The 254,779-nt window shown below is 49.3% G+C and overlaps 7 protein-coding genes across 15 annotated transcripts; 4 read left to right on the top strand and 3 right to left on the bottom strand.

Annotated features, from left to right (window-relative positions):
* Positions 1–29,250: 29,250 nt before the first annotated feature.
* Dag1 (dystroglycan 1) lies at positions 29,251–96,382 on the top strand. Of its 9 annotated transcripts, none has more exons than XM_028886991.2 (4): positions 29,251–29,338; positions 42,554–42,605; positions 74,112–74,504; positions 91,577–96,382. In XM_028886991.2, exons 3-4 carry the CDS (start codon positions 74,226–74,228, stop codon positions 93,977–93,979), a joined length of 2,682 nt encoding a protein of 893 aa, XP_028742824.1. In that variant the 5' UTR covers positions 29,251–29,338; positions 42,554–42,605; positions 74,112–74,225; the 3' UTR covers positions 93,980–96,382. The 9 variants fall into 9 exon arrangements, with proteins under 9 accessions (XP_028742824.1, XP_028742820.1, XP_028742818.1 ...); XM_028886987.2 differs by having other exon boundaries at positions 42,554–42,610; XM_028886985.2 differs by lacking the exon at positions 29,251–29,338 and adding an exon at positions 29,385–29,493 and having other exon boundaries at positions 42,554–42,610.
* A 14,327-nt stretch (positions 96,383–110,709) lies between these two features.
* On the top strand, positions 110,710–203,156 carry Bsn (bassoon presynaptic cytomatrix protein). The gene is given in 14 exon segments (XM_028886995.1): positions 110,710–111,060; positions 161,075–161,483; positions 173,456–174,358; positions 181,392–181,943; positions 182,510–183,011; positions 183,014–183,112; positions 183,115–189,158; positions 191,227–193,306; positions 193,592–194,421; positions 194,552–194,651; positions 195,255–195,386; positions 195,911–195,965; positions 196,318–196,410; positions 199,289–203,156. Coding segments are annotated over 12 exon segments (11,919 nt in total). The 5' UTR covers positions 110,710–110,833; the 3' UTR covers positions 195,952–195,965; positions 196,318–196,410; positions 199,289–203,156.
* A 1,551-nt stretch (positions 203,157–204,707) lies between these two features.
* Positions 204,708–213,980, top strand: Apeh (acylaminoacyl-peptide hydrolase). Its single transcript, XM_028886996.2, has 22 exons — positions 204,708–204,815; positions 204,891–205,023; positions 205,476–205,602; positions 206,136–206,229; positions 206,330–206,405; positions 206,494–206,657; positions 206,817–206,954; positions 207,050–207,141; positions 207,218–207,258; positions 207,345–207,466; positions 207,942–208,002; positions 209,036–209,133; positions 209,696–209,747; positions 211,056–211,144; positions 211,544–211,682; positions 212,120–212,203; positions 212,281–212,361; positions 212,878–212,966; positions 213,064–213,254; positions 213,342–213,444; positions 213,534–213,640; positions 213,725–213,980. The coding sequence occupies exons 1-22, from the start codon at positions 204,804–204,806 to the stop codon at positions 213,828–213,830; spliced, it is 2,199 nt and encodes a 732-aa protein (XP_028742829.1). The 5' UTR covers positions 204,708–204,803; the 3' UTR covers positions 213,831–213,980.
* A 411-nt stretch (positions 213,981–214,391) lies between these two features.
* Positions 214,392–219,108, bottom strand: Mst1 (macrophage stimulating 1). Its single transcript, XM_028886997.2, is given in 19 exon segments — positions 214,392–214,621; positions 214,763–214,902; positions 215,001–215,107; positions 215,188–215,334; positions 215,504–215,581; positions 215,749–215,815; positions 215,818–215,856; positions 215,937–215,972; positions 216,062–216,198; positions 216,311–216,413; positions 216,500–216,630; positions 216,790–216,985; positions 217,140–217,258; positions 217,346–217,466; positions 217,546–217,682; positions 217,759–217,873; positions 217,958–218,070; positions 218,146–218,293; positions 218,960–219,108. Coding segments are annotated over 19 exon segments (2,154 nt in total). The 5' UTR covers positions 219,018–219,108; the 3' UTR covers positions 214,392–214,459.
* A 1,678-nt stretch (positions 219,109–220,786) lies between these two features.
* Positions 220,787–249,628, top strand: Rnf123 (ring finger protein 123). Its single transcript, XM_028887001.2, is given in 38 exon segments — positions 220,787–221,871; positions 222,136–222,220; positions 226,296–226,375; positions 226,506–226,600; positions 226,980–227,034; positions 227,131–227,216; positions 227,501–227,587; positions 227,818–227,885; positions 228,026–228,151; positions 228,518–228,632; positions 228,712–228,816; positions 229,179–229,304; positions 229,416–229,508; positions 229,583–229,656; positions 230,284–230,404; positions 230,593–230,689; positions 230,837–230,898; positions 231,060–231,131; positions 231,340–231,460; positions 232,057–232,158; positions 235,482–235,588; positions 235,835–236,033; positions 236,507–236,652; positions 236,920–237,003; positions 237,927–238,034; positions 241,387–241,564; positions 242,292–242,366; positions 242,514–242,601; positions 242,687–242,774; positions 242,859–242,943; positions 244,127–244,266; positions 244,364–244,552; positions 244,642–244,717; positions 244,948–245,032; positions 248,631–248,773; positions 248,922–249,016; positions 249,121–249,206; positions 249,279–249,628. Coding segments are annotated over 38 exon segments (3,945 nt in total). The 5' UTR covers positions 220,787–221,789; the 3' UTR covers positions 249,400–249,628.
* Positions 245,350–248,631, bottom strand: Amigo3 (adhesion molecule with Ig like domain 3). Its single transcript, XM_028886998.2, has one exon. The coding sequence runs from the start codon at positions 247,767–247,769 to the stop codon at positions 246,255–246,257; it is 1,515 nt and encodes a 504-aa protein (XP_028742831.1). The 5' UTR covers positions 247,770–248,631; the 3' UTR covers positions 245,350–246,254.
* Gmppb (GDP-mannose pyrophosphorylase B) lies at positions 249,580–252,035 on the bottom strand. The gene is made up of 9 exons (XM_028886999.2): positions 251,647–252,035; positions 251,451–251,531; positions 251,309–251,357; positions 251,022–251,164; positions 250,689–250,847; positions 250,526–250,604; positions 250,324–250,451; positions 250,058–250,240; positions 249,580–249,973 (listed from the first exon to the last, which is right to left on the bottom strand). The coding sequence occupies exons 1-9, from the start codon at positions 251,773–251,775 to the stop codon at positions 249,842–249,844; spliced, it is 1,083 nt and encodes a 360-aa protein (XP_028742832.1). The 5' UTR covers positions 251,776–252,035; the 3' UTR covers positions 249,580–249,841.
* Between the last annotated feature and the right edge of the window lie 2,744 nt (positions 252,036–254,779).

Here is a 254,779-nt window from a genome sequence, read left to right as displayed (position 1 = left end):
GCCGGTAGTCAGTTAAGATATGTAAAGCCGTGAACACAAATGAGCATCACCCTGACATTAATCGAAAAAAATGGGCAAAACATTTTAAAAAAGAGCTCATAGCTCAATTGGTAACGTGCTTACCGAGCATACGGGAAGCCCTGGATTGATCCCGAGTACCCCAAAAAACTAGGGATGTTGCCTCAGGCCTGTAACTCCAGCTATTTTGGAGTCGGAGGAAGTTTAAAGTCTTCTTCAACAATGCTATGAGTTCAAGAATGCCCAAAGAAAAAAGATACCCTATCTTAAAAAACATTGTAGGGGCTGGAGAGATGGTTAAGAACACTGGCTCCTCTTCCAAAGATGTTCCCAGCACCTATATGCCAAATGAAAGCTGTCAGTAACTTTGGTTCCAGAGGATCCAGTGCCCTCTCCTGACCTCCAAGGGCACTGAAGACATGTGTACATAGCTGTAACATGCAGGAAAAAAACCAATACAAAATAAAAATAAATGAATCTCAAAAAAAAAAAAAAAAAAAAAACCAGCTGGGCAATGGAGGTGCACACCTTTAATCTCAGCGGCAGAGACAGGTAGATCTCTGTGAGTTCAAGGCCAGCCTGGTCTACAGAGCGAGTTCCAGGACAGTGAAACCCTGTCTCGAAAAACAATCAATCAATCAAACAAACAAACAAAAATTAGCTCGGGTAGTGGGGCACACCTTTAATTCCAGCACTAGGGAGGCAAAGGTAGGCAGATCTCTGTGAGTTCCAGGACAGCCTGGTTACAGTTCCTGTAACCCTATCCCAAAATAAAATAAAAGCAAAAAAGGTAACTTTTTAAAAAAGATGGTGTAAACTCGAGAGTAGTGGCGCACGCCTTTAATCCTAACACTCGGGAAGCAGAGGCAGGTGAATCTTTGAGTTCGAGGCCAGCATGGTCTACAGAACAAGTTCCAGGACAGGCTCTAAAGCTAAACAGAGAAACCCTGTCTTAGACAAAAAGAAAAAAGAAAAAAAAAAAAAAAAAAAAAAAAAAAAAAAAAAAAAAAAACAGATATTGGGCTGGAGAAATGGCTCAGAGGTTAAGAGCACTGACTGCTCTTCCAGAGGCCCTGAGTTCAATTCCCAGCAACCACATGGTGGTTCACAACCATCTGTTACAGGATCTGATTCCCTTTTCTGGTGTGCATGAAGACAGATCACTCATATACATAAAATAAATAAACATTTTTAAGAAAGAAAACAGATATTTATGCTATGATTCATAACAGTAGCAAAATCACAGTTATGAAGTAGCAACAAAAATAATTTTATGGTTGGGGATTACTACAACATGAGTAACTGTATTAAAGGGTCGTAGCATTAAGAAGGTTGAGAACTACTGTTCCAGAGGACCTGGATTCAATCCACAGTATCCACACGGTAGCTCACAATTGTCTGTAATTCCAGTCCAAGGGAATCTGCATCTTCTCCTGGACCTCTGAACAATTACTTTTAAAAAATACAAACCAGATCAGATAAAATGGTGCAGTCTTTTAATCCCAATGCCAAGGGGTCAGAGGCAGAAGTAGGCTAATCACTAGGAATTTGAGAATTGAAGTCTACAAAGAGCACTGTCTAAAAAAAAAAAAAGAGAGAGAGAGAGAGAAAGAAAGAAATAAAAGACATGTGGTGTGTGGTGATTTACTCCTGTAATCCTAGCTATACTGTAAAATTTAGTTTAAAAAATAAATTAAGAAGCCAGGCATGGTGATCCTTTACTTAACCTAGGATTTGGGAGATGAAGCCGAATCAGAAAGATCATAGGATCAAGGCTAAACTCAATTATGTACCAAGTGTCAAGCTAGCCTGGGCTGTGTGAGGTCCTACCTAAAAAAGGAAGAAAGCAAACCAGCAATAAATATGTTGGTTGGGGAAGAGACAAGTAATTCGTTTGGAATTTGTTTGGTTTTTTAAGACAGGATCTCACTATGGATGTGGCTGAGGCTAGACTCAGAGATCCGCCTGCTTCTGCCTCCTAAATGCTGGGATTGAAGGTGTGCACCACCACGCCAATCTACCAAGCTTTTTTTTTTTTTTTACTTTTTATATTGAGACACTTGGGAGCATTTAAGATACTGAAGTATACAGTCGGGCGGTGGTGGCACACACCTTTACTCCCAGCACTCGGGAGGCAGAGCCAGGCGGATCTCTGTGAGTTCAAGGCCAGCATGGGCTACAGAATGAGTTCCAGGAAAGGCGCAAAGCTACACAGAGAAACCTTGTCTCAAAAAACAAAACAAAACAAAACAAAAAAGAACTTGAAGTATAGGGATCAGAATTTGAGGCCATGAAGCAGGAGAGATAGCTTAGCAGTTAAAAGCCCTTGAAGCTTTTCCCGAGGACTGAGTTTAGTTTACAGAATTAAACTCATCAAGCTGGTCACAGCTGCCTATAACTACAATGCCCTCTTCTGGCCTCTAAGGGAAATTTATACTTGTGCACATACCCCTACATGGACACACATACATACATATAATTTAAAATCAAGCCAGACAATAGTGGCACACTCCTTTAATTCCAGCACTAGGGTGTTGGGGGATATTATTTTAAATTGTGTTACTTTTGTTTATGTTGCATTTGTTTAATTCTGTGAAGCTGTGTTATTACTGTACCTAGCTAAAACACTCACTAATAGTCTAATAAAGAACTGAACGGCCAATAGCAAGGCAGGGGAAAGGATAGGTGGGGCTGACAGGCAGGGAGAATAGATAGGAGAAATCTGGGAAGAAGGAGGAGGTAGCCAGAGAAGGAGGAGGACTCCAGGGTCAGCCACCCAGCTACACAGCAAGTCACCAAGTAAAAGTAAGATTTACAAAAGTAAGAGAATAAGAAAAGACCCAAGGAAAAAGGTATATGGGATAATTTAAGTTAAGGAGAGCTAGCAAGAAACAAGCCAAGCTAAGGCTGGACATTTGTAAGTAATAATAAATCTCTATGGGTGATTTATTTGGAAGCTGGGTTGCAGACCCCCAAAGAGCAAAAACAACCAACAACACTAGGGAGGCAGAGGCAGGCAGATCTCTGAGTTCAAGACCAGCCTGGTCTACAGAGGAGTTCCAGGGACAGCCAGGGCTACACAGAGAAACCCTGTCTCAAAAAATAAAAAAACAAACCACCCCAAAATTGAAAGAAAGGAGTAGGAAAAATGGCTCAACAGTTAAGAGCACTTGCTGCTCTTGCAGAATAGAGTTTTGTGTATAGATGTTTTTTTCTGCATATACATGTATATGCCATGTGGGTACCTGATGCCTGTAGAGATCAAAAGAGGGCATCAGATCCTCTGGAACTGGAGTTACAGATGATTATGAGCCACCATGTGGATGCTGGGAATTGAACTCAGGACCTCTAGAAGAGCAGCCAGTGCTCTTAACCACTGAGCCCTCTCTCCAGCCCCCACAGCTCTTCTTTGAAAAACCCACATCCATGCTCTCAGGTGTGTCTTGTCTTTCCTTTTGAGTACCTTCCTTTTTCCTAACCCTTGTGTTTAATAGTTTATTAAAATATCTTTATCAGTTGGGCGGTGGTGGTGGTGCACATCTTTAATCCTAGCACTCAGGAAGCAGAGGCAGGGAGATCTCTGTGAGTTCAAGGCCAGTCTGGTCTACAGAACATGCTCCAGAACAGCCAAAGCTACACAGAGAAACCCTGTCTTTAAAAAAAAACAAACTTGGGCTGGAGAGATGGCTCAGAGGTTAAGAGCATTAACTGCTTTTCTAGAGGTCCTAAGTTCAATTCCCAGCACCCACATGGTGGTTCACAACCATCTGTAATGAGATCTGGTGCCCTCTTCTGGCGTGCAAAGTTACATGGTGGCAGAATGTTGTATACATAATAAATAAATAAGATTTATTTTTTTAAAAAAACTTTATTAGCCATCACTAGTGGGCTTTTAACCCCAGCACTCAGGAGGCAGAGGCAGGAGGATCTCTGTGAGTTCGAGGCCAGTCTGGTCTACAGAGTGAGTTCCAAGACAGCTGGAGCTTCATAATGAGACTTGTCTCAAGAAAAAAAAAAACTTTATTAAACACCAACTCACATTTTTTTAAGAGTGGAAAATTTTGTCACCATAAGCCTATAATCCCAGAAGTTAGGATGTAGAGGCAGGAGGATCAGGAATTCAAGCAAGTTCTAGGCTGACCTCGGCTGCCTAAGACCTTGTCTTATAAGGGGCTAGAGATCCTGGGAAATGGTTCAGTGAGTAAGAAAGAGCACTTGCTCTGCAAGCTTGAGGACCTGAGTTCAAATCCCCAGAACCCATGTTTAAAAAATAAAATATCTGAGCATAATTGTGCATGCCTGTAACCCTAGCATTTGGGAGGGTGGAGACAAGTAGATTCTGGGAGTTCAGTGGCCAGCCAGCCTACCCTAAACAGAAAGCTTCTGGCTCAGTGAGAGACTGTATTAAAAGAATAAGGCAGACAGGCATGGAAGAAGATATCCAAGTCCTCCTCTGACCTCCAAATGTTGGCGCACAGGCATGTGCACCCACATATCCACACATACATGTGCATTGCACCAACAACATACACACATACATGTGCATTGTACCAAACAACATATACACATACATGCACAAAATTTTTTTAAACTAAAGTTTAAATAATATATTTTTTAATTGTGTAAGTTACTAAGAAATAGCAAGCATGAGAGATGTAAACCAAATTTTACCTGTGTCAAAGAAGAAATAGAAAGCCATTGTTTCTGGGTTAAGCTCTTACACTATGTCCCAATAGACTAGGCTAAAAATAAAAAATGGAGTCAGTCATACTAAAGTTCCACGTCACCAAGCTGAAATTAAACTGTTTATCTGAATTTCCAAGAAGTCAGGATTAGAAAAGTAGCAGCCAGCTTTCCCAAACAGACTGGTTTCAATTGGCATAAGAGTGTTCCATCTGCCTTAACCCAAACACAAAAATGGTAACATGATGTTAACTGTTGTTTCCCTGTAATCACTTTATAAGGAAAATAACTTTGAAATGACCAACTTGCTTTTTATTTCTGTTTCTACTCTCTCCAGTCCTTTTCTGTCTATGAAGCCAACCTCTTATGCTAAGTTTTGGTTTTTGTTAAGTTTTGTTTAGTTTTTGAATCTTTTTTTTTTTTTTTTTTTTTTTTTTTTTTTTTTTGGTTTTTCAAGACAGTGTTTTTCTGTGTAGCTTTGTGCCTTTCCTGGAACTCACTTTGTAGACCAGGCTGGCCTCGAAACTCACAGAGATCCGCCTGCCTCTGCCTCCCGAGTGCTGGGATTAAAGGCGTGTGCCACCATCGCCCGGCTTGTTTTTGAATCTTATAGAGCTTAGGGTGACCTTAAGTTCATGATCCTCCTGTCTCTGCTTCCCTAGTGCTGAGAGATAAGTGCCATCACACAGCAATTTCAATCTACTTTATCATGCAATGATATAGCTGCCCCAGCTTTCTTTTAGTAACTATTTGTATGGAACATATTTCCCACCGTTTTACATGCAACAGCTTTCTGTACTTACATCTAAAGTGAAAGTCTTTGCTAAGCATAGTGTATATGCCTGTAATCCCATTACTCATGAAGCTGAAGGCAAGAGTATCTCCTTGAGTGCAAGGTCAGCCTGCCATACTTAAGTGTGTTCCAGAATGATCCTATCTCAAAAAATCAGAATGAGGTCTAGGGAGATAGTTCAGCTGTTAAAAAAAAAAATACCTGTGTTGCGGAATATTTAACTATGTAAAGGTGTGTTACATTTGTTTATGCTTCACTTATTTAATTATGTAAACATGTGTTACATTTGTTTATGCTGCACTTATTTAACTATGTAAAGATGTGTTGCTGTTTCACCTTGCCTGCCTGAGGCACCTGATTGGTCTAATAAAGAGGTGACTGGCTAATAGCTAGGTAGAAGAGGGATAGGCAGGGCTGGCAGGCAGAGACAATAAAGAGGAGAAACCTAGGCATGAGAAGAAAAGGAGGAGGATAGAACGAGGGAGAAAGAGAGAAATGCCTGAGGCCAGACAGACAGACAGACAGACATGGAAGAAGCAGAAAAAGTAGGACACACAGAAAGAAAAGGTAAAAAGCCACAAGACAAAACATGGATAAAAGAAACAGGTTAAGTTATTAGAGCTAACAAGAAATGAGCATAAGATAAGGTCAAGCATCCATAAAGAATAAGTCTCTGTGTCATGATTTGGGAACTGGCTGTTGGCCCAAAAGAAAAAGCCTGGTACACACCTGTTACCATGACTAATGGCATGAGTTTGACCCATGGAACTCACATAAAAAGATGAAAAGAGAGAATAGATTCCTGCAAGTTGTCTTCTGGTCTACCATTGTACACTTACACATAATATTGTAGCTAGAGTTTTTCTCTCCGGGTCCCATCAAGTCCTGGCAGTCCTGTAGCCCACTTATAAAATAAACATACAGACGCTTATATTATTTAAACTGCTCAGCCATTAGCTCAGGCCTACCATTGTCTAGCTCTTACTCTTATACTAAGGCCATTTCTGTTAATCTATATGTCACCACGTGTTCCATAGCTTTACCTGCTGCCTCTACATGATGCTCCCTGGATGGCAGGCTGGCGTCTCCTCCTTTCTGCCTTCCTGTTCTCTCAAGTCTCCTCTCTGCTAGTCCCACCTATACTTCCTGCCTAGCTACTGGCCAATCAGCGTTTTATTTATCAATCAATCATCCACAGCATAATAATATATATACATTTAAAAAATAATCAAAATAAATACGTTGGGGTTAGGGGTATAGCTCACTGGGTAGAATGCTTTCCTTTCTTACGCACTTAGTTCAATCCCTGTGCCACAGAAACCTAATGTGGTGGCACACACTTGTAAGCCCAGCACTGGGAAGGTTGAAGCAGAAGCATCAGAAATTCAAGGTCATCTTCCTCTAAATTGTGAGTTTGAAGCCAGCTGAGAATAGAGGAGACCCTATAAAAATAAACAAATATATAATCTGGGCATGATGGAACTTGCCTTTAAATCTCAGCACTGGGGAGGCAGAGGCAGGTGGATCTCTGGGCATTTAGGGTCAACCTGGTCTACATATCGAGTTCTAGGCCAGCTAGAGCTGCACAATGAGACTGTCTCAGATAGTTAGTTAGTTAGATAGATAGATAGATAGATAGATAGATAGATAGATAGATAGATAGATAGATGATAGACAGACAGACAGACAGACAGGGACTGGAGAGATGGCTCAGTAGTTAAGAGCCCTGGCTGCTCTTGCAGAGGACCCTGGTTCAATTCCCAGCATTTACATGGTGGCTAATAACTAACTGCCTATAACTCCAGTTCCAGGAGCTCTAGCCCTCTTCCGGCTCCTGAGGACACTTGCAAGCATGTGGTACAATGACGTACATGCAGGCAAAACAACCATACACGTAAAAAATTAATTAATTAATTAATTAATTAACTAGGAGTGAAGAGATGGCTCCGTAGTTAAGAGCACTTGCTGTTCAATCATGAGGACCAGAGATTGGCTCCATGCACCTACATAAAAGCCAGGCTTGGTCCTACACACACCTGTAACCCAGGCACTGAGCACAGGAGGACTGCTGGTGTTTGCTGGCTGCCAACCCAGCCAAAAAACGTTCCAGGTTCAGGGAGGGACTGTCTCAAAGAAACAAGTCAGTGAGTGCTAGAAGAGGAAGCTTTCCTCTGGCTTCTGTGCCTGGCTACGGACACGCATGCGTACACACATATGCACACACATGTGCATACTCTACAAATACACATACTACATACAAACACAATATACATCCGTGCTATACATACACACACATACTATACATGCACACACATATATACATAACACACACACACACACTCACACTCCACATGCACACACAGATAAGAATAACTAAATAGCCAGGTGGTGGCGACACAAGCCTTTAATCCCAGCACTCAGGAGGCAGAGGCAGGTGGATGTCTATGAGTTCAAGGCCAGCCTGGTCTACAGAGTGAGTTCCAGGACAGCCAAGACTACACAGAGAAACCCTGTCTCGAGAAGCAAAACAAAACAAAATGAATAAGTAAATAGTCAGGTCTGGTGGCAAGCCTTATTAATTATAACATTTGAGGGGCAGAAATAGGCAAATCTCTGTTCAAGGCCAGCGTGGTCCACACAGTGGCATTCCAGGTCAGCCAATAGCTGTATAGTAAGACACTGTCTCAAACAAACAACCAGAACACGCTGGCCACATCTTTAATCCCAGCACTCAGGAGGAGAGGCAGGCATATCTCTGTGAGTTTGAGGACAGCCTGGTCTACAGAGTGAGTTCTAGACCAGTCAAGTCAATTCCCAGCACCCACATGGTGGCTCACAACTGTGAAATATGATGCCCAGTCACTTCATGCACATGGTGCACAGACATACATTCAGGCAAAACACTCATATACATAAAAATAAGTAAACAAACAAAATAAGGGATATATAGCTCAATAGTAGAGCACTTGCCTGGTGTTGTGTGGGCCCCAGGCTTAATCTCCAGTACTTCCAATAAATAAACAAACAAATGTCTGCTACATAGCAGGACTCGGACCCTCATGTTTATGGTGATACTTCCAGTACTTAGAATAAAGCTTAGATTGCTGGGTGGTGGTGCACACCTTTGATCCCAGTACTTGGGAGGTATAGGCAGGTGAATCTGTGAATTTGAGGCCAGCCTGGTCTACAGATTGAGTTCCTTGTCTCAAAAAAAAAAATCTAATAATAATAATAATAATAATAATAATAATACAGCCTAGGTCATAAGGGCTCATTAGTGTTTACTAAATCAATGTATGGATTGATGGATAGATGAACTAATGAATTGGCTTTTCATGTCTTAGTACCATTTCCTATTGAGAAGCCCATTAGTAGTACAAACCAGGAGATTGTGTCATGAATTCTGGAAATGGCTGCATGAAAGTTTATCCTTTAACCTCTGCTAGCCTTACTTAATGTCCTTTGAGTTCAGGCCTTTTAGTTGTGTTGTGAGTATTGTTTTGTTTTGTTTTTTTCTTGTTTTTGCAACAAGGTCTCCTGAAGCCCAGGCTGGCCCCAAACTCTCTATGAAGTAGATGCTGGTCTTGATCTCCTAACTCCTCCTGCCTCTCAAGTTCTAGGATTATAGATGTGTAATACCATCCCCAGCTCTTGGGTTTGCTTCCTCTTTCTTTCTTTTAAAATTTTATTTATTTTCATGAGCACCATATGCATGTCTGATGCCTGAGGAAGCCAGAAGACAGCATAAGATCCCCTAGAACTGGAGTTCAGGAGCCACCACGTGTATGTTGGGAGTTGAACTGATGTTGTTTTTGCTCTTTTGGGGACCAGTTCCCAAATAAATCATACACAGAGGCTTATTCTTAATTATAAATGCTCGGCCTTAGCTGGACGGTAGTGGCGCATGCCTTTAATCCCAGTACTCGGGAGGCAGAGCCAGGCGGATCTCTGTGAATTTGAGGCCAGCCTGGTCTACAGAGTGAGTTCCAGAACAGGCTCCAAAGCTACAGAGAAGCCCTGTCTCGAAAAACCAAAAAAAAAAAAAAAAAAAAAAAAAAAAAAAAAAAAAAAAAAAAAAAAGGAAAGGAAAAGAAGAAGAAAAAGAAAGAAAAGAAAGAAAAACCAAAAATAAATAAATAATTAATTAATTTAAAAAAATACATGCTCAGCCTTATATTGGCTCATTTCTCACCAGCATTCCTTAACTTTAAATTATTCCAACTACCTTTTGCCTTTGGGCTTTTCCCATTCTCTTACTTCTGTAAACTTTACTCTGTGGCTTGCTGTGTAGCTGAGTGGCTGGCCCTTGGATGCTTCTTCTTCTCTGGCTACTTCTTTCTTTCTTTCTTTCTTTTTTTTTTTTTAAAGATTTATTTATTTATTATGTATACAGAAGAGGGCGCCAGATCTCATTACAGATGGTTGTGAGCCACCATGTGGTTGCTGGGAATTGAACTCAGGACCTCTGGAAGAGCAGTCGGTGCTCTTAACCTCTGACTCATCTCTCCAGCCCTACTTCTTTCTTTTCTCCTCTCAGATTTCTCCTTCTATTTATTCTCTCTGTCTGCCAGCCCCGCCTATCCTTTCTCCTGCCTTGCTGTTCAGTTCTTTATTAGACCATCAGGTGTTTTAGACAGGCAGAGTAACACAGCTTCACAGAGTTAAACAAATGCAACATAAACAAAAGCATGCCTTTAATCCCAGCACTTGGGAGGCAGAGGCAGGTGGATCTCTGTGAGTTCAAGGCCAGCCTCATCTACAAAGCAAGTTCCAGGACAGCAAGTCAGGACTGTTACACAGAGAAACCCGGTATCAAAAAAACAAACACAAACAAACAAACAAACAAAAAAAGTAACATACCTTAAAATAATATTCCCCAACAAACCCAAGTCAGAACAGCCATTGCTCTTAACCACTAAGCCATCTCTCCAGCCTTGGTTTGTGTTTTTAATTTTTGTGTTCTCTCTCTCTCTCTCTCTCTCTCTCTCTCTCTGTGTGTGTGTGTGTGTGTGTGTGTGTGTGTGTGTGTGTGCAGGATCTGAGGCCATGCTGCACCTGTGGAACGTTTCCAGCAGTTGCCTTCTCTCATCATGGTTTCCAGGGATCAAACTCTGGTTGTCAGGCTAGTGTGGCAAGTGCTGCACCATCTGGCTAGTCCTAGTGTGTTTGTTTGTTTGTTTGTTTTTCTAAGACCAAGCCTGGCTCCTGATTCTCCTGCCTTCACCTCCTCCTAAGTGCTGGGATTTCAGGCAGGAGCCAGCACACTCTGCTGATCTGGAGCCTGATGAAAACCCAGTGAGCACACACCCCCTGTTCATAATTCTGGAGAGTCTATAAATCCAGAGAGAATGGCCTCAGATAAGAAATCCTGTCCACATTGAGGAACAATTTGTTTTGTTTTTGTTTTTTCTTTTATTTTTTTTAAGATTTTATTTATTTTATTATTTATACAGGCCTGTATGACTACAGGCCAGAAGAGGGCACCAGATCTCATTACAGATGGTTGTGAGCCACCAAGTGGTTGTTGGGAATTGAACTCAGGACCTCTGGAAGAGCAGTCGGTGCTCTTAACCTCTGAGCCATCTCTCCAGCCCTGTTTTTGTTTTTTTCAAGACAGTGTTTCTCTAGCCTTGGCTGTCCTGAATCTCGCTCTGCAGACCAGGCTGGCCTCGAACTCACAGAGATCCTCCTGCCTCTGCCTCCTGAGTGCTGGGATTAAAGGCATGCACCACTGCACAGCTTCTTTTTCTTTTGAGACAGGGTCTCTCTGACTGAGCATGATTTTGATGATTTCATCTTCACCTCAGAAGTGCTGGAATTGTGGATTGGCGTATGTCACCATGCTCAGATATTTGGGTGTTTCTTTGTATTACATTTTTAATTGTTTATTTGGTGTGTGCCCTTGTGTGTATGTGTGGGGGGGGGCGTTGCTTGCCATGGTACACATGTGGAGGTCAGAAGACAACTCGCAGGAGTTGGGTCTCTCTTTAGACTGTGTGGATCCCAGGATTGAACTTGGGTCATCAGGGTTAGCCACAGGAACCTTCACTTATTGAATCATCTCATTGGTCATTTTGCTTTGGTTTTTGAGACCGGGTCTTGTTTAGTAGCCCTGCCTGGCTCAAACACAAGTTGATCCTCCTGAGAACTAGGGATTACAGATTATAGGCATGTCTGTCTTCCCACTCCCAGCAAAGTGCTAAGGAATTAAAAGTAGGGCCTTGTGCATGCTAGACAAGTGTTTTACTATTGAGCAAAATACCCCCCAAAGTGTGCAATAGGACCCTCACATCCTGGTCAACAGCTCCTTGGAAACACTACAGTACCAATCAGTTTTTTGAGAAAGATGATATTTTGTTAAGTGATGGAAACTCAAACCCAGGGCCTTTTGCATGCTGGGTAAGCACTCTCATAGCTCCAGTCCTATATGGGTGGGCAAAAACAGGTGAGTAGAAGATACTGTCAGTAATGTGGGTACCACAGCACATGACTGTAAACATCCCTGTGTAAGTAGCACAGCACACCACCATGAGCATCCCTGTGTGGGTAGCACAGCACACCACCATGAGCATCCCTGTGTGGGTAGCACAGCACACCACCATGAGCATCCCTGTGTGGGTAGCACAGCACACCACCATGAGCATCCCTGTGTGGGTAGCACAGTACATCACCGTGAGCATCCCTGTGTGGGTAGCACAGCACACCACCATGAGCATCCCTGTGCGGGTAGCACAGTACATCTCTGTGAGCATCCCTGTGCGGGTAGCACAGTACATCTCTGTGAGCAGTCTGGTGAGTAGCACAGCACATCACTGACAATTGTAGGCCTAGTTGTTTGCTGGATTTGAAATTATTTATCTATTTGTAGGGTTACGGCTCTGTACCATGTACGCAGTTCCCTCAGAGGACAGAAGAGGGCATCAGATCCCTTGAAACTGGCGTTACACAGTCAGTTGTGAGCCACCATGTGGTCCTCAGGAAGAGCAGAGTAACTGCTAAGCCCTATTTTGAGGCTTTAAATTTTATTTATTTAAAATTGCTGTTCTCTTGGTTGTTTTATTTTATGCGTATAAGTATTTTGCTTGCATGTTTGTATGTATACCACATACGTGCCTAAGGATGAATGGTTGTAACCCACCATATGGGTTCTAGGAACTGAAGCTACATCCTCTGCAAGAATAAGAGCTCAACTACTGTGCCCTCTCTCCAGCCTCCTTAAGATGTATTTATTGAGTAGGTTTCTCCGTACCTTGTTTCAAACGAACAAACAAACAAACAAGATTTATTTATTTTGAGGCAGATAAGATGGCTCAACAGTTAAAAGGGCATGCTGATCTTACAGAGGACACAAATTCTGTTCCCAGCACCTACATTGGACAGCTTATAATCACCTATAACTCCAGCTCCAGGGGGTCAAAAGCCTTCCTCTGTGTTCTGTGGGCACCTGCACTCACACATGCATATCTCAACACCAGAGACACATATATACAACTAATCTTTTTAAAGATTTATCATTGAGACAGTTTTCTCTTCGTAGTTCTGGCTGTCCTGGAATTCACTATGTAGATCAGGTGGGCATGGAATTAAAAGATCTGCTTGCCTCTGCCTCCTGAGTGCTGGGATTAAAGGCCTGCACCATCATACCTGACTGAAAGATTTATTTTTGAAGACTGGAGAGATGGTTCATTGGTTAAGAGTGCTGGAATTGGAGTTACAGACGGTTGTGAGCTGTCTTGTGGATGCTGGAGACCAAACCTGGATCCTTGGGATGAGCAGTCGGTACTCTTAACTTCTGAGCCAGGGCTCTAGCCCCTATAGCATTTCTTTCTTTCTTTCTTTCTTTCTTTCTTTCTTTCTTTCTTTCTTTCTTTCTTTCTTTCTTTCTTTCTTTCTTTCTTCCTTCCTTCCTTCCTTCCTTCCTTCCTTTCCTCCTTCCTTTCTTTCTTTCTTCCCTCCCCCCCCCCAAGACAGGGTTTCTCTGTGTAACAGTTCTGGCTGTCCTGGGCAGGCTGGCCTCGAACTCACAGAGATCCACTCGACTCTGTCTCCTAAGTGCTGGGATTAAAGGCGTGCACCACCACTGCTCTGCTTATTTATTTCTATTAATTATTTTTTGGAGGGTGGTTTTAAGACAAGGTTTTTCTGTATAGACCTGGCTGTCTTGGAACTCACTTTGTAGACCAGGCTGGCATGGAACTCAGAGATTCACCTGGCTCTGCCCCCCGAGTGCTGGAATTAAAGGCAGGTGCCACCATAGCCTAGTTTATTTTTTAATTTTATATTTATGGGCGTTTTGCCTGAATGTATATCTGTGCATCACATTATCCAATGCCTTTGGAGGCCAGAAAAGGGCATTGGACTCCTTCTAACTGGAATCATAGATGGTTGTGAGACACCAGTTGGTACTGGGAATCAAACCTAGGTCCTCTGGAAGAGCAGTCAGTGTGTTGGGATTTTTTGTTTAGTCTAGTTGTTTTTTGTTTTGTTTGGTTTTGGTTTTTGGAGACAGAGTTTTTCTATAACAGCTCTGGCTGTCCTAGAACTCTCTCTGTAGACCAGGCTGACTTTGAACTCACAGAGATCCACCTGCCTCTGCCTCTGCCTCTGCCTCTGCCTCCTGAATGTTGGGATTAAAGACAGGTGCCACCATCACCTAGCTGCAGCCAGTGTTCTTAACTGCTGAGCCATCTCTCTAGTCCTATCTTATTTTTATTTAGTGGGTGGGTGGGTGTGCGCGCGTGCATATGTGTGTGTGTGTGTGTGTGTGTGTGTGTGTGTGTGTGTGTGTGAGAGAGAGAGAGAGAGAGAGAGAGAGAGAGAGAGAGAGAGAGAGGGAGGGAGAGAGAGAGAGAGAGAGAGAGAGAGAGAGAGAGAGAGAGAGAGAGAGAGAGAGTCCTGTAGTCCGGGCTAGCCTCAAACTTGCTATGTAGCCAAGCAACGCTTGCTTTTCTGAGACAGGACCCTGCTGTGTAACATGATGTCCTTTTGTCTCAGCTGGCTGAGTGCTGGGATTATAGGCACAGGCCACCAAACCTGGACCCTTTTGATTTGTTTATTTGTGTATTTTACAGTGCTAGGCATCAAACCCAGGGACAATCTCTTCAACTGTCTCCAAGGGGCTGGTGTGAAGCAGCCCCAGGGGTAAACAGAACAAGGGTCTCCACAGGCCCTAGAGGGCAGTGTGAGTCAAAAGGCGGCCAGGAGGAGGAGGCCCATGACTCACAGCCAGCTGGGGCAGAACCAACCTGGAATTTCCCTGACCTCAGGGGCTCTTACCACTAGAATCCCTACAAAGTTTAAGTATCTAGGACATACAGAGATTCTTCTAAATTACAGGCTTGCAGGCAAGACAATGTATAGAAAGTTTTTATTTTTCTGTGAAAATTGTCAATAGCCTTTTCAGGCTATGGAAGTAAAGAAGGCTCGGGGAGGGGTTTCTGCCCCAAGGCATGAAATCTCTTCCCAGGCCCTGTCTCTAAAGCGTCACCACACTGCCTTCCCAAATGTTGGCCGACAGCCCCACCATCTCCCTGGGGCTTGCTGTGGAACACTCGGCTGCTCCCATCCTGGTCTCTGTGTCGAATCAGGAAGGACAGGAAACAAGATTTTCCCCTAGTCTTTGGAGGGGGGGCGGGGAGAGCTAGGGGCTTGGAGAAGGTTTCTGCAGCTGCTGGGAACAGGAAGCCAAAGAATGCTTGTATGTCCCTGGTTTTCCTGGGACCCATGTCTTGCTATCAAAGTCTCTGGGTTCCTTTTTTTTTTTTTTTTAATTTCTCCCCAGATAGGGACTTCCTATTTAACTTTGGCTGTCCGGGAACTTGCTATGTAGACCTGGCTGGTCTCAAACTCACAAAGATCCCCTGCCTCAGCCTCCAGAGTGCTGGAATTAGAGGCGTATGGCACCATGTCTGGCTCTCTGGGCTCTCTATTAAAGAAAAAGTGTTCTTAGATCTATTGCTTTCTATTTCATGTGTGTGAATGTTTTGCCTGCATACATGTGTGTGCACCGCTTGCATGGCAGTGCCTTGGGAGGCCAGAAGGGGTGCTGGAGTCCCCTGAAACTGGAGTTACACAGGGTTGTAAGCCACCACTGTTGGATTTGAACCTGGGTCCTTTCCAAGAGCAGCTAGTGTTCTTAACCACTGGGCGATCTCTCCAGTCGCTCTGGGTTCCATTTTGACTTTTACTACCTACATGTTTTATCCCCTCATAAGAGAAATCCAGAATGAAGATGACTCTGTTTCCTTCCAGACAGTGCAAAACCCAGTTGGTTATTTTTCTCAGATCTACTATCCACAAGTGTCCACAAAGTTTAGGTTGTCGGGTTGCGGCCTGTTTGGGCAGTCACCTCTGCCCCATTTGTGTCCCTTTGGCCTGAGCATATCCTGTTACTGCTGAAGCCCTCCTGGGAATTCACCAGGCTAGCAGGAAATTCAACTTTGACCCAAAGCCTCCCTCAACTACTGTGACCTCTCCTCCAGATGTGCTCATCCACCTTCTGGTTTCCTGGGAGTATGTTTCCCTATCCAGGAGCGGAAATGCAAACTCCTTAGCCATGGGGACTGCGACTTCACTAGAGTCTCTGCCTTTGGCCGCCATGCATGACTGATAATGGGGAAGATGTTTGGCAAAGGGCTTTTTGGTTCATTTGTTTGCTCTCATAGTTCCTTTGATACGCTCTTTCTTTTTGAGATAGGATTTCATGCAATCCAGTCAGGTCTTAAACTTTCTTTTTTAAATTTTGTTGTTTTTTTTTTTAATTTTATTTTATTGTATTTTTATGTGTATGAATATATTATTATCATCATTATAATTATTGTTGTTTGCTTATTTGTTTTGTTTATTTGAGACAGGGTTTCTCTGTGTAGCTTTAGAGTCTGTCCTGGAACTCAATCTGTAGACCAAGCTGGCCTCAAACTCACAGAGATCTGCCTGCATCTGCCTCTCAAGTGCTGGGATTAAAGGCGCGTGCCACCACTGCCTGGCTTATATTTTATATGTATGTATTTTATATGTCTGCAAGTATATCTGAGCACCTCATGCCTTCCTGGTACCCAGGGAGTCCAGAAGAGGACATTGGATCCCCTAGAACTGGACTTACAGATGGTTGTTAGCTGTCATGTGGTGCTGGGAATGAAACCTAGATCCTCAGGAAGAGCAGCCAGTGTTCCTAACCATTGAACCATCTCTCTAGCCCCAGGCCTTGAACTTTCTTTCTTTCTTTTTTTTTTTTTTTTTTTTTTTTTTTTTTTTTTTTTCCTTATCTTTTTTTCCTCTTTTGTTTTTCGAGACAGGGTTTCCTCTGTGTAGTTTTGGAGCCTGTCCTGGAACTCACAGAGATCCACCTGTCTCTGCCTCCCGAGTGCTGGGATTAAAGGCGTGCGCCACCCCATCCCCCACCCCTCCCACCCCCCTGTAACTGTAATCTTGAATTTGAATTCTATGTATGAGATGATGACCTTGAACTTCAGCTCCTCCTGCCTCCCCTAAGTGCTAAGATTGCAGACAAATGCCACCACACCTGGTTTCCAGTTTTGAAGATCAAACCTGGGGCCTCAGTACCCACAGTCCCTCTCTGCCTGCCTCTTCTTTTTTTCAGATAAGGTTTCCCTGTGTGGCCCTGGCTAGCCTGCAACTTGCTGTATAAAATAATGAGACAGTCCTCGAACGCTTCACAATCTTCTGCCTCTTGAGTCCTGGGATTATAGACCCAAACTACTACTCTTAGTCCTCAAATTATAGGTATTGATCACTTTAAGTTAAGTCCTTGTAGCCTAGCATAGGATAGGGCTAGGATTTAAATTTATTCTGTAGGTACAAAGAAGTCACAGAGCAAGTGTGTGCCTACGGGGTTTGGACTGTAAAATGTCAATCAGATCCTTTGAAAGATCTTTCCAAACAATTTCCTGTTAGGCTTTGGGAGACCTCACTCAACCAAAGGTTCATTATTTACTCCTGTTGGAGACTGAACACAGGGCCTTTCTCTACCACTGAGCTACATCTATATGAGAAATGACATACTCCAGGGTGGGGGTGGTGCACACCTTTAATCCCAGCACTCAGGAGGCAGAGGCAGTCAGATCTCTGTAAGCTCCAGGCTAGCCTGGTCTACAGAGTGAGTTCCAGGACAGCCAGGGCTGCACAGAGGAACCCTGTCTCAAAAAACTGAGGGGGAAAAAAAAGACTGTAGGCAGGTATGGTGGTCTGTGACTGCAATCTTGACGCTTGGGAGGTAAATGCAGGAAGAGTGTCACAAGTGTGCAGCCAGCCTGGTCTAGTGACTTCCAGGTTAGCCAGAGTAATAGAGTGACAGCCAGCCTAAAAATAATCGGGCTGGAGCGACAGCTCAGCTTACTGTACTTGAAAAGTACCTGATCTCACTTCCCAGCATCCATGGTGGGCAACCCACAGGCAGTTCCAGGGAGAGCCAACACTCTGGCCAGACACAGACACATACACACAATTAGAAATAATGACGTTAAATCCTAAAACAAACAAAAAGAGAACTCCTAAGTGATAGACCCAGCTCTAGGCAGTAGAGATTCACAGGCCAGAGAGGGCATAAACAGACTCATCTCTCCAGTCTGTTTTAGACATAAATCTTAAATCACATACAGCAATACAGCGTGATAAGTAGGGGCCCAGAGTGGGGATGGGCCAGAAACCGAGACAAGGAATGAGCTGAGGGCGAGATAGGTCAAGTGAGAAAAAAATGCTGTAGGCAGAAGGGTCAGCATGTGGGAAGGCTTGAGGAAAGCTGGCAGATGCTTGACATGTTTGCAGGAACTTAAAGAGGTCCCTTGTGCCTTGGGAATTTGGGGGTACACATGGCTGGGGTGGTATGCAAAGGGAAGTAAGGCGAGGAGATAGGCCTAGGTATTGAGAGAAGATGGAGAGGAAGGAAAGTGGGGAGGACAGAACCAGGCAGGCAGGTCAGGGAAAAGGAGCTAGCTGTCTTGTCCCCTGTTAGCTGGAGGTCAGAGAGAACACTGAGCAGAGAGGATCACGGGTAGATCTGAGTTTGGAAGATCATTCTGTTACCACACAGGGGCTGGGTTAGTAGGGCACTGAAAGCAGAGGTTGTAGCAGAGGACAGAGTCCAGTCGCCTCTCCTCTCTGGGGGCCCCTGTTCTTCTATGTAAGAACTCACCAGAAGGAGGACCTGGCCACAAGAAGACAAGAGGGATGTGCAGGGTGGGGTTGGCACCTCACTGCTGATAAGAGACAGGTGACCTTGGCCCTGTGGAGACCGAGAGCAGCCGCAGCTGTTGCTCCTGGCAAGGGTGCAGGCATCCCACAGCTGTGGTAGCTCATGGATGCCAGGGTCACCAGGATTTGGGGCCAAGGACATCTGAAAGGAGGGGCCGTTGGTGGGCGAGCGGAGACATCAGGCATGGGAGAGGAAGTGTTGCAGGTCAGCTGGGGGCAACATCCCACTAGGATCCAACTGTCCAGAAACAGCTGCAGCGAAGGGGGAGGAACTGGGCAGTAGCAGGTGATGAAGGCCTCTGACTGCAGAGTGTGGGAAAGAACCGGCGGTGGGGAGGACAGGGCCTGGCGAGGAGCGGAAGGGGCACCTGGAGAGACTTTGGAGAAAAATGTACAGAGAATCTATACGCCAAAGGTTCTGAGTCTAGCTTGAGGGGCGCACTTATCATTGAAGGGAAGGCAGAGGCAGGAAAATTCCTGTAAATTTGCATGATTGTCTGCATGATGACTTCCAGGACAGCCAGGCCTATATAGTGGAGATCACGTCTCAATGGATGATAACAAGAACAAAAAAAAAAAAAAAAAAAAAAAAAGGAGGAAGGAGGAGGAAAGTAAAACATATTCACACACACACACACACACACACACAAAGAAAATGGAAAATGGGAGGAAGGAGATGAATGAAAGGGGACAGGAGAGAGTGATTCAGGATTTCAAAACACATTATGTACATGAATGAAAATGTCATAATGAAACCCATTATTATGTATAATTAATATATGGTAATACAAAATTTAAAGAAGAAAAGAAAGGGGGGAAAAGGCCTGCAGGAGTCCTCATTCAAATGCAGCTAGAATTCCTTAGGGGAGGAAAAGCTGAGGCCAGGAGCAGGGACCTAGGAGGAGAACCAGATTATTTTTTCTTCATTCCCAGGGCTTTTCCAAAGACCAGCATTTTAGGAGGTACTGCCTTCCCAGGACCCCTCTCAGAGCCCTCCCCAAATCTCCTCCCAGGCCCCAACCTCCCGCCCTTTGCTGATGCCTCCATCCTTCTCCTTGAAAGGGAAACAAACAGACCTTGGAATTCCTAAGAGCCCTTGCAAAGCTCTGGCCCATCGGGGTGACAGAAAATGGGGTTTGCTTACCCAGGGTTGCCAATTCTGTCTAGGCACACTTAGCTTTGGGTGTCTGGTCCCTAGGTCTCCTGTGCATACCCACTGACTGTCAAGGTAAATGGGCCTCGGGCTCCCTGAGATTTCACCTCCTGAAAACACAGGGACTTTTCTGGAAGTGGTTCTGGTCCCAATGGCCGTAGGTGTGGCAAAGTGGCCAGTGAATTCCCATTTTTCTTTTCCCTGTAATGCTAGGGTCTCATTGCCTCACTTTGACTAACTTCCAAACGGCCCAGAGGAGAGCTGAGGCCAGCCTTTCTCTGGGATCCCCCCAAGGTGAGAGGTACACCAGGACATTGGGTCCTGGTGCCGGGGCCCAGAATATTCCTTTGGGAGCAGGCTTCTCTATTGTCCCCTGTCCTCATCTTTGTACCAGTTGCTATAAACCCTCAGATGCCTGCGGCACGGAGATGACGAAACAATTCTTTTCACCTTTTCTGGAAAACCCCTTCATCTACCATGAATGGATCTTTGTATGGCCTTGGGGAGCTGGCAACACTTCTGTAGAGAGTGGCCACCGTGAGTGTATAGGTCCTGTTCCCCATGCCCTGTCTCCACAATCCATAGTCCTGGTGGGATCTCTCTCTCTCTTTCTTACTTCAAGGGCCGGTCTTGGGCCCAGCCCTTCTCTCTGTAGGTCTTTCTACTCCCTGCGGTTCCTCGGCCGGTCCAGACCAATGACCCTATCAAATGGAAGTAGCGTCTTCCCTGAGAATCGCATCTATTCACAGGGAACCTAGCCAGGACTTTGGTCCGGTTTGGGTAGTGATAGTAGCAGCTGCTGGGGGGCCCTTGAGTGCCAGCAGCCTTAAATCAGCAGTGAGCTGGCAGGAGGGGGATGTGAGGGCGAAGCTGGCTGGAGCTTCATGCTGCTAAGTGACCCCACACTCCTGAGGGGCTCTTCTGTGCCGGTGTCTGTCAGCAGTCCCGAGGCCGGTGGCCGAAGAGTGTACTGGAGCCCAGTTTAGAGCAGCAACCCCCCTGCGCCTCACTCTCCCCCACTTCTGATGATGCCCAGTCTATGCCCCCATCCGCCTAGTTCGCCCAGTTCGAAAGAATCCAGCCAGACAGGGTCTCCCCGGAAGCCCTCGCTTGTACATACCAGGAGTTGCCCAAGCCCGGAGGAGCCTTCCTCCCACCGCGGGGAGTCCCTTCCCCCTTAATTTTCCTCCCCCAAGGGAGCAGACACTCCACATTCCAAAGAAGGTAGAGTCAGGGAAAGTGGTGCCTTTCTCCTCTAAATACTTGTCCTGACTTGATTTCCAGGATGCCTGACGCCCCACCCCCACGTGACCCCCTTCTGTGCCCCCCCCCCAGCCGGCCGCCCTTCCTCACCCCTCCGGTGTTTTCTCACCTGTCTTTTTCCACCTATCAGGAGGAGGAGGGGTGTGGGGCTGGCTGGAGCCCAGCTGCTGCCCCCTCATCTCACTACATTCCTTTCAGAAGCCTGAGGCACCTTCCCCTCCCGAGTGCCCCTTGCTCGGAGATCCTGCCATCCATCTGGCAAACCTCAGCCTGGTTAAAGGGCACCTCGGAGTTTCTTTTCCCAACAACTGTTCTGGCTCCATTTTTCACTGCTGCTTTCACTGCTAGGACCTGGGTGATTTCTTTCCATTTCATTTACTTATTTATCTAAATATTTATTTATTTATTTGGGGTGTGTGTGTGTGTGTGTGTGTGTGTGTGTGTGTGTGTGTGTGTAGACCAGAAGACAACTTTCTAGAGTTGATTCTGCCTTCTGCTTTTTGCCATGTAGGTCCCTAGGATTAAAGTCAGGTTGCCTAGTTTGGTGGCAAGTGCCCTTACCTGCCCAGCTATCGTTCTGGACCCGACTGGAATTAATGATTGATTGATTTTTTTGCTTTGTTTTGTTTTGTTTTTTTTTTCTAAGCAGGGTTTCTCTGTGTAACAGCCTTGGCTGTCATGGAACTCACTCTGTAAACCAGGCTGGCCTCAAACTCACAGAGATCCACCTGCCTCTGCCTCCCGAATGCTGGGATTAAAGGCGTGCAACCACCACTGGCCGGCTCCACTTAGTGGTTTCTAAGTGACCTTAGACCTCCCTGTGGCTGTGATCATTCCCTATTTTGTTCTACTCTTCCCCTAGAAAATTCCACGGTGTTCTCTTTCACCTTCTGCAGGCTCTGCCTTCCAGCAGATGCCTTCCCAACTCTAGACAAAACTACAGGCTGCTGAAGACTGCTAAGAAAGGGAGAGAATTAGTTGTCCCAAGGGATGAACCTTCTAACTGGCTATTCAATATCAAGTGGTCTATCCTGCAATCATATGCATATAAGCAATGCTAAGCAAACTCAACAGGTTGCATTTACATATTTATGCATTTATACACATGTGTCATAAAAACATTTAAAGAGCCGGGTGGTGGCGGCAGCGCAGGCCTTCAATCCTAGCACTTGGGAGGCAGAGCCAGGCGGATCTCTGTGAGTTCAAGGTTAGCCTGGTCTACAGAGTGAGATCCAGGAAAGGCACAAAGCTACACAGAAAAACCCTGTCTCGAAAAACCAAATAACAAAACAAACAAACAAACAAAAAACAAACAAAAACATTTAAAGAAAAAAGAGGCCAGGGATTGGAGAGGGAGCTAGAAGGAAACAAGGGAAGAGTTGGAAGGAGCAAAGGGAAAGGACAAAATTATGTAATTATATTTTGCTTTAAAAAAATTAAACAAGCCGGGTGGTGGTGGTGCACGCCTTTAATCCCAGCACTCGGGAGGCAGAGCCAGGCGGATCTCTGTGAGTTCGAGGCCAGCCTGGGCTACCAAGTGAGTTCCAGGAAAGGCGCAAAGCTACACAGAGAAACCCTGTCTCGAAAAACCAAAAAAAAAAAAAAAAAAAAAAAAAAAAAAAAAATTAAACAAGCTCCATGGTGGTGGCACACTCCACTCCCTTAATCCCAGCACTCAAGAGGTAGAGGCAGGCTGATCTCTGAGTTCGAGGCCAACCTGGTCTACAGAGTAAGTTCGAGGATAGCCAGGACTACACAGAGAAACTCTGTCTCAACAAAACAAAACAAAACAAAAAACAAACAAACAAAACAAAAAACAAAAAGAAAAAAGAAAGGTACCTGAATCAATGTTTCATCCTGGCCTGGCCCAGGCCCTTGACTCATTCACATACATGGTCTTCTGTTACTTTCAGTAATCAGATAGGGTCACAGGCCACACATGCCGTCACTTGATGATGAGGTGGCCAAAAGGCTCAGGGCAAGTGACTTACACAATGTGTCCTTCCATGGATACGCTGGAAGACTCACGATGAGTTAAAATCCACCCCTCCCACAACAGTACTGGAGACAATGTTCATTGGTTTTGTGGTTTTCTTTCTTTTTCTGCTCTTTTATTTCCACAGTCTTGTGTAACCCAAGCTGGCCTCAAGCTTGATGTGTAGTTGAGGCTGCTGGTCTTGAACTCCTGATCTTCCTGCCTTCACCTCTCGTACTGGGATTATATCTGGCTTTTTTTTTTCCTCTTCAGTTTTCCTAAGGTAGGATATTGTTATTTAGCACTAACGTGGAATTTACTGTGTAGCCCAAGCTAGTCTCAAATTCCGTCCGTCTCCTCCTTGTGCAGATTGAAACTGGCTTCAATCTCACAACCCTTCTGCCACTCAGCTTTCTTGTCTCTTTATTAGCTCACTTCAAAAAAGCCTTTGATCCAGCACTCAGGAGGCAGAGGCAAGTGGGTCTCTGTGAGTTCAAAGCCAGCCTGGTCTACAGAGTGAGTTCCAGGACAGCCAAGGCTACACAGAGAAACCCTGGCTCCTCTGGCTCCATGGTGGGGAGGGGGGGGGGTGCTGGGTACTGAAGTGGTGAGGCTGTGGGGATGGAAAGATGGCTCAGTGGTTAAACAGAGCATACTGCTCTTGCAGAGGGCCAAGTTCAGTTCCTGACACCCACATCCGGAAGAACTCCAGCCATAGAGGGGACCCTAGGTACCTGCAGTTGTGCACATTACCTCCCATAATTGGAAATAATAAGAACAGGGGTTGGAAAGATGGCTCAGTGGTTAGGGGCCCTGCTACTTTTCCAGAGGACCTGGATTGGACTGCCAGCACCCACATGGTGTCTCACAACTATCTGTAACTTCATTTCCAGGAGATCCAACACTCTCTTCTGGCCTCTTTGGGTACCAGGCCTGCACACAGTGCAGACATAAATGTAGGCAAATACACACACACACACACACACCCCACACACAGTTAAAAACAAAACAAAACAAAAAACAACAAAACAAAATGTGGAGGAGAGTGATTTTAAAAAGACACCTGGTAATGTTATCGACCTCTGGCCTTATCAGTGTGTTCATATGCATGTACATATACACATACCCACATAAACTTATACACGTATCACAACATACAGTAAAATAGACACATAGATGGTTGAAGGAACATGTGGCTGTAGTCCCAAGAGAGCTCAGGGATTCTAGCCCAGGCAGGGTAACATAGACCCTATATTGGGAGTGGGGTGGGGATTTATGGGCAGGAACGATCACACAAAAACAGATGTCTGAAGGAGTCCTCATTCGACTCATAAATGCTGGAGATTCCCCAGACTAGAGAGGTGAGATGGCCGGAAGATCCCCCATCCCTCCCGTCCCTGTCAGCACACAACCTAGAGGAAAAGCAGTCTGTTTACGTGCGGCCCACATTTTTCAGTGTTCCAAGGGCATATTCCAGCCAGAATAGCGTATCAGAACCAGTAACGCTGCACAGCTCATCAATATCTCTGATACTGATGTTCCCAGAGGGGTGTCCAGGCTAATGAAAGAAACAGGCCCAGGTCTCAGGCCAGCTCTGAGAGCAAGAGGAGGAGAGTTTCTGTCTTTAGGAGCATCTGGGTGAGTCTAGTTCATTTGGCTAAATCTAGACCTAATCTGGTGTTTAGTCTAATGCTCAAGGCTACAGGGTCAGTATTTTGGTAACAGCCACCCAAGGTGACCTTGAGGGAACGGCCTTATCCTTTAGCCAGTAGAGAGTAGTGTAAGGAAGGAGAGGCTGTGGACAGTGTGTCCACTGGGGGAATAATGGCTTTTATTTATTCAGTCCATATTTACCCTTGCTGTGGTGTTCCTGCCCTATGAGAACCTTACGTTCCTAGGGAGGCCAGGTATGGCTGCTATGGCTGCTATGGCTCAGCTGATTGGTAGAAAGTTTGTGCCACCCCTTGGCTGTAGCTGGGGCTGGAGAGATGGCTCAGCAGTTAAGAGTACTGGCTGCTCTTCCAGAGGACCCAAGTTCCATTCCCAGGGCCCACACAGGCAATTAATGATCGATCATCTGTAACTTCAGCTGCCTTGGTGCACAAACTCCCACGGCACACAAACATACATGCAGGCAAAATGTCATACATATAAGTAAAAATAAGTAAATTAAAAAAAAAAAAAAAAAAAAGCATGGTGATCCAGCGTGGTGACTCATACCTCTAATCTCAGCACTGGGCAGGCTGAGAGGCACTTTTCAAAGACAGTTTGGGCTACATATGGGTTTCAGGGTAGCCTGGGCTATAGAGCCCCAGAAAAGAAAGAGAAAGAAAAGGAAAAGGAAAGGAAAGGGACCAGTGGAAATTCAGTGTCTCACAAGAGAAGAAAGAACTGGCCGCTGAGCAATCTGGTGGTGACTCCAAAACCTGCTTACTGGCAGTTTCTCTCCTTTGATAAACTTATCAGCCCGCACTTTCTGCCAAGGCTGCAGGACAATTTGCCTTCTGTTAAGTGCAAACAAAAGGGACCCTTCCCTTGCTCTGACTTGGCTGGATGGGTTTGCCAGCCCACTGTTCCAGGCACTCTTGCAGGCCTGGCATCTGAGTCACTCACTAGTCTATCCTTGGTCAGTCCTGGCCCCTGGACTGGAGGAAAAATCAGCCCCAGGAGCTGCTTTCTCATAGGAAGAGTCTGAGGATAGGCATTGGCCCTTGGTGCCTCAGGAACATGCCAGAATAAAAAGCCTTGGAATCCTCAAATTAGAGGAATGCGTATTTGTTCCATGGAGATGTTTACTGGATTTGGTCTAGCTAGAACCAAGGTCTTAGCTTTAATAAATCCTATCAGTCCCAAGCAAACACAGGACATCTGACTTGTACAGACCTAACACACGGCTTAGATCTTGGGGCTGACTGCCAACCAGGAGGTAAGGTAGGCGGGCACAACTCAATTTCTTCCTTCCAAACAGAAATTGAGCTTTTAATTTTTTTTTTTTTTTTTTTAAAGACATAGTTTCATGTAACCTAGGCTGACCTCAAACTTGCTATGTAGCAATGTTGGATTTAAAAAAAATTATTTATTTGTATTTTATGTACATTGGTGTTTTGCCTGAATGCATGTCTGTCTGAGGGTGTTGGTTCCCCTGGAGCAGGAGTTACAGACAACAGTGAGCTGCCATGTGGGTCCTCTGGAAGAGCAGCCAGTGTTCCTAACTGCTGAGCCATCTCTCCAGTACCCGATGTTAAATTTTTAACTTCTCATCTTCCTGCCTTTATTTTATTTTATTTTTGAGACGAGACAGACTCTTGCTAGTTATACCTCAAAACTGAACCACTACTATATATAGCTATATAGCTATTAGGTGATGGTTGCAATGTTAGGCCGAGCAAATTGTCAAGGGCTCACATTTAAATGGAAGAAACAAATCTTGCACAGCTGTATTCCTCTTCCTGGAGCCTTAGGCTAGGGCTAACTCTTAGGCGGGAGGAATAGGGAGTGGCTAAGGGTTTAGGGACGCTGCTGCAGACTATCAGGTGTGAAGAGCCTCGGTCTTAGTCTCTTAATCTCATCTTCAGGCACATACAACGCGGCTCTTTGAACTGTTTCTGGGTGTGCCGTGGGCCTAACTCTTGGCTGTACTTTCCTACAGGCTGGGAGCAACCATATTACCTGGTTTGGTTTGGTCCTCCATAGAGGAGTTTCAAGATTGGGTGACTAGGTCCCTTGTGCTGAGCTGGTGAAGGGCTTGTGCAGTTCCTAAGTGGGAGAAATGCTTTAACTATCAGAACTAAGGGAAGTAACTAAAACCTAATTTTATAGCCCCAACAAACATAGAAGACCATGAAAAGAACTGTTCATCTTTACTTTAGTGTGAGCGCTAGTGATGGCCCGTAAGGGCACAAAAGGATAGTGTTACCTTCAACCAGAACAGGATTCCTAAGACAACAGGGGGCTTTGGAAGAAACCTCACCTTCAAACAAAAATGAAGAAAGATAGCAATGATGCCCAAAGTATAAGGCTGCTCTGGGCTGCGGGGAAATATAGGTGGGATGTGCCAAGCGTAAGAGACTTTGGGAGAGGGCTACCTTGGGGCTCTAGCATTCCAGTGAGTGCCAAACTTTGGGAGGTAGGGATTGGAAGGATTTGGTTGTGAGGATTTTAGTCAAACACTCATCTTGTTTCTAGGACCAGGAAGGAATGTACCTCACCCTTCGGTACTTTCTAGTCAGGTAGAGCACATCCCTTGTCCATAGTGCCAGGTTTGCTTGGGCACAGAACACTGGGACCCTGGAAACCAGAATGAGGCTTTGCGGTCATTTAGCAAAAGCAATGGAAAAAAAGGAAGAATTTTTATTTGGAATCCATGTGTGTTCAGTAAGGTTGGAAGAGTTGCTTTGGTTTCTATGCAAACAACAGTACCCTAGAGGTATCCTCGAGGCTTTATACACTGCTGTTTTGTTTTAAAATTACATCTTATTTATTTTTTGTTTTTCAAGACAGGGTTTCTCTGCATAGTCCTGGTTGTCCTGGAACTCACTCTGTAGACCAGGCTGTTCTGGAACCCAGAGATCAGCCTGCGTCTGCATCTGTGTCCCAAGTGCTGGGATTAAAGGTGTACTCCACCCCCCCTCCCCACCTCCCGATTTTTATGTCTTATTTATTTATCGTGTGGTATTTATGTGTTTGGAGTCAGAGGACAGCTTGCAGCAATTGGTTCCTTCCTTCCACCGTGTGAGTCCTAGGGATCAAACTTAGGTCACCAGGCTTTGTGGCAAACGACTCTACTGTCTAAGTCCATCTTTCAGCCCCTTGATTAGTTTTAGAGACAAGGTATTACTCTGTAGCCCAAGTTGGCCTGGAAACTGGTTATGCAACCCTTGAGTGGCTTTAAATTTGCAGCAATCCTCACGCCTCAGCTTTCTGACTGCTGAGATTACAGATATGAGCCCCCATGACCAGCTCGTTCTTAGCCTTTTTAAAATAGTACAGTCTTAGAGCCAGAATTTGAGAAGCCCTTAACTCTTCGGCTTAATATCTACGGGATGATTTGAGGTCACTCTCCTGGGTTTTAGTTCCTTTTTCTTTTCTAGCCTCTATGACCTGTCACTTAATTGCAAGCAGGTATTTGAGGTAGCACATTCCTTCCTGGTTTTTCTGAAAATTGTTTCTCCCAGACACTTCTGAAGAGAACTGCTTGGCATTTAGGCAGGAATCCCAGGCAAAGTAGCCGCCGGGTCTGTATTCAGAATGTGCTTGCTGATAACAGCGTGTGTTTGAAACTCCAGCCTGGCCATAGGCCAGGGAGGAATGGATTCATTCTAGCAGTGTGGAGTTAGGATGCGTGCAGAGTCCACCACACTTTCCATTTCCACAGCCATCACACACTGTCGGATTTAGTAACTTGGTCAAGTTTCCAGTCTCTGGCGTTTGGGACCTCTGGGAAGCCCCAGGAGAGTTAAGAGTTACTTTAGGACCCTCCATAAAGGGAGGCCAGACTCTAGCAGTAACCACCCATCTAAAGAATGTGGGCCACCGGGGTGAGTGACCTGTGCTCGCGGGTCAGAGCTATTTTGAGCGCCAGAGGAGGCATTGGATTTTAGCTTTCCAAGGAGGGGGAGGGGAGGCCTGTTGTATGCCAAGCACTAAAAAATGGGTTACCTTCCTGCCCACCCACCCGGATCTGGCCCTAGTTTCTCCATTCATGTGAAGGGTAGGGTAACAAGGCCTCTTCCTTTGCAGTTCGGAGGGCGCTTCCTGAGTGTTTGAATGGTTTAGATCCCTCTTGCTTTTTGCTCGAAGAAAATTAGGGGGCAGTTGACTGGTGGCCTGCTGTGGCCGGACCGGTTCGCCGGCCTGTCCATACCTCGGTTTATTCTTTAGAAGTTGGGAGAGGTGCCCCTCCCCCACACCAACTACCAAGGGCTTCCAGCCACCCGGACTGGCTAAGGCGTGTCCCGGGACCCACTCGCGACTTCGGGGGCGGGGCCTCTACTTGGGGGCGTGGCCCTCGGGGGCGGGGGCGTGACGGACCAATGGGCAGAGAGGTGCGGGACGGGGCGGGGCCTGTGCGCGGGTGCGGCGCGCTGCGGGGTGAGCGACGCAGGCAGAAGCGGGCCGCGCGCTGAAGGCCAGTCGGCGCCGCTCGGGGCCGGCCGCGGGATTGGCTGCGGCACTCGCGTGTCAGGCGGTTGCTAGGCTCCGGCCGCGCGCCCCGCCCTCGCGCTCGGCGCCCTCTCACCGCTCGGTACGTGATCGCGCGGAGGCTGCGGCGCGGCGCTCGCGCTCCTGGGGCTCGGGGGCGGCAGCGGCGGCAGCTTCGCGCGGAGTCCCCGGGGAGCGGCAGTGGTGTCCCTGGGCCCGGAGGAGCGGACACCTGCCGCGGCCTGCCCGTGGCGCCGGGTGAGTGCGCCGCCCGGCTCCGCCACCGTGTGCTTGCCTGCTGGGGCCGTGATCCCCGCTGCCTCCAGCCGAGCCTTCCGCGGAACACCTGCTGCTGCTCCCTTTCGGCCCGGGGCGGGGACACGGCCACGGACGTCCTTGCGGGTGAGGAGGCGGCGCCGCCGCCGCCCGGGCGGAGCCGCCCCTCGGCTCTCTGTCCGGTGGTTGAAGGCTCGAAGCGTTGGGCGGCGAGGCCGGAGCTGCGCGCCGCGGCGACGGGCCAGGCCTCAGCCCCGGCCCGCGCTCCCGGGAACGCGGGGCCTGCGCATCGGCCGCGGGTGTGTGCGGCCTGCGGGCTGCCTCCGGATTTCCAGGGGGGGGTCGCGGCCCAGTTAGGCGGCATCTCCGCTGTGGGGCTCCTGCCAGAGGCTGGGAAGGGCGCCGCCCCCGCCTCTTGCTTTGAGCTGCTCCGCGTCTTTGGGTTCTTTCCTCCCCCTCAGTTGCGCCTCTTTGGAAGCCTCCTTTACTACCTTTGCAGTGGGTATTTGGAAGACCAGGTTCATTTGCGAGCATATTTGGAAAATGCTCCAGAGGAAACACCGTGTGGACTCAAGAGTCCTTTTGCCATAATTCCAAGTTCATTTATTGACAAACTCAACGGGCAATTAAAAATACATCTTTTAATCTCTACAATTTGAGAAGCTTTTGTTAAGTTGAATTACATCAGGATTCGTTTTCATGGTGAAAGACGAAGTTTTTGACTGGTCCACCTTGTCTGGGGCAGTACCTTTATAGCCTGGAGGTCTAACTTAAGAGTCCAGCCTGCTGTTTCCCTAAATAAGCGAGTAGAAGTTGTTCCTGGCGTGGAAGCCAGACTCGTGAAGTGAGGGTGATGTTTATAGGACATAACTCCGGATAGAGTTGGGTGTGCTTCCAGATGTTTTGCAGAGTGATGGAGATGGGGTGTTGCAATTATATCAGCTTATATTGTGCTTAGTGGTCAGAAACATACTTTTAGAATGTTTCAGTTTTGAAAAAGAATTCCACAGTAAGGGGCTGTGGAGGAGTACAAATCGATGGTTTGAATATGAAGAATTCAAACTCTTTTTTGCCTTGAAGTCAGGGACATAGCATAGCCTGCATGCTTACAGGACATAGGGACTGGTGAAGAAATGAGGTTTCACTAGGGAGTTAGTGGCAAGGCCTGTGGGATCCTGTGTGAAGAAGGTGCGAGTGAGTAGCACTGTGCAGACGAGCACCCGGTGGGAACGTGAAATTTTCCTCTGTTGACAGTGTCGGTGGGACAAGTCCTCACTGTTCTTAAAAAAACAAAACAAAACAAAAACTGATTTGGCAAAATGCATTCATTTAGCAAATGTTTTGCTTTACTACCTGACAACTTCTGGGTAGGCCTTGGAGAGCCATGTAATGCATCTTGTTTTACCTTTAAGAACTTACTTTGGGATTTCGTGAATGAGAATCAGAACCTATGCCTAGTAGCTGCTACCTACAGAATGTGCTTACATGATAGCCTGAAGAGAGAATTCCCGAGCTGTTGCCTTCAGGGTCAGCAAGAATTATCTGGGGGACATAAAGGCTTGTACACCCAGAACTACATGGACACGAGTGTCTAAAATAGTACCTGGGAGTCTTCCAGCTAGACAGGTGGGAGCTCTGGGCAGTCTTTGCACATAGGAGCTCCAACTTTAGAGGGTACAGGAGCCTGGGAATGCTTTTAATCATTTGAGTGGCATAATCCAGACCTGTGTTTAGAAAGATATGTTGGTGGCACTTAGGGAGTGGCCCAGAGAGATGTCAGGACCTCTGGTAGTGAAGTCAGCCACCCGAGAGGAGGGAGGAAGAGCCTTTGAGGGGAGACTGGAAAGGTAGTACACAGGGAGTGGCTAGCCTATGGGGGAGGGAGCCTGAGTTCAGGAATGTGCAGGGCAGAAGTCTAAGTATGACCAAGGGTCTAAAGCCACCTTTTTTGGAGATGGGGGTATGGCTCAGTTGTAGAGATTTTGCATATTATGGGTGGAGCCTTAAGTTTGAATCCCCAAAACAAACCTCCAAACCTTTTGTTGTTGAGACAGGGTCTTCTGAAACTCAAGGTGGTTTAAACCCATTATGTAGTGAGGTTAGCTAACATTGAACTAGGGAGCCTTCTGCCTCTACCTCCAAGTTCAGGGACAAGGCCTGAGCCACCATGCTTACCTTTAAAACTCTTGACTGCTGAATGGGTGACTGACAGATTTGCTGGTCTGTTAGGTATTAAGAATGATGGGGTTTGGAGGAATTAGAGGGAGTTTACTTTGATTGGAAAGGAGAGATCTAGCATTTGATTGTTAAAAAACTTCTAGCTTGGTGGAGTGTGGTAGCTGTAAATCCTAGGATTCAAGGAGTCTGAGACAAGAGAAAACCCTAAGATTCTGAGTTATAGGGCAGCCTGGACTATGTTGTAAGACCCTATTTCCAGCTAAACATACCTCCCTTATCTCCTGCTTGAACATGGAACATTGTATTTCCTTTTTTTTTTTTCCCCCTCAGAGACAGGGACTAACTGTGTTAGCCCTGGTTGTCTTGGAATTCTGTAACCAGACTGACCTTGAACTCAGAGACCTCCTGCCTCTGCTTCCTTAGTGCTGGGAGTAAAGGATCCACCATCATGCCTAGCATGTTATTTTTTTTGCGGGGGGAGTGTTTCGAGACAGGGTTTCTCTGTGTAGTTTTGGTGCCTGTCCTGGATCTCTCGTTCTGTAGACCAGGCTGGCCTGGAACTCACAGAGATCCCCCTGGCTCTGCCTACCCCACTCCCCAGTGCTGGGACTAAAGGTGTGCACCTTTAAAGGTCTTTTCCCTGCAGATGTAGATAGTTTCTCTTGCTTCCTGGGCCACTGACTGATGAGATGGACTGATACCTTGTGCATTTGAGGGTCTTGCATTCTGCTTTGTGTGTATTATGTGAGTGCACTCATACATATGGAAGCCAGAGGAGAATGGTTTTCTCAATTACGCTCCACGGTCTCTCACTAAACTTGAGGCTTGTATTTCACCTAAACCAGCAGTAGCTGGCTGGTTAGTTCTGGGATCTGCCTGTCTGCCCCTCCCCCCCAATACTGTTATTTCTGGAGTTCTTACTTGGAGCACACATTCTAATCCACAGAGCCATCACTCCAGCTCCCTGAAATCTTTATGCTAGTTGAGGAAATTGACTCACAGAAGAAAGAACAGGTCACACTCCACGCCTTATCATGTACATAGGATTTTTTGTTTTGTTTTCTCTATTTACTTATTTTTATTTTTGTGTATGCATGTGTGTCTGTGTGTATGGCTTGTGGGTATGGATGCCTGAAAAAGAGGTGTTGGATCCTCAGGAGATGGATTTACAGACAGTTCACAGCTCCCATGTGGGTGCTGGGATCTGAACTCAGGTCCTTTGGAAGAGCAACAAATGTTCTTAACTGCTGAGGTTTTTTTTTTTTTTGTTTTGTTTTTTATTCTTTTGAGAGAGTTTCCTGTAGTTTAGGCTGGCCTCAAACTCCCTGTGTAGCTGAAGATGGCCTCGAACTTCTGATTCTCTTGCTTTCACCTTGTGAATGCTAGTACCACAGGTGTACACCGCCAAGTCCAGATGATGATCTTTTTTTCTTTTCTTTTGTTTCTTTCTTTTTTTTTTTTTTTTTTTTGTGGTTTTTGTGGCAGAGTTTATCAGTGCAACAGTCCTGGCTGTTCTGGAACTCTCTATTAGACTAGGCAGGCCTCACTCATGGAGATCCACTTGTCTCTGCTTCCCAGTACTGATTCAAAGGTATGCGCCACAATGCCCGACTCATTCTATAATTTTTTAATTTCAAGAACATCTGAATCTGGACTCATGCCTCCAATCCCAGCACTCTGGAAGTACAAGTGGTATGACCAGATGTTCAAGGCCACCCTCAGGTATACAGCCAATTTGAGGACCCCTGTACTTTTTTCTAGTTCTGGGTTATTATAAATAAAAATTTGCATATAGAGATCTTTGTTGATTTTTCTGAGCTAAATGCCCAGAATACAACTGCTGGGTTTTATAATAGTTAGATCCTCAGTTGGTTTTTGTTTTTCATTTTGTTTTTGGTACATTGAAATCCCTACATAGCCCAGCCTGGTCTAGAACTCTTTGTATCAGGATAACATTGAACTTGTGACATGCCTCCTGCCTCAGCCTTCTGAGTGCTGGGATTAAAGAAGTGTGCCATCATGCCCAGCATGAAACACTTTTAGTTGTATTTATTTTGTGAGTGCATGCGTGTGTGTTTGGGAAGGTTAAAAGAAAACTTGTGGGAGTTGTTCTCTCTTCCCACCACGTAGGTCCCGGTCAGGCTCGGAGGCAAACATCTTCACCTGGGGAGCTATCTTGTTGGTCCTGTATCATCATTCTTTCTGAGAGTCTTACTATCTAGCCCAGGCTTGCCTCAAATCTCTGATCCTCCTGCCTCAGCCTCCCAAATGATGTTATTAACAGGTATGCACTGCCATACTTGGTTAGAATCAAGATTTAAACCCAGGCTGGATGTTTGACTCCATCTGCATTTGTTTTATTACACTGATAGAGGGCGCTCAGTTGAGTCTTCTCTGGTGACTACTGAGCTGGGATGTCTCGTGGTCTGGATGGAGGACAGAGTGGTAATAGAAGTGATAGGGCCTCTTTCTCAGAATCCAGGACTTAGTTGAGATAAGGTCTCAGTGTAGCCCAGGTTACCCTTGAATTACTGTATAGCCCAAGGCTTTGAACTCTTGTTCTTCCTGTCTCCATCTCTAAAAATGCTTGAGATTATAGGTATACACAGTAAAAATAAAAAAAAAAATTTTTTTTGAGGTGATTGAGACAGTGTTTCACTATGTATCCTTTGTTGGCCTGGAGCTTACTATGTAAAACAGGCTGGTCTCAAACTCAGAGATCTGCCTGTCTCTGCCCCTCCCCCCATGCTGGGATTAAAGGTATTTGCCACCATGTTTGGCCCACAGAAATAAAATCTTGTTGGGGGAAGCTAGAAAGATGGTTTAGTGGTTAAGGGCTCCTATTGTTCTTCAGAGGACCCTGATTTCATTTCCAGCACCCATATGGTGGCTCACAACCCTGGAACTGGTGTTACAGACAGGATCCAATGTCCCTTTCTGGCCTTTCTGGACACTAGGCATACACATGGTATATTCAGGCAAAATACCCATACACATAAAATAAAAATAACTTAAAAAAGCACTTGCCATTCTTGTGAAGGACCTAAGTTCAGTTTCCAGCACCCATGTGGAGTGGCTCGCAATTGTCTGTAACTCCAGCTCTAGGGAGTCGCCGCTTCCTAGCTTCTGTAGGTACCTCTGTGCATGTGCAGACACAGATACATACTTAAAAATCTTGGCCGCCGGGCGGTGGTGGCGCACGCCTTTAATCCCAGCACTCGGGAGGCAGAGGCAGGCGGATCTCTGTGAGTTCGAGGCCAGCCTGGTCTCCAAAGAGAGTTCTAGGAAGGGCGCAAAGCTACACAGAGAAACCCTGTTTCGAAAAAACCAAAAAAAAAAAATCTTGGCTGGGTGTGGTAGTGCATGCCTTTAATTTCAGAGCCTGCTCTACACAGAGAGTTCCAGGCTAGCCACAGCTACACAGTGAGACCCTGCCTTAAACAACAACAAACAAACAAACAAACACACACAGCTTTTCAAGCCCTATGCTAGTTGTTCTGTCACCATGTTGAAATAAGCCAAGGGCTTAGGCCCTAGTGTAGCTGAAGTTTTCCTGTGTCCTGCCCAGTCCACAGCCACTCAGACCCAAGTAAATATACAGAGGCTTATATTAATTAAAACTGCTCAGCCATTAGCTCAGGCTTACCACTGACTAGCTCTTGCATTTAAACTCAGCCCATTTCTGTTAATCTATATGTTGCTGCGTGTTCCGTGACTTTACCTGTGTGCTTTACATGATGTTCCCTGGGTGGCAGGCTGATGTCTACAGACTCAGCCTTCCACTTCCCAGAATTCTCGTCTGTTTATCTCACCTATACTTCCTGCCTGGCTATTGGCCAATTAGCATTTTATTTATCAACCAATCAGAGCAACACATTCACAGCATACTGAACATCCCACAGCACCCTAGGACCTTGTTGGAGAACAAACTTAAGCTGAACCTTCAAGAAGTGTTAGTTTGCCCCGCGGCGGTGGTGCATACCTTTAATCCCAGCACTCAGGAGGCAGAGCCAGGTGGATCTTTGTGAGTTCGAGGCCGGCCTCGTCTACAGAGCGAGATCCAAGAAAGGAGCAAAACTACACAGAGAAACCCTGTCTTGAAAAACCAAAACCAAAACAAAACAAAAACAAAAACAAAACAAAAAACAGGAAAAAAAAGAAGTGTTAGTTTGGTGAAAGCAGTAGTAGGAAGGTCAGTATCTGTGGTAGGAGAAATACAAGTGCAGACAAAAGACTTGACACTCACAAGGGTTCTGGAAGGTTGGGTTGGAGCAGATTGCTGCATAGAGGAGCTTAGAGGAGCTGGGAGCTCTGAAGGTCTTGGAGTACAGCTGTGATGTGATCAATTTCTGCTTTTTTTTTTTTTTTTTTTTTGGTTTTTCTAGACAGGGTTTCTCTGTGTAACAATCCTGAGATCCACCTGCCTCTTAATCCCAGGTACTGGGATTAAAGGTATGCATCATCACCACCCAGCTTTTTTGTTTGTTTGGTTTTTTTGATACAGGGTTTCTCTGTGTAGCCCTGGTTTTCCGGACTCATCTGTAGACCAGGCTGGCCTTGAACTCAGAGCTGGAGAGATGGCTCAGCAGTTAAGAGCATTGGCTGTTTTTCCAGAGGTCCTAAGTTCAATTCCCAGTACCCATGTGGCAGCTCACAACTGTAACTGTAGCCTTATGGAATCTGATTCCCTGTACTGGTGTGCAGACATACATGGAGACAGAACATCCATAGACATAAATAAACCTTTGAAAAAAGAAGCATTAGTCGACTGTTGCTTTGGTTCTATGGGGAGACAGTGGACTTGAACAAGTCAATAGTAAGAGTGAGGTAGAGAGAAACAAGGTCCAAGGTAGGACTTTTGTAAGTGTATGGGACCTGTTGAGTGGAAAGGTCAGGCAGTGACCAAGCAGACTTGGAATACAAGAGTGATCACTTTGGCCACAAAGAACACTTGTATCCTTGTAACTGGAAGGATACTAGGCAAGGACTTAACCACTGAACTATATCCCCAACCATATAGCTGCTTCTCATCCCTCAGTTTGGTTTTTTGAGCAAAAAAAAAATATTTTTTTTTAAATGGTTTTTTGAGACAGGGTTTCTCTGTATAACCCTGGCTGTCCTGGAACTCAATCTGTAGACAAGGTTGGCCTTGAACTCAGATTCTCCTGCCTCTACCCCCAAAGTGCTGGTATTAATGGTATGTACAACCATCGCCCAGCTTTCTTGATGAAGGGTTCAGTTAACATAGTGTAATTGCAAGTGGCAACAGGCCCATTTATGAAAGGCTAAAAAAAATGAGGCTGGGCAGTGGTAGCACACGCCTTTAATCCCAGCACTCAGAAGGCAGAGCCATCTCTGTGAGTTCGAGGCCAGCCTGGGCTACAGAGTGAGATCCAGGACAGGCACCAAAGCTACACAGAGAAACCCTGTCTCAAAAAACAAAAAAAAAAAAAAAAAAAAAAAAAGAAGACTTAGCTGGACATAGTGGTGCATGCCTGTAATCTTAGCACTTTCTGTCCTGGAAGGCTGGGAAATTCCAGGCCATTTTGGGCAACATAGATGGTGAGTGAGACTGCCTTACAGGAGAAAAAAAGGGGAGAAGTATTTAAAATAAGAGAGGGGGGGGACTGGAAAGATGGCTCAGAGGTTAAGAGCACTGACTGCTATTCCAGAGGTCCTGAGTTCAATTCCCAGCACCCATATTGTGGCTCACAACCATCTGTAATGAGATCTGGTGCCCTCTTCTGGCCTGCAGGGATACATACAAACAGAACACTGTATACATAATAAATAAATCTTTAAAAAAAAAAAAGAGCAGCTGGGCGGTGGTGGCGCACGCCTTTAATCCCAGCACTGGGAGGCAGAGGCAGGCAGATCTCTGTGAGTTCGAGGCCAGCCTGGGCTACAGAGTGAATTCCAGGAAAGGTGCAAAGCTACACAGAGAAACCTTGTCTTGAAAAAAAAAACCAAAAAAAAAAGAAAAGAAAATAAGAGCAAGGCCTAGCCTAGATAGGAAGTCAGTTATGAGAACTTTGTTTCCTTATCTGCCATTTAGACTTGAGTACTTGAAGATTGTGATTGCGTGTGGGTTACAAACCTCCAGAGTGTCAGATTATGTAGAGACCTTGTCTAAGCATCGAAGCGCAAGAGGACTTGAAAGAGTATTGAACCTCAGAGGACCTTGAAGTAGGAGTTAATGCAGGTAGGGTGTTCTTAGTGTGTGCTGTGTGTTGGTTCAGGATTTCCCCGCCTTCTCACCTCTTTCCACTTAAGAACATTTCTGTATCTTTGCCACCATTTTTAAGCCTTTTTTCTTTTCTCTTTTTGAGACAGGGTTTCTCTATACAGCCTTAGAGATCCGCCTGCCTCTGCTTCCCGACTGACTGCTGGAACTAAAGGTGTGCGCCACCACACTCAGCTCTAAGATGTTTGTTTGTTTGTTTGTTTGTTTGTGTTTTTGAGATGGTCTCACTTTGTAACCCTGGCTGTCCTGGAACTTGTTCTGTAGACTGGGTTGGCCTTGAACTCATAGAGAGCCACCCGCCTCTGCCTCCGCCTCCCTAGTGCTGGGATTAGAGGCGTGTGCCACTATACCCAGCTCAGCCTTTCTCATTGGATCCTTTTACTCTCTTTGCTCCTGTTACATCGTCAACACTGCAGGCTGGGAGTAAGGTGATGGTCCTGCTGTCATGTCACTTTAGGGTATTCAAGCAGTCTTCCTAGGTTGGTGTAATGGTACTGTAATTCCAGCTCTCAGGCTGAGACTGAAATTAGAGGCAGCCTGTGCTACATAGTAAGGCACTGTCTCAAAATGTAGACAATGTCCCACCAAAACCAAAGCCAACCAGTGAAGATCCCCAGGTAGCCAGTGGAACAAAACAAGCAGTTCTCCACAGAGTCACATGCTCACTCTTCCACTAACCGTCCATCTCTTTGACTCTGATCACTACTAATACTGCTCAAATAGCAGTTTCTATAAATAGAGATTTAGAGTAGTTTACAAAATTGCACTAGCTAGAGGGCCTAATTTAGCTTTAATGAATAGTGTTTCCTATTTTTCTGTTGCTTGGGTTTGATAACTAAGCAATTTTTTTCTTTCTTTCTTTTTTTTTTTTTTTGATTTGGGCCTTGGGTGGCGAGATGGATGGGCTGCAGTGGCCCAGGCTTAGGAACTACAGATAGCAATGATGACAGTCATTCTGTGAAGTCAGTTTGTACAAAACTTGAGCAATAGAGTGACTTCATCTGACTCACATTTTCTTTTATTTGTTTTTTTGTTTGTTTGTATTCCTGGCTGGTCTGGAACTCACTGTGTAGGCCTGGCTTTCTACCTTTGCTTTTCTAGTGCTAGGATGATAGGCGTGTGCTAATATGGTGGAATTTTGATTTAAATTTTTATGCATATGTATACATACGTGTGCATATATTTTTTAAAATATTTATTTTTATGTGCATTGGTGTTTTGCCTACATGTATGTGTGTGAGGGTGTCAGTTCCCCTGGAACTGGAGTTACAGTTATGAACTGCAGTGTGGGTGCTGGGAATTGAAACTGGGTCCTCTGGAAAAGCAGCCAGTGCTCTTAACCCCTTAGCTATCTCCCCAGCCCCCGTGTGTCTATTTTTAAATTGTGTGTGTGTATGATGTGTTTGTAGGGGCATGCATATGTCATGGCATGCATGGAGGCCAGAGGACAACTTTGTGGAGTCAGTTCTTTATTCTGCAGATACCTTACCACTGATTTATATTTTTATCCTAGATACATATACACATAAACAAATATATATGCATATATGCCTGCCTGCCTGCCTGCCTGTCTGTCTATCTATCTATCTATCTATCTATCTATCTATCTATCTATCTATGAATGAGTCAGGGTCATGTATCTCAGGCTATCTATCTATCTATCTATGAATGAGTCAAGGTCGTGTATCCCAGGCTGTCTGTCTGTCTGTCTGTCTGTCTATCTATCTGTCTATGAATGAAGGAGTCGGGATCGTGTATCCCAGGCTATCTATCTGTCTATCTATCTATGAATGAGTCAGGGTTGTGTATCTCAGGATGTCTGTCTATCTATCTATGAATGAATCAGGATCATATATCCCAGGCTGACCTCAAACTCACTGTTGGAAGACCAAACTTGCTAAATAACAGAAGGTGACCTTCAACTCCTGATCCTCTTGCTTGCATCTCCCAAGTGCTAGGATTGCAGTGTGCACTGCCACACTCAGTTCATAAGTGCTGGGGATCAAACCTTGGGGCTCGTACATGTTCAGTAAGCACTCAGCAAACAGCTCCATTTCCAGCTTGGACAGAATCAATACTTTAAGAACAATTAGACTAAGAAGGTATAGCTGAAAAGGTCTGTGAAATGATTCAGCAGTTAGATACTTGCCGTCAAACCGGACAACCTAAGTTTATCCCCAAAGACCCACGTGGTGGAAGGAAAGAACTGACTCCCACAAATTGTCCTCTGACCTCCACATAAACTGTGGTATCTCCTTCCCAAGCAAATGTAAACCCCCTCCCCTTTTTTGTTTTAGAGACAGGGTTTCTCTGTGTAACAGCTCTGGCTGTCCTGGAACTTGCTTTGTAGATGAAGGTGGCCTCGAACTCACAGAAATCCACTTGCCTCTGCCTCCTAACTGCTGGGATTAAAGGCATGTGCCACCACCAGCAAAACAGAGTAAACCTTATTTAAAGAAATAGCTCAACTGGAGCCAGAAGTAGGCACATGCTTTTAATCCTAGCACTTTGGAGGCAGAGGTAGGTGGATCCCTGAGAATTCTAAGCCAGCATGGTTTACATAGAAAGTTTCAGGCCAGTCAGGACTATGTAGTGAGACCCTATCCAAATAGCAGCAAACCCAAGCTCAACTGAAGAGACTAGAAAGATGGCTCAATCGTTAAGAACACTGGGGAAGCCAGGATCAGTTTCTAGCATTCACATGGCAGCTAACAACCATTTAGAACTCCAGTTCTATAGGATCCATTGCCGCCTTCTAGCCTTCATGAGTACTACAAACTTGGGAACAGACAAGTTTTATATATATATGTAATTCACCCATACACATAACAAAGCAAAACACCTATACACATAAATATAAATAAAAATAAATATAAAAAATAAAAATAGCCGGGCGGTGGTGGTGCACACCTTTAATCCTAGCTCTCGGGAGACAGAGGCAGGTGGATCTTTGTGAGTTCGAGGCCAGCCTGGTCTACAGAGCTACACAGAGAAATCCTGTCTCGAAAAACCAACCAACCAACCAACCAAACAAACAACTTAAGAAACAAAAACAAATCTCAGTCAGGTGTAGTTGCTCAAGCCTGTAACCTCAGTACTGAGAAGGCTAAAGTAGGAGAATTGCCCTAAAGTTTAAGACAAACCTGAGCTACTTAGTGAATTTCAGGTTACCCTAGGTTACCAACTAAGACCTTGTTCAGAAACAATCCCCCAAAAAAAGGAAGAAGAAAAAGGAAAGTATCCAGAAGATCATTCCCACTAAAATCATGGTTTTTAAAATAATCATAGGGAGGTTGATGATGTAGCCCAGTTTGGAGAATTCTTATTGCTAGGCATGCATAAAGCCCTGGGTTCGATCCCCAGGACTACATAAACCAGGGATGATGCCAACTTGAGTCTTAGACACAGATGTGCATGCACACATCATCAAAACGATGGAGCTGAGATGGCAGCATGCGCTTACTGTTCTTGCAGAAGATCCTAGTTAGGCTCCCAGAAGCCACATGGTGGCTCAGTCATTCATAACTTTTTAGTTCTAGGGGATCTGATCCTTCTGACCTTTGCTGACACCAGACACACATACAGTGTACATACATATATACATACATGCAGGCAAACATTCATATACATAAATAAATATAAAAATAGGAAAAAAAGAAACCCTAAATGAAAAATGAACACTGCTGTCCAAAATATTCCCAACACTTGCGAGGTGGAGGCATTAGGATTAGAAGTTTAAGGCCAGCCTCAGCTACGTAGCTGAGTTAGAGGCCAGCCTGGGTTATATGAGAACCTGTTTCAAAAAACTCAGAGCTAAGCATGGTGGTGTACATCTTCGATCTTGGGAGGCAGAGACAGGCAGATCTATGTGTGTTCAAGACCAGCCTGGTCTACATAGAGAATTCCAGGCTAGCCAGGGATACATAGAAAGACCTTGTCTCAAAAAGTCAAAGTGGGGTGGGGTCACTGAGAAAAACAAAACAAAACTGGGAATGGTGGCACACACTTATAATCTCAGCCCTTGGAAGGTGGAGGCAGGAGGATTTGAGTTCAAGAGTGATCTGGGCAACATGAGATGCTGTTTCAGAAAATCAAAACAAAGCGTAAGGACTGGGGAGGTTGCTCAGTTAATAAAGTACTTGCTGTATAAGCGTGATGCCCGAGTTTGATCCCTGGCCTCCATCAACAGCTGGTTATGGTGGTAAGGGCTTTACAAATCCTATTGTCCAGAAGGGAGAGACAGGTGGATAACCTAGAATAACTGTCAGGCCCCAGGTTTGAGTGAAAGATCCTGTCTCCAAAAACAAGGCAAGCTGACTGGCTCCACATGCACACAGCACAGCACAGCAGAACACAGCGCTTCCCCCAACATCTATCTGCACTGTACACCTACAAAGAAAAAAATAGATGTTGGAATTAATTTTACATCTTTGCTATCTGAAACTTCATAAGTTTTGGTCTTGAATGGACTGCATAAAACATTTCATTTCCTTACAGTGGTCTTCTGACCAGCAGGGTGACTAATGGGTGAGATGGGCAGCAGACTAAAGTGTGGTTAGTATGGTGTAATTCTATTTCAGTTTGGGTGCTCACCAGTATTCTTCTTTTCTGTTCTGGCAGGGCCTCTGCTCTCCAGGAAGATAAAGCTTTCAAAGCTGCCTGGCACTGGAAGGTGAGGTAAGACACTTGAAAAGAAAAAATTCTGCAGAGGAGAGAGGAAGGAGAGTGAGCTTCTTGTCAACAGGACTGACCAGTCCTTCCTTTTGAAGGCAGCCGCAGTGGGGAGAGGGCTCTGTCACACAGCACCTTTATTCATTCAGTGGCTCTGGGTGGAGCCAAGGGTCTCAAGTGCCAGGCAAGCAGCACTCTTCCCCTGAGCTGCACTCTCCTCTCACCATGTGGGTCCTGGGGAATCAAACTCAGGTCTTCAGGAGTGTTGGTAGGGGCCTTTATCCAGGGCTGGTCCAAGGGCCCAAGGGTTTGTAAGTTTTGTAGAACAAGTCCAAATGCTCCCCCCATCTTTAAGGGTATGTGCTGCCACAGATTTCTTTCTTTTTTTTCTTTTTTTGAGACAGTCACAGCCCTTGGGGAGTTAGAGGAGAGCTCAAGGGCACGTGAAACACTCGGAAAGGGTGTGTGTCATGTTCAGAGAAGCAGTGGCCAGTGCCCAGTTTGGTTGCCTTTTTTGGCATTTTCTCTTCATTGCTACTGATGTTGTTTTGTACCTAAATGTGGACACCAAACTCCCCTTACAGAATTCTTTTTACTGATTGGTATATATGTTTTGGAACAATTGATTTTTTTTGGTTTATTTCTTTTTTATTATGAGACAGGGTCTCAATGAGCCCTGGGTGGGTTAGAACTCTGTATAGACTTTGCTGGCCTGAAACTCTCAAACTTTAGGATTAAAGGAGTGTACCATCACATTGGTCCTGAAAAAAAAAAATTTTTTTTTTAAAGATTTATTTATTTATTATGTATACAATGTTCTGTCTGCATGTGTCCCTGCACTCCAGAAGAGGGCACCAGGTCTTACTATAGGTGGTTGTGAACCACCATGTGATTGCTGGGAATTGGTTCTCTGGAAGAGCAGCCAGTACTCTTAACCTCTGAGCTGTGTCTCCAGCCCAGTCCTGAAATTTTTAAAGAATTTTTGTTGGGCAGTGGTTATGAATGCCTTTCTTTAATCCCAGTACTCAGGAGGCAGACACAGGTGGGTCTCTTGAGTTTGAGGCCATTCTGGTCTATAGAATGAGTTCTAGGGCAGTCAGGGCTACACAGAGAAACCCTATCTTGAAAAACAAAACAAAAAAAGTTAATTTTCTTAGGTTAGTATACATAGTATGGCTTTCAAAATAATGAGGTTTGAAGACATTACTCCTTTGATTTTGCAAGTGTTCTGGTTATCTTCTGTTTTATCCCTGGTAATCTCTCCCTCAGGCATCCCAAGGGTACATAGGGGATTGCTTAAGAAGATTCCAAAGTGGGGGGTGCTGGAAAAATGGCTCGGCAGTTAAGAGTACATGCTGCTCTTTCAGAACATCCAGGTTTGGTTTTTATCATTCACACAGTTGCCTACAACTATCCAGAACTTCAGTTCTAGAGGATCCAACTCATGGCCTCCGCAGGCACCAGGAATGCATGTGGTATACAGACATACATGCAGGCAAAACACCCTTACACATAAAATTAAAATTAAGAAACAAAAAACAATGAAAATGATTGTAATTTTCTGTGGTAGAAATGAAGTTCTGCATCGGTTGTCATAAATACCTCTCTTAATTAACTCGCATTATTCTCTAAGGCTGATCGGTTCTCCAGCTAGTTTGCACGTGTATTACTGGGGACTGAGCCCAGGGCTTGAGCATGCTAGGCAAGCGATTTACCACTGGGCTGCCCAGCCTCTTTAAATTATATTTTGAGACAGGATCTTGGTAAGTTCCCAGGTCTAGCTTCCAAGTCTCTCTACAGCCCAGGCGACCTGTAACTTAACTTACCTTGCTCTTCCGGATTCTGGGATTACAAGGGCTGGAGAAATGACTCAATAGGTAAGAATTTATACTGATTTTCCAGAAGACAGTTTGATTCCGAGCACCCACATCAGGCAGCTCAGAACCACTTATAATTCCAGTTCCAATGGATCCAATACCTTTAGCCTTCAAAGGCATGTGCACTTATGTGCATAAATCCCTCCCCATACAAGTTATTAAAAATAGAGTAAATCTTGAGATTCTAGGATTTCAGGCCAGTCTTCACCCCTGGTCTCCAGCAAAATTTTGTCAAGAAAAATGTAGGAAATAGTCAAATTCTTGTTTGTTTATTTATTTATTATTTATTTATTTATTTCCCTGTTTTTCAAGACAGGGTTTCTCTTTGTAACCCTGACTGTCCTGGAACTAGTTCTGTAGATCAGAATGGCCTTGAATTTACAGAGATACACTTGCCTCTGCCTCTTGAGAGCTGGGATTAAAGGTGTGTGCCACCACTGCCTTTATGAAAATAATCAAATTCTAAATGGCATTTTTAAAATTTGGATATTAATTAGAGCCTTGGACATTATTTTTTGGACACTAATCTACTATGGAATATTTACATAAAACATCCTTTTCATCACTATGTATGATAGTGTATATTCTGTGTCTGTGTATAGTCTCCTCCTGGAGCTGGGATATTAGCTTTGCATCAAATATGCCACTTGCTCAGGTAGCCTTGCTAAATACTGTGTTTTATAGTAGAGTCAAGCCTACTGAGCACCTCTTGAGCAGGGCTAGGTTCTGGATAGGGAAAAATAAAGTAGATTGTAAGTGTCTTATATTTTTAGATCTTTGAGCGGGGTTGGAAAGATTGAATTGCCTGAATGGGAAAATTTGGTAGGAGAGAATAAGAGAAGCTCTTTATTAAAGATCTAAAAATAGAATTCATTAAAGTCACAAACATAACAGTAGGATTTCTGTCTCACCCTTTCCTGCACTAGGTTTAATGCTCCCAGCTGTTTCGTCTGCTTACCTGCAGAAGATAACAAGATTTTGCCAGTAGGTTAAACAGTATAGACCTGCATGCAGCACTTAGTGAGGATGCCAGTTCGTGTAGACCTGCATGCAGCACTGAGTAGGCCAGTCCCGTGTAGACCTGTATGTAGCACTGAGTAGGCCAGTCCGTGTAGACCTGTATATAGCACTGAGTAGGCCAGTCCGTGTAGACCTGCGACACTGAGGAGGCCAGTCTGTGTAGACCTGCAGCACTGAGGAGGCCAGTCTGTGTAGACCTGCAGCCGATCTGAAGCTCTGATTTCTGTCATAGTTTGATTGGGCTAGGTTACATGATACTCTGACTCAAAAAAAAAGGAGAAAATGACTGAAATCCTTGGGACAGGAGGAAATCTTTAGAGGAGTTGATTGTTCTGTCTCATTGTCATTCTTGAACAGACAGGGCTTGCCGGGTAACTTGTATTCTTTTCCTTCTATTTGGGCATTAAGAGGAGGGGGTTCTCTCTGATCTTAACAGCTGAAGAAGAAAATGGCTTGCTTCCTGTTTAGGCCCCTAGTGCCCCAGGCTGCCAGTGCCCTTTCCCTCTGTGGTGTGTGGGGGTGGAGGAATGTCCTGGCCTACCCTCTTCCATCCTGTCATGGGGTTCCAGGGATAATAGGGTCTATTGTGGGCTGTGCCCTCCTTCAGTGTCGCCGCTCTGTGGCCTCTGTGTCTGGGCTGCTGTAGTAACAGGGTGTTGTGGGGCTAGGCTTGTTTCTCCATGCTGTGTTGCTGTGGAGGGTTCTGGAAGAGGATGCTTATACTTTGGCTCTGGCTCGGCACTTGGATATTTTGTTGTGCTTTCTTTTTTTTGTGTGTGGGGGGATAGGGTCTGTCTTTGTAATACAGGCTGGCCTTGAACTTGAAAGCCTCCTGCCTTCAAGTATAACATCACACTTAATTTATGCCATGTTTTTTTTTTTGTTGTTGTTTGTTTGTTTTTGTTTTTCAATACAGTATTTCTCTGTATAGCTGTGGCTGTCCTGGAACTCACTCTGTAGACCAGGCTGGCCTCGAACTCACAGAGATCTACCTGCCTCTGCCTCCTGAGTGCTGGGATTAAAAACGTGCATCACCACTCTCCAGTTTTTTTTTTTTTTTTTTTTTTTTTAAATTAAAGTTTATGCCATGTTCTAATTTTTGTTTTTGAGATACTGAGGATTCAGATCCAGGGCCTTGCCCATGTCAAGCAAAAAGTGCTACCACTGTTATTACATTTCAAGCCCCAGGTATCTTGATAAACATTCCCTTTTTGTTTTGTTGAGACAGGGTCTCTACGTAGCCCTGGCTGTCCTGGAATACACTATGTAGACCAGGCTGACTTAGAACTCACAGAGATCCACTTGTCTCTGTCTTCTGAGTTGTGGGATCAAAGGCATGCGCCACCACACCCTGCTTCTTGATAAACATTCTTGTGAAGCCCTAGTGGGCCTGAGCTTTGTAGCAGATCTGAAGCTTGGAGAAGTAGGTCTGCTGCTTCCCAGGGTGGCTGAGTGTGTAATCACAGGAGGTTGGGCCCTCCCCCAACCATAACACATAGGATTGACTTATTTGTGGATGAAGTTGCACATTTAAATCTATTTATTTGATTATTTTGATTTTTATTGATGCTAAAACTCACTGAAGATGTTAAATGCTAGATTATGGTTCTCTAGATATGGAAGAAGGCAAGAGGCCTTGAACAGAAACTTTTCTTTTCTGGTTTGATGTTGGAGGGAAATTGAACCCAGAACTGTGTACATGTTAATTAAGTATGTACCCTACCACTGAGGTACACCCTTAGCCCCAGATTTTGTTGTTGTTTTTCGAGACAGGGTTTCTCCATGTAGTTTTGGTGCCTGTCCTGGAACTTGCTCTGTAGACCGGGCTGGGCTCGAACTCACTGAAATCCTCCTGGCTCTGCCTCCTGAGTGCTGGGACGAAAGGCATGCACCATCGTAGTTTTCTTTAAAAAACAGATTTGTGCTGGGCATGATGGCACACACTTTTAATCCCAGTACTCGGGAGGCAGAGACAGGTGAGTCTCTGTGAGTTCAAGGCTATCCTGGTCTACAAAGTAAGTTCTAGGGCTGCCATGGCTGTTACCCAGAGCAACCCTGTCTCAAAAAAAAAAAAACAAAAAGCAGCAACAGCAGCAAAAAAACAAAACCCAAAAACCAGGTTTGTTCTGGTTATGGATGTTTTTCTCTGAGATCAACTTACCTTAGTAACTTCTGTTCCTGACCCTGGGCCACTGTGTCCCTGGGGAAATTGTATGAGGTTTTCTCTGTCTCTGTCTTTCTTCAGGATTATTGGGTTCATAGAGAGTTAGATGTGTGACCTATTGTACTTTATTGGGTTCTGTGAAGGGTATCTGAGCATGTAGGATAGGGGGCAGAGGAAGAGGGTGAAGGCTTTGCTCTGTGATTGCAGATACCTGGTGAGGCTTTGGAATGGTCCTGGAATTCCTTCTTGATCTTGTGAGTAAAAGACTCCAGTCTGTCTTTCCTGGTATCTCTCCTCTGCCTCTCTAGTGTCCTCTTCATTCCTTTCCTCCCTTTTGTACAATACTAGGCAAGTGTTTAAACAATGAGATAACACCCCCAGGCTGTTCTATCCAACTCAACCTGTTTTATCCTCTGCCTGAGCAGAATATTGTTTCTTCCTCTGTTACAGGATTAAAAGCACCATATCATTTTTGCCAAGTGAAGGAATAAAACATATGTACCATGGGAGCTAAGTTTGCAAACGCTGGCACTTGTTACAAGGGAAGTTTTTAAGGGAGAAGTCTATCTAGGGCTTGGTGAGACTGTGGTGTTGAGTCATGACTCCTCAGAGATTAGGTCTGCCTACCCGGTGAGGGCTGCTGCTGTTGGGCAGGACAGGCAGGATTTAATGGCATGAGCATCATTGTGTTGGACAGTGATAGCAGTGCCCTCAACAGTCGAGACCTGGGCTTGAGGAAGAAATCTTCCAGATAGACCCTAAGATCCTCCCTAATGTGACTTTAGGCAAGGCCTTTGACTTCTTTTTGTTGTTGTTGTTGTTGCTATTTGTTTGTTTTCTAAGACAGGGTTTTCCTACATAGCCTTGGCTGTCCTGGAACTCACTCAGTAGCGTGATCTGAATGATGCCTGCATCTTTCTGATAATTGGTACTTGTTATCTGCCCCTTTTTATTTTGTATAAATTGTGAGATATCTAATGAAAGCTGTAGATTGGGAGATGGAGAGATGATTCAGTGCTTAAGAAGAGTTACTGCTTTTACAGAGGACCTGGGTTGGATTCCCAGCACCCAGATGATGGTTTACAGCCATCTGTAACTCAGTTCCAGGGGACCCAAAGCCCTTTTTTGACCTTCCTTAGCAGTAAGCATGCCTGTGGCACACATGCATATACATGCAGGCAAACACTCACACACATAAATCTGTTGGTTTTTGTTGTTGTTTGTTTTGTTTTTAAATTTTTATTTTTTATTTTTGGTTTTTCAAGATGGAGTTTCTCTGTGTAGCCCTGGCTGCCCTGGAACTTAATATATAGACCAGTCTTGCCTAGAACTTACAGAGCTCCGTCTACCTCTGTTTCCTGAGTGCTGGTAATAAAGGTATATGCTAGCACATCAGCCCTAAAATAAATAATAAATAAGTTTTATTTGTTTGTTTGGTTGGGTTTCTCTGTGTAATAGTCCTGGCTGTCGTAGAACTTGCTTTGTAGACCAGGCTATCCTCAAACTCACTGAGATCTGCCTGCCTCTGGCTCCCAAGTGCTGGAATTAAAGGCATGCTCCACCACCTGGGCCAATAAAGTTTTGAAGAAAAAGGAAACAAGTAGGGCCTCGAGAGGTGGCTCAGTGGTTAAGAGAGCTTGTTGCAGCTGGGCGGTGGTGGTGCAGAACTTTAATCCCAGCGCTCAGGAGGCAGAGCAGGTGGATCTCTGTGCGTTGGAGGTCAGCCTGGTCTACAAAGTGAGTTCTAGAATGGTCAGGGCTGTTACACAGAGAAACCCTGTCTCAAAAACAAAACACGGGGGTGGGGGGTGGGGTGGGGTGGGGTGCGCAAGCGAGAGTCAGCGAGTTTGCTGCTTTTCCAGAGGACTCAAGTTTGGTTTCTCCAACCTCTTCCTCTTCCCACATCTTTTAGCATACTCCTTTTCCACAGAATCTGAAGCACAATACAGGTCATCCATCTGACTGAAGCCAATACTCCCGGGGGAGGGAAGGGTAGATGGCTTCTGTCTGCTTCTGGAATCACAGTATATGTCGTATGTTCATTTCCCCTAAAGATACAGTGCTCCAGGGTGGGTGACTGGATTAAGATTATTTTATATTTTATAAATAATTTTCTGTTTGGAAACAGAATCTCACTATGTACCCCAGGCTGGGTTTGAGCCCACAATCCTCCTGCTTCATCCACTTTAAGTGTTAAGAGTTGTTTTTGGAGACATTGTTTCTGTTGTAGACCAAGTTGGCCCAAACACAGAATCTTCCTGCTTTGTTCTCTCACATGTTGGGAGTTATTGGTGTGGGCTACTGTGGCTAGTTGCAAGTATTTTTAAAATTATTTTTTTTTCTGACATTTATGTGTGTGTGTATGTTTGTGTACGAGGTAGGTGTGTAGAGGTCAGAGGATAGCTTGTAGAAGTTGTTTTATTTTCCATCATGTGGGTGCTGGGGGATCAAGGTGAAGTTGTCAAGCTTGGTGTCAAACACCTTTACCCTACCTAGCTGGGCCCCCCCCAATTTTTTTAAATTTTATTTTATTTAACTAATTATTAATTTACTTAAAATATTTTTAGATTTATTTATTCTGGGTTTTTCTGTTTTTTGGAGGGGGTGTTTTTTTTTTTTTTTTCAGGGTTTCTCTGTGTAACAATCAATCCTGGCTGTCCTGGAACTTGTTTTGTAGACCAGGTTATCCTTGAACTCACAGAGATCTGCCTGTCTCTGCCTCCTGAGCCCTGGGATTAAAGGCAGGAGCCACCACGCCCAGCTTGCAAGAGGAAAATTCTGGATGCTTTTTGTGGTTGATTCACTTCCCCCTTCTCAGCCCTGCCCCTTTTCTTCTTCTTGTTCTCTTCTCCCCTTAACTGTCAGATCCCCTGATTGTTCTTTTCTGCCTCTGACCTCATCTCTTTGGCCGTCTTTTCTCCCTTTTTCCTTTTGTTTAAGAGTCTGAGTGGACAGAGTTTGAGGATTAGAATATGGGTTCTTACTACTCAGGTGCTCACCACTTGGGGGACTATGGAAGCCTATGTATCCCCCTCTATAAAATGAGGAACCATTCTTTATGTTTTAAAAGTTACTTTAAAGATTTTCATTTTATAAGCTTTTTCTGAGTTTCAAGGCTATTTTAGAGGGTTTTCCTGTTTCTTCATATAGGAGATGGTTTTAGCTGTAAGGAAGAGAAGGGAGAACAGTTAGAATTCAGTGTCTGCTTACATCTGCTCCCTCAACTAGGTGGGCAGTCTCTGTGGGAAGATGATCGTGGCTTTACTTGCTGGTCTGAGTATAGAAACTTGCCTCACAGGCTGGACACCTAGCATGTATCTATGCTATCTGTATTTTACAGTTAATTCACAGTTTCATTTATTTTACACTTAAATAATGAAAAAGTTTTTTATTTATTGTATGTATGTTTGTGTATGCTGATCTATCTTGGCAGCCACTTACATTTGTGTATATGTGTGTATGTATATATACACACACATACATACATACATACATACATAAATACATATATAGACATGTGTATACACACACACACATACACACACACAAAATTTTTATTTATTTATTTGTTTTTCAAGACCGAGTCACTCTGTTTAGTCCTTGCTATCCTGGAACTCACTTTGTAGACCAGATTGGCCTCGAATTCAGAGATCTGCCTGCTTCTGCCTCCCAGGTGCTGGGATTAAAGGCTTGTGACACCACTGCCTGGCTACTTACATAATTCAGATTTAATGTATATTATAGTAGTGTAAGCCTGAGGTTGTTTTTAGTTTTTTTGTCTTTTGAGACAGGTTCTCATTATATAGCCCTGGGTGGCTGTGAACTTGCTTTGTAGACTGGTCTGGACTCAAACTCACAGAGATCTGCTGGCCTCTGCTTCCCAAGTGCTAGGATTGAAGGCATGTGTTACCTTGCCTGGCTTCTTTTTTTTTTATTGGTGATAGAGTGGATTGATCTCATGGATTTATGTATGTGCTAAGCACATGTTCTACCACTGAGCTACACCTCTACACTTTAGACTAGGTGCTCCCTTATTTAGTGGAGCTAGACTACCTGCCTGTTATAGGTCTTGATGGAGTTCTTTACTGCTTTGGTACATTCTCAGCACTTAGTTTTCTGAGTGCTGTCCTTCAGGGAGAAGAATGTAAACAATTTCAGTCAGGGAGATGTGGGCAGTGCTGGAAAAAGGGCTGGAGAGGCTGCTGGGTACTGCTGATTAGCCCTTTGTATGTAGGAGTCGGTGTTAGGCTGTCAGCAGCAGTAGTGAGGTGATGAATCTTCTGTGTTGAAACTGAATCACCTTAATTTGATTAGGTCAGAACCATATCAAAGGCAGGAGTCAGGTGCTGGTGTTCTCTGGCTTATTGCTCCTAGGAGGAGAGACCCTGCCCTTATCTCAGGTGGGAAGCTGTAGATAGCAGCTCCTCTCCAACTCTCAATTTATTAAAAAAAAAAAAAGAAAGAAAGAAAGAAAGAAAGAAAACCCACAAAATACCCAACAACAGCAAAACAAAACAAAACAAAACAAAAACCAAACCAGCCTAGGCTGTTATTTCATTCTATAGGCTTTGAAAAATCTATTCATAAATGATGTTTTACCGATCTGTGTAACCTAGTAGTAATTGATTTTATTTTATTTATTTATTTACTTACTTTGTTTTTCGAGACAGGGTTTCTCTGTATAGTTTTGGTGCCTGTCCTGGATCTCACTCTGTAGACCAGGCTGGCCTCAAACTCACAGAGATCCATCTGGCTCTGCCTCCCGAGTTACCACGCCCAGCGTCTTCTCACATTCTTGTAGAGCTTGCCTGTCATTTGGAGGACAGTACACACCAGACTTAGAGTTTGGAAATAGGCTTTAATGAAGGGGACTGTTTTGTAGAGCAGTGAGCCTACAGTATGAAGAGTAGATGTGAAGGCTCAGAAGCAGTCTCTGGCTTTTCTCTCCTGCGCCTGTTTCTCACTCACTGAGCCTGGAGTTGTTCTGGGGGTTGGGCTACAAGGTGGCTCAGTTTCTCAGGCTGGCTTGGAGGATACAACACAGGGAAGCAAAGTGCACCACAGAAATGTTACTGTTTGGAGTAATTAATCAGCTCATAATTCTCCATAGGAATTTTCCTTCAAGGTAATCAAGTTTGGCTAGAAAAACAATTCCGTGTTTTGATTCACTAGTTGTCTGGGAACTCACCCTCCCATAGTCTCATAACTATTTCAGACCCATTACTCCCAGCCTGAATTTATGGTGCTTGATACCTTCATGCTCTTTAATCAAGCATGTGAGAAGGGCCAACTTCTTTCTCAAGCTATTCAACTTGCTTCATTTCCTCGCCTTTTTCTGTTCAAATTATTAGTGAAGTGTTTGACGATAACTCAATATCAGTAAAAGTAAGGGGAAAGTAACTTAAACCCTTAGGTTGGAATATGAATGGAAAGATCTGTCGGAATCTGTCAGTCCTACAGCTAGGATTTTTATCTTCAGATTTGTTTATAGAAGAATGCAGGAATGTGTATGAGAGATGACTCTTGAAAAAAACATGTGCAGGATAAACATTGGACGTAGGGGTGCATACTGCTGGAGCAAGGAGGAAGTGAAATTAGCTGGGTTTTTGTGTGCAGTGCATTCACACATGGAAAGGAAGAGTTAGGAAGTGTATGGCTGAGTTTTGAGAATGATAGTAAAAGCCAGGCAAGGTGGCATATGTCTTTAATACCAGGACTCAGGGGCAGAGATCTCTGAGTTTGAGACCAGCCTGGTCTACGTAGTAAAACTTTCAAAAAACTAAAACAAACAAAAATAAAAAGAGCTGGTTTGATTTTGTTCGCTTGTAATCTCAGTACATGGAACATTCAGGCAAAAGGATTGCTGAGCATTTGAGGCCAACCTGGGACCTTGTCTCAAAAACTGATGCAGAAAAGAGATGTATTTGTTATGTGTGGAGCCTGCCCTTTAAATGTGGAGACCAACTGCAGAAACCTAGCCCTTCCTGGGTCTTAGAAAGGAAAACTGTTTTGTTTTGATTTTTCCTTCTTCTCGAGATGGCATTTCCCTGGCTGTTCTAGAATTCACTTTGTAGCCCAGGCTGGCCTCAAACTCAGAGATCCTCCGAGCCTCTGCCCCACAAGTGCTGGGGTTAAAGGCATGCGCCACCACCGCCTGGCCCATTCTCTCTTTTCTATCTGTGCATTTTTCCCTGAATCACTTGAGAGTAATTAGGAGACATGCCTCTTTATTCCTAAGTACTTAATTGTATATTTTCTAAGAATGAGAATAGTTTTTTTCTGTTAGCTGCACATAGCAGTCGAAGTTAGGAAATAATAATTTTTAAATAGTTTTTGGACAGGGCGTTGTTTTTTATCTCAGCCCTGTCTCAGCCTCCTATGTGTTGCTATTACAGACATGTATCTATATACCTAGATTAGTTATTTTTTGCACACGCCTTTAATCCTAGCACTTGGGAGGCAGAGCCAGGTGGATCTCTGAGTTCCATGCCAGCCTGGTCTACAGAGTGAGATCCAGGACAGGCACCAAAACTACACAAACCCTGTCTCGAAAGACCAAAAAATTTATGTGTGTGTGTGTGTGTGTGTGTGTGTGTGTGTGTGTGAGAGAGAGAGAGAGAGAGAGAGAGAGAGAGAGAGAGAGAGAGATATGGAGAGATGGAGAGAGATGTGTGAGATATGTGTTCAGGTGCTCATGGAGGCCAGATGGATCCTGGAGCTGGAGTTGCCCACATTTTTGAGCCTACTCACATAGGTACTGGGAACTGAATTTGGTCTTCTGGAAGGGTGTCAAGTGCACTTAACCCCTAATTCACTTCTCCAGCCTGTTACTTATTTTTGAGACAAGGTCATGCTGTGTAGCCAGGCTGACCTCAAAACTTGCTCTTTAGCCCTGGTTGGCCTTTAGCTTGGGATTTTCCTATCTCAGCCTTCCAAAGTTTTGGAGTTATAGGCGTGAGCCACCATGTCCAGGTAACATCAGGAAATTAACGTTGTTTTAACATTGTTACCTAATAACAGTGTTAAACATTAGTTTAACACTGTTACCTAATTACAGTTCATAATTAGTCTTAGTTTGTTCAGTAACATCTTTAGTAACACAGAAGGTGCTAGGTTATCCCAATCAGCTCTGATTGAGGAGATACCTTGAAGTTTTTTCCTTTGTAAAGTTGTTGTTTTCTATTCATAGTGCTTAATAAATACTGTGGGGTGAGGGACATTGGAAACTATGTAACATCCTATTCTTTGTGAGACCTTGATCCTCAGCTTCAGTATCTGTGGATGCTTCTAGATGCTTCCAACTCTCATTTCTTTTGGCTAGAACAAGCGTCATTTGCTTGTTTATATATTCTTTCTTTTCTTTTTGAGACAGGGTTTCTCTGTGTAAACAGTGGCCCACAGCTTTAATCCCAGCACTCGGGAGGCAGAGCCAGGCGAATCTCTGTGAGTTCGAGGCCAGCCTGGTCTACAGAGTGAGTTCCAGGACAGGCACCAAAACCACACAGAGAAACCCTGTCTCGAAAAACAAAACAAAACAAAACAAAAAAAGATTTGCACCACCACTACCTGCCTTTTTTTTCTTTGTTTTTTTAAAGACTGTGTGTGTGTCATCTTATTTAAAGGAAGAATTTTTCATGTCCTATTTTACATTTATTGGTTTCCTTATAATCATTTCAATAACGTAGTGATGCATGTTCCTGTCAGGGATATGTTTGTTTAAAAGTTTTTATTTTATTTATTTGGGGTGAGGGCCATGTAGAGGCCAAATTATAACTTGTCAGGATTGGTTTTCTACTTTGACCTTTTGGGTCCCAGGAATCAAACTCCCAGCATGGGGTTTGGCATTCATTTTGACGTTCAGATTATCCCAGATTTGGCCAGTAGGAACTTCTGGTAGGTCCCTGTCCTTGACTGAATGTCTTCATTATTTCTTGAATGCTTTTTGATGCAACAAGATTTCAAGCATCTTGCTCCAGCCTTGTATTTTATACCCTTTCCACAGTGAACCTTGCATCTCTTTTTTACTTTTTGTTTGTATTTTGAGGCAGGTTTCTATTATTTAGCCTCATTTTTAGTTCTTAGCTCAAGTGATCTTTTTGCTTTAGTCTACCAAGTTTCTTTTAGTTGGAATAGCATATAGAATAACACCTATGATATATGTTTTCATTTGCTGAGACTTCTAAAAAAAATAAATTTTATTTTTTATTTTGTTTATTTAACAGAGACTGAGAGTTTATCTTAGTGGTAGAGTGCTTGCTTAGCACATGTGGCTCTTTGGGCTTGATCTCTCTCTCTCTTTTTTTTTTTCTTGGTTTTCTGAGACAGGGTTTCTTTGTGTAGTTTTGGTGCCTGTCCTAGATCTCACTCTTGTAGACCAGACTGGCCTGGAACTCACAGAGATCCGACTGCCTCTGCCTCCCGAGCGCGGGGATTAAAGGCATGCGCCGCCGCCGCCGCCTGGCTGGGCTTGATCTCTTAACAAGAGATAGTTAATTGTGGTGTTGTCGAATACAGATGTTTCATGAGTCTAATTTTTTTTCATTTTAAAGATGACTCAACTATATTCACTACCCACTGCGATACTCAGGCCAGCCTCAACAGATGATCCTTGTGTCTTATTTAGCCATTGAGCTCTGGGATTACAGAGCTCTGGGATAACAGCAATCAAAATCAGTAGATGTCCAGTCCTTGATTTTTATTATTCATGTATATATTTATTATGTATGTGTGTTTGTACATGTATGGTAACATGCATGTGAGGATACAGTTCTTCCTGAGGTAGGTGCTAGTATTATGTGTCTCACTTATGCTTTCTCTGTGTCATCATTAGATGATCTGAACATTTCAGATCTGACCACTGCTATGACTGTTCTGATAATTTTATGGAAAAGGGAGTTGGATAATGGAGGACCCCATTGGGTAGGTTTCTTGAGGAAGCAGCATTTAGGAGGCTGAGATCTACACAGGTAAGTGACCAGTTTAGGAAAAAAACCAACCTACTTAACGGATGCTATAGCAGTTGTGAGCTGCTGGACCCATGTGCTATCAGTGGTGGCTCTAGCAAGTTTACTTAGGGAACTGGGCTTCAAGTCCGACTCTGCCTCTTGCTGTGGATCTCAGTTCTTAGTGTTACATAGGAGACATTAGCTGTTCAGCAGGGTTGCTAAGAGTATCTTGGGTCTCATGCCAACCTTATGTCACATCCAGAACATAATATTCCTCGTTGTGGCTGTTGAGTGCAGGGTGAGCCAGTCTTTGGAACAAGTAGTGGAGCACTTAGTCTGTACAGGCACCAGACGAATGGCTGATCTGTTGCTTTCAGTCTATTTTAACAGTGGCCCTGTGAGGTTTAGAATAACTAACGAGAAAGCTGGCTTAGGCAGTAGCTTCAGGTATTTGGGTTCGGGATACAAAATCTTAGTGGCACAAGGGACTATGGCTGCTGCCCTAGGGAAGGGCTGTGCTGTGGTGGAGAGGTGGAAGGAAGACTCGTCATCCAAAACAAAGGGGAGGGGGTGTTTGTTTGATTTTGAGAGGCAGGGTCTCATTTTATGTTACTGTTCTGTTGCTGTGAAGAGAAGCCATGACCAAGGCAACTGATAAAAGAAAGCATTTGATTGGGGGCTTGCTTACAGTTTCAGTGGTTGAATCCATGACCATCATGTCAGGGAGCAAGGTGTCAGGCAGGTGGGCATGGCAGTGGAGCAGTAGCTGAGCAGCTGACATCTGCTCCACAGGCAGGAGGTGGAGAGCAAGATTGGCCTGGTGTTCTTTGTCGTTTGCCCAAGTTTTCTCTGTTCATGCTGTTGATTATTGTTGTAGCTGCTCTTACTCTGTATTTACTTAGAATGAGGTTCTGAGGCCAGACTTGGATATATAAAAACAAATCCTGGCTAGAAAACTTGCTGTTTCCGTATGTTCTTGTGCCCACTATCACTCTGCTGTCTGGAGTGTTGGAATCCTTGGTGATCACTTAGCCTTGTCTGCCTATACCAGAAGACAGCCATTCCAGAAGTTCTGTGAGGTAGGGACTACTTGTTTCCTTTCCTTGTCCTTGTCCTTCGTCCCTTCCCTTCCCTTCCTTCCCCTTCCCCCTCCCTTCTTTCCCTTCCCCTTCCCCTCTTCCCTTTCCCTTCTTCCCCTTCCCTTCTTCCCCTTCCCCTTCCCTTTTTCCCCTTCCCTTTTTCCCCTTCCCTTCTTCCCTTCCCCTCTTCCCTTTCCTTCTTCCCTTCCCCTTCCCTTTTCCCCTTCCCTTTTTCCCTTCCCTTCTTCCCCTTCCCCTCTTCCCTTCCCTTCTTCCCCTTCCCTTCTTCCCCTTCCCCCTTCCCTTTCCTTCTTCCCCTTCCCCTTCCCTTTTTCCCCTTCCCTTCTTCCCCTTTCCTTCCCCTTCCCTTCCCCTTCCCCTCCTTCCCTCCTTCCCCTCCTTCCCCTTTCCCCTCCTTCCCCTCCTTCCCTTTCCCCTTCCCCTCCTTCCCCTTTCCCCTTTCCTTTCCCCTTCCCCTTCTTCCCCTTCCTCTTTCCTTCCTCTTCCCCTTCCTCTTCCCCTTCTTCTTCCCCTTCCCCTTCTTCTTCCCCTTCCCTTTCCCTTCCCTTCCCTTCCCTTTCCTTCCCTCCCTCCCTCCCCCCCCTTTTGTTTTCATTCTTTTGATACAGGGTTTCTCTGTATGGCCCTGGCTGCCCTGGCCTTGAACTCACAGAGATCCACCTGCCTCTGTCTCCTGAGTGCTGGGATTAAAGGAATGTGCTACCACCTCCCAGATACCTTGTACTTTTAAGAAATGATTTAATATCAACTCTCTCATGTATATTAAATAAAGTAGATATGTATAATCTTCAGAGGGTTTGTGCCTAGCCTCTGTGCTTGTACTGTGACATCACACAGGTGGGACATGAGCCGTGAGAAACTGATGAATACAGGTGCATATGAATTCTAGTTGAGTGCTGTTGTAGATTCTGTGGAGTTTGGAGGCTTGTTATTTGTGTCGGGGCAAAAAGTATAACTCAGCGGTGTAACCTTTACATAGTATATAGGAGACCTTGGGCTCAGACACCTGAAAACATCAGACAGCACAGAGAAACCAAGCAACTATTTGATAATTAATCAGTCTATAAGAGCAAATTATGCTTTAGATCCCTGGATGAGTTAGAGGTAATGTGAGAAGTAGGTTTGCAAACTCAAATACTTGCCTTCTTTGAGTTAGCTCTGGCTTGACTTCACAGAATGGACTATTGTCCACCTAGAAGGGCGGAATTGGGCTCAGATGTGTGTGTACTGGAGAACTGCTGCTGCTTGGCTCTTCTGTGTGTGTCCTCTGCGGAGGTCTCACCTGACTTTTTGAGGTATCTGTGGATTATCAATTTATAGAAGGAACTTAGTTTTAAAAAAAGGCTCTCCTCTTGTCTGATCTTTTAGTAACTGGTGACTGTTTAGTTCTGTGTTTCAGAGGAGTCTGGTTCCTCCAGAGTGTTTGTTGAAGGTAGCAGATAGTGAGTGCTCTAAGGCTGGCAGGAGTCTGTGTGCAGCCTGCTTCTTTGGCAAGAAAATCAGCTCTGAAGAAGCATGTTTGTTCTTTTCTTTTTTTTTTCTTTTATAAAAAGACTGGTCACATGTAGCCCTGGTTGGCTCCAATACTTGATATATAGCAGAGGATGGCCCTGAAGAGATTCTCATGCTTCCACCTTCATCTCCCGAGTGCCAGAATTGTAGCCATGCACCATCAGACCCAGCTTCCTACCTTTAGTTCTTTCTCAAAAACGTAGAAACATATATATAAGAATTTGTGGGATACCCGTGTGCTGCACCTAAAAGTCAGCTGAAGCAGGCTTGTTGATGCACACTTAGACTAAATACTTAGGCTGAAATAGGAGGCCACGGTAGGAAGGTCACAAATTCTAGGCCAGTCTGGGTAAATTAGCAAGACTGTGTTTCAAAATCAAAATAAAATAGGGCTAAGGATGTAGTTTAGCAGTAGAGTGCTTGCCTGCCATATACAAAACCCTAGATTTGAGCCCAGTACTACATCCCAAAGCCAATTAAAGATTCAGTGAGGAATATCGATGAAATACCCAAAGAATTAAGCTGGGCATGGTAAGAGTCTCCATCCATGTCTCACAGTGAGCCAGCTTAGACATCGGGAAGATTCCAGGATGATTTGGAAGAAGGAAACAGCATACACATCTCCATGCCTCAACAGATTAGGGGCACCACTAAAAACTGCTTTGTACTTGCTGCTACAAACTAATTGGAGCTATGTAAATCACAGCTGTATCTTTTTGATAGGACAAATCTCTTGTATTTATCATTCCTTTATCCCTTTTGCCTTGAAGTAGCTTTGTTTTTTGTTTTGAGGCCGTCTCACTGTGTAGCCCTGGCTGGCCTGCTGGAATTCATTATGTGAATCTAGTGGACCTCAAATTCAGATTCATCTTTCTCCACCTCCTGAGCTCAGTGCTGAGATTAAAGGCACACTTGAGTTTTTAATTTTTGGATTCTAAAATTCATGATTAGGTTTTTAATTACTAAAGTGCAGATCTTTTCCCTTTGTGCTAAGACTGCCTTCAGTGATTTTTTTTTTAATTTAATTGTTTTTCTTTTTAATGTTAACCTGGGTGTAAATCTAGTTTGCCTAATAGCAGCTAGAGGGTTTTTGAACTTCAACGAAGCTACCAGGCGGTGGTACTTTAATCCTGGCACTTCAGAAGCAGAGGAAGGCAGATCTGAGTTCAAGATAAGTCTGGTCTATAGAGTGAGTTCCAGGACGGCCAGGGCTACACAGAGAAACCCTGTCTCCAAAAACAAATAACACCCCCCCCCCAAAAAAAAAAAAAAAAAACCTAAGTAACAAAACAGAACTATAAGGAAGAAAGCAGTTGGATGTTCACATTAGTCAAATTCCCGCGAAAACTAAAGTGAGAAAGAGTTGACGCACAGCTTCAGAAGTCTCAATCTGTGTTCCCTTGGTCCTAGTGCTCTGCAGACTGATAGGAAGGTAGATGTCACTGCAGGAAAGGAGCAGCAGAGCACATATCCAGGAGCATGATCTAGCCATCCAAAGCACATCCTCTAAACAGACCCACCTCCTGTCTGTACTGCCTCCCAGTCATACCATCACATTATGAATTATCAGTGTGTTAATTGTTGGTCAGGTCTGAGCCCTCCTGATCCAGTCACTTCCTTATACCCATCAGCTGGCAGCTAGCCATCTAACACAGGGAGCCTTTGGGGGATGTTTTAGAGTTAAGCCATAACAGTGTTCTGGGTCTTGCTTGGTATAGAGGTGCCTATACTGCCCGCCCCCCTTTGGTTTTTATTTATTTATTTATTTATTTATTTATTTATTTATTTATTTATTTATTTATTTATTTATTTATTTTTTTAGTTTTTCAAGACAGGGTTTCTCTATGTAGCTTTGCACCTTTCCTGGAACTCACTCTGTAGTCCAGGCTGGCCTCACAGAGATCTGCTTGGCTCTGCCTCCTGAGTGCTGGGATTAAAGGCGTGCGCCACCACCGCCCCAGCTCTACTGGGTACTTTTGTAGGTCTGTGCTATTGTTGGTTCCTTAGAAGCTACATAGCATCTTCTACTGGGGAAAACTAGCAGTTTGAGAGCTGGTAGGACCTGACCTGGGAACCTTTGCCTTCTGCAGTTTACTGGAAGCTGTGCTTTTGGGTACTTCTCTAGGCTAGCCTGATTTTGAGGCCAGATATGGCAGGTGTCTCTGTCCTCTGTCAGGCATTGGCCTGACCACCATTTTCTTACCTAGCCATAGTGACAGTTTTGCAGAACAGGGTTCCCAAGAGTCTACAAGACTGTCTCTGGCTGTTTTGTTCTGCCTTTTGCAAGTATGAACTTAATATAGAAAAGTTAGTGATTTTTCAGAATTTGCAGCTGTGGTAAGCCTGAAGCAAGTAAAAGAGCAAGTTAGACAAAACTATTTGTGGGTGGGGAAGAATTCTATCTGGAAATTCCCTGGGCAAAGACAGTGGGTGCTAGTTTTGTTTGTTTGGTTTATAAACAAGGTGTGTTGATCTGGCTGTTTCTGGCGTGAAAAAAATGTTCATGATTGTCAAGCTTCAAGACTGTGTTAAAAAAAAAAAAAAGAAGGTAGCTGAAGTGATTGCCACAACTTTAAGCATTGATAGTTGAAGTATTTGTTTAAACACTTGGTGCTGTGGCATCTTAGAGCAGGTGTACACACAGGGTCTGTGACATCCTTTTTTGATGCTGAGGCATTGACTTGATGTCCCAGCCTTGGATCAGGGCTACTGGCAGGGTCAAAGATTGCAGTTAATGATCTATGGGAGTGTTATGTGTTAGTATGTGGAGGAAGAATGGGGCAGTGATTTGGGAGTGATGGGCCATGCTGACATTTTATTTTCTCAGGTCTATGTGATTAGCCAGTTAGGTCAGAAAAGCCAACAGCCAGAAAAGTTTTCTAAATTCAGTTCGTTGAAGCCAGGGTAAGATACATTTAGAGTGGTGGGCTTTTTAATCCTGTATTTCTTTTTTCTTTTTTTCTTTTTTTTATATTACCTTGAGCCTATTGCTTTTTTTTTTTATAAGTTACATACTTGCTTTTTTTAAATATTTATTTATTTATTATGTATATAGCATGTATGACTGCAGGCCAGAAGAGGGCACCAAATCTCATTACAGATGGTTGTGAGCCACCATGTGGTTGCTGGGAACTGAACTCAGGACCTCTGGAAGAGCAGTCAGTGCTCTTAACCTCTGAGCCATCTCTCCAGCCCTAATCCTGTATTTCAATGGGAAAAACCCAGGAAGCTTAGCTTTTTAACTTGAAAATGAAATCAAGTGGTCATTGCCGTTCTGCATGGTAAATTCATTTGAGGAATGGACTGGAATGGAAGCCCTTTCCCTTTGCAGACATGTGATGAGTTCCCCACCTAGTGTGTGTACTGTTGGGGAGAGAGCAGCAAATGTGGCCACCTTATTGCATTGGGCTTCTTCTTTCTCCTTTTTTCTCAGGGCAGCTCTCATGGTCCCAACCTTGACTCTCAACCAACATTGATGATCTTGTGCTCAGGGTAGCGCTACTCTGTATCTTAGTATTGAGTTGAGGTGGGGGTTACTATAATTGGATGGAGTTTGGAAAGCTAGAAGGCAACTTTTAGTTTCTAGTAAGCACCTACTTACTAGATACTAGATAGAAAAGTATGATCATACATTGTTTCATGATGAGGGTATATTCTGAGAATGTGATAGACAATTGTAATATGAATATCATACTGAAAACCTAGGTAATAAATTTATATCTACTTTCAGAGTATGGCTTATTGCTTTCTGACCACAAACTTACAGAGACTGACTGTAATGAACAATATGGACTATTGTACACCGTGATTTTTCTGTATTCAAATGGAAAAGAGTCAGAGTAGAAATAATACGTAAAAGATTGCCTCCCCCCAAAAAAAAAAAAAAAAAGCATAGCCATATGGCATATGGGCACTGAGCATTAGCAGAGCTACTTGCAGGGAACTGTCTGGGTGAACCTGAATGCGTGGTGAGGGAATGTGAAGTCCTAGGTCTTTACTATAGGTCATTGTTGGCTTCATGAACACTATGTCTTTAGGTTATACTAAATTTATTTGTGGTTTTATTATTTGAGATAGATTCTCATAGTGCAGCCCAAGCTGGCCTTGAACCCCTGATTCTCTGTCTTAACCCTCCTAGTGTTGGGATAGAGACACATACCACCCATTCAAATTACACTTAAATTTATTTATTTTTAAAATTTCTTCAAGAGACTGGACATGGTGGCCCATGTCTTTAATTCTAGTACTCAAGAGGCAGAGGCAGGCAGATCTCTGAGTTCCAGGCTAGCTTGGGCTTTGTAGAGACACCCTTACTCAAAATTTCTTTTCTTTCAGGGTCTGGCGTCTTGTAAAGTGCTTGTTGTGAAAGGCTGTGACCTGAGTTTGATTCCCAAAGCCCATATGTACAAGGAATGAGGGAACTAACTTAAAACTGTTCTCTGACCTCCATGAGCGTATTAATATATAGATCATATTACATGCAATAGTAATAGTAATAAAAGCTTGACATTTTTTCTTCAATAATCTTAGCATACTAAAACTATAGACATTTCAGCTTTTTGACTCACAGGTTAGATCACAAATCAATTGCACATTTGTATGGCTAAATGTGATTTCTTTGCTTTAAGAGTTGAATCTAGCATAAGTATTATTTTGGTATGGGGTCTTACACAGGTGCCCAGGCTAGATAGAACAGGTTCTGTAGCCCAGGCAGGGTTTGAACTTGTGATATCTCTCTGTGTCTGTGTCTGTGTCTGTGTCTGTCTGTCTGTCTGTCTTTCTCTCTCCAGGGTCTTACCATATAACTTTGGGTGGCCTGGAACTCACTATGTAGACCGGGCTGGCCTCAGACTCACAGAGACCTGCCTGCTTCTGCCTTCTGAGTGCTGGGATTAAAGGCGTGCAAAACAACAACAACAAAAAAAACCAAAAAACAACCTTTTTTTTTTCCTTGTTAAAAACTGACAGGAGGGCCGGGCGTTGGTGGCGCACGCCTTTAATCCCAGCACTCAGGAGGCAGAGCCAGGCGGATCTCTGTGAGTTCGAGGCCAGCCTGGGCTACCAAGTGAGCTCCAGGAAAGGCGCAAAGCTACACAGAGAAACCCTGTCTCGAAAAAATCAAAAAACAAAACAAACAAAAAAACCTGACAGGAGTTGTGTTCATGCCTGTGTTCCCAGCATTTGGGAGGACCAGCAGACCAAACACCCAACCCCACTTCTTCAGCAAATAGACAACAAAGATACAAGCATGCTCAGTAGCCGGGGCCACACATCACCCTGAGGTCTTCAGAAACACTAACACTACTGCTTCTGTCTGCTTCCTTCGGGGATGCTTCCTGAAGGATCTCCAGCAAGGCTGTTTTGTTTGTTTTACAGAACTTCCCCCTTCCAAGTAGGGCTTTGTTTGTTTGTTTTTCAAATATTTATTTTAATTATGTATGCAGTGTTCTGTCTGTCTGTATGTCTGCAGGTCAGAAGAGGGCATCAGATCTTGTTATAGATGGTTGTGACCCACCATGTGGGTGCCAGGAATTGAACTCAGGACCTCTGGAAGAGCAGCCTGTACCCTTAACCACTGAGCCATCTCTCCAGCTCTCCAAATAGGGCTTTGAACCTTTGCCTTGTGCATGCTAAGCAAATGCTCTACCTAAGAGCTATACCCTAATTCCACTTTTCTTATTCGTAAGTAGGAGTAAATTCCCTTTTTTTTGAAACAGGGTTTTTCTGTGTAGTTTTGGTGCCTGTCCTGGATCTCACTCTGTAGACCAGGCTGGCCTCCAACTCACAGAGATCCACACCTGGCTGTGCCTCTCGAGTGCTAGGATTAAAGGCATGCGCCACCACCGCCCGGCTAGGAGTAAATTCTTAATATTGAAAAGTATAGTAAATTCATAAGCCAGTAAGTTACTACTATTAAACATACTGTACTATACGTAATTGTATGTGCTCTACTGTTGTTTGACTAACAGCCTAGTAGGTTTTATACCAGTGTCACCACAAACATTTGAATAGAGCATTGGATTGTGATTGGGCTTTAGGAATTTTTTAGCTTCGTTGTAATTTTTATATGTCCACTATCATAGACATGCCCTAGAACATTGTTATGTGGCTGTGATTACCTAGTTAAATGGATTACTACTTGTGTTTTGTGATTTGGTAATGCATATAAAATCTTAATTGAATAGTGTATGAAATTTAGAAAGACTGCTGAGTAATTGAAGCCTCACATCTGTCCTACAGGGTAAGTAGTCAGCAAATGTGTGCTCAAGTGTTAATTGTTATGTTGTCTTAAGGTGATTGTAGTTTGCTTTAGTTGGATTCTTGGATGTCACGTGAGTTTGAGGGTTCATTCCCCTTAGATAGTCTGGCCATCCACCTCTCTCTCACCTCTTCCCCCACCCCCCGCCACACTGTTCTACCTGCTTCAGCCAGATGGATGATTAGACTTAGCTTTTGTCTTTGGGCTCTGTTGAACCTTTTCTATCCTTAGTGACCCGTTTAGGCATTGGCAGTTAAAAGACTGGATATTGTCATCATGAATGAGCTCCTAAAGCTTCCTTGTGGTGTTTTTTCTAAAGTCTAAATGGTGTGATTCTGAGGAATGTTCTGTTTGATTTTCCTGAGACAGGGCCTTGCTATGTATCCTTGGTTGACCTTGAACTCGGTGTGTGTTCCCGCTGCCTCCACCACTGCCTTCCCAGTGCTGGGATCAAGCACTCGATGTTTTCTGGTTAGTTGTGTAGTGCTGTGGATTCGGCACAGGGCTTTGTATATGCTAAACAAGGATTTTTTCCAGTGAGCTATGTGTGCTCTAGCTGTTGCATAAATTTTTCTCTTTTTTTAATATCCTTTTAAAAATTGTGTGTGTGCGCGCGTGCATATGAATGCACATGCAAGCAGAGATTAGAGGTGAGTTGAAGTTACACTAAACTGTCTGTCCAGCCCCAGCTTTTCGTTTTGATTTTATTTTTTTTTATAACAGCAAAGCCACCATCTAACCTCTTTTTAAAAATATTTTTTTTTTATTTATGTATATGAGTGCTCTATTTGCATGTATGCCTGCATGACAGAAAAGGGCATCCCATCCCATTTTGATGGTTGTGAGCCACCATGTAGTTGCTGAGAATTGAACTCGGGCCCTCCGGAAGAGCAGTCAGTGCTCTTAACTCTGAGTCGTCTCTCCAGTCCCATCTTACTTTTTAAAAACATTGTGTGTGTAGTGCTTGGCATTAAATCCAGGTCCTTTGTTCCATGGTAAGCATGTCCTCTAGTCCTGAGCTTATTGATACAATTGTTTCCCCTTCCTTTTTTTGGTTGGGGAAGTGGAGTATACTCGGGATTGAATTTAGGGCCTCACATCTGCTAGACAAATGTCCTGCCACGAGTTATAGTCCCAGTCGTTCATGTTTTACTTATTTTGTAATAATCCTGAAGTTGATCTTACTAAGTTGCCCAGGCAGGCCTTGACATTGTATTCTTCCTGCCTCAGCCTCTTAACTAGCTGGTTTATAGCCTGGCTCTAAAACAAAACAGAAAATTTATTTTGGAGACAGGATCTCACTATATATAGTTGAGGCTAGCCATCATTTCTTAGCCCCTGCGTTAGCCTCCTAATGTTGAGATTGTGGGCAGGAGTTAAAAACAAACCTTAATTGTTAAAGAAGGAGGGAGGAGGAGGAAAGAAGAAGAAAGAAAGAAGCAGCCTGGCATAGTTGTACATGCTGTGGGGGCAGGAGAATCAGGAGTTCAAGGCCAGTACCCAGTAGATTGTGAGTGCAACCTGGACGTGATACCTCCCAAACAACAAAACAGGAAAGAAAGGACAAAAATCCATGCCATATAATTCACCATGTGACCAGTTTTTAAGTGTTACCACTTAGTAGTGAGTAATATTTAACCACAGCATATGGAGTTTAGTGGAGTGTTCAGTGAGCCTCTCACACGAGGTGTTAAAAATCAGCCTGGATTACAGACCATGGTCTAGTGGAGAATAGCTGTTTAGTTCTGGACTTTGAACTGTATCTTTGCCCCATTCTTCAGGACACGTTTGTACCTGTGTGTATTTATATGCAGGTTGAAGTCTTTGCTTCCTTTCTGTGATTATTGGAAAGAAAACAAGCCGCCATCAGCAGAAACCACTGCCCACTGTAGCTTTCTTTGGTACCTGAGATAAGTGAAGATTTACAAGAAATTCTCTAAATGACAGGAGCTTTTAAAGTAGCTTTCCTTGTTGGTAGACAAGATAGATTCGGTACTTACTGCTTAGAGGTGGCAATTTTCTCTCCCACATAGTCTTACCTTTTAGTCTCTGTTTATGTGACCCTGGCTGTGTCTGATTGATTGGACCTGGATGTTCCTCCCTGTTGCTTATAATCATCTCTTATCACAAACATGCCAGGTCCCCGTGGCAGAGAAACCCCATCTGCTTCCTGAGCCAAGAGTAGTTTTAAGGTGAGACTAAATTCTCTCAGTGACCTTCTTTATCTGATGTCACAGAGTACAAAAGGCCTTTTTAAAACTGGAGCTGAAAATCACCTGTCTTTTTCATATCGGGAGACCAAATAAACAATTTCATGCTATTGCTTTTTATTGTGTTTAGATACCCTGTTGGCCCTGTAGGTTGAACTGCTTTAAACCAGTTAACTTTCCAGAGGTTTTGTGTTAATATTGAACTCACAATACTGAATTTTAACTTTGGAATATGTGGACCAAAAAAGCCTTCTTGTTAAGTGTAGCCTAAAGTGATGGTTTAATTAAGATTTCTGCTTTGTACTTTTCCCAAGACCATTTAAAATGGGGACTTAGGGCCCAGTGGTAGTGGTACAGGCCTTTAATCCCAGCATCTAGGAGGCGGAGGCAGGCAGATCTCTGTGAGTTTGAGGTCAGCCTGGTCTACAAAACAAGATCCAGGATAGCCAATGCCATACAGAAAAACCCTCTCTTGGAAAAACCAAAACCAACCAACCAACCAACCAAACACCCCCCAAAAACCCCAAAAACAAAACAAACAAAAACCATGGACTTAGGACTTGATTCTTTTAATTGTGTTTTAAAAAGAAAATCCCATTTTCCTTCAATGTTTTAATTATAAGGGTGAATAGTAGCAGTCTGACAGCTAAAGTACTGTTTTAAGGTAGCATACCTGTTGAAAAGCAGAAGCTCCTGGGAGTTGACAGAATTGGCTGCCTTTGCCACATTGTGTTTGGTTAATGAGTTGAATCTCACAACTTTCCCTTTATTCTTAGAAAGTAAAAACTAATTGCTGTTCTTTTAAGAGTTTTTAGATTAAAGTAGGTAAAAGTTTTATTCACAGAGTTTTGATTCTTGTGAACGGAGTATACCATATGTGCATTTATGTATTGAACTTACTTGAGTGGAAAGCACTTACTACTAACTGGGCCCCTGTGAGCACAGGGCACTCATTACACAGGGGAGGCAGCAGAGCCGGCCAGAACTGCCTTTCTCCCCGGGCCTGGATTCTGCTGGAGTAAGGCTTTCTACTGCTTGGGCACTTAAGCTGTCTGGACAGCAGTGGAGGGGGTCCTGAGGGCTCGGTGCCTCCCATCAGATGACATGCTTCAGTCATAGCCATGTCGAGCTCCGTCAGTGATAGGAAGGGTCAGAAGGACCCTTACCTCCATATCTCTCAGCTGACTGGAGTCCTTGCTAGTCACTAGGTGGTGGTTTTGATTCCCCATGTATCCTCAACGGCTGGTGTATAATATCTACTTTCAAGGCAGTTTTTGATATTTTGGGTTATCTTGTAGGTATACTTAACTTCTGCCCATTTGGGAATGTCTCATCTTTTGATTAAAGGTGTCTGGTAGACTGCTGTAGACTGTTTTTTCATCATTCGAGACTCACTTTCCAGGAGCTTGGTGGAAGTCTCCTTTACATGTTTTTCTACCTCCAAGTAGAAATGCGGCCTCATTGTGCTGTTAGGTGCTGGATGTGCACCGGCAGCGGGGTGGGATGAGTGTCTTGATTGTTATGGGCTCTTCCCAGTTACTGCAGCTCTTAGGGCAGTTGTGAGCAGCTTGAGGGGCTGCTCTCTCAGAAGGCTTTGTCTTCTCCAGGTTCTCTAGGGACCAACACTTTTTTGTAGCTCAATCTGGCCTTGTGAGCAGTGGAATTCAGGTGTGTACCACTCACCAAACCTCCAATACATGTCTTTCTTTCTTCAGCATTTTGAGTGCAAAGTTTCCCTGTTGTAGCTCTGCTGGCCTTGAACTCATAAGGTTGCCCAAGCTGGCCTCAAATTTGAAATCCTCATGTCTCAGCTTATCCACTGCTGGATTTTAGGCCTATGCCACCCATATCTGGCTTTTCCAGTTCTTCCAATACCTTTAAAGTTTCTCTGGTCTCTGGGGGTGGGGAGTGTTTAAGACTGCTGCCATGCAAACTTGTGTTTTTCCCTGTGCACTATGGCTGATTGACATGGGTTCAGAGAGCCAGGGCCTTTTGTCAAGGCTCTGAGAGGACCTATTTTTGTGGAGTTGGATTTCCCTAGCATAAGGGCAGCCCTGAGAACTCAGATTTCTTTGTGTGTGTGTGCTGTGCTGCATCGCTGTTTCCACCACTCATCTCTTAGTAGGAAAGCTTTGAAAGTTTCCGGCGTCTAGAGACAATGGTGAGTTCAGTTGAGACATCTTCTCAGGCGGCCTCGAGTACTGGTGTCACAGAAGGTATAAATATAGATGAAGTGTTAACAGTGGGGCCTTGCCACGAACACTGAGCATCCTTCTCCTAACAGAGTCTAGCCACCAGGCTCTGTATGACAGTGGTTGATGTTTACTGATCCTTGGGCTTTGATCCCTACAAGAAGGGAGAGGATCTCTGTAGTGACTAGGAGTGAGCGTTTGAGGACTGTATACATTTTTTTTCTAGAGTTAGTAAGATGGTTTGATGGGTAAAGGCACTTGGTGTCAATCTGACTAATCTTGAATCCTGGGACCCACATGATAGAAGGAGACTCTAAAAAGTTGTCTTCTGACTTCCATATGCATGCTGTGGCATATACTCTCTCCTCAAGAAAGAAATATTAAAAAAAAAAAAAAAAAGAATTGCCTGGCGGTGGTGGCGAACACCTTTAATCTCAGCACTTGGGAGGCAGAGGCAGGTGGATCTCTGTGAGTTCAGGCCAGCCTGGTCTACAGAGCGAGTTCCGGGATAGCCAGGACTGTTATACAGAAACCCTATCTCATTAGATGTGTAGCTGTAATCTAGGAGATGTTTAGTGCAGGCAGGCATGACCCTTGCTTATAGAAAGCCAGCATCAGAGATACACAGGCTGATTTTTTTCCAAGTTGCAGAAACCATCTTTTCTCCTTAGAGCATGGAAAAATCAGCACATAGTAGTTGGAGTTGTGCCCTGGACATTGCCTGACTGCTAAATGCGGAGCACTTAGTCATGCCTGTGAAACACACACACCCCATGTCGTCATGGGACCACAGATAGTAGACTGAGCTTATGCTTTTAGTGGGGAAGGGTGTGACTTATAAGCAGTGCTCTTTTCAAATAAGCTAAGAATTTAAAATTGAGAATCAGATTAGGGAAGTAAAAGATCAATTGGACTTAATAGATGGAAAAGTAAATGAACTAAATTAAAGAGAAAAGTAGGAAAAATAAAAATAAGAAGGCTTTCTCCTCCCCACTTACCCACTAGGTGCATGCCCAGTCCTGAGGTTTCCCCTGGTGCTTCCAGGAGCTGAGCACAGGCTTTGCGAATACTAGACAGGAACTTGACTGCTGAGCCAGCACACCCAGCCCAGCAGGTGAGAGGGAAACAAAGGAAGAAAGTGATAGGATGATAAGGAAGGTGGAATAAATAGGCCAGAAGATCCAGATGTTGAGATTTGGGTTTTGAGTTTTAGTTACCATTTCAAAAATTTCCCAACACTCACACAGAAATGGGAGATTCAAGGCCAAAGGTAATAAACAAAACTGGCCTCCAACTCCCTGTACAGTCAAGGATATCTCTATAGTCCTCCAGGCTCCCTCCTCAGTGCTGGGATAGGCCTGTGCCACTATGCCTAGCCTGTGTTTTTTAATTAAGTAATTAATCCTTCACCTCACTGCCTGTTCGTGTGTGTGTGTGTGTGTGTGTGTGTGTGTGTGTGTGTGTGTGTGTGTGTGAGAGAGAGAGAGAGAGAGAGAGAGAGAGAAAGAGAGAAAGAGAGAGAGAGAGAATCAGTTCTCTCCTAGCATAGGGAGAGAACTGATTCCCAGAACTCAGGTTATCAGGCGTGGTGACATGAATCTTTACTCCCTGTGTAGGCATCTCACTGGCCCTTGCTTTGTTCTTTGAGAGTCTTGCTGCACAGCACTGGCCGATTTGCTGGGCTTGAACTTGTGCCTGTTCTCTTTCCTCTCCTGCCTGCTGAGCGCTGGGATTTAAGGAGTGCACCACCCCACCCAACTGAAGATTTAGTTTGTATCATCGCACGAACCAGTAGAAACCAGACTAATGTCACACATACCTGAATATCTGCCATCCAGGTTTGTCAACACCACATATTCTTCCATATTTTTATGATTTAAAAAAATTTGGAGGGACTAGTAATTTAAAGTACTTGTAGCTCTTGGCAGCTCACAGTTATCCATAAGTCCAGCTCCAGGGGATCTGAAGTCCTTTTCTGACCTTCAAGGAGGGGCAGACATGTTGGCAAACCACTCATACATATAAAATAAATCGGCTGGGTGTGGTGGTGCACTCCTAAACCCCAGCACTCAGGAGGCAGAAACAGGAGAAGCTCTGTGAGTTCTGGGCTAGCCTGATCTACATAGTTGGTTCTAGGAAAGTCAGGAGTACATAGAGAAATCCTATCTCAATAAAATAAAATAAAATAAAATGAATAAAGGTGAAAATAAAAATTAAGAAAAAGAAAAGTTGAGTGTGGTGGTCCAGGCCTGGTTCTAGCGTTTGCTGGGCTGCGGGATGGCTCAGCAGTGAGACACTTGCCAGGGATGTGCAAAGCCTGCGTCCGGCTCCTGCAAGGACCAAAGGAAGAAAAATCCCAACCCCAAAGCTTCTGACTGTTGGAGTTCCACTGTCAGGGGAAAAAAAAATACACAGGGCAGAAGAAAACTCAAGGGGCTTCCACTCTGGGGGTCCTTGAGTCCTGAGTTCTGTAACTGAGTTTTGCCCTTTGTTCACTTGTGAGACGTATTTATTTTATATGTAACATACAGGATTCTTAATTGTATTTTGTGGGAAGTTTTGGGGAAAACAATGTCTACTCCATTTCCTCAGAGATCCAATTAATTATCTTTAAAAAAAAAAAAAAGATTTATATAAGCCTGGGTATGTGGGTGTGGGGGGGAGGGATGGGGTGGGGTGGCACATACTTTTAATCCTAGCACTTGGGAGACAAAGGCATGTGGATTTCTTGAGTTCAAGTCTAGCCTGGACTATAGAGCAGTTCCAGGACAGCCAGGGCTACACAGGGAAACTCTGTCTCAAAACACAACAAACAAACAAAAAGATTTATGTGTATGGATGTTTGCCTGCATATATGTATGTATACCATGTGTATGCCTGGTATGTTGTGAAGGCCTGAAGCGGGTGTCAGATTCCCTGGAATGGTAGTTTTGGATGGTTGTAAACTACCATGTGGGTGCTGGGAACCAAATTCAGGACCTCTGCAAGAACAAGTGTTCTTCATGGACGAGTCCCAGTTAATTGTCCTTTAAAATGTTTTATGCAGTCTAATGTCTTTTTAAATGAAGTCCTTCCATGGTGTTTTACTGTGTTCTAAAGGTTCTTAAGTCATGCCTTTTACATTGTATTTGTTTATCTTTTTTTTTTTTTTTTTTTTTTTTTTTTTTGGTTTTTCGAGACAGGGTTTTTCTGTCTATAGCTTTGGAGCCTGTCCTGGAACTCACTCTGTAGCCCAGGCTAGCCTCGAACTCACAGAGATCAGCCTGCCTCTGCTGGGATTAAAGGCTTGCATCACCACCACTCAGCTCAAAACTAATATTTTTTATCTTCTAGAACTGACTATGCCTTTAATTGTTATATGGTTCATCTCTATAAATACAGGTGAACATTTTTCTCCCTTGAAGCATTTCAAAGTGAGTAAAGAATCTTTGTGACATTTCATCCATAAACACCTCCAAATACTACTCAGAGGATGTAGGATTTAGGATGGCTCTTTATGGAGCCACACCATCATCATCTTGTCACCTACAGAATAACAGTAAAGCTAATCTTCAGCCAGTATGCAAATTCTCCAGTTCAGCTTTGGGCATTTGTTTGTTTGTTTGTTTGTGGTTTGTTGTTTTTGTTTTTGTATATTTTTAATTCTGGAATCCAGTCAGGATGCACATAGCATATAGTAACTGTCTCTAAACCCAGGCAGTTACCCTTAGGGGTGTTGGTATTGGAGAGCCTGGGTCAGCTGTCTGGTAGTGTCCACATTGGGCTTTTGTTTGTTCTCAGCTCACTTTATTTACTGTCAACTTGGAGGAAAGTCTAGAAGAACAGTGCTGCTTAGCAGACAGATGAGGGGAACCAAATGTCATTTAGAAATTTAGTTTTTTTCTTCTCTCACAACAAAATAAACAAGTGAAATTAATTTCAGTAATTTGTACTTTGTAGATTTTTATATTAATCATTTGATTTAATGATGTATATGATTCAACATTCTGTGGTTTCAATATGTATCAATCCCTTTAACTTATTATGAGGTGTCTTACGTTTTGTTTTATATAAAATTTCCGACTTCAGTGACATTTCACACTTGACAACCAGGCATTTCAGTGGAGTAGCTGCATGCTGCTGAGGAGCCCAGGAGGAAGCGGCTTCTCCTCAGCAGCACACTTGGAAGGGTGCAGTCTTGAAATGAGCAGCGTTGCTGAGCTCTGAATCTGTTCTTTGTCTTTTTCAGGTTGGGTGCTCTGGGATGGAGCGAGTGTGCAGAGGGTGAGGACCCAGCCCGGCCGCATCGTTTGCATCCTCCTCAGCGACTGTCGGCTTGAGCACACACCAGCCTGGGGCGAGGATGTCTGCGGGCGTCTGGCTCCTGCACCCCGTCTGGGGAAGGACCTTTCTTCTCCTACTCTCTGTGGCTGTGGCTCAGTCCCACTGGCCCAGCGAGCCCTCAGAGGCCGTGAGGGACTGGAAGAACCAGCTTGAGGCGTCCATGCACTCAGTGCTCTCAGACTTCCATGAGACTGTTCCCACTGTGGTCGGCATCCCCGATGGCACGGCTGTTGTTGGGCGCTCGTTTCGAGTGAGCATTCCCACAGATTTAATTGCCTCCAGTGGAGAAGTGATCAAGGTGAGACTGCATATGAAAACAAGAGGAGCAAGAGTCCATCCTCCGGTTTCGCGTTGATGTCTTTTCCTTTCCTGTTGTATCTTATTATTTATTGAGATGGGGCTGGCTTACGTGCTCACATGAATGTGTGAGCAACACATGTGTGCCTGGTGCCTGCAGAGGTTAAAAGCAGCTGTCAGATTCACTGGGCCATCACTCCCACCTGGAACCGTTAGTCTCTTAAGGCCTATGCTTGGAAACCTGCCCAGTAGCGCTTTTTTTTTTCTTTTTAAAAATTTTATGTGTATGTTTTGCCTGCATGTATGCATGTGCACCATGTATGTGCATGTGCCCGCTGAAATCGAAAGAGAATGTTGGTTTCCCTGGAACTGGAGTTAGAGATGGTTATGAGCTGCCATGTGCATGCTAGTAACTGAGCTTGGACCAGATCCTCCGGAAGAAACACGCAAGTGCACCTAACTACTGGGCCATCTCTCCACTCCAGCCCACTGTCACTGTCACTGTAGGCTTTCGGTTGAAAGTTTGACCAGTTCAGGTGTGTCCTTTCCGACACACAAACCCAGACTTCTAGGTTGAGTGTCCCATGGAGAGGTGGGTCTATTGCTCCTTTCCCTTTGATCTGGGTGGCCCTAGTCTCCTTCACCCCCTTTGTGCTCTCTTTCCTCTCTGGACTCATTCTCTGTACTTCTGAAGACTCTAGCTCATGTAACAGATGAATTCTGTGGAACTCTTTCTACCCCAGCAAGGAGTGCAGTTCTGAAGGATAGATATATTGTTGCCTAGGTTTTGATAGGACCCTCTGCATGTCCAAACCCTGCAGTTCCAGTGGTTATTGGAATGTTTTACATGGATTAATTTTGACCAAAAGTGTCTTGAACCTGATACAGTGAGCTAGATACTTGCAGTAGCTGGTAGAGACATGTAACAAGCTTACTCACCAGGGCCATAAAGAGCTTTTACTGGGAAAACAGGATTTTGTCTGAGCATATTTATCTGTAGAGAACAGACAATTTAGTAGCTGATTAGCCTGTAGGAAAACTCATGAAGGGCTGGGGGTGTAGTTCAGCAATGGAACACTTGTCTAGCACACGTGAGACTCTAGTTTTGATTCCTTAGCATTGAATAACAGTAAGAAAATTCATCCCACTCTTAAGAACCAGGGCTCTATGGATTGAGGATTTGGAAATGCAAGGCTTGCTTGACCTTATTCTTGGAGCTGTGACTTCCCCGCCTGTATAAAACAAGCTTGAAGAAGTATTTACTTACTTACTTTGAGACAGTCTTACTGGCTTCTGAACTACGATCCTCCTACCTTTGCCTGCTGAATGGTAGAATTACAAGTGTCTACCAACCTGGCTGTAAAGTCTACATTAAAAGATTTCTTTTTTCATTATAATAACTAGCATTGGGGTTGAGAGATGGCTCAGCAGTTAAGAGCACTCGTTCTTGTAGAGGACCTAGATTAAATTCCTAGCACCCACACGGCGGCTTACATCCACCTTCTGTAACTTCAGTGTCAGATCCCTCTTCTGACCTCTGAGGGCACAAGGTATACATATGGTGCACAGACATACGTGCTAGCAGGGCACTCATACACATGAAATAAAGTAAATAAATAAATCTAAAAACATTTTTTAAAAGTTACATAGGTTTGCAAAGTATGTGGAAGAGAAAGAAAACTTTCTTGTGGTTTCTTCCATTTTCTTTGCTTATTAAGAGGTGGACATACTACATATAAACAGATATTTTAGACCCAAGATTTACTTATTTTTACAGATGTGTCTGTGTGAGTGAATGCCAAGTGTGTGGGGCTCCTAGAGGAGGCTAGAAGAGGGGGTTGGATTGTAAGAGCTGGAGTTAGAAGTGGTTGTGAGCCATTTAACATGGGGGCTGGGGGCTGAACTTGGGTCCTCTGTAAGAGAAATAAAAGAGGTGTCCTTTTTTTTTTTTCAATCTTTTTTTTTTTTTAAGATTTATTTATTTATTATATATACAGCATATGTGACTGCAGGCCAGAAGAGGGCACCAGATCTCATTACAGATGGTTGTGAGCCACCATGTGGTTGCTAGGAATTGAACTCAGGACCTCTGGAAGAGCAGTCAGTGCTCTTAACCGCTGAGCCATCTCTCCAGCCCCCAAGAGGTGTCCTTTTGTTTGTTTTTCTTTTTTTCCTTTTTTGAGTTGTGAAATAATTACAGTATTCTTCCTTTCCTTTTCTTCCCTCCAAACCATCCCATACGCCCCTTCCTCCTCTCCTTTCACTCATTGTTATTACATGCGTATGTGTATATGTATGTGCATATATATACCTAAATATAACCCATCAGGCTGTATAATGTTACTTATATACATAGTTTCAGGCTGACTGTTTGGCACTAGCCCACCAGTCAGTTAGTGTGGTGTACTCTTCCTCCTACTCCCAGCTTCCTCAGTTGACTTTAGTTCTTTGTGCAGGGTGGAGGCCTCCTGGACTTTTCCCATCCACTTCTGGGATGTCCATTGGTGGTGTCCCTGTTCAGCTCACATTTGGGCAGTTACATTGGTGAGATTTTATGGGTTTTTTGTTTTGTTTTGTTTTTGAGATAGGGTTTTACTACGTAGCACTGGCTGGCCTGGACCTCACAATGTAGACCAGACTGGCTTGAACGCACAAAGATCCACCTCTGCCTCCCAAATGGTGGGAAGAAGAAAGTGCTCTTAACTGATCTCTCCAGCCCTTATTTTTAACCTCTGAGCCATCTCTCCAGCCCTCCAGCCCTTATTTTTAAATTACATTTGTGTGTGTGTGTGGCGGGGGAAGTATGCCATGGATCTTGTGTGAAAATCAAAAGAGTTGGTTCTCTCTTCCATGTGGGTCCTGGGGATCAAACTACTCCAATCATTAGGTTTAGTGGCAAGACAATAATCTTTAACCACTGAGCCATCTCTCTGGCTCTGATTATATTCTTAACCTTTTCTCATTTGTTGTAGCTTGAGTTTTCTCCCATGTTTTGTTTTGTTTTGAAGACAGCGTTTCTCTGTGTAACAGATCTGGCTGTCCTGGAATGCTCTTTGTAGACCAGGCTTGGTCTCCAACTCACAGAGATCCACCTGCCTCTGCCTCCCCAGAGCTGAGATTAAAGGTACCCACTCTCCCATAATTTTTAATACTCATTGTGGATGTAATTTTTAGTGGCTGTCCAATATATTATTGTTGCCTATAAGGTCATTTTTCTTTCCTTTGTATGAAACAGGGTCTCACTATGTAGATCAGGCTAGCCTCAACCTCAACAGAGATCTGCTTGCCTCTGTCTTCCAGTTAAAGTGGGGCATCACCATGCCTTACATAAGGAACATTTTAGACCATAAAATGTATGTTGGCACGTTTATAATCCCAGTCCTTGGGAGGTAGAGGCAAGGAGATTAGGAGTTCAAGCTTATCCTTGGCTAACATAGTAAATTTGAGGCCAGCTTGAATACATGAGACTCTGTCTCAAACAAACAACAGCCAACAATAGTATTTTAGATCTTACCGCCAAAGATGCTTGTTTAGGATAACCTCCAAATCATGTCTGACAATAGTATCTACTGCCCGTTTCCCAAGTATGGTTTGCTTATTGCTTCTCAGGGTTCCTTATCTATGTTCTTGACCTTCTCAGTCGTTTCTACTAAAGCAAGAGATGTTTTAATCATTTGGAATCTGCTCAAACCCACCCCCTATTATTGATCTGTATCTAGGTTGGAGACCCCTGTGATCTGTCCTGAGGTTTCCTTTCTTTCCCCTTTGCTCTTTGTGTCTTACCCTAGCCTCATCTACTGCCCCTTTCTGTTCTGATTATTCCTGGCGTAGGGCCCACTCCAGGCCTCGGCTCCTTCTTTCCTCCTCCCCTCTTGGTGCTGTCCTCTTTCAGATCCAGTATGAACATCTTCTCAACTATTTGAGCCGCTTTCTCCATCTGGTGAAAGCAGTTTTTCCTTCCACAAACCCTGTCTTCTTAAATGTCTGTCCTGGGCACCAAGCATAGTACTTGCCTGCGATCCAGCACTTTGAGAGGCTGAGACTGGTTTAAGGCCAGCCTGGGCCTTAGTATGAACACATGCTTGAAATTCTCACATTTTGTTATTTTTGTATGCTGCCTCCTCTCACCTAGTAAACTTCTAAATATTTAGGAGCTAGCAGAGGGAGCAGAGATTCCTTTCCACCTCCAGCCTGGTTTGGACTCTCAAAGCCTCTGTCCAGTGGCACAGGTGTTGGGGCCAGGCCCATCATGGAGTCTCTAGCTGCCAGGTCTTGCTGTGCGCCCAGCCCGCCATTGCGGTAGTCCCGCATACCCTGCAGCAACTCAGGCCTAGTACCTCCTCTTTAGGATAGCTGGGGAGGAGTCAGTGTGGTGTGGTAGGGAGCGTGACTCCAATCCTAAGGGGAAGGAAGAGTTCCTTCAGTTTAGGTCGGCTTCAGCTGCCGAGTGAGGCCCTGTCGGGAAAAACAAAACCAAAAGGATAGCAGGGCAGAAATCCCTTTCGTCACTGAAAGACAAGGCTACCCCTGTAGAGCCCTCCCAGATATCTCACTGGTACAGCCTGTGAGGGTAGCTTTTCATCCCCACCTTTCCTCAGCCTTCTTGCTTGCAGACAATGTAGACTTTTCCTCAGCCCAAGATGTCTGCAGGCTGGGAACAGCCCTGGCTGAGACTGCTCTCAGCTGCTGGCTGGCATGGGCTACCTCATTGTTCCCCTGAGAACAATGGATACTCTTTTTTTGCCAGGAAGAAGAGTTCATGAAAGGAGCTTTTTTTTGAGGGATGCTTGAGAGCTTTGTGGCACGTGAGATGAACTGCAGTTTCTTCCTGCCTCGAGTGGGTGTTCCCAAGTTCTGAATGGACCCCTTGTGAGCATGGCACACCGGGAAATGTGGGTTGGCAAAGGAAAGCATCCTTGGGAGTGGGCTGTTAGAATGGTATTTGTCCAGACTTACCAACTCAAATACTTATTGACGACATAGGCCTTTTTTTTTTTTTTTTTTTTTTTAATTGACAAGAGCTTAAGCTGAAACATAAAATGATAAAGTAAAAATAGACGTCAGCGCTTAGGATAGGCAGACTGATTTGGGGAATTTTTTTGAGTGGCTATAACTATGTTTAGCCGCTCTCCTGGGGAGATGACTGATTTTTTGAAAAGATCCATTTATGTATACGTGTCCATGCCTGAGTGTATGTATTTGCCTCACATATGTGCACACACCTGCAGAGGCCAGAAGAGGACATCAGATCCCCTGAGATTAGAGTGACAGGCAATTATGGACCACCTGTACAAACAGCAAGTACTCTTAACCACTGAACCATCATCTCTCCAGCCCCAAAGATTATTTTTTAGGGGAGAATAATCAGCATCAGATAAAGTACCTCATGGCTCAGATCAGAAGGCTGTGCTGGAATGTGGTGTTGTGGTCCTGGTCTTTGTGGAAGGAACCAACTATAGTTTTAGTATTCATGTAGATAGAAGTGGGAGCAATGATTATCCCTGGCAGTTTTGGTTCTGTTTTACTGGGCAGAGAAACAACCTCTTGGCATCTTCTCCATCATGGTTTATCACTTCTGATGTCTGACCCTCTGGCCTCAAGCTAGAACTGTGTATCTCCCTGTGTGTAGCTCTGCCTTGGGACTGGCATACCTACCATTTGCAGAAGGGCACAGGATAGATTTGGTTTATTGTTGTAGTTCCTGGTACAGACAGGTCAGCTCTGAGTGTGAGATGGCCCCAGGCTGAGACTCCATCAGAGTCCAATAGAGGCAGGCACTATTTTCTACCTCCCTGAGCAGAGAAAACAAAGGCTTATGATCACCCCTTTTGCGAGTGGTTCAGAGTGTTTTCTGTGACTCCTTTCAGGTTGGCCTAGCTCAGTGGCTTGATTAAGGGGAGAGAACTGAAGGTAAGGACCGTGACCAGGTCTAAGAGAAGATTGTAGGGACCTTCCTTGAGCAGGTGATATAGGCTTTGATTTTGACCAAATCAATATCAAAAAAGCACCTGGCATGTCTGTAAAGGAACACTGGAAAAGGCCCAGATTATACCCCAGGGCTTGATGTGTACATACAGAGATATTTGTTGGAAGATGCTACCATAGAGACCCAAAGGACTGACAGGAAGGTTTGTTAATATTGAGGAGTTGACACCAAGTTTCCTTTTTGCAAGCTGCTGTCAGTCTGCTCCCCTGCAGCTCCTGCATGGATGTATCTTGCAGGCCCTGAATGATAGCACTCATGTGTTTTTTGGGTTCAGAAGCTCATTAAAATTAATTAAGTCTTAGCAAGAGCCTAATTCTTTAGTTTTTGTCCTTTTTGCTATATTTGACTGGCTTGTTCAGACTGTGAATGAAACCTTTTTGATGAAGAATAAGTAATGGAAACTCCTACTCAATTGCTCTTTCTCCATGTCTTGAAGGGTACGGGGTTGAGAGTAAGAAGAGCCTTTAGTTGTGTTTCCTGGCATTTAGTGCATATGGATACTTCTCTACTGCGCCCCCTTGTCCATCTGTCCTCAAATTCTCAATTTCTGAGTCCTGTTCTACATGTAAGAAGGCATAAAGAATCTGGAGGCAATGTCTTAGAACTGAGCTTATTAGTCATCTCACAGTGTGACTGAAGGGGATCAATTACCCCTCCCTCCACCCCACACGAGATAAGGTTTCTCAGTCAGTGTAACAGCTCTGGCTGTCCTGGAACTCACTCTGTAGACCAAGCTGGCCTCAAACTCACAGAGATCCACCCACCTGGCCCTGTCTCCCCAGTGCTGGGATTAAAGACGTGCGCCACCGCGCCTGGCTAAGGACAGAATTTTAGATCTGGCATTTCTGGGCCAAAGAGGTGGCTCAGTAGTAAAAAGCATTTTCTACTTTGCCAGAGAATCCGGCTGGGTTCGGTTCCCAGCACTGACTTGGTGGCTCACTACCATCTATAACTACGGTTCCAGGGGATCCAGTGCCCTCTTCTGACCTCACGAGGCACCACACATGCATGTAGTGCACAAGCAAACATGCAGGCAGACCACTCACATGCAGTAAAAAGGTAACTTTAGCCGGGTGGTGGTATGCACGCCTTCAGTCCCAGCATTTGGGAGACGGGCAGGTGGACTTCTGAGTTTGAGGCTAGCTTTTTGTTTGCTTGTTTTGAACATACTCGGGGTTTTTTTTTCCTGCTTGTATATCTGTGCACCACGTCCCTGTGGAGGCCAGAAGAGGGTGTGTTGGATTCCTTAGAAGAGGAGTTATAGATTGTGAGCCTCTGCATGAGTGTTGGAAATTGAACCCAGGTCCTCGGGAATAGCAGCCAGTATTCTTAACTGCTGAGTCATCTCTCTAGACCCTTGATTTCCCCTGTTTTGGGGTGAACTTTATGGGTTAAGATTTCTGAGTTGGGTGTATGTAGATGTAACCAACAGTCTTATTAAATAAGAAACACAGAACCAATGTAAAAGAGAAAGCCGAGAGGTCAGAGCTCAGAGCTAAAATCTCACCCTTCCTCCTGTGGTGTCCCAGCTTCCCGAAAGAGAGCTATATCCTGTCTGTCCGTCTTTTTATAGTATTTTGTTCTGCCTTCTCATTGGTTGTAAACCCAAACACGTGACTGCCTCGTCACTGTCTGTATGTACAGCCCCCCAGGTCTTAAAGGCATATGTCTCCAATGCTGGCTGTATCCCTGAACACACAGAGATCTATGGGATTAAAGGCATGTGCTACCACCGCCACACTCTTGCTATGGCTCTAATAGCTCTGACCCCCGGGTAACTAACTTTCTTTCTTTCTTTCTTTTTTTTTTTTCTTTCTTTTTTTTTCTTTCTTTCTTTCTTTCTTTTTTTTCTTTCTTTCTTTCTTTTTTTTTCTTCCTTTCTTTTTTCTTTCTTCTCTCTCTCTCTCTCTTTCTATTTATTTTTATTTATTTATTTATTTTTGTAATGATATTTTTTCTAGGTTTTATCTTCTTACCTTTTTTTTTTTTTACAACACCATCCAGTTCAACATAATAGCACAGATTCCCCTGTCTCCCCCTCTTGCCCCCCTCCCCCTCCCCCCAGCCCACCCCCCATTCCCACCTCCTCCAGATCAAGGTCTCCCCCGAGGACCGGGATCGACCTGTTAGACTCAGTCCAGGCAGGTCCATTCCCCCCCTCCCAGACCGAGCCAAGTGTCCCTGCATAAGTCCCAGGATTCAAACAGCCAACTCATGCAACGAGCCCAGGACCCAGCACCAACACACAGCTGCTCCCAAACAGTTCAAGCCAAATGACTGTCTTACCCATTCAGGGGGCCTGATCAGTTGGGGGCCCTCAGCCTTTGGTTCATAGATCCTATGCTTCCATTCATTTGGTTATTTGTCCCTGTGCTTTATCCAACCTTGGCTTCAACAATTCTCGCTCATATAAACCCTCTTCTTTCTCACTAATTAGACTCCGAGTGCTCCACCAGGGGCCCAGCCGTGGATGTCTGCATCCAGATTCCTCAGTCCTTGGATGGGGTTTATGGCACAACTATCAGGGTGTCTGGCCATCCCATCACCAGAGTAGGTCAGTTCCTGCCATCTCTCGACCATTGCCAGCAGTCTTTTGCGGGGGTATCTTTGTGGATCTCCAACTTTATTTATTAACATACAATCAAAATCACATTTCAGTACAATTAGAATACCACCACAGGTGTATGGTCACTTGAGATCTGGTTTTCATCTGTGCTGGGCTCTCCTTTCGTCTCAAAAATATGGTATCCTACTGTTGCTGAACTGTAAAAAGCTTTATGTACTTTTAGGTGGGCTGTGGCCTATAGTCTCTCAAATTGGGCTTCCTTCTGCACTTTTTGCCTCCTGCGGATGCACCCACCACCTGTAAAGAATCCTTTCCAAGATGGCTGCTGCAAGACCAGCAGATCTTGCTGTCTGCCTTTAGTTAGAGTTATTGCACAGCTAGGCCAGATTTTTATTTTCCTGTGGTGCTGGGACTAGAATTCATGGTCTGCTAGGTAAACATTTTGTCCCTGAGCTACACCTCCAGTCCCAAGGCAGAGGTGTTTATACTGAGTGAACCCAGGTATCTGCAGATAGCCAGAATTTCACTGATAAATGTACAGGATCTAGGATATCAGTTGTTTTGCTTTACATTTATTTATTCATTTATTCATTTGAAATTTTTATACATAAAGTTCAGTGTTTACATTATTTTCACCCCAGCTTTCCCTCTCTAGGCCCTTGTATGTATCCCCACTCCCTCTCAAATTCATGACTTTCTTAATTATTATTGTTATAATACACACACGTGTATATATAAATATAATCTACTGAGTTCATTTAGTGAAGTTCATACACATGTTTAGTGCTGCCACTGGGGACTGGATAATCTATCAGGGTTCTTGCCTGGAGAAAACTGATTCTCCCTCTCTTAGTATTCATTGGCTGTAGCTCTTCATCTAGGGGTGGGGCCTTGTGATTTCTCTGTTGGAATATCAACTAATGTTATTGCATAGGTCTTGTTTAGGTAACCATATTATGTTGTATATAGACACCATCTGGCAGCAGGAATCCCGGTCCCCTTGTTTTTAGACTTTTTCCTACCCCTTCTCCATGATGTTACCTGAGCCTTAGGTATAGGGGTTGTGGCTGTAGATGTTTCAGTTGGGGACTAGCACACCCTGGTCAATTGTTCTCTGCATTTTGACCAGTTGTAGATTTCTGTCTTGGTCTCTGACTGCTGCAGAAAGAAGCTTCCATGATGAGAAGTGAGAACCACACTCATCTGTGGGCATAAGGATAGATGTTTAAGAAGATGTCAGTACTAGGTTCTTCTCTAGGGCTCATGACTTTACCAGCCATGGATAGTTGACTAGGCTTCTAGTACCATGCATGAGTTCCCACCTATTGAGAGGGCCTTAGATCCAATTTGATGGCTGTTAGTAACCCCCAAGTTCTACTATTATTCCCTTGGATATATCTTGCCATGCTGGTCATATTTGTGGTTTACAGCTAGGTAGGACTTAACTGTTTTTCTCCCTTGACAACTTGCACAGCATCTTTGGATACTGTGTGAGCTAGTCTGTAGGGGGAGGTCAGTTCTAGCTCAGTTCCTCCAAGTCCTGTGGAGGACACCAGTGTTCCTTTGTTTGTCTTTAGTTGTTTTGTTTTTGAGACAGTGTCTTACTAGATAGCGTTGGCTAGCTTTGTAGATCAAGCTGGCCTTGAACTCATAGAGAACCAGCTGCCTCTGCCTCCCGAGTGCTGGGATTAAAGGTGTGAGCCATGACACCTGGCTAGGATACCGGTTTTAAACTTTAAAAGGTGAATGTTAGTCTTGGGCTCTCACCTAGAGCAAGCTCCCCTCCACACCCTCATTCTCACTTGGAATCTTGGGCGGCAGGTAGCTTCTGAAGAGTCTCTGTCTGGCAGCCTATAGGTCCCTGGCTTTGCCTTGCCTACAGCATTTCTGTACCCTTTAGATGCTTTGAAGTGTGAATAGGGATCAAGGCCTCACTACACTGGATCCAAAGCCAACTGGGAAGGAGGACTGGGGAGTGGAGCCTTGGTTTGGGGCTGTTAAGCAGAAACCTTATTGTTTGCTGGATCTCTTCATAGTCCTAGGAGCAGGTGGGAAACCAGTACTGGCAGAGTCTAGCATGGGTCTGCCCTATAATCATACTAGGGTAGAATTCTTTCCCCTCCCATCTTACAGATTACAGACATGGGTTGGGTAAAGCTTCAGCCTGCCAGGAACTGTCTTATAGACAAGTGGCTCTTGCTTTGTTAGGGTAGAACAGATATTTTTTTTCTAGATTTATGTGTGTGTGTGTGTGTGTGTGTGTGTGTGTGTGTGTGTGTATGTATTTGTGTGAGATGATACTCACAGAGGTCGGAAAGGATCATATGATTGCCAAGGACTGGAGTTACATGCACTGTGAACTACCTGATGTAGGTGCTAGGAACTGAACATAGGTCCTTTGGAAGAGCAGCAAATGCTCTTAATCACTGGCCCTCTGTCTATTCCTAGAGTATATGTTTCTATCCTCAGAGTATATGTTTCATCCTTAAGCACCTTTGTGGTGCTTAAGGACACATGTCCTCAGGATGGCATTGCACTAGTAGGCTCTGGGGCTGGGGCCACTGTTAGACCTTCAGACATACTGAACCTTTCCCTAAACAGCCTTGGGAATGCAAAGTTGCCAGCTTGCCTGACTGAACCATGTTCCTGTAGATATCTGTGACTTTGGACCTTAGGTTTAAACAGATTGTTGCTATTGAAAGTGCTGCTTGGGCTTTCTAGCATAAAGAGGTACTCTCCCTTCCTTCTAAGGAGCACCCAGGACCCAGCACAATGTCTGCTTCAAGGCTGTAGATCCAGGTTGGCCTCCTGTAGTCTGCAGCCAGCAAGTGGGCAGGCTTCCAGGGCACTGAGAAGCCAGAGCCCTCAGAAAGGAAAGTAGCCGGACAGGTTGGAGAGGCTTGGCTGTTTTTCTGATGTGGTTTGGTCTGTAGGTCTATCAGAGATATGGGAGGGCCCAGTCAGTAGGATGCTTGCTTCACGTGTATGAACCCATTCCCAGCACTGCATAAGAGAGGCCGTGGTGGTGCCTGCCTGTAATCAGCACCTAAGAGTGGCAGAGGCAGGAGGATCAGTAACAGTCTCAAGTCATCTTAGCTATGTAGAATTTGAGGCCCACCTGCCTGGGTGACCTGAGACCTTGCCTATACACCAACAAAGGATCCTGGAAATAATAGTGAAATAATTTGTTCTCAACACACCAGTTTGTTTTTAAATATTTTTCTCCCTTGAGATGTCCCTCCACATACTGTCCTGAACTTTTTTCTAGGCTCGCAGCTGTGACTGTAGGCCCACGCCAGCTCACCTGGTGGAGAGCCGGCAATCTCATTAATTCTTGCCAGTTTGAAATGGGGTGGTATAGCTGATTTGGTAACATGCACTGTGTTGGGGTGGAGTTAAAAAAGCAGGTTTCTGTTCGTTCATCTTTGTTACATATGTTACATGATATTAACGTATTTTAATGTTACTTGGCATCATTAAGTGTATGGCTTCCATCTTATTTAGGGTTTTGTTATTTGTTTGTTTTATCCGAGACAGGGTTTCTGTGTAATAGCCCTGGCTGTCCTAGAACTTGCTCTGTAGACCAGGCTGGCCTCGAACTCACAGTGCTGGGATTCAAGGTGTGCACCACCACCTCCTGGCTCTTACACTTCATCTCACAGCCTGTCATTGAAGGAAGTCAGGGCAGGAACCGATGGAGCCATGGAGGAGTGCTGCTTACTGAATTATTCTTCATGACCCAGAACTGCAGCCCAGGGGTGGCATTGCCTATGGGCCAGTCTACTAGAGGCATTTTCTCCATGAAGATTCCTTCTTCCCAGATGACTAGCTGTGTCAAGTTGACAGAGAACTTAAGTCAGCACAGCTTCCAGGGCTGAGAATATGTGAATCTTGGCCATAGAGTGGCCTGAGTTAATTCCATAGGAATTGTTTGACATCAAAACTTGGGCTCTTGGGGGTCAGTAGAATAGCTAGACTGAGAAGCTTTGAGGAAGTGGGCCCTTTCTGGTTTTGTGTAGCTGGAGACAGACTAGCAGAAGCACGTGCTGTTCACTCATCCATGCTGCTGAAACACTCAGACGGAAAGGCAGAGTTGTTCCAGGCCTTTCGTCACCCTGTTTTCTGTCTTCCCTGTCTTCCCTGTGCCCTAAGCGAGCAGCTATTCTGTAGTGGCCGGCCACTGGGATGGAGTGGGTTAGGAGACACCCTCAGGTGTGCAGTTCACCACCTGTCCCTCTGGTAAGCTCCCTACTCCCAACAATCCCTGTAAACTATCTCATGGTTCTGTGAACACTCCATTTCAGCCTTAAATCTTTGTATCACTTATTTCAATTAAAAAGAGATTTATTTTTATGTGTATGGGTATTTTGCCTACATCTGTGCACCATGAGTATACCTGATACCCATGGAAGCCAGCAGAGGGTGTTGAATCCTTGGAACTAGAGTTTCAAATGATTGTGAGCCACCATGTGGGTGCTAGGTATTGGATCTGGGTCCTCAGGAAGAGCAATTGGTGCTCTTAACCACTGAGCCATTGCTCCAGCCCCTGATTTTTATTATCTATCTATCTATCTATCTATCTATCTATCTATCTATCTATAATCTATTTCTATTTTTTTTTCTTTTTTTTTTTTTTTTTTTTTTTTTTTTTGGTTTTCCGAGACAGGGTTTCTTTGTGTAGCTTTGCGCCTTTCCTGGAACTCACTTGGTAGCCCAGGCTGGCCTCGAACTCACAGAGATCCGCCTGGCTCTGCCTCCCGAGTGCTGGGATTAAAGGTGTGCGCCACCACCGCCCTGCTTGATACAGTATAAATTCTTATCCTAATAGTGAAATGTTTCACTGAGGCTTGCCTAGTAATTGAGTAAAATCAAAACTTATTATAAGCCACAGTCATCCTAGGGTCCCCCCTGCTATATAGCCTCCCTGGTTCTGTGGGTTGCAGTCTGATTGTTCTTTGCTTTATGTCTAGTATCCACTTATGAGTGAGTACATAATATGTTTGTCCTTCTGGGTTTGGGTTACCTCACTCAGGATGATATTTTCTAGTTCCAGCCATTTGCCTAACCCCTGATTTTTATTATTTAACTAATTAATTATTTTACAAAGTAAGACTTTTTTGTGTGCTTATATAACTATTCTCATATCTTTCATAATGAACTTAAAAACATTTCAAGCTTAGACTTTTCATCTGAAACACTTGAAATATTTATTATTGGAGCTTGGGTTTGATTCCCAGCACCCACATGCTGGCAAAAAGCCATCTAACTCCAGTTCCAAGGGATCCAGCACCCTTTTCTGGCCTCGACAGGTGCTGCCTGCAGACGGTGCACAGGCTTACATGGCAGCAGAACAGCTCAGCTGATGTCCTGGGGAGGCCTGTTGTTCTGAAGGCAAATGGAGGAGCAGTGGATCCGGGAGAGAGAAGTAGAGGGAGACGGCAGAGGGAAGGCTGTGGTCAGGATGTCAGAAGAAATGTGAAAAAAATATTATAACTAGATGGTTTTAAGGAAATATGTAGTGTTTTTCATGGATTGGAAAACAGTCATGTTTATGGATTTCTTAATATTTGGTGAATGACAGGGTAGGTGATTCTTTGTGGTGCATTTATTAGCTGATGGTACACTGTAGAGTTTACAGTTTCACGAGAAAGCAGACAAGTATCACTCATGAACTAACTCCTCAGTGGTAGTTCAGAGAGTACTGAGAAGAGAGCATCCCCCTAGTGGTGTCTCCTCATAATGTCGGTTGGCTTCTTAGGTTTTTGTTGGATGTGACAAGTCTGAACCAGTTTGAAGTGTAGAAAGTAAAAAATCTGTGGTGTAATGTGTCCTGGGTACAAATCTTAGGTTTGAACTGGAGTCTACTCTAAATACTCAGGTTCCTGGATTTTGGACAGGAAGAAGACCTAGGCAGCCAGTTGCATGCCCAGCAGGCATGGCTTTAACTTCTTTGTCATGGGAAGCTGTGGCCAGCCAGGCAGTGGTGGTGCACGCCTTTAATCCCAGCACTCGGGAGGCAGAGGCAGGCGGATCTCTGTGAGTTTGAGGCCAACCTGGTCTACAGAGGGAGATCCAGGACAGCCAGGGTTACACCTAGAAACTGTCTCAAGAAAAGGGGGGGAAAAAAAAGCTGTGGCCTTAAATTAGGATCAGTCCCTGAGTGGTGTTGAATATGTGCCCTCTGTTGGCCATTGTGTTTCTGGACTTGAGGCTGAAAGCATCTTGAGTCAGAGCAGAGAATGAGTGACCTTTCTTACATCAGGGGCAGGAGTATGTGTTTCACAAAGGTGAGCAGAGCCAGAGATGGGGCCTAGGCAAGAAGCAAGTATTAATTTCTCTCTTGCCAGCTGATAGAAGTTTCTGCGTTGAAATTCCTTTGGGTGCTCTGAGTATTTCCATTTATGTCACTGTGGAAAAGGACTTGCACACTGAAAGAAGTTTGAACGATTCTCTGGGGGATAATAAAGAATTGAGCGCCTTAGGTCTCTTCTGTGTCAAGGGCAGAAGCAGGCTGTGTATGTTTCTTTCCTTTACCTGATTCACTCTGAAACCTACTTTAGAGACTAGAGATGATTCTTTTCCCTTCCTTCCTTCCTTTTTTTTTTTTTTTGAGACAGGGTTTCATGTATCTCACATTAAATCAAAATCAATGTGTATATAGCCGGGCGGTGGTGGCGCACACCTTTAATCCCAGCACTCGGGAGGCAGAGCCAGGCGGATCTCTGTGAGTTCAAGGCCTGCCTGGGCTACCAAGTGAGTTCCAGGAAAGGCGCAAAGCTACACAGAGAAACCCTGTCTCGAAAAAACAAAAAACAAAACCAAAAAAATCACTGTGTATCCCCATACCCAGTTTATTCAGTACTGGAGATTAAGCCCAGGACTTAGTGCAATCTAGGCAAGCCTTCTATCAACTGAGCGAATTCCCAAGACCAGAGATTCTTTGAGACTCCTTTGGCAGACATTGTTCTAGAATAGTTGATTTTAGTCCTACCCTGGGTACCACAGTTCTTGAGAAGTGGGATTAATTTAGACAATCGATAAGTCTTGTGTTTTTATTGCTGTGAAGAGACACCATAACCACGGCAGCTCTTTTTGTTTGTTTGTTTTTTGTTTGTTTTTTTCAAGACAGGGTTTCTCTGTGTAGTTTTGGTGCCTGTCCTGGATCTCGCTCTGTTGATCATGCAGGCTGGCCTCGAACTCACAGAGATCCACCTGGCTCTGCCTCCCGAGTGCTGGGATTAAGGCATACACCACCACTACCCGGCATCCACAGCAACTCTTATAAGGAAAACATTTAATTGAGGTGGCTCACTTACAGTGTCAGAGGTCAGTCCATTATCATCATGACGGAGAGCATGGCGGAGTGCAGGCAGACGAGGTGCTGGAGTAGTCGCTGAAAGTCCTACATCTTGCAGGCAACAGGAAGTCAACTGAGACACTGGGCAGTATCCTGAGCATAGAAGCCTCAAAGCCTACCCCACAGTGACACACTTCCTCCAACAAGGCCATAGCCACTCCAAACAAAGCCACACCTCCTAAAAGTGCCACTCCCTTTGAGATCATGGGGGCCAATTCCATTCAAACTAACACATATTACACTTAACTATTTTATAAAAATTGTGTCTTCTATCGTAGTGCATTAAGTGATGATTGTCTAACAAGTCATTCTAGGGTATTAACTTGCTTTATATCCAGACTTACATGCACTTCCCATTTATGTGCAGGATTTTTTTGTGTGCAGGCAAGGTACTCTAAGCTAGGCCTGACCCGAGCAGAAGTATGTGTCTGCAAAGAGTAGTAGGGAGGATTGGAAAGGGTGTTTCTGGCTGGAATAAGGTGTTCCAACCTGATTGTACAGGTCAGAGCAGGCAAGTTCGTGGTAGGGTATATCTCTTTCATGAAATTCCACAAGAATCTTTGTTTTTTAAATTACATGTTTTCACTGGTTTTATTTTCTAAGATATTTTTAAATTCATGTATCTATGTTTGCCTGCAGGAGTGTATGTGCACCACATGTGTGCAGTTGCTAAAGGAGGCCAGAGGAGGTTACAGAAGCTGTAGTTACAGCTGCCCAGTGTGGGTGCTAGGACCCAAACCCCAGTCCTCTGGAAGAGCACTCTGTTCTCTTAACTGCTGAGCCATCTCTCTAGCCTTGTTTGTTTTTAGAGATCGGGTCTCAAACTGTACCCCCGACTGGCCTTCAACTCATTCCTCCTACCTCAGCCTCCTGAGTTCTGGGATTACAGCTGTGCACTGTCATTCCCAGTCAAAATCCATACATTCTTAAGGTCCATGGCATCCTAATCTGTGTGTGTGTGTTAATGTGTCCCAGTCTTCTGTGTCATGTAACAGGACATTATTGCTCTCCTTTGATGGTGATGAGTTGGATTTCCAGCAGGAATTCTAAATTATTCCTTCAGTCTATCACATAACTCAGATTAGGCCAGTTGTTTACTGTAGTGATCATTTTAGGTTATGCAACAATGATAGCATTTAAAGCTCACACTTACGTTTCTTTTAGGTGTCTGCAGCAGGGAAGGAAGCTTTGCCATCTTGGCTGCATTGGGACCCACACAGTCACACCTTGGAAGGCCTCCCTCTGGACACCGATAAAGGTGTCCATTACATCTCAGTAAGCGCTGCGCGGCTGGGAGCCAATGGGAGCCATGTGCCCCAGACTTCCAGTGTGTTTGCTATCGAGGTCTACCCTGAAGACCACAATGAACCACAGTCTGTACGGGCAGCCTCCTCAGACCCTGGCGAAGTAGCGTCATCTGCCTGTGCTGCTGATGAGCCAGTGACTGTCCTTACAGTGATACTGGATGCTGACCTCACCAAGATGACCCCAAAGGAAAGGATTGATCTCCTGAACAGAATGCAGAGCTTCTCAGAAGTAGAACTTCACAACATGAAGTTGGTACCTGTAGTAAATAATAGACTATTTGACATGTCAGCTTTCATGGCTGGCCCAGGAAATGCAAAGAAAGTGGTAGAGAATGGAGCTCTGCTTTCCTGGAAGCTAGGCTGCTCCTTGAACCAGAATAGTGTGCCTGACATTCGTGGTGTGGAAACCCCTGCTAGGGAGGGTGCTATGTCTGCCCAACTTGGTTATCCTGTGGTGGGTTGGCACATTGCCAATAAGAAGCCAACTCTCCCCAAACGAATCCGGAGGCAGATCCATGCTACACCCACACCCGTTACTGCCATTGGGCCCCCAACCACGGCCATCCAGGAGCCACCATCCAGGATAGTGCCTACCCCCACATCTCCAGCCATTGCACCCCCAACAGAGACCATGGCTCCTCCTGTCAGGGATCCTGTTCCTGGGAAGCCCACGGTCACCACTCGGACTCGAGGTGCCATTATTCAGACCCCAACCCTGGGCCCTATCCAGCCTACTCGGGTGTCAGAAGCTGGGACCACAGTTCCTGGCCAGATTCGGCCAACATTGACCATTCCTGGCTATGTAGAGCCCACAGCAGTTGTTACTCCTCCAACAACTACCACCAAGAAGCCACGAGTATCCACGCCAAAACCAGCAACGCCTTCAACTGATTCCTCAACCACCACAACTCGAAGGCCAACCAAAAAACCACGGACACCCCGACCAGTACCCCGGGTCACCACCAAAGCACCCATCACCAGATTGGAGACAGCTTCCCCACCTACTCGTATCCGCACTACCACCAGTGGAGTGCCCCGTGGTGGAGAACCCAACCAGCGGCCAGAGCTCAAGAACCACATTGACAGGGTAGATGCCTGGGTGGGTACCTACTTTGAGGTGAAGATTCCATCAGATACCTTCTATGATAATGAGGATACCACTACTGACAAGCTCAAGCTGACCCTGAAGCTGCGAGAGCAGCAGCTGGTAGGCGAGAAGTCTTGGGTTCAGTTCAACAGCAACAGCCAGCTCATGTATGGCCTGCCTGATAGCAGCCATGTGGGAAAGCATGAGTATTTCATGCATGCCACAGACAAAGGGGGCCTTTCTGCTGTGGACGCCTTCGAGATCCATGTTCACAAGCGCCCACAAGGGGACAAAGCTCCTGCACGGTTCAAGGCCAAGTTTACAGGTGACCCAGCACCAGTGGTGAATGACATCCACAAGAAAATTGCTTTGGTGAAGAAGCTAGCTTTTGCCTTTGGGGACCGAAACTGCAGCAGTGTCACCCTTCAGAACATCACCCGTGGCTCTATTGTGGTGGAATGGACCAACAACACACTGCCCCTGGAGCCCTGCCCCAAGGAACAGATCATAGGGCTGAGCCGCAGGATTGCTGATGAAAACGGGAAGCCTCGGCCTGCCTTCTCCAATGCTCTGGAGCCTGACTTTAAGGCTGTGAGCATTGCCGTGACAGGCTCTGGCAGTTGTCGGCACCTACAGTTTATCCCTGTGGCTCCACCCTCTCCTGGAACCTCAGCAGCACCAGCCACAGAGGTTCCAGACAGGGACCCAGAGAAGAGCAGTGAGGATGATGTTTACCTGCACACAGTCATTCCAGCTGTTGTGGTTGCAGCCATCCTGCTCATTGCTGGAATCATTGCTATGATCTGCTATCGTAAGAAGCGGAAGGGCAAGCTGACCCTTGAGGACCAGGCCACCTTTATCAAAAAGGGGGTGCCTATCATCTTTGCAGATGAGCTGGATGACTCCAAGCCCCCACCCTCTTCCAGCATGCCACTCATCTTGCAGGAAGAGAAGGCTCCCCTCCCACCTCCTGAGTACCCCAACCAGAGCGTGCCCGAGACCACTCCTCTGAACCAGGACACTGTGGGAGAGTACACACCTCTGCGGGATGAGGATCCTAATGCACCTCCCTACCAGCCACCCCCACCCTTCACGGCTCCCATGGAGGGCAAGGGTTCTCGTCCCAAGAACATGACCCCATACCGATCACCCCCTCCGTATGTCCCTCCTTAACCCACAAGCGCCTGGGTGGAGGCAGGGGTAGGGCAGGGGCCTGGGGACAACTCGGTGTTGTCTGTGGAGACCGGTGGCCCGCAGACCATTGCCTACCGGTAGCCAACACCTGACCTAGCACACACTGACACACAGGGCCTGGACAAGCCCGCCCTCTCTGGTCCTCCCAAACCCCAAAGCTGCTGGAGAGACTTTGGGGACTTTTTTATTTTTATTTTTTGCCTAACAGCTTTTTGTTTGTTCATAGAAAATTCTTGGCTGCGTTTTGATGGCTGGCTCTGAAAGCACTGTTTGAGTAGAGGTAGGAGGAGGAGCGAGGAACCGTGGATGAACTCGCAGGCAGTGCTGGGTGGCCCCCAGCTCTCTGCATTTTGCCTTTAACACTAACTGTACTGTTTTTTCTATTCACGTGTGTCTAGCTGCAGGATGTAACATGGAAAACAGTAGCTAAAGATTAAATTCAAAGGACTTTCAGAAGTTAAGGTTAAGTTTTTACATTTAATCTGCTGTTTACCTAAACTTGTACGTATAATTTTTGGGTGGGTATGGGGAATTGCTTTGCTAAAAATAAGCTCCCAGGGTGTTTCAAACTTAGAGAAGACCAAGGGACAGTATTTTTTATCAAAGGAATCCTATTTTTTCACACTATGTCAACTTGGTTGCTCTGATGCCCCAGAGTCTGACCGAGGGCCTCCTGGCCCTGGCTCTGGTGCCAGGGCCCTGGTGCTGGGTTTGCTCTCCCGCTATTGCCAGGGGCTGGAAGCTGGAGGGGCCTCTTGGGCCGTGGACATCCTGACCTCTACCCCATGCACGCTAGTGGCCTACCACTGAGGGGGTCTTCATTTCTGTGGAAAAGGGACTCCAAGAGGCATTGGTGGCTGTGGCCCCCAACCTAGGTGCTCCAAGGTGGGCCAGCTGCTCGTGGGGGCACCTGGGAAGGTCAAAGGACTCGACCACATCAACCTTCTTTTTCCTTCTCCGTGGGTTTTTGTTTTGTTTGTTTTTATTTTTTCTTCCCTCTTAAAAGGAGTATCATGGTCTTTGAAACACTCAGTGGGGGACATTTTGGTGAAGATGCAATATTTTTATGTCATGTGGTGATCTTTCCTCACTTGACCTTGGCCACTTTGTCCCCAGTCCACAGCCCCACCCCATGCACCCCATCCCCTCTTCTCTGGCGCTCCAGTCCTGGGCCTTGGGCCTGAACAACTGGAAAAGGTCTGGTGGCTGGGGAGGAGTGCCAGCAATAGTTCATAGTAAAAAGCTGTGGGCTCTCAAAGCTAATTTTTTACTAAAGTTTTTATACAGCCTCAAATTGTTTTATTAAAAAAAAAAGATTAAAAAACGGTGATGCTTAACAGCAGTTTGTACAAGCTCCTAGTGTTGATTCCATGGAACTGATGGCTTTGCTCATTTTGACCCTCCCCCTTTCCTAATGGGTTTAATTCTGGGTTACATAGAGGCTTCCTTTGCCTTTTTTAGCAGAACACCGTCCATCCATCTGTATCTCTGTCCCATGACTCAGGGGCACCCACTCTGCTTTGATTCTCCTCCTTTGGAAGAAACCATTTTGAGCATGCCTTTTCTTGATGTCTGAGTTATTTCGGGTACCTTTTAGGGAGGAATGCCTTTTGCAATAATGTATCCCTTCCCTGATGGAGGGCGGGTGGGTGGACCCAGGCTCCCTTTGCATACGGAGCAGTAACTTCTAAGCCATATCGACTGTTTAGCAGAGGGTATGCTGTCTCAGGAAGGGAAAGCCGGTAGGAGGGATGTGCTGTTTCCAAAGGGTTGTTTCCCCTGCATTCTCCACAGGGCCTACCCTTCCTGCTCAGCCCCCAGCAGGGTTCTCTACAGTGAGCAGTGCCCATGGGGGAGTCTGCAGATGAGTGCTTCATGGGTGGCTGATAATTGGGCCTTGTGCCTCCAAGCTCTGGTCCAAGCTGGAGTTTCCCTGATGTCCCAGAGTCAGGAACAGGGATCTAGCCTGATGAAATTATTTCTGGTGACCTCATCAAAAATAAATAATAAGTAAATCCCAATATTCCAGGTGAAGGCTTTGTAAAGCCTTCCAGATAGTTCTGTTGCTCTTAGCAACCCCACCATTGGGCATTGCCATGTAGAGAGGAGGCTGGCCCAGAGTGGCCTGTTGTCATGGCAACTGGAGGCAATGGGGCAGTGAACAGAATAACAAGAGCAACAATGCCTTTGCAGGCAGCCTCCTCCCTGAGCCCTGAGCTGGCGATGGCCATCGGACTCTGAGACGGAGAGCCAATCTCACATTCAAGTGTTCACCAACCACTGATGTGTTTTTATTTCCTTCTATATGATTTTAAGATGTGTTTTCTGCATTCTGTATAGAAACATATCAAACTAAATAAAAGCAGTGTCTTTATTACAATGCCATTGCCTCTGACTGTATTTATACCTGATCTCTTAAGTTCCTGGGAATGAAGGATAGGAGGGAATATGTCAAAGAATGACTCAGCCAGCCCAGCCGCCTGCACAGAAGCTCGAGCATTTCTGTCCCGGGAAAGGCTGGGTTTGTGTTCCAGGAGCTCTGCCACCGTGGAGGCTCCTTTGACACTCCTCCTGCCTTTGAGCCAGTGGAGACTAATTTTGGTCCTCAGTTTCTTCATTTCCAAGGGTAGGGTGTGGCTTGGAATCTAGTGAGACTGAGTGGAGAGGAGGAGGATGGGAAAGGCTTCCTGCCTCAGAAGGGCCAGCTCTGGGCAGGTTTCCTTCGGCCGAGCCCCCTGAAGAGTGGGGTGGTGGTATGCTGACAAGCTTCCACTCCAGCCTCTACCCAAAACTACCTGTAGGCTTGGGATTGGCCGACCACTAGCCAGGGTGTGTTCTGTTCTTGAGCGTCTGGATTCTGGGTGGCTAACCCTAAGTGCCTGTCCAGATATAGACAGGCATCTCTAGACAGAGCATACTCAGGACCTAGGAAAGGGCAGGCGTGTTTTCCTGGGACAGTGCTTACAGGTGGGGAGTGGAGACAGAACGGTTGTTGCCATTGGTTACGGAGAACTGGTGCCTCTCCTGACTGCTCTCTGCCTCTGTCAGCTCACCGTCAGATTTGTGCTCAGTTTCCCTGATGCTCCAGCAACGGCGGGAGTCAGGACCTAAAGGTGCAGCATGTTGAAAGTGCCCCAGCAAAGCAAACCTAGGCGCAAAGGCCTTGTCTCAAGCAGGCCCGGCGCTGTATACCTGTATCCCCAGAATTGGGAGGTAGAGCTTAGAGGACGAGGAATTCAAAGACAAAATCAGCTTAGTCAATCTGAGACCAGCCTGGGATTCGAGATTTGTCTAAAGACACTGGCTCAGTTAAGACTATTCCGACATGTCTTCAAAGACAGGTACCTTAACCTTCTAGACCTAGCAGTAGGAGTACAGGAACTGACCCTACAATTGCTCTCAGTTAAGCTGACCCTCAGAAAGCCCAACTTAATGTCTAACTTGGGATGACCCAGTAGAGCAGGAAGAAGAAATGCTGCAGGCTGCAGACGGATCTGCCTGCTGCTCCCTGCCTCCTTTTGCAGGAGGTGAGTATCTGTTGAGCCCGGTAGACGTCTGCTTCCCAGCACTCCAGCCAAGTTCCTGTGATCTTTCTTGATGGAGGTGAGTCTGCCTATGTCTTCTGAGTTAGACACAAAGTGACAGAAGGGGTGGGGGGCAGGCAGAAAGGGACTCAGGAACATGCTTTTCTACTTGATTTGGCTCAGGGTCACTTCCTAGGACCCCTCCATTATGGCTTTCCAGTGTGGTGTTGAGGTAAGGATGATGCTGTCTCCACAGGGCTCTGGGATGCCCAGTGAACTAGGGAATGGAGTTGAGACAATGGATCACGGTCACTGAGCCAGCCTGCAAAGAGAGAAGAAAGCAAAGTTCAGGGGTCTGAACTCTTAGCAATCGCACGTAAAGGCATTGCCTTGAGAGCCAAGGTCCTGGAGAGCCTTGTGTGGTTAGGAATTGTGGCTGGCCTGACCTTCTAGAGGTTCCACACTACTTCCCAAGTTATAGCTTCTAGCTTGTTTCTTTGAGTGAGTTCCAACCAAATGATCTCCTAGGAGAAGCTCTTCCCTGCTTCCTGTCAGACAGAAGTCCCATCTCAAGTGCCAGTCTTTCATGCCTAAGTTTCAATCTCAGTATCGCTATCCTAAAAATTCAGATCAGCCCAGCACAGTGGTACATGTCTGTGACCCTGGCCTGTGTCATGTGGAGGCATTAGGAGCAGGGATTCAAGGACAACCTTGGCTACAGAGCAAATTGGAGGTTAGTCTGGGCTACGTTAGACTTAAGAAAACAACCGGGCTGGGGAGAGAGCTCAGCCATTAAAGGCTGTGCGCACAACCAAAAATAAAACAAAAAACCAGATATGGCACACCTGTAATCGAGCACTCAAGAGTCAGAGACAAAAGGATCTCTATGTGAGTTTGAGGCCAGTCTGGTCTACATAGGGAGTTCCAGTCCAGCCAAGACTACATAGCAAGATCTTGTCTCAAAAGGTGGAGGTAGGTGGCTATCAGGAAAGATGTGTGGCTCAGCAGTTAAGAGCACTTCCTCTTTGTCCTGAGGACTTAAATTCAGTGTCTCAACACCCACATCTGGTAGCTCACCATATTCTGGATGCCCTCTTCTGGTCTTTATGGGCACCCACACACATGGCACACACTTAACATAGACACACACACACATAAATAAAACAAATCTTTAAACATTAAGAAGGAAAGATGTCGGGTGTAATGGCGCATGCCTTTAACCCCAGCACTCTGGAGGCCCAGGCAGGTGTATCTGTGAGTTCAAGGCCAGGCTGATCTACAGAGTAAATTCCAGGGCAGCCAGGACTGTTACACGGATAAACCCTGTCTCGAAAAGCCAAAATAAAGAACAAAGAAGAGTGGTGTACTTCACTTTCTAGACCACTCTGACGCATCACGGAAGGTGGGAGGTTGGCTAAACTGGGAGCTAGCACAAGGCAGGTTCCAGCAGCCCTGAGTGTGACCCAAACACTTATTTGTTCATATGGTAGAAGAGCAAGGGTTTAAATAAGTCCCCTAATGAGCGATGGTCCTGCCACTTCTTTGTGAGGACTCTAGAAGATGCAGAGGAGACAGTTGTTTAAAGGTGGGGTGCCCGTGTGCTGGGACATCCTGGGGTATGGGCAACATTGACACCTAAGCATGGAGCCTTGCCCCACTATCCTCCAGTGCCCCCTCATTTGCTGAAAGTGACTCGAATCTCAGCTGAGACCACGTCTCTAGCGGGTTCTGTGAAGCTTAGGCTTCTAGGAAGGGTCAGGGTCATGGCTAGAGTTAGGTCTCACTTTGATAGTGGCTCAGCAAGCAGAACAAGGGAGCCCAGCAGGGAGTGGATCAGCCCCAGCCCTCGAAGAGGAACAATGTCGACGACTTCCAGGAGGTGGCGCTATAGGACTGAACGGCCAAGAGTGGGCGGGGCTGGTGAGGTGAACTGTGGGTGGGGTTACGAATGCAGCAAGCCTAGGGGAGTCGGGCTGTGGGAGGAATGCCTTTTAGGGAGGGAGGGTGTGAACTGCTCAGCCTAGCTGGGAGGGGCGTTTTCTCCCATCCCCCATGTGGGCAGGACTGGAGCAGAGGGCCGGGCGGAGCCGAGTCCGTGCGTGGTGCACAGGCTCACCCTGTGGGATTCAGGCAAGTCTATCTATTCACTTGCACCATTCTCCCTCCTAAAGGGAAACCTGCAGGGAAATGGGCGTGGCAAGTTTAGGCCCTGGCTTTCCGCTGGCTTGGGTTCCAGCCTGCAAAGTTTGAATTCTGGTGTATTATGGATTTGGGAATCTGTAACTACCCGTCCTAGCAAGATGTCTTAGTTGATAAAGGCGCTTGCCTGAATTCGATCCCATGATGCGTATGTTGGAAAGAGAACAACTCCTGCAAGTTGTTCTCTGATTCAGACTAACAAATAAATAAACGGGGGTGGGTGGGAGGGGGAGACCCCATCCTTTGCCTGCTCTCCTCTCCTAACTCTTACTTTTAGACCTCGTGGCCCCATGGAGTCTAACTGCCACGGTGTGGTTTGTTGGATTCTTCGTCTCTCCTTTCTCGAACCCGAGAGCATCCGAGGCAGGGGGTAGCCTAATAGGGTTCTGTGGGATCTGGGAGAGTCTTGGCTAGTGGCTAGGCACATCTGGCTGTGCTGTTGGGTTCCCTTAGTCTGTACTCCGGGGCGAAGGACACTACACGAGAAACAAGTGGGAATAGGGCAACTGGTGACTTACTCTCTGAGTGGACCCTGGATTCTGGGTGCCCTGAAACCCCAGAGAATGCCCTTCCTCAAACTGTACGGCTCCTAGCCAGGTGGTGGTGCACACCTTTAATCCCAGCACTCGGGAGGCAGAGGCAGGCGGATCTTTGTGAGTTCGAGCCCAGCCTGGTCTACAGAGGGAGTTCCAGGAAAGGCGCAAAGCTACACAGAGAAAACCGTCTCGAAAACCAAAAACCAAAACAAACAAAAAAGAAAAGAAAGAAAAACAAACAAACAAAAGCACAGCTCCAGACACAGGCTGGGAAAACAGGTGATCTATGGTTGGTAAGGAAGGCTGCTGTCTTCTGTCCACAGGGAGGCTCAGTCCCAGGATATACAGGGTAAAGTCTAAGTTTGGAGCCTGCCAAAATGGGAACAAGCCAGTCAGCCTGCCTCTGCAGGGACTTACCTAGTGCTCCAGGATCACTCCCCACTTCCCTTAGAACAGTGGGTCCTCCTGACGCTTGGACCCTTTTAATACACTGCCTCATGTTGCGACCACCAACCATAAAATTATTTTTATTGCTACTTCATAAATAATTTTACACCGGGCAGTGGTGGCGCACGACTTTAATCCCAGCACTCAGAAGGCAGAGGCAGGCAGATCTGTGTGAGTTCAAGGCCACCCTGGGCTACAAAGCGAGTTCCAGGAAAGGCGCAAAGCTACACAGAGAAACCCTGTCTCAAAAAACCAAGCAAGCAAGCAAGCAAACAAACAAGCAAATAAATAAATTAGCTACTGTTGTGAATTATAATGTAAATATCTGATATGCAGGATATCTGAGACCCTTGTAAAAGGGTCATTTAACCCCCAAGGGGTTGCGACCCACAGGTTGAGAATCTTTGCCTTAGAACTAACTCCTCTTGTAAAAAGTCTTGGGAGAGAGGTGGAACAAGGAGCTGGTCCAATCAGTGACAGCAGAGGGTAGGTGGACCTCTGAGGGATGAAAATGACCGATCTCTAGTCCTGTTTCTGGGAGAAAGTTAGCTTTGTTTTGGATGAACTCATTCTCAGGGAACTCAGGTTGCAATGGGCAAAGGAACTGGCCATAGGGGAGTCTGAAGTGGATGTAGTCCTTTGCTGAATGGGGGAGCACATGGCCTGCAGTGTGTGAGGGGTGTGGGAGGTGTGGGATGAGGTGAGGACACTCTGTTTTCCTATGTCCAGTGCAGTGGTTAGAGTGAGGGCTGGGGATGTAGGGCAGCTGGTAGAGTGTTTGCCCAGCATGCATAAAGCCCTGGGTTCCATCCCCAGTGCAGTGGCTAGAGTGAGGGCTGGGGATGTAGGGCAGCTGGTAGAGTGTTTGCCCAGCATGCATAAAGCCCCGGTTCCATCCCCAGTGCCACATGAACCAGATGTGGTTGCGAACACCTGTACTCCCTGCATTAGTGAATACAAGAAAAGTTCAAGGTTACCCTGCTGTGTAAGTGGTGCATATCTTGAATTCCAGCATTCAAGAAGTAGAGACAGGTGGGGCTCTGTGGCTTTGAGGCCAGCCTGGTCTACATAGCAAGTTCCAGGCCAGCCAGGGCTACATAATGAGATCCTGTCTTTTTTTTTTTTTTTTTTTTTTTTTTTGAGACAAGTTTTCTCTGTGTAGCTTTGTGCCTTTCCTGGAACTCACTTTGTAGACCAGGCTGGCCTCGAATTCACAAAGATCTGCCTGCCTCTGCCTCCTGAGTGCTGGGATTAAAGGCATGCGCCACTGCCACCCGGCTGAGATCCTGTCTTAAAAAAAAAAAAAAAGAAATATAGTGCAGATGAGAGTTTGAGGAAGCACTGACTGATTCCTTGGGCTCTCTGTAACCATTGTTCCCCTGAACCCTGCTGTGGGTCCTAAGACAGCACACTCTTGGAACTCCAGCCCTCTCAGAGAGATTCCAGCTCAGGGCGGACTAGGAGAGAATGCACACACCTGATGAGTCCCAAGAAGATTCTTGGAGCAGAGTTGGGAATGGGAAGGGGTGAGCATGTATGGAATTAGTGTTAGTAAAGATGGAGAAGGCAATTCCATTGCACTTGGCCTTTCTGTTCATAGCAGATGCAGTCTGTTGGAATTCTCAGTCTGCCCTGTCAGCTCTTCGTCAGAAGGAACGCTGATGCCCACACCAGGCCTCCCAGCTCAAGGGGTTAGCAAATACAGAAATAGCAGTGCTAACCCAGATGTTGCCCAACTGATACCTGCTCCCACCCAGCACAGATCCTGGGGCAGCCAGGGAAGCGTCTCCTCAGAAGACCCTGTTGTCCAAGTGTGGTGTCAGCCCTCACTGTCTGGTCTGCTGATGCTGTGTTATACTCACTACTGCAGGTCAGCACAGTGGTCCAGCATGGAGGGCCAGGGAGCAAGTGCTTTGGGTTCAGGGCCTGGTTTGAGCAGCAGACTGGCAAAGGCCAGACTTGGAGTTCACAAGCCGAAGTGAAGGCACTGGGTTCAACAGTCTTGATTCTCTGTTGTATCTCTAGAGCCTTACTCCGAAGACAGCAGTCCCATTGAACGGATAGAAATCATCCGTCCTGGCAGAGACCTAGGGCATCTTTGCCATGAAGGTCTTAGAATCTTTCTGCTTGCCTCCGGGGTTCGGTTTTGCTGTCAGTTATTTCAATCCTTGCCTTATTCTGTCCATCTGTCCTGGAAGGCAGGAGTTCTTTTGGCAGTCCCTGGGAGCTTCCTAGCACTGAGTAAAGATAACAGAGCAGTCCAACCACTCTGATTAGACACAGGTGGACCTCTGAAGAGAGTGGCTTTATCCTAGAGCCCACTGCCCATGTAGGAAGGGTAATTCCCAGTAATGGCCTCCCTTACACTTTCCTAATACAAAGTGTAAGGGAGGTGAGGGGGCAGAGACCCTCCTGAAAGAGTGTGAAAGAGACTGCCAAGTAAGCTGTCTCCCTGCTAGCATGAGTCACGTCTGAACCTCTGTTGGACTTAGCTTTTCATTGGGGCCTGCTCTACTCTGTCCGTGGTGATGGGCACTACATGGAGATTGGGGTTCTGGGGAGAAAGCTCAAAATAAAGATCCGGGCTGGGCATTTTCTGTAGTTTATTAGTAAAGATTTGTATGTCTGTCCTACAAACACAGCTCCTCAAAGACTGGTCCCATAGGCCTCCTGGGCCTGGCACTGAGGAGTGGAGGAGGCGTGGGGGAGGATGAATGTAGTGTGCGTTAATGAGATAGACAGAGTCAGCCCAGAGGCCCGCCTGGGGGAGTGCAGAGGGGCAAGGAGAGAAGCATGTTTTGACTTGGATGTTTACAACTTCTAGAAGCCACAGCTTCATTATTTTTTTCTTGTCATAACAAGCCTTCGAAAGTGCGTAACTCTAATGACAATGGGGCTTAATTAGCCTTCTTGGAGCAGTGTGCAGGGGCGGTGGGGTTATGCTGGTGGCAAATATCTTTGATGATTTTTTTTTTAAATGCCTCTTCATAATGCAAGTAAAGATTTGTACACTGCAAGCCACCGGGTGGTGATGGCGCACGTCTTGAATCCCAGCACTCAGGAGGCAGAGGCAGGCGAATCTCGGTGAGTTCGAGGTCAGCCTGGTCTACAGACTGAGTTCCAGGAAAGGCTCCAAAGCTTTGCAGAGAAAACCAGAAAAAAGATTTGCATAGTGCAATAGGAAGGCAAAACGCTGAGTGAATTCTATAATTTCTAGCTTTCTTCTTATTCCTGTTCTTCCGGGAACCATGGCCAACTGAAGACTGTACTATACAAATGAGCTTGTTTAGGCCATGGGGTGCAGGGTGGGGGGAGTGGGGGAGTGGTGGTGGCACCTGGGCAAGGCAAGGCTAAGGTCCCTCGTTGCCTCCTGCTTACTTAGGAGCTGCCCACTTCCCTTTGTCTGTGGGCGGTGCTAGCAAACTTAAGCCAGGAAGACAGTCTTCCCCTCTAGACTTCCCCATTTCCTTTTCAGTTCAGATTCTTTTTCTCTCACCCAGGGGAGGAGCGGGGGCGGGTAGTTGCACGTCTTCGGGAGGTATGACAAACCTTAGCAAGACGCCCCAGAAAGGGGTTTATGGAGTCTCATAGATAAGTGTGAGCTTTCCCAGTCTCTCTGAAACAGTCCAAAGTGTCTGTGGCTCCCTAACACCCAAGTGTTCAAAGGCTTCCTAACACCCAAAGACTTCAGCCAGTCTTTCTTTTTGTGTATATATATATATTTTCTTTTTCCATTTAAATTTTTTTCTTTTTAAAAATTAATTAATTTTTATTTTATGTGCATTAGTGTTTTGCCGTGAGTTTCAAGTCCTCTGGAACTGGAGTTACAGACAGTTGCTAGCTGCCAGGTGGGTGCTGGGAACTGAACCTAGGTCCTCTGGAAGAGTAGCTAGTGCTCTTTTTTTGTTGGTTTTTTTTATTTTTCAAGACAGGGTTTCTCTGTGTAGCTTTGGCTGTTCCAGAACACGCTCTATAAACCAGGCTGGCCTCGAACTCACAGAGATCCACCTGCCTCTGCCTCCAGAGTGCTGGGATTAAAGGCGTGTGCCACCGCCGCCGCCCGGCTTCAGTCAGTGCTCTTAACCACTTAGCCATCTCTCCAGCCCCCCACCCCGTTTAATCCTTTAAATTAATGTAGGAGGGTTTGCCTGCATGTATGTCTGTGTATCACATTCATGCAGAGCCTGAGGAGGCCAGAAGAGGGCAGCAGATCCCCTAGGACTGGAGTTACAGTCTGTTCCCCATTTTTAATTTTTTAATTTTTTTCCTTTTTTTTTTTTTTTTTTTTTTGAGACAGGGTCTCTGTAGGTAGCCCTGGTGATCCTGGAACTCAAAGAGATCTACCTACCTCTACCTCCTAAATGCTGGGATTAAAGGTGGGCGCCACCACTGCCCAGCACCACCATTTTTTAATTAAAAATTTTTATTTTTATAACTTTTTGTTATCTGTATGGGTTTGTGTTTGTGTAGGGGTATGTGTACATGAGTGCAGGTGTTTGAAAAGGCATTGGATTCCCTGGAGCTGGAGTAACAGGTGGTTTTGAGCCAGGGTAAAGGAACCAAACTTGGGGTTCTCTGGAAGAGCAGTATGTGCTTTTAACTGCTGAACCATCTCTCCAGACCCTCTTTTTTCCAGTGTGTGTGTGCCTCATGTGGAGGCCTGAGGTTGATGTAAGAATCATCTTCAATCACTCTTCCATCCCATTTATAGAGGCAGACTCTGTCAGTCAAGCCCAGAACTTGATAATACGGTTAGTTTTGCTAGCTAGCTTGCTCTAGGAATCCTGTCTGTAATTACAGGCAGGCTATCACTCCCACCTGGCATTTATGGGGCTGGCGGGGATCTGAACCGGGGTCCTCAGGCTCCTGTAACAAGCATTCAGCCACTGAGCCGTCTCCCCGTCCACTCCTCCTTTCCTCATCCACCTCTAATCCGTTCTCTACTCTTCTTCCTCTTTCTTTGGGTTCGGCAATGGGAGACTGCAGGTGCACTGATTCCTGTGTACATGTGAAGCCAGCAGTTGACATCAGGTGTCTTTCTCAATTGTTCTCTACCTCGTGTTTTTTTCTTTTTGCTTATTTGTTTTTTGTTTTTCGAGACAGGGTTTCTCTGTGTAGCTTTGCGCCTTTCCTGGAACTCACTTGGTAGCCCAGGCTGGCCTCGAACTCACAGAGATCCGCCTGCCTCTGCCTTCCGAGTGCTGGGATTAAAGGCGTGCGCCACCACGCCTGGCTTCTACCTTGTTTTTTTGAGACAGGATCTCTCACTGAACCTGGAATAGCTTCGCTGGTTGGCCACAGCATCCCATAGATCCTTATTTATGGGATTGCAGGTACACCACATGCCCAGGTTTTTACATGTTGGGGATCCAAACTCAGGTTCTTATGCTTGTATGGCAAGCATTTCACTGACTGAGCGACCTCCCCAGTCCTGTCTCCTACAAAGTTTCTTCTTTACCCCTATAGACTTCGGTTTTTGTTTGTTTGTTTGTTTGGTTTCTCTGTGTAGCACTGGCTGTCCTGGAACTCTCTCTGTAGACCAGGCTGGCCTCAAACTCAGAGATCCACCTGCCTCTGCCTCCCAAGTGTTGGGATTAAAGGTGTGTGCCAACACTGCCTGGCAAGTTTTTTTTTTTTTTTTTTTTTTTAATAAAGTGAGGATGTTATGTATGTGAGGCATTTTCTTTTCTTTTTTAAGATTTATTTATTATGTATACAGTGTTCTGTCTGCACATATCCTTGCAAGCCAGAAGAGGGCACCAGATCTCATTACAGATGGTTGTGAGCCACCATGTGGTTGCTGGGAATTGAACTCAGGACCTTTGGAAGAACAAGCAGTGCTCTTAACCGCTGAGCCATCTCTCCAGCCCAAGTTTTGTTTTTTTATATGTGCCTGGGTGTTTGCTGGGTGTACTTTGGATCTGGGCACCTGATCATGTGTGCCTGATGTCTATGGAGGCCAGAAGACACAGAAGTGTCAGATCCCCTGGAAAGAAGGTATAGGTAATTTTGAACTATCATGTGGGTGCTGGGAATCAAACTTGGGTCACTCTGGAACAGTGGATCTCAACCTTCCTAACGCTGCTACCCTTTAATGCAGTTCCTCATGTCGTGGTGACCCCTAACCATAACATTATTTTGTCGCTACTTTGTAACCTTAGTTTTGCTACTGTTACGAATTGTAATGTAAATTTTTTGGAGGTAGAGGTTTGCCAAAGGGGTTGTGACTCACAGGCTGAGAAACACTGCTATAGAACAGCCAGTGCTCTTGACTGCTGAACCATCTTGAAGGTGGAAGTTTCTGTCTTGCCAGTAACTCCCAAATACCCAGCAGCCACTCTCCAAATTACCACACAGTCTTATATTAATTATAACTGCTTGGCTGGTAGCTCAGGCTTATTGCAAACTAACTCATACACTAAAATTAACCCATAATACTTACCCATGTTTAGCCTCGTGGCTTGGTACTTTTTCTCAGTATGGCGTTCTCCTCTTGTATCTGGCTGGCAACTCCTGACTATGCCCTTCTCCTTCCCATCATCCTTAGTTTGGTCACCCTGCCAATACTTCCTGCCTGGCTACTGGCCAATCAGCGTTTTATTAAACCAATTCGAGTGACAAATCTTTACAGTGTGCAAGAGGATTGTTCCACAGCACCATCTCTTCAGCACCCCCCTTTTGAGACAAGACAGTTGTATAGCTCAGGCAGACTTTGAATTTCCCTCCCCACTGCCCCACTCCCACCTGGTAAGATCCAGGATTATAGGCATGCACCACCACCCCGGCCTTCCCTCTCATCTTTTCCAAGTGTCCCAGGTACAAGCTGAAGAAGCAAACATCTATTCCCTTTTGGTGTGTAGGTAGATTATTCTGCCATCTGGATTTCCTCCAAAATGTCTGCCATTTGTTGCATGTATACAAAATGGGAAGAGGGTACATTCCCTAGGGAGGCTTAGGGGCCTGAGAAACCAGAGTCTTCAAGTCCATGCTGTCCCTCTAGGGACAGCAGCTGGACCTACAAGGACATGGCGCTAGACACACCACACACAGTTGTTCTATGGTCAAATTTAGTGAATTCTCCGAGTGAAGACAGCTTGCCAATAGCCCTTTCATTGAATGCAATCTCTGTATTCTCCCTGGTTCTTATCAGGTCCACAGCCTAAATGTGGTCATTTGGGAGTTCAGGTCAAGATCTTCCTGAGCAGCTTTTAAGCCCTGTCGGTGATGGAGCCTCTAGAAAGTGCAGGTGAGATAAAAGCTCAGAGCAGCATGGAGAACCAAGTCCAGTGACCAGTCCCTAAGGACCGCTGAAGGCCAGCCCAGGCAAACAGTCCAAACTGGACGAAATAGAAAATGACCCCAGTGACAGGGAAGAAAAACAAGAGACTGAATCAAGAGCCCTAGACCACCAGGGGCTTGTACTGTCCCATAGTCAGTCGGTGTGGAGTGGGCAGGAAAGTGAGTGCCGGGGAGTGCTGCTCAGAGGAAATGGAACTGTCTGAGAGGGGAAGGGCATCACTAACCCAACGTCCAGGTCCTCCTGGGTCCACTGCGTGTCTTTGTCACCAAGGTAGCAAAGACCCTAGAGGTCTGCTTACAGCCAGGAATCCACCCCGAGGAGAACAACTCCCCAGACCCACTGGCTGGGTAGGGCTAATTACCCCCACAGGAACTAGGGACATGTTGACTTGACTCTGTGGAAAGCCATAACTTCTGTGATTTCTACAGAAACAAACAAACAAAAAAATAAGCATTCTTTCCCCCTCCCACCTGGTCCAACCCATGTTATAGAATGCTCTCTGAACACAATGGCTGTTATCATTGTCATAAGCAGCATGTGTGACTGACTGTTCACCAGAGACCCTCCAGACTGAGCCTGTTGACATTCCTTCACAGTAGGACGGCTTGGGACCCTTACCTGAGATCCCAGCCACTGCTGTCTGCACCTCCTTGCCCACTGTATGTAATTTTCTCTAGTTGATGTGGCTTGTGGTCTTGGAGGGTGCTGATATGTATGAAGGTTATCTGAAGGTGAGGGTAGGGGGACTCTAATTGTGCATCTATGGAGAAATTATCATCCATGTTGTGTGTGAGACTTTTCAGTAATATGGCTGCTTTGGGGTCGTCCACGCTCTGTAGGTGAGTTCAGTAAATTTATTGGTTTGCCAGACTGGACCTTTGTGGAATTATTACTTTTGTCTGGCTTTGGTGTGCTATCTGGGGTGAGGAGATGTTTATGTCTCCCCAGATAAAAGTTCTTATGATGTCACACTAGCTGGTGTTTGTAAAGCTAAAACAATCTAGTGTGGGTCAGAGTCAGGCCACGGGCCTGCCCACAGGCCTTGTGTGTCACCAAGCCCCTGAGTCCGGACACCACAGCCAAGGCCTCAATGGCAGCGTTGTCATGTGTGTGCTGGGTTCTCTTCTGTCACCCTCACAACCTTCTTTATTAGAGGGCCTGCTAATAGAGGAAATGGAGACTCGGTGAGTCCTGTCTGGGGAGTAGCCAGGCTGAGATGCTGACCCGTATGGTCCCTAATCGTTCACATGTGGTCATCAGACATGAAACAAAATCGAATACTCTTTAGCACAGGAAGACGCATAGCCGGGACCACCACAGTGCAGACCCTCCTCCCTCTGTTCCAGACGGGCTCGGGAGGCTAGCCAGGACAGCAGACGGGGCTGTTCTGCCTAGTGGGAACCTCCACGGGAAGTGGAGGGCTCTGGGGTCTTTCCCTTAACTGATCCCTCACAGAGTTGGGGGAAAAACAGCTTGGATCCTTGAAAGGCCATGCTTCTTCTCCTGAACAGACAGCATTGGCCTATCCACAGATGTTCACCTGGATTATTCCAGGTCAGGTTAGAACTTTTATTTGGTTTTGGTTTTGAGCCAGGGTTTCACTGTGTATCCCTGGCTGTTTTGGGACTCTCTCTGTAGACCAGGCTATCCTCGAGCTCATAGAGACCCTCCTGCCTCTGCCTCCCAAATGCTGGGATTAAAGGTGTGTGCCACCACCACCTGGCTAAAAACTATTTATTTATTTTTTGAACATTTAAAATTTATTTTATTAAAATATGACATCATTTCCCCTCCCTGCTTCATCCTCCAATACTTTCCATGCCCGACATTTATTTTTTGAGACAAGATCTCTCTATGTAGCCTTAGCTGTCTTGGAACTTTTTATGTAGACCAAACTGGCATTGAACTCACAGAGATCTGCCTGCCTCTGCCTGCTGGGTACTGATTAAAGGTGTGAGCCACTATGCATGGCTACTATTTTTAATTATGCATATGAGTGCTTGTTTGTTGAGGCTAGAGGCATAGGACCCCTCTGAAACTAAAATTAGACTGTTGCGAACCCACTAACATGGGTGCTGGGAACCCTGCATGTCCTCTGCAGGAGCAATACACGCTCTTAACTGCCAGATCATCCCTCTAGACCCTTTTTAAACAGACATTTTTATTTGTATCTGTGCATGGTTGAGGGTACGGGTAAGCGTGGAGATCAGAGGACAGCGTGTGGAAGTCTCTCCTTTCAACACGTGGGCCCCAAACTCGCAGAGTCAGACTTGGCAGAAAGCACCTTTACCGACTTGAGCCCTCTTGCCGGCCACCCTCTTTTAAAATGGTTTGGTGTAGGCTGGTCTCAGGCTCACTATGTAGCTGAGGATGACCTTGATTTTCCTGCCTCTTCCTCCTAAGGACTGGCATTAAATGCGTAGGTTACCAGCCCCGGCTGTCAGGTCGTTTCTAAGGTCTGGTGAACCTCCAAAGGGGTCCAGCAGAAAGCGACTGCCTAACTTAGCCGGGCTTCATTCAGCACACCCCGGCCGCGTTAACCGCGGAGGGCGCATGCGCAGGTTCCGGAGGCCTTTTCCCGGCGACCCCGAGGCTGGTGCGTGGACACGAGTCTTCGCGGGCTGTCGTGAACGCGCGAGGGGAGGGGGGGGGCGTGTGCAAGGCAGGGGCGCGCGCGCGCGCTACGCGCTTGCGCAGCAGCAGGCGGCGGTGCGAGCCGAGCTGGGAGATGGCGGCAGCAGCGGTGGAGCGGAGAGTGTGAGCGCCGCCCGGGAGCCACTGGCTCGGGCGCAGTGCGACCCCGACCCCGCCCGCCCGCCTGCCCACCATGGGCAATGAGGCCAGCCTGGAGGGCGGCGCGGGTGAAGGGCCGCTGCCGCCCGGAGGCTCTGGTCCGGGTCCGGGTCCGGGCCCCGGAGCAGGGAAGCCGCCTTCAGCACTAGCTGGCGGCGGACAGCTCCCTGCAGCTGGAGCTGCGCGAGCCGCAGGACCCCCGGCCCCTGGTCTCGGCCTGGTTCCCGGTCCTGGCCCCGGCCCCGGCCCCGGCCCAGGCAGGTAAGAGCGCGGGTCTGGGTGCCTGGGGGGCAGGGAGCTGCGGTCCGAGTCTGGGGCCGGGGCCTGGAATCCCACGATCTAGTGGACAGCTAGTTCTGGTCTGCCTGCACTCCGAGTCCTGCCAGATTGGCGTGAGCTGGGTGGTCGTGGGGGGGCAACCCTGGGTTCCCAGCCGCCCCGCCTTGACAGGACAGGATGGTGAGTACAGGGTTAGTCAGGGCCTGCAGACTGTGACTTCGTCACAATCCCCCAATTTTCTTCCCCCTAGCGCAGGGGCCCTAGAGCTCAGGAGGGGCTTATGTAACCTTAACCTGGTCCCTCCGCACTGGGGAGCAATGGTATGGAAGACACCCTCCCTGTCTGCCAGTGTGCATATGTCCATTGTGCCAGGTCTAGGAAAGAGCACAATGGGAGTGACTGTCGGGGAAGATAAGTGTCACTGCTAGGAACAGGGAGAGATGGGAATAGTTGAACCATGAACTTGGTCTTTTGCTTTCCTTAAGCATTTCGTGGCTGTCACTGTCTCTGAGGAAAGGAAAATTGTCCACTGGATACTATCAGGCCCAATAATACTCACAGTCATGTGCTTTCATCATGGCTTAGTGAACACTTTGAGGTGAAGCAAAAATGCTGCTGAATTACCTAGCTCCAGATCCAAACTCATGGCTTAATGCTTTAGATCAACACTTCCAACCGGAGGGAAAGCTGAAAGAACCCACATAAGAATGGTTTAAACAGAATAGATCCGGTCATGTATTTCAAGCCCAGCTTGTTTTAGATGTTTGCCAACCCGGATTCTGCAAAAACAAGTGGCACTGAATGCAGAGGCTGCGAATGCTAATCTATGGCAGCAGACTAAAGACTACCCAGAGATGACAGGGTAAAATGGAAGGCATGATTTTTACACCAGTTGGCCTGGGGAGTCGCGTACTCCCTGGGGGCAGTGCTTGCATCTCCATAGGAAGCTGCCAATATATGTTGCTTTGCCTTCCCCAGAACACAAAAACTCCAAGGAAGAATCATTTTTGCTCTTTCAGATGCCCAAGTATGTTGTTCCTCTGTGTCTTTCCTCAGAAGTCATTTCTCAGACGCCTCACAGTGATGAAGCTGTTAGTAGCCTGAAACCTGCCTCAAACCAGCCAGCCTATGAACACACCTCTGAGAGGTGGAATTTGTCCATTTTACATTTGCTGTTACAGTAATGCAGCTGGGTAGCACACAGGCTCTTAGCAATGCAAACACTGTCCATCTTGCTGCGTGGTGAGTTGCTGTTTGGGTTTTAGCTCGAGACAGAAGCTCACCATGCTTCAGTCCTCTCCCTCCAAGGAAAAGCTACAGCGGAATGGAAAAACACCTTGTTGCTGGGAGCTCTGTATGGGGAATTTACCATTTTTCTTCCAGTTTAGCCAAACTGGCTGCTCGGCTAGCTGTTTATCAGATGTTGCAGAGACAAGCGTATGGAATTTTGGAAAGACCTGGTGGCTTTTAGAGGGACAGGAAAGAGGCTGCTGTGCACTGCCCATGCTCCTCAGTGTTCCGTTTCTGTTCTACCAATAAGTCCTGCTGCAGGGCGGACCCACCCACTGTCACGTGTGCAGACACCGTGGGTTCTTGCTGGATTTAGGAGGTGCAGCCTGTCTTGCCAGCTGTGTGCAGGGCTCACACATGGGCCTGTGTTCTTGAGGTCCTTCAGCTTTCAGGCTCAGGAGGTGAGCTGGTGGCTTGTCACCACACTCAAGACTGAGGACCCTCAGGGGGCAGGGGCAGGAGTCCCTCTGCCAGCGGCTGGTCAGTTTGTCTCAGCCAAGTGCGTGGTCTGTCTCTCCTTCAGGGTCGGCATGGCTGACCTCTGACCGGTGCACCAAGTACCTGATACCAAATTTAGCACATTCTGTTCTGAGATGCTGATGAACAGATTGGGCCATTGATGGAGGAAAAGCCCCATGGCATGTGAGTATAGGCATTCAGGAAAGAGCATTCCAACAAGATCTTGAATTTTGTAGCAGTCAGAAACCGCATAGTATTGGGGAGAGGGTCAAAAGAAGGTATGATTAAATGTCTAACCCCTAGGCGAACTGAGGTTCTAGGGAGTTGAATCCTAGTTCTTTCCTATCGCCATGTTACCTCCTGTCACCTCCAGCTGAATTTGTTTTTTTATTCTCATACTGAGCTGACTTGGGCTCTGTGAGGGGGTGGCTTCAGCATTCAAGGCTGAAGAGCCTGTCTTGAATTCAGGAAGCATCAGTGCTGCCACACCCATAGCGTTGCCTCAGCCTGTGGGGTGATGGTAGAGCTTTGAGCACTGGAGAGCTCCATAAGGTTGGATTTTCTGTTTCTGGTCTCAGGTTTATACATAGGGTTATATCAGCTCTGCTTTTCCCACGGAGTGACAGAGTGGGAGAAAGCTGATCTCTGTCTCAGACTCTGCTTTCCAAACCAGGTGACCTGGTAGGGGCTACATCCTATTAGAGGAAGGGGCATCATTCATCCATTTATTCACTCACTCACTCATTTATAGAGATGTATCAAAGTACAGCAAGAGCACAAGATGACTGAATTTTACCTGTACACATATCCATGGCATACCACCAGATTAAGACCAGACCTTGTAAGTCCTGACAAAGTTCCTTTTGAAAAAATTGCTTCAAAGGAGCTGGGAGGTAGTACAGTGGCAGAGGCCTTACCCAGCACCTGTGAGGTCCTGGGTTCAAGCCCCAGTACCAAAAAACTGTTAATTGGGTGCTGAAGAGATCATTCAACAGTTAAGAGCACTGATTGCTCTTCTAGGGGGGACCTGAGTTCGACCCCCAACACCCACATGTTGGCTTACAGTCATGCATAACTCCAGTTCCAGGGGATCTAACACTCTCTTCTGGCCTCCATAGACACCAGGCGCACATGGTGTACAGACATACATACAAGCAAAACACCCATACATGTAAAAATAAAACTTAAAACATTACACAGCTGGCGTGTGCGCACGCCTTTAATCCAGCATCGGAGCAGAGCAGGTGGATCTCTGTGAGTTCGAGGCCAGCCTGGGCTACCAAGTGAGATCCAGGAAAGGCGCAAAGCTACGCAGAGAAACCCTGTCTCGAAAAACCTAAAAAAAAAAAAAAAAAAAAAAAAAAAACACACACACACACAAAAAAAACATTACACAAAGAGGGGATGGAGAGAGGGCTCAGTGGTTAGAGAGTTTGCTGCACTATCATGAGGACCTGAGTTTGGATCCCAGCACACTCACAACATGCTGGGCATCTCACCCAAACCTGCAGCCCCAGGGCTGAGGGGTGCGGGCAGAGACAAGAGGAATCTCTAAGATCTGCTGACTTCCAGCCTATCTGAGAAAATAAGAGCCCCAGGTTCAAAAGAGATAAGTGGAGAGCGGTGAAAGAGACACCCGGTACCCTCTTTTGGCATCGCCCTCTGTGGGCACAGATGTGTACGTCGTCCATGTCTCCCCCCACCCCCCTTGTACAGAGACTCAGACACTCACATTTTAAGACTGCACAAAGCGTCCACATAGATTAGTGGCATCCTGTCTCATCCATATCAGCTGTGAGAAACTTGTAAATGTTTTGTCACGTTTACTGATTTTCAGTAAATTGGGGAAGATATCTTAGCCATCAAGAGCAAGCACTGGATTTGGCTACAAGAAAAAATGTGGTACTTCCCTATCCTTTAGCCTTAGTCTGGTCGGTCAGGTCTTCTTGAGGAGCGAAACCATGGATAATCTGCAGGAGAAACTGTGGGCATCTCGGAGTCTGGGAGGTGCCACTCAGGCGTGAGTCTAGCCGGGGAGTCAAGCAGGAGATGAAGGGGAGTTAGGTTTCAAGAGAGGGAGACACCCAAGGCATTACGGAAAAATGATTGGAATTCAGAAAGAGAGAGAAGGGGGCGGGAGAGGAAGGGAAGAGGAATGTGGTCTGCACTGGCAGAGACAGTGAGCAGAGAATGAGAAAGGACTGGAAGAGAGAGGGTAAATCCAGGTGCGACATCGCTCTCTCTAAATGCCAGACAAAATCTATAATTTAGCTCATATGCCATGGAGAAATCTTGAGCCAAAGACAGCTGGGCACAGAGAACCTGGTTGTTGGCTGGCTAGGCGCAAGTCCTCTGAGAACCACGTGGAGTGTCTTTCCTCAAAATGGATTCGTCAGGCATAGGGTCTGAATTATCCAGGTTTGTTGTGTTAGCTAATAGTCGTGAACTAGCACAATCTACGGTGAAATAGTGTCTGAAGATAGAAAGAAAGGACGGTTTGGAAATAAGGGTTATTTGTCATTTAGAGGCCTGTCTGGCCCCAGTGGCTGAGTTTTTTGGGAGTGCATGTGTGTATTAAAGTGACCTTCCTTTAGAATAGTGACATTGCCAATTTTACCTCAAGGGGGCAACCATTTTTGCATTTCTTGCAGCTTTGATAATATTGTTCCCAGCACTGGTGGGACAGGTAAGACACCATAGGGTTTTGTGTTTTGGAGACAGTCTTACTCTGTAGCCTGAGCTGGCCTGGAATTCACTGCGTGACCCAGGGTGGCCTCCGCCAGCCTCGGCTCTGCATGTGCTGGGACTACAGGCATGAGTAGACATGTCTGGCTGTGGATTTAAAAAATTTCTTTTTCTAGTGGAGAAATGAGAGGAGAGGTCATTTAAACAAACAAACAAAACAAGATTACTATGGAAAATTTCAAGCATACATAATAATAGAGGGACTAGGCTAATAAAGTTCTGTGTTCCAGTTACTCAGCTACAGCCATTATCAACTCATAACCAATCGAGTTTCATTTCTCCCTCTCCCTTCCTCCTGAAACAAATTCCAGACATTCCAACATTCCATCATCAGTATTCCAGTGTCCACTTCCAGGAAACAAGAGCTTTGTACAAATGTAATCATAGTGCAATCATCATATCTAAGTATGTATTTCCTTCTTTCCAGGGAAGGTTTGCTAGGAAGGAGTCAAACCCAGGGCCACATGAATGCTAAGCAGGCACCTTGTCTCTGAGCTAAATGTGCCGCCCAATAACCTATTATTAAAAAAAAAAAAAAAAAAAAAAAAGATTTATTTTTAATTATGCATATTTGTGAGTGTCTGTATGTGGGTATGCACCTGAGAGCAAGTGACCTAAGAGGCCAAAAAGTATTAGCCCTCCCTTGAGCATGGTATAGGCAGTTTAAGCCACCCAATAAGGGTCCTGAGAACTGAACCTGGGCCCGCCGTAAGAACAGTCCGTAATGTTAGCTGCTGAGCTGTCTCTCCAGCGCCCCTGACAACTTGTTCTTTTGTTTATTTGTTTGTTTTTGTTTTTGAGACAGGGCTACCCCTGGCTGTCCTAGAACCGACTCTGTAGACTGGAGATCTGCCGGCCTCTGCCTCCCTAGTGCTGGGATGAAATGCATGCGCCACCACTTGGAACAATCTGCTCTTTTTTGTTTTTGGTTTTCAAGACAGGGTTTCTCTGTGTAGACTTGGTTGTCCTGGATCTCGCTCTGTAGACCAGGCTGGCCTCCAACAATCTGTTCTTAATCTCAGGGATTATTTGGATGTGGTTCTGTTTTCTGATTGTCTTATAGGTTTTGACAGTTGGTTTGTTCAAATTGTGATGTATATTAAATCTAGTCTCCTTAATACCCTGTCTCTTCATTTGTTTGTTTTGTAATTTATGTATGGCAGACCTGAGTCACTTAGTATGTAATTCCCCATATTCTGGACTATGTTAATTGCATTCTTGTGGTGTCACTTAAGATGTATTTTGGCCAGCGTTTCCCTGAAAATTGGATATTATATTTAGAATCTATTCAGATTCACATTTCATCACTGTTATTATTCATTATTTGTAGTGCTTAAGTCCAAACCCAGGGGATTCATACATTCATACACATGCTGTACCACTGAATTGTATGTCACAAGCCCACATTTTATTCATTTTGTTGTTATTTTTGAGAGCAAGGCTTGCTATGTGGTTCAAGTGGATCTTGAACTCGTTTTGTGTAGCCCGGGGTGACTTCAAACTCTCAATCCTCCTGTCTCAGCCTCCTAAGTGCTGAGATGACAGCCGTGTGCCACCATGCTCGGCTGAAATTCTGCCTTAGAAGAAGAGATTTGTTGATGGATTCACATGTGGAGAGAGGAGGAAGTTGCTCAAAATAGAGCCTGGCTTTGGACTAATTTGGGAGCCAAAGAACAGTGTGGCGGGGTCACTTTCTCTTCTTTCTCTGAAGTTCTCCTTCTGAGTTTAGGAAACCAAAGCTTTCAGAGTCATGCCCTTTGAACCCAGCTCACGTGAGCCTCTGTAGATTTAAGTAGGAAGGCTAGGCGACAGATTTGGGGGCTTTCAAAAAAAAAAAAAAAAAAAAAACCTCCTAATCTCATTGTTCTTGCATTTCCTCCAAGTAGGAACCTTTTCCCATATTAAGAGTGTGGGTGGAGAGGGCCAGACCCTGTATATGTGAGCTACTCAAGGGTCTGTCCCGGAGCCTATTGGCCTGTTCTGTTGAGCTGGGCCTGATAAAACCGTTGTATTGGTTCTAACTGTGGTTACTGGATGGCTGCTGCATCATAGACAGTCTGCTCACTGTTTCATTTCTCTCTCGACCTGCCAGGCTGTAAAGAACCTGCAGGTCCCAATTGTCCTGGTCCTTCCTGTCCTTCCTGTCTGGGAACTTTTTAACACTGAAATGGTGGCTGAGGCTTGTGTCACTTTATGATATGAGTGAGGCTTGCTGAACAGCCTGGCTGTGGAGACTCTGGCCTCAGTCCTCCAAAGGCTGGGAGCACGTCATGCTGGTGTGAGCACTGCATTCATGCTTGCCCAAGCTCCTTTCCGACAGGACTGTCCACCACCCCCGTTTATAAGTGCGGTGAGGTGGAACCCCCTGGACTGTGACGCTGTGTGGAAGGGCAGCTGGAATTCTGGCTTTCTGTCCTCTGTGGTTTCCTCCTTACAGATGGGGCCTCCAGTGGATGAGTGTCTGCTGGGAATTGAACTCAGGACCTCTGATTGAGCAGCCAGTGCTCTTAACCTCTGAGCCAGTCTGGGAACGCTGAGTCTGCTATCAGCATAAAGTCAGCAGCAGCAAGTGTCTGCTGGTCATGGCTAGTCTCTGGGTTTTTTTTTTTTTTTTTTTTTTTTTTTTTTCGAGACAGGGTTTCTGATAGTTTGCGCTTTTGGAGCTCACTTGTAGCCAGGCTGCCTCGAACTCACAGAGATCACCTGCTCTGCTCCGAGTGCTGGGATTAAAGGCGTGCGCCACCACCGCCCGGCTTTTTTTTTTTTAGTTGTTGTTCGGTTGGGTTTTTTTTGTTGTTGTTGTTGTTCTGGGAATTAAACTCAAGGCTTTGTGCATGCTAGGCTAGGCAAGAGCTACTCCGGTTCTCCCCAGCCCTGGCCCGTGGCATTCTCTTTGCCAGTTTAACTTCCACTTAGGCTCTGATCAGCTGTGCCTTCGTTCAATTGTGCTGTCCTCTGGGCCTCATCAGGGTGTTATGTTATGATGTTTCCTTCTCGGCCTTTGCTCTTATGGGCACCCAAGGTTCTAAAAAGAGCTTTGATCTAGAAGAGATTCTTTATCTGATGTCCCCCACTTCTTTCTAACAAGAAAATTACTTGGGGGCATATTGGGAACCTTTTAGGTCCTTTTTAGGATCCGAGTCAAGGGTGAAGAATCTGAGAGGAAGCAGGAGTGGTCCATGGCATGTATTTAGACAGTAGAGGAAAGCCTCAGGTGTTAGACCTTACCTACAACTTTGAGGCATGGTCTCTCTCTCTTCAAATTTTTTTTATTACTTTATTTTATGTGTGTGGGTGTTTGCCTGTATGTAAATTTGTGCAACATGTGCATGTCTGGTGCCCACCAAGGCCAGAAGAAGACATCGGGTCCCCTGGAACTGGAGTTACAGATGTTTGTGAGCTGCCATGTGGGTGCTGGGAATTGAACCCTGGTCCTCTGGAAGAGCAGCCAGCGCTCTTAACCACTGAACAATCACTCTAGTCTTCCACACCCTTTTATTTTACCTTTTCTAGACAGGGTCTCTAGAAAGCCCTGGGAGCCCTGGAACTTTCTATGTAGACTAGGCTGGCCTTGAACTCAGAGATCTGCCTGCCTCTGCCTCCTGAGTGCTGGGATCAAAGGTGTGTACTACTATACCTAGCTCTCTACACCCTTTTAAAATATTTTATTTTTAGTTGTATGTGTGTGTCTGTGTGAGGGTTTGTGCATGTCAGTACCTGTGGAGGCAAGAGGTCCCAGGTACCCTAGAGCTGCGGTTACAGACAGTGTGAGCCGCCTAACATGGGTACTGAAAATCAAATTCTGGTCCTCTGGAAATGCAGGAAGTGGTCTTAACCACTGAGCCATCTCTCTTGCCGCAGGCAGGGTCTCCTGTTGGTGCCAGTCTGTGCCAGGCTGGATCTCATCCTGCAGTGGGACCACTGCAGTTATAGACACCTGCCATCACATCTGGCTTTTTATATTGGTTCTTGGGGTTCAAACAGAGGCCTTCATGCTTGTGTGGCAAGCGCTTTACTTACTGAGCTTAAATGTTTTTTGGGGGTGGGTAAATAGAGAGGTCTCAGGAAGCCCAAGCTGACCTTGAACTTGTGATCCTCCTCTTTGCTTCCTCCTCCCAAGTGCTGGGATTATAGGCATGTGCCACTACACCAAGCTTTTAAACTAACAGTATTCACTATATACCATGTGATGCTTTAAAATATGTAAAATTAATTAATGTATTTATTTCCTCACATATTTATTTTCCTGTGGTGAAAAATAGTTGGATTCTACTCAGTGATTTTTCAAGACTATAATATTGCTATTAACTATAGTTATGATGATGTACAGTAGATGTCTTGAATTTATTCTTTTTTTTTTTTTTTCTCTCTCGAGACAGGGTTTCTCCGTGTAGTTTTAGAGCCTGTCCTGGATCTCGCTCTGTAGACCAGGCTGGCCTCAAACTCACAGAGGTCTACCTGGCTCTGTCTCCCAAGTGCTGGGATTAAAGGCATGCGCCGCCACCGCCACCAGCTAATTTATTCTTCTTACTTAACTTGAAGTTGGTATCCTTTGATACCAATTCTGCACTCTCCTTTTCTGTTCTTTTTGCATATGGGAACTCTTATGGAGACCTTTGCAGTGAAATTAGAAGGATTTTTATTCTCTTAAAATATATTACTTACATTTTGGTGCTGGTAATTGAACCCAGGGCCTCATACACCCTAGGCAAGTGCTGGACTGCTGAGCTAAATCAGCAGTAGTAGATTTTTTTGTTCTTTTTGAGGCAGGTCTCATGTAGGTCAGGGTGGCCTGAAACTCCCTGTGTAGCTGATGATAATTTAGAACTTGTGATCTTCCTGCCTCTGCTTCCTGAGTGCTAGGATTACAGGCACATGCTACCACACCCAGTTTTTTGCAGTGCTGGGAATTGAACCCAGAGCTTCATACATTCTAGGCGGATACTCTACCTTCTGGGCTACATATCCAGCTCAGCATTGTCTATTTGTTTATTTGTTTGTTCATTTGTTTTTGCCAGTGCCTCACTGTGTAGCCCAAACTGGTTTTTAAATCTTCCTGCCTCAGCCTTCTGAGTGGTGGGTCATGTGCACCATGCCTGGTGTAAAGGGTTTTCAAAGGGACCGTTTGTTGAGCCTATCTTTGGGTGAGCCATGAGAGTAAAGGAAGGAGCATAGAATGAATGGACTCTGTCCTCCCTGGGCTTGGTCTGTGTCCAGATCTTATCCCTCCCTTTCCTCTTCTCCTTGTCCTCCTTGTCTCTGCTTTTTGTCTCACAGAGGTAGGATAATCAAGAGCACAGTTTGAAGGGATTGTATTATTCCATAGCCTAAAATAGCAGAACATATATTTGTATAGTGTTTTACAGCTTACAAAACACATTCAAAACATTAGCTTATTCTGTTGGGAGCTCCAAAGGCCTAAGATGAGCGATTCAGAACAGCTAGCTAGCAGACGTTAGCAAACCCAAACGCCTTGCACTGAGCACAGCTGGAGAGCCCTGTCATTTCCCTGCCTCCTGCTCAGACAAGATGGAAAATTTAGCAAGAGGATGGGGAGGGCTGTGCGGAGGCAAAAGGATCAGGAAGTAGGACATTTGGATAAAGGACAGTGTAGGATGAGGAACTGTGGGCATCCTGAATGAAGATCAGAAATCCAGGTTTTGATCATTTGATGTTGCCCCAGACTCCACGCTGTGTCTACACACCGAGTAGATCTTTAGGACAGTCTTGTTTTATTTTTGAGCTTCTGGGGATCATGCTAGGTAAGCACCCCACCACTGACCCACAGCTAGGGCCCTAAGTTTTCAGTTTTATTGTCTCTAGAATGAAGGGTTTAACTAGATGATCTCCAAAGCCCCATTTGCCTTTGATATTTGATTTCTATGAGGTGAATAAAAAGGAAGGATGATGCTTTCCACTGAGAATAGAAGTCAAGGTCATAAGCTGGCCATGGTGGCTTATGCCTGTGATCCCAGCATTTAGGAGGCTGAAGTAGGAGGGTTACCCTGGGCTCCAGGGCAGCATGTGTTACATAGTGTATCAGCCTAAGATACAGAATGAGATCCTGTCTCAAACAAAACAAGATTACAAATAAAAAGCTCCATGTGTGTCCTTCAGGGGAGTTAGACCCAGCCGGAAATGGAGGATGGCTTATTTACTCTGTTCCAGAGATTTCCTAGAATGGACAAGATAAGACAAGCTTGGAGCCCACGAAGGCTGGCTGGCACCTTTCCTCCAGGTGGATGCTTGAAAAGTCACTGGCCTCCATGCACTGGCTTAGTTGGCCGCACAAAGCTGCAGTCGAAACCTAGGCTAGCAGAGCCTGATGCAGGCCTGCTGTTCCCTGCTGTGTGTCCCCTGTCTCCTGAGTATTGTTCCATCCACTGCAGGTGCTCTGGCATTGGCCAATGTGCCTATGATTGCCATGGCGAGCTGGAGTTGGGCAAAACTGTATGTGTTGGGGGGGGGGGTGGCGGAAGGGAAAGGCTAGCAGTTGGACAGCTGGGTGGACACTCATTTTAGAGGGAAGAGCTGCCCCAGGGCTCTGTCAGCTCAGGCCACACCTCCTCAGAGTCAAGGTCCAGCATGTGAGGGTGATCCCTTTAGGAGTATGGTTTGGCTTTGGCAGATAATGTGTTTGCGCTGTCTCTATTTTAGTTTGAACATCTAACCCAGCCCTTAATGGATGCTATAATGGCTGCTGTCACCCCTAGGCAGAGCTCTGCTTTGATATGAAAGCTGAAGTGTTCAGCAGCCTTTGGTCTTTCTCAGCAGATTCCACTATTGGGAAACTCTTGTTTCCAGTTATTTGAACTGGATTTCTTCGTATTTCTTGTCGGCTGGTTCTCTACTCAGAGGTTTTGCAGGTGTCCACTATGAGCCTCCCATCTGCCATATTCTCACACTCCTCAATCTGGTCTTCTCTGGTCTTGACATCTCCAGCTCCTCTGACTGTGGTGGGACTCTGGGACAGTTGCCAACCTAGGCTGTCCTGCCCAAGGCTCTTAGTACTCAAGAGGACAGGGTCTAGTGCTTAGCAAGTCACATGGATTGTGAGTGACATAGTCTGAGGGACGAGAGCCTTCACTCATGCAGCAAAAACCGTCTTCTTCTGAGATGTCTTTCTGAGATCTCTGTGGCAGCTACCCCATGTCTGTCCAACCTCATGGCCATCTCTGCATGCAGGCTGAGTGTCCTCCATCTTAGATGTATGCAACCCAGGTGTGCATCTGTGGGAGCCTGGGTGGGTCCTTCCTTGTCTTCCCTGTGTATAGCTGGAGATTCCTTTAGCCTCGTGAGATTTGGGTGCCCTGACTCTGTTTCCCTGGAGAGGGAGGATAATAACTAAGGAGTATGCTTGTTTCAGAAGTCATGCTCTGAGGTCATCGCCCTTTTCTGTGAGCCCTACATCTGACCTTGAATGGCCAGTGTTAGAGTTTCACAACCAAGGCCTCACTAGCTAACGTTAGGAGAGTTACCAGCTGAGGAGAGAGGGAGAGTCAAAGTCAGGTTAGAGAGGCCAGTACTGCGTTTACCCTGGTCACAGCTGCTGTGCACTGCAGGGGAATCTCTGTGCAGGCCTCCTGGCCTTCTCCTGACAGATACCCTTCCCTTTGCTACACTAGCCTTTGGTTCTGTGGGGCCCACGTTCCCAGGAGCAGCAGGTGCTCTGCAGACAAAAACTCCAACTCTACATAGGAGAAATGTAGTCCGTCGAGGGACTGGGAGGGTGGCTCGGTTGGGAAAGGGCTGGCTGCCAAGCATGAGGCCGAGCCTGGTCCTCAGAAGCTGCTCCTGCTCCTCCCCCTCCCTCAGCCAAGCAAGCGCTGGACTTACAAGTGTGTGTTTGCATGCCCAGCTCATCTTGTCCTTCAACTAAAGCTCCTTACTTCTTGAAGGTCTTGAGACATTGTCATTATTATGTATTGACTTCATTCTAACATATATGTATGTATGGTTATAGGTAGAGTGTAGAATATGTATGAATATGTAAGTGTATTTATTTTAAAGTAATAACATAGCTTTTTTTTTTTTTTTTACTAGCAATAATACTGGTGAATGTAATTTAAGATTCCCTGTGGTATATTTTGTCTTTAGATTATATCTTTCCAGAGATATATAGGTTCATGTCTTAGAGTTATTAGAAATTATTCTTCCCTGTGTGGTTATGCAATTAATAAGATATAAAATTAAGCTCCTTTATTCCATTAGGTTTTTAATTTGTGAGGACTGTTTTTTGATCAGTTATCTGTTTTCACCATATTATTGCACAATAAATCAGCCAAACTTCAGTAGCTTCAAACAACAGTTCTTTAAAAAATTCTCACTCATACATCTGCAAGCTGGATAGAATTCTCTGACCCAGGCTGGACTCCAAGCTGCAGTTGGGTCCAGCTCTGCCTGGTGTGTGCCTCATCTTTCCTGGACAGCAGGCTAGCTGACAGTTCTCACCGTAAAGATGATGGACACACAGGGTGAGGTTCTAACTGCAGAAGCACATTGTAAGCCTTTGACTTACTCACTGTGGTGGTTTAAATAAGAATGGCCCCCATGGGCTCATATATTGGGATGCTTAGTCACCAGAGAGTGGCACAATTGGAAAGGATTAGAAGGACTAGAAGGTGTGGCCTTGTTGGATGAAGTGTGTCACTGGAGGTGGGTCAGGATGTAGCTCTCAGCTACTGCTCCAGTGTCCTGTGTCCTGCCACCACCCCCCGCCATGATGGTAATGGACTAAGCCTAATGCTCTATCGCATGAGAGCTGGTTGGTCACGGTGTCTCTTCACAGCAATAGAGCAGTGACTGACATTCAAAATAACATGTGCGTCAAGTTCCTCACTGTGATGCTGCAGCCCAGTGTTCATGGATAAATCATGTTACATTCACATGGGGAACATGGTGCAGATGCAAAGAGATAGCAAGATAGCAAGAGGACTTCTGTTTTTATCAGCGCATCTGTGAGATTTTTCTTCAAGTGGATTGCTTGAAACAGAATGGTAAATGCAGAAGTCGATTTTCCTTTTGTTGCTAGGCCTAAGGACAAAAGCTGAAGCAGGGAGCTGGTGAGGTATCTTGGCTCATTAATATGGAGAGATGGTCCATGAACCAGGGTGTGGGGTGAAGCACGGAGCTGGGAAGGGTGAATGTGCTCAAAGTAATCATCCTCGGAACGTGTTCTGGAGCTGGAGCAGAGGACTTGCTTGCCAAGGGTTGGCTGTGGAGAGCCTGAGAAAGAGAACAGTCAGGAGCACCCGAGTTTGGCCTGAACGTCTGGTGTTGTACATGGAGAGAGGTGGGCAGAGAGCGAGATGAAGAGACAGGGCCTAAGTTCAGGTTGTGTTTCCCATGTGCTGGAGATCAAACCTAGGGAAGTGCTCTGGAAGCCAGGCCTCCAGCTAGGGTGCATTTTGGAGGTATCCAAGTGAGGGGACAGGCATGCTGAGGAGTCAGATCCGGGCTCTAAAATTGAAACTGCACTTCACCTGCAAGTATTTTGCTGTCATGCAGGCTGCTTCTAAAAGGGATAAAGACAGGAACGTGAGGCAGTCTTGGAGTTCCAGGAGAGCGAGTCGAGTGCATTCAGTCGAACAAACATTAGCCTTATCAAATGAAATATAAGCACTCATCAGGAGGCCTGGCATAACAGGACTATCAATTGAAGCCAGCTTTCATGTACAGGACTGAGAGTCGAAAGATGAACAAGATAGTCACACCCCTTACTTGGTATTCTAGAACATGTTTGAATTAAACTTGATTAAGGGTGTGTTCCCTGGCCTCTGGGAGTCCTTATGCAGAGTGATGCCTAATGGGCTCAGAGGGCCCAATGTGGACCATCCTTCCCATGCCCACACACAGCTGCTAAGGCAGCGTTCAGGGCTCAGCCTACAGTTAACATGAAAGGCCTGTCGTGTCTCAAAGGCTCTCAGAATATGCAGCTGGTCAGAGCTGAAGCTCAGGCCACCAGGACCACAGAGGACAGCACCCCACGCAGAGTGTCCTCTGACTCTTTAGTGCTTCCTTCCTCATGAAACTCCATGAAACCTGACTAAGGGTTTCGGCCTCCAGCTTGAGTGAGAGAAGGCTCTCCTGGGCAGATGTGGGCGCTGGGAAGAAGGCTCCTGAGGCTCCGAAGCTGTGCCCTGCTCATGGGCAACATGGGCACAGATGCCCGGAATGTGAAGTCCTCTGAACCCGGAAGTGGGCTGTGTAGCTCTTAGGGCTCAGAAGCCGGTGAACTGGAATAGGACTTTCCCAAGGGCCAGGCATCCATTCTTGCTCTCCTCCTGTGCTGAAAGCACTTGTGCAAATGATTAGGGCTTAGTCGCTGATTGCCTGGGGCTGAGACACCACCCGCAGAGCAGAGTCCAGGCCTTTCCTGTCAGGGCACTTTGGGGAGTTGTGGTGCGGGCTGAACCAATGGGAGGGAGGGAAGAAGGAACAGACAGACTCAGGGGCCTGCTCTCAGTGTTCCCAACAGACCAGGCCTGCCACACGGCTTACCCCGCCCCAGTTACTTTGCTATGTGTTGGAGACCACATAGTCCCTGCTCGAACTGCTACTTTGCATCTACCTGGCCATTTTGCTGTGTTCTTTAGTTGCCTGAGCTGTGGAAATACACAGACTGAAGGGGAGCAGGCATAAGCCTCCTCAGGACTCCAGAGACAGATGTCAGAGCTAAATTTCCATTCCTAAATGGTAAAACCCAAACCTCTATGACTCCTGAGTGTTGAGTAAGGAGAGAAAAAACGCTCTTAGAGACCAGAGAGCCTTGTGAGGACCACAGGGTGACGACATATCCTCCAGCGTGAAGAAGACTAGTTCAGTGCGGTCTGGGCCTGCTTGGTGACACAGGTACTCACCTGTTTTGGTGACAAATAGGAAGAGGACATTGAAAGCTTCCCTTTGGATGAACATCCTGTGTGAAAACAGCCTCAGGGATTGTCAGGCCTGTGAAATGAAAGGGCACTGACCCCAAGAGTGACAAGGATCGAGCCTGTCTGCAGGGTTTGTTACAGAACGCAGGCCTCAGCCATGCGCCCTCAGCTTCCTGTTCTGTAGTTCGCTGGTGTCACAGGAAAGCACAAAAACCAAGGTAAAGAAATGCATTGCTTTGTGTGTGTGTGTGTGTGTGTTGACAAGTGTGTGTGTGCACAAATGTGATTGTTGGGCATGTGCAGATGGAGGCCAAAAGTCGACCTTGAGTATTGTTTCTCAGGTGCTGTCCACATTGTTTGGACCTGTCCTCTCACTGGGCACTAGGCTTCCTGATTAGGCTAGACTGACTGGCAGGCCACGGAGCCACAGGGCTCCTCTTGTCTCTCCTCCCTGGACGGCAGCCCTTTACAGGTCACCTGTCTCCCAGGCCCAACACAAACATTGCTTAGGAAACAGGAGTGCTGCTTAGGTAGGAACGGAAGGATCTTGTTTACATGCTTGTGTGTCTCTGGCTGACAGAGGGTCAGATTTACTGCAGGGTGAGAAAACTCACTCCAGAGTGATAGTGGGCATATCCAGACACCCCACTGCAAGTCTGAGGTGGGATGGGGAAGCAGGGCCTGTGCTTCGTGAACGACCCATTTGAGTTTGGGGTGAGGAAGCTTTCATGGTCTAGAAGGGATAATAGAGTGCCCAGCGCATCATTGACATTCCTCCTGCCTGTGTGTGGGTCCTTAGGGAGGCAGGAGCCATCTTGTTGGTGACCTTGGAGTATAAGACCCCAGGGCAAAAGAAAAGAGCCCGGCCCAGCTGGATGGATATGGGGGCATGGCCTTTGCTGTAGTGTGACCACTCGCAACAGCCCACTTACTTATTCTGGGCCAGGCCCAGAGGCCTCAGGGCCTGGTTGGGAATGAGGATAGGATTCATGCCATCCTTCCTTTCTCCACCTGCCATGGAGACAGAGTATGCCTCTGCTCCTCAGGCAAATGTCAACATGCTCCGGAAAGTCACGGAGTGCATGGCCTTCAGGAATGAAGCCCACAGCCCAATGTGAATGAAACGAGCCATTACCCGGTGAGGGATTCCAATGGTATGTGGTAGAGGTGGGGGGAACACACGATACAAGCAGCACCTCACTTCACACATGACACCTTAGCTGCACACACCCTCTTCTAACAGTCCCAGGGAATCCTTTATTCTTATTTCTTTGTCTAGTTATTCAGCAACCATTTATCAGTCCCTGATGAGTATCAGAGTCTACACAGGCCCTAGGAAAACACAACCATCAACTTCATCAGAGCCCACATATTGGGTGAGCGAAGGGGGCTCAACCAGAGACCCACACATAACTAAGAAAATGGGGGAGCAAAGCTTCTTCAGAGCTCCTTTCGTGGATGCCATGGTGCTGGTGTCTTGCCGGCTTTGGGCAGGATTTCTTTTGTAGCTAGGAAGCAGGATTTCTTTTGTAGCCTTGGATGTTGGCTGTCCCTTCCCTAGCATCTGAGCATGCACACACACACACACACACACACACACACACACGCACACGCACACGCACACGCACACTCATACACACATGCTTTTGTGACCCTGCTGCCTCCTGGCACTCCAGGGATAATCTCCTGGCAGGTTGGGTGGGTACTTCCTGTTCTTAGCTGCTCTAGACCTCCGGTGGGCTCACAGCCCTCTGACCACACTTGCCTTCTACAAAGCCCCTTAGGGTTTGTGCGTGCGCACGCGCCCCTCATTCCCCTCCAGCACTGCTTGCTCTGCCTGCGTGAGTTCCCGGGTCTCAGTCCTCCACCGTGTCTTCCTGTCTCTCACTAGGCCCCTGCCAGAGCGTCCGCATAAACAGTGCCACGTGCTGGTGGCTCCCTGAATTCTGTAGCTTAGGTCCTCCAAAGCCCAGTGATGGCTCCACCTGGGTGCCCCAGGCATGGAGCATGCAGAGAACCCTTCCTTGCCACCCTCTCATGAAAACAGCAGTCTCCCACGTTACTTTATGACACAGGAGCTCCTTTCTTGGGAAAACTTAAGTCTCCTGTGCGGCACAGTTACCCGACATGAAGACTTTGTCATGGTCGTGAGACTAGGTCCCGTTATGTGGCTCAGGCTGGTTTTGAACTAATGATCCTCTTCTTGTAGGCTTTTGAACACTGGGATTACAAAAGCTTACCACCTAGTCCTTTTGAGGCTAGGAACGTCATTGGTTTTGTTTGATGTCCATACAAGGTCTTTAAGAAGTCTTTTGTTTGGCACAGAGCCTTTTCCTAGTCTGGAGCTCCCCAGGGCCCAAGGTCAGCGTGAGCAGCGAGTAGGGTGTGGTTGACAGATCAAAGAATCTTTCTAGTGGGAAATGTCCCGAGCAACAGGATGCTGAGAGCAGAGCGGTGTCTTTCAGAACGAGCAGTAGTTTGCAGCAAGGGGTGGGAACCAAGAAATGCTCTCCAGCTGTTGGGTGCCCGGTTCACTCACCTCAGTTTGACACTCAAGGGTCTAGAAGCGTCTAGTCTCTGTTTGTCCACTGAATTCAGCTGATGTGGACTAGAGCTGACTCTATAAACTGGGCATGGAGGCACACACCTTCAATCCCAGCACTCTGGAGTCAGAGGCAGGTGGATCTCTGTGAGTTTGAGGTCAACCTGGTCTACTGACCAGAACTGACTCCGTAGGGTTTATCTTAGCCTCTGCTTTTCTTTCTTTGTTGAAACAGAGTACAATGTAGCCTAGGCTAGTCTCTAACTGCTGTACAGTTGAAGACAAATTGACTTCCTCCACCTTCCAAGTGCTGGCATTATAGGCATGAGCCGCAACACCTAGCTTGAGGCTCACTGTATAGGTCAGGCTAGTCTGAACTCACGGAGATCCTCCCCAGGGCTGGGATTTGTGCATCACCATTCCTAGCCCTGGGCTGCTTCTTTTGCTGGACCCTTTCCCATTGCCAGGGTCATCTTTCTTCTTTGTGGCCTTACATCACTCAGGTGTACATGCTGAAGAAAGGTGGCAGGCAGGCGGGCAGGCAGGCAGGCGGCTTCCGCCAGGGCCTCCCTTGGCAAACGCTCTCAGCACTCAGACTGGAGGAGGGCCCCAGGCTCATGGAAACTTGCTCATCCTTTTCATCCTAGCCACTGGGTCAACACTTGGGATACACTGGTAAGTAAAACTAGTGCAGCCTGTTCTCAAAGAGCTCAGGGCTCAGTGGGAGAGAATGATTTTAATCACTCAGAAAGGAAAATGCCAGTTAAAGAATAGGACCAGAAATCATGAGCTCCAGTGCCCCAGGAAGGGACGCTGATGTGGCATTTGAGTGCATTACAAGTCTGAGGGCATGCAGCTAAATGGAGCTGCAAGGGGGCTGGGCCTTTTAGAAAAGAGGAACCACACACACACAAAGTCCCCAAGGCTCACGTTAGGAGAAGCAGGAGGCGCCTCTTCAGTGGGAGATGGATCAGAAGCCTGTGTGGGAATGAAGGAGCACATTCTGTAAATATATACATAGCCTATTTCTAGCCAGGACATCTTGCTATGATTGCTGGGGCTGGTTGTGCAGATGGTCTGTCCTTGTGCCCACCTCCCAGCTTTCCCTCTGGGCTCCACCATTAGCCCTATCCACTCCTGGCTTTGGGCTGTTGATCTAGCTTGCTGCCCCTGCTACTGTGAAGGCCATAGGAACTGGGAATGGGTGAGACATGTTTTCAAGTGAGTATTCTGGCTTCTGATGCTTTCCTGGGAGTCACTAAGAGTAGAGGCCTTGTCTGGAGTAATTGCTAACCTGGAGTCAGCCCACTACATTTCCACATTAATTGGAAAGTTCCCTGTTCACTCTCAGATCAACTGCAGGATCCCTGTCCTGGCCAGTGTGTGAAAGCACCCTTTGCAGGCTCTTCCACAGGGGATTGATCTCCAGTACCATGTAAAGCACGCATGTGTGCTGACACAGGCCTGCCATCCCAACACTAGAGAGGCAGAGGCAGGAGGATCAGAAGTTACCCTTGACTAAATAGGAAGCTGGAGGCCAACCTGGGCTACATGAGACCCTGTCCCAAAGCAACAACATCAAAACCCAAAGAAATAAAAGAGCCAAGAAAAACATGCACAAAAACCCCAAAGCTTCTCCCGTTGGAAGCCCTTTTCTTAGTGTCTGCTTTTGAGGTATCAGGGCTCAAGTCCAGAGCCCTCATGCCCGACTCCCACTCTGCATGTGTCTGCTTCCCCACTTTTGATGCTCATACATCTTGTGGGGCCTGGTGTCCAGGTGAGTTAGAGAAGCCCAGCTGCAGGCTGGCAAAATGGCTCAATAAAGGTGCTTGCCATGCCAGCCTGGCACATAAAGGTGAAAGGAATGAGGCAACACCGTAAAGTAATCCCCTGGCCTCTACATGTGTGCACCACGGCATGCACACCCCCACATGCACACATCACTTTCACACACATTAATAATTAATAAAGCCGGGCTGTGGTGGTGCATGCCTGTAATCCCAGCACTCTGGAGGCAGAGGCAGGAGGATCTCTGTGAGTTCGATGCCAGCCTGGTCTACGAAGCAAGTTCCAGGAAAGGCACAAAGATACACAGAGAAACCCTGTCTTGAAAAATGAAAACAACAACAACAAAAAAAAAAAAAAAAAAAAAAAAAAAAAAAAAAAAAAAAAACCCTTTTTTTGAAAAGGAGGAGCCCAGCTGGGCTGGTTGCCAAAGCCTATGCTCCCAAGTGTAGAGAAATGCACCTGAGCCTGACTTTTGCTTATTCAGTAAGAAAACACACTCCAGTAGCATGGAGTAATGACAGTAACCTGCTTCCAGGTCCCTTTTGTAGCTAGAGTTTTCTTGGTCCTGCCTGGCCCACAGTCAGGACAAATATCTCACCCACCAGTCCTGTAGCTGCTTAGACCTGACCAAGTAAAACAGAGACTTACATTGCTTCAAACTGTATGGCCGAGGCAGGCAGCTTGTTATCTAGTTCTTCTATCTTAAATTAACCCATTTCTATAAATCTACCTTGCCGTGTGGCTTGTCATGATGGTGGCTGGCAGCATCTCTCTGACTCAGCCTTCCACTTCCCAGAATTCTCTTCTATACTTCCTGCCTGGCTACTGGCCAATCAGTGTTTTATTTATTAACCAATCAGAGCAACACATTTGACATACAGAACATCCCACAGCACTTGCCCTTTTCTTTTTTTCAAAAAGGAAGGTTTTAACTTTCACCCTTTGTTCTGCTCTGGAGCTACTGAAGAGTCTTCTTGGCTCCTGAGCCAGGCTTCAGCTCCTGCTCCCACTTGCTTCCACAAGCAGCTGCTCCCCGTGGTGTGCCACCTCTGCCTTAGTCCACGGTTTATGTTGTTCTTTCTGCTGTAGCAAAGGCTTAATTTTAATGTCTTAAAAAGAGAAAACTTATTTCTCATAGTCGTGGAGGCTAGAGATCCAGGATGAAGACTTGCATGCACAGGGAAGCCTGATCTTCATTTCTAAGTCGACATCTTGTTGCTAGGAACAGGCATTCTCAGAGGCTGGAAGGACAGAGGGCATGAAGGATGGACAGAAGGACAGAGGGCGTGAAGGATGGACAGACAGAGGGCATGGAGGAAACCTTCATCTTTTTTTGTTGAGACAGAGTTCCGGCTGGCCTGGAACTCACAGAGATCCTCCTGCCTCTGCCTCCCAAGTGCTGGCCTGTCCCCCCATAACCAGCTTTGAGATAATTCTTTTTAAATCTTTTTGGAATATAATAAACATGTTGTGAAGTTCAGGTGTTGTAAGTGCAGTGTGTTTCATGCATTTCATCACCTAGCTTCCTAGTTCCCCTCTGCCCTCTATCTGTCTGTATATTGGCAATTCTAAATTTTGCATAAATGGGGCCATGAAATATGTGTTTTGGGGGTCTGGCTCTTTCACTTAGTTTTCCAAGGGTCACTCATGAGGTCACAAACATCAGTCCTCATTCCCTTGTATTATCCACTGATACTGCATTTCATGGATGTGTCACCTTTTGATTATTCATTCACTGATATATGTGTTGGATGGGGGGGTTCTTTTTGTTGTTGTTGTTAGTTAGTTAGTTAGTTTGTTATTTGTTTGTTTGTTGTTTTGAAACAGTCTCACTGTGGCCCTGGCTGGCCTGGAACTTGCTCTGTAGACCAAACTGGCCTGAAATTCAGAGATCCATCTGCCTGTTTCCCCAGAAATGAACTGATATTGTATTCTCAATTTTCCTGAATTTACTTTACTTCTAACATTTTGGTAGAGTGTATAGGATTTTTCTTTTTCTCTCTTTTCTTTATTTTTTAATTAAAGATTTATTTTTTATTATTTTAAATTATGTGTATGTGTGTGTTTGTGCATGTACTGATGCCTGCCCTGATCTACTTAGAATTTTCGATTTCTTCCTGAGTCAGCTTCAGGAGTTTGCATCCTTGGAACGTGTCCATTTCATCTAAAGGCATATAACTGTTAACAGTGACCCAATTTAACTCAGCACTGTTTACAATTGTAGTAGTATCTCTTTCATTTCTGATTTTAGTAATTTGAGTTTTATTTCTGCTCTAATCTTCATTTCTGTCCTTTTTAAAAAAGTTTTTTTTTTTACTATCTTACATTAACTATACACAATAATGAGTTTCTTTCTGACATTTTCATACAAGTATCTAATGTATTAATTCTATTCACCCTCTATTACTCCTGCTGATCCCTCCAGCTTCCTCCATTCTCTTCCATTCTGCTCCATCTTTTTTTGCATCTTTTTTGTAACCCAGAAAGTTTACTTACAGATGCCTGTAGCAGCATGGCCGAGGGTTAATTACAGGGCATGGGTCACTTACCAGTAGTCATACCTCAGAAGAGGGCGCTCTTCCTTTCCCAGCAACCGTCAAGAGCCTATAGATCCCCAAGGATGGGGGCCCTCATGAGCCTCTCCCCGTTTTCTTTTCCTTTAAATTTTTTATTCATTTATTTTGATGCTTCTGTGTCTCTTGTCTGTATGCACCACATGTGTGCAGAGGCATGGAGACCTGAAGAGAACAACGGAGCTTCTGAAACGGAATTACAGATGGTTGTGAGCGGCCATGTGATGCTGAGAACAGAACCCGGGTCCTCTTCAAGATCGCAAATGCTCTTACCTGCTAAGCCATCTCTCCAGCCTCATTCTTTTCTTTCTTTCTTTTTTTTATAAATTATTTTTCTTTTATGTATATTGCTGTTTTGCCATGGGTGTCAGGCCCCCTGGAACTGGAGTTACAGACAGTTGTGAGCTGCCATGTGGGTGCTGGGAATTGAATCCATGTCCTTTAGAAGAGTAGTCAGTGCTATTAATCGATGAGCCATCTCTCCAGCCACTTCTTTTCTTTGTTATAGCAAAGCTGGAGTTAATTAAGAAGGGTTTCAGCTAGGCGCTAGTGGTGCACGCCTTTAATCCCGGTACTCAGGAGGCAGAGGCAGGTGGATCTCTGCGAGTTCAAGGCCAGCCTGGTCTACAAAGTGAGATCCAGGACAGCCAGGGCTGTTACACAGAGAAACCCTGTCTCAAAAAAAGGAGAAAGAGGAAGGAGGAAGAAGAGGAGGAGGAAGGAGGAGGAGAAAGGGTTTCTTTCTTGTCGCCCAGACTTTCAGTTTCCCTGTTCAACTTGCTGGTTGCTGGGACGGAAGGTGCGCACCCCCACACCTGGCTCAAGAAGAAAAGGTTATTTATCTACGTCAAGTGTGGACGTTAAAGAGGAGAGTTGTCAGAAGAGAACAGCAATCCTACTCTAGGGTGGTGAGCACTCGGGAGACCTTTGGTTCTCCTCACTGGGCTTACATTTCATAGTTTGCTCTTATTTCCTCGCTATCCAGGTGCATGTTTAGGGTATAGATATCAGGTCTTTATTTTCTCAGTGTGGACACTGACTGCTGCGTTTACTGTACCCTGTATGTTCTAGTATACAGCATTTTTATTTTCACTCATCTCAAAAGTATTTTGAAATATTTCCTTAAAGATTTTTTTTTCTCAGACTCATTGGTTATTTAGGACTGTGGTTCAATTTACATTTAATTCTGAATTTTACAAACTTGGTTCTGTTGCCAGTTCTGTTACTAATTTTAGTGTGTTCAGAGAACATCCTTGTTATGAACCTCAATACCTTAAAAGTGGTGGGGGTCTGTTTTGTGGTTTGGCCTGTGGTCTGGGAAGACTGATCGGCATGCACTTGAGAAGAGCATGCATTCTGTTGTTAGGCAGGGTGTTTCCTAGGTGTCCACTATATCTAGTCACTTATAACGATTTTCAAGTCTTTAATTTTATCTTCTACATTGTTGTCATATTTGTTACTATAAGGAATTGAAGTCTCCAACTATTATAGTTGAATTGCCTATTTTCTTCTCAACTCAATCATTTTTTTTTTTTTGCTTCATATATTTTGGGGTCTGGTTGTTAGGCATACATATGCTCATAATAGTTGTATCTTTCTAATAGACTGGCCCTTTGGCCAGTCTCTATCTTCAGTCAGTTCCTCCCCTCTCCCTCTAAAGAGGTAAAGTCCATGTCATCCAGGCCAGCCTCATGCGTCTGTGCTCAAAGACCGCCCCAGCGTTGTTAGCCTGTGATTTTCTGGGACTATGGGTGTTTTCTTACCGACATGCCTCGGAATTCTGACATTTCAGCTCAAATCAGCAGCCCCTCCTGCTGTTAGAGTTGTCGTTTGCTTTTCCCATTAAAAATAATTCTGATCTCAAGCAGCAACAACAACAACTAATTATTGTTACTATTCTGCTTGGGAGGCTGAGGCAGGAGGATCACTCACAAGTTTAAGAAGAATCTAGAATATAGTGAGTTCTAGGCCAACCAGAACTAGAAGCAAAACCTAGTCTCAAAAGAACAAATTTTTTTTTCTTCTTTTTCTTTTTTACCTGAGACAAGGTTTCTCTGTGTGTCCCTGGCTGTCCTGGAACTCACTCTGTAGCCCAGGCTGGCCTTGAACTCAGAGATCCACCTGGCCCTGCATCCTGAGTGCTGGGATTAAAGGCACGCACTGACCAAACCAAAAAAAAAAAAAAAAAACCCAAATAACTTTTTCAACCAGTTTCTTTGAATTTAAAGTATCTCTCATGAATAAAAAATAGTTGTGTCTCTTTTTCTCAGCAATATCTGATGATCTCTGATTCTGGGTTAGATCAGCTAATCTACTTTCATTCATCTAATTTATGATACGGTTGGATTACAGCTGCTATTTTGGGTTTTGATTTTTGTGTCTCTGGTTTTCATATTCCTCTCTTCTTTTGCTGCCTTGGTTTGTATTCAGTGGTCACTTTCTAGTTTAACATTTTAATTATACATTTTAAAACTATTTAGGGTTACAGTCTACATCTTATTCTTTTAGAATCTATTTCAGGCCAGGTGTTGTGGTTCACACCTCTAGTCCCAGCACTCTGGAGGCAGAAGCAGGCAGATCTCTGTGAGTTCGAGGCCAGCCTGGTCTACACAGTGAGCTCCAGGACACGCAGAGCTACACAATGAAACCCTGTTTTGAACAAATAGAATATATTTCAGATTTATTTGTTTGTTTTTTGAGATAGAATCTCACTATGTAGCTTTGGCTGGCCTTGAATTTACAGAGATCTGCCTGCCTGTGCCTTCCAAGTGCTAGGATGAGCCACCAAGCCAGACCCAGAATCTATTTCAGATTTATGTTAACTTAATTCTAGTGATGTGGACTACCAATGTGGCTCAGTGGTAGTTCTTGTCTACTATGTGTAAGGCTCTGGGTTCAATCCCAGCACTGAGAAAACGATGCAGTGCAGTATAGAAACTTTGTTCCATATGCAGCTCTGTTCCTTTCCTCTAATTTGTGCTATTATTGTTCTGTATCATATGTTACATATGGAAAAATACATCATAATTGTATAGTTATAACTATCACTTTATACAGTGTTACAGAGAACCTTATGTGCCATTTACATAAGACACAAAGGAAGAGCAGGCATGCGTACATTTAAGAGTTTGTTTACCGGCCTTTTCATTTGCTGTATCTAAATCCCACTATTTCCCACGGATTTGAGTTACCATCTGATGTGCTTTTTGTACTTCAATACATGAATATTTCTGTCTAGGTTCGACTCTCCCAACATATATAAATGTTTTATTTTATGCATTGTTTCCCAAATCGGTTAAGAAAGTGAAAGGAATACACAGTATTCATGCTTTCTCTTGTTCTCACCCACGTGGCTGCCTTCACCGGCTCCCTGTGGGTTTTTTTTTTTGTTTTTAAGATTTATTCATTATGTATATAATGTTCTGCCTGCAGGCCAGAAGAGGGTGCCAGATCTCATTACAGATGGTTGTGAGCCTCCATGTGGTTGCTGGGAATTGAACTCAGGACCTCTGGAAGAACAGCCAGTGCTACTAATGGCTGAGCCATCTCCAGCCCCTCCCAGTGTTTTTTGTGTGGATTAGAATTACTGACTTTCTGACTGTTTTCCTTGGAAGGCCATCTGCTGTCAACAGCAGTTCTTCCTCCTGTTTTAGTTTTGGTTTCTTGTTAATCAGGTCATGTTTTAATTTTACTTCATTAACATATATCATCTCTCCCTACAGATTTTTAAGTTTACTTGACATATTTATTTCTTTTTACATATCATATTTTTTAAGTATGTGTAGGTGTGTTTGTGTCTGTGTGTGGTTATGTGTGAATATGGGAGCCTGCAGAGGCCAGAGGTGTTGGATCCTTTGGAGCTGACGTTACAGTGGTTGTGAGCTGAGCTACCCAGTGAGGGTCCTGGCTGGGAACTGAACTTGAGTCTCCTCAAGAGCAAGGGCAGTATGTGCTCTTAGCTGCTGAGCCATCTCCAGTCCTATTTATTTTAGAGTCAGGCTCTTATGATGTAGCCCTGGCTGACCTGGAACTTGCTCTGTAAACCAGGCTGGCCTGGAATGCCCAGAGATCTGCCTGCTTCTCCTCCCAAGTGTATGCCACCACACTGTCTGTGTTTGTTATTTAAAACACCGACTCTTACCAACCCTGATGGCTCAGGACTGTAGTCCCAGATACTTGAGAGATTTAAGGCAGGAGGATTTCAAGTTCAGGGCAGCCTGGGCAACTTAGTGAGGATCCTTTCTTAAAACGTAAAGTAAAAAGAGGGACTAGGAATGTAGCTTATTTGATGGGGTACCTGCCGAGTGTATTAACTATTCTTGTGTCTCTGTGATGAACACCATGACCAAAAGCAACCTGGGGAGAAAGGGGTTTATTTCAATTTCCAGTTCCAGTTCATCACTCGAGAAGCCAGAAGTAGAACCACGGAGGAACACTGCTTACTGGCTCTCTCTCTGGTGTCTGCTCAGCTAGTTTTCTTATTTATTGTTTGTTTTTTGAGATTTGGTCTCTCTGTGTAGCCTTGACTGTCCTGGAACTCCGTCCGTAAACCTGGCTGGCCTCAGATTCAGTTATGCCTGCCTCTGCCTCCTATGTGCCAGGTGGTGCTCTTTTGATTTTTTTTTTTAATTGTATTTATTTTCATTATTTTTAAGTATGGGTGCGTGTATGTCTGTGTGTGCATGTGAAGGCAGGTGCCTGTGGAGTCCAGAAGAGACCATTGTCTCTTCTGAAGCTGGAGTTACAGGCGATCATGGCTGTCTGAGGGGGGCTCAGAAGCAAACTCCGGTCCTCTGCAAGAGCAGAATGTGTTCTTAACCACTAAGCCGTCTCTCTGGCCCCTGAGCTAAATTTCATACACAGATTGGGACCACCTGCCTAGGGATGGGATGGGCCATCCTACATCAGTCTGGTCTAGGCAGTTCCTCAACTGAGGTTTTCTCTTCCCATGTGACTCTAGCTTGTGTCAAGCTGTATATGTATACACACATCATATACACACACACATATGACATATATGTTACATGCACATACAGGTCATATATATATGCTTATATACACACATGTGAAGTATATATCATATATACATGTGTTTATCATATATGTACATATACATATCTTGACACAAACTAGAGTCACATTGGAAGAGAAAACCTCAGTTGAGGAACTGCCTAGACCAGACTGATCGTGAGTACATCTGTGGGCATTTTCTTGATTGCTGATTGATGTAGGAAGGTCCAACCCCCCCCCCCATACATGTGTGTAGATATTTATTATATATAACTTTTTGAAGTTACGCTTTTTTTTTTTTTTTTGGTATGGTGGTATAGATTGAACCCAAGGCCTTGGTGGGCTAGGCCATCACTCTGAATTACATCCCTAGCCTAGATTTTTTTTTTTTGTACTACATCATAGTTCTCTAGAGATCCATCCAAGCTGATACATCTATCAGTAGTTCATTCAGTTTTATTGCTGATTAGTGTTTTATGGCACATATGTGTCACACTTTCTTCACACGTTGACTCTTTAAGGTCATCTGGGATGATTTTAGTTGTGGTCTATTGCAAGCCAGCCTTTTCGAACATTTGTACAAAGATACTTTCTTTTATTTCCTCCCCCACCTCTATCCTTCCTTTCCTTTCTTGGCAGTGTCCTGCTATGAAATGCAGTGTGGCCTGGAATTTCTGTGTAGTCAAGCTAACCTCAGAATTACAACCCTCCTGTCCAAGTGCTGGGGTTCTGTGTTCTGGGTGTCTGTCACTGTGTCTAGCTATGCACAATTTTTATTTTTCTGGGCCAAATGCTCAGGAGTATAAGTACTGTTATTGTATAGTTATAGTCTCAGTTTTTAAAAATGGAACAATGAAGGGCCTGGAGAGATGGCCTAGGGATTAAGAGCATGCACTGCTTTCCTAAATACCAGAGTTCAAGTCCCAGCACCACATCAGGTGGGTCACAGCCACTTATAGCGCCAAATCCAGGGGATCCAACTCCTCTGGTCCCCACCAGCACCTGCACATGACCCACACAACAGACACATACACATAGTTAAAAGTAATAAATTTTTAAAAGTCATAGGAGGCCATTGTTTCAGGTGGGGTTTTGTGGTGCATACCTCTTCTTTTTTATTAATTAATTAATTAGTTAATTAATTATACATCCCGACTGCAGCCTCCTCTCCCTCCTCTCCTCCCACTCTCTCTCTCCTTCTCCTCTCTGCCCCCCCTTCCTCCATAATTACTCAGAAAGGGGCAGGCATCCCATGTGCTTCAGCAAATGTGGTGCAAACCTTTAATCCCAGCACTCAGGAGGTAGAGACAGGCTATGGAGAGAGACCCTGTCTCAATAGAAATCAATCAATCAATCAATAAAAGTGCAGATATGCAACTAACTGGTATATACATTTTTTGAAATATGCACATCTTGTCATAAAATTTTTCAAGCTCTTTTCTACACATTTGCAGTAACTGTATACTGTGATTATATATAATCCATAATACATTGTAATTTTATCCACTCCATCACCTTGTTACCCCTCTTCCTTTCCCTCTGAGCCCCTTCTTCCCAGCCAGTCCCCCAGTGGATACATCACTGAAGAAAACGGTACCTCTCCCTCTCACAGTACCCATTAACAACCAGCAGCTCCTCAGGAAGGGACAGGGCCTCACGGAGAGCCCCTCCATCCATGGTAGAATGTTGAAGGATCCAACCTTGTGCGGGATCCATTGCCGCTGTGTTCAGGATTGCAACAGGTGTCTGGAAGCAGCATTTTGTGGCACTCGTCGTCATCCTCTTGTTTTTACACTGCCCTACCCCCTTCCCATGATACTCCCAGGCCTTGAAGAGTGCGCATTCATTCTACCTGCTCTGCTGGAGCAGTCCACTCTCCCTGCATCCTTGCCAGCACGGATACTGTCCTCGTTTTGTTGTGTTTTTTGGGGGGGGCAGGCGGCGGGGGGGGGGGAACGACGATGACACAGGGTCTCACTATGTAGCCCTGGCTGCCCTGGAACTCTCTCTGTAGACCAGGCTGACCTTGAACTCACAGAGATCTGCCTGCCTCTGCCTCCTGAGTGCTGGGAAAAAAGGCATGCGCCAGTTGTCAGCTTCTTTTTAAAGATTTAGTCATTGCGATTTTAATCCAAAAGTGCTCTTTGTGTGTGTGTGTTTATTTTATTGAGACAGAGTCTCATGTATCCCAGACTGGCCTTAAACTCCTGGTGTAGCAGGGGATGGCATGGATTCCTGATCTTCTGCCTTCAGCTCTCAAGTGCCTGGTTATAGGCAGAGGAGGTAGTCTCTGTAAGGAGCGACTGTCAGCACTGTCTGAATGTCACACAGGAGATCTTCTCCCTGAAGGTTGGTGGGAGTTAAGGAGGGTGTTATTAGCACTCCTGAGCACGGCTCTGCTCTCCACCCTCAGCTGTTTTTCTTTCCTAGAGATGTGTAACTAGAATCCCAGTAAGATTAAGGAAAGTATGGCTCTCTGAAGTTGGTCTTCTGAACAAAACCTCTCCTTCAGTGGTCCCTGGTGTCTCTGTGTCTTGGCAAACAGGTTGAGGGTAAAGCCAAGGCAAACAGCTAGAGCCAAGAGCTCTGGAAGCTGCAGGGACAGGTCCCCTCAAAGCTGCTCTCCACTAAAGTGGCTCCAGGCTCTGTCGTTCAGAATAAAGGTTGATTCTGAGCTAGCCTACTTTCTATCCAGTCTCAAAACGATACCAGAAACAAAAACCAGTTCTCCAGCCTTTTGTAATGTCACTAGGATGGCTTGCTCCTGAAGAATTTATTCTTCTATATTTTTCAATAGGAGGTAGGTATTAGATCTCTGAAAACTGTAGGATTTGTTTAAATGAGTCACAGCATTTGGCTAAAATAGAGAAGACTCCATCTGGCGCCTTTGCGTGGTCCCCGGTTCTGTTCTCTGCGCGAGAGAAGGGAAGCAGAACTTGATGTTCCGGGAGCTCACCGTGACCGCGCTGATTACCTTCCACGCACCAGGCTCTTCCCAGTAGCTCTATGGGGGCCTCTTAGTGCAAGCCTGCGCTGAGCCCACCATGTTTGAGAGAGTGGGGGGGGGGCATGAGCTGAGGGCTTCTTGTCCACCCAGCTCTGCCGCCTCATTCCTTGGAGTGCCCTTAAGTTTACCTCTTGGAGTTTAGAAGAGGAGCATCCACAGCAGAGGCGGTTTCCTCAGGACCTCAGCCCTCTGTGCCTTCATAATCTCCTCCAAGTCCCTCAAGGAGCAAGATGACTTGTCCTGACTGAACAGGCTCTCTGAGGGCAGGTGGCAGTGCTCCAAATTAGGAAGGGTAGGAGAGCATGAAGCCACTTGAAGGAAGGGCGTGGGTCTGTGGGGAGAGAGGCCTAGTTCTGACCCAGCTTTGCCTCGATGTGTTCGTTCCTCTCTGGACTCTGGTTTCCCCGTCTAGACCTCCATCACAGTGCTGAGGCGTTGACCTGCAATGGTGGATGTAAAGGGTCTGGCTAAAGAGGCCTGGTTTCCCCCACCCTGTCGTCCGGCCTGCTCCCTTCCAGGCTCTGAGCCCTTTTATTGGTGACGGATTGCTGTATTGGAGTGGAAGGTGGGCTGAGAGTCAGGACCACAGTACAGAAAATGCTGAGGTCACACACAGACCCCTGGAGTTGCCCCTGGAGGCTGGTGCTCAGTCATTGGGTTAGCCTGACCGCTTGGCCATATCTGTCTCTCTGTGAGCACCTAAGCTGGGCCCTCCCTTGCTGGCTCCTTCAGGACAGCTCTCCTGGGACCCTCGAGGTGCTCAGGTCCTTCTCTGATGGTCTCCTGCCTGGCCCTGGAGACACCCGTCTCTGAGCTCCCAACGAAAGTGACCTTGTCTGTATGACTCATTCATCTTTGCTGCTGATCCACTGCCTGGCCAGTGTGGGACTAGGTCTTCTTCCAGTGGGTCCACTTGAAGTGGCCGTGTGACCCTGTGAGCAAATGCTACTGGCCTTTCTGGTAGTTCCCCAACAATGCAGCTATGCCTGGAGGTGCTTGTCTGGGTTGCCACTGTTGGGTATTTTCACAGATGCTGAGTTAGCGGAAGACGGGTTCTTTGTCTTAAAGGGCTGTTTGTTTGTGAGGAGGGCTGGGCTGACCTGCTGGGCTAGGAAGACCAGGAATGCTCCTCGCAGATTTGTTCTTGGTTGACAGGCAGCCTGCCTCATGCAGGCACAGGGTGAGCAGCGGTAAAAGTGACATAATAGCAAATTAACTATTTAGAGTGGTTCCCTGCTCTTAGTGCAGTCACAGTGCCACACAGCAGCCACCTCTGTGTGGTTCTCATTTTCATCATTTCAAAAGAAAACTCCGGCCTACTGGGATGGCTCAGCGGGTAAACGTGCCCACTGTGCCAGCCAGAACCTGAGCTCTGTCCCGGTGCCTGCGGTGAAAGGAGAGAACTACGTCTCTGTCTCTGTCTCTGTCTCTATCTCTCTCTCTCTCTCACACACACACACTACACAAATTAACTAAATAAAAATAGGCTAAAAATTAAAACTATCTGGGTATGGTGGCCCATGCCCTTAATTTCAGCACTCAGGAGGCTGATGCAGGTGGATCTCTGGGAGTTCAAAGACAACGTTATAGCAATTCTAGGACAGCCAGGGCTACATAGGAAGGTCCTGTCTTAGATAGATAGATAGATAGATAGATAGATAGATAGATAGATAGATGGATGGATGGATAGATGGATGGATGGATGGATGGATGGACGGACAGACAGATAATAAAAATACAAGTAAACGAGTGGAGAGGTGATGCAGTGTGGTTAAGAGCACTTGTAGTCAGGCGGTGGTAGCGCACACCTTTAGTCCCAGCACTCGGGAGGCAGAGGCAGGCAGATCTCTGAGTTCGAGGCCAGCTTGGTCTACAGAGTGAGTTTCAGCACAGCCAGGGCTACACAGAGAAACCCTGTCTCAAAAAAGCACCCTCTCTCCCGCCATCCCTCCCCCGAAAAAAGAGAATACTTGTTGCTTTACTAGAGGACCGCAGTTCAATTCCCAGCATCCACATGGCAGCTCACAACCATCTGTGACTCCCTCTTTTAGCCTCCATGAGTACCACACATGTATATGGTGCACAGACATGTAGGCAAAACACCCATACACATAAAATAAAAATAAATAAATCTTAGCTGGGCGGTGGTGGCACACACCTTTAATCCCAGCGCTCGGTAGGCAGAGGCAGGTGGATCTCTGTGAGTCTGAGGCCAGCCTGGTCTACAGAGCAAGCTCCAGGACAGGCACCAAAACTACACAGAGAAACCCTGTCATGAAAAAACCAAAACCAACCAAACAAATAAATCTCGAAAGAATAATAAGCTCTTAAAAATGAACAGTTTTTAAGGAAACTCTGTTTCCATCAGTGAGTTGCCCATCTTCCTGTGCCCTAGCCCCGGCACTCACCGTTCTGCTTTTCACATCTATGCATTTGCCTTTTCTATAAATTTCATATACATGGAGTAATAAAACTCGTCTTTTTGTGCTTAACTCTTCTACTCAGCAGGTATTTAGTTTGGTTTACATTGTAGCAGGACCCTGAACTTATTTCTTTTGTAGAACTTACTCTGATAAAATATACAACATATAAAATGTATCGTTTCAACTTCGTTTCTTACATTTGTATTGATTATTATCCAGTGTATGTATGTATGCTGGCTGTGGGTTGGTGTCCTATCACAGTGCACGCGTAGAGGTCCAGGGAGAGCCGGGAGTGATTTTTCTTTTTTGAGGGTGGGCTGGGGTGGGGTTGAGACAGGATTTCACTCTGTGTGTAGCCCTGGTTGTAGACCAGGCTGGCCCTGAACTCACAGAGATCTGCTGCCTCTGCCTCCTGAGTGCTGGGATTAAAGGCGTGTGCCACTGCCACTGGGCTGAGTGTTTTCTTTCTTTCTACCTTTCCTTGGGTCCTGGGGGTCAAACTAAGGTTGTCAGGCTTGTGTGGTGAGCACCTTATGCACCAAACACCTTGGTGGCCCAGTTTTGTTTTGTTTATCAATCTGTAGTCTAGGCTGGCTTCGAACTTGTGGAGTCCTCTCGCCTTAGTCTGAGTGCTGGGATTACAGGCATGAGCCGCCATGCCCAGCTTAAACCATCCGAGTGTGCAGTTCAGTGGTGTTGGGTATGCCCGTATTGGGTGAAGCCACTTCGGACATTCATCTCCAGACCTTTCATGGTCTCAAACAGAAACTCTGGACTGCTCCACAGTGACTCCTCCCTTCCATTCTCTGAGACCCTGCTGCCTCCCACCCCCCACCCCCCGCCCCGTTTTACTTTATGTCTCTAAGAATTTGACTGAAGTATAGATTTAAGGTTCCTTTTATAACACCTGCTTTTTTGAGACTGCTTATCTCATTAGCATAATGTCTTTAGGGTTTATCCATATTGTGGCATGTTTTCAGTTCCTTCCTCTTTGGGACTAGGTAACATTTTGCAATATATATATATATATATAACTTTATCTGTGCATCTGTTGATGGACACGTGCGTGGTTTGTAATACATTTTAGCTGTTGTGATCAGTGCAGTGTTGAATATTTGCAACAGCCTAGTGGACATCAGAGTGACCCTGAGATGAGATGCTAAGGCTTGGAAAGGGTCCTGTGTCCCAGGCCTCCCAGGTATGTGCTCACTTCCCCATGATACAGCCCCCAGCCTCACAGCCCGCTTGTTGGTCCTTATCTGCAATACATACTTTGTCTCAAAGCCTATGGCTCTGCCATTTCTCCCTTAGATGCCCTTGCCTGGACCTTGGTACAAGTTCCAGGGTGTTTGCATGACTCTTCTCACATATGCCTTCTGTAGAAGTCTCCTCACTTCCTCCCTCATGTTCTTCTAAACACTTCTCACGCCCTGAATTTGTCTTCCTGGGTTTTTCCTGCATCCTGACCATAAGGCAAGTTCCATGAGATGAGCAGCCTTGTCTGCCTAGATTGGTGCCAGGTAATCAAGTCTGCAGAGCAGCTCAGTGCCAGGCACCTGTTCCTGAGGAGAAGCTGATGCAGCGAGGTAGCAGCCTTGTAAGAGTCTGATCCCCTTTCCTCTCCAAGTTCTGCTCCAATGTCCCCGAGTCTCTGCTACACCCCCACTCTGTTTCCAGGAGTCCCGCCCCTTCCCCAGGCACTCCTTTGACCTTGGAGGCCTGGCCACGCCTGAGCATGCAGTCCTGCTCTTAGCCTCTCAGCAAGGCTGTGTGGGCCCTGATGCACTCACCCGATTCGCCTGATTTGGCCAGGAGTGGGCTTGGGTGGGCTTTGGGCCTGCGTCTGAGCCTGGCTTTCAGATCTCATCTCCTCCCGTCAGACACAGACCATACAGTTCTTTTTTTTTTCTCTCTTAGAGTTGCTGGCTGACTTCTCATTACTTCCCACTTCCCTGAGACTTTGGCATCAGAATCCTAGGCTTCCTGCCCACTCTACTTGCTCTCAAGCCAGGGAAGGAAGGGAGGAAGGCGAAAGCTAATGTTTTCCTCGGTGCCTACTGTGCACCTGGCATCTATCTTCCTTATGCTGGCATGGTCCTGAATTCTGTGTTGGACCAGGCTGGCCCTGGCATGGTGATTCTGGCCTGAACTGTTGTTCAGGGCATTTGCCCTTCCCTTTGGGAGCAGGGCTCCTTGGTGGCTATCCCCGAGCCATGGAGAATGTGATCACACATGTATTCATGTGCTCATGCAGCTCTATGAACTTGTGAGTGTTACTGTAATACACATGCACACATATGGGCGTATGGTATCTCATCAAGTATTTTCCTTCAGTATTAATTACTGCTTCCAGTTCCACAGGCTGACATATGAGACCAATTTCCCTCTCCCTCTCCCTCTAAATCAGGGTTTCACTATGTAGCTTAGGCTAGCCTAGAATTTACTGTGAGTTAGTTTTAAAAGGATATTCCTGTCTCAACCAACCTCTGGGATTATACATATTTGTCACCATGGGGCTAAGTAAACAGTGGTTCTCAACCTGTGGGTCACAACCCCTGGGGTCAAACAACCCTTCCCAGGGGTCTCCTTACACCATCAGAAAAGCCTGGGTGGTGGTGGTGCATGTCTTTAGTCCCAGCACTGGGAGGCAGAGCCAGACAGATCTCTGTGAGTTTGAGTCCAGCCTGGTCTACATATCGAGTTCCAGGACAGCCAGGACTGTTACACAGAGAAACCCTGTCTCAGAAAGAAACAAAACAAAACAAAAAAATCCCACAACAAAAGACCATTGGAAAACACAGATATCTGCATCATATATGCACACCACATATGTGTCTGGTACCTGCAAAGGTCAGAAAAAAATGTCCAATCCTCTGGAACGGTAGTTACAGGGTTTTGTGAGGCACCATGTGGGTGCTAGAAACTGAACCCAGGTCCTCAGCAAGAGCAAAAGTGTTGTTAGCCCTGAACCCTCTTTCAAGCCCCTTGAACATTTATTTTTGTGAAATTTAAAGCTGAGTCACTGAGCTTTAATGCTCTTACCGCATTAGCTAGGAACAAAAATGTCCCTGAGCCCCTGCTCCCCATACAAGGAACCCCGGGAAGGAGAGAGCAGAGACACAGCTCCTGTGGCCAGCCAGGGAGACAGCTTCTTTTGGCGAGGGTGGGTTTAGGCACCTTAAGTCAGGCCTGCGGAGCTTTGGGAGAGGGTATGAGGCTGAGCAGTGGGGCAAAGAGGCTGCGATCCTACCTCCACAGCAAGAGGGAGGTGTGGGGAGGTAGGTGGGGAGGCATTTGGGGTAACTGCCCACAGGAAGGACCTGGAAATGAAATCCTGGCCCTCCTTAGACCTCCTAGTTTGAGGAGGAGGGAAGGCTAGAGTCTAGAGCCACCGTCACACCTCTCAGAGCTGTAAAAGCAGGCGTGGGGATGTGGCTCAGTCAGTCGAACGCTTGCCTAGCTTGCCTGAGCCTCCGGTTCACTCTCTAGCACGTGAAACAGGCATGGTGGTCCACACCTGTAGTCCCAGCACTTGGAGAGTAGAGGTAGGAGAATCAGAAGTTCAAACTCATCCTTGGCTACATAGAGAGTTTGAGGCCGGCCTGACTACTTGAGACCACAAAAAAAGCCAGAAAACCCACAGAGGAAGGGCTGGAGCAATGGCTTAGTGGTTAAATGCACCTACTGCTTTTGCAAAGGACCTGGGTTTGGTTCCCAGCACCCACATGGAGATGTAAAACTCCAGTTCCAGGGGACCTGTCACCTTCTTCTGACCTCTTTTGGAAACAGGTATGCACATGGTACACAGATATACGCAGGCAAAACACTCATACACATCAAAATAAATACGTCTTCTAAAGAGGAAAACCAGAGTGGAAAGACGGTGTAATTGGAAAAGGGGAAATGAGTCAGCATCCAAGTACATTCCCCTGCACTGAGGCCGAGAGCGTGCAGAACAGTGGACACGGCGATGTTGAGGATAGAAAGGTGGCGACCATGCACCTGTCTTTGATGTTGCAGTGGATATTGTTTAGAAGAGGGATGCTTTCCTGGCTGAAATCCATCTCATTTACTGTCCTAGTTAGAGTTTCTACTGCTGTGATGAAACACCGTGACCAAAAAGCAAGTTGGGGAGGAAAGGGTTTATCTGACTTACACTTCCACATCATAGTCCATCACTGAAGGAAGTCAGGACAGGAACTCAAACAGGGTAGGGTCCTGGAGGCAGGAGCTGATGCAGAGGCCATGGAGGGTGCTGCTTGCTGGCTTGCTCCTCATGGCTTGCTCAGCCTGCTTTCTTATAGAACCCAGGACCAATAGCCCAGGGATGGCACCACTCACCATGTGCTGGGCCCTCCCCCATCAGTCACTATTTTAGAAAATGCCTTACAGACTTGCCTGCAGCCCAATCTTATGGTGGCATTTTCTCAACTGAGGCTCCCTCCATTCTGATGATTCTAGCTTGTGTCAAGTTGACATAAAACTAGCCGGCACATTTACCATCTTGAGATGGCACAAATATATTCTTACTGTCTTTCACAAGGCTTGTAGAGAATTCATCCCATAGCTCAACCCTTCCTTAGCACCAGCCCTGTGAGGGCATCTGGGCTCTGCTGTGTGCAGGTGAGGGAAAGAGTGAGGCCAGAGAGGGACCCAGTACCCACGAAGAGCCTTCCCTTCAGGAGGCTGCTGGAGTCTGAAGAAGATACAACAAAAGGCAGAACTGGGGAAATCTGTCAAATGCCCCATGGGTAAAGAGCTCGAGCCGATGTTTAAGGGTTTGGTGTGTGTGTGTGTGTGTGTGTGTGTGTGTGTGCGCGCGCGCGCGTGCTTGCGTATGTGTGGGTATACATGTGTGTACAAGTTCTATGACTATATATGTTTATTCTTACATGCGTGGAGGTCCAACATTGATGTGGGTGATGTACAGTGTCTTTCTTGATTGCTTGTCATTTTATTTATTGAGGCTCAGCTACACATTAATCCTGGAGCTCACAATGATGGGTAGTCTCACTAGCCAGCTCGCACTAGGGGTCCCCCAAGTGCTGGGAGTGCAGACAGCTCCATGCCCGCCCGGCTCCATGCCCGCCCGGCTCCATGCCCGCCCAGCTTTCGCGTGGCTTCCGCGATCCGTACTGCGGTGCTCATGTTTGCATAGCTGTTCTTGGCCCACGGAGCCCTCTCCCCAGCCTGTGAAACTGGGTCTTCAGGAAAGGGCCTTGGAGAGAGAATGGAGGGTGAGCTCAGGTGGGATGGGGTCAGGTGTGGCATCAGGAATCCTTGTCTGCAGGCAGTGTGGGGTCCCACTGTAGTGTGCTGTGGAGGATGTGGCACATGCCCACAGTGGGGCGGTCACCTTGGGGGTGCTTCCAGAAGCCCTCATTCTCATGCTTGGTGAGCACTCAGCGCAGCGTGGCTCCTTAAGGCTTCCTTCACGTGTGTGACGATTGTGGCCAAGCTCACAGGAAAGCCAGGCCTTTCTCAAGCAGACTTTCTGAATAAGACTTCTGAACAGATACTGTCACGTCTGTCCCAGACTTTAGGTCCTTCCCCATTCCCGTCTGTCATTGGCCCGGGATGCCTGGTAGGCCCCAGGGTCATTGCAGTGGGCCCTGTCTCCCGTGCCCAGGGCGTTGGCCCCTACCACAGAGAGCTCTGGCTCCCTAGCCAGTCATTTCACTGTGTTTGTCATTCAGGTGACAAACATATGTGGCCCTGCTGGCTGGGTCCTGTGGTAGGCTCTGAGAACTCTCTGACCATGTGTAGAAGAAAGTTAGATGATCCACTTTTCTCTGGACACACACACACACACACACACACACACACACACACTTCATGTTCCCATTGTTTCATGTGTGAAAGATGGAGTTTTGTATGTAGAAACATTAATTTTTTAAATTCTTTCGACTGTAGTAAGTTTGAGTGTGCAAAGCAAAGCTTTTCTTTCTCCTTGATACCTGCTATCTCTTTTAAAAATCATTGTTATTGTGTATGCATATGGCATGGGGGGTGTGCCATGGTATGTTTGTGGAGGTCAGAGGACAACCTCCACGAGTCAGTTTTCTCCTGTCACCGTGGGCTCTGGAGCTTCTGTGGCAAGCGCTTGTTTACTGACCGGTTCGCTGGCCCCTCCCTCTTTCCAGTGTTAACCGCTGTCTTGCTGCAGACAGTGCTGTAGACCCTTGGTCAAAGCGGGCCTCTTCAGTCTCTGGAACAAGCCTGCTCAAGAGCGAGGGCCGTGCCCGGGCTGCAGGGACAAGTGACCAAAGTAGAGTGCTCATAGGGTGACTTGGCGTGAGTGGAGATGGGAGTCTGACCCCTTCTACAATTTCTGTACGTTATTTAGTGGTGTGTGTGTGCGTGTGTGTGTGTGTGTGTGTGTGTGTGTGTGTGTGTGTGTGTGGTGTATGTGTGTGTGTGTGTGTAGTATGTGTGTGTGGTGTATGTGTGTGTGTGTGTGTGTGTGTGTGTGTGTGGTATGTATGTGTGTGTGTATGTGGTGTGTATGTGGTGTGTGTGTGTGTGTGTGTGGTGTGTGTGTGTGTGTGTGTGTGTGGTATGTATGTGTGTGTGGTATGTATGTGGTGTGTATGTGGTGTGTGTGTGTGTGTGTGTGTGTGTGTGTGTGTAGTGTGTGTGTGTGGTGTATGTGTGTGTGTGTGTGTGGTGTATGTGTGTGTGGTGTATGTGTGTGTGTGTGGTATGTATGTGTGTGTGGTATGTATGTGGTGTGTATGTGGTGTGTGTGTGTGTGTGTGTGGTGTGTGTGTGTGTGGTGTATGTCTGTGTGTGTATGGTGTGTGTGTGGTGTGTGTGTGTGTGTATGTGTAGTGTGTATGTGTGTGTGTGTGCGCGCGCTCGTGTGTGTGCGCCTAGCATGCATGCATGTGGAGATTAGGGAGCAGCCGCCTTCCGTCATGTGGCTCCTGGGATTGAACTCAGGTCTTAATGCTTGGCATCAAATCTCTACCCACTAAGCTGCCTCAGCCCTTCCTCTTGTTTCCTTTCAGAATTAAAACTAAGAACCAATAGATAAATAAATAAGTAAAGTCAACAGGCAATCCCCCAATTCTTTTTTAACCATTTTTGAGTCACAGACAAGTTTTTTTATTATTATTATTCTTAAATAGAAAAATAAAAAGGAACAGGACTGTTGCTAGTTTTTCATTTCATCTAATATTTAAAAAAAAAAGAAGTCTTGATTTCTGGAGAGCTCTCTTTTTGTCCTTTAGTAGCTTATTTATTACTTTTTTTTAGTATATAGTATAAAATGATGGGTTTCATCATTACTTTTAGTTTTTATTTTATTTTTTAGTATATAGTATAAAATGATGGGTTTCATTATCACATTCAGTTTTCTTTCTCTCTTTCTTTTTTCTCCCGGGTTGACTAGAAACTCACTGCAGTCAAGGCTCACACTTCCATACATGTGTGGGCTACCCCAACCAACCGTGACACTTCATACTGTATATCATCACCTTGTTCATATCTATACCCCTCCCATTACACAGATAACTTTTTAACATGGAGTAGGTGAAAATTCCTTTGGTGTTTCTTTCTCTCCCTGAATGGGCAATAGATGTAATTTTCAAAATCTATTGACTCCCCATGAGAATCAACTCAAGGGATTGCGGGCCAGGCAGCCTTTCCCTGGAAAATCTCAAACAGCAGGCTGTCTAATGTCTCATGACCAGGGAGTTTCTGGGTCTAGACCGTACTCCAAGCATCACACATGTTCGGCCTATTCAAGTTTCAGTGATATAAACCCCGAGTGATCCTACCAGCTGTGCCGTTGGCCATGTCTTCCTTCCTGTAACTGGCCATCTCTGTGGGTTGGGAGACATTCTGGAAGCTCTGTCAGCAGGCTGAACATGGAGTCTCTCAGCACAGATGCTGAAGAGTAGGCAGGAACTAAGGAGTTTCTGCTTCATAGTCCTGGGTCTTTTCATTCTTGGGTACAGTAGGCAGGGGCTGGGGCTTGCTTTCTCCCGAGTCACAAAGGCTTACAGATTTCTTTTGCTTATCTTGACTTTCCAGTTGCAGCAGAATTTGGAAGAGGCTTGTGCACTGTCCCTTTGGTGGAGGGCTGGAGAGGTAGAGTCGGCAGTAGCTGGGACCTGGGAACAGCTGGCTCAGCTTTATGCAATGACTTCTGACTTCTGATTAGAGTTTCCCAGCTTTAGGAGCTTTTCCCCTTGGGTCAGGAAACTAGGACACTGCACAGTTCAAAACTGTGCCCATGTGGGATCCCAGTACGGAAGTTGGGTATGGAGCAAGAGCCTCAGCGACCTGGTCACGCTGGGAGCCATGGCACTCCCAGAAGGCTGTGGAGAAGTGGCTGACTTCTCCACAGGTTGAGGAGTCCATAGAGACAGCTGGTGGGTCTGGAGCCACTCACTCACAACAGATTAGAAGGGCCAGGAAGCTCCTTGGGTCTCAAATGGAGTGTATGCTGTAGGTCTGGGCACAGGGAAGCACTGTGATGTGCCCAGACAAAAGTCAACACCCAGGTTCAGTACTTAATAGTGCCCAAAAGAAAGAGTTCCTAGTAATTGGGCCTTCATTTCTTCTGGTGGTCTATACTAGGCCATCTGGAGAGCCTAGGAGGTGACAGGGAGAGAGCCCTTCGAGGACCTATTGGCCTGGGTCTCAGTTTTGGGTAGTGACTCTGGCCTGGATACCTGCCTGTTCTGTCTCCCTTCCTCTCTGGCCCCTTTGGCTCTCAGCAGGAATGCCCACGTGCATGTCTCTGCTGGGATGAGCAGTCCTGCAGGTCAGAAGTCAGGGAAGGAGCCCATAGGCACGATCACAAAGCTACCGCACTCTCTCTTCTGCTAAGTTCTTACAGAAGAAGCCAGCTCTCTACCATTGTAAAACCCATTCTTTTTCTGGTGTCCTCTGGGAATTTATGAATAATTAATTGGTTGAACCAGAACTTTGTAATAGGTGAATAGTATAAACGTGTCTGTCTTAATTCACCTAAAAGGAGCCTTAATAGGTCATTTCCTACAAACCTTTACTAATTATATTTTTTTCACCAGTTAATTAAAACAATCTGTGAAACCTGCCTCCCTCAGATTGCAAACAGAGACTGCACTACAAGGCTCAGGGACCCTTGTCGCTTGGGGCTCTCATTCTGACCTGAATGACAGAAAGTAAGCCAGTAGGGTCCTGCAAGGAGCAACTCTGGCTTCTAACACCTGTGGGAGGTGACCTCAGGGCGGCTTCACACCAGAGGTGCGACGCACATGGTGCTGTGGAGACATTTAGCTGGCCTGGTGAGCTCGTGGACATAGATCCAGTTGTCTGTGAGTTCCCAGGCTTCACTCAGGGTTTACACGCAGATGTATGCATGTGACTAGAGAGACTGGTGTCATAGGTCGGGGAGGGGGCACTTGTTCAGGGGTTCTGGGAACTGCCTGAAATTTAAAAAAAAAAAAAAAAAGGTTCAGCCAGGCAGTGGAGGCCTACATCTTTAATCCCAGCACTTGGGAAACAGAGGCAGGTGGATCTCTGTGAGTCTGAGGACAGCCTGGTCTACAGAGTGAGATCCAGGATAGCCAGGGCTACACAGAGAAACCCTGTCTCAAACAACAACAAAAATGTGCGTGTGTGTGTGTGTGTGTGTGTGTGTGTGTGTGTGTGTGTGTGTGTATGTGTGTGTGTGTGTGTGTGTGTGTGATGTGTGTGTGTTGTATGTGTGTGTGTGTGATGTGTGTGTGTGGTATGTGTGTGTGTGTGTCTGTGTGTGTTTGTGTCTGTGTGTGTGTCTGTGTATGAGCCTCCTGAGTCACTAAGATTACAAGCCTGTGCCACTAGGCCCAACTGATGTCTTAGTCTGAAAGGACATAGGCAATTTCAGGAAATATTGACATGGATTGTTCAACCCCCAAATGTCTCTTGGTGAAATCACCAAACTTTAAAAAGAAAGAGTTCAGCCGGGCAGTGGTGGTGCATGCCTTTAATCCCAGCACTCGGGAGGCAGAGGCAGGCAGATCTTTGTTAGTTTGAGGCCGGCCTGGTCTACAGAGCAAGATCCAGGAAAGGTGCAAAGCTACACAGAGAAACCCTGTCTCGAAAAACCAAAAAATAAATAAATGAAAGAAAGAAAGAAAGAAAGAAAGAAAGAAAGAAAGAAAGAAAGAAAGAAAGAAAGAAAGAAAGAAAGAAAGAAAGAGTTCTTGTTTAATCTAGCACAGTGGTTCTCAACCTTCCTGAGGCTGTGGCCCTTTAATACACTTCTTCAGGTTGTGGTGACCCCCACTCATACAATTATTTTCATTTCTACTTCATAACTAATTTTGGCACTGTTATGAATTATAACATAAATATCTGATATGCAACCCCTGTCAAAGGGCCATTGGACCCCCAAAAGGTTGTGACCTACAGGTTGAGAAGCGCTGGTCTAGAGGGAGAAGGTTTACAATATGAAAAAGGGAGAATGTCAGGTTGACCCAGCGTTCTCCTCGGCAGGAATGGAAAGCAGCAGCTGTCCAGTTCAGGGAAGGAAAGTGTGGACTCAGAATTTATGTCCAGCTAAGCTGTTGTTCAAGTTCAAGATCACAAAGATATGGCCAAACATTCAGGGACTCAGAAAGCCTGATCCCTGTGAACTCTTTTTGAATGAATGAATGAACGAACGAACGAACGAATGAAAGGCTCTTTCTAGAAAGAAACTCTGCAGACATCAGTGATAAACCTATGGCGTAGTAGTCCTTACGCTAAGCAGACTGCATTCACAACTCACCGGCCTATAGCCAAGCTGCCATTCACACAATGTCTGTCGCAGGCGCCATGGAGCAAGAGACGTTCGGCCTTCAAAGCTAGATGGAGCTTATGGTAGTTGACGCTTTCTGTTTCCCACATGCAGATGGGGAAAGCTATAAGAGATGGGGGAAGGAATGGAGAGAGGGGTGCAGAATGACCTCAGGGAAGGTCAAAGGTAAACACTCCATGACCCACTACTGTATGCCTTCTGGTTTCGTTCTAGCAGGGAATGAATTTGGCTTGAAGTGTATCTGGCCCAGTTCTGAGTGAGACCCTCTATAAGCTGGGGATCACTGGAGATGTGTCTGAGGGTTTGGTTTTGTCCCATATCATAAATGGTAAGTCCATGACCTTCATGTCTGATTGAAGGCAATGGCATTTCCCACTCTTCTTCCTGTCTTAGTCGGTGTTCTATTGCTATGAAGAGATACCCAATGACGTATTTCCTCCAACAAGGCCACACCTCTTAATCCAGAGACACTCCCTGATGACTAAACATCAAATATATGAGCCTATAGGGGGCATTCTTCTTCAAACCACCACACTTCCGGCTTCTGAAGGTACTGCACGCGCGCATGCATACATACACACACACACACACACACACACACACACACACACACACACACACCCTAAAAATACAGTCTTTTTTTAAAAAAAAAAAAAGACTGGTAATTGGGTGTCTCAGCCGTGGCGTCTAAACTAGGGCACATGTTGGGTAGGAGGTGGGACAAAGTAGAAAATGTGAAAACTATTTATGTCTCCTCACCTCTCTTTTTCTAGCCCCAGCTAGTCTCAAGTTGGGGATGTAGTTAAGGATGACCTTGAACTCCTGATCCTCCTGCCTCTACCCACAGAGTACTGAGGTTACAGGCATGCACCACCAGCTGAGCTACATGTCCAGTTCTCTTGTGTTTATTTCCTACCAATCATCCTTTAAAACCTTTCTATTGGGGGGGCTCATTTTATCAGTAGTCTAAGTGCATGTAGTTGTAGATAAATATTCATGTGTTGGGAATGCAAAAACATATTTTATCACATGATTTTTAAAAAAGGCAGGAGGACGCTCGTGGGCCTACAGACTGAGTAAGGGGGTTCCTTGTGTGGAAACTGGAGTCCATTCCAGAGGAAGGAACTCCAAAACCCAGGAGTCCACCATTGCACTGCCTCTGCTTCTCTGCTGGCTTGCTCGGAGACCAAGGATGGCCCCAAAGGTGGGGGTCCCCCTACAGTGTTTGCCCAGCTCTAATTGCCCATTACTGAAAGGTCAGCCATGAATTTTTGAACACCTTATTTGAAGCTGTGGGTTTTTCTAGCTGCCCCGACTTACAGAGAGTTTCCTTAAGGTCCCTCCCATCTTGACGAACAGAGAACTTATTAATATGAGTCATTTCTCTTTCAAATGTCAACTGGAGGCGGTGGGGCATGCTCTAGATGCTGCCATGTGAGCCCACAGCATGGTTTTCACCCTGGCTCCATTCTTCCCTGCGTTTCCTTCCTGTAGACTCCAACCCTGGCAGGTCCTTGCTGACCACAGTATCCAGAGCAGCTTCTGGCTGCTTCCCACCATGGACCAGGCAGTTACTCCCTTCCAGTTGCCCTGCTGGGACCCGGTCTGCAGCATCCTCCAGTCACTAGAGTCAATTAGTTTTTTACTTCCAACCAATGCGCTGTGGATTATGTCTCCCCAGCAGTGGTACGCACGGGACAGAAAGCCTCAGGGCTTCTTAGGGCTGGGGAGGGACAGGTGGCCTATTCGGCTTTGAAACCTTCCTGGAAGCCAGGGGGTTCCTTCCTGCCTTGGCAAACAGGATTGGGTTAAAATTATTTGTGAATAGTTAATAGCCCTAAATGTTGAAAGGAAGGAAAGCTGGTAGAGATTGAACATTTTCATATCCTTGGCCTTTCTTTACCATCTTTAAAATGCGTTTAGCTATTGTATCTGGAGGGATGGCTCAGTGATTAAGAGTACTTGGTGCTCTTGCAGAGGACTTAGGTTTCATTCCCAGTACACACATCATGGCCCACAACCATCCTTAACTCCACTTCTGGAGGATCTGATCCTGGCCTCCTTGGGCACCAGACATGCACATGGTACATATACATGCATGCAAGCAAAAAGCTCATACACGTAAAATAAAAATCCAAAAAATATTCAGGTATTTTTAGTTTCTGCTTGCTGGGTCCAGCCGCCCCTCATATCTGCCCTCTCCCTCCAGCCTGAGCTTCTGTGCCTTGTTTCTTTCTGTTTCCTACCTCATACATTACCCTCATTCCAGTACTCCCCAAGAAGCAGCCTCAAGGCTGCTAGGAGGAACATTGGCCTTGGGGGCTTCATTGTGGCCTGTGTCCATAAGGCCAGGTCTCTCATGGGACAGGGTGGTCTTGCATGGGGACATCTCCCCTTTCTCTTCCTTGCTTCCAGCCATCATATTTTGGTGGAGACCTTTGTGTGTGTCTGTGAAGGAGGGCCACCTAGAGGACTTACCGCCTCTGTCCTCAGGCTGTCCCTTCTGCTTGGGCTGTCTTGGGATCCATGTCCAGATGGTCGTGACTCCTGACCTCTGTCATGGGGACCTTTGTAAGCAGGAGGAGGAACTGTAATGGGGTCTGGGGAGATCTTGGGTTTTCATGGTACGGTGTGTGGTCTTCACGGGTGTTGCCATTTTCTCCGGCAACTGAGCCTCAGGTGTGGAGACTCAGCTCTCCTCAGGGCACTGTTGACTGCTCTCTAATAGGGGAGGCTCTAACCCTGTGGCATCATTTTCTTTCTTCTTCCGATGTAGGGTCTCACTATGTAGCTCTGGCTGTCCTGGAATTCACTATGTAGACCAGGCTGACCTCAAACTCACAGTGATCCCCCTGCCTCTGCGTCCTAAGTGCTGGGATTAAAGGTGTGCGCCACCATGCCCAGCTATCTGAGGTCATTTTCTTCTGTCTTTTTTCTGACTGCTCTGTTTCCGGGCTTTCCTCTGAGTCTGTGAATGCTGTTGGATCCCTGCGTGCTTAACTGGACCACTACTCTCTGGGTGACTTGTGTTCCTGAGAATTGCCTATGAACTCACCCTCTCAGATAAAAATACCTAGAGGCACGCTGTAAGATTTCTCCTGCTCCTCACAATCTTCAGACTTTTGGTTTTGGTTTTGCACTCCCACCCCTGAAGGCTTCCTTCTCTGGATCCCCCAGGTGAGTGAAAAGCAGGATTGTCCTTCATTGTATCTTTCTGCCCTCTAGTTCTATAAACTGTCTCCCGGGCAGTTCTTCCTTTTCACTGGATTTCCTGCCTTCATCATCTTCTCTGGGCCACAAAGCCCAAATGCACCTCTGTTGGGAAACCTTAAAGGCCCTGCTGTCCTGGCTGTCCCCATATTCATTTTGAGCTTCTCAATGAAAACTGAACACTTGATGCTATAGGAGCGGTTCTCTGTGGTGGTGGTGGGAATGATAATGATTTGCATCTGAAGTACTTGTGCCTCCCTCCACCCATACTGAGCATGCCCTCAGCCCTTCTGGGCCTTCGTATGCATCTTCCTTCTGGCCAGCTCACTAGTCAATCTCGGAGAGGGCCTTGTCCTCTAAGGCCATTGTGGAGGTTTCGTCGTCTTCCTCAGGACTGTGGCCGTGGGTCTTGCAGGGATTTGTTTGCACATCTGTTTCCAACCCCAGAGGATTGGATCCCTGTCTGATTTACTTTTTGAAAAATTCATTTTAATGAAATATTCAGCAGGTATTCATAAAGAATATAAGAAGACTTATAAAATATGTATATGTGTAAAGAGTAACTGTGGGCACCTGGCGACCTGACCTGCGCTGTAGGAGTTTATCAACTCAGGTGCGTCCTACCCTTTGACATTGTCTTCCTGTTGTCGTCCAGAAACAGGACGGAGCCAATCAGTCTAGTGCCCCTCCACACACAAACTCCCAGAAAGAAGCCTCATGCTATTTCACACAAGCTCATGATTTTGTGTTGGGCTGCTTTCATAGCTTCCTCAGCCGAATACTGCTGCCTGTTGCCCATAGTCTGAAGGTGGATATGTCTACAAGATCCCAAACGGGTCAGAGGACCCACAGCAAAGTCAGGGAATGTGAACAACTGAAACAAAGACAAATGGAAGGAAGGAGGGACGGAGGGAGGAAGGGACAGAGGGAGAGAGGGAGGGAGGGACAGAGGGAGAGAGGGAGGGAGGGAAGAAGGGGAAGAAGGAAGGGAGGGAGGAAGGATGGAGAGGAAGGAAAGAAGGAAGGAAGGCAGGCAGGCAGGCTGTTGTTGGATCTGTTTCCTGTGAGCCTGTTGCTAAGCGAACTCCATGTGAAATGTTCAGAACTGAATGATGTCACTGCCCCGATTGGGCCCTGGTCCCTGAGCTCACCACATAGTCACACATCTTCCTTTTCATTTTGTGTGCTCACTGCGTATCTACCCAGTGGGAGCTCGGTTGGGCCCTGGGATGCAGTGGGCACAAGCCTGCACAAGTCTTCTAGGGCTGTGCCAGTTTGTTCCAGGCCCTCAGTATGGATAAAATTTCTAAGAAAGGCTAAACTGTGATTCATCACTGAGTTTAAAAGTCACTTTGAGCCGGGCGGTGGTGGTGCACGTCTTTAATCCCAGCCCTCGGGAGGCAGAGGCAGGCGGAATTCTTGAATAACCCGGGCTACATGGAGAAACCCTGTCTTGAAAAACAAACAAGTCACTCTGATCTGGTCATGGTAGCTCACACCTATAATCATAGTGGAGGCAAAGCCACGAATTAGAGGCCAGTGTGGGCTACATAAGTTAGGCCTCAGCAAACCCGGTCTGTCCCTTTGCTATCAGCAGCCACCAAAAGGATACAGGCCAAAGCCAGTCTAGAATGTTCTGGAAAGCAACAGGAAACTTGGTCTTTGGCTTTTTGTGCTCACCCTCTTTCAAACTGGAAAAGAGGTAAATTGGCAGAAATGAACTTAAGTTGGTCCAAAGAAGGAATTTGGGAAATGCAATTTTAGCCTGAATGTTTCTTTTACCCCACGGGTCAACCTAACTGCAGACGGGTTGTACTGGGGTGGACATGGCGTCAGGGACATTGGGCCTCCTTCCGTGGTTCCTCAAAGGCTGGGTTTGAAACCCACTCCAGCCTCACACCAGTGAAAAAAGTAACATTGCCATCTTAGACTGCCTGGGCACAGGGCTTACTGGAGGGTCTCTGGAAGGAATGGGCAGAGCAGGACATTGGCATCAGCTCGAGATTTCTTACCAGTGCAGTCCTGGGCCGGAGATGGCTCATCAGCCACCTCAGTCATGCTCTATTGCTCTGAAGAGACACCATGACCACAGCTATTATAAGAGAAAGCATCTGCCAGGCATGGTGGCGCACACCTTTAATCCCAGCACTCAGGAGGCAGAGGTAGGTGGATCTCTGTGAGTTCGAGGCTAGCCTGGTTTACAGAGAAAGTTCTAGGACAGCTAGGGCTGTTACACAGAGAAACCCTGTCAAAAAAACGAGAGAGAGAGAGAGAGAGAGAGAGAGAGAGAGAGAGAGAGAGCGCTTTTAATTGGGGCCTTGCTTATAGTTTTCAGAGGTTTAGTCCATTATCACAGCGGGGAGCGTGTTGACAGGGAAGCAAGCGCTGGAGAAGCAGTTGAGAGCTACATCCTGATCTTGAGGCAAAGAGAGAAAGGAAGAAAGAGAAACTCTGGGCTTGGCATGGGCTTTGGAAACCTCAAAGCCCAGCCCCAGTGACACACTTCCTCCGACAAGGCCACATCTCCTAATCCTTCTCAAATAGTGCCACTCCCTGGTGACTAAGCATTCAAATATATGGCCATTCTTATTCAAACCACCGCATTGGTTAAGAGCATTGGCTGCTTTTCCAGAGGACCTGGGTTTGATTCCTAGTACCCCTACGGCTGCTCACAACCAGGGGATCCAGTGTCCTCTTTGGCTTCTGTGTGCACTGCCACAGTGGTACACAGACAGACACACGCAGGAGAGCACCCAGACACATAAATAAAAATAAAGTTTAAAAAGTGCAGTCCCGGAGCTGAGGATGTAGCTTCATTGGTAGACTACGTGCCTAACATGCCCAAAGCCCTGGGTTTGGTCCCCAGAACTTATGAATTGGGTATGGTGGTGCCTGCTTGTAATCCAAGCCCTTTAGAAGTGGAGGCAGGGGAATCAGAAGTTCAAGGTAATCCTTAGACACAGAATGAATCCCAGGCCAGCCTGGGCCTCGTGTGGCTCTGTGTCACACAGCAGACAAGTCCAGCCCACGTGTGTTGCACTGCTAGACTACTAACTAGAACCTGCCCTTCCTCGGGGTGTGAAAGAGGACCGTCGTGTCCATCTGCCATTGGCCTGATGCCAGGAAGCTTGTCAGGGCTGTAGCACAGGGTACAGTAAATGGCGACTGTGATGATGTCACTGTGCAAGAGAAAGAGGACAGTGATGGAGCTGGGGTCTCTCTAGGTTGGAAGGGACCTATGTAAGCCACGTACGTCTATAGGACGTGTCTCCAACAGTCATTTTCAATGTCATTTCAGCGTTTCCCGGAGACTGGACCCCAAGGAGCCCCTGGGTAGCCAGAGAGCAGCTTCTCCGACCCCAAAGCAAGCTTCTGCTACTGCTCCAGGCCGAGAGAGCCCCCGAGAGACAAGGGCTCAAGGCCCATCAGGCCAGGAGGCTGATGGTCCCCGCCGGACGCTCCAGGTAGACAGCAGGACACAGAGATCAGGACGGTCCCCCTCAGTGTCACCGGACAGAGGCAGCACTCCCACATCACCCTACTCCGTGCCCCAGATCGCTCCCCTTCCCAGCAGTACGCTGTGTCCTATATGCAAGACCTCGGACCTCACGTCGACCTCCAGCCAGCCAAACTTCAACACCTGCACCCAGTGTCACAACAAGGTCTGCAACCAATGTGGGTTCAACCCCAACCCTCATCTCACCCAGGTAACCACCCTCTGTGCCCCTGCATCGGCCAGTGCCTCCTTGGCACCCCTCCTCTGCTTTTCCCCTTCTTTCTGCCACCCCTGACCATGGCTGTTTTCTTAGTCACCAGTGTCTATGTACCCCTGATGATGAGGGGTGGGGTGGTAGCAGTGGTGGTGGTACTGGCCCCAAGATGTGGAATCAGATGGCAGGGTCTGGCCCCAGGTCTCCTGAGAGATTCTTATACCCCAAAAACTTAAATAGGGCTGGAGCAATGGCTCAGTATCTGCTCTTCCTAAGGACTAGGGTTCAATTCCTAGCACCCACAAAATGGCCTACAACCATCTGTAACTCTAATTCAATGCCTTCTCCACTCATTGTTCACAGAGACATACATGCAAGAAAATACCTGTACTCATAAAAATAAAAATACTTCTGGCAGTGGTGGGAGGCAGAGGCACAAGGATCTCTGAGTTCAAGGCCAGCCTGATGTACAGAGTGAGTTCCAGGACAGCCAGAGCTACACAGAGAAACCCTATATCAAAAAACCAAAACAAATGAAACACACACACACACACACACACACACACACACACACACAAACTTAGAGCTTTTTTTTTAACCTGGTTTAATTTTACACTTGATCTTAGCCTAAAGGCTGAGAAGCGATAAACCTGGTTTAATTTTAGCCTGAAAAAAAAAAAAAGGCCTTTGGAGAGGGCAAAAGAAAATCTTATGGACAACTTGTCCCAGTGGTTACTCCATTAGAGATGACCATGCATGCCTGCAAGGGTGGTCACATTCCCCTATTCCTGGGTCCGCCTCTCTCCTTGACAGCCCTGGAGAGGGATGCTGGTAAGGGGATCAAACTTCTAGGAAGGTCTAGGAACTGCATTCCAGCAGAACTCTGGACAGCTCCTCTCTGGGCTTCAGCTCCAGGTATCTGGGGGCCTCAGGTGGACCAGACTGTCCTCCCCAATTTTGTGGTAGAAGCCAAGCATTTCCAAGGGTAGCATTGTCTGTCTCTCCCAAAGGCTAGCCTTCAGGACTGTAGCCATGAGCTTAGCCTCCTCACCCCAAAGCACTGACAATTCACATCTCCATCATGGCTTTGTTCAGAATGCTTTGCATTGGAGTGGGATGCCTAACAGAGCCTTTGGCGGGTCCCTTTGGTGACCCAGAGGCTGGGGGCTCCCATGTATTAGCTAAATTAGGGCCATACTTTTGAAATGCACTGAGTGGGTTTCCAGGCATCCTGTACCCCCACGGGGTAACCCACAGAAGTCTCTGCTTCTTCCCCCAAAGATTGTTTGGACAGGATAGAGTAGCTACTGTGGGCAGCCCCTGGGATTTATCAGCAGCTGGAGTTGTTTGGACCATGTGGGAGGGGGATAAGTGAGAATAATTGTTAACAGGTCAGGGTCTATATATGCTGTGAGGTGCTGTGGGTGTGGGATGTGTGGTTTTTGAGAGGTAAGTGTGAGATTCTGAGGAAGGAGCTGCTGGTGTGGGGCGATGACTCAGTGCGTTTGGAGTTGCTCCTGGAATGTGGAGGCTTCCTGAGGAGGCGTGCATGCTCGTGATGATTGCATCTGTGATTAGAAACAGACCCATCCCCACACCCATCAGTTAAGTAAGTGTCAGCTGTTCCACATTGAGAACGGTGTGATTAAGAAAGGGGAAGCTCACCTGTCTGATCCTACCAACCGAGAAGCCAGAAGCACCCAGCCTCCCAGGAGTGGGGCGAGTTGGCGGATGGCCAGTGTTTCCATGGGCCATCCCATCATCACGCTGCTCTTTCCCCTCTGGAGCCCCTCCAGGAGATGCTCACTTGTGCTGCAGCCCTAGGTAGGGTGGGTGAGATTAAGACCCACACATGGTGGCACCAGCATCCTGGTGGGTATCCCAGCATTCACTATGCCACAGCCTTAGCCTCTTGGTTCCTCTAAGTCCAGAACCTTTAGTGAGATGGGAAGGGAGCCAGCCTTTGACTGTGCCTAGAAAAACAGCAGAGTAGGAGGACCTTGGAGACACTCAGGCCATCTGCCTCGTGGTGCTGGGCGGAAGCCGAGGCTCTGGGCCAGGAGGAAAGAGGGCCTCAAACTTACTGCAAATTCACAGTATTTGGTGGAGAGCAAACCTCTTGGCCAAATACTTCAAACAAATGCTGGGCTGGACAATCAAGTGGTCCTTTAGTATAAGCTCTTAGCATCTTCAGGGGCATCCGGAGCTCTAAGACGGGCATGAGTTGGCAGCCTTCCTCACACTTGCTTCACGGAGCATGGGAGAGGCTGCTGTTCCGTGGCACCCCATTTGAAAAATGCTGTCTTAGTCTGTTGTCCAGGTCCACACCCACAGACATTCTATTCGCCTGGGGGAGGGGGGGCTGCAGACACAATCTTTGCTTCCCTGGAGCTGGCTTTCAGGGGTATTCCTGTCAAGGAAAACTAAACCTTGGCACATTTTCCTGAGGAGTGGTAAAGCATGCTAAGAGCAGAGTCACCTCCCTGGTCCTACTTTAATATGATGAGGAAACGACCCTGCAGGTCTGGCTCACATGCCTGTTTAACCAATCCTGAGAAACCACACCTCTTCTGCACACCTCTAACCCAATGTCACATCAGCCAAGATGGCCTCTCCAGGCTAAGCTTCTAGAAGCCTGGCTGGAGGGTATGTATATGTGAGAAGCTGGTTCTGAAGTCAGCTGTGTCTGAGTGACAGGGTGTGTGTGTGTGTGTGTGTGTTGTGTGTGTGTGTGTGTGATAGAGAGAGAGAGAGAGAGAGAGAGAGAGAGAGAGAGAGAGAGAGAGAGAGAGAGACCTTTTATAGGAGGCTCAATGACATCACATGCTTTCTTCAGTTGGAGCAGAAAATGGTGGAGATCACTGCCAGCCCAGCCCTGTAGTACACTACAGACAGCCATAGGAGAGGGTCATGGGGACCCTGTCCAGGAGGGAGTGTGGAAATGCTAAGTCTTAGATGAGGACCTGCCAGCCCAGGTCCTGTGTCTGGGACCTGTCAATAGGATGTATGGACAGAGGGAGGGGATCAAGGGGATCCCAGAGAGGAACAAGGGCCACATGAATGACATGGAGGGTCTCATCACCGATTCTTGGTTATTGGATATGTGGCCATGAAAAATGTAACATTTCTCTTATGTGTCATGAACGAAGAATTGCTAGTTGGTAGTCAGTTACCATGCAATCTGTCAGAAGATGGATCCTCTGCGACTGCAGTAGAGGCAGAAACTGGGCACTGCTGTGCAATGGTCGCTACAACCAGCATCAAGTGTCCTACTACTTTGCTTTAGTAGGTGCTGCAAAACAATAGACAAGGCCTGGAGATGAGAGTCACGGACAGGGAGAACGGCCTGAAATCACCGTTCTGTGCCGGGGATGGGGAGGAAGTGGGGATATGCTCCTGTCTGTAGGTTTAGGAAAAGTCTTGTAAATGTCCTCAGTGTCAGAGTTGCTCAGAGTAGAATCAGGTGTGTAATCTGTGGCTTTGCAGATGCCACAAGTTCACTCGGACTGGTCAGTCTGCCTCTCCAGCCATCTGGAGTAGGGAGGAGTCCCTTGCTGCTGCTGTCTATTCTGACAGTCTGAGTGAGAAGTCAAGGCATAGCCTTGTAGCTACTGTGTGAGGTCGGGGAGCCAGTGGCCTAGAAGTCAGCTGCAGAATATGAGCAGTGACTTTGCCCACCTATACCTACCCCAGAGCTTCCAGAACCACTCAGAGCTGCCCCCAAAGCACATTTTGGCCCAGGCCTCCTGTAGGTGAGTGTGCCCCTTGACCCGTGAGCAATGCCCCAGGAATGAACGCAGCATAAAGGTAGATCACTTGCAGGCTCAAGCTTCCATCAGGCCAAAGCCTTCCAAAGCTCCTCCTCAAGGGTGGCCACGGCCTGTGCCTGCCAGGCTCCTGTCCTGTCCTGTAAGGGCATGAGGGCTTTTATCCCATCCAGCCCGCCAAGCCCCGCAATACATTGGCCCCACCCCTGCTCTAGATAAATTCACTTATTTTTTGTTTGTTTGTTTTTCAAGATAGGGTTTTTCTGCATAGCCCTCGCTGACCTAGAGATAGATTCACTTCTAAGTTCCACTTAAGAAAACTACCAGGATCCTGGCATGGTGGCGCACGCCTTTAATCCCAGCACTTGGGAGGCAGAGGCAGGCGGGTTTCTGTGAGTTTGAGGCTAACCTGGTCTACAAAGTGAGTTCCAGGACAGCCAGAGCTGTTACACATCCTGTCTTGGGAAAACCAAAACAAAACTGCCAGATTGATGAGATGGTTCAGCAGGTAAAGACACCTGAGGTCAAGCCTGACAACCTGAGTTCCATCCCCAGGATCTGTGTGGTGGAAGGAGAGAAGCTGTCCTTTGATCCTAAACACATGCCATGACCACACACACACACACACACACACACACACACACACACACAGTGTGTAGGCATGGGGGGGGGCGGGGGGGGGCCCGAGGAGAGAGAAAGAGACTAAATAAATAAAGTGAAATTGTTTAAAATTTTAAAGAAATGTCAGAGAGCGAGAGTGTGGTCGTGGCCTTACCTATTCCAGGTTTAGACTCTGCTGAGCCCAGGCAGGTATGTTAACTTGCGGTCCCTGTACCCTTACCCTGGTGTTAAGCCTTGGGTTTAGACACTCACCCAAGGTGGGTGGTGGGAAGGAGGAGGGAGCCGAGCAAGGGCTCTAGGCCTCCCCTCCAATGCCTGCATCCCACTTCCTTCCCACAAGGCCAGGGCACCAGATGGCCCGGGGGTGGGTGGTTGCTGTGCGCAGGACAGAACCCTCTGCGGTAGCCAGCAGCCTCTCCCCTTCCTCTGCCCCCTCCTGGCCACACTGCTGCTTGGGCCAGATACAAATGAGGAGCAGGTGTTGTAAGGGCATGGGCTCTGGAGTCAGCCGAAGAGAGGAAAGGTGTCCTCCAGGAGGAGAGGGCTGTAGCCATCCCCCAACCCTCAATAAGGTGGAAGCAGACCTCCAGGCAGGCTGGGATCTTGACCACTGCATGCCCAGTCCTCGGGCAGTTTACCGTATAGTAGCCACTTTGATTAAAAAAACAAAACAACAGTCAACCAGAGCTTGCATGGGACTGGCCTAGGCCTTCTGCACATATGTTACAGCTTAGTTTTCTTTCTTTATTATCTTTTTTAAAAAAGATTTATTTATCTATCTATTTATTTATTTATTTATTTATTTATTTATTTATTATGTATGCGGTGTTCTGCCTGCATGTATGCCTGCAGGCCAGAAGAGGGCACCAGATCTCATTACAGATGGTTGTGAGCCATCATATGGGTGCTGGGAATTGAACTCAGGGCCTCTGGAGAACAGCCAGTGTTCTTAACCTCTGAGCCTCCTCTCCAGCCCGCTTGGTTTTCTTATGGGACTCCTAACAGTGAGAGCAGGGGCTGACTCTGACTGTTACCCGCTTTTGGGACCCTTTCCTCCTACTGGGTTACCTCATCCAGCCCTAATAGAAGAGGAGATGCCTAGTCTCACTGCAACTTTTATGTCATGACCGGCTGAAATCCATGGGAGGCCTGTCCTTTTCTAAAGAGAAAGGAGAAGGAATGGATTGTGGAGGGAGGTTGGGGGAGGAACTGGGAGGAGAGGAAGGAGGAGAAATGTGATTAGGCTGGGAAACGATTAATTAATTAATAATAATAAAAAAAAACCCTTCCAGTCAATAGGGGAAATTCCTCCAAGCTTGTACCAGCTCTTAGGCAGCCAGCCCTGTTGCTAGAACATGGCCCAGGCTGACTGTGTTTTCAGGAGACAAGACCTTAATTGGATCTGTAGGCTGGAGACCAGAACCACCGGAGACATGGGAAAGAGACAGGAGTGTGGGAGCACGTTTCATGGCTGGAGCCATGAGGCATGGAGCCTGCTGTCTCTGGACACACTAAGAGCACTGTGCATCCATTGAGCATCAATGTACAAGCAACCCAGAGCAGAGAGGCAGAATTTATCCCTGAAACTCCCACTTTTATATGTAAAGTCAAAGGGAACAGAGTGGAGACGATGGAGTGCAGGAGGCAGAGAAGTCCTGCTGAGCCGATAAGGTGGCTCCGTGGGTCAAGGCGCTGGCGGCAAACCCAGTGAACTTCAACTTCAACTATCTCCACATGATAGAAAAGGAGAGCTGGCCCTTGCAAGATGGCCTTTGACCTACGCACAAGCTGTCCAACAGTGAAAACAAAGTTAGGGGCCACTAGAGAGATGGCTTAGTGCTGAAGAGCCCTTGCTGTTCTAGAGAACCCGAGTTCAGTTCCCAGCTTACATCAGGTGCTCATAACTGCCTTAACTCCAGCTCTAGGAGATCCAAGGCCCTCTTCTGGCCTCCATGGGTACTGTGGGTGTGCACACACAAATTAAAATAAAATAAATAAAAAAGGAGACTCTGTCTCAAGAAAAATAAAACCAAGGCAGCATGGTGGTGCACACCTTTAATCCCAGCACTTGTGAGGCAAAGGCAGGTAGATCTCTATGAGTTTGAGGCCAGCCTGGTCTACAGAGGGAGATCCAGGACAGCCAGGGCTATTACGCAGAGGAACCCTGTCTTGAAAAAAACAAAAAAAGAAAAGAAAAACAAAATCAGAACAACAACAACAAAATAAACCCAAATTTCACTTATACATTTACATGATTGTGTGTGTGTGTGTGTGTGTGTGTGTGTGTGTGTGTGTGTGTGTGTGTCTAGGATTCAACCCAGGACCTTATATATACTAAGTACTCTGCTACCAAGTTACACTCCCAACTCAAAGTGATCTTTGTCAAGAAGCACCGAGAGCTTTGCATGGAGAAACTAAGTGATGCTGGGAAAGCTGGGGGTCCATATGCCAAAGCATAAACCTGGACCCTACCTTCCACCAGCATATATAATACTGAACCTTACACATAAGCAGTAACTGTAACGCTCGATCCTATGAGGAATACAAAGCAAGCCTTTTCAACTCTGTGCTTGCCAGTGGTTTCCTGTGCAAGACACAGAGAGGAGTCAACAGAGAGAAATACAGTTGGACTTGATAAGTTAGAATGTTTCAGAGAAAATATTTGCCAATTATAGATCCAATAAGGAATTGATATGTTCAGAATATACAATCAAACCCTACAATCCAACAACCACAAGAGACCATCAGAAGGGCTCTGATGCCTTGGTAATAGAGCAGCAGCAACCAGACAATATTTCCCTCCTCAATACTGTATTAGAGAAAATTTAGACCTACAGAAAAGTTGAAAGGATTTCACAAGGAACACTCTCAAATCCACTACCTGGATTTTTGTTTGGTTGTTTCTTTGGTGTTTGTTTGTTTGTTTGTTTGGTCTTTTCCCAAGACAGGGTTTTGCTGTGTAGACCAGGATGGCCTCGAAATCATAGAGATCCCCCTGTCTCTGCCTTGAGTGCTGGGATTAAAGACATGTGCCACCACGCTTGGATTTCTCCTGGCTTTATCACATCTCTGTCCTTCTGACTGCCTATCCATCCATCTGTCTGGCCATCTGGCCCTTGAACTAATTTTTTTGTTGATTTCCAAAGTGTACAGCAGATATCAATATACTTCACACTGACTACTTCAGCAGGCATATCGCTAAGTAGGATTCAGTATTTACTGTAGGTTATCTTAGGTAAAATATACATTTGATGACATTTACTGAGATTAAATGTACCATTCGAGAGTTTTGGTGAGCTGGGTCAGGCCCATGGGGACTGTAGATCATCTGCAATAATGGTGGGAGTGAGTTCAGTGGTACCTGAGAGGCAAGAGGCAAGGATGTTTGATAAGGAAGGGCCGAGATGAAGACTCCAAGAGAAGGACGCGAAGCAGGTGATGAATCCAAAAGTCCAGGGGACTGAAAAGAGAAAGGCTGAGGCGGATCCAAGGGCTGAGGCGGGCCGGAGGAGTGCAGCCTCTCCTGGAGAGCTGGACTGGGGACTGAGGTGTGACTGTGGAGAGAGGACAGCACAGGAGACCAGCCTGGGAGGGAGGGAGGCTGTCCAGAGCGTTGTGTGAGGAGTAGGAAGGCAGATATGCCCAGGGCCAGCAAGGGGAATAATCTCCTCCCTTCATGGAGTCCTCACAGAATGATGACGTTCTGCCTTCACAAACCCACTCCCAAGGCCTTCCTCGGATCTCTGGGTTGGCACAGGCTGCTTCTGTGGCTCACATCTGACTGGGTCACATATTCTTCCCTGTCATGCTCTGAGGTCCCCTCTGCATAAGCTGAGATCACAGCGGACAGGCAAATCCCACGACTGGGGGATGTGCCACGGTGGGGGTTGGACACGGCAGCTGGTGGCTGTTGCTGTAAGAAGGTCTAGGCCAGCCTAGACACTGGCCTCTCCTCGATGTCTAGGGGTGAGGGCGAGAGGAGTGCTTGCCTCCTAGTGAGACCTGACCGGTGACTCACAACCCAGAAAGGCAGGAGTCATACTGCCGAGGTCGTCCCAGGGCCCTCTGGCTTTGGTAGCAGCAGGGGAGTCTCCTTTATAAAGAGCCTCTGTGATGTTTAAAACGGGAAGCATGAATTCAGTACGGGCATGATGTCAGAGGCAAGGGATTCAACACCGAATGCCACTCTCCCAGCGAGGGCCAGGGCTCGGAGGCAGGGAGACAGGCTAGCGGTCCAGATCCTCAGCCTCATTCTCTGCGACAGGAGCTAGGAGAGGAAGTGGCAAGAGGGCCTGTTTGTCCCCTGAGAGCTTCCTGGCAGCCTTCCTCCCTGGGACCGTCCTCTGAGACCACATGTGTCAAATACGCCTGGACCCCACCTGAGGCTGGTGGATGGTGGCCGGCCGCAGGCTGCTGATGTCCTTGTCGGGAAGACCTGTGGTAAAGCCTTTCTCAGGGAATATGCCTCGACTTCCCTCACTGCCCCAGAAACCAGTAGAAGGAACAGCAGAGAGTTGCTCTTGCAGACAGATCCCCCATAAGCTCCTCACTCAACTCAGGGTCCCCAGAACCTGCTGCCTGGTCCTTGGTCTTGGGGTCTACTCAGCCGCTCTTCGGCACATTGAACAGTTTGAGTAAAGGGGTGGAGTCTCTTCTGGAGAAGGTCCTCTCGGAGCGGTGGAGCCCATGCGCTGTGCCTTTGCAGATCCCGGCATCCTGGTGGGGTGGGCAAGCTGTGCAGCCTCTTGGCCCTGTGTTGGTGCCAGCCTGGGCCTTCTCTTCTTTACTGCCCTCAGGCCCTCCCGGGGCTGGGGTTCCGGGAATGCGTGAAGGGAGGGCCCTGTCAACCTGAGATGGTGGGATGGGCTTCCTTGCTGGAAAGAAGTGTCAGAGTGATGAACGTTAGTGTCATCCACCTTAGGGTAACCCAAGAAGGCACCCCGAGCTCCACTGGCTCCCGGAACATGAGGCATGAGGCATGCACATCTCCTGGCCAAGTGCCTGGTCAGGACAGCAGGACCCCAAGGGGATTCCTGTCATATTAGTAGAAGAATTAGTCCCTCAAATTCTGGTGGACAGCTTAGAGGGTACCTACGAGTCACGGGGGCCTGCCTTCTGGGCTCAGCCTCCCGATGAGAAGAAGTCACTGCGCGCAGCTGAGGAAGAACGCATTGTCACTGGTCTTGAGGCCAGAGTGTCTCCCACAGCATTGCGCTGTGTACGCTGCCTGGCCTGACAGGTAGGTAGGGTGCGCTGCCGTCATCATCGAGTCCTGTGGTGTGGCGTGGCGGGGACCTTGGAGTAGGGAGAAGAGTGTAGGATAGGACTGTCCCAGCAAACCCCTGGGGACCTCGCAGGGAAGGGAGAGTCTTGCTGAGTTCAGAGAGCTTCCTCTGCCAGGGTCCTCCTTGGGAGGCCTCATGAACCAGGTCTATCTGCCTAAGCCTGAGCCCAAGAGGACTGGGGGAGGACGCGGTCAAGGCTCCTCGCCGATGCCGCCGTCTGGAAAAGGCTGGGTAGAAATAGCTGCGCCCATCTGGCAGATGAGTCACTGCGGGGTGTTTCAGCCATTTCTTGAAGAGGTTCTATTTTCGGTGAGATGCCTGTGGCCCAGCCTTGGTGATGGGGGCTGGGGAAAGAAAGGTGCTGGTGGTGAGTAGAGGAGGTTGGGTTTTTTTGTTTTGTTTTGTTTTGTTTTGTTTTGTTTTGTTTTTAACACGTGACTTTGTTTAGCCCAAGGCAGGGTCACCTGAAGTCAGAGAACTTCCAGATCCCAAGAAGTCTTAACGTAGATGCACAATTGGAACATTGGGTGTGGCCTAGGCCTCTGCCCACTACAGCAGTGGCTTTGGTGACTGCCACCCTGGGCTAGAGGACGAGGCCTCGTTAGAGAGCAAATCCCCTTGCAGCATCCCTCATCTGGTGAGCAGAAGCAGCCTGCCCCTGAGAACTCACACTTAGATGAGAGTGAAATCCCCTTCCCATCTAAAATGAACTTTCTGGGAGGGCACTCAGGACTGGAAAATTTTTCCTACAGCTTGCTCTGTCCAGTAGACAAAATTCGACTGAGTTTTCAAAAGCACAGGGGTGGGCTACCGGTTCCCAAGGGGAGCTAGACTTCTCGGCCTCAGCCACACTGTTCTTCGAGTTTCTAGAGCTGGGTTTGGGCTTTTGGGGAGACAGATATTCCAGTGTCTGCAGAGGTGAATTCTACCTCCGAACTTGGCCTATCTAAAGTTGATTGACTATCAGAAGAGGTTCTGCACAAGGCACTGGGCTCCAGGCTGCCCAGCCTAGGAATCAGGAGTTAAACAGGGCTTTCATGGCTGCTCTTGCCAGTAGCAAGAGTTTCTACCCCTGTGACCACAAGAGCACACTGCTAACTCATTTCAGCCTTGGTTTCCTCCGCTGTGAGGACAAAATACCTTGGAACAAGCCCTCCGGGAGGCTTGCACAAGGGGATGCTCCCCACAATGCAATGTTTCCCCCATCTTTGGGTGCTGCTCCTGGGCTGCTGGGACAGGATGAGCTCAGTCTCTCCACCTGACAAGCCACCCGACGGCAGCAGAGACCTACTGCAGCCTTGGGGCCTCATGAGCTTTGAGTTTTATTTGTCATAGCAGGAGACCCAGTGTGTCAGGGCGAGGCAGCCGAGGGAGGATGACAGGAAGAGAAGCTAGATGGAGAGCAGGCCTGGGGTGGCTGGCGAGGTCGTGGTTCAGGGCTTCCCTGCTGTGCTGAAAAGTGCATAGAGGGCTGGGAGTCTGTAGGTGGTGTGCTCTGATTTACTAGTGGTTTATCTGGCAGGAAAAGGTAATGTTTCCTTATGGGATTGGAAGTCCAAAAGGAAAAACATCATTTAGCACATAGGTGACATGGAAGACTCAGACTGATCTTGTGACATGGTCGCATGTCCATCCCTGTATGGGTATGGCAAAGGGAAACTACATGTTTTTAGCATGAGTATCAGCATGAGCCTTGTTTGTCTTAGAGACAAGTTATCCCACCTCTCTTGTATGTGGTTGGAGGTATACTGCTTGCCTAGCATGCATGTGGCCCTGGGTTTCATCACTGACACCGTAAAACAAGCAATAGCATAAGCCCCAAATTCAAAGAAAACCAAAAGCCTTAACGACGTTACATCTCATTAATACCTCTCACTCACTCTGCTCTCAGGAGCTTTTGTTCTGTATCTTGTCCCTTCAGTGAGAAGATAAGGTTTTCCACAACAGGAATCCTGTCATGGCTTCTTTTATTCCTTATGCCTTCCTCTCTCATCTATTGCCTTTACTTACTAATTCTGCATGGTGTGTGTGTGTGTGTGTGTGTGTGTGTGTGTGTGTGTGTGTGTGTGTATGTATGTATGTGTGTGTATGTGTTGCACGTGTGCGCATGTGTGTGTGTATGTGTGTGTGTGTTGCACATGTGTGCGTGTGCGTGTGCGTGTGTGTGTGTGTGTTGCGCATGTGCGCATGTGTGTGTGGAGACAGTGACCTCGGGCGCTGCCCATCCCTGCAGCAGCCTGAGCCCTGTGCGCTGTGGCCTTGTCCTCTCTGCTGACCGGGTCGTTTCTTCCCTCAGGTGAAGGAGTGGCTGTGTTTGAACTGTCAGATGCAGAGGGCTCTGGGAATGGACATGACCACTGCACCTCGATCCAAGAGCCAGCAGCAGCTACACTCCCCGGCCCTGTCCCCTGCCCACTCCCCAGCCAAACAGCCTCTGGGGAAGCCAGAGCAAGAGAGATCCCGGGGCCCAGGGGCCACACAGTCTGGTCCCCGCCAGGCTGAAGCAGCCAGGGCCACCTCAGTCCCTGGGCCTACCCAGGCAACTGCCCCTCCAGAGGTGGGGAGGGTGTCTCCTCAGCCCCCTCTTTCTACCAAGCCTTCCACAGCTGAGCCCAGGCCGCCTGGAGGAGAGGCCCAGGGCAAAAGTGCCACCACAGTGCCCTCTGGGCTTGGTGCTGGTGAACAGCCCCAGGAGGGCCTCACTGGGAAGCTCTTCGGCCTTGGAGCATCACTCCTGACCCAGGCGAGCACCCTTATGTCTGTGCAGCCAGAGGCTGACACCCAGGGCCAGCCTTCCCCCAGCAAGGGGCCACCCAAGATTGTCTTCAGTGATGCCAGCAAGGAGGCTGGTTCAAGACCCCCAGGCTCAGGGCCTGGGCCAGCACCTGGGTCAGCACCTGGGCCAGCACCTGGAGCCAAAACCGAGCCTGGGGCTAGAACAGGGCCTGGACCAGGGCCTGGAGCTCCAGCAAAAACTGGAGGAACAGCCAGTCCAAAGCATGGCAGAGCAGACCACCAGGCAGCATCCAAGGCTGCTGCCAAGCCAAAGACCACGCCGAAGGAAAGGGCCACCTGCCCACTGTGCCAAGCCGAGCTCAACGTGGGTGGCAGGGGTCCCGCCAACTACAATACCTGCACTACCTGCAAGCTGCAGGTGTGCAACCTGTGTGGCTTCAACCCAACGCCCCACCTGGTGGAGGTAAGAGGGCCGGGACCAGCGGACTTCCTAGAACTTTGGTGAGGGGCGGGGCCTAGAGTATGGGAAAGGAGGGACAAGGGAGCCAGGACGCAAGGAGCCGCAGAGCTGGGGCTGCAGGAAGGGCTGCACTAACAGCCAGTGATCTACTTCCTGCCCCTGCCTCATGCTCCAGTCGGCTCACTCAGAACTGTCACGGTAGGTGGGGGTGACAGTAGGTGGGAGTGATGGCAGCTACTGGCGCTCACTGGCTGCCCAGTGCTATCGGGCTGAGTCCAGGCTTCGGAGGCCTTAACTGGCCTTCCTATCTCCAGCTCCCAAGAGCATGGCCTTGATGAAAGATGCCAGCCTCTTGGATCATGTAGGAAGATCCTGAGGTCTCACGCTGCTCTGAGGTAGGGAGCTGAGCGGCCATGGGGCAGAAGGCTTTTCTCACAGTGAAATAGACAATTTCCTGCCACCCAGGCTCCAAGCCAGCCAGCTGTATCTATACTTGATCCTCTCTTAAGGTCATGGGTATTAATGTTTACTTGTCAAAGCCCTAGCTAGCTTTTCATCCACATGTTTCCCCCTGGGTAGGCTTGAGCTCTCCTGGGGGATAAAATGCTCAAAAATACTCTCCCATCCAGGAAAGCTTGGGGGAAAGCTAGGGTTGAAGACACTCCTTCCTCTGTTTCTGCTCCAAAAAAGTGTACTGGGACCTGGACAGAGCCAAGTAGGAGGGAGAAGAGGCCTGGTGTCAGGCCTGGGAAGGCCTGAAAGACAGAGGTGCCCAGGCAAAGCTAGACCATCCTGGCCTGGTGACTGAGTTTGCTCTTGCTCCAATCCTGTTACTTCTTTCCCTTGCCAAGGACCACCCATGTAACTTTGCCATGGCCACCTTTGCCATGCCTGAGCATGTCCTTTGGGGGGTCTGGTTGGCTCATCATAGCTGGTAGATACATGTCAGGTCAGAGTACTTGGCCAAAGACCCTTCATGTGGGCAGCCACCTAAAGTCCATGTGAGAGTCAGTTGACTCGTGCATGGTTGACGGTGAGACAGGAGACACAAGCCACCACTAGTCCAAGGTGGGACCAGAGGGAGAACACGGAGTTGCCATGGTCTCCGCGCCACCTTGTTCTGACTTCCTTGAGATAGGCCTCCTTGAGACTCAAACCTAGTGTGACTAAGAAAACAACCTAACCACCACAGGTCATATTTTCCAACATACGGGAGGAGTAGCCCTGAGTGAGATGATATGCTTTATGTGATACTCACATGGCCTGCCGGCCCAACACTACTATCTGTCCAAGCTGTAGAGTCATTGGCTCGTTGGAGGACACTTGGCCTGGCCAGCAGTGGGGAAGGGTCTATCGAGGAGTCTCCAGAGCCTGCCTTGCCAAGCCGCCTCTAGGTCCAAGCTCACTGCTGGTCAGATGGGTGCCCTGACACTGAGGGACCGTGAGCCCTGGTGGACTCTTGAGCTAGCCTGATTTGGAAGCCCCTTATCCCCAAGAGACATCTAAGCCCATTTTTTCTCACTAAGCAGGCTGTGCATAGAGGGAAGGGAAACTGTCTATCCAGGAGCATAAGTGTTCATGACAGCTCCTTTTGGCAGCCTCGGGGCCAGGCCACAGTAAATGCTGGATCAGCCCAAACAAAAGTGTTCCAGTCATGTGGTGACTGGAGATGAGGCAGCTGAATTCTAATCTAGGCTTCTTTTTACCTCCTCAGTTCCAGCCTTCCTGGACTCTGGACCTTCTGCCTCTCTGCAGGCAGCGTTACCCACTCCCATGCTCTGGCGCCCTATGCCCTGCCTCAGAACTCCCTCCTTGGCCGGGGCAGTCCTGGCCTCTGGAGTCTTACAGGTTCCATGGGTGGAATGTGTGGCTGATGGGACGCTGGCCCTAGCTCCTCCCTAAGTCAGGCCTTCTGCCTCTGCCTGCTGCTTCTGACAGTAGTCAAGGAAGGGACAGCCCCCCACCCCTTTCCTTCAGTAGCTCTGCCTGTTAGTGCTGCCCTCAGAAGGGCTGCAGCTGCTCTGAGGAAGGTGTGGACCAGCAGTCACAATGCCCCTTCCTATGGAAACGCTAGTATTGTCCATTAGCAGAGATCCAAGCCAACAGCTCAGAGTCGTCCTCCGCTCCTCTCATCCCTGCATCCACTGCACAGAGCAGACACCCATAGCCCCACATCCTGCTGTTGTGAGAATCTGGTCTCTGCTCTCCATCCAGTGGCCATAGACCTCTCTACCTTTTCCTCCCATCTACAAAATGGCCACCCATTCCTGATGGTTCACACCGGCCTTGGATGTGCGGCTGCCTATGCAGGCTGGTGGGGAGAGGCTGCTGCATGGTGTGCCCCGTCCCTTTCTTCCAGGATTGCTTCTCTGAAGTCTTTAACTAGGCCATGGCTGTTCTTTTATCGCGTCTCTGTGAACGGTCACTTGTTCCGAGCAACCTCGTGCTTCCCTGTGACCTATTTTGCACCTCTTGGTCAGAGGCCTCTGATCCCTCACAGGTGTTGAGAGATCCACCCTGTCTTGGGAGTGAGGTAGCAGAGTCAGCATGCTGGCCCTCGTGCGGGTCACAGGGGCTGGGCCATCACAAGTCTGCTGGGCTGTCTCTCCCACACTTGGCTTTGCTGAAAGCAGTTGTTAGCTCAGCATGACTGAGCTGTGTGTCTGCACACGCTGTAAGGCAGACCTCGGTGTCCATGTACAGGCAAGGACAGACTCACAGCTCCCCATGTGTCTAGTAGACCTACTGGGCTTTACCTGAGGCCAGACCAGTAGGTTGGCCATTTTCCTCAACATCTGCAGCTGTAAAAGTCTTTTTTCCTTCTTTCTGGATAGAGTCTGGAGAATACCATAGAAGAATCACTAAAATTGGACCAATTCTTACTTGAAACTTCCTCTGAAAAAAAGCAACCTTAGCTATTTAATGAGTCATTTCATAATTAAGAGTGCTGATTCCAACTTTTTTCTAACCTATTTATCTTTTTGAAAGATAATAGTACCCTCTAGCTCATTTTCTAATTGACTTTCAGTTCAATAGTGTGAAAAAATCAGTGGGATTGCTACAGTAATATTCACCACTTTCTCATTATCAAATTTCAGTTGTGCCCTTGAAAGACCAAGCCTCCCTGGGCAAATGGCCTTGCACCTGTGACATGCGGGGCTAGACTGGTCTTCTGAACAGAGGCTAGAGTGCGGGCATGAGGTACAAGGCACACAGCTGCCTCTGGGGTTGCAGTCTCAGAGAGTCCCGTTTCTTCCCCTGTGGAATGGGAGCAGTCATTCTCTTAGGTGCCCATGGGAGCTGCTCTACCTCAGGTCCATATGCAAACCCTTACAAACATCGATCTTTAAGTCAGAATACTGGAACCAAGGTGTCCTAAAAGAGAACATCCATGATGGGAGGAAGAGTCCTCACAAGCCCCTCATGATCGAGATGTCAGTGAGCACTGTGGCCAGCCAGGCTCTGGGACTCCTGAGGGACTGTTATACAGGGAACAAAACACATTGGTGCCAGGGCATGAGGGGAGCACATCTCAGCTTCAGGGGAGCACAATGGAGAGGCTGGGTAAGGCTTCCCTCATAGGAGGAGCAGATCCAGGAAGGAGGGACTTGGGCATATCCAGGAAGGGACACGGGATGGAGTGGACATCACACAATCATAAAGGACCAGCAGCACTGCAACAGGCCGTGCCTCTGATCTGGTGTCTGAGTCCTTACTTTGGATATCCTTTAGGGGAGGAGGTTGTTCTGTGAGGCAGAATCTCACTTTTTAGCCCAGGCTGGCCTCAAACTCATGGCAACTCTCTTGTCTCAGCCTTGCAAGTGCTAAGACTAGAGGCATGAGCCACCATCCTCAGCTCCCCCTGGGTTTTTCCTCACTGCCCTCTGGTCCAGCAGTATATATGGCCAGGTAGTTGGCCGTGACATCAGCATGATGTCACGGTAAGTGGCACACAAAGCAGCTCCACAAATAAAGAGAACATGTGGCCTGTGGCCTCATTCGGACAATGGCAGACAGTGTGGGAGGATGGCCAGCATCCCACACAGCCCCACAGTCTCCTTGTCCCCACTAGCCAACGGTTCAGAGGCTTTGGGGTTACCCCGTACCTCCTCCCTTAACGTCCTTCCCATTCTGTGTGGACTGGGAGCAATACTAAGCATCTCTGGTTTCTGGGCGAGCCAGGGGAGTGCTGCACCGTGTTTACTTGTGTGAAAGTGACGCCTGAGCCACTGTGCGCGCGCGCGCGCACACACACACACACACACACACACACACACACACACACCTGCTGCCCCGGTACATGCACCTCCGTGTCCAGCCTGAGCTAATGACTGTTCTTGGGAAACTTGGATCTTCCTGTCCCCAAAAGGACTAACAGAGTCAAGGCAAGAGGTGGTCGTCAGTCTCCCCATTGTCTGTTCTCTGGCTGCTTCCCAGAAGAACCAAGCAAAAGGGACAGACAGACAGACAGCCATCCCTACTGCTGGGGCTAGGTGAAGCTTAGCGAGGGAGATATTCCTGTTCTGGGCAGATGAATGAATGAAGTAAGGAAATAAAGACTAAAGTGATGGCGGACTGCAGAGATGGCTCAGCTGTTAAGAGCACTCGCTGCTCTTCCAGAGGACCTGGGTTCAATTCCCAGCACCCACCTAGTAGTTCACACCTGTCTGTAACTCCAGTTCCAGACTAGGTGAGGGACCAGATGCCCTTACATAGACATACATGTAGGCAAAATACAATGCACATTAAAAAAAAAAAATCCAAAAAACCTAAAGTGAGTGAATGAATGGGCGTGAGTGGAAGATGGAGGGAAAAAAGGATGAGGGGTAGAGGTGGGGGCACATTGGGGTGGGGCCTGAGATGAAGGTAGATTGAGTAAGTGAGTTTGGGACCTCAACAGTTGTGCCCCGACTACTAGGCAGAGACATTCTGCATGGCCTCCCTTTCACCCATCCCCAGGACCCCGAAAGTGTGGGCTTTGGCCAGTTCTCCTCTGGCTCTGCCCTCCCTCCCCAGGGCCTCATCCACCTCTCCTCCCAGTCTCGGTGGGCTGGGGAAGGGCCTCCAGCAGCCAGGTCAAGTGCTTATTTTTAGCTCTTACTTCACAGCCCTCCTCCTCACCCGCCCTTTCTCACTGCTTACTTACTAAAGCGGAGCCAGAAGCAAGAGAGCCACCAGGAAGCCTTTGTGAAAACCGGCTGCTTCTGTGAATATACCTGTGAAGGGCGAAGCTCCAGATAGCCTGTGACTGTAGGTGGCATGCCCTACTAAAGGCCTTTCTGTGGGCTCAGATAAGCAGGTTCTGCAGGCCCAGGACACTGGCTTTGCCTCTGTCCACACTGCCCTTCCAAGGTACCTCACTAGTTTTTAAGATTGCTGCTTCTGGGGTGGGTTGTGCAGGCCAGAGGTGGGGTCAGAGGTTTGTCTGAGGCAGCAGGGGCAGTGGGATACCCCTTTTCCTATACCTTGGCTCTGTGACTCTGTAGTTCTCATAGTGGTCCCTCCGAATTGCTCTGCTACTGGTAGGAGCCCATGTCTACACACCCAGGGTGAGCAGAAGCAAAAAGGAAGGGGTGTCAAACGTTTGCGCCCCAGGGGCAAGAGTGAACTGAGCGCTAACCCTCATTTCCCATCACCCCTTGCAGCCAAGGCAAGGCCTCAAATTCTGATCCTAAAAGAGGATCCTGGAAGACATATGCCTATCAGCCTAGACCTGCTGCCGGAAGCACCCACTCAGAGATTCTGAGGACTTCACGGCCGATTCATACTTATCATGGATTGTTTGGAGCTGTGGGTTCCCGGAAGGGCCTGTGTCTATCACATATCTCATCGCAGTGACCAAATTCCTGACAGAGGAACTTAAGGGAGGAGCAGTTTGCTTTGACTCATGGTTTAGAGGAGCCATGTTAGCTGGGGTAGCGCTGTTTGTGGCATAGCTTATTCACACCTTGCCAGATCAGGAAGTGGGGAGTTTGATCTGGAACCAGAAGTAGGTATCACCTTCAAAGTCCACCCCTAGTAACTCATTTCTGCTAGTTAGGACCCATGTCCAAAGGTTCCTCAACCTCCCAAATAGCTCTACCAGCTACTGGCCAAGTATTCAAACACGTAAGCCTGTGGGAAACAGTTTACATTCACCATACGGTGCTGGTCACCGTTCCTCCATCCTCATCACGACTGTCTTCAGCCTTTAGCCCTGGTCCTGAAGCTGCGGGTGGAACTTGAGAGTGGTGGCCGATGATGAAGAACTGATACCACTCCAGCTCTGGAAGGAGCAGGGCTCTTGGCCCAAGGGCCGCCACACACACAGTTCTCCATCAGAGGAAGAGTCCAGAGCCCTGGGCACGGAGGAGTCCTCTCTGTGGGGTTCTTCGCTAGCCCTAGACAAGGAGACTTGGGCTAGAAGTGTGAGCAAAGCCCTGACTCCAAACAGGGCTTCACTTAGATGTCTTTCCTGAACCGGAAGTCTGCCCCAGCTGAGCAGAGCCTGGGGAAGGAAATGGCAGGATGGCGTCAGACCCCAGAACAGGAGGCAGGGGAGGGCGGTCCCTCTAGGACATACACCTTCTGTGTCTGAATGCCATCCTGCTCTGCAGGGCCTCTCGGCTGCTGGGCCCATAAGGCCCCTGAGTTACAATTCAGTCCTTGAGGCTGGGGCCCTAGATCTCCCTGTGTCGTCCTAAACTTGGTCATTCCTGTGCTTTCTCGTCCCTCCCGGTCGTCCTTTCTGGCCCAGTGACAATTTCTGTACTGTTAAGAAGAAAACCTTTTTAACTTGTCATTTGCATTTTGACTGTGTCTATGTCCCTGAGAAGTTTCTAACTGGGGGGCAATATACCTGTCAGTTTTCCTCTTGATGCCTTTGATAGTGTGCTTTGAAAGACAGGCTGGGGAATGTCTCAGTGGTACAGTGTTTAAATCATGCAAGACCAAGAGTGGGGTCTGTCTCCTCCCCAAGACTGGAGAACCATGGAAACACTCTCCGACTACTCCTGAGTCTGTGATTTTCATCCACCTCCCTTCTGTTTCCTTCCAGAAAACAGAATGGCTCTGTCTGAACTGCCAAACCAAGCGGCTGCTGGAGGGCAGCCTGGGAGAGCCAGCCCCCATGCCGCTGCCCACGTCACAGCAGCCCCCGGCAGGAGCCCCTCACCATGCAGCTGGAGCAGCCCCTCAGAAGCAGAAAGGGCCACAGGGGCTGGGCCAGCCATCAGGCTCCCTGCCTGCCAAGGCCAGCCCTCAGGCCTCCAAGGCCAGCCCTCAGGCCACCAAGGCCAGTCCTCAGGCCACCAAGGCCAGTCCTCAGGCCGCCAAGGCCAGCCCTCAGGCCACCAAGGCCAGTCCTCAGGCCACCAAGGCCAGCCCTCAGGCCAAGCCACTTAGGGCTTCTGAACCCAGCAAGACCTCTAGCAGTGCCCAGGAAAAGAAGACAGGGATCCCTGTTAAAGCTGAGCCTGTGCCGAAGCCACCTCCAGAGACCACTGTGCCTCCTGGGACTCCTAAAGCAAAAAGTGGGGTGAAAAGGACCGAACCTGTCACCCCAGTCATCAAGCCTGTTCCAGAAGCTCCCAAGGGTGGGGAGGCTGAGGTCAGTTCTATTTAATTTCCAGGGATCCTAGCTTTCAGACAGTTTGAGGATGGGCTTGCATCCCTGAAGGTCTCAGGATGTGAACCTGAGATAGAACTATCTGGGCCCACAGAGACACCCCAACTGAAAGGAGGTCTAGATTAAATTTCAGCAGATTGCTGGGTATGTTGACTCATGCCTTTAATCCCAGGACTTTAGAGGCAGAGGTAGTCAGATCTCTGTGAGTTCAAGGCTAGCCTGGTCTAGATAGTAAGTTCTAGGACGGCCAGAACTATGTAGAGAGACCAGACCTTCTCTCAAAAATAAGAACAAACAACAAACAAAAAGTTCAGCAGGTCTGGAGACTGTGAGAGTGAGACATGTCCTGAGGCTGGCATTTTGCTGAGTTCCACTCTTTGATCCAGTAAAGTGTCTCTTTGAAGACCTAGAGCTTCTTGGAGCTTGCTGTGCATCTGTAAGTTACTCAGAGAGAAAGGAAGCCCTTGGGAAGTGGGGGGCCCCTTCCCTTGTCCCCGGGATTGACAGAAAGGGCTAGGAGTAAGCATCTGCTTCTCCCCCTACTACAGGAACCCGTCAGCAAGCCTTACACTCAGGACCTGTCTCGGAGCCCCCAGAGCCTCAGTGACACAGGCTATTCTTCCGATGGTGTCTCCAGCTCCCAGAGTGAGATCACAGGGGTCGTTCAGCAGGAAGTGGAGCAGCTCGACAGTGCCGGGGTGACGGGGCCACGCCCACCCAGCCCCTCAGAGCTCCACAAAGTGGGGAGCAGCATGCGCCCTTCACTAGAGGCCCAGGCTGCGGCTCCCAGCGGTGAGTGGGGCAAGCCACCGCGGAGCCGTGCTGTTGAGGACCAGAAACGGCGCCCCCACTCCTTGTCCATCATGCCCGAGGCCTTCGACTCTGATGAGGAGCTGGGGGATATCCTAGAGGAGGAAGATGACTCCTTGGCGTGGGGGCATCAGAGGGAACAGCAAGACACAGCCGAGTCTTCAGATGACTTTGGCAGCCAGCTGAGGCACGACTACGTGGAGGACAGCAGCGAGGGCGGCCTGTCTCCGCTCCCACCCCAGCCCCAGCCCGGGCAGAAATGACGGACGAGGAGTTCATGCGACGTCAGATCCTGGAAATGAGCGCTGAGGAGGACAACTTGGAGGAAGACGACACTGCTGTCCCGGGCGAGGCCTGGCCAGACACAGCACCCAGAAGGGGAGTGCCAGGCCCAGGCCTGAGTCGAGCCAAGAATCAGCAGCGGCGCCCAAGAGGCGCCTACCCCATAATGCCACCACGGGCTATGAGGAACTCCTATCCGAGGGAGGCCCGGCAGAGCCCACCGACGGCAGTGGAGCCCTGCAGGGAGGTCTCCGACGCTTTAAAACCATTGAGCTCAATAGCACAGGTACCTACGGTCATGAGCTGGACCTGGGCCAAGGTCCTGATCCCAGCCTGGACCGGGAACCCGAGCTGGAGATGGAGAGCCTGACAGGCTCCCCCGAAGACCGCTCCCGCGGGGAGCACTCCTCCACCCTGCCTGCTTCCACACCCAGCTATACGTCGGGCACCTCCCCCACCTCCCTGTCCTCGCTAGAGGAGGACAGTGACAGCAGCCCCAGCCGCCGGCAGAGGCTGGAAGAAGCGAAACAGCAGCGCAAGGCCCGACACCGCTCCCACGGGCCCCTGCTGCCCACTATCGAGGACTCTTCCGAGGAGGAAGAGCTCCGGGAGGAAGAGGAGCTTCTGCGCGAGCAGGAGAAGATGCGGGAGGTGGAGCAGCAGCAGCGAATCCGCAGCACAGCCCGCAAGACGCGGCGGGACAAGGAAGAGCTCCGGGCTCAGCGGCGACGCGAACGCTCCAAGACACCACCCAGTAACCTGTCGCCCATCGAGGACGCGTCCCCCACCGAGGAGCTGAGGCAGGCGGCAGAGATGGAGGAGCTGCACCGCTCTTCCTGCTCCGAGTACTCCCCCTCCCCTTCCCTTGACTCGGAGGCGGAGACCCTGGATGGCGGCCCCGCTCGACTCTACAAATCGGGCAGCGAGTACAACCTGCCCGCCTTCATGTCCCTCTACTCACCAACCGAGACACCTTCGGGCAGTTCCACCACGCCCAGTTCCGGGCGGCCCCTCAAGAGTGCTGAGGAGGCCTATGAGGACATGATGAGAAAAGCTGAGCTGCTCCAGAGACAGCAGGGGCAGGTGCCGGGGTCCCGGGGACCCCATGGGGGCCCCTCTCAGCCCACAGGCCCCCGGGGGCAGGGCTCCTTTGACTATCAAGACACCCAAGACCATGACTATGGCAGGGCTTCTCAGCCTGCTGCAGAAGGCACACCGGCAGGCCTCGGGGCAGCTGTCTATGAGGAGATCCTTCAGACATCACAGAGCATAGCCCGGATGCGGCAAGCCTCGTCGCGGGATCTGGCTTTCGCTGAGGACAAAAAGAAGGAGAAGCAGTTTCTGAATGCCGAGAGTGCATACCTGGACCCAATGAAGCAAAATGGTGGCCCACTTACCCCTGGAACTAGCCCTACCCAACTTGCTGCTCCTGTGTCGTTTTCCACGGCCACCTCCTCAGACAGCAGCGGAGGCCGAGTTATTCCCGACGTCCGAGTCACTCAGCATTTTGCAAAAGAGCCTCAGGATCCTCTCAAGCTCCACAGCTCTCCTCTGTCCCCCAGCTTGGCCTCTAAGGAGGTGGGCATGGCCTTTTCCCAAGGCCCTGGGACGCCAGCCACCACAGTTATGGCCCCTTGTCCAGCCAGCCTCCCACGAGGGTATATGACGCCAACCTCCCCAGTTGGCTCAGAGCGTAGTCTGTCACCATCGTCCACAGTCCACAGCTACGGACAGACCCCAACCACTGCTAACTATGGGTCCCAAACGGAGGAGCTGCCCCAGGCTCCCAGTGGCCCTACTGCCGGTGGACGGGCCCCCAGAGAGAAGCCTCTGAGTGGGGCGGATGCTGAGGTTGGTACCCCCCAGCCTTCTCGGGGATATTCTTACTTTACAGGCTCTAGCCCACCTCTCTCTCCATCCACACCCTCAGAGAGCCCCACATTCTCACCAGGCAAGCTGGGCTCAAGGGCCACAGCAGAGTTCTCTACACAGACACCAAGCGCAACACCTTCCTCGGACATTCCGCGGAGCCCTGGCACACCCTCCCCCATGGTAGCCCAAGGCACGCAGACACCACACCGACCCAGCACTCCTCGCTTGGTGTGGCAGCAGTCTTCCCAGGAGGCGCCAGTCATGGTCATCACGCTGGCCTCGGACGCTGCTAGCCAGACCAGAATGGTACATGCCAGTGCCTCTACTTCCCCGCTGTGCTCGCCTACTGACACTCAGCCCACCTCCCATAGCTACAGCCAGACGACACCTCCAAGTGCGTCCCAGATGCCCTCAGAACCAGCTGGGCCACCCGGTTTCCCACGGGCACCCAGTGCTGGTGCAGATGGGCCCCTGGCATTATACGGCTGGGGTGCCCTCCCTGCCGAAAACATCTCATTATGCCGGATCTCCTCTGTCCCTGGAACATCGAGAGTTGAGCCAGGCCCCAGGCCCCCGGGCAGTGCAGTGGTAGATCTTCGCACCGCTGTGAAGCCCACGCCCATTATCCTCACCGACCAGGGTATGGATCTGACCTCTCTTGCTGTGGAAGCAAGGAAGTACGGCCTTGCCCTGGATCCAATTCCAGGACGTCAGTCCACCGCTGTGCAGCCTCTCGTTATTAACCTCAATGCCCAAGAGCAGACGCATACCTTCCTGGCCACTGCCACCACCGTGAGCATCACCATGGCCTCCTCTGTGCTCATGGCTCAGCAAAAGCAACCGGTGGTATATGGAGACCCTTTCCAGAGCCGCCTGGACTTTGGCCAGGGTTCAGGTAGCCCTGTATGCCTGGCCCAGGTCAAGCAAGTAGAACAGGCTGTCCAGACAGCCCCATACCGAGGTGGGCCCCGGGGAAGACCCAGAGAGCCTAAATTTGCCAGGTATAATCTTCCCAACCAGGTAGCACCTCTGGCCAGAAGGGACATTTTGATCACTCAGATGGGCACCGCCCAGAGTGTTAGTCTCAAGCCAGGACCAGTGCCGGAGCCGGGTGGTGAGCCCCACCGGGCTCCTCCTGCAGAGCTCCGGTCACAGGCTCTGCCCGGTGCCAGGAAGCCACACACAGTGGTGGTGCAGATGGGGGAGGGTACAGCTGGCACCGTGACCACACTGCTCCCAGAGGAGCCCGCGGGCGCCCTGGACCTCACCGGAATGCGGCCCGAGAGCCAGCTGGCATGCTGCGACATGGTCTACAAGTTCCCCTTCGGCAGTAGCTGCACGGGCACCTTCCATCCTGCCCCCAGTGGCCCTGACAAGAGTGTGGCAGATGCCGCCCTGCCTGGCCAAAGCAGTGGCCCCTTCTACAGTCCCAGAGACCCTGAGCCCCCTGATCCCCTCACCTTCCGGGCACAGGGGGTAGTAGGCCCTGGGCCCCATGAAGAACAGAGGCCTTACCCACAGGGCCTTCCTGGAAGGCTGTATTCCTCCATGTCTGACACCAATTTGGCCGAAGCTGGCCTCAGCTACCATGCCCAGAGGATTGGGCAGCTCTTCCAGGGCCCTGGAAGAGATTCAGCTGTGGACCTCAGCTCACTGAAGCACTCTTACAGCCTAGGCTTCGCAGATGGGCGCTACTTAGGGCAGGGCTTACAGTACGGCTCATTCACGGACCTGCGCCATCCCACAGACCTTTTGACTCACCCACTTCCCATGAGGCGCTATAGCTCAGTGTCGAACATCTACTCAGACCACCGGTATGGCCCACGGGGAGATGCAGTTGGCTTTCAGGAGGCCAGCCTGGCCCAGTACAGTGCCACCACGGCCCGAGAGATCAGCCGCATGTGCGCGGCCCTCAACTCCATGGACCAGTATGGTGGGCGGCATGGCAGTGGAAGTGGTGGGCCTGACCTTGTGCAGTACCAGCCCCAGCACGGGGCTCCACAGGGTCTGGCGCCCCTCAGATCTGGCCTCCTTGGCAACCCCACCTTCCCAGAGGGACAGCCAAGCCCTGGGAGCCTCGCTCAGTATGGGCCTGCGGCAAGCCAGGCGACAGCAGTCAGGCAGCTGCTCCCATCCACAGCAACAGTGCGTGCGGCCGACGGCATGATCTACTCAACTATCAACACCCCGATCGCCGCAACCCTGCCCATCACCACCCAGCCTGCCTCGGTGCTGCGGCCCATGGTGCGTGGTGGCATGTACAGGCCTTATGTATCTGGTGGAGTCACAGCCGTGCCCCTTACCAGCCTGGCCCGTGTGCCCGTGATTGCTCCTCGGGTACCTCTTGGACCAGCAGGGCTCTACCGATATCCTGCACCAAGTCGATTCCCCATCGCTTCTAGCATCCCACCCGCCGAGGGGCCTGTCTATCTGGGGAAGCCTGCTGCTGCCAAGGCCTCGGGGGCAGGGGGCCCGCCCAGGCCAGAGCTGCCAGCAGGGGCTGCTCGCGAAGAACCTCTTTCCACAGCTGCCCCTGCTGCCGTCAAGGAAGCCCCAGCAGCCCCTGCCCCTGCCCCGCCGCCTGGCCAGAAGCCACCAGGAGATGCCGCTGCCGCGGCGGCGGGTGGCAGCGGAGTCCTCAGCCGGCCTGGGGCTGAGAAGGAGGAAGCGTCTCAGGAGGAGCGGCAGCGGAAGCAGCAGGAGCAGCTGCTGCAGCTGGAGCGGGAGCGGGTCGAGTTGGAAAAGCTGCGCCAGTTGCGGCTGCAGGAGGAGCTGGAGCGAGAGAGGGTGGAGCTGCAGAGGCACCGTGAGGAGGAACAGCTGCTGGTGCAGCGAGAGTTGCAGGAGCTGCAGACCATCAAGCAGCACGTGCTGCAGCAGCAGCAAGAGGAACGCCAGGCTCAGTTTGCGCTGCAGCGGGAGCAGCTGGCACAGCAGCGGCTGCAGCTGGAGCAGATCCAGCAACTGCAGCAGCAGCTGCAACAGCAGCTAGAGGAACAGAAACAGCGGCAGAAGGCCCCCTTCCCGGCAACCTGTGAGGCGCCCAGCCGAGGGCCTCCCCCAGCTGCCCCTGAGCTGGCTCAGAATGGCCAGTACTGGCCGCCATTGACCCACACAGCCTTCATTGCCATGGCGGGGACTGAAGGGCCTGGGCAGCCTCGTGAGCCCGTACTGCACCGGGGCCTCCCCAGCTCGGCGTCGGACATGTCGCTGCAAACTGAGGAGCAGTGGGAGGCGGGCCGCAGTGGCATCAAGAAGCGTCACTCGATGCCACGCCTGAGAGACGCCTGTGAGGCAGAGTCAGGGCCTGATCCCGGCCCGGTCCGGAGGATTGCAGACAGCAGCGTTCAGACAGATGACGAGGAGGGCGAGGGCCGCTACCTTCTGACCCGGAGGCGCAGGACGCGGCGCAGCGCTGACTGCAGTGTGCAGACGGACGATGAAGACAATGCCGAATGGGAGCAGCCTGTCCGCCGCCGCAGGTCTCGCCTCTCCCGCCACTCCGACTCAGGTTCCGACAGCAAGCACGATGCCACGGCCTCAGCCGCCGCCGCCGCCGGCGCTGCCAGGGCCATGAGCAGCGTAGGCATCCAGACCATCAGCGACTGCTCTGTACAGACGGAGCCTGACCAGCTGCCCAGGGTCTCTCCAGCCATCCACATCACAGCCGCCACGGACCCCAAGGTGGAGATCGTCAGATACATATCGGCCCCAGAAAAGACGGGGCGTGGGGAGAGCCTGGCCTGCCAGACAGAACCAGATGGGCAGGCCCAGGGTGTGGCCGGGCCACAGCTTGTAGGACCAACTGCCATCAGCCCCTACCTACCTGGCATCCAGATAGTCACCCCAGGCCCCCTAAGCAGATTTGAAAAGAAGAAGCCGGATCCTCTGGAGATCGGGTACCAGGCCCACCTGCCCCCCGAGTCTCTCTCCCAGCTTGTGAGCCGGCAGCCTCCCAAGTCTCCACAAGTGCTCTACTCGCCAGTCTCACCCCTGTCCCCACACCGGCTCCTGGACGCCTCGTTTGCTTCCAGTGAGAGGCTGAACAAGGCTCACGTGAGTCCCCAGAAGCACTTCATGACGGACAGCACTCTTCGACAGCAGACTCTGCCTCGCCCCATGAAGACCCTGCAGCGGTCCTTGTCTGACCCTAAGCCCCTCAGCCCCACCGCAGAGGAGTCCGCCAAAGAGAGATTCTCCCTCTACCAGCACCAGGGGGGACTAGGTAGCCAGGTATGGGCACAGGGGCTGGTCCAGGGTGGGACAAGGGTCTATTTCTAGCCTGAGGGGCCCCAGAGGGAGGGGTTTCTTCTGGGGTGGGAACGGAGTCACCTCTGGCTCCAAAGGCCCAGGGGAAGGAGCTGAGGAGTGAAGTTCCTCAGTGCACATCTGATAGAGTCCATAGCCCAGCAAGGCCAGCCTGGATGAGTATGGACACACAGGGCCCCCACAGCCATCTACCCAGACACCCCACCAGAAACCTCAGCCTCTCCACAGCCCCGTCCCTTCACGACCCGTACACTGTCCAGCTCTGTTACCTCCTACAGTCCTCTTCAGTTCTCACCTCCAGTCTAGGCACTTTCCACTCCGAGCCTTATCTATGGATGTTCTGTGAGACGTCAATAACACGGTTCAGGCTGCCTTGTGCCCCGCTTCCCATCTCTAGGTGGCTTCACTGCCCAGCCGTGGCCCAGCACTCCAGCCCCATCTGGAGGGCCGCAGGCACGTCCTGTGTTTCATTGTCGTCCCTGTCCCACCTTCCCCATCGACTGCTTCCAAACCTGTCTGTTCCGCTAACACAGTAAAGGCTCCTCGTCTATGGCTTCAGTTTCCAGTCACGTTTTAGAACCGTGAGCGAGAGCCTGGCCATGGGCTGTAGTGGTGGAGAGTTGGAGACTGGGAATTTAATGCTAACCACTCTTAGTGCAAGGTTGAGGAAGGCTGGCTTTTCCTGAAGTCTCTGAAGGTCTGGGGAGGTGAACCAGAACATGGTGGGTATTTCAGAGTTCCCAGGATGCAATGTGGGCTGATAGGCCAAAGGAAGAGATCCCAGGGAGAGGAGATAGGACCCAGAGGCACTGGGAGATGTATTTGCTCATTTTCTGGGTGTATACAGAGGATTTGGAGCCTTGGGGTGAGCTTGTGGAGATGATGATGGTTGTGGAGGTGTGTAGTGAAGGGTCCTGGTAGGGCCGGCAAGGAGGGCAGGTCAAAGAGGCAGGTCCTGTTCCAAACACACAGGGTCCCCACGGGCTAGCCGTGCGGGACCAGCCTATTGATGGACACTCAAGGTGTGCGGCCAAAATATGAAAAGATAGATGATAAGGAGTTAAAAAGCTAAATGTATCCCACTAAAGGCTACATTTGTTTTAAAATTTGAGATCACGTTGTCTTTTTCTCTGTGACACCTTTTTATGTAGCTGCTTGGCAAGGTAATAAGTAGGAATCTTGGGGTCAGTCTCCAGTATATTTGGGGGATTTTGGTGGCATAGGAAATCCAGAAGAGTGGGGCATTCTGGAAGGTTGGGAGCTGGAAGCTAAAGAGAATCCAGGGTGAGCACTCCATCAGCAGGGCCAGTGCGAGCCTCTGCAGCCCGTGAGGAGGTGGAGAGAGCACACGGGGGAGCCTCGAGCGGAAGCTGTGCTGCTGGTACCCAGAGGTCTAACAAGAAATGAGAGGTTGGCTGATGGAGAGTTTGGGGAGCCGGAGGCTGGACCGGAGCACAGCTTAGGTGTGGCAGAGGGTAGTGCAGGACGGTTAGAGGAGGAAGGTGGGCAGGCAGCTGAGCAGCGTGCTGCTCTGGAGAGGAGCGAGGCAGGAAGCGTAGACTCTGAGCCTATTAACGGACACAGTTAGCATGTGCCCCTCCCTGTCTCCCTGTTCTTAAAGGAGCCTGGTGGATCTAGAACCTTCTACTATACCCCTCCTCTCCTTGACTCCACGGCCCCCTAGGATGCTAGGTCCCAAACTTAGAGCCAGACCTATCTTCCCCCACCTCAGTGACAGGCAAGCCTACTGGAGATGTGCACAACACAGAACGCAGTCCGACCCTCACCACCTACCTGTTGCCCAAAGCTTTGGAAAGGACTGTAAAATGACCCTAGGACTTCCCTTCATGGCAAAGAAGCCCAGACCAGAGGGTGGGCAGGGTAGACCCTGAGGCTGCTTGGGAAGCAGGGCATCAACAGTGTGGAGCCCAGCTCCTGCCTTGGAGAACCTCCAGACCTGGTTCTTCTACCCCATGCCTCAAAGTCACCCACACCTCGGGTCTCAGTGCTGCCCACCTTCCCTCTGTCTCAGGTGTCGGCGCTGCCACCCAACGGCCTGGTCCGCAAGGTGAAGCGGACACTGCCCAGCCCCCCTCCAGAGGAAGCTCACCTTCCCCTGGCTGGCCAGGTGCCCTCACAGCTGTACGCAGCCAGTCTGCTGCAGCGAGGGTTGGCGGGGCCCACCACCGTCCCTGCTACCAAGGCCAGCCTGCTCCGGGAGCTGGACCGGGACCTGCGGCTGGTGGAGCATGAGTCCACCAAGCTGCGCAAGAAGCAGGCGGAGCTGGACGAGGAGGAGAAGGAGATTGATGCCAAGCTCAAGTACCTAGAGCTGGGCATCACCCAGCGCAAAGAGTCTTTGGCCAAAGACCGGGGTGGCCGTGACTACCCACCTTTACGTGGCCTTGGTGAGCATCATGACTACCTGTCTGACAGCGAGCTCAACCAGCTGCGGCTCCAGGGTTGCGCCACGCCCGCTGGCCAGTATGTGGACTACCCTGCTTCAGCTGCTGTGCCTGCCACCCCCTCCGGCCCCGCTGCCTTCCAGCAGCCCCGGTTCCCACCTGCAGCCCCACAGTACACCGCAGGCAGCAGTGGACCAACTCAGAACGGCTTTCCAGCCCACCAGGCACCCGCCTACACTGGCCCTAGCACGTACCCAGCACCCGCTTTCCCTCCTGGAACCAGTTACCCAGCTGAGCCTGGCCTGCCGGGCCAGCAGGCTTTCCACCCCACGGGCCATTATGCAGCCCCGACTCCCATGCCAACCACACAGAGCACTCATTTCCCGGTCCAAGCTGACAGCCGTGCCCCCCACCAGAAGCCACGTCAGACCTCACTAGCTGACTTGGAGCAGAAGGTACCCACCAATTACGAGGTGATCACCAGCCCTGCTGTGACCATGTCTTCAGCCCCCTCTGAAACTAGCTACAGTAGTCCAGCAGTGAGCAGCAGCTATGACCAGGGCAAAGCCCCCGAGCATCCCCGGGGCGGTGACCGAAGCAGTGTGAGCCAGAGCCCAGCCCCTGCCTATCCCTCTGACTCCCACTACACCAGTCTGGAGCAGAATGTTCCTCGAAACTACGTGATGATTGACGACATCAGTGAGCTGACGAAGGACAGCACCCCCACTGCCGCAGAGAGCCAACGGCTGGAGCCTTTGGGGCCGGGGGGAGTCAGTGGGCGTCCTGGGAAAGAGCCTGGAGAACCAGCTGGCCTTGAGGGACCCACACTGCCCTGCTGCTATGGCAGAGGTGAGGAAGAATCTGAGGAGGACTCATATGACCCCCGTGGGAAATCTGGTCATCACCGGAGCCTGGAGAGCAATGGCCGGGCAGCCAGCACCCACTATTACGGAGACAGTGACTATAGGCATGGGGCTCGAGCAGAGAAGTATGGTCCAGGGCCCATGGGGCCCAAGCATCCCTCCAAGAGCCTGGCCCCAGCTGCCACCTCCTCAAAGCGTAGCAAGCACCGGAAGCAAGGCATGGAACAAAAGATCTCCAAGTTCTCGCCGATCGAGGAGGCCAAGGATGTGGAGTCAGACCTGGCCTCCTATCCCACACCCTCCGTCAGCAGTAGCCTGACCTCTCGGGGCAGAAAGTTCCAGGATGAAATCACCTACGGGCTCAAGAAGAATGTGTATGAGCAGCAGAGGTACTACGGGGTGTCCAGCCGGGACCCCGCAGAGGAGGATGACCGCATGTACGGTGGCAGCAGCCGGTCCCGCGTGGCGTCCGCATACAGCGGGGAGAAGCTGTCTAGCCACGATTTCAGTGGCCGAGGCAAAGGGTATGAGCGGGAGCGGGAGGCTGTGGAGCGACTTCAAAAGGCGGGCCCCAAGCCCTCGTCCCTGAGCATGGCCCACGGCCGGGCACGGCCCCCCATGAGGAGCCAGGCCTCTGAAGAGGAGAGTCCCGTCAGCCCCTTAGGGCGGCCCCGCCCTGCAGGGGGTACTCTTCCCCCTGGGGACACCTGCCCACCGTTCTGCTCCAGCCACTCCATGCCTGACGTCCAGGAACATGTCAAGGACGGACCACGGGCCCACGCATATAAGCGGGAGGAGGGCTACATCCTGGATGATTCCCACTGCGTGGTTTCTGACAGCGAAGGTAATGGCAGCTGGGGGTGATCTCTGCAAATGCTCAGCACCTGGGGGTCTGCCTGCCTGTGGGACCCTGGGCCCCAAGATGTCGCAGCAGAGTCTGTCTTGGCATCTCATCTGTGGTTCCTGCTGCAGGTGGCCCTGTACCCCGGTTCCTGGTTGTTGGAGGGTGGGGACCTAGTGACCTGCTTGTGGCTGTGGTACCCACTCTTTGGTCCCCTTGCATGGCTTCAGCTAGGTCTCCTCTCCGGCTAGCCAGGGGCTGATGGTGTTCTGTTTTTGGTCTCTGAAGCGTATCACCTGGGCCAGGAGGAGACAGACTGGTTTGATAAGCCCCGAGATGCCCGCTCCGACCGGTTCAGGCACCATGGGGGTCATGCAGTCTCCTCCTCCCAGAAGCGAGGCCCTGCCAGGCACAGCTACCATGACTACGATGAGCCCCCTGAGGAGGGCCTGTGGGCTCATGATGAGGGTGGTCCAGGCCGCCACGCCTCAGCCAAGGAACACCGGCACCACAGTGACCACGGGAGGCACTCAGGCCGCCATGCTGGTGAGGAGCCAGGACGGCGTGCTGCCAAACCACATGCTCGGGACATGGGTCGCCACGAGACCCGACCTCACCCTCAGGCCAGCCCTGCCCCTGCCATGCAGAAGAAGGGTCAGCCTGGGTACCCCAGCTCTGCTGATTACTCACAGCCATCCCGTGCCCCGTCAGCATACCATCATGCCTCTGACAGCAAGAAGGGTTCCCGGCAGGCCCACTCTGGGTCCACTGCGCTGCAGCCAAAGCCAGAACCCCAGTCACAGCCACAGATGCAAGGCCGGCAGGCAGCTCCAGGACCGCAACAGTCACAGCCGCAGTCATCCAGGCAGATGCCCTCAGGCACAGCATCACGCCAGCCACAGCCACAGCAGCAGCAGCAGCAACAACAGCAGCAGCAGCAGCAGCAGCAGCAACAGCAAGGTGTTGGGCCACAGGCTCCCCAGCAGGCTCCATCACAGGCTCGGCTGCAGCAACAGAGCCAGCCAACCGCCCGGGGCTCCGCCCCTGCTGCCAGCCAGCCAGCAGGGAAACCTCAGCCAGGCCCCACCACAGCCCCGGGGCCCCAGCCAGCAGGACTGGTGAGTTAGCTCTGTGCCTGGGTCCCCGACTCCCCTAGGGCAGATGCTACAATTGAAGTTTGGATGTCCCTGTGGTCTCAAGGCAGGGGTGGGGGTGAGCGGGATCTCAGCCACAGGTTCTGTGTTGCAGCCACGTGCAGAACAGGCGAGCAGCTCCAAAGCAGCAGCCAAAGCCCCCCAACAGGGGAGGGCTCCTCAGGCCCAGCCAGCTCCAGGACCTGGACCCGCAGGTGAGCTACGCCCAGAACACTCAGACTGGTCCTTCCCTATACCAAACCTGTACCTCACTTCCCCCCACGTTCTCACGAATCCCCCATAAGTACCCAGTAGACTGTGGACCTCCTACCCGAAAATGAGCCTGGACCAGTGAGAACTCCGTCCTCGAAGGCACTAGAGAGCATGACTTTTATTTATTTATTTATTTTTTTTTTTGTTTTTTCGAGACAGGGTTTCTCTGTGTAGCTTTGCGCCTTTTCCTGGAACTCACTTGGTAGCCCAGGCTGGCCTCGAACTCACAGAGATCTGCCTGCCTCTGCCTCCTGAGTGCTGGGGTTAAAGGCGTGCGCCATCACCGCCCAACTGAGCTTCTTATTCTCCCTTCCTTACCCTCCCCTCCTTTACTCTGTCCCCTCATCTTTCTCTGCCCTTTAACCTTTACCCGTCTCCTCTATTTCCTGCCCTCCCAGCCTTTCTCCTCTTCTTATTCTCATCTTCCTCTTTTTATTCCTCTAGCCCACCTTCTTCTACCTCCCAGGTTACCTGTGTTCAGATCCTCCTCCTCAGACCTCAAACGAGCCACGGTGTTGTTCATGACGATGCTTTCTTTCCTATAGGGGTGAAACCTGGAGCCAGGCCTGGGGGGACCCCAGGAGCACCTGCGGGTCAGCCAGGGGCAGATGGGGAGAGTGTATTCTCCAAGATCCTCCCTGGTGGAGCAGCAGAGCAAGCTGGGAAACTGACAGAAGGTATACACTGCCTGGGGTCGGTCCACACGGGTGGGCGCTTCTCGGGTGGAGGTGGGGGTCGGGTCCACACAGGTGGGCACTTCTCAGGTGGAGGTGGGGGTCGGTCCACACAGGTGGGCGCTTCTCTGGTGGAGGGGGGGGGGGTCCAAGGGTGGGCTTCTCGGTGGAGGGGGGGTCGGGTCCACATGGGTGGGCACTTCTCGGGTGGAGGTGGGGGTCGGGTCCACATGGGTGGGCACTTCTCTGGTGGAGGTGGGGGTCGGGTCCACACAGGTGGTCCAGGTGGCACTCGGTGGGTCCCACATGGGTGGCACTTCAGGTGAGGGTGGGGGGGTGGAGGTTGGGGGGGTGGGCACATGGTGGAGGTGAGGGGGGGTCATCCACACAGGGATTGGGGGCAGGTGGGGGGTCACAGACCACGTGCTGGTACCCAGTGTTTCCTGGGTAGTCCTTGCTCCCTGGGCCTTACTGTGACTAGGAGTCTGGTCCAGTTCCCTGACATCTCTCTATTTTCTGTGTCATAGCTGTCTCTGCTTTTGGCAAAAAATTTTCCTCGTTCTGGTGATTGTGTCCAGAAGGGTGAGTGCTTGCTCCTGTCATATGTTGGGAAAGGCCTGAGTTACTGGTGGTTGGGGGAACTCTGAAATCCCAAAGTAGGAGTCCTCTGGGAAGAGTCCAGTCTTCAGTGGATGGTACAGTGAGAGCTACAGTGTACTCTCTGGAGTGTGAAAGAGAAAGAACAAAGACACTACACAGAGCCTCAGACATGGGGCCAACTCAGTACAGGTCCCCAGCAGTAGGAAAGCAGGGCTAATGTCCCTTTGCCCATCCCAGCCCTCCCGCAGTACTTTCAAAGTGATGGGGTATCTTGGGCTATAAGGAAGCAGGCAATGCTGTGGAATTCACAGCCTTCCTCTGTAATGCTCCTCAGGTTCCTGAAGACCTGAAGAAAGATGATATCATTGCTGTGGAAAAATCTCTGGAGTCAAAGGCCTGGGCGCAGCTCTGGACTCTGCGTATAACAGTGAGTGTCAGGACCAGGTTTAGATAGCAAGAAAAGTTGCCAGGTGGTGGTGGCGCACGCCTTTAATCCCAGCACTCAGGAGGCAGAGCCAGGTGGATCTCTGTGAGTTAGAAGCCAGCCTGGTCTATAGAGTGGGATCCAGGACAGGCACCAAAACAACACAGAGAAACCCTGTCTCGAAAAAAAAAAAAAGATAGCAAGAAAAGTGGGTGAAGGGCCCCGTTCCTGAAGGTATGAACTAAAAAGGACCTGGTATGCTTCTTCCAGCTGGGATGGGTCTAGCAACCCCCCTCAGAGGCAGGGTGGCTGGCACAGTAGTGAATCAACTATCCTTGGGAAAGGGCCCAGTGGAACCAGTTGTACCCCTACAACGTCAGGTCTGTATTCTGGACACTGAGTTCAAAGTCATTCTGGAGGACAGGACAGACTATGGGTCTCATTGGCGACACTAATGCCTGGTGCTGGTGTCACCAAACCCTGCAGAACTTAGTGGTTTTGGGCGTGAAGTCAAGACACTTAGATTCACGGGTTGTGCTTGTGTCTCACAAGACGACAGAGTGATTAAGGGAGAGAGGCAGACAGAAAAGGAACACGAAGGGACAGCTGTCACTGGTCAGCTAGTCTCAGTCACGTTCTAGGTCAGCTCAGCAAGAGAATGGAAGGCTCAGGTAGAAGCCCTCTCTGCCTAGACTGTAGTGGCCAAGGAAGATGGGATGCCCCCTCTTGGAGCCCGCCCTGATCCTGGCCTTGGCCCTGCCTCTGTGGACAGAAGAGGAAGTGCCTCGTCCAGAGTGGGGGAGAACAGCCAGGCTGCTGTCGCTCCTTGCACAGCCAGGAGTCATCTATCATGCCATCTGCACGAGGCTTCTCATCTCCTGCTCCTTTTCCAGTCTGGAGTTAAGAATCTGGAGATCTGTGGGGGGCGGGGTGGGGGCACACAGCTAGTCACTCTAAGGGAGACTTGGAGCAGTAAGTGCCCTTCCTTAGATCAGGCCTGCTCGTGGGACAGACGTCCCACGGACTGCCAGTCATTTCAGGAGCAGGGAGGCACTGAAAAGGTCCAATCTCTCCTTTATTTACTCAACAAATGCTTGTCAAGCCCCAGGTATGTGCCAAACCCTGTCTTAGACATTGGAGACACACAGGAATCAGAACCAAGTCCCTGTCCTTTCGAGTCCTCAGTCCATTAAGGGAAACAAAGAGTAAGTTTCAAAATAAAAACAATAAAAACTTAGCCACGTAAGGTAACATACACCTTTGATCCAGTACTTGGAGGCAGAAGCAAACGGTCTCTGAATTTGAGGCCAGCCTGGTCTACAGAGCAAGTTCTAGACCAGCCAGGGCCACATAGTGAGTAAATAAATAAATAAATAAATAAATAAATAAATAAATAAATAAATAAATAAATAAATAAATATCAGTTCGGAAGGAGCTTCTGGAGGTGGCAAGTGTCGTGAAGTTTCTGAAACAGTGAGAGCCGCCCTAAAGGAAGTCGTCAGAGCTAAGGTCTGAGAAGGCACACTGCGGCAAAGGCTCTGCTACTGAGTGGAGCCGGTAGGCTTCAGGGACAGGCAAAGACAAGCACTAACAAGCCACAGCGGAGGGCACAGTGGCAGGAGCCATTTGGGGAGGGTACTGTAGGGCCGTGTAAGGAGCTTGGGCTTTGTGCTAACCACACCCCCCCCCCCCCCCAGTGCAGCCAGCATCCTCCCTGGCTCTGCTGGAGGGCAGTGGACACCGGCCACGTTCCCTCTCAGCTCAGCATTTTCTTAGCATTCCCTGGAACAAATGTAAAATCTCAGATGGTACTCAGGGCATGGGGCAGGGGGCGGGGGGTGGGGGGCGGCGACAGCCCATGGCTCAGGCTCAGGGCAGGACCCAGCCTGGGGTTGGGGCCAGAGAACTACAAGAGGGAAAGGTAGCACAGGTGTACTGTGCTCCACATCCTGCTACGGTGTGGGCGGGCCACTGAGGACCACGACTTTGTAGTTAAGATCTCCCTCTGGTTCCGGCACTAGGCCAGCAATTGGGCTAAGTGGTCAAAGCTGCTCTGTGTCCACCTCCTGGTGTCTTTTATGTCAGAGATGAGCTAGGAGATGCTTGTCTTTTGAAACAAAACCTCGTCTCTCTCATTCTTTTGTTTGTTCTTGTATTTTTGAGACAGGATTTCATTTGTAGGGCCGACTGGTCTGTAACTCAATATATGTAGACCAAGCTGATCATCAACTTTTAGTCATTCTCCTGCCTCCATTGCTTAAGACGAGGATTGTGAATGCGCACTATCATACCTGGCTTCCTACGCTCTTAAGCAAAACAAGAAGGAACTCTTCTTACAAAATCAATGCCAAGGGTCAGCAAGGGGGCTCAGAGGGTAAAGATGCTTGCTGCCAAAGCCCGATGACCTGAGTGAGTCCTAGTATGAATCCCACGTGATAGAAGGTGGAAGAGAACCATCTCCTGCAAGATACCCTCTAATCTACACACACACACACACACACACACACACACACACACACACACACACACTAAAAAAGGAAAAAGAAAGGGCAAGTTGGATGTGGTGGCACATACCTGTGGTCCCAGCTACTCCATAGGCTGAGGTAGGGGGGTCACCCTATTGTCTCAAATAGGAGAGAGAGAAAGGAGGTCCTGTCTTGGAGATCCGATTCTTCCTTCTTCTGATCCTTCTCTCTGTGGTCTTTAACTTGCACAAATACTAACCTCTCCATGCCTTGATGGATGGAACCTTCTGGGTGAAGAGGACCCTGGCTGTTGCACATGGCAATGTCTGTGAGCAGTATGAGGAGGGTGGGAAACTATGCCCAGGGTTCTTAAAAAAAATCTTTCTTTCTTCCCTCCCTTTCTCCTCTTTTCAAAGCATCTCCAATCTGGCAAACCCTTGCCCAAAGCTTCACACCGGGTGGGCCACAGCAGGCAGGCCTCAGCAGAACACGGGATGGTTTCTAACAGCAGCTGCCTAGGTGAAGCGTCTGCTGGACCAGTGGGACCATTGGCTTGGGGGCCCTTCCATTGTCTTTCCAGAGACCTTGCCTTCCTCAGGCCAGCTGTCCTTGGGAGAGAGGAGCCCTCACCAGAACACTGCTGCTCCTGTGGCTGCTGCTCTTCCCACAGCCTCCCGTGGCCTGGCCAGCCAGGCTTCCAATGCGTTATACACAGAGTTTGGGTGCACACTGCCCTCCCTCTAAGATGCCAGAAGTTTTTCCACAGCCTTGGAGAGGGCCTTTGACTGAGGGCTGGGGGCCCTAGGCTCCGTTTCCTTCACATTCCAGCTGGCCCGGATCCCTCTGTGGCCATAAGGCCTTGCCCCCTTCACCCTGCCCTCTGGGTGACGCTGGAGCAGACCTCCGCATGGCCAGCATGGGTTTGGGAGAACTTTACAAACGCTAGGACCTAACACTGTCTCATCGCTGAAGGAAGAGGCCATAGCACCGACGAGCAGCGTGGGCACCGGCTGAGGCCCCTCCCAGCCCGTGGATGGCGGCATCCTCAGCATGCCTGCCATCATCTCAAAGCCATCCCCCAGCCATTGTGAGCATCCCAGCAGCACCGCCATTGTCTCGACCAGCCGGCTCCTCGTCCGTACACCTGGGGATTTCTTTTGATTTCAAGAACAGCCTTAATCATTCCAGTTTGATTTACATGTATACCTCATGAACATTTATTTATTTATTTATTTTGTTTTATTTTTCTTTCTCTCCCTTTCTTTTCTTTGCTTTTGTTCCCGTGTCTCTCCCCTCCACCACCTTGTGACTGATGGGTTGGTTTCCTCTCTGCTCTGCCCCTGCTCAGCACAGGGAGAAATGTTGATTTAGAAGCAATAGCGGGCAGCAGGCCACCAAGAGCACAAACCCAGGGCGAGGTCTGGGAGGCCCCTCAGCCCGCCTGTTTACTGTGCAATTCCAGTCCTTCTTAAGCCATCAGCAGTGGGTGTGCTCAGAGCAGAGGAGCCAGGACTTCCGCACCAGCCAAGGGAAAGGCTCAGAGCCCCGTGGGGTAAGGGGAGTGTGATTCTGTCCATTCACCTGGTGGACTGGGCTGCATGTCTCCCCAAAGCCCTTCCCTTGGAGGCCTCCCGTCATCTCGGGCACAGCCACAGTCTCATCTCTAATGTTCTATGCAATGAAATATAAACCCTCAAAGACAACTGTTAATATTTAATAAATTCCATGTTACATATAAGGAGTTAATTGCAAGCACGCAGTTGAGAAACTGGATAGATCTGCTCATATCACCACCCCAACCAATCCTTGTCCCCACTTTCTGTGTGTGTGAGTGCGTATGTGTGAGACAGAGAAAGTGAGAGCATGCGTGTGTGCGCGTGCGTGCGTGTGAATTCTAAGTCTGTGGCATGTTTGACCTGTGGCAGGACTCGCTGCTGCCGGGTGAGTCACCGCCTGTCTCTCGCAGTGGAGCATGCACAGCTCGCAGACTCTTTGCACGATTTCATTTATTTTAAATGCTCGACCCTCTCGCTTGGAGTTCTTTTTGCCTCCAAACCTCTCCTTCAGGAGCACCTCTCCCTGACTTCTGCACAAGCTAGTAAAGACCTGCCAGAACTACCTGAGTATGCCAGGCCACGGAGCAGGCAGTGAGGGCCCTGTACACCTTGCAGTTCTTTATCTGTCTATGATAGCAGATAAAAAGAAACCTCAAACTAGACAGTGATGGGAGCCTGCATAGGATGCGTGCGTATGAATATTCTGTGGGTTGCTGTAGGATTCCTACTTGTATATCATTTCCCCCTCCTACCCCAGGCCTGAGCCAAAAGATTCCAGCTACACCTTTGCAGTGGAGCACTGCTCAAGGGCAAAGCTGGGCCACATCTGTGGAAAGGCAGAAGTCAAGAGCAGAGCCTGGGTGTACCCTAGGATCCCTAGATCTTGACTAGACCTGCTCTATGCCTTTCCTTTGGATGAGGAGTCTCAAAGGATTGTGACCCAGGAGATCTGGAGCCAGGGTCATAGGGTGCTCAGGAAGAGCTGGCGATGGGCTCTCTGCCTGAAAATATCCAGAACAACTACTCACATAACAGCAGCAAGCTGAGCTCAGAAGGTTTCTCAAAAGCAAAACTTAGTGAATGGCCTGTGTAGCCCTCTCTGCATCTGTCCCCAGGACTTGCCTACCCTTTCCTCTGAAGCATACGTATTCCACTGTTGTCAGCATCTCTCTGATCCAGGAGTAGGGCGGACAGTAACTGCCTGACCCATCAAGGTCTGACCTTCCTTCAGAGTGCTCTGGTCTGTACCATGCATTTCTCAGGGGTCCACATTTCTCATGCTTTTTTCAAGGCCTACAAATCCTTCCGAGTAGAATCCTGTCCCACCTTTGGCGACTGTCGATGGGACAGTTGAAGCTGTGTCAAACTTAAGACCTTGAGTACCTGGGATTTGGCTTTCTTCATGCTATGGGACATCTTAGAGATCAGACTTGGGCTCTGCAGGGCCATCTGAGCAAGGGCTGAAAGAAGGCCACATGGAGGAACTCAGCCACACAGGCCCAGGTCTGGACAGGATGTGCCCATTGTTTAGACACTTGGGAACATGGCTGTCACCCTTTCCACTCCTAGGGACTGGACTAGGAGCTGAGAGCAGGCAGGATGTCTGCAGGTCAATCTCTGGCAGGCCCACTAGGCTCTAAAGCATTAACTTTTCAGGAAATTTCTTTTCTGGCCAAACTCTGAGTTTGACATTTCTGATATCTGCCACTACATCTCTGGCTGTACCCACAGGACAGATCTTTGCCCCTTTGTGAAGATGACTGCGACAGTCTTCTAGGTCATGGGTATTCTGGCTCTTGTGTTAACTCTGGGGCTATGAGAGCCTGAGGCGGGCAGCTGCTGTAGGACACGGTAAGCAATGGGTGCATCTCCAAATGGGTAAGAAGTCTCTGGGTAGAGTCCAGACCTTCTCCATATCCCTCAGTGTCCTAAGTAAGAGTACCCTCCTCTGCCTACCCAAGGCCTCAACACGCTCACTTCATAGTGGCAGTTCTACCATTGCCTTCCTAGTTCTTGAGGAGGACAAATGGTCTCAGGGCCCACAATGAGAGAACAGCAGGGCGGCAATTCCGGCCTGTATTCTGGAGCCTTTGGGGAGTTTTTCAGGCAGGTCCTTTGCCGTGATGGTACAGTCCTGCCCTATTAGCCCTTCTCCCCCCATGCTGTAAATATTTGTCATCACGGACTCCAACAGGGTCGGAGGGACAGATCTAATCAACTGAAACTCTTTGGAGATGCCATCTCTGTCTCCCTGGGTGCCAGCATCTTGCTACCATATGCACCGGGTGGCACCGGAGAGCCATAGAAGTCGTGAGATACTGTGTGTGTAAGCACGTGTACATGAATGTGTGTATGTATGTGTGTGTGTTTGTGTGTGCGTGCACGAGACTCATTCAGCCTCTGGGGTCAAATCAGCTCCTCTCCAAGTGTGGAACCCTGGAGAGTAGTGGCCATCTACATTTTTCCTCTAGCTTCCATGTCTTGTTTTTGCTTTTCCTTCCCTCTCTTTCCTTCTCTCCTTCTTTATTTGAGGGGGAAGAGTGCTGTACAAAGTCAAACAAACAAGTTTACAGTTGTAAGTGCAATGACCCGAGTCCTCCACATGACCTTGTGAACTGTGTGCCGTCCTCCCGTGCTCTGTGAGAACTCGTGGTACTTCCGTGTCCCTCCCCTGTATTGTGACAAGGTATTTCTGTGGTATCAAAATAAAAGGACTTGATATAAACAACCTCCGGACTGTCTTTGGGATGACTTCTAAAGTGGGAATTCTTAGCCAAACAAGCAAATACCCAAATTTGTGAAAATATTCTCCATGGTTAAAGAAAAAACGTGAGAAAGAGCACAATTTCAGATGTGTTGGTACAACTGGGACTGAGAACACACCAAGCCATTTAAAAATGACCCTCCATGGCCTGGCGGTGGTGGCGCACGCCTTTAATCCCAGCACTCAGGAGGCAGAGGCAGGCGGATCTCCGTGAGTTCGAAGTCAGCCTGGGCTACAGAGTGAGTTTCAGGAAAGGCTCCAAAGCTACACAGAGAAACCCTGTCTCAACTCCCACCCCCCACACCCCTCAAGAATGACCCTCCATGAAGGTGCAAAGGTCAGTCCAAAGCCAATGTGTTCGCACGGGGCAGTTTTCAGGATCCTGCTTCTCAAGAGCTAGACAAGCAAGTGCTGCCCCCTGGTGCTCCCAAGCAAGCTTTACATCTGCCTGCCTCGTTCCAACCTCAGAATTGTTTTCATAGCTGAGAGACCTTAGTTCCCCACATAGTAAAGAATAGTTCAAGCTGAATATGGTGGTCCACACCTTTAATCTCAGCACTTGGGATGCAGAGGCAGGTGGGTCTCTGTGAGTTCGAGGCCAGGACTATGTAGAGAAACTAAATATAACTCAAGCATCACTAGAAAATAAGAAACAGAGATAAAACAAAAAGAATATCAATTTTGCTTTGGGTAAGAAGAAAAGCACTCATTCAAGGGGATCCGGAGCTGGTTTGAAAGACCAGTCAGGCTCAAGCTATTTGGAGGAGGGGAGAGACCTGCTGTTGGCCAACTGCTCTTGCTGTCAGTTGTCACCTAAGTCAACCTAGTCCTGGGTCTGCCTAGGCTCTTCTTTCCACAGCATGCTCGCTGCTCTTAGGTGTAGTCTGCCCCACCAGGACCTCTGCTCTTGGGGTCGGCTGAGACCCAATATGCTCACGATTCGCAGCACTGAGCCGCTGAGAAGGGCGGGTTAAGGCTGTGGAAACAGATAACTTTAGGGCAAGTCTGGTCATCGATAAGCCGGGGCAACACCCTGAGAGTTCAACCTCGCCCTTCTTTGCCAGGCGCCCCAGGGCTCCGCCCAGGAACCTGCGTTTTCTCCTCCTATCTGTCTGGCTTCCAGTAGATGGGGAGAGACCTCATAATCGGCCCCAGAGCTAAAAGAAGTCCGTGCGGATGCCCTGCCCCGCAACGTTACGGGTTTCACGGACCCGCTAGTCTCAGTGTTCGGTTCCCACCCTTATTTTCATCCTTTAGGAATCATTGGTGTTCTTCTGAAGCCCCGCCCTCCGAATGCTCAGAGCTTCCTCCCAGACCTCGCCTATCCCCGAACATCAGCTCTGTATTCCGCTGCCTCACTTCTCGGGTCCCCACTGCTCCCCTTCTCTAAAATGCCCAGGACTCCCAGGTTCTGCCTCCCTTTGCCTAGCCTATTTTCACTAGCTCACCGCCCCTCCCCTCGGGGCGGCTCCTTCGTAGGCCCCGCCCCCTGCCGACTGGCCCCAGCGGCCCTGCCTGTCCCAGGTCGCCTCCGGGGGTAGCGGAAACTGGGGGCCGCCCTAGGCCCCGCCCCTAAGACTCACTTCCGGGCTTTAGCGGAGAGGAAGGACTATGGAGCGTCAGGTGAGGGCTCGGCCCGCGGCCCCCGTGGCCTCCGTAGCCCGGGCTGAGCCTGACCCTGGTGTGTCCCCTGCGCAGGTGCTGCTGAGTGAGCCCCAGGAGGCGGCAGCGCTGTACCGGGGCCTTAGCCGCCAGCCTACCCTGAGCGCCGCCTGCCTGGGCCCGGAGGTCACCACGCAGTATGGGGGCCTCTATCGGACGGTGCACACTGGTGTGTAGACCGAGGGAACTGGGTGGCGACGGGCAGTGCACCCAGATGGCGAGGTGGGGAGTGCTTGACGGCACGCACGAGTACGGGGAGGAACCCCGGCCGGCCGTAGTTCCTGCGCACAGGTGTTTGCGGGGGCTGTACTGGCCTTCCTGGTTAGTAATGCCCGTGAATCAGTTGAAGGTGTGGGAGTGCAATTCAGACTTGGGTGCCAGGTGTGGACCTCGCAAGGCTCTCCAGCCTGCACACGTGTTAATGCCGCCCTGAAAATTCCACGGTTGGTCCGCAGTGGGTTCTCTCTCAGTGGCTGTCAGCTCAGGCTCTGGAAGCCTGGGCGTAGGTTATGTCACGTGAAGAGTTGCCCGGGCTTTACTAGGGAAAGGTAGGCCTCGCTTGGTGGGCAGTGACCCAAACTGGCCCAGACAAGTTGAGCACCCTCAATGCCTCCCTTGCAGAATGGACTCAGAGGGACTTGGAACGAATGGAGAACATCCGATTCTGCCGCCAGTACCTAGTGTTCCATGATGGAGACTCGGTGGTGTTTGCCGGGCCTGCGGGCAACAGTGTGGAGACCCGGGGGGAGTAAGTGTGAGCGCAGGAGTTTGCAGACCAGACCACAGCCACCTGCCATGCCAGCCTTTCATGAATGCTCGCCATGTGTCCTTAGGACGTAGAGCTCTTTGCCTATCCCCTCCAGGGACAACTTTGGGCAGTTCAGTTCTCCTTCAAAGAAGAACCAGATCCCTGTTCCTTGAGAGCTTGTTTGGTCTCTGGAGACATGGCTTGATAAGAACTAGAAGCTTCTTCCAAACTAGGTCCTAGGTCCCTGGTAATCTGGAGAGAGTCAAGTCACTAACCTAAGAAAGAGAGACAAGGCGAGCTAGCTTGAGGCTGGAAGTGCTTCATGAGCTGGTGTGGGATCAGAGCCTCGAGAGTCTTAGCTGGGAGATAGTCTCCTGTGCTGCCTCCTCTGAGCCTGTAAGACTGATTTAAGGCTTATAAAGGAAGGAAGGAGAGAGAGAGCGAGTCTCACCTAAGCGGTTGTGACCAGCAAAGGGGCAGCGCAGGGCTGTGCTAGGGTTTGGCTTAATCCTGACCTACAACCCTGTACTCAGGCTGCTGAGCAGAGAGTCTCCTTCGGGCACCATGAAAGCTGTACTGCGCAAGGCCGGGGGCCCAGTGTCAGGGGAGGAAAAACAGTTCCTGGAGGTGAGTTTGCAAGGGATAAGGTGGCAGGCCGTCGGTGACTCAGCCCCACAGCTAAGGCTCTTTTGAGGGGGCAGACAGCCTGATGCCCGGATGTCCTCAGGTCTGGGAGAAGAACCGGAAGCTCAAGAGCTTCAACCTGTCAGCCCTGGAGAAACACGGGCCTGTGTATGAGGATGGTGAGGCACCTGGCTGGTAAGCAGGCAGGGTGGCAAGGTGGGTCAGCCATAGCGTTGGGCTCCCCTAACCGTCCTTCCCTGCATCCAGACTGCTTTGGCTGCCTTTCCTGGTCATACTCAGAGACACACTTGTTGTATGTGGCGGAGAAGAAGCGCCCCAAGGCTGAATCCTTCTTTCAAACCAAAGCCTTGGACATCAGTGCCAGCGATGATGAGATGGCCAGGCCGAAGAAGCCAGACCAGGCCATCAAGGTGCTTGTGGTGTGGCCAGGCCTTGAAGGCCCTGCCGGGCTACCCTGTAACTCAGTGTCCTCCCCGCACTGCACCTGATGAACCTGGGGAGGCACTAGCTTCCAGGAGGCAGGCAGGGTTCTGTAGACACTCTGGGCATCGAGTGTCCTCTGTTCTCAGGGGGATCAGTTTGTGTTTTACGAAGACTGGGGAGAAACCATGGTTTCCAAAAGCATCCCTGTTCTCTGCGTGCTGGACATCGAGAGTGGCAACATCTCAGTGCTTGAGGGCGTCCCTGAAAATGTGTCCCCTGGACAGGTCAGCAGTAGCTTAGCCTGTGCCCCTCCTGTAGTTGGGGTTTCCTGCTTGAGCAAGTACCTCTTGCTTATACCTCCCTGTGGTCTTGTTTTCAGGCTTTCTGGGCCCCTGGAGACACAGGTGTAGTGTTTGTGGGCTGGTGGCACGAACCCTTCCGGCTAGGTATCCGCTTCTGCACCAATCGCAGGTGAGGAAGTAGGTCAGGGCAGAGGACCCTGCAGTCCATCTGACCGTGGAGCTGAGTGTCTTTCTGACCATTCCAGATCAGCCCTGTACTATGTGGACCTGAGCGGGGGAAAGTGTGGTGAGTGACTGGTACCCACGTGTGCTTTCCTGACACACCTTAGCCTTTCCCTGTCTACGTGATACTCATATTTCTGTATGGCCTAGAACTACTCTCGGATGATTCCCTGGCTGTTTGTTCTCCTCGCCTGAGCCCAGACCAGTGTCGCATCGTCTACCTGCGGTACCCATCTCTAGGCCCTCATCATCAGTGTAGCCAGCTCTGCCTGGTGAGCTGGAGACGGATGGGGGTAGAAGGATGGTTAGCTTCTTGCCAGGGGATGAGAGCTAAAGGATCAGCATCATCTCCCCCTCGGGTCGTCTCCTATCCTCACTGTATTAGTGGCCTGACCTTTCAAGGTAGGACCTGGAGGCTTGAGTACTCTGCGGGCTCACCACCTCAAGAGCATCCTCCAACTACAGAGATGTCCACAAGTAGCCAGGCTCTACAAGGAGCTAGGATATAGTGGGGGGTTACACAGTCCCAGCCCCTGCCCAAGGAGAACTCTGAGTGTCTGACAGAAGCCCAAGGTACATGCCTATCTGAGACCCTTGTGGATATCTGGTCTGGGATACCATAAAGGAAATATATCAGTCCCACCTTTCCCCAAGGCTGTCCAGAGTTGCCATTGCAAGGGAAAGATATAGAGCTCTGTGCCCTGAGATCCATGCTGTGGTGGGTTTGACCATTGTGTTCTCTTGCAGTATGACTGGTACACCAAGATCACTTCAGTGGTGGTGGACATTGTACCTCGGCAGCTAGGAGGTGAGAGGTGCCCGGCAGGGAAATCATTAGAGCCTCTAGTTCTGCTATGTGTTCCCCATCCTCCTTGCTGGTCCAGCCCTGTGCCCAACCCCCACAGGGATAGAAGATACTAGTGTGGGTAATAGTCTAATAGAAAGTTGTTGGCTAGACCCAAACTGAGATCCTAGCAGCCCCAGTTGGCTTGGGCTGAGCCTCAGGAAGTGTACTAGTTTAGCATGTTCTGCCTGAGAAGTACTGGGTCGAGGGTTTTCTGTGTTGCTCCGCATTCCACCCCACCCCAGCAACCTTTGTCCAGGCTAAGTCAGCTGCTCCTCTGGAAGGTGGCTCTTGGCCAAGAGGTTTGACATCAGGTGCTTACAACCCTAGGCCATCCCAAGGATATGGGGTGAAAGTCACCCAGAAAGTTCCAAGAGTCCAGTGGACAAAGTTGCAGGAATACAGCGGGAGTATAGCCCAGTGGTAAGCACATGGCTAGCATGTGCAGACCCTGTATTTCATCCTTAGCACATGTCTTCTATAGTTTGCAAGGACACAATACTAGAGACCTAGTCTGAATCTCAGTTCTACCCATTATCTGTCCTTGGATAGTGCCCTGGCCTCCGTGGGCTTCTGTTTCTTCACTTGTAGTTGTCTCCACCTTTTGAAGAAGAAGATGGTGAAGGACGGGGCTCATTGAGACCCCATGAAGGCGCTGTACTCAGCACTCTAGTGGACAAACACATGTTATCTTAGTGTGAAGGCACTTAGTGCTGCCAGAGCCCAAAAGAGACCAACTCATAGGAAAACAGCCATGTTTGCCTCAGAGGCTTGGGCAGCTCTGCCTCTTCAGGTCCTTCAGAAGTCCCTCCCGCTTCCCCTTCCACCTCCTACTCCTCATTGTAAGGGTAAACTCCTCATTGTAAGGGTGCCCTCATGTATGGGACTGTCATTCTACCACAGCTTTTAGGGGTCCTGTGTGCGTTCCCCAACGTCATAGTCTTGGTCCCCCAAACCTCCACTCTTAGATGCAACCCAAGCCCGCCTGTCTTTGCAGAGAACTTCTCTGGGATCTACTGCAGTCTTCTGCCTCTGGGCTGCTGGTCGGCTGACAGCCAAAGAGTGGTCTTTGACTCGGCGCAGCGCAGCCGGCAGGTAAGAGTCCTGATTATATTGAGAGGGAACACCGACATTTGCCCTATGATTTCTGCCAAGGAGCCCAGGACCTGGGGCAGAGTGGATATATGTGCCCAGAGGAATGCCCAGCCCCAAAGTCTTACTGGCCCCTTCCAGTCTTTTCAACCTTCTGCTGGACTTGCTTTTCCTTGAGGGGATCAGATGTCATGGGGCCCTACAGCAGACCCCTAGGCCTGTTTTCCAAGTGGAAAACCTGGGCCTGTCTCTGAGATGGGTCCCCAAACACTATAAGGCCAGTTGATGGAGACTAGATGAGTTCTCCTTGAAGGATGAGTGAGGGTACCCATAGTGTGCCATGGTCTTTTGGGTGTGATATCATTTGTTCTTACATCTCAAGTGGGGCTCAGTTGCTTCCTGTACCTTGCCTGGGAAGGTAAATTATGAAGGAACTGAGATTTGAACCTGGATCCAGTAGCCATCACCATAAGCCAAAGTGTCCCTAAGATTGTAGAAAGAAATAGGGATAGGACTCATAGGGCTGTTGGATGTGGTACTACATGTGGTCTCCCCTCTGTTTAAGGACCTGTTTGCTGTGGACACCCAGACGGGCAGTGTTACCTCCCTGACAGCTGGTGAGCAGGACGTCTGCAGAGGGGTGAGGGCAGGGTGGTGGATAGGCAGCCATGTGAGGAGTGGAGCTCGAGCTTGACATGAGGCAGCAGTGGTACTCTCAGTCATTCTTTTAAAAAAAGGTTTACTTATTTATTATGTATACAATGTTCTGCCTACACACCAGAAGAGGGCACCAGATCTCATTACAGATGGTTGTGAGCCACCCTGTGGTTGCTGGGAATTGAACTCAGGACCTCTAGATGAGCAGCCAGTGCTCTTAACCTCTGAGCCATCTCTCCAGCCCCGCTCAGTCATTCTTAACACTGACTGTTGCACGGCCTTCAGGATCCGAGCGACACACTGCCTGCCGCCTTTACTCTGCTGCCCTTTTGCCCTCGCCTCCCTAAGCCCTGGCCCCATAGCCCCGCCCCACCCCAGAGTCTGCAGACCTTTCTTGCCAAGCTGTCAGCAGCCATCCACCTCCTTCCCAGACCTTGGAGAAACCTCTGTTGTTCTGATTCCCTACTTTCCACAAGTAAGCCTATTGTCTGCCTCTGAAACGGCCTTTGAGTGCTCAGCCTGCCCTGACTCTACATCCTCCCCCAGAAAGATGCTGTCTCAGTCAGGGTTTCTATTGCTGCGAAGGGACACCACGACCATGGTGGTAAGGGAAGCATCTCATTGGAGCTGGCTTACAGTTTAGAGGTTTAATCCATTGTCGTCATGGTGAGGAGCATGGCAGCACTCAGGCAGACAAGGTGCTGGAGAAGGAGCCCAGAGTTCCACATCTGGATTGGCAGGCAGGCAGCAGGAAGAGAGAGACACGGCCTGGCTTGAGCTTCTGAGACCTCACAGCCCACCCCCAGTGACACACTTCCTCCAACAATTCCACACCTCTTAACAGTGCTGCTCCTTGTGACCCTGTGGAGGTCATTTTCATTCAGACCACCACAGATGCCAAAATTTTGTTCTAATTCTATATCTCTGGGTCAGGACATAGCTCATTGCTTAATAGACCTAAATAAATAAGTGAATGAATAAACCTTAGACCCCACCAACCAGTCCCCTTTCTTCAACCCCGTTTTTTTGGGCTAGGCCGCCATCCTTTTTACATGGCAGCCATTGGAGTAGGTAGAGTACCATGGTAGCTTTCTGTGTCCCTAGGTCTGGCAGTTCCTGAGCATAGCCAGTGTCTGTCAGATAAACAAGGGATTGAACACGAGGCTTACCCAGGACATGTGCAGTTAAGTGTTCATAAGAGGCACACCTCAGGGTCAAAGGCACAAAAGTGGTCCCCCCCAGGCACTACTGTCATCTGCTTCCTCTAGGGGGCTCAGCTGGAAGCTGGAAGCTACTTACAATTGACCAAGACCTTATGGTGGCACAGTTCTCCACGCCCAACCTGCCCCCGAGCCTGGTGAGTATTGGTGAGTCCCAGGCTAGAAGGCCGGAGTTACAAGCTTCCAGGATAACAGAATTGAGCCCAAAGGCTGGACTTGGCTGGTCAGCAGGTAGAAGGGCAGAGACTTGGATCCAGCCCAGTCCTATGATTCACTGGGTATGGCACTCGTGAGTAAGAACAAGGGGCTAGCATTTGTGCTGTCCTGAACAATGTGCCCACAGAAGTGCCCAGTCCTGGTGGTATTAGAGTACAGGGAGACAGAAGAACCTAGAGGCCAGGAAACGTGGTAGTGGTTGGGAGTGGTTCATGTGTGGATGTATACTGGCATATACCACTCACAAGAAGCTATGCTGTGCCCTTTAGAGATGCTTCCTGAAACCTGGCCACCTGTGACATTTTCCTTCCCCTTGGCAGAAAGTTGGGTTCCTGCCTCCTGCTGGGAAGGAGCAGTCCGTGTCCTGGGTGTCCCTGGAGGAGGCTGAACCTATACCTGACATCCATTGGGGCATCCGTGTGCTGCATCCACCTCCAGACCAAGAGAATGTGCAATATGGTGAGCTGGGCCAACCACAGATTTAACACCTTCTCCAGATCCCCAGCACACAGCACGTGTGGTGATCCTTCCAAGGTCAGGGTTTCTAGGATTTCCTCCCAAATGTTTCTGTTTTTATGGTCATGGGGAGTAGCATCCAGAGATCTGAGTACCTGCTGTGGTAATCAGCACTGGGTCCTGCCAAGGCATATTCTCTGTGGTGAGAAAACTAAGACCCAGAGAAAACTAAGACCCACATACAAGGCTATGTGACTATATCAGAATGCTCTCTTCAGACATTGGGGTCTCTGAGTAGGCAGAAAGATCACAAGCCTTAGAGGGTCCATGCGTCGTCAGCTACCTTGGTCAGACCATGTCATAGCTGCAGATGGGGCCTTGGCTGGGGAAGCCCTTGTGAAGGAGCCCTGGTCTTGCTGACTGCTGCTTTCTCCCTGCAGCTGACCTTGACTTTGAAGCAATCCTTTTGCAGCCCAGCAACCCTCCAGATAAGACCCAGGTGCCCATGGTCGTCATGCCCCACGGTAGGTATCTGCCTAAGAGCCCTTCCCTTCCTCCACCCCTCCCAGCTGGCCGCTCATCCTCTTTTTCCTGTCTGCAGGGGGACCCCATTCATCCTTTGTCACTGCCTGGATGCTGTTCCCAGCCATGCTTTGCAAGATGGGCTTCGCAGTGCTGCTGGGTGAGAAAGGACCGCAGTTTCACTCGGGTTTCCAGTTGACGGCTCGTTCGCGCCGCGGAGTCCTTGTGGCTGGTCACTCCGCCCTTGTGGGCTTTTCCTATAGGCTCTTTCTTTCTTTAGAAACCACTACTACGGCTGGGTGTGGTGGCGCACCCCTTTAGTCCCAGCACTCGGGAGGCAGAGGCAGACAGATCTCTGAGTTTGAGGCCAGCCTGGACTACAGAGGGAGTTCCAAGACAGCCAGGGCCACACAAAGAAACCCTGTCTCAAAAAAATAAAAGAGAAACCACCACTAGAAATTGCCACCACCCAGCCTCTGGCTCCATCACCTGGTGATCATGTGGATTAACTTGATGCTTCCATGGAAAGGATGCTGTGGACTCTGAGTAGCAACCTCATATTTCTTGACTACTTCCCCTTGACAGCCTGTGATGCAGCTGGTCCCAGGGCCTACTTCACAGATAGATGAATTGGGGTCCAGAGAGCTGAGAAAACTATCTTGTCTCCCACTTTTAGTGAACTATCGTGGCTCCACTGGCTTTGGCCAAGACAGCATCCTTTCTCTCCCAGGCAATGTGGGCCACCAGGATGTGAAGGATGTCCAGGTAGCAGGGTGCTGGGGCTCCTGGACAGGGAGGGTGGATCCATGGCTCTAGTCAGCTGACAGGAAGCTAGCTGCAGTACACTCTGCCTACCTTTTAGTTTGCAGTGGAGCAGGTGCTTCAGGAGGAACATTTTGATGCAAGCCGTGTGGCCCTTATGGGTGGTTCCCATGGTGGTTTCCTCTCCTGCCACCTGATTGGTCAGTACCCAGACACCTACAGTGCCTGTATAGCCCGGAACCCGGTGATCAACATTGCCTCCATGATGGGCTCTACTGACATCCCTGATTGGTGAGTGTGCATCAAAGGCCCCTGTCCTTCCTTCTACCCCAAATTCCCATGGAGATCCTGAGTCTGCATCGGCTTGGTCTTCTGTAGGTGTGTGGTGGAGGCTGGCTTCCGGTATAGCAGTGACTGCCTGCCAGACCTGAATGTGTGGGAGGAGATGCTGGATAAATCACCCATCAAGTACATCCCTCAGGTACCCAGGCATCCTTGTGTGTGTGCCACCTAGCCATCCTGAATCCAGAGCTCAGCTCACCATAGCTCCTTGCTCCCCAAAAAACCTAGGTAAAGACACCAGTGTTACTGATGCTGGGCCAAGAGGACCGGCGTGTACCCTTCAAGCAGGGTATGGAGTATTACCGTGCCCTCAAGGCCCGGAATGTACCTGTTCGGTGAGTGTCAGAGGATAGTCCTGGCAGTCCGTGGCAGGTAAGCAGGACAGGATCCTCCAACCTCATGTGTTGCTGCTCACACAGGCTCCTGCTCTATCCCAAAAGCACCCACGCGCTGTCAGAGGTGGAGGTGGAGTCAGACAGCTTCATGAACACTGTGCTTTGGCTGCACACACACTTGGGCAGCTGAAGCTCCGCCGTTCTGCGTGAACTAGCCAGTCCGTTTCGCACTTTGCTCTTGGATCTGGCAGAACAGCCAAGAGGTTTCCTGGGCTCTGGACTCTGGATGAGTGGGCAGAGGAATATGGACTACGTAGTCATAATAAATAAGGACACAGAGCCTGGTTTGTGCTGGTACTTTGTACCAAGCCATCCCCAACCCCAGACCCCACCCTGGGGTTCAGAAACCCTTGGTCTTGGGTTTGATATCCACAGTGGATTCATCTCTGTCATCTGTCAGGAGCCATGAGAGACTCTACCCCATCTGTCCTGGCCAACTGGGTCTGGTGCAGACAAACATAGCTCTTTCTGCTACAGTCTCATCTGTTGGAAAATGCTCTGCACTCTCCTTGCATTCCCAGAAGTGCCTCTGGAAGATGAGTGACACCCTGCCCATCCACAGTACACACACACTTTGAAGTTGTTCCAGGATCAGAACACCCGGCCAAGTGTGTGCTGGTCTTAAACCACCAAGCCTCCTGCAAGGAGTCCCCAACTCATTCCCTAGAAGCAGAGACTCAGAAGCACTCTGTACAGACAGAGAGAAAGGTTGCTTTATGTTTGAGAAGTCTTGTCATCGCTAAGGGATCAAAACCAGGCCTACTCCAGCTGCATGACCTTGTTAATCCAGTCCACAAACACAGACACACGTGTGAAGATGGCTGGCCACTGGGGCCGTGCACACACTCTGTTAGGGATTATAAGTCCCTCTAGGACCCAGCAGTCATGGGTATAGCAGGCAAGTGGTCCCCCGTAGTCACCCTGGCAGGTAAGAGAACTGGGTGAAGGCTCTGGACCTTGGCAGTGACTAGCCTCCCATCACCCCCCACCCCCTTGGTAGTCAAATAGTATCATTCCCTCTCCCAACCCTTCTCACACTGGCCCAGGAGCTCCACCACTGACCTCACAAGCCCCTGTAGGGACCATCAGTCCCTCAGTGCATATCTCACTCTCTTGTACATGCCCTCGGTGTCTCACATTGCATTCCTGGTTAGAGATGACCTTCATCGAGGCCACATGAAGGACTGTGTTATTGCTTGTACCTGGAGTGAGGAGAATGGTAAGGAAAGGACCCCTGAGACAAAACCAGTGCAGGGCTGCCTGGCCTGGAACCATCCATGTCCATGCACTGTGCTCTTACCTTGGGATTCACCCCAGCCTGCAATCTCACACTTGGTCCCCGGAGGTACCACATACTGCTCAGGAGGCAGGCAGATCCGGGCCACGTGATGGTTCAAGGTCACAGGTCTTTAGCAGGAATGGGAGTATTCAGGACCTATGGCCACAGGGCCAGCCCCACCTCATACCCTCTCAACTTGCCCACACACCTCTCCAGCTTGAGCAGAACAAGATGGGAGCCTGCCGGTCCGCACACTGTCTTGGCCACTGGGACCCTCTGTAGGTTTGCCTCTCCAGGCTGTGGGTTCTGGTTGAGGGTACCCAACCATACCTCATATCCTGTGAGAGGTTCATGGCTGGGAGAAAGAGACTGCTAAACCAATCTTGTTCCTAGTCAGCTGTCCCAGTTTGTTTTGCTTGTTGGCTTTCCTAGGGACAGTGGCTGGGGTGGTGGGGACAGTGGCAGGGAGAGGTAGGATGAAGGTAAGATGGGAGACCCAGTCCCTAAACCCAAGGGAGGCTCACCATGACCAGACGCATTGCCGGGCAGTCAGTACCCACTGCTCCATCACTAGGGACCCCCCACAGAAGTGCTGGCCCTGTCTAGAGGAGTAGATTAGGAGAAGCCACAGTGAGTCCCGGGACACACTCAAGACCTGCCATTTTGGCAAAGACCTCTGGGTGCAGGGCCAGGCATCCACTTCCCTGCTGGCACAACCACAGAGTTTACAGCCTCAGCTCCTTTCCTGAGGTAAGCACTTAGGCCTCACCTGTTCCGCAAGCTGACTGTCCATGGTGAGCTCCCAGGCTGGCCTCCCACCACACGGAGTTTGTTGCTTTATCAACCCTCTTGCCACACTGTTCAAACTGCACCTGGTCTGGACGATGGGGCGGGATGAAGTTTTCAGTGAGGGCCAGGGTCAAAAAGGCTGTACCCACAACTGGCCCAAGCTTGTACCTGGGGGGTCCAGGATGGAGGGTGGCTGGTCATCATCTAGAAGACCAAGTTCATTCAGGTTAAGGGAGCCAGTCTTTGGAGGTGAAGTCTGAAGCCCAACCAAGGGAAGAGTCTGCAGCACTCACCACAGCGTTGCAGGGCACAGTAGTCAAACAGGGTGGCTGGATCGGAAGTATAGCACCAGGGCCCATGGCTATCCCCATCTGGGTTCCGGCAGAAGTTTGCCTCCAGCCCGGCCTGCGGTGCTGAGGTGGGTGTGAATCTAGGGGGTGGTCCGAGCAGGCCAGTCAGATCCCCTGCAGGCTCACAAACAAGAAGCCAAGGCATTTTGCCCTAGAGTTGGCGTCCAATCTGGGTTGTGGGTGCACACTCACTGTGGCTTGTGTGGTGTCTCCGCGGACCAGTGCTGGCACTGAACACCCTTGCGGGTCTTGCTGACGAAGCCCCGATACTGTTCACCTGAGCCGTGATAGCAGCCTGCCGTGGGTGTGCAAGGGCAGTGGTTAGCCCAGGGTCGGTTCCTGATTCCTGTCCCGGCTCTGTACCACCTGCTCCAGCCTCACCTTCTGGCACCACTTCCTCTGTACAGCGTGGGATCTGGTAGCAAAAGGCCACTCGCAAACCACGTCGAGATGTGAAGCACCAAGGCGCCTCGGAGCCATCAGGATTCCGGCAGAAATTCTCCCGAAGGTCCCTGAGCAAGCACTTCCCTTATGGTAGATGGAGTCCCACCTAGCCCGCCCGCCAACCCGCAGCAGACTGGAACCAGCTGACTCCACCCCCGGGTCGCACCTTCCCATAAGCTCCGCCCCCACCCAGGCGCACTCTCGCTTGCTCCAGCCTGTCACCTCACTTGCAAGCATATTTCTCCGGCACAAAGCGGTGCTGGTGCGGACTCTGTGCATCCCACCGCTGGCAGGGCACACCCGCGGAGGTGGTGTTGGCTGTGCCTCGATAATCTTCGCCTTTCCCGCGAAAGCAGTTAAAAGTCTTGCCCTTGTTTCGCCGTTGTGACTTGGATCCTCTGATGGTCGGTGGCAGGTTGGGTCCTGCCCGAAAGCTGAAATTGGAGCTGCGCTTGCCAGTCGAGGGTGTCAGGCTTCGCTCTCTACACATGCCTAACTTCTCTACTACCTCCCCCAGTTGAGCCACGCCTGCCAGTTTTTGCCAAATTCCTTCCTAGGCTCTGTCCCTGCAGCCTACCGCAACTAGGAAGGTCGCAGAATTCTCGTTCGATGTTTGGGTCTGTGGTGTAGCACCAGGGCCGCTCGGATCCATCCGGATTACGACAGTAGTTGTCGTTCAGCGCTTTGTCGAGGAACCTGGGGGTAGTAACAAGACTCTGGGACGCAGGCACCTCCGCAGGAGGGCTGAGCCCCACCCTCAGCGTAAGAATTCTGCCCATATACTTGTTAGGATGGAAAGGGTGCGGGTGAGGATGCTGCAGGTCCCAGCGTTGACACTCGCGTCCCGACTCTGTAACGTCTACCTCGCCTCGGTAATCCTCGCCATTGCACCAGACACAAACAGCTGGAAACAGAGGGCCAGTGCGTTTCTGGGTGGGAACAGGCCTGTCCCTCCCTCCCTAGTCGTGACACTAGCTGCTTACCCTCTCTGCAGGACTTGATGCCGCAGCTCTGGAACCGCACACGACGGTTTGTTGTGTAGCACCAGGGGCCTCTGGAGTCCCCATCAGGGTTTCGACAGAAGTTCTCTTCCAGGCCATTCTTTGGTGTGGGTGTATACCTGTAAGCAGAGAACCTCACTACAGGGTATGCTGGGCGAATTCTGCTTCAGGCTAGCGGCAATGTGTCTGTCTCACTTGTGGTCATTGGGGAAACGGCGGCTCCAGGCTTGGCAGGGCAGGCCATCGGCTGTCCTGGCCACAGTGCCCCGGTAGCTGACCCCGTTGCCCATAATGCAGGTTCGTACATAGTCTGGAAGCAAGAGAGGAAAGATCAGCAGGGGCTGAGGGGTCACGCCTCTTGTTACTCATCCTGTTCCTTCTCACTCCCACTTGCCTTTCTTCTGGAAAAGGTCACACAGACTTGAATGGTGGAGCTGTGTGTGGGGCGAGTACTGAGTCCATGGCAGCAGCTGGCACCCGTGGCTACTCGAGTTGTAGTGGAAGGCTCTGGAGCAGACGCAGGTTAGCTGGCAACCCAGACTCTCATACCCTCGCCCACATCTAGGCTACTTAGCCGCTCACCGACAGTCCAGAAGAGGCTCACAGCGCCTTGCACACTCCTCAGGATCCACCACGTCCTCCTGCCATGGTCCCGGTACCACTGTGTGCAGGAGGTTCTTTAACTCTGTGCCCCGGAGCAGCTGGAAGTCATTCAGTGGTGAGCGCTGCCCTGGGGGGTGGGTTCGGGAAAATGACTGGCATATTGGTACACGTGTTTTAATAGACCCTGTGTTTTGTTCATTTAGGGGCTCAAATACAAGGTCTTTGGTGTGGGCCCTGTGTGTATTTTCAACCTAATCCCCCTACATCCATTGAGTTGGGGAGGCAGGCCCAGACACAGTGATTTTTATCACTAGTCTGTTAGGCCTGGCATGGGACTTAGGTCTAATACATTCGCTCCAGGAGAATTTGGGTGATGGTGTTTGCCCCCTGACATTTGCCCCATCTCATCCCTCAGATGAGAATGCTTGGACTCAGAGCTAAGACGCTGTCTAGGGAAGGCTCCATCTTCAGCATTTCTGACTCCCAAGTCTGGGCTTTCACCAGCATAAAGACTTAGGTTAGGCTGAAGTGACAGGTTAGGCTTAGGAGCCATGCCCTCTGGGTCTGGTAGCCTCTGTGGTCCCAAGACTGCCTCAGTGCTACAGCATGCATTCTAATGTAAGCCTGATCAGACAGTGTATATTTCAATTCCCAAGACTTCTCAGCTCTGCTCAGCAGGCCACGGTCACTGATCCCTGCCCAACAGAAAAGTAAACTCTTGACAAGAATAGTCATACAGGCTTGGGGTGAACTGTCCGAAAGGCAAATAGGGATCAGGGTGGGTGACACTCACCAAGGGCCCTCGAACACTCTGTCAGAAGCAGCAAAAGTGTGACACACCCGATACTCATAGCTGGAGGTTGCACTGTGACCCATCACAGCCCCATCCCGGAAATTGTGAAATGTGTCCCTACAGGATTGGGTGGCTCTGACCCCACACCCCCTCTCTGAACCTGCTTGGGCTTGACTGACACCAGGTCACAGTTGCTAGGTGGGGTCAGGCCTCAGGCCTTGGGTCAAGTGCAAGGGCCTTTTTAATGCAGCTAGATCCCCAGAGGCCTCAGTTTAGTAGGCAGGGCTCAGGAAGGTTCTGTGGGGACACAGTAGCATCCCTGAGGCAGAGCCCCTACCCTGTGCGGTCACCACCACAGCCAAGAGCACTGCATTGGTCTTCCTACTGCTGTCTATCCCTGAGGGAGCATGTTGTTGCTGCAGCTGCTCCAGAAACCGCATGGAAGTCCCTGGTGCCTGCCTCACTGTAGAGGTCAGACTATGTGGGTGATTGAGTTTACAAAGTCGAAAACTGGAATTTTCAATTGCACTAGCCACTTTCAAGAGTTCAGGGATTACGGTGGCCGTACTTAGACTACAAGGCACAGGTGTGCCGTCCGTCACCACGGACATGTCTATGTCCAAAGACACTGCTGGCAGGAGCTGCCAGGACTTTCCAGCCCCTGTAGTAGACTTTCCTGGGCCTCGGTTTCTCCCCGTAAAGCCTAGCGCTGCCCCTCCCCCTTCTAACTGCCTTATCTGTTGAGTCCCAGCTGCAGGCTGGTCGGCCCACACCCCAGCAGCAGAGCCTCGGAGCATCCACTACCTACTACAAGTGTCACTCCAAGGTAGGTGAGCAAACTCTCCCATTGGATCTGGTGCAGGGAGGGCGTGTGCACGGGTGTGACAGCAAGTTTGCTGACAGAAGTGGCTTTTCAGGTATCCTCGGCTGCAGGTGAGTCAGGCCTCCATGCAAGGTAGGCATTGAGACAGGTGACCTAGGGACCAATTAGAACATAGTCCCCTGCTACGGTCGGGCTAGGGAAGGCGGGGGTCCGAAACAGTTGGACCGGCAGGTGAAACAGAGGTGACTACTTCGGTGGGAGTCGGCGGGGGAGGGCTTTCTGCCAGCAAGGGCCTGTTGAGGTCTGTGCGTATGCGCGTGCGCGGCTGGAGGAGCGGCGCGCGAGCGGGCACGCGGTTTGGCCCTGGACGGGTGCCGTAGCCGAAAAGCTGGGCGGATGTTGTGAGCCGGTCGCGGAGGCTGAGGCTGGGGGTGAGTGAGAGGCCGCCTGGCTGTGAGCCGGGTGGGTCCGGTGGCTCCCCTCGAGGCCCCGGGCCGTTCCAGTGCGACAGCGCTTGCCCCTGGGAGTGCCGCGGCCTGCGGTATAGGACTCCCGGCGGGAGCTGGCCTGACAGGTCCCCCGGAGCTTGGGGCCAGGCGGGAGCGACCTGGGGGAGCATGCGCTGCCCTTGGCGTCCTTGGCCACTCAGACCTAGTCGGTTCGGTCCCGAGCCTGGATCTCTTGGGAGGGCTGGGCAATAATGGAGTGACGAGGGAGCCCCGGGGCAGGCGCAGGTTCCGCCTCTAAATCCTCTCCACCTGACACCCAGAATGGGTGTCTGGAAGGCTGGCTTCCAGTTCTTCGTAACTGCGTCCAATAAGTCCTGCAACTGCTCCGATCTAAGGGGGACCGGTTGTGGATGTCCTTCGTGGGTCTCCGTAGGGAGGCACAGCCGCAGAATCACCTTCCCGAGCCTGGCATGGTGCAGGCGGGCAAGGGTTTGTGGCAGGAGCTGAGGGCCTCCGTGGGGTGCGGGAAGAGTGGGCTGCGGAAAAGAAATACTGGTTCAGGCAGTGACTGAAGGCCACGCTCCGGACAGGCGCTAACACAACTTTCTGCGTCGGTGGTGATGGCACACCTGTGCCTTGCAGTTAGGACAGTCACGCGTGGTCGCCGGACTCTTGAAACTGCAAATTTCCGTTTGTAACTTTGTACACTTAAGCACTCCGGTCTCCTGACTACAGTGTTGGGCAGCACGCCTCTATAGTGAGGCAGGCACCAGAGACTTCGTGTAGTTTCTGAAGCAACTGCAGCTACTCAAGGGATAAGACGGTGGCGGGAAGACCAATGGAGTGATCTTGGCTAGGGTGGTGATTGCATAGAGTAGAAGCTTGTGTGTGTGTGTGTGTGTGTGTGTGTGTGTGTGTGTGTGTGTGAGAGAGAGAGAGAGAGAGAGAGAGAGAGAGAGAGAGAGAGAGAACAAGAAAGCTAATGAGACTGTAGATAAGAAAAGAGAGGAAACCCGAGCTGAATAAGACATCTCTTACCTCCTCTTACCTCTTACTTTCTTGGGGAGTAAGAGGGACTTCTGGCTGCAGGTGGCCAGACTGGTCTATACCTGAGGGAATATGGTACAGGGTCTTGTTTTCTGAATATGAGCCGGGCTCAATGACTAAGGTGGATATAGGAGTTTTTACTCTAGGCCACCTCACTTTGGACATGTTTATCTGATTTCCCCAGAACCAAAGCGTATAGTTATGGTTCAACAAACATACTTTGCACCTGGTCTCTGCTAGGTCCTGCTTGGGGCACTGAGATAGTATGGGAGACCATATTCCTGGCATGAGCCTAGATGCCATCTTACATTCCTGTGTGGAAAGCTGGGAGCCCTTGCCTACCCATGCCCTAGGTTAGAATGCGTGTGAATGTGTATGGTTCAGTCTCACCTGCTCCCAAGCCTTCCTACCATTGCAGGACTTAGGTCTGTGTGGGCCTTTGATGAGCCTGGAGTAGACACGCTCTGCATCTGGCTCAGCCTCCAGGACCACTGCCCATGAGTGACGAAAGATGGCATCCAAGGGGGCTGGCATGTCTTTTTCCCGAAAGAGCTATAGGCTGACCTCAGATCCCGAGAAGTCCAGGGTCACAGGTAAGGGCTGGCAGGGCAGGGAGGGTGCTCTTTGTATTGGGGGAAGGAGAAGGGCAGACAAATGGGCCAGGTCCGGCGAGACTACCCCTTGTTCCTGTGACAGGTTCTTCACCAGCACCCCTGGAGCTGTACACCCTGTGTGGTTGCTCTTCTGACCCTTGTGGCTGGCCAAAGACCACAAGGACACCCTGTGTGGGGGAACAGCAGGGACCAAGAGCTGGACTGACCACCTGCCTCTTTTCTCTCTTCTGCTCTGTGACCCAGGCATTGTGCAGGAGAAACTACTGAATGACTACCTGGACCGCATCTTTTCCTCCCCTGACCATGGGCCCCCTGCAGCCACCAGCAGGTATGGTTGGGTGTGGAGCCCTGCTCCTCCCAGGTGGACCTGATCAGAGGCTGGAAACTGCAGTTACGGGGAAGGGCAGCCTGGCTTGGGTTCTGTTCTCACTCTGTTCCCTGCTGTGAGACCTGTGCCTCTAGTCCGGACTCTGTTCCTCTCTCCAGACAGAGATAGCTTCTTCTTCCTGAGGATCCAGGGAAGGGTTCATGTGCACTTGGCTTCCCTCATGCTCAGCATCTGGCCTGATGTGTATTTCTCTGTACCTCTACTCTGCCCTGGCCACTTGTGGCCTCTGCCTGAACGTAACATAATAGAAACCTTAGTTGGATACATTTATTTTTAATCTCCACAAAAGTTACAAGTAGCAGAAACTTCAAAACAAATAGAAGCGATGCCCCTGTTCTGTTGTTAGTTAGATGTGACCATTTGAATGTGATTCCTTTCTGGTTTCTCTATCTCACAGTGAGAGTTCAGATTCTACAGAATATCAGACTTAAAAAAACCCTCAGAGCCTTTATGGAAAACAATGTTCTGAGGGGTGGTGGCTCATGAATGTAACCCTAACACTTGGGACGCTGAAAGGCAGGAGGACCCAAGTTAAAGACTGATCTACAAAAGGAGAGGAAACACTGTTTTTCTTATTATTGTGTAATTGAAACAGTAAATTACATGCTTTTTAAATGTTCAAGATGACAAGTTGCTTTTGTTTTTGTTTTTGAGACTGGGTCTCCTGGTGTAAGACAGGTTGGCCTGGAACTCTCAATTTAGACCAAGCACCCTGGAGCTTGGAGGGGTTGGGAGTTCCAGCTTCTACCACATAAGTATTCAGATTATACTGCCACCAGACCCATAGTGCCACTAGGCCCTGCCCTTTTTTTTCTTTTTCTTTTTCTTTTCTTTTTTTTTGAGACAGAGTTTCTTTGTGACCAGGCTGGCCTCTATCCCAGAGATCCACCTGCCTAAGTGCTGGTGATTAAAGGTGTGTGCTACCACTGCCCAGCAAGCCCAAGTTTTTTATTTATTTATTTATTCATTCATTCATTTATTTATTATGTATACAACATGTATGACTGCAGGCCAGAAGAGGCCAGATCTCATTGCAGATGGTTGTGAGCCACCCTGTGGTTGCTGGGAATTGAACTCAGGACCTCCGGAAGAGCAGTCAGTGCTCTTAACCTCTGAGCCATCTCTCCAGCCCAAGCCCAAGTTTTTAAATAGCAGGTTATAGTGTGTGTGTGTGTGTGTGTGTGTGTGTGTGTGTGTATAAAACCCACGAAACAATCACTGGCATCAAACTAATAAACATATTATTCATTTCTAAATGTTTATGGAAACTAGAATTCCTTTTTTTTTTTTTTTTTTTTTTTTTGAGGCAGCGTCCCTCTATGTAGCTCTAGATGTCTTAGAACTCACTGTGTAGACCAGGCTGGCCTTGAACTCACAGAGATCTGCCTGCTTCTGCCCCGCTTTAGAATTCTATTTTTATCATCATGTTTACCCATAAATATTTTTCCATTTTATGAACTGATTTTAGTGGACATCTTGAGGGCAGAGTTCTTCCGTGGCCTATACCACTGTGCTCAATGGGGAGACACACTTGCTTGTGTACACATGCTGTGAGGGTGCCCAGGGATGGCTAAACTATTTGGCCTGTGACTCCTTTTTTATTTTTTTAAGAAGTGATTTTGTGGAGCAGTGGTCCCTCATACCTTTAATCTCAGCACTCTAAAAGGTAGACTCTGTGAGTTTGAGAAGTTTGAGGCTAACCTGGTCTACAGAGTGAGTTCCAGGACAGCCAGGGCTACACAGAGAAACCCTATCTGGAAAAAGAATTGTTTTTGATTTTGCTATATAGCCCAGGCTGTCCCCAAATCGGTAAACTTCCTCCCTTGGCTTCCCAGGCAACGGAAATACCATGCCTATTTTGCAATGTCTTTTAAGATTACTGCCACCTTAATTTATTTATGGGGCCCTATAGGCTTTTCCTGCTGTGAAGCCTGGATGTCCCTACCTGTGTGTTCCCAGACCATGGGGCTGTTCTGTTTTTCATAATCTCTTCTCTCTGGGAAGCCCAGAAGACAGCCCCATTACTGTTCTGTTTAGGTAGCAGGGTGGCGAGCAAGACCCTGCTTCTGGAGGGCCGCCTTCACTGCTGCCCTACTCCTGGCTCCTTCCCTGGCTCTGACTCCCACCCCGTGGGACCACTAGTGCCGTGCTCACCAGGAGACGGGCCGCCAGTCACTTGGTTGTGGAGATGTAGGATTCTAGACTACAACTGGGAAATCCCAGAAAGAGCAGGCAGGGCTGCCCGGTGGGCAGTGCCGCAGTGGAGACTCTGCTGTGCCAGAGCAGCCGCCCAGAGCCGTGTGCCGTGTGCTGTCGGCATAGGCACAGGTGTGCATACACCTCCTGAACCATGGGCTGCAAGAACGGCTTTTCAGGACTCTGGGACGGTTCAGACACTAAGTTGCCTTCAGCCTTCCCTGTTGCTGGCTAGGTAACTGTATCGATGGCTCCTGGCCTTGCTGAGGGCTCAGGAAGGGTGAGAAGGGGCCTTTGCATAGATCCGCCTCCTGCAGTCTGGGTTCAGTCCTGTCTTGCAGCAGGGAAGCATGTGGTCTGTGAACCTGGGTCATAGCTACCTGGTGGGAGTTAGTGCTTTGGTTCATCTCAGACCCTTCCAGAGCCTACTGTTGGTAGACAGCTGAGTCGTGCAGGTACTGAGATTAGAGGAGGAAGAACAGGTGCTGCCAGTCTGTGAACTGGATCCAGATGGGTGTCAGCCAATGCCCTGCCAAGTCCTGCTGGTTGTTAATACACTGCCTGCTATTCTTAGGAGCTGAGCTCAGGTCAGGTCTTTCCACACACATACACCAGGATCTCGCTGTGTGGCCCAGGCTGGCCTCAAACTTGCAGTTTTCCTGCCTCAGCCTTCTGAGTGCTGGGATTGAAGGTATGGACAACTATGCCCAGCCTAATAGGCCCTTTAACTCGGGGCATGTGTGCTGAGTAATCTTCTGGGCAACTGCCCAGACAAACTTGCCTAGCCCTTTTAGCTGCAGAAGATTGTGGGCAGATGGGTCGTGTATTCTGCTGGCCATCCAGAGACAGGAAGGTAGAGGATAGGGCCAGGCTGCCCCTCAGAGGGCAACCCCTTTGTCCTGCCAGGGCGTGACCGATCACCACTGTCTCCCTTTCTGCGTAGTGGGGAAGGTTGCTGCCAAAAGAACCAGAGGTTTAGGGTTAAGGACTAGATTAGATAATCCTGGTGCTGGCCCATTTGGCAGCTGGAATTCCTACCAGCCTCATCTTCTCATCCAGAATCAATACAGATGTGTTTGAGAGCAGGTAGGTTAGGTCAGGAGCTACATGGGAGCACATACTTTTTGTGGGAATCTTCACATCTTGACAGCTTGATGGACAGCTGGTTGTTTTCTTTTTTGTTGTTATTGTTTTGCTTGTTTACAGATGAGGGAATTAAGACTCAGAGGGTTGGTGTGTGTGTGTGTGTGTGTGTGTGTGTGTGTGTGTGTGTGCGTGCACGCTGCACTTGGAGCATGTGGTACGTGTGGAGACTACAGGACAAACTTCTGTATCAGTCCTCAGTCACTGTCCTCTCTGTGTTTGGTTTGAGGCAGGGTCTCTTACTGGCCAGGAACTTGCTAAGTGGGCTAGTTGGCTCACCAGTGAGACCCAGGGATGCCCCTGTATGCCCTTCCCCAGTGCTGAACAGTGCTGAAATTACACACACATACCATAACAGCCAACTTTTTTTTCTTGCATGGGTTCTTACTCTGGTCCTTTTGGTTGAAGACAAGTACTTTCCTGACTGTGCTATGCCCCCTGAAGCTGTTGGTTTTTGATTTTTAAACAGTCCTGAGGTACATGTGCTTATAAGTCTTTAGCTTAGTGGCTGACGCCATCTGTTAGCTCCTACAGTAGCTCCTGTTAGCTTACCAGGGTCTAGAGCCAGGTAAGTCCTTCCTCCAGAGCTTACCCAGCCACCCAGCAGGGCTCAGGGCGATTGTTGTTTGGCCGATCTCAAGGACTTGTGGGCCCCCAGCATCCTCTCCCTCTCCAGGAAACCCCTGAACTTCCATAACCTGCCAGAGCATGTGGACCAGCTGCTACAGGTGGACAGTGAAGATGAGGAGAGCCAGGGTATGAGGCGTTCTCTGGAGTGGGGTTGACAGCGTGGTGCCAAGTCCTGGAGTTCTCTGCTGAACTCACACCTCCCTTGTGTCTGTAAGACCCTCTGCCCTCCCTGACCTCACACATCTCCCCTTCTCAGGACAAGTTGAAGGGCGACTTGGGCCATCTACTGTAGTCCTAGACCACACAGGAGGCTTTGAGGGGCTTCTCCTTGTGGATGATGACCTCCTGGGGGTGAGTGAACATGTGTAGTGGGCCCTAGTTCCGCTCCTCCTAACAGTCCCAAGCTCTCCTGATTGGCCCTGTCCTCTGTGCTCATCCTGATGGTGTAGCCTTACACTCATCCTGACACCGCTCCAGACCACGCTGTCCTTAGCCCTTCAGCCTTCCTGACATAGTCCCGAAACCTTGATACAGTCACTATTTGAACCCCTTTCAGCAAAGCCCTGGGTCCCCTCATGCTTCTGCCCCAGAAGCTCTTGTCGTGGATACAGTCTCTCCTATCTCAGCCAGACACAGTGCCGTGCTGGCCATGACAGACTTGTGCCACCAATGCTAACTCAGCTGGGGACAAAATGTGTGCCTGGAGAGAAACACTGCTTTCTTTGTCCAGGTGATTGGACACAGCAACTTTGGTACGATCCGTTCTACCACATGTGTGTACAAAGGTGAGCTCACACTCTGCTGAGGCTCAGAGAGTGGGGAGGAAGTGGGGCGAGAGACCGCCTTCATTCACTTTCTGGGCCTCCCTCTGCTCTTCCTAGGGAAGTGGGTCTACGAGGTGCTCATCTCCTCCCAGGGGCTCATGCAGATCGGCTGGTGCACCATCAACTGCCGCTTTAATCAGGAGGTACACACAAGGAGAGGACTCTCCCAGAGAGGCCTTGTGGTGCAGGCACCCTCAGAGCAGGGGCAGCCCCAGACCCGCTCAGGAGCCTGATCTGGGTTGCCCACTGGAGATGGAAAATGCTTCATTCTACTCGAGGGCACCCAGTATAGAACCCTTCACTCCTGGCTCCTTTGCAGACACGTCACACCCTTTCTCTAGGGCCATGAGGGCACTAGGTTAGTAACTGGTGGGCTCTGGCCTGCCCCTCCCCCCTTCCCCAGACCTCACAAGCAGTTCCTTCCTAGGAAGGGGTTGGAGATACACACAACTCCTACGCCTATGATGGGAACCGGGTACGCAAATGGAACGTGACCACAACGAATTATGGCAAGGTGAGGGCTAGGCTTCCGTGGATCACCAACCTCATAACCATCCTGTAGCTTGAGTCTGGAGCCACAGGTTAGCCACGAAGGATGCTAGGTCCCAGGGAAGGGTCACGGGTTTGGAGACTCCTGTCTCCTTGTGACCAGTCTTTCCCTGGGTGGTCCTTGAAGTGCACCTGGGATGCAGTCAGGCAGGCTGCTACGCTTCTTTGTGTCTGTAAAGCTTCCTTTCCTGGCAGGCATGGGCAGCGGGGGACATCGTGAGCTGCCTGATTGATCTGGATGATGGTACTCTATCCTTTTGCCTGTGAGTCTCCTGTCTATCAACAGACTGGCCAGACTGCCCATTTCCTGCTCCCTCTAAGGGAGCCAGGCCAAGTTCAGTAGACCGAGGGTGGGCAGCCATACCCGTCCCAGCACTGGCTTATATCTCCCTTTCCTCCCCAGGAATGGTGTGTCACTGGGCACCGCCTTTGAGAACCTGTCCAGGGGCCTAGGAATGGCCTACTTCCCAGCCATCAGCCTGTCGTTCAAGGAGTCGGTGGCATTCAACTTCGGCAGCCGTCCTTTGCGATATCATTTTGGGAAGATGGCTGTGGGTGGCTTAGCATCTAAACTGAGGGTCTCCCTACCCCAGGAGCACTGTGGGCTGGTGGCAGGCCTTGCTGCTGCAATGTGTACACAAGATGCATCTGAGTTAGGTTGGTCCAAGGACAAAAGTCCTTTCAGGGTGGGTGCCATTCATTGTCTTCATTGAGCAGGTGAAGAGCAGGAAGGAGTTTTACCCCCTCAGAGACTGAGTGGGAGAATTGTGATGTAGCCTGGGCCCCTGCTGTGCGGCTTGGGGGGGGGCCCAGTTAGGCTCTCGTGGACGGGAGCGGGCGGGGAGGGGTGTGTCTAAGCCTCAGGGCAGGCGTTGCTGGCTTAACTCTGTGGCACCTACCCAGTTGCGGGCTTCCGGCCCCTGCAGGACCCTCCCTTTGCGGACCTGGTGCGGGCGCAGAGATTGCTGGGTTGCTTCCAGGCGGTGCTGAGTGTGGAGCTGGACCCTGTGGTGAGCCAGAGTCTGGGCTGGGTGGACAGGGGTCTTAGCCCAGCCCCCCTCCTCTCACGGTCTCCTCCCCCCCCAACAGGAAGGGCGGTTGGTGGAGAAGGAGAGCTCTGCGTGGCAGCTGCAGGGTCAGCCCACCGTCCTCCTCACACTGGCCCACATCTTCCATCACTTCGCACCACTGTTGGTGAGGAGCTGGCGGGGAAGGGAAGAGGGGGGCATGCAGATGCGTCCATGGCAGGTGCGGGGGCTCACGTGAGACCCATAGCATTACCTGCCAGGGTTCTCGATAGCCACGGGCTCAGGCCTTAAGGACAGCATCCTGGGGAGGAAGGGGCTTGATGTCACAGGGCAGAGGAAATGGCGTGACAAAGCCCTAGAGAGATTGTGGGCCAGCAGCTCCTCCTGTTCCTCGGTCAGACTCTGGAAAGGGCTCATCTCTGTGGTAAAATTGCTTGATTTGGTGTCTGAGGCCTGCTTCTTGAGTGTGAGGTGGTCTCCTGAGTAGAGCAGGAGGCCACAGCTTCACTAGTGCCCGCTTTGGTGCAGCGCAAGGTCTACCTAGTGGAGGCTGTGCTCATGAGCTTCCTGCTGGGCATCACGGAGAAGGGCACGCCTGAGCAGGCACAGGCTGTGGTACACCAGATCCTGGACCTCTTGTGGCTCTTCATGGAGGTAAGACTTGAACTCCAGGCTCGGGCCAGGCTGTCAGACTCCATCAGGGCGAGGGAGGTGTGGTAGGGTCTTGGAAAAGGCCCTGTCATGGCTGCCCTAGTCTCTTCCCAGGACTACGAGGTACAGGATTGCCTCAAGCAGTTGATGATGTCTCTGCTACGTCTCTACCGGTTCTCGCCCATTGTCCCAGACCTGGGTCTGCAGGTGGGAGCATCTGTCCCCGCCCCGAAGCCCTGAACCTTGCTTGCCTCTTCTGAGCCCCGCCCGCTTCTCCACAGATCCACTACCTGCGCCTCACTATTTCCATCCTGAGACACGAGAAGTCCCGCAAGTTTCTGCTTAGCAACGTCCTGTATCCTCTTGGTGCTGGGCAGGCCTGCTGTGTAGCGCCTCCTAAGGCCAGCAGAGGGCAGTGCTCATCAGGCCAGGAGTCTCCGGGAAGGTTCAGGAGGACCCCAGCTGAGTCCTGACAGAAGAGAGAAGGCAAAGGGGAGGGGGGCCCTTCAGTACAGCTGTGTGAGGTGGGGGAGCCCCCCCCCCCGGCCTGCTCTCTTCAGCCTCATCCCTACTTCTGTCTGTGTGCACAGACAAGGTCTTCTCTGAAGAGGCGGCTCCTCCTGCTTCCCCGGGGCTGTGAGCTGCCTGAGAAGCCTAAGCACAAGCCGCCTTAGGCTGGTGTCTTTCAGCCTCCAGTAAGCAGAAACCATGGGACATTGGAACCCAAACTGGGCCTGAGATGGACCAGCAGACCCACCCCATCCCTCTGTTCCTTTGACAAGTTTTTAATCAGACCTTTGCTGATTTGATAACCGTGACCGTCCGTGAGGTCCCCAACCTAGGAGACAGTGACATGGTGAAATTGGCAACTTTGATGGTGGCAGAGCTATGGCGGCACATCAAGGGGGGCTTCTGAGAAAGGGCTCATGAGGGTGTACAGCAGGCACTTTGGGGAGCCAAGTTCTTCCTTGACAAGGACCAGTTTCGACATGCTCCGGTCCGTGGTCTTCTTTTACATTAAGAGTCCCCTGCGTGTGGAGGAGGCTGGCCTGCAGGAACTCATTCCCACCACCTGGTGGCCCCATCGCTCCAGCGGGAGGTGAGCGGACCTGGGATGGGGCTGGCGCAGTGAGGGACTGCCCCAGTGCGCTGGGCACCCGAACCAAGTGCCTGAGGCCTCCTTGGCCCTGGTTCCGGAAGTGCTTGGGTGAGAGCTCTTCTGTGTGAAGTAGTCCTGGGTAAGTCAGTGCCCAGGAAACCTCGCTCTCTTCTGCCCTCTGCCCCTGCCTAGGGCCGAGACGGTAAGGAGGCAGAGGAGACCACTGAGGAGCGGCAGCGGAGGCGGGCCTATGAGCGCGGCTGCCAGAGACTCAAGAAGCGCATCGAAGGTTAGCTCCAGCCTCGGGCCTTGGGTGGGGGCGGAATCATGCCGAGGGTAGGCTCAGGGAACCCTGGCGGTGGGGCCTGACACAAAGTTCTGCCTGTTCCCATCCCTGGGAGCCTAAGGGCTGTATTTCCTGCCCCATCCCGCCCAGTGGTGGAAGGGCTACAGGTCCAGATCCTGAAGCTGCTGTTGGACAATAAAGACGACAATGGCGTAAGTGACTCAAGATTCCTGTGTGGACCCCTGGCTGGGAGGGATGCTGTCTGGGGCCCCGAGCCCCGGGTAGCAGGGCCGGTTCATGTTCCTGTAGTGGAGTTCCCGGTCAGGTGAAGAATTGTCAGCTCCACAAGGTCTTATTTTCCCATTCCTTGAAGGGTGAAGCTTCTAGGTACATCTTTCTGACAAAATTCCGAAAGTTTCTGCAGGAGAATGCCAGCGGCCGGGGGGTAGGTATCGGTGTCCCCTAGGGCGGCCACTGTGGGCCCCAGGCCGTGTTGCGGGCCGCGCTCTGGGCATTTGGCACCTCTCAGCTGCCTGTCTGTCATACTTCGTCATCACTGCCTTTTCCTCCCGGGTCCTGGGGCACAGCCTTGGATGAGGAATGAACCGGACTCTGGCCTGGCACCAATATATGTTTTCTGTCATCTGCCCCAGAACATGCCCATGCTCTGCCCCCCTGAGTACATGGTCTGCTTCTTACACCGCCTGGTATCTGCCCTGCGCTTCTATTGGGATGAATACAAAGCTTCCAACCCCCACGCTTCCTTCAGTGAGGGTAAGCACCGGACCCCAGGTTGGCAAGGCTGGATGGAACCGGGTCTGTGGTAGCTACTGGTGGTGGTGTAGAGAGCCGAGATGGATGCGAGGATAACTAGGCCTTCTGCCCAAGTGAGTCCACTTCAGGAGCCCTACACTCTGGGACCCTTGGGCCTGTCTGTGTTGGCTGGCCGCTTCCACAGGCTCCTGCCCTCACAGCCGTTGTTTCTCAGTCCTGGTGCCTAGATCTCTGTGCGGTCGGTCCTTCGTGGGGCTACCTTGGATGGGTCCTGGGGCTCCTGTGCTTAGGCAGACAGAGTCCCCAGGTCAGTAGGAGACTTAGGCACTCTGGGTTGGGGGATATCCCATAGAGTTTGTCCTTCTGTTCTCTTGAGGAACCAGCTGCCAAGAATTCTCCCTCCACCCCAAGTTCTGCAGTTGTTGGCATTAACCTAAAACAGCAAAGCGTGGGAGAGACAGGGAGGCCAGGGCTCTGGCTCTGCAGTCTGCCTGGGCTGGTGGCTGACCTAGGTCAGAAGGCTAGAGTGTAGCCTATGACTCTGGAGAGTTCTCCTGAGCACCGCTTGCTGAGCCTGCACCCCTGACTTCTTGCAGAGGCTTACATCCCGCCCCAGATCTTCTATAACGGCAAGGTGGATTACTTTGACCTGCAGCGCCTTGGGGGCCTCCTCTCACACCTTCGAAAGACCCTGAAAGGTGGGTGGAGGCTGTGGCCCGCAACAGCCCTGGCGCCTCTGAGCCAGCAGTGCCGTGGGTGCCGAGCCGCCCTGTGTCCACTAGAGGGCGCCCAAGTCTTTCTTACCTGCTTAGCCAGGGGCTGTTGACCTGTTAGGCTGCATCTGATCTTGGGGTTGGCCACTGTGCCTTCCCTGGGCCCCAGAGACAGGCTAGGAGTGCCCTGATGAGAGAGGGGCCAGATGTGTTGACGGGATTCAGCAGCCTGGTGAGGGATATGTGTAGCTAGAGTTTTCCTGCCTTGCCCACAGTCAGGACAAATCTTTGTCACCCGCCAGTCCCACAGCCGCTAAGACCCAACCAAGTAAACACAGAGACTTATATTGCATACAAACTGTATGGCCGTGGCAGGCTTCTTGCTAACTCTTCTTATAGCTTAAATTAATCCATTTCCATAAGTCTATACCTTGCCACGTGGCTGGTGGCTTGCTGGCGTCTTCACATGCTGCTGGTCATGGCGGCGGCTGCAGTGTCTCTCCGCCTCAGCCTTCTGCTTCCCACAATTCTCCTCTATCCTTCCCCCACCTACTTCCTGCCTGGCCACTGGCCAATCAGTGTTTCATTTATTGACCAATCAGAGCAATTTGACATACAGACCGTCCACAGCACTTCCCCTTTCTTTTTTTTAAAAGGAAGGTTTTAACTTTTACACACCTCCAAAGTCAGCTTGGTATATTTGGGAATTTGGGCGTAGCTTCTCTTACTACTTCCTGCTGGAGGGGGGCGCTGTATCTTATGGGGACACAAAGAAAATTTTAGGATCATGGAGTAGTCCGTGAGACCGTATCGTCTGAGCCAGTTGCCTTGAAACGATTCTGGATGTTGGATCATCTGGGCCATGGTGTCATCGGAGACCTTTCAGGGGTCTTGGCTGGTCAAACCTGATGTATCTTAATCTGGAACAAATCCATAGCCTCTGGCTTTCTGTAGAAACAAAAGCAGAGCCTCCTTTCCAAAGCAACATATCCTTACATCCACATTTTGAAGTCAAGGTACCTTTAAAATATACATTTTGGCATAACTCAACAGCTTTTGTAATCAAATGTTTTTCTTCAGTTACAAATATCAAAGAGAACATAATCCAGATTCTCTGTGTGGTAGCCATCTTTATGTGGCTTATTTTTTATATTACCTTGAGCCTATTGCTTTAAACTGCAGCCTTTTAAGCCTGAAACGGCGCTGTGGCTGCTGGCTCCACCCACTTCAGCTTCCCAACATGGCAGTGGTACATTTTCCGCCAGCTCTGGGAGTCATCGTGGGTCTATGCTTTTATCCAAGCAGCGTGTAGCCCAGAAACCTCTTTTTTTTTTGTACTAGCAAAGGCTAAATCCACCACGCAGCTTAATGTGCCACTTGCAAAGGCCTCATTCCCGCCATACTGCAGATCGAGCACACACGCCAGGAACCCGCCAGGAACTCAAACCAGCAGGCTGCCGCTCATTTGAGAGAGACAATTAGGAAGCTGTTTTTAGCTCCATTTTAGAATCTTTTCTCAGGTTTTAGGTGGAAACTCTTGCCTTCTCGTTGGGCGCCATTTGTAGCTAGAGTTTTCCTGCCTTGCCCACAGTCAGGACAAATCTTTGTCACCCGCCAGTCCCACAGCCGCTAAGACCCAACCAAGTAAACACAGAGACTTATATTGCATACAAACTGTATGGCCGTGGCAGGCTTCTTGCTAACTCTTCTTATAGCTTAAATTAATCCATTTCCATAAGTCTATACCTTGCCACGTGGCTGGTGGCTTGCTGGCGTCTTCACATGCTGCTGGTCATGGCGGCGGCTGCAGTGTCTCTCCGCCTCAGCCTTCTGCTTCCCACAATTCTCCTCTATCCTTCCCCACCTACTTCCTGCCTGGCCACTGGCCAATCAGTGTTTCATTTATTGACCAATCAGAGCAATTTGACATACAGACCGTCCCACAGCAGATATGCCAATGCTGTCTGAGCCGCCTTCATTGGTGAGCACAGCTCCCTTTGGTACTGTGGACCCAAGGGCAAGAATGTCAAATACGGACTGAGTGTGGTGACACACACTGTAAATAACAGCACTCAGAGGCAGGGAGATCTCTGTGAGGTCCAGCCATGGCTACATAGTGAGACCTTTCTTTAAAAAACAACAAACAGGGCCCTTGGAGAGCTGGCTCAGCAGTTATGAGCACTTGTTAGTTTTATTGAGAGTCCAGGTGTGATTCCCAACACCTATCGGGCAGCTCACTTGATCTCTCACTTGATCTCTAACTCCAGTCCCAGGGAATCCACCCTCTTTTGATCTCTCTGGCCACCAGGCATGCACATGGTACATGTACAGAACTACTCATACAAGTACAAAAATAAATCTTAAAATAAGCATCAACTCTGGGCATGGTGGCGCGTGCCTTTAATCCCAGCACCCGGAAGGCAGGGGCAGGTGGATCTCTGAGTTTAAGGCTAGCCTGGTCTACAAGAGTGAGTTCTAGGACAGCCAGGGCTATTACACAGAGAAACCCTGTCTCAAAAAACAAACACAAAATAAAAATGAAAAGCAACAATGAAAGTCAGAAGCAGCCCAGTATGGCTGCAGACTGGCTGGGAAGTAAGTCGAGTCTGCAGCAGGGAGCTGTGAGGAGTGAGGCCAGTCTGAGGCTTTTACAGGCCACACAGAGGATGCAAACCCTCCAGGGACAGCTTTGGAAGGCCTGGGTGAGGCTGGGGAGTGGAGGTAGGCCTACATGATGAGACGCCCCCTCTGGCTGCTGCAGTGGGGAAACCGATGCAGGGGGTCAGTTTTCCAGGTGACGGAGGGGGCTAAGGGCCTGTACTAGGGAAGTAGGCGGTTATAGAGCAATGTGTAACCTTGATCATGCTAGAAGCTCTGCAGCTGGGCGTCATCAGGGTGAGGGCTGCGGAAGCTGGGATATCAAGTCCGGTATGTTGGAGAGACCCACAAGGCCAGCGAGAGGCAAAGCCTGAGCTGGAGAGGTGTTTGGGCTGTCTGTGCAGAGTGAGGTGCGTCTGTGATGTGGGGTAGTCTTGCAGGAAGCTGTGGAGCCACAGGAGCGCTGTGATGAGGGCGCCTCTGCTGCTGTTTGTAGCTAGAGGAGGAGCCCCTGAGCTGTAGAGAGATGGCCGGGTTGGAGCAGGAGGGAAAAGGAGGAGTAGGGACAGTGGGGGGAGGCTGTGCGAGCCGCACCCCTCCCCATCCTCCAACCCCCTCCACCCGCAGCCTGCCAGCGCTGTCACCCTCAGAGCAGTTCCATCGAGGGTCCCTCTTCTGTAGTTGACCTCCTACCCTGCCATGTCTCTCAGATGACCTTGCTTCCAAAGCCAATATCGTGATCGACCCCCTGGAGCTCCAGGCAGCTACCATGGATGACCTGGATGAGGATGAAGAGCCAGCCCCCACGGCGGCCCAGGTGTGGCAGTAAGGGCAGGCAGAGGCTTCATGATGGGCTTCTCCTTCATCTCGTAGGCAGGGGTATGACACAGGTCCAGCCTCTCTCCCTGTAGGAAAGGACCTTCTCACAGGGAAGCTCCCTGGCTGCAGGTGGAGCGTGACCCCTCCCTGTCCATATCCCCCCCCCCTCGTGCATCCAGAGCATCCTTCATAGGCCCCAGTCCTGGAGAACCGATTAGCTTCTGACCCCCTTTCTCCACCGCAGCGTCCCATGCAGGCCCTGGCCATGGGAGGGGCACTGCCCCTGCCCCGGGCAGGCTGGCTCAGTTCTCCAACCCTGGGCCGAGCCAACCGCTTCCTGAGCACAGCAGCTGTGAGCCTCATGACCCCACGGCGGCCTCTGAGCAGCATAGAGAAAGTAAAGGTCCGCTCGCTGAATGTGGAACAGAGGACTCGTGAGGACAGTAGGTGCTGGGCAGAGCTGCCGAGGGACCTTCTGCTGTGGAGAACCCCTTCCTTATCTTTGGCAAAGCCAGAGTAGTCCCCTCCTCCCCCCCCTACCACCTTGGGGCCTGGCCACATCCCAAGGGCACAGGAAGTGCAATCTGAAGACATGAAATCAATATGACAAAAATAGGTCCTGATGCTGCTGGGCCTTGCCCTGCACCCCACCTTCCCGTGACCCGTTCTCCCTGAAGCTCCCTTCCTAGACAGGGAAGAGAGAGGGAATCCCCTCCTCCTGGAAGGCCCAGATAGCCTGTGCGTGTTGAGGAGAAAATCAGAAGCTGGGTGTGGTGCTGCCACCTCTAACCCCAGTCCCAGTAAGCAGAGGTAGTCAGCTCTCTGAGTTCAAGGGCAGCCTGGTCTACATAGTGAGACCCTATCTCAAAAAAACAAACAGAAAAGCCTGGTTCTCATTCCGTCTTCTGCTCCCCAGTTGAGGGCAGCCACTGGAATGAGGGCCTGCTGTTGGGGAGACCCCCTGAGGAGCCCGAGCAGCCCCTCACCGAGAACTCGCTGCTGGAAGTCCTGGATGGCACAGTCATGATGTATAACCTCAGCGTTCACCAGCAGCTGGGCAAGGTCTTGCACTGTCAATCCATGTTTGTGGTGAGGGGTGTTCTGCGTGGGGGGATGCATGAGTGCTTCCACGCCTGCCTGCTTGTGCTGGTGCACACGAGCATGTCACACAGCAAGACTTTGCTGCTGCTGCTGCCTGGCTCTGGCCTGGATTGTTTTTGTCGAAAGAGGCCAAGCTTTGGGAACTTTGCAAGCTGGGTCGAGACTGTGTTAAAAAGCCTGGCTAAGGTAGCTAAGGGTCACCTGGATGTGCGGTGTTCAATCCTCTAGATGGTGGGTGTGTCTGATGATGTCAACGAGTACGCAATGGCCCTGAGAGACACAGAGGACAAGCTCCGCCGGTGCCCCAAGAGGGTAAGGCCCGGGTGGGCAGGTGGGTACTGGGACAGTGTGCGTGGTGGTCCCCGGGATGCGAAGGTATCCCACAAAGGAAATCTTGTTCTGGGAATGCCCCAACATTTCCCCCTGTCCCTGCCCTGACCGCACCAAGTGGTGAGAGCAAGTCTGGCTGAGGGGCCTGTATATCCTGAGCCCATCGACCAGCTGCAGCCCGTGCCAAGGTTCCCCCATCCCTGCCCACTAAGTGCTGATGCATACACATCACCTTCATTAATAATGGATGGACCCTGAGTGCCTTCTCAGCTTCTCAGAGTCAGCAGGAAGCGGGCCCAGCTCTCCCAGTCCCCGGGAGCCCCTGCCATGGCATGCCTCGCCCGGGCTGGGCCTCCCTAGCAGGCCTTCTCTCCCACTGTCACCAAAGCCTTGGGCCTCCCCAGCCATGGAAGTTGCAGTCTGGTCCTGTGTCCCCGGATGCTCGCTCCAGGAGCTCACAGAGAGGGGTTAACCAGGGCCCTCTTGTGGGGCTTGCTGGGTCTCCACTGATCACCATTGGCAGAAGTGAGCGTTGAAAGTGGAGCCCCGCCGGGCGGTGGTGGCGCACGCCTTTAATCCCAGCACTCAGGAGGCAGAGACAGGTGGATCTCTGTGAGTTCGAGGCCAGCCTGGTCTACAGAGTGAGTTCCAGGACAGGTTCCAAAGCTACACAGAGAAACCCTGTCTCAAAAAACCAAAAGAAAAAGAAAGGAAGGAAGGAAGGAAGGAAGGAAGGAAGGAAGGAAGGAAGGAAGGAAAAAAGAAAAGAAAAGAAAAGAAAAGAAAAAAGAAAGTGGAGCCCCACCCCTCTTCCCTGGGCACTAGTAGGGCCCATATCAGACTGCCTAGTGGGATATGGGCATGAGGCCATATTCTGATTGTCTTTTTTTCTCCCTGGGGATCAGAGGAAGGACATCCTTGCAGAGTTGACCAAGAGCCAGAAAGTTTTCTCAGAAAAGCTGGACCACCTGAGCCGCCGGCTTGCGTGGGTCCATGCCACTGTCTACTCCCAGGTGAGCAGCCTGGCCCGCCCCGAGTGACCCCTTTTCAGCATCTCTGTCTGGCTGTGGCCTGGGCAAGGTTGTACTAGGCCCTTAAGGACCCGTCGTCCTGGGGCCGTGGCGCATGCTCCTTCTGAGTCTCATTGGTCTTGTACATGTACCATACTTTTTTGATTTTTTTTAGTTGTTTCTAACAATAAGTTTTTTGAAATCAGTAGGTTGGAAGATGGCCCAGTGGGTAAGGGCACTTGCCACTACGTTATTTTCTTTGCTGTGAAGAGACACCATGACCAAGGCAACTTTTATAAAAGAAAGTGTTTAACTGGGGCTTGCATACCATTTTAGAGGGTTAGTCCATGGCCATCATGGCAGGGAGCGTGGCGGCACACAGGCAGACATGGTGCTGGCTGGAGAAGGAGCTGAGCGCTGTACATTCACTGGCAGCCAGGCAGAGAAACATCAAAGCCCATTCCCATTGACACACCTCCAAGGCCACACCTATTCCCTCCCAAACAGTCTACCAACTGCTGACTAAGCACTTAAATCTGTGAGCCTCTGGGGGCCATTCTCATTTAAACCACCCTCCCAGCCACCGAGTCGAGAACTGACTCCTGCAAGTTGTCCTTGACATCTACTTGTTCGCCGTGGCATGCATGCATGTGTGTGCACAAATAAATTAGTGTAAAAAGAAAGAAAGGAACTGGAGAGATGGGGCAGTGGTTAGGAATGGGTTCTGCTCTCACAGAAGACTGGCCTTTGATCCCCAGCACCCACACCGGGAGGCCACTGCTGCATGTGACTCCAACTCTAGAGGATCAGTGTTTCTGCTCTCCATGGCATCTGTGCTCATGTGCACATGCAACACACACGCACATAACTAAAAATATTAAGTCTTAAGAAAAAGAAGGAAAGAAATAGGGAGGTATGAGCAACTTTGTTTCCTGCTAGAGTATTTTGGCTACTTCAGGGCGTTTGAAGATTCATAGGAATGTCTGAATGGATTTCTCCTTTCTTAAAAAGATTGTGTGTGTGTGTGTGTGTGTGTGTGTGTGTGTGTGTGTGCGTGCGCGTGCGTGCGCGCGCGCGCCTTTGCCTTCATGAATGTATTTGAACCTATACCTGACATCCAGTGCCTACAGAGGTCAGAAGAGGGCATTAAATACTCTGGGGCTAGAGCTATAGTTAGCTGTGAGTCTTTATGTGGATGCTGGGAATCAAACCTGGGTTTTCTGAAAGAGCAGCAAGTACTCTATTAACTACTGAGCCTTTTCTCCAGCCCAGGTTTTCTATTTCGTCAACCACATTGTTGAAGGCAGTGGATTCCTTTGGTCAGTATCAATATTGTAGCAATATTAAGCCTGAATAGAGAGGTCTCTGATTACAGCAATATCTACTAGTTTTCATTTTGTGTCCTTCAACTTTGTTTCTTCCTTTTTTTTTTTTTAATACAATTGTGTGTTTTTTTTTTTTTAAGATTTATTTATTTTATGTGTATTGGTGGTTTGCCTGTGTGCCTGTCTATGTGAGGGTTTTGGATCCTCTGGAATTATAGACAGTTGTGAACTGTATTATGGTTGCTGGGAATTGAACCCAGGTCCTCTGGAAGAGCAGCCATTGCTCTTAACCACTGAGCCATTTTCCAACTCTATAATTATGTTTTTTAAATAACTTTATGTACATCAGTGTTTTGCCTGCATGTATATTTGTGTGATGGGGTCCAGTCCCCTGGAACTGGAGTTACAGACAGTTGTGAGCTGCCAAGTGGGTGCTGGGAATTGAACCTGGGCCCTCTGGAAGAGCAGCCAGTACTCTTAACTGCTGAGCCATCTCTCCAGCACCCCCAGAATTTGTTACTAATTCTCTCTCCCTGTGTGTGTGACCTTTAGGATCTCTAAACATAAGATAGTGTTTGTGAACAGAGGTGACTTTATCGCTCCCATCCCAGTTGGGATGCCTTTTGTTTTTCTTTCCTAATTCCCCTGGCTCTGATCCCCAATACTGTGTTGAAAAGAAGTGGTAACAATGGGCATCTTTGACTCGCTCTGAATCTGAGACAAAGAATGACTCCAACGTGGGCCCCTGAGCACGATGTTAGATGCAGGCTTTTCTTTACTGGCCTCATATTGTTGAGGAGCCTCCTTGTCCTGCGGCCCGCGTTCCTCCTGTCTGCTCTGAGATGGGTCTCCTGTTACTAAGGGCGTGTAGCGCTTCCCTGGACTGCACTGCCCCCAGCACTCCATCCTCTCTGCTGCAGTCTTAGCTACCCCCTCTCCTCAATGCTTGGTCAAGCCCAGGCTCCTCTCCCTCTCTGAGACAGTGCTCACAGTTCCTGCCCTGTCCCCAGCCTCAGGGACACATCTCCATCATTTGGGCCCTTAACTAAAATGGTGCCTTTGTCATCTTGCCTCAGGCTCATCTTCCTGAGGCTTCTGTGGTGACAGCGTACCCAGTGCCCCTGTGTGGGCTCAGGCCCCCTCCTCGCCCCTCTGTGTATTTTCTCTGGTCCTGGGATTTGGGACACCTCAGAGCTAGTGTTGAGTGCAGATTCTGTCCGTCTGAACTGGCACCTTCCTAGGTCTTGTGTCCTTTCACTGACTCCTGAAGGAGATTCTGTGAGCCACACTGTGGGGATAAGGCCCTTTCTGATGGCTTCTCGTCCTACAGCACTCACGCCTCTTCCCTTTCCCACCAGCTTCTCTGAGCTCCAGCCCGAAAGTGCCAGCTTCTTCCACACAGATTCTTTGCGAGCATGCACGGGTGCATTCTTTGCGAGCATGCACAGGTGCCCCGCGCTTTGTGCTGAGCTACACGCCCTCTTCCGGCTTCTCCATTCCGTCACCTTCAGAAACGGGGACACCCTTCTCTTTTTCTTTTTCAGTAACAGCTGTTATCTTTATTTTATTTTATGTTTTATTTATTCTTCTCTCATCCGTTGCATCCCAACCACAGTTTCCCCTCCCTCTCTTCCTCCCAGCCCCCTCTACCTCCCCTCTCTCCAGATCCACTCCTTCTCCATTGGGGACACCTTTCTGGGTGTGTGGGCCACCCAGCCTGTCTTGTCATCCCAGTCCTGGCTCTCTAGTTAGGCCTGGCTCCCTTACAGTCCTGTCCCCACGGGCCTCTACAGCCTCTCTGTGGACCGCTCTCTACCCTTTGCTAACTGGTTCTCATTTGGGTCATAGAACTGCCCTGTCTTGCTGGACTCCTGCCTGCTGAGGACTTCATTCCTTCAGCTTAGGCCACTGCTCACACTTCTGTAGCCCAGGTCCCAGCTCTGATGTCATTGTCATGGGGAGGCCTTCCTGATCCCTAGACCAGACCCTCACAGTCCATGGCCCAGCAGCATTCTGTGTGCCTCCTGCAGGAGAAAATGCTGGACATCTACTGGCTGTTGCGTGTCTGCCTACGGACCATCGAGCATGGGGATCGCACAGGGTCTCTGTTTGCCTTCATGCCTGAGTTCTACCTGAGCGTGGCCATCAACAGCTACAGCGCTCTCAAGAATTATTTTGGCCCTGTGCACAGCATGGAAGAGCTCCCAGGTGACGGGACTGCTGTAGCTTAGGGAGGGGAGTGCAGAAAGAGACCCTTAGCGTGAGCTGGGCAAGCCCCAAGTTCACTGTCACGACCAAACTCGTGCCTGCAGGCTCAGAAGTAGCAACAGAGAGGTACACCGAGGACAGCAGATGGGTGGGGACCCAGCCTGCTCTCCTTCGCTGACAGCTGCTGTGGCTCCTCCCCCTGCCGCCTGGTTCTTGGTCTCACAGTGGCAGGGGGACGGGCAAGTCGCGTGTTTTGTAAAACATAAGAAAAGGTGAGTCCTGCTGGGGCTCGGTACGAGCCTTGGTTTCATCCAGACCACTGATCCAAGCTGGCCCTGCAGTGGGCATCCAGAGTAGGCTGTAAGCTGGCAGTCCCTCACTTACCTTGTGCCTACCCAGTCCTTGGGGATGCTCTGTCTTCAGAGATCTGGGGACCGAGCAGCTTTCACTGCCAAGCCATCAGGTATATTCCAGAATGAGCTGGAGCCTGGGTCAGAGCTCTTTCCGAATCTGTCCACTCCCCACTGCAGATCTAGGCCGTAATCCCCTCCCCAGTTTCCAGTGGATTGTGTTGCCTTGCCTTGTCTGTCGCGGCTAGCGTGGGTCCAGCCTGGCCCCACGGCCAGCTCTAGGTCCTGCTACACAAAACCTGCCCACCCTGACAAAGGACATGCCTTCTCTGGACCCCTTACTCCTGGCCAGCAGTCCTCACTGCCCTCCTTTGCAGGCTATGAAGAGACCCTGACCCGCCTGGCTGCCACCCTTGCCAAGCACTTTGCTGACCCACGAATCGTAGGCACTGGTAAGGTGTCTTCCAGAGGGCCGTGGGAATGGGGGTGAATGGCATGTCTGGCAAACCATTTTCTACCTAAACTGTGGCCATGTGGGCATTAGGCTGGGGGTCCCAGCCCATGCTAGAGACTTGCTGAGGCATGGCATATCCTGACAGACATTCGAGACTCACTGATGCAGGCCCTGGCCAGCTACGTGTGCTACCCACACTCCCTGCGGGCTGTGGAACGGATCCCTGAGGAGCAGTAAGTGGGAGCCTGGGGGTACACACCCCACTCTACAGCATCATGCCCAGCCTCACCCAGTTCCTGCTGTCCCGCACCTTTACAGGCGTATTGCCATGGTGAGGAACCTCTTGGCACCCTATGAGCAACGGCCCTGGGCCCAGACCAACTGGATCCTGGTGCGGCTTTGGAGGGTAAGCCTGACCTGCGGGGAATGCTAAGGCCAGCTGGCTGGAAGGGTCACCCTGCCCTTCTGATCCCTGCTGTTTCACCCCCAGGGCTGTGGGTTTGGGTACCGCTATACACGGCTGCCACATCTGCTGAAAACCAAACCAGAGGATGCCAATTTGCCCAGCCTCCAAAGTGAGTACCCAGGTTGGCCAGGTCCAGGTGGCGGCTCTAGACAAGCTGGTAGCCCTTTCCCGCTCCTCTCAGAGTCTCTTTGAGACGCCTGTTCCTCCAACCCTATCTCCTGCGCTTCTTTCAGGCTCCTAACCTTTGCCCTGGGTCCCATTTTTCCTACTCCCTCCTAGCCCGGGAATGCTCTGGGACAAGTCCTTTTGTTCCCTTGGGCTTGAGGTGCAGGGCTCACGGTGCAGAGAGCGCCGCGCCTCTCCAGCTCGCTACGGCTTCTGTAGGGCACACGCTACTCCTTCCCTGTGCCGGCTGCCATATCCCCGGATGGCAGCTTCCTTGGTTGTTTTATCTTTTGGCCTTGGACCCTTGACTCGAGGGGCACAAGCTAGAAACTGATCAGGACCCAAATGGGCTTCAGACGTGGCTAGGAACAGAAGCTGTGCTGTCTCCTGTGCCTGTCAAAGTCTTCACCTGGGCCTGAGCTGTGCAGCTTGCCGAGGGCTTGCCACGTTCCTCAGCTCGCTCACCAGCCTTGCTGCCCTTCAGCCAGTGTCGCCTGGTCTCTGGCTGTCCCAGAAGTCTTGTGCAGACTCACACAGCAAGTCCTTGCTATATGCCTCCGTCTAGACTCCAGGACGGAACTGAACTGCGAGTGGGGAGGGCAGGGGGGGCAGATCCTCTCCTATGGCAGGAACTATTGATTTGCATCAGAGGGTTGGAGAGGTATGTTGGACCAGCTGCAGCTGAGAGCTCTGGTTACTGCTGCCCTTCCAGCCCAGACTTGGCACTCACCATCTAAGCCATATGCCAAGGCCAGGCCAAGGGCAGCAGAGGACAGCAGGCCCCAGTCTGGGATCTTGCAGAAGCTGGCCTGATGCTAGTGGGAACGGTCTGAGTTGTCTTGTCTGTATCTGACACTTTCCGGCACACCTGTGATTCAGCATTTGCTTCGGGTCGGGCCAGCAGCTGTCTCTGGCAGCTGGGTATGGCAGTGCTGGAAACACCTGTAGCCTGTGGCGTGCTCAGCGGGAGGGAGACACACTTGTTCTGTGCCGTTCCTCTGCTTTCATGGTCTGAGTATTCTTAGAGGGCCATCTTTGTTCTTGTGTCAGTGAGTGTTCCAGTATGTGACAGATGTGGTTCCTGTCTGGGAGTCCCTGGTAATGTTGCTTTCCTCTGCCCCCCCCAGAACCCTGCCCTTCCACCCTGCTGCAGCAGCACATGGCAGACCTGCTTCGACAGGGTCCTGATGTGGCCCCTAGCTTCCTCAACAGTGTCCTTAACCAGCTCAACTGGGCCTTCTCCGAGTTCATCGGCATGATCCAGGAGGTGGGCTGTGGCGTGTTGGGGTGGGCTGGGCAGAGGCCAAGGCCCAGGAGTGGTGCAGGGCCTCTGACTGCTACCTGCCTTCCTGTTGGTGACTTAGATTCAACAGGCTGCTGAACGCCTAGAGCGAAACTTCGTGGACAGTCGGCAACTCAAGGTCTGTGCCACCTGCTTTGACCTCTCGGTCAGCCTGTTGCGTGTCCTGGAAATGACCATCACACTCGTGCCTGAGATATTCCTGGACTGGTCCCGCCCTACCTCGGAGATGCTGCTGCGGCGGCTTGCACAGGTGTGTCCATCTGGCCAAGGAGGGTCGGACCCTGGGGATAACTCAGGTGGTGCGCTTGCCCATCCACCAATAGGCTCCTGCCCTCACAGCTGCTGAACCAGGTGCTGAACCGGGTGACAGCTGAGAGGAACCTGTTTGACCGTGTAGTCACCCTGCGGCTTCCTGGTAAGGATCCAGATGCCCTGCACCTCAGCACACCAAGGCCTTGGCTTCCGGGCCAGGAGCAGCGGCTGCTCTTCTCCGCTCAGTACAGGACGGCCGTGCTGTGCACTCCCAGCCTCGGCCTGCCTTTATGTAGGAGGAGTAGTGGGAGAGGCCAGTGGTATCAGCCAGGCCCGGAGCTCCTGCCACAGAACTAACTGTATGAGCACTTCATCTTCCTTCCCTCCCCTTAGGCCTGGAGAGCGTGGACCACTACCCTATCCTGGTGGCAGTGACCGGCATCCTGGTACGCCTCCTGGTGCATGGTCCAGCCTCAGAGTGAGTGTTGGGGACTGCTGGCCCCCATGGGAACTGGGCGTGCCCTTTGAGGAGGGGCTGATAGCGCAGGGCCTTGTTGTACGTGTTTCTTTGTCTCAAAATGAACCTCAGACTCTAGTTGGGGACACTGAGGCAAAGGATAGGCCATGGTGAGGTGTAAACTCTGGATGGGTAGGAGGTCTTAGCTTGCAGCCATGCCTCTCGCAGGGGCATACATGCCAAAACTTGGAAGATGTACCATCCTCTGATGGTCAGGGCCACCCTGCTGGATCAAGAGCTGAGCACACAAAGCCACCCATCTGGGAAGGCCCAGCAGTGAACATGTACTGCCTTTATTACAAAATGCCTTAGCAGTCATCGAGGACAGACTAAGCTGCCAGCTCATCCTGGGGGGGGGGGGGGGGCTCCGACCCTTTCCCTACCTGCCTGTAGGAGTGGTAGAGACATATGGTTTCAGGATACTGCCTCAGCCATTAGGCTGAGAGGAATGCCAGTCCTTAAGAGGCCTCCTGCCCTCGGGGGACATGAATCCCAGATTAGTCATATTCACCAGGCTTTTTCCTGCTGGGTTATGAGCCCATGGAAATGGCTCCCCCTTTAGCTGGAGACATCAGGGCTACTCTTGCAGGAGTGTCCTGAAGGAGGTATGCATGCCCACCAGACTCCACACACAGGAGTTGTCTAGCTTTCCGGATGGAGGCTGGTGGTGGTGAACTGGGTCTTCTTTCAGCAGAGGAAGGGCTCATTTATTCCTTCCATCCAAAGAGTGGGGGCTGGACTGTCTGAGCTGCCTTCTCCCTCCTTGGCGAGCTCCCTGGTGGGGAAGGGAAGGTGGTACGCTTGACTTCTATACTGCACCCAGCATCCGCTTTAACTCCTGAAGTGGTCCCAGAGCTCCAATGCAAGGGCTCTTACCAGATGGTGGTCTTGGTCCCTGATCTTCATGGGACGTTTGGTCACTCAGAGGTCCTAGGGGAAGCAGGATCTAGTAGTCTGAGGCCTTATCCTGAGCTAGGCAGAGCAAGAGGCAAGTCGGGGAGCCTCGGCCCCTTTACCAGTGAGAAGAACTATTACAGTACAGGTCAAGGCTCACATGCAGTTGTAGGACCAGGCACAGTGCATCCCCCCAGCATCTGTCAGTTCTCTGGACTGCAGCAGCAGCAGACAGGGCAAGCAGCAGGAGTTCTACAGCCTGTGTGGAGGCGCCCAGGCGACTAGGTCATCACGAGGCCCTCTGAGCCGTGGAGCTGGCTGACTCAGAGCCAGCCTGGAGTTGCAGCCCCACGGGGTTGCACAGGTCGAAGTCTTCAGCGACTGCTAGCTGCACACGGCCATTGAGACCTTTCTTGCCCGGCTCCAGGAAGACCACATGCTTGTGGACACTGGCCTTGCGGCTAGGTGCGTCTGGTGGGGTAGTGCTGAGGACTGAGGACTGTGCACTCAGCTCCTGGAGTGGACTGGGTGCCCGGGGCCAGCAGCGGTTACGGCAGGCTCTCCGGCAACAGTGGCAGCAGCCACGGCACGGGGGTGCAAACAGGTAGACCAGCACCAGCACCAGGCCCACGATGCAGCCCAGCAGCGTGGTGAAGCCTGTGTTGAAAGCCTCCGGCTCGGGGCGAGGTTTGTGCACGCTCACATTGAACTCCAGTGTCTGGTTGTGGTGCAGGCGGGGCCCGGTTGCCAGGCACACAAAGATGCCTGCATGTTGCTCCTGCACCCTGCGCACCACTAAGCTGCCATCAGCCAGCACAGCGATGCTGCCATCCTGAGACCCTGGTGGGACAAGCAGCTCGTTTCTCGGTGAGACCCAGGCCACCCGTGCAGCGGGCCCGCTGGCGTTGCAGAAGAGCCGCAGGGACTGTCCCACCTGTGCGTCCAGCTGCTGCTCAGGCAGCTCCACGCCTCGGGCTGCAGCGGCTGAGCAGTTCCTAAACACCCGGCTGTGCTCAAAGAAGCGCACTCTGGATGCGGAGACCTCAAAGGCCAAGCATGTGTACTCACGTGCAAAGTCCCGCAGGGCACTCAGCCCCCGCCGGTGCCAGCGCTGCAGCAGGTGGTAGAGGCGACAGTCGCAGGGCAGTGGGTTGTTGTGCAGGTAGAGCCCGTTCTTGAGGAAGGCTGGCAGCGCAGCCAACCCCGAGACGGAGACGTGCCCCAGCCAGTTGGAGGACAGGTCTAGAGTGCGCAGGTGGGTTGTCCCCAGACCATGCAGGTGGTGGAAAGAGAAAGAGGCGAGCTCATTGTAGCCGAGATAGAGGTGGCTGAGCGTGCTCAGGCCCTGGAAGGCGTCCAGGTCTAAGTGCACCAGGCGGTTATTGAACAGAAGCAATCTCTCCAGCCCTCCTAGTCCGTCCAGGTCATGGCTACGGAGTATCCTCAACATATTAGACGATAGGTCAAGTGTCCTCAGGCCACTGGCATTGGTGAAGACGCCATGGCCCAGCACATCCAATCTATTGTAGCCTAGGTGCAGGGCACGCAGCCGGGAGAAGGGTGCTAACCAGCCGGGGTGCAGATGTTTGAGCGCATTGTGGCTCAGGTCGAGTTCTGCAGCAGTGGCAGGTAACACCGGCACGTCCTCTAACCCGTGGCCCGCGCAGCTCAACACATCGGCAGCACAGATGCATTTATTGGGGCAGTTGTGGGGAGCAGGGGGCAGAACGTCCTCCAAATCTGAGGTGCCTAATCCAGCACCCACCATGCACAGCAGTATGCCTGGCACCACCAGCCAGGCCATGGCAGTGACCACCAGGTTAGAGACGGGGCAGCTCAGTGCTGGTCAACAGCTCCAGGACTCACCTGCTTCCGTACAGGCTTGCCGATTGTAGTTCCCAACGGCCCATGGCTTGAGAGGCACAATGCCGGCTCCACCCGCCCAGCGAGCTTCTCCTGCCCTTCTGGTCTGGGGTTATGAGGTGGGGCCCCAGCCCTTCTGGTCTCAGTTCCGCCAGCTTCTCCAAGCGCTTTTCTGACTGGATTCTAAGTACTCGCTAGGAAGTGACTGCTCAGGGGTGGGGACCCAAGCTCCCATTGGCTCCTGCTATTGAGGGGTGGAGCAGCCACATGCCCTGGCACTCGAAGACTCGGCGTGGCCACCAGAGGGCCCCAGCGTCCCAGTTCTCTTGGCTGGAAGCCGGCTTCCCTCTTGAAGAGCAAAGGGGCTCAAGTCTGGGGAGAATGTCTTTTTGTAGCTGACGTTCTCTGAGTGAGTTTGAAGGATTAATGTATTATGGGTTAGGTGGAATCCTCACCCTTCTCCCCTTAGGTTTACTTCTTTGTGTGTTGGTGTGTGTATGTGGGTGCTCATGCAGAAGACAACTGGGGGGCGTGATTTCTCCCCTTCCATTCTGTGGGTCCTGGGGATCAGATTCAAGCTGTCATGTTTGGTAGCGAGCATCAAGAGCACCCTCTTCCCTTTAACTGGATGTAGGTCGTTTGGGACCTACGGGGACCCAGGACTTCAGAGGGTTGGTAAACATCAAGATGCACAGAACGAAGGCACAAAAATGAGGCCTCTGGATTGTCAGCCAGCGCCACCATGGAGGCGATCTTCACATAGGCTTTCCCACTCACTACCTGTGCACCTTCCCCTGTCTAGGACGGAGCAAGCCACCTCTGTGCTCCTGGCTGACCCCTGCTTCCAGCTCCGTTCCATATGCTATCTCCTGGGGCGGCCAGAGCCTCTAGCACCCGGCCCAGCCCTGCCTGCCCCTGACCGGAAACGCTTCTCTCTACAAAGTTGTAAGTGGGCCAGGGGTGGGTCAGGAAAGAGTTTCAGGATTTCCTGAGCTCAGGAGCCTCAAGAATAGCAAATTCCCTGCCTGGGAGTATTCGAGAGGCACTGAGTTCTAGGCCTACAAGGGACTGACCCCACCTCCCACTAACCCAGACACAGATTATATCAGTGCTGAGGAGCTGGCCCAGGTGGAGCAGATGCTGGCACACCTGACGGCTGCGTCTGCCCAGGCAGCAGCGGCCTCCCTGGTGAGTGGGGCTAGACCACACAGGCTCGGCCATTTTAATGCATCTGTACAGAGCGGGGTAGGTACAGGCAGAGCCCCGACCCACTCTCACTCTCCACCCCATAGCCCACCAGTGAAGAGGACCTCTGTCCAATCTGCTATGCCCACCCCATCTCCGCTGTGTTCCAGCCTTGTGGCCACAAGTCCTGCAAGTAAGTGGGCCCCATGGACTTGGGGAGGCAACTAGGGCACAGGGCAGGGCTCACCCCGCCCCCCTCTTGTAGAGCCTGCATCAACCAGCACCTGATGAACAACAAGGACTGCTTCTTCTGCAAAACCACCATTGCATCTGTAGAGGACTGGGACAAGGCGGCCAACACAAGTGCCACCTCCTCGGCTGCCTAGGCCAGCCTAATGCACACAGCCTGCACCGTCCTGGACCCTCCAGCGGCAGACCCAGACCGAGCTCCACTTCTGAGCTCTTTTGGCCGTTTCCCATCACCCTCACTCTTACCACCTCCAGCCATCTGCCTGGGTGTAGCCTCATTGGTGGGAGCCCAGCCATGGCCCTAATCACGCCTGAGCTTGACTTGCAATCCAGGCTCCAGTGAGCATTAAATTATTATTCCATACAGCCCTGGCCCCAGCTCGTCTTGTGGGAGTGGGGCTTGCGGGGCTTGCCCAGCAGGATCCTGTCAGTTTCTGGCCCCATCAGAAGCAGATGTCCAACAGCTTCAGATCCCCCACTGCTCCCTGACAAATGGCACCACATCCAGGGTCTTGCGAAGTGCTGAGTGACCGCTACGCCACTGCTGGTCCAGAGGGCGTGGCCAGCCCTGTGCGTCCCTCACATGATAATACGAGGCTCTGGCACCGACTCCCCAATAGACTTGTGGGGCAGCACACTGGCTCCGTTGAGGTAGAGTTCATCATTAACTATGACATCTTCGCCCAGCACTGTTACGTTCTCCATGCGCACCTGGGGGTGGGGGAAGTAAGCCTTGTTAATGGGGCACACAGATTCCCTGCTCCTGTCCCCACCCAGCCCAGCTCACAGACTTACCCACTGACCCACACGGCAGCGCCAGCCCACGATACATGACTCAAGCCAGGAGTGGGAGCGGATGTGAGCATCCCGAAGCACCGTGCACCGCCGGATGCACACGCCATCCTCCACCACCACACCAGGACCCAGGCTCACGTTGGGGCCAATGCTGCAGTTCTGACCGATACGGGCACTTGGATCCTGAGAGTGTCGAGGAAAGCAAGAGTGGGTCATTGGTCTCCCAAATCTGAGAGGACCAGTGACAGGCTGGGCAGGGGCCTCACCACAAGTACATTCCCCACAATGCCAGGGCCTGAGTATAGTCTCTCTGGATGCTTCTGTCTCAGCGACTGCAGGAAGAGGCACATGCCAGTGAGGAAGTCCTTGGGCTGTCCAATGTCCATCCAGAAACCTGGAGGGGGAGATGACTGAGAGGGCTCTGCCTAGCCACAGACTACCCCTCACCCTATGGCCTCCCTGCCTCACCCTGAAGCTCCATGGCATAGAGCTGCCCCTCCTGGGCCATAACTGGGAAGATCTCCTTCTCAATGGATGTAGGCTTCAGCTGTGGAAGTGGGCAACTCGTGAGCAGGTCATCCAACAGAGGCCTGCTCCACCCTCGCCCGCCCGGCCGTTCTCTCCTACACACCTGGATGCGCTGCAGTACTGCAGGGCTCAGGATGTACATGCCTGCGTTGATCTTATTGGATACAAATACCTGCGGCTTCTCAACAAAACGGTGAATGCGGCCTGTGTCAGCCTCACATACCACCACACCATATTTGGAAGGCTCTTCCACCTTGGTTACCTGAATATGAAGGTGGAGGGTACCTTAGGCCTAGTCCAGTGTTCTTTATCCCTGAGACACATGCCTAGCCCACCTCTCAAAGGCTTTGCACAACACGGAGAGTTTAAGACTGAGGGTTAGGAGCAACTGGGCATGAGGGTGGGGATGCCAGAGAAGGAAGACTTGGTCTCTTACCAAGATGGAGCCCTCTTGGCCATGGTGTCGATGGAACTGCACCATGGCTTGGAAAGGAAAATCACAGATGACATCACTGTTGAGAACGAAGAAAGGGTCTGCGGTCTCAGAGAGTAGGTCTCGGGCCAGCGCCAGAGGCCCAGCTAGGGAAGGGGACAAGTCATCTGTTAGCACCGTGCTAGAGGCCTAGAACCTTGAGTCCCGACTGCGGAGATGCTCCTTCAGATTGGATGATACCCCTCTACTGACCCCAAATCTTGCCCCAAAGCCTTCCTTTTTCTACTGACCTGTCCCCAAAGGCTCTTCTTCATGAGACATGGAGATTCGGATTCCAAGCTAAAAGGAAAAAGTCATCTGGTTATATTGTCCCTCAATAGTCAGCCAAGCCCCAGGGACCAAAAGGAAGGACTAAGTCCATGCACGCCTCACCCTCTGCTCCTGGGCCTTCATTTCCTTTTCTAACATCTGTGACATGTAGCTCACTGCCAGGATCACGTGGTCCACACCTGCCTGTCAGACACAATAAGGTGGGCTAATTGACGGGCTGGGTCACACGGTATGACCACCCCTGTCCTCCTAGTCACTATCTGCCCCTCTTCCCGCCATAGCTGACCCAGGACCTTACCGCGGCAAGCGCCTCCACTTGATGCAGCAAAATGGGCTTATTGCAGAAGTCCACCAATGGCTTCGGGGTGCTCAGCGTCAGCGGCCGCAACCGTGTCCCATACCCACCTACCAAGATCAGTGCCTTCATCGCGCCTGCGGGTGATAGGCGTGGGTCCCTGGCTCCAAAGTACCTCCAGGCCGCCTGCCGGCCGCCTGCCGCGCACTCCCGCCGCCGTGCCCTGCCTCGTGTCCTTCACCAGCCAGACTGACCGACTGGCCTCACCTCGTCCTCCTGCTCTACCTTGATGTGGGGTCTAGGGGCAGCCAGAACACCGGAGGAGGAACTGGTTGGAGACCGGCTGGCCCGGAGTTCCGGCCGGAGGCGGCGCAGCCAGTGACGTAACCTGGAAGAGCCAATCGGCTGCTGTCTACGTGGCAGGGCCGTCCGCAGCCGACCGCCCGGCGTTACGCCACGGCAGACGTAGCCAATTAGATTCCCAACGCGCTGGGCTGCCATGGGGACCCGGAGAACTCGCGGGTCAGATGCCCATTGGCGGATCTAAAGGCGGAACTGGAGGAGTTAGCTTGGCTTCCTATCGGAACTGGGTCCGCCACGAGGCAGCCGCCTTCCGCCCCGCCCAGCAGGTGCTGCCTTCCCCCCCCCCCCCCCCGCCCCGGGTCCACCCTGACGACCCCCACCTCCAGGGCCACTCGCCTCGTCCCTCAGTGCTTGTGCTCCGACCCCCACCTCCAGCCGCTCGGGTGCTGCCCCCAAGCCCCGGCCCCGCCCTTCAGCACCCGTCCCGACCCAGCTCAGTCGGTCCCCCAGCTCCGACCCGACACCTCCCCTCAGGTGGAGACCAAGACGTGTGAGCTACTAGCTGGGTCAGCCCACCCGGAGGCTGTGAAAGTTTCACGACATGGACAGAGTTCAGTTTCTAGAGGCTTTATTTTGACATATACGACCTGACACAAGCGGGCGGGCGGGCGGGTAGCGCAGGGTGTACAGAAAGGAGCCGGCTCGGGCCAAGTACTCCTCTCCATCACACACAAGACCCGGGGAAACGCAAGCGCGCCTAAACGCCAATGGAGCCCCGTGTGTATCCAGGCGCAGGGCTTAGGGTATGTAGGCAGGTGTGTAGCTTCCAGGAAAGAGGAGCAGAGAACAATTTCCAGAATTCGAAGTCTTACATTTCCTCCACAAGAGCAAAGGAACTTTCCCAGGGTTCTCATTTTTCCTCATTAAAATGCAGTTTTTTAAAATGGGCACACACACACAACCAACTTACACAGCTGTAAAGTTCAAAGCGGTTTGCATCTAGGGAACGTGCACGTGGCCAGATGTGAGCGAATGAGCAGCGGATACTGAACTAGCCCAGGCCCCTGGCCTCTAGGAGAGAATCCTCAGGCCCAAAGCTGGGAGGGAGGGGTGGGGTCCCAGGCAAGTTAGTCACGACACTGGTCCCTTTCCTCTTTAAGCACCACCCATCCCATTTCACTCCCACCCATCTCCCAGGGCTGGTGTGGGCTTAGCCCAGGGAAATACTATGGAGAGGGGCAATCTGAGCTCCCCAACCCATGATCCCCAGTTGCACTTTGGTCCCAAATCGGGGGCTGGGAAGGCAGGGCCTGTCGGGGACAGGGCTCTAGCCTGGGGCAGGTAGAACAACACTGGCAGAAAGTGTTATTACACACTTGCCACCACCTATCAGATAAACGAGCTGGCCCTCCAGATATCAAAGGTGCTGAAAAGTGGGGCCCTGCCCTTAAGAAGCAGCAAATCCCAGCCTTTCCAGCTGTATTGGCAGAACTCGCAATGTAAATGGGTACCTTCTCCCTTGCTACATGAGAAGCAGCAGAATGGGGCAGTGCCTCCCCAAATCTGGGAACTGCAGAAGTACAGCACATTCCTAAAAGGTCATCCATGGCCCCAAACCTCTCTTAACCTCTATCCTGGCAGAGAAGATATGTCTACACTAATGAACACTTACTGCCCCCATGGCTGAAGCAACAGAATACTACTGGACAGAAGACAGTTGTTACTAACCAGAAATGGGCAAAGCTGGGCCTCCCAGCCCTAAGGAATGGGAACCTGCCCACCACTGGCACCAGGGTCAGAAGACCGAGACTGGGGTCCATGAAGGAGCCCTTTCCAGAGCTGCATCTCTACGAACCAGGATATTATGCCATTAGTTACCAGTATCTCTCAAAGGTTGGCAGGATTATCTTCAAATGCCAAAACAGACCTGTCAGAAGTGCTGACCACTGGCCATGGACTTGGAGACTGCTGCTCACCTTGGCAATGGCTAAGTGTAGTGTAACCTGTAGGACACCTACAGTACAGGCAGCAGGTCTCTACCATCAAAGGGCTGGTAGCAAAAAGAAAGCAGTGGGGCAGATCAGCCCTGAGCCTTCACTGCTGGTGCTGACGGCCACAGTCCCACAAGAAGGCCACCAGGCCAGCAGGTGAACTCCACTAGGGGTCATTCTGCTAACAGCTTTGTAAGACAGCAGAGCCTGCTGAGGAAGGGCACAGGAGCAAAGGCTCGCCTCAGAAAAGGGAAAGAATACTCTGTTGAGGAGAGCATGAACAAGATCAATATATACTAATCAACAAGGCTATATACCCCAGAAAGCTCACCACAAAACAGGCTGGCAGGCAGGCAAATGAACCGACAGACCCAGGATTAACCAGACAAAGCTCTCAGCAGACTCTGGGCACCTGTACCCAGGGTCCTATGTCCATAAACCAGACAAGTTTAAAGTTCTCCCTCCAAGCCTAGTGCTTGGAATACCACAGAACAGGCTGCTGCCTTGAGCTTGGCCTGGAGAAGACAAGACCCTGAGCAGAGCAGACCCTGAGCCCTGGGAGGAACAGCCCATCCAGAGGCAGCACAGCTGCCCAAACTCGAGGACGGGGCACCACCCAAAGCCCAAGAACTGCAAATACTGTCTAGGCGAGAGCCATTACAGGCCCCTAGGTCTACTGCGACACTCCCTCTCCTCAGCAAACAGAGCTGTGCCCACCTCACTGGGATAGGAGGACACGTGGCCTCCTTAGGCAAGGAATCTCAGCGAGAGGCTGGCTGGGGTTGTGGACAGAAGAGCAAGTTTGCATGCCAGTGGGTGCCTAGGGAGCCCAGGGCCTGCCC

The sequence above is a fragment of the Peromyscus leucopus genome, chromosome 7 (assembly GCF_004664715.2).
Source record: "Peromyscus leucopus breed LL Stock chromosome 7, UCI_PerLeu_2.1, whole genome shotgun sequence".
In the NCBI taxonomy this organism is placed as follows: Eukaryota; Metazoa; Chordata; class Mammalia; order Rodentia; family Cricetidae; genus Peromyscus; species Peromyscus leucopus.
Note: the sequence above shows the minus strand (reverse complement) of the source record. Positions and strands in the feature narration are given on the sequence as shown.

Bases quoted from the DNA above. Each gene is read 5' to 3' on its own strand.
- Dag1 (XM_028886991.2), top strand. From the start codon at position 74,226: ATGTCTGCGGGCGTCTGGCTCCTGCACCCCGTCTGGGGAAGGACCTTT. The intron at 74,505-91,576 runs GTGAGACTGCAT...CGTTTCTTTTAG, and splicing joins CCAGTGGAGAAGTGATCAAG to GTGTCTGCAGCAGGGAAGGA.
- Apeh (XM_028886996.2), top strand. The intron at 205,603-206,135 runs GTAAGTGTGAGC...CCCTGTACTCAG, and splicing joins AGTGTGGAGACCCGGGGGGA to GCTGCTGAGCAGAGAGTCTC. The intron at 206,658-206,816 runs GTGCTTGTGGTG...CTCTGTTCTCAG, and splicing joins AGCCAGACCAGGCCATCAAG to GGGGATCAGTTTGTGTTTTA.
- Amigo3 (XM_028886998.2), bottom strand. From the start codon at position 247,769: ATGGCCTGGCTGGTGGTGCCAGGCATACTGCTGTGCATGGTGGGTGCT.
- Gmppb (XM_028886999.2), bottom strand. From the start codon at position 251,775: ATGAAGGCACTGATCTTGGTAGGTGGGTATGGGACACGGTTGCGGCCG. The intron at 250,452-250,525 runs GTGAGGCAGGGA...CTCCCCCTCCAG, and splicing joins CTATGCCATGGAGCTTCAGG to GTTTCTGGATGGACATTGGA. The intron at 249,974-250,057 runs GTAAGTCTGTGA...CCCCACCCCCAG, and splicing joins GCTGCCGTGTGGGTCAGTGG to GTGCGCATGGAGAACGTAAC.